At 42.3% G+C, this 288358-nt stretch overlaps 6 protein-coding genes across 15 annotated transcripts; 3 read left to right on the top strand and 3 right to left on the bottom strand.

Annotated features, from left to right (window-relative positions):
* The first annotated feature begins 40892 nt into the window (after positions 1-40892).
* On the top strand, positions 40893-84086 carry htr1d (5-hydroxytryptamine (serotonin) receptor 1D, G protein-coupled). The gene is made up of 2 exons (XM_014127976.2): positions 40893-41524; positions 81272-84086. The coding sequence occupies exon 2, from the start codon at positions 82247-82249 to the stop codon at positions 83405-83407; it is 1161 nt and encodes a 386-aa protein (XP_013983451.1). The 5' UTR covers positions 40893-41524; positions 81272-82246; the 3' UTR covers positions 83408-84086.
* Positions 84087-126857: 42771 nt separating this feature from the next.
* On the bottom strand, positions 126858-138650 carry tmem30b (transmembrane protein 30B). 2 transcript variants are annotated; one of them, XM_014127677.2, is made up of 9 exons: positions 138473-138638; positions 137671-137751; positions 130262-130454; positions 129776-129883; positions 129560-129667; positions 129378-129468; positions 129112-129249; positions 128467-128673; positions 126858-127801 (listed from the first exon to the last, which is right to left on the bottom strand). In XM_014127677.2, the coding sequence occupies exons 3-9, from the start codon at positions 130448-130450 to the stop codon at positions 127623-127625; spliced, it is 1020 nt and encodes a 339-aa protein (XP_013983152.1). In that variant the 5' UTR covers positions 130451-130454; positions 137671-137751; positions 138473-138638; the 3' UTR covers positions 126858-127622. The 2 variants fall into 2 exon arrangements, with proteins under 2 accessions (XP_013983152.1, XP_013983081.1); XM_014127606.2 differs by lacking the exon at positions 137671-137751 and having other exon boundaries at positions 138473-138650.
* A 1013-nt stretch (positions 138651-139663) lies between these two features.
* LOC106562352 (lysine-specific histone demethylase 1A) lies at positions 139664-168975 on the top strand. 5 transcript variants are annotated; one of them, XM_014127505.2, is made up of 21 exons: positions 139664-139751; positions 140606-140657; positions 141207-141506; positions 141742-141916; positions 142041-142174; positions 144907-145078; positions 149967-150073; positions 150382-150463; positions 152786-152880; positions 153892-153909; positions 154302-154444; positions 154930-155020; positions 155165-155299; positions 156992-157065; positions 158267-158378; positions 158943-159075; positions 159180-159367; positions 164024-164138; positions 166305-166432; positions 166696-166842; positions 167790-168975. In XM_014127505.2, the coding sequence occupies exons 2-21, from the start codon at positions 140613-140615 to the stop codon at positions 167973-167975; spliced, it is 2580 nt and encodes an 859-aa protein (XP_013982980.1). In that variant the 5' UTR covers positions 139664-139751; positions 140606-140612; the 3' UTR covers positions 167976-168975. The 5 variants fall into 5 exon arrangements, with proteins under 5 accessions (XP_013982980.1, XP_013982910.2, XP_013982765.2 ...); XM_014127435.2 differs by lacking the exon at positions 140606-140657 and having other exon boundaries at positions 139687-139751; positions 141745-141910; XM_014127290.2 differs by lacking the exon at positions 140606-140657 and having other exon boundaries at positions 139687-139751; positions 141745-141916.
* A 3136-nt stretch (positions 168976-172111) lies between these two features.
* On the bottom strand, positions 172112-238720 carry LOC106562166 (leucine zipper protein 1). Of its 4 annotated transcripts, none has more exons than XM_014126960.2 (5): positions 238487-238718; positions 212394-212484; positions 188746-191947; positions 182061-182341; positions 172112-177428 (listed from the first exon to the last, which is right to left on the bottom strand). In XM_014126960.2, exons 3-4 carry the CDS (start codon positions 191710-191712, stop codon positions 182102-182104), a joined length of 3207 nt encoding a protein of 1068 aa, XP_013982435.1. In that variant the 5' UTR covers positions 191713-191947; positions 212394-212484; positions 238487-238718; the 3' UTR covers positions 172112-177428; positions 182061-182101. The 4 variants fall into 4 exon arrangements, with proteins under 4 accessions (XP_013982435.1, XP_045570298.1, XP_013982359.1 ...); XM_045714342.1 differs by lacking the exon at positions 238487-238718 and adding an exon at positions 212619-213086; XM_014126884.2 differs by lacking the exon at positions 212394-212484 and having other exon boundaries at positions 238487-238720.
* Positions 238721-258256: 19536 nt separating this feature from the next.
* On the top strand, positions 258257-277120 carry LOC106562016 (platelet-activating factor receptor). Of its 2 annotated transcripts, XM_014126561.2 has the most exons (3): positions 258257-258451; positions 274314-274442; positions 275321-277120. In XM_014126561.2, the coding sequence occupies exons 2-3, from the start codon at positions 274314-274316 to the stop codon at positions 276485-276487; spliced, it is 1296 nt and encodes a 431-aa protein (XP_013982036.2). In that variant the 5' UTR covers positions 258257-258451; the 3' UTR covers positions 276488-277120. The 2 variants fall into 2 exon arrangements, with proteins under 2 accessions (XP_013982036.2, XP_045570280.1); XM_045714324.1 differs by lacking the exon at positions 274314-274442 and having other exon boundaries at positions 275321-277119.
* Positions 277121-279517: 2397 nt separating this feature from the next.
* Positions 279518-284459, bottom strand: LOC106562077 (uncharacterized). The gene is made up of 6 exons (XM_014126672.2): positions 284285-284459; positions 283663-283938; positions 282451-282747; positions 281963-282109; positions 281704-281731; positions 279518-279749 (listed from the first exon to the last, which is right to left on the bottom strand). Exons 1-6 carry the CDS (start codon positions 284325-284327, stop codon positions 279620-279622), a joined length of 921 nt encoding a protein of 306 aa, XP_013982147.1. The 5' UTR covers positions 284328-284459; the 3' UTR covers positions 279518-279619.
* Positions 284460-288358: the final 3899 nt, after the last annotated feature.

The following is a 288358-nucleotide window of genomic DNA, read 5'->3' as shown; positions in this document are numbered from 1 at the left end:
AAAAGTTATCACACAGCCATTTTCAAAGCAAGCATATATGTCACAAAAAACAAAACCAAAGCTAAATGCAGCACTAACCTTTGATGATCTTCATCAGATGACACTCCTAGGACATTATGTTATACAATACATGCATGTTTTGTTCAATCAAGTTCATATTTATATCAAAAACCAGCTTTTTACATTAGCATGTGATGTTCAGAACTAGGATACCCACCGCAAACTTCCGGTGAATTTACTTAATTACTCACGATTAATGTTCACAAAATACATAACAATTATCTTAAGCATTATAGATACAGAACTCCTTTATGCAATCGCGGTGTCAGATTTTAAAATAGCTTTTCGGCGAAAGCACATTTTTGCAATATTCTGAGTAGATAGCCCGGCCATCACGGCTAGCTAATTTGACACCCACCAAGTTTGGCCCTCACCAAACTCAGATTTACTATAAGAAAAATTGGATTACCTTTCCTGTTCTTCGTCAGAATGCACTCCCAGGACTTCTACTTCAACAACAAATTTTGTTTTGGTTCGAAATAATCCATAGTTATATCCAAATACCTCCGTTTTGTTCGTGCGTTCAGGTCAGTATTCGAAGGGTGACGCGCGAGCGCATTTCGTGACAAAAAATGTCAAAATATTCCATTACCGTACTTCGAAGCATGTCAAACGCTTTTTAAAATCAATTTTTATGCGATTTTTCTCGTAAAATAGCGATAATATTCCAACCGGGCGACGTTGTATTCATTCAAAGAGAGAAAGAAAAACATGGAGAATTCACATGAACGCGCATCTCCAGTGTCACTGTTCTCAGCCTGACCACTCACAAAATCTCCTGCTGTTTTTCGCCCAGAGACTGGAGAGACGTCATTTAACTTTCTGGCGCCTTCTGAGAGCCAATGGAAGCCTTAGAATATGTCACGTTACAGCAGAGATGCTGTATTTTCGATAGAAGGAGAACAAATTGTCAGACAGGGCACTTCCTGTATGGAATCTTCTCAGGTTTTGGCATGCCAAATGAGTTCTGATATACTCACAGACACCATTCAAACAGTTCTAGAAACTTTAGAGTGTTTTCTTTCCAAATCTACTAATTATCTGCATATTCTCGTTTCTGGGCAAGAGTAGTAACCAGTTTAAATCGGGTATGTTTTTTATCCGGCCGTGCAAATACTGCCCCCTAGCCCCAACAGGTTAAGTGTCAGCCATTGTTGCCAGAATGACGCAAATAACCACAATCTGCCACCATCTACCACAAACGGTCATGCTATTAGCTCAAAACTTTTAAAGGAAGAACCACTGTAGAGGCACCTAAAGGACTCCTCGACCATGAGAACCAAGATTCCTGATGAAACCAAGATTGAACTCTCTGGCTTGAATGCCAAGAGTCAAGTCTGGAGGAAACCTGGCACCATCCCTACGGTGAAGCATGGTGGAGGCAACATCATGCTGGAGAGGATGTTTTTCAGCGGCAGGGACTGGGAGACTAGTCTGGCTTGATTGTAAGATTAACGGAGCAAAGATGCTGCCACCATCATGCTTCAACGTAGGGATGGTGCCAGGTTTCCTCCAGATGTGATGCTTGGTATTCAGGCCCCCCCCCAAAAAATCGCTTGTTTTCATCAGACCAGAGAATCTTGTTTCTCATGGTCTGAGAGTCCTTTAATGGCTTTTTGGCTAACTCCAAGTGGGCTGTCATGTGCCTTTTACAGAGGAATGGCTTCCGTCTGGCCACTCTACCAAAAATGCCGGATTGGTGGAGTGCTGGAGAGATGGTTGTCCTTCTGGAAGGTTCTCCCATCTCCACAGAGGAACGCTGGATCTCTGTCAGAGTGACCATCGGGTTCTTGGTCCCCTCCCTCACCAAGGCCCTTTCTCCCCTGATTTCTCATTTTGGCCAGGCGGCCAGCTCTAGGAAGAGTCTTGGTGGTTCCAAACCTCTTCCATTTAAGAATGATGGAAGCCACTGTGTCCTTAGGAACCGTCAATGCTGCAGAATTTTGCCCCAGATCTTTGCCTCGAGACAATACTGTCTCGGAACTCTACGGGCAATTCCTATGACCTCGTGGCTTGTTTTCTTCTCTGACATGCACAGTCAACTGTGGGATCTTATATAGACAGGTGTGTGCCTTTCTAAATCATGTCCAATCAATTGAATTTAGCACAGGTGTACTCCAATCAAGTTGTAGAAACATCTCAAGGATGATCAATGGAAACAGGATGCACCTGAGCTCAATTTCGAGTCTCATAGCAAAGGGTCTGAATACCTATGTACATTTCCCAAAATTCCCACAAACCTGTTTTCACTTTGTCATTGAGGTATTGTGATGTCATTATGAGGTATTGTGTGTAGATTGATGAGGAAAATGTTTTATTTAATCCATTTTAGAATAATGCTGTAATGTGACAAAATGGAAGGGGTCTGAATATCTTCCCCGTCACTCACTCACTCACTCACTCACTCACTCACTCACTCACTCACTCACTCACTCACTCACTCACTCACTCACTCACTCACTCACTCACTCACTCACTCACTCAGCAACAGCAGCCTGCCTTACTGCCTGATAGTCAGCAGGTGACAGGTGATAGTGAAATGAATAGATAATACAAAAAATAGAACTACCATGGCGGCCGCGGTGCAATTAGGAAGTAACCCAAAAAAAACTACCCGCGACCAATACATTTTTACCCACAACATCGCTTTCAAAGTAGCCCAATTTGGCAGGAAAACCGACCAACATGGAAACCCCGGGTAGGCCTACTGTACTTTCATATTGGTATGAGAGGGTTAATCGTTTAGTTTTGATTGGCTAACGTTACTTAAGGAAGACATGCTGTTAGCAACTCTGTGCTTTTGTCTTGAAGCTATAATGTAACGAGTGTAGCCTACAGACGAGAAAATAAACCCTTTAATTGTCCGCACCTGCATGCTTATGAATTGTTGTATTATTCAAATGTGTAATTTGGTTTGCTTGCATTATTCAATAGAGTAATATGTTTTAGAAGAAAAGTTTATGTCATTATTGAATAGTTTGTGCTTACTGGCTGTAGTGGCTACTGTGATATTTATGGTCACTTTGAGCTGAAGACCAAGAATGTTGCGTTGCCGGCGACAATGACAGGTAAGGCAAGGAAGTAATGTGAATTGAAGAATAGAATTCTCTTTCGTCACCACGCTTCTCAGACTCTCCTTCATATTGTTGTGGTTTCAGATCTTCACTGTGTGTGAGCTAATGTTAGCTAATGCTCAATCACCTCAGCAGCTAACCTTAACCTGGCTAGCACTGTGAATCTAGCTAACTAATAACTCACTGTACAGCTTATGTGGGTGGAAGGACAACAACAAACCTTCTTTCTGTAATGTTTATTGTACACAAACAACACATACTTTTAAGGATTCACTAGCTCCAGCACAGAACAATCTGTGTTCTATGCCGGGGCCATACGTAAAGTCAACTGCCCACAAAATGACAGTTACACAGAACATGAATGTGGTACGACTGGTGATTGGCCAACACTATTGCCAATCACACCACACAGTAGGCAGGACATGAAAGGGGTATATGTGGTTTCACAACGATATCTCATTGTGGGAATAGGGCCTTTCATGGAAGGAGCAAAGGAATAGAGGAAAGAATATGTGAATAGATTTTCGCTGAAATATATAATGAGTTTGTAATGAACATTACTAAAGGATCAACTGTGGCCTCAATCAATACCATGAAATGATGTGATGTCTCAGTGTGGTAAGGGAACTTTAATATGTCCAGCATATCACATGGTTGTCATGGCGGCACCGAAAAATATTGCCCTGAGATCTTCAGATCAAACAGAGAACTGAATTGCCTTAGAAACTTCAATTTGCTTACCAATTAGTTGTTGCATACGTTGCATGGTTGTACCAATAAATTTGTCATCCTGTATACAGTGAGGGAAAAAAGTATTTGATCCCCTGCTGATTTTGTACGTTTGCCCACTGACAAAGAAATGATCAGTCTATAATTTTAATGGTAGGTTTATTTGAACAGTGAGAGACAGAATAACAACAAAAAAATCCAGAAAAACGCATGTCAAAAATCGTATAAATTGATTTGCATTTTAATGAGGGAAATAAGTATTTGACCCCCTCTCAATCAGAAAGAATTCTGGCTCCCAGGTGTCTTTTTTATACAGGTAACGAGCTGAGATTAGGAGCACACTCTTAAAGGGAGTGCTCCTAATCTCAGTTTGTTACCTGTATAAAAGACTCCTGTCCACAGAAGCAATCAATCAATCAGATTCCAAACTCTCCACCATGGCCAAGACCAAAGAGCTCTCCAAGGATTGTCCCTAAGATTTTTGACATGCGTTTTTCTGGATTTTGTTGTTGTTATTCTGTCTCTCAGTGTTCAAATAAACCTACCATTAAAATTATAGACTGATCATTTCTTTGTCAGTGGGCAAACGTACAAAATCAGCAGGGGATCAAATACTTTTTCCCCCTCACTGTATGTATACTGTATGTTCGGTCTACAGTTCCCTATCCTGGATAGAGAAAAACAATGCATTTTCTCAAGAAAATCTGCAAAACATGTGAAAATCTTTCCCAGTCTTCCCAGACAGGAGAGTAGGTTTGGCAGGTAACCACTCTCCTCCCCATCTCCTAGTCATACCCTAGTCTCCCAGGCATATCCAGGGAGACAAGTGGAGGGTGTCATGATGATTAATAGACGCTGAGGGGATAACCTTTGTACGCACAGAATTAGCAATTATGGCAGGAGCATGAGCATGTGTCTGGCTGCATCAAAGACCTGTCAGTCAGACTCACAGAGCACCGCTAGCTGCTCACACTGTGGCGATAACCTCTGTGTGTGTGTGTGTGTGAGGGTGAGGGTGAGAGAGAGAGAGGTGGAAGAAAGAGAGAGAGAGAAAAGGAGAGAGAGAGAGAGAGAGAGAGAGAGAGAGGTGGGCAAACCAGTGTGAGGGAGTGAAAAACCATAAATGGAAAATGGAGGTAGCATGACAAGAACATGTTACATAATGATGGTAGAATGGATACACTGAGCAGGCAGTGGTGTAAAGTACTTAAGTCGTTTTTTAGGGGTATCTGTACTTTACTTTAATATTTATAATTAGCCAACTTTTACTACACTTCATTCCTAAATAAAAAATGTAATTTTTACTCCATACATTTTCCCTGACACCCAAAAGTACATTTTGACAGAAAATGGTAAAATTCACACACTTATCAAGAGAACATCCCTGGTCAACCCTAAACACAGATGCTTTGTTTGTAAATTATATCTGAGTGTTGGAGTGTGTCCATGCTATCCGTCAATGAAAAAAAAACGTGCCGTCTGGTTTACTTAATATAAGGAATTTCTAATTATTTATACTTTTACTTTTGATACTTAAGTACATTTTAGCAGTTCCATTTACTTTAAATAGTTATGTACATTTAAAACCAAATACTTTTACACTTTTACTCAAGTAGTATTTACTGGGTGACTTTCACATTTACTTGAGTCATTTTCTATTAAGGTACAGTGAGGGAAAAAAGTATTTGATCCCCTGCTGATTTTGTACGTTTGCCCACTGACAAAGAAATGATTGGTCTATAATTTTAATGGTAGGTTTATTTGAACAGTGAAAGACAGATTAACAACAAAAAAATCCAGAAAATAGCATGTCAAAAATGTTATAAAATGATTTGCATTTTAATGAGGGAAATAAGTATTTGACCCCTCTGCAAAACATGACTTAGTACTTGGTGGCAAAACCCTTGTTGGCAATCACAGAGGTCAGATGTTTCTTGTAGTTGGCCACCAGGTTTGCACACATCTCAGGAGGGATTTTGTCCCACTCCTCTTTGCAGATCTTCTCCAAGTCATTAAGGTTTCGAGGCTGACGTTTGGCAACTCGAACCTTCAGCTCCCTCCACAGATTTTCTATGGGATTAAGGTCTGGAGACAGGCTAGGCCACTCCAGGACCTTAATGTGCTTCTTCTTGAGCCACTCCTTTGTTGCCTTGGCCGTGTGTTTTGGGTCATTGTCATGCTGGAATACCCATCCACAACCCATTTTCAATGCCGTGGCTGAGAGAAGGAGGTTCTTACCCAAGATTTGACGGTACATGGCCCCGTCCATCGTCCCTTTGATGCGGTGAAGTTGTCCTGTCCCCTTAGCAGAAAAACACCCCCAAAGCATAATGTTTCCACCTCCATGTTTGACGGTGGGGACGATGGTGTTCTTGGGGTCATAGGCAGCATTCCTCCTCCTCCAAACACAGCGAGTTGAGTTAATGCCAAAGAGCTCCATTTTGGTCTCATCTGACCACATCACTTTCACCCAGTTGTCCTCTGAATCATTCAGATGTTCATTGGCAAACTTCAGACGGGCATGTATATGTGCTTTCTTGAGCAGGGGGACCTTGCGGGCACTGCAGGATTTCAGTCCTTCACGGCGTAGTGTGTTACCAATTGTTTTCTTGGTGATTATGGTCCCAGCTGCCTTGAGATCATTGACAATATCCTCCCGTGTAGTTCTGGGCTGATTCCTCACCATTCTCATGATCATTGCAACTCCACGAGGTGAGATCTTGCATGGAGCCCCAAGCCGAGGGAGATTGACAGTTCTTTTGTGTTTCTTCCATTTGCGAATAATCGCACCAACTGTTGTCACCTTCTCACCAAGCTGCTTGGCGATGGTCTTGTAGCCCATTCCAACCTTGTGTAGGTCTACAATCTTGTCCCTGACATCCCTGGAGAGCTCTTTGGTCTTGGCCATGGTGGAGAGTTTGGAATCTGATTGATTGCTTCTGTGGACAGGTGTCTTTTATACAGGTAACAAACTGAGATTAGGAGCACTCCCTTTAAGAGTGTGCTCCTAATCTCAGCTCGTTACCTGTGTAAAAGACACCTGGGAGCCAGAAATCTTTCTGATTGGGAGGGGGTCAAATACTTATTTCCCTCATTAAAATGCAAATCAATTTAAACGATTTTTGACATGCGTTTTTCTGGATTTTTTGGTTGTTATTCTGTCTCTCACTGTTCAAATAAACCTACCATTAAAATTATAGACTGATAATTTCTTTGACAGTGGGCAAACGTACTTAATCAGCAGGGGATCAAATACTTTTTTCCCTCACTGTATCTACTTTTACTCATGTATGACTACTGAATACTTTTTCCACCACTGCGAGCAAGGGTGGACAGGGACCACATCTAAGGCCTGGGAATTTCAAGTGTACTGGCCCCCTGAAGGGGGGCTCAGTTCTGTCATATTTGTTAATTTCAGAAACCATTCACTCAATTGAGTCAGCATTGAGTCATATGTCAAAATACAGGCAGCATTTTCATCCAAATTCAAACCATAGAAGACTGTCCTCCCTTTCATGGTCAGCAGGCGGTTCCAGCAGTGCAAGTCAATAACCCCATCAACCCTGTAAATAATTCCATCAACCCTGTCAATAATCCCATCAACCCTGTCAATAACCCCAGCACTCAATGGCCAGGAGTATCTCTTTCTTTGTAGCAATCAACATGAGCCCCTCCAAGTGGTCTTGGGACATAGTGCTTCTTAGTCTGTTCTTTACAAACTTCAGAGTAGAGAAACTACTTTCACATGTCACTTGATAGACAGAGTGAGGAGGAATATTTAAGTGTGATACAGTTGAAGTCGGAAGTTTACATACACCTTAGCCAAATACATTTGAATTCAGTTTTTCACAATTCCTGACATTCAATCCGAGTAAAAAGTCCCTGTCTTAGGTCAGTTAGGATCACCACGTTATTTTAAGAAATGAAATGTCAGAATAATAGAGAGAATGATTTATTTCTGCTTTTATTTCTTTCATCACATTGCCAGTGGGTGAGAAGTTTACATACACTCAATTAGTATTTGGTAGCATTGCCTTTAAATTGTGTAACTTGGATCATATGTTTCGGGTAGCCTTCCACAAGCTTCCCACAATAATTTGGGTGAATTTTGGCCCATTCCTCCTGACAGAGCTGGTGTAACTGAGTCACGTTTGTAGGCCTCCTTGCTCACACGCTTTTTCAGTTCTGCCCATACATTTTCTATAGGTTTGAGGTCAGGGCTTTGTGATGGCCTCTCCAATACCTTGACTTTGTTGTCCTTAAGCCATTTTTTCACATCTTTGGAAGTATGCTTGGGGTCATTATCCATTTGGAAGACCCATTTGCGACCAAGCTTTAACTTCCTGACTGATGTCTTGAGATGTTGCTTCAATATATCCACATAATTTTCCTCCCTCATGATGCCATCTATTTTGTGAAGTGCACCAGTCCCTCCTTCAGCAAAGCACCCCCACAACATGATGCTGCTACCCCCGTGCTTCACGGTTGGGATGGTGTTCTTCGGGCTTGCAAGCCTCCCCCTTTTTCCTCCAAACATAATGATGGTCATTATGGCCAAACAGTTCTATTTTTGTTCATTCAGACCAGAGGACAGTTCTCCAAAAAGTACAATATTTGGCGTGACCCTGGACAACACCCTGTCGTTCTCCACTAACATCAAGGCGGTGACCCGATCCTGTAGGTTCATGCTCTACAACATTCGCAGAGTACGACCCTGCCTCACACAGGAAGCGGCGCAGGTCCTAATCCAGGCACTTGTCATCTCCCGTCTGGATTACTGCAACTCGCTGTTGGCTGGGTTCCCTGCCTGTGCCATTAAACCCCTACAACTCATCCAGAACGCCGCAGCCCGTCTGGTGTTCATCCTTCCCAAGTTCTCTCACGTCACCCCGCTCCTCCGCTCTCTCCACTGGCTTCCAGTTGAAGCGCGCATCCGCTACAAGACCATGGTGCTTGCCTACGGAGCCGTGAGGGGAACGGCACCTCCGTACCTTCAGGCTCTGATCAGTCCCTACACCCAAACGAGGGCAATGCGCTCATCCACCTCTGGCCTGCTGGCCCCCCTACCTCTGAGGAAGCACAGTTCCCGCTCAGCCCAGTCAAAACTGTTCGCTGCTCTGGCACCCCTATGGTGGAACAAGCTCCCTCACGACGCCAGGACAGCGGAGTCAATCACCACCTTCCGGAGACACCTGTAACCCCACCTCTTTAAGGAATACCTAGGATAGGATAAAGTAATCCTCCTATATCATAAGGTGAATGCATCAATTTGTAAGTCGCTCTGGATAAGAGCGTCTGCTAAATGACTTAAATGTACATTTGCCCCCATGTGCAGTTGCAAACCATAACCTGGCTTTTTCATGGCGGTTTTGGAGCGGTTGCTTCTTCCTTGCTGAGCAGCCTTTCAGGTTATTTCGATATAGGACTCGTTTTACTGTGGCTATAGATACTTTTGTACCTGTTTCCTCCAGCATCTTCACAAGGTCCTTTGCTGTTGTCCTGGGATTGATTTGCACTTTTCGCACCAAAGTACATTCATCTCTAGGAGACAGAACGCGTCTCCTTCCTGAGCGGTATGATGGCTGCGTGGTCCCATGGTGTTTATACTTGCGTACTATTGGTTGTACAGATGAACCAGACTCGTGGAGGTCTACAATGTTTTTTCTGAGGTCTTGGCTGATTTCTTTTGATTTTCCCATGATGTCAAGCAAAGAGGCACTGAGTTTGAAGGTAGGCCTTGAAATACATCCACAGGTACACCTCCAATTGACTCAAATTATGTCAATTAGCCTATCAGAATCTTCTAAAGCCATGACATCATTTTATGGAATTTTCCAATCTGTTTAAAGGCACAGTCAACTTAGTGTATGTAAACTTCTGACCCACTGGAATTGTAATACAGTGAATTATAAGTGAAATAATCTGTCTGTAAACAATTCTTGGAAAAATGACTTGTGTCATGCACAAAGTAGATGTCCTCACCAACTTGCCAAAACTATAGTTTTTTAACAAGAAAATGGTGGAGTGGTTGAAAAACGAGTTTTAATGACTTCAACCTAAGTGTATGTAAACTTCCAACTTCAACTGTATTTATTGTTCCATGTATGCTGCTATACCTGTCCTCCTTGACACTGTTGTACGCCACCCTGCCACAGGAACATCATCTCCGGACTGACTGATTTGGAAGCAGCCAGCCTAGGCCTACGGACCATGTATGTTATGTTGTTGCACTTGGCAGCATCTCGAAAGACCGTTGCCGTTTCCCTCTTAATTTCTCCACACCACTCTTCTTGTTTTATCCATTATGACACCACCAAGCTCCTCAGAATAGTTATTTTGAAAATGTGCAGAAGACACGGAAAACAGAACCTGTTGCTTAGGCTATTGACCAATCACGTTCTGCAAAAATGCCGGACGCGTTCAAATAAGGAGGGGGTCCCTCCTCCTCCCCCCTTACTTATTACAATATTTAATCAATCCATCCAAAAGAGCGTTTGTCCTGTGTGTGATTTACAACATGAAACGATCAGCCATTTTCCACAAAGTAAGATGAATAAATCCATGATGATGTAAGTATGCATGCTAGTATCTTTCAAAACTAATCAAAGAATCGTATATAAATATTTCAAAAACTACTCGTTACCCCTATAAGAACAGGGCTGTAGTAAAACAATGGCCAAGTTATATAAAAAATAAATAAAGAGACATAATGCTTTGCATAAAAGTTACCTTAAACCACCACCCTCCACTGGTCTGCCTGGACTTTAATCTTGGGCTGAAGATTGGGAGCTAAATTAGTCATTTTGCCTCATTCACGTGCTAGCCAGAACTAGGAAACTCTGAAATTTCCGACTTGCTAACTGGTTGAACATGACACGTGTATAACTACAATCAGTTAGAAAGTCACACATTTCCAAGTTTTCTGCTTCTGACTAGCACATGAAACCGCCATTAATGTGTTGGTAAAGGACCCGACTCACTACACTACAGCATATCTGACCTTGAAAAAAGTCAGTGTACACCAGTAATTACACAACAGCCCTTCTTATCCCTACACAGACTTTGGAGAGGAGTCACTGAGGCGAGTCACTGATAGGGTTTGATTCTCTCTGCCAGCTATCCAGACCAACAAGCCTCAATGGTGCAATCGTGGAGAGGGAGGAAGCAAGTGAGCAAAAGAAAATGAGAGAAAGAGACAGTCCGCAGATGAAACGGAGCTCTGACCTTTTTAGTGTCGCTGAGCCAGTTCACTCAAGTTGACAAACTGACAAGAGATGGACTTGTGAAAGAGACAAGTACACAAAAAATGACACCCTTAATTAAGGACTTGACTGAACGTATTCAATGGTAGGGTACACTGTATGGTACTACTAACCTACTACCTACTTAGCCTAGTCTCATAGACTAGACGTAACATAGTAAATGTAAATCTGCGACACTCAAATTAGTATGATTTGTTACGTTTGGCATGGTTACTTAAGAGAGAAGGTTACTTAAGAGATAAGTAAAAGTAGGATGGTTGGATGGGTGGGCATATGACACGAACAGCTAGCAACCTAAAAGTTGCATGTTCGATTTACACAGACAACTTTAGCATTTTAGCTAATTATTAACTCTTCAACTACTTAATACTTTTTAGCTACTTTGCAACTACTTAGCATGTTAGCTAACCCTTCCCCTAACCCTTTAACCTAACTCAATCACGTACAGTATTCGCCTTTTAAACATTGAGCCTAAGCCCTCAGTATCTTCTGCGGGGGGGGGACTTTCTATTGGACTGTCTGTCTTTAGCACGTTTATCTTCGAACTCAACTGCTTAAAACGTATATATTACAGCTGTCTACATCAGTCTAACATTGCTATTGATCTGCTGACATAGCACCCAATATGTGCCTTTTTCAAAGAAATGACTGCAATGTCTCTCCTTGAGCTAATACACAACTAACTCAGCCCATCAAGTGAGCATTATAACACTCTGATAATACTGTAAGTAATAATTTGCGGCTCCTCAATGTTAGCTTCCATTGAAATAGAAAAATGCTTGCGAACAAATCCTTTCCCTCATTATGAAGAGATGAGAATGAGAGAAATCTGACAATTCTCCTGGGAAAATAAATCATGAATTATGTATAGGCTACACATCTGGGAAAAACAGATATTTTAGAAATCTGTGTATTTTATCAAGGATCGAGCAGGAATGAATGATTCATGGGTTCACTCTCATAGTATCACCATTTAGCCACAAGCTACAGCAGTAATCCCTTTACCAGTAGAACATCCACATTTTTCAATCCATTACAAACTAAAAGAGAGAAAATACCCAACGAAAGGGTATTCTGGTCTCAACTTCTCAGCAGCAAAATGTTCATGACAAATTACAATTTTCCGGTAGCATATCTTCCTTTCCTCACAAACTTATATTTAAACTGTCTTCCCAGTCTGGTCACTTTTGTTTGCTTCCGTACGGCTTGTCTCGCCCCCTCTCCCACTCTCAAGTTTCAAGTTTTATTAGTCGTATGTACATGATACACATGGTATGCACGGTGCTGTAAAGTACTTAAGTAAAAATACTAGAAAGTACTACTTAAGTCGTTTTTTTGGGGTATCTGTACTTTACTATTTATATTTTTGACAAGTTTTACTTTTACTTCACTACATTCCTGAATACAATTATTTACTTTTTACTCCATACATTTTCCCTGACACCCAAAAGTACTCGTTACTTTTTGAATGCTTAGCAGGACAGGAAAATGGTCCAATCCACACACTTATCAAGAGAACATCCCTGGTCATCACCACTGCCTCTTATCTGGCAGACTCACTAAACACAAATGCTTCATTTGTAAATAACGTCTGAGTGTTGGGGTGTGCCCCTAGCTATCTGTAAATTAAATGAAACAAGAAAATGTTGCTGTCTGGTTTGCTTAATATAAGGAATTTTAAATGATTTATACTTTTACTTTTGATACTTAAGTATATTTTAGCAATTATATTTACTTTTGATACTTAAGTATATTTAAAACCAAATACTTTTAGACTTTAACTCAAGTAGTATTTTACTGGATGACTTTCACTTTTAATTGTGTCATTTTCCATTAAGGTAGCTTTACTTTTACTCAAGTATGACAATTAGGTACTTTCCACCACTGTGTATACATCGTCCAACGAAATGCTTACTTGCAAGTTCCTTCTTGACAATGCAACAATAATAAGAGATAATAAAGATAAGAATTAGAACATAAAGTAAATGGCTCAGTAGAATAGAGTAGACATTTTAGCATAAGTACAATACAGGAAGGCACAATTTATAGTACAATATTTACACATGTATCAGAGAAAGGGGGCATTGGGGGCAAGTGTTTACATTTTGAAATATAGGCAACAGTAAATAAGAGTATGGTAGCAGTAGCAGCAATTGTGGTGTGTGTGTGTGTGTGTGTGTGTGTGTGTGTGTGTGTGTGTGTGTGTGTGTGTGTGTGTGTGTGTGTGTGTGTGTGTGTGTGTGTGTGTGTGTGTGTGTCTGTGTTTGAGTAAGTGAATGTGTGCTAAGGTGTGGAGAATCAGAGTAGGTGGTCAGTCGAGTGCGAGTATACAGCAGTCTGATGGCTTGTAGATAGAAACAGTCTCTGAGCGTGTTGGTATCAGACCTCATGCTCCAATACCATCTGCCCTACAGTAAGGGAATGAACAGCTCGTGGCTGTGGTGTGTGGTTTCCTTGATGATGCTGCAGGACTTCCTCAGACATCGTTTCCAGTAGACGTCCTGGATGGGTGGAAATATGGCCAGAGTGATGTACTGGGCCATCTTCACCACCCGCTGGAGGGCCTTGGGGTCGTGGATGGAGCAATTCCCACACCAGGTCGTGATGCACCCGTTAGGACGCTCTCGATCATGCAGCGGTAGTATTTGGAGAGGACAAACTTCTTCAGTCGCCATAGAAAATAGAGGCGCTGTTGCTCCTTCTTGACAAGAGTGCCGGTGTTGTTGGTCCAGGTCAAGTCCTCGGTGATGTGGACGCTGAGGAACTTTAAACTTCTGACTCTCTCTACTGCAGTCCCGTTGATGTGGATCGGAGCATGTTCCTTCCTCTGCTTCCTGAAGTCAACTCCTTTGTTCTACTGACGTTGAGTAATAGGTTGTTGTCCTGGCTGACTCATCTTTGTTGGTTATCAAGCCTACAACTGTGGTGTTGTCAGCAAACTTGGTGATGGAGTTGGTGTCGTGCAAAGCCACACAGTCATGGGCGAAAAGGTAGTACAGCAGAGGGCTGAGGACACACCCCTGGGGGGCTTTTGTGTTAAGAGTCAGTGTGGAGGAGGTGTTGTTGCCAATCCTCACAGCCTGTGGTCTGTCCATCAGGAAGTCCAGGATCCAGTTGCAGAGGGTAGTGTCTAGACCCAGAGCTCTGAGCTTGCGGACGAGATTGGAGGGAACAATAGTGTTGAATGCTGAACTGTAGGCAATGGACAGCATTCTCACATAGATCTTCCTCTTGTCCAGATGTGTTAGAGCGATGTGATTAGCTCCTCTCACCATCTCCTCTCACCATCTCTAGCCTGTCACATTTACTAGCTATAATAGCCTCTGACATAATAGCCAGCCCAATGGCAGTACATTGGCCTCCTGAAACTCTGAACCGCCCAGCTTGTCCAATTACGCGTCTCCGGCTGATTTCGGTCTGAACTATATGGAGACCAGGTCCGCCAATAATTTGATAGAACCATGTGCCCACCAGTCTCATCTCTAAACTGTGTTTCACAGAATAAAACCAAAGCTTTTCCCACCCGGTATTACATTTCCTTTGATGAATGTCAATGAGAAACTTTTCCGTCGATTAAAATGCAATTCTGGACTATGGTCCGCATGGGGGTTTTACCTATTCTGGTTTGTTCCCATAATATTTTATTTCTTGTATTTGACGAATGCTGAACTGCTGTGCAAGTGAATATGAATAGATATCGCAACACTTGTGCAGGTGAAAAGCTCACAAAGGGCAGCCCTGCATGCCTAAATAAACACAGGATTTCCAACTGAGCAAATCACATATCGGTTTTGCTCTTCATTCGTCAAATGTATGCTTGAGTTTACATCAGCGTTTACATCAGACTAGAGAGAGATTCACTCAGCCATAGCAACAAGACATCACCTTTACCCTTGAGGGGATTTAAGGATAAAGGATAAACTGGGGAGCATCACAGAAACACTTCGGTATCACAATTAGGAGATAAAATCATCTAGCATTTCCTTGAAGCTAAATTGGCCGTGACAGGAGTGTGTTGTGTGTAGTCTGTAGTGTGTAGCAGGCTGGGAAGACGGCAAGGCATGGGCCTTGTGTGTTTAAAGTGGCGATGCTGCTGTGAAGTCAAGTCAGCCTGAAGCGTCCCCATTGATTTTCCCCAGTCCCCACACGCCTTCTCTCACAGCCCCGGTGTAGAGGAGCGTTATGCCCCATGACATCTGATGCTTCTCTGCGTCAGTATGTTCAGTACAGATTGCGTTCCTATGGCGGCTATTAGTAAAATCAACTGCAGAGCAATTACAACCCTCAGTGGCTTGTGGTGTAGCTTAGCTTTACACTGTTTTGTCTAATGCACTGATCCCCCCTTGTTCCTCCCGCCATCTAAGCTTATGAATTAATATTCATTTTACGAGACAGCAGGGGGAGAGAAGCCCCTTTTAATTATGCTTAAGCACGTCATTCACAGGCAGGACCTTAATTAGTGAAGTAGCAGGCTGTGGAGACGCACGTTAATTTGGGCTCACGTTAATTTGGGCAGAATTGCTGACGTCAACAGTTGTTACTGTTTCACTTTGTGGCAACTCCAGGAAATCACAACAACATACTGGCTATGTTTTTTGAAGTGCCAGCATTCTGTCTCAATAACATGAAACCTATTGGGGCCATACTTGGGAACATTAGAAAAAGGTTTTCTCCGTCTCAAAATGTGCATCAGCCAATAACAAACGTCAGTCATACACACGTGATCTAGTTGCTTTGGTTATCCGAGCATGCTGTTGGACTTCTTTTAAGGATGCTTTCTTGAAGTGTTGCATCAAGTCCAATGCCGTCAACGATTTTAATTGGCTGATACGGAATTTGAACCCAATATAATCACCGCCAGCTGTGCAGGTTAGCACAGGTCTAAGCCTGTCAGGTTATCTGATGGGAACAGCTAACACATAGCGTTTGTTCACTCACAACTATGTCAATGATTTTAATTAGCCAATGCGCATTTTGACACAGAGAAAAAACGTTAAACTTTTTCTAATGTTCACAAGTACAGCCCCGGTAGGTTCTTCCTGGTTCACTGAAGAGGGACATTTTTCAGGAGACCTGACTGTGCCTGTTATTCATACTAGATTATTTTTTTCAATTTATTCAACCAGTTATTCTCAAGGAGTTATTCTCAAATCCCTTGAGAGTAAACATAACTTCACAAGAAAACTGGCAGAAGTAAGTGAACCAAAGTTGCCCTTTTCCCCTGTAAATCAGATACAGCTGGAGGAGTTGAATCCTTAGGGAGATGATTCTGTTTGTTTCAGTCAAATAGCGATAGGGAAAAAATCACCTCGGAGCGCTCAGAATTCCCTTAGAGTGAGCAAGTTGCTTAAAAAGACCAAAGAGTTCAGAGCTTTTTGTGTGTGTGTGTGTGTGTGTGTGTGTGTGTGTGTGTGTGTGTGTGAGAGAGTGAGAGAGACAGAGAGAGAGAGAGAGAGAGAGACCTAGAGAAGAGTCCCCTAAGCAAGCTAGTCCTGGGGCTCTGTTCACAAACATAAACAGACCCCACAGAGCCTCAGGACAGGAACAGCAACTCAATTAGACCCAACCAAATCATGAAAAACCTAAAAGATATTTACTTGACACGTTGGAAAGAATTTACCAAAAGAACAGAGCAAACTGGAATGATATTTGTCCCTAAACTAAGAATACACAGCGGAAGAATACCTGACCATTGTGACTGACCCAAATGTAAGGAAATCTTTGACTATGTTCAGACTCAGTGAGCATGGCCTTGGTATTGAGAAAGGCCGCCGTAGGCAGACCTGGCTCTCAAGAGAAAACAAGCTATGTGCACACTGACCACAAAAGTAGGTGGAAAGTAAGCTGCACTTCCTAACCTCCTGCCAAATGTATGACCATATTAGAGACCCATATTTCCCTCAGATTACACAGACCCACAAAGCATTCCAAAACAAATCCAATTTTGATAAACTCCCTAATGTATGGGTGAAATAACACAGTGTGCCATCACAGCAGTACATAGTACATAGTCATAATGTGACATTTGAAATGTGTCTATTCCTTTGAAACTTTGAGTGTAATATTTACTGTTCATTTTGATAGATAATAAACAAAAGTGAAATAATCAATTTCACTTGCATTGGCAATATAAACATATGTTTCCCATGCCAATAAAGCTCTTTGAATTGAATTGAATTGAGAGAGAGAGAGACAGAGAGAGACAGAGAGAGATAATCTAACCACTTCTGGGAAAATTGGAAAACTCTAAACAAACAACAACACGAAGTTATCTATCCAAAATGATGTATGGATAAACCACTTCTCCAATCTTTTTGGCTCGATAACAAGGAACATACAGCAAAAACATATCCATGATCAAATACAAATCTTAGAATCAACTATTAAAGACTAACAGAAGACACTGGATTCTCCAATTACATTGACTGAACTACAGGACAAAATACAAACCCTCCAACACAAAAAAGACTGTATGATTGATGGTATCTGAAATTAAATTATAAAATATACAGACCACAAATTCCAATTGGCTATACAAAAAACTCTTTAACTTCATCATCAGCTCTGGCATATTCCACAATATTTGGAACCAAGGACTGATCACCCCAATCCACAAAAGTGAAGACAAATTTGACCCCAATAACTACCATGGGATATGCGTCAACAGCAACCTTGGGAAATTCCTCTGCATTATCATTAACGGCAGACTCATACATTTCCTCAGTGAAAACAATGTACTGAGCAAATGTCAAATTGGCTTTTTACCAAATTACCGTATGACAGACAACCTGCACACCCTAATTGACAAACAAACAAACAAATCAAAGGCAAAGTCTTCTCATGATTTGTTGATTTCAAAAAAGCTTTCGACTCAATTTGGCATCAGGGCCAGCTATTTAAATTGATGGAAAGTGGTATTGGGGAAAAACCTAAGACATTATAAAATCCATGTACACAAACAACAAGTATGCGGTTAAAATGGGCGAAAAACACACACATTTCTTCCACAGGGCTGGGGGGTGAGACAGGGATGCATCTTAAGCCCCACCCTCTTCAACATAAATATCAACGAATTGGTGAGGGTACTAGAAATGTCTGCAGCACCCGGCCTTACCTTACTAGTTTGCTGATGATCTGGTGCTTATGTCCCCAACCAAGGAGAGCCTACAGCAGCACCAAGATATTCTGCACAGATTCTGTCAGACCTGGGCTCTGACAGTAAATCTCAGTAAGACAAAAATAATGGTGTTCCAAAAAAGGTACAGTCGCCAGGACCACAAATGCAAATTCCATCTAGACACTGTTGCCCTAGAACACACCAAAAACGATACATACCTCTGCCGAAACATCAGCACCACAGGTAACTTCCACAAAGCTGTGAACGATTTCTGAGAGACAAGGCAAGAAGGGCCTTCTATGCCATCAAAAGGAACATAACATTCAACATACCAATTAGGATCTGGCTAAAAGTACTTGAATCAGTTTTAGAACCCATTGCCATTCATGGTTGTGAGGTCTGGGGTCCGCTCACCAACCAAGAATTCACAAAATGGGACAAACACCAAAATGTAAAACACCAAACAATGCATGTAGAGCAGAATTAGGCTGATAACCGCTAATAATTGGGGCGGCAGGTAGCCTAGTGGTTTGAGTGTTGGACCAGTAACCGAAAGGTTGTTAGATTGAATCCCCAAGCTGACAAGGTAAAAATCTGTCGTTCTGCCCCTGAACAAGGCAGTTAACCCACTGTTCCTAGGCTGTCATTGTAAATAAGAATTTGTTCTTAACTGACTTGCCTGGTTAAATAATTTTTTGTAAACATTCTTTTTAAATCAAAATCCAGAAAAGAGCCGTTAAATTCTACAACCATCTAAAAGGAAGCGATTCCCAAACCTTCCAAAACAAAGACATCACCTATAGAGAAATTAACCTGGAGAAGAGTCCCCTAAGCAAGCTGGTCCCGGGGCTCTGTTCACAAACATAAACAGACCCCACAGAGCCCCAGGACAGCAACAGAATTAGACCCAACCAAAGATAATTACCTGACACATTGGACAGAATTTACAAAAACAGAGCAAACTAGAATGCTATTTGGCCCTAAAGAGAGAGTACACAGTGGCAGAATACCTGACCACTGTGACTGACCCAAAATTAAGGAAATCTTTGACTATGTACAGACAGTGAACATAGCCTTGCCATTGAGAAAGACTGCCGAAGCCAGACCTGGCTCTCAAGAGAAGACAGGCTATGTGCACACTGCCCACAAAATAAAGTGGAAACTGAGCTGCACTTCCTAACCTCCTGCCAAATGTATGACCATATTAGAAAAACATATTTCTCTCAGATTACACAGACCCACAAAGAATTCGAAAACAAATCAAATTTTGATGAACTCCCACATCTTTTGGGTGAAATACCAGAGTGTGCAATCACAGCAGCAAGTTTTGTGACCTGTTGCCACAAGAAAAGGGCAACCAGTGAAGAACAAACACCATTGTGAATACAACCTATGTGCCACGACACCGACGGATGGTGGCGCCCCTCCTCGACCGGGCGGCGCTCGGCAGTCGTCGTCGCCGGCCTACTAGCTGCCATCGATCCTCTGTTTCACTTTCTGTTGGTTAGGTCTAGGTTAGGCACGCACCTGTTTTGGTTTAGTTATTAGTAGGGGGGTTATTTAGTCTAGCGAGGTATGTCTGTGTTTGTGCGTGATTGTTCCTTGTCAGGTTTGTGGAATCTTGAGGAACGTGTGTTTTTTTTCCCCTCTGCCTGTGGTTGTTTTGTGTTTTATCATCGCAGAGGTATTTAGGGGCTGCGTCCCTATTTTGGACGTCTAATAAGGGTTTTGGAGCGTGGTATCTGTTTGGCGCCCTGCCCTGCCGTGTTTGGACTTTCTTTGTTTTTGTGCATACGGATTAAAAGTGTGTTCAAGAATTTACTGTCTCCTGCTTGACTCTACCTCTCCTGCTTCCTTGAGCTACCCCTGACACTATGTTTGTGTTTATTTATTTTCCATTTTGTACTTGAACTATTTGCACATTATTACAATACTGTATATAGACATAATATGACATTTGAAATGTCTTTATTCTTTTGGAACTTTTGTGAGTGTAATGTTTACTGTTAATTTTGCATTGTTTATTATCTATTTTGCTTGCTTTGGCAATGTAAACATATATTTCCCATGCCAATAAATCCCTTAAATTGATATTGAAAGAGAGAGAGAGAGAAAGAAAGAGAGAGAGACAGAGAGTGAGAGAGAGAAAGACAGAGAGAGCGAGAGAAAGAGAGAGAGTGGGAGAGAGACAGAGAGAGAGAGATGTATATGTATATAGACAAATGACTTTATTTGTTTGGAACTTTTGTGAGTGTAATGTTTACTGTTCATTTTTTAAATAGTTTTTTTCACATTTGCCACCATGGCCTTTTTTGCCTTTACCTCCCTTATCTCACCTCATTTGCTCACATTGTATATAGACTTATTTTTCTACTGTATTATTGACTGTATGTTTGTTTTACTCCATGTGTAACTCTGTGTTGTTGTATGTGTCGAACTGCTTTGCTTTATCTTGGCCAGGTCGCAATTGTAAATGAGAACTTGTTCTCAACTTGCCTACCTGGTTAAATAAAGGTGAACAAAAAAAATTAAAAATAATAATAATAATATATTTTTTTTAAAACACACCATGCTCTATGTTTAAAGAGAACAGAGTGCCAGCCGTATGATTAAAATGTACCAAAGAGCTGTCAATAGACCGTAATGGAAAAATATGTCACCCAAGCAGACAAATAAACATCTTAGAAGCACAGGCTGATTTTCACATTGACGCAAATGTCCTACTGCATATTTCAGTGGAGTAGCTGAGTGACTGAAATGAGAGAGATACTGAATGTTCCAAAACGATCCTCCACTGAGTGATGCTCAAGCTGTGAAGTTAGACGAGGCAGGTGGGACGGGAACGAGAACTAAACATCCATTAACACCAACACAGCCCTCGGCCGTGATGCTCACATAATGAACAGCCGCTGACAAAGCCTCAGCTGGTGTAGCAACACGAGGAAGCAAGGCAAAGATCAAAAGGCTAATGTTCCCATGACAACATAATGCCTGTCATCAAGGAAAGGGATTATGATTTCAAATGCACAGGTGGCTAGCCCCTTGTTGTTGACTGGAGGCCATATCTTGGTTTCTGGGACTAAACCTGGCTAAGTTACACTGTCCACATAAGAATACCTGCCCAATACATTGCTTCATTCTAAGTAGTGTACTAGTGTTATGTCTTTCTGCTAGGTGCAAGGCAGTTCAAGTGTAGTGAATGCTGAGCTGAGATATAAACAAGTCCTGTCTTTACTGACTAATGAAACAAATTGGTTGATTTTTAATTCAGGATTATGTTTAACCACATCAGAGTTCCTTGGCAGAGCTTCAGATTGGCGCCAAAACAACTGACGTAAACAACTGCTGCGTTCACACGATTAACAAATCCCACACAGGTTCCCTAAAAAAATTCCCTTACATCGCTTTTCAGCGCAGGCCTAGAATACTCTGTAACTAGAACTTTAATGGGGAGACCTAAGTAGACTCCAGCAATAAAGCTTACAAAGCTAGTGTGTGAGTTTGTTTCTCGCCAGGATTTCAACTGACATCCCTCGGGTGACGTGCCAAGTTCCTCATCTCTTGCTGCAGACAATTGGCCATTATATTACTGAGGTGAGCTGATGCCATCACTTCCGTGCGTTACACAGAAAAGGTTGTGCGGAGATACTTCCCTCTGCTCTGCTGAGAGAGAGAGAGAGAGAGAGAGAGAGAGGGGGGGAGAAAGAGAGCGAGAGAGATGAGTGAGCGGACATAGTGATTCAACAGCATCAGACAGGTGTATGAAGTGGAAGCATCACCCAGGGGCAGATTCAGAGTGACAGGGAAAATCTCCCAACGGGATTAGCTAGTTCTTTTATAACTGCTGGAGAGGAAAGTGTTTTCTTGGGGGAAGCCCAACTCTCAGCAGCTCCAAACCAGGCAATGTGTGCACTAAGTCGTACGCAACAGGATTTGGTCAATTAGGCATAAAAGTGTGAGAAGATGCTGTTCGATAATCAAACACAGGCTGGGAAAAAAGCCTCCATCGATCAAAGCTAAAACCATCAATATAAGGACAGCTTCACCTGTATATCGCATGGAGCTACAAAATCCAGAAACACAGCAACCACATAAGAAATTACCCTAAGTACCGGGGGCTGGTCTAGTGGTAGTGCTGCAACCCCTGGACCACATATGCCCCTAGAGGCAACGGCTCAATCCCCCTTTCCACCACTCAATTTCACTCATATTCCTCTCTTATAACTGCCCTGCCAATAGCACAACCCCCCCCCCCTTCCCTGACAAAAAAAGAAAGGACCCTAAAACAATTAACAAAATTATGAAATGACTACAACCTTTTGCACACCTGACTAAAGCAGACTGTTGTCATTAACTGGGGTTACCATCATTGTCTGTAACAGGCTTAGACACCATTTACCAAAAGTCCCGCTACCATTGCTAATATAATGCGACATAATCACATTCAGAAAGTGCTAATCATATTTCATGCTCCCACAGACTTTAGTGGGCAGTGTCCTCAGCCTGAGAGACCTTTTCTTGCCAGAGCAGGATCAACTGAGGGTATAATCAGCAATGCTTACAGCCACAGTACGCAATTACCGTGAGCAATTACAGATGAGCCAGAAGTGGATTCCCTGAGGGGATGTGAAAGTGTGGAACAAACTAAAGGGAAATCATTCGACATTTAGCTCTTATCAAATGGTCTACCAAGGCTTTACATACGCAAACATATCACCTCGGTGACAAAGTTTGATAGATTTCTTCAGGTATTGTTAGTGCATAAGAGTGGACACTTCACACACGCTCAACCACTTATGGATGTGTGGAAGAATACCCTTCTCAGGCAAATGTGTGCAGCCATGCCAGGGACCAGGAACAGAAACATGCACATTGATGCTTCATGTATGTGACATCAGGAAGTGCTCTACTAGAATCACATCAGAGGAGGCTGGTGTGAGGAGCTCTAGGAGGACGGGCTTCTAGCCATTCCAATGAGCTCGTCCTCCTATAGTTCGTCCCACCAGCCTCCTCTGGACCACATATTGTTTCGTGACATGTTGACCTCTCACCATTACAATAACAGGGGAGGTTAGCATATTTTGGGGGAGTATGATATTTATGCCTCTGTAACTTCCTCACTCATCATTATTTACGATTCATTCAGGACTATCCGTAATCATGGTAGCATCCACATTAATGTAGAAGTGTTTAGAAACATATTCTATTCTTATTTACAATAAAAGTGACTCCAAAATGACACAATATATTATTTACCCTTCATTTCTATTGGGCACAAAACAATTTAAAACACAACCAAAACAAACAGCAAATGCATCCAACAAGTTTGTAGAGTCACAAGCTTGATGTAATCATAGTGTGCTAGGAATATGGAACCAAATACTAAACTTTTGACTACTTTAATACACATAAGTGAGTTTGCCTCAATACGTTTGGTCCCCTAAAATGGGGGGGACTATGTACAAAAAGTGCTGTAACTTCTAAACGGTTCACTCGATCTGCATGAAAATACCCTCATATTAAAGCCGACAGTCTGCACTTTAAATGAAATCAAAAGTGCTGAAGTACAGATCCAAAACAACCAAAAATCTGTCACTCACTGTCCCAATACTTTAGGAGCTCATTATCTGTTTTCACATTTATGCCTGCTTCATGTGCTTACACAGCCATCTTCATGCATCGCCATCTAGCCATGAGCCACCATCATGAATCTCACTGTATATGGCTAGTGGCTACAGTGTAGAGCCAGCTGTAGACTAAAAGTTAACATTGCAGAGACAGATTAATGATCCAATGTAAGGTGCATGTTTTACAAAAACTTTTCCTAAAAAACTTTATGGATGTGACATTGCCTGTCCCAATCACAGCCCCTATGTTGTAAAGCATTCAAATATGCCCTCGATTGGGCCTACATCAACAAAATACTTAATTGCACAGAAACAAATTGTTCATAACCCCATGTTGCTCCTCAGGGTTAGGGGAGGGACACAGTTGAACCACTATCACATTTAATTGAGACAAAAACATTTTACATTTTCATCAAGAGCTTAGTAGGGTTGTGGGAAAGTTCATTTGACTACAAATGTCTTCATTGGCTCATTAAACTCTCTGAATTCCTCTCTAATTATCCAAGTCCAAGATCTAGCAGCAGGCAGTACTTACTGTTTGTCAAAGTAATAACTTCAAACATGTTCTCACTGTCTTACTCAGTGTGAAAAGCTGTGGTAGCAAGCATCTAACATTTCTTGACTTTAAACTTATTAGCTTCCCTCCTTCTCTACAGGGCTGCCTCATTTAAATACATCACCAACAATTTTCTTTGCAAAAGCTATGTTCTATCCAGGGCCGGCGCCAGAACAAATCAGTTGGATGGTACCTTTGATTTCCATAGGCAGGAAGGTTTGTCCCGGGACCTCCTATGTGTGCACGTGAACAAGCTTGTGAGTTTCAAGTTTATCCTACCATTTCTACCGATCTGCGTGCCAGTTATTATTTTTGTGGAACAGTTTAATTTCAATAATAACGTTTTCGCTTCTCAAAATCATTGTCATGTGTCATGCTGGTATAAAGGATTTGGAGAAAGGCGCAGGAATACATAATAGGGGTTTTTAATACATCCATAACACTTAATCAAAACACTGGGATGTACCCAAATAAAATTGCAAGGATAAACCTTGTAGAACAACACGGGCCGAGACCCGTAATGCACAAAAACACGCAGCACTGAAGCTGAAACAACGCATAGGTACTCACACGACCAACGGACATGGGAACAATAACCGACAAGGACAATGGGGAACAGAGGGCACATATATAACATACTAACCCCCCCCCCCCGACGTGCTGCACTACACCGGCCTCAGGGACGACCACAGGGGCGTGGTGCGGGTCGGTCAGGGCACTGGCGGTGAAAATCCCTGGTCAGGGAAGCGTCCAGGATGTTCACCGCAGGAACCCAGCACCACTCCTCTGGGCCATACCCCTCCCAGTTGATGAGGTACTGGAGACATGCTGATGAGCTGGTCGAGTGACAGGTTGTCATCACGGCAGGTTAACTCCGGCTGTACCTCCTCCCGCAGTCCACTCGTTCCAACTCGTTCCATCCGGTGGAAGCCGCAATGGTCTGGAACTCCAGGGCGAACTCCGAGGTGGTCCTAGCTCCCTGGCGTAGTCGGAGTAGACGTTCACCGCCCTATGCCCTCCACAGGATGATCAAACATCGAGCGGAAGAGGAGGGTGAAGCGCTTGTAGGACTCAACCTCGGGCATCTCCAAAAGCGCGGCACCCCAGTCCAGAGCCCGTCTGGTCAGTGATGAGATGATGGTGGCAACCCTGTCTCTTCCGGAAAAGGCTTCGGCGTAGCGAGTAAGGTACAGGTCGCATTGTATTCCGCGGACTGGCTCCGATGGAACGGAGGTAGGTCGTGGTGTGGGAGCTGGTATCGTTGCTGGAGACTGGAGGGACTGCACATTCCACTCCAGGCGCAGGATGGTTGCCAGCTCACTGTCCATTGTGATACAGAGTCTGGAGAGACAGTCCTTGTGGTGCTGTACTGTCCCTACAATGGTCGCCAGCTCAGCCTTTCCTGCTGTCTCCATTTGTCTGGGTCAGTTATTCTGTCACGGTGGTATAAAGGATTTGGAGACAGGCGCAGGAATACATAATAGGGGTTTTTAATACACCCAAAACAAACACGTATACAAAACACTGGGATTTCAAGTTTATCCTACCATTTCTATTGATTTGCATGCCAGTTATTATTTTTGTGGAACAGTTTCATTTCAATAATAACGTTTTTGCTTCTCAAAATCATTGTCATGTGTCACGCTGGTATTAAGGATTTGGAGAAAGGCGCAGGAATACATAATAGGGGTTTTTAATCCATCCATACACAATGCACAAAAACACGCAGCACAGAATCTGAACCAACGCATAGGTACTCACACAACCAACGGACATGGAAACAATAACCGACAAGGACAACGGGGAACAGAGGGCACATATACGTATAACATACTAATCAGGGGAAATGGGAACCGGGTGTGTGTAATCAGACAAGACAGTCCGGGGCTGATGATAATGAATCCAGTTTAGTGAAGCCTAGAAGGCCGGTGACATCGACCTCCGGAACTGGTGAACAGAATGAGCAGCAGTACTGGGGGGATCCGTGACATCAAACATTAAAATAATACAAATTTGAAGTAAAATGCTAAAAATCTAAAAGTTAAAATTCAACCATGGCGAGAGCACCAGCCTATGGACACATTGATACACTGTGAACCATTGGTGGCTTCGTTGACTTGTGTGAGGTGAAGAAATAATTGACTGAGAAGCTTAGCTTATTAGTGGTGTATGTGATGAGTGAAGACAACCAGAACTCAGGCATTGCCAAATGGGCTCCTTCCTACATATGCATTCAGGATTGAGACTCACCATATCTTTTCCACACAAAACCTCCCGTTCTTCTTGATGCAACATTTTAAATTATACCCAGGACACATTATCTTCACACACTTTTAGACACTTTCACTGATTGCCACAACTCAATCTCCTAGACCTATCTCCACTCGCACTTCCCAAATTGAAGGCTTCCCAAATAGGCATAGGCCTACATACTTATGATTTGAAACAATCCACAGCTATTTCTTCAAAAGAACCTAATGATCCTCTGTGGCTGAGTCATCCTCGCAGGTGAAGTATTTTGAATGATTTTATTTAGACAGGTGTAATTATATAATTTTGTCGAAACATTACTTTACTTTAGGGCAATCGAGAATCGTAACAGTGCACTGTGCACCTGCCAACATTCCTTTCCAATCCACAAGAGGCTGAAACCAGAGATCTGTATATAATAATGAAATGCTCATGTCTCCGTCCTAACAATGGAACTCTTTGTCCCAAAGAAGGCAAGCGGAAGGCTTAGGTCTGCATATTATTCCCATAGAAACGCATTGGGCTTATTCTAGACAGATTTTGGTGAGAGTGAGCCCTCTTGCTTCGGCCTCTTCCTCTCTGCTGAAACTATTTCACTGGAGAAAGCATCTGAGCAAGCTAAACAGCGCCCCTCTGTCTAACTATATGTAGCCCATGTATTTGATGCTGTCTGGACAGAAATGCTATGACATACCATAGTCTTTTGGTCCAGAAAGCATCCGATACATGGTCAAAATATACAGAGCCCGAGGACAGCTGTTTAGCTCGCTCAGCTGCTTTAACTGAGGTTGATGTGTCTTTCTCTCGGTCAAATGAATGATCAATATTTCAATATTTTATTTGGACTTGCATGGAGGTACGGTAGGGCGGCCCCATAACGGTTCTATCTCCTGCTGTCAGCCATAACTGACCGCGTGGGGGGTTAAGGAAGTGGTCATTACTCTACATTTGAAGTAGAGAAACTCCACAGAGAAATAAATAGATTGCTTCTGTCCCCTGATGTCGTGGGCACTCAGCACCTGTATGCCCTGCCGTAACAGTCCTGTCATTGGCACTCAGAACCTGTATGCACTGCTGTAACAGTCCTGTCATTGGCACTCAGAACCTGTATGCACTGCAGTAACAGCATAGCCACCAGGAGATGTTTGGAGTTGGGGGTGCTGCATTAATAACTGCATTTGCAAAGTGGCATACAGTTGAGCAGACAAGTTTTTAGGATTTCCACACATGGGGATTTTATTGGTTGCAGGATCTGGAAAAAATGTGAGCCTTTTATAAATGGATTTCATGCAATTCTATGTAGTTTACATGATAGAAGACATTAGCAGAATATTTTTTCATAGCACACAAATGGCCAAATGCAGCAGGCTACTGTGCAACTCACTATTCAGGTTGGATGCAATTTTGGAACTTTATTTATTTTTTCTTTGGCCAATTTAAATTCCAACTGTAATGTTGTGTTTGCCTGTGATATAATGTCCTGCTCATATTTTCCCTATAAACAATGGCTTGACTTGCTTTGATATTACTCTAGTAGTGAAGAAACGTTTGTGAAGGTTTGGTGTGGCGTGGCTTTTAGCCTTTTATTCTGCAGGCCTATGATATGAAGGCAGCGTGCCCCAGCACTCCAACTGACCCCAGTTGAGAAAGAATGTTACTCCTAAAATCGAACAATATAATGCTTATTATATAATATTATAATAATAATAATAATATAATATAATGCATATTCTGATTAAAAAAAATACAAATTAGCCTCCTTCTGTACATATATCTATATAGCAGATGCAGTAGCCTATCTGACAAGAATAGCTCTCTCTCTCTCTCTCTGTCTCTCTCTCTCGCTCTGTCTGTCTCTCTCGATTCTGTCTCTCTCTCTCACTCTCTCTCTCTCTCTGTCTCGATCTCTCTCTCTCGCTAGGCTTCTCTTCCTTTATATTTATTTTGTAATATTAATATCATACAGCGGACACCTAAGGCTAAATGCCCTGATGCATTTAGTGCTCAAATCTCTGACAGCTGAACCGTGAGGTGGACAGTTATTGTACTTAGGAAAGTAAAAACCAATAAAACAATAGGCTGTAAAGTGTTACATATGCTACACATCGAAACACAAGGAATAGTGTTTTTGTAATTTGTTATAGATTGTTTTTAAGGACATGTAAATGTGGATAATTTGGCCAATATCCCTTGTTTATTGATAGTGCTGGCTGCGTGGGTGGACGTCCTAATGCAGGGTGTCAAACTCATTCCATGGAAGGCCTAGTGTCTGCAGGTTTTTCTTCTTTTCTTTCAATTAAGACCTAGATAACCAGGTGATGGGAGTTCTTAACTACATAATTAGTGACCTTAATTCATCGATCAAGTACATCGATCAAGCTTCTATTTTTAAAAAATCCACCTTTCCAGAAATAAGTCTCTCACCGTTGCCGCTTGTTATAGACCCCCCTCAGCCCCCAGCTGTGCCCTGGACACTATATATGAATTGATTGCCCCCCATCTATCTTCAGAATTCGTACTGTTAGGTCACCTAAACTGGGATATGCTTAACACCCCGGCAGTCCTACAATCTAAGCTAGATGCCCTCAATCTCACACAAATTATCAAGGAACCTACCAGGTCAACCCTAAATCCATAACCATAGCACCCTCATAGATATCTGGGGCGGCAGGTAGCCTGGTGGTTAGAGCATTAGACTAGTAACTGAAAGGTTGCAAGATCAAATCCCCGAGCTGATAAGGTAAGAATCTGTCGTGCTGCCCCTAAACAAGGCAGTTAATCCGCTGTTCCTAGGCCATCATTGTAAATGAGAATTTGTTCTTAGCTGACTTGTCTAGTTAAATAAAGGTAAAATATATATATATAATCCTGACCAACTTGCCCTCTAAATACACCTCTGCTGTCTTCAACCAGGGTCCGTGGTCAAACAACCACCCCTCATGACTGTCAAACACTCCTTTCTAACCGACCTGGCCTGGGTATCCTGGAAGGACATTGACCTCAGTAGAGGATGTCTGGTTGCTCTTTAAAAAGTGCTTTCCTCACCAACCTAAATAAGCATGCCCCATTCAAAACATTGACCAGCACAAAAACATCCTGTGGCATACTGCATTAGCATCGAATAGCCCCAGCGATATGCAACTTTTCAGGGAAGTCAGGAACCAATATACACAGTCAGTTAGGAAAGCTAAGGCTAGCTTTTTCAAACAGAAATTTTCTTCCTGTAGTACTAATTCCAAAAAGATTTGGGACACTGTAAAGTCCATGGACAGTAAGAGCACCTCCTCCCAGCTGCCCACTGCACTGAGGCTAAGAAACACTGTCACCACCGATAAATCTACGATAATCGATAATTTCAATAAGCATTTTTCTACGGATGGCCATGCTTTCCAACTGGCAACCCCTACCCCAGCCAACTACTTCTATCTGAGAAGTAGTTGGTGAACAGGCAAGGCAGTCATTTGAGAAACCAAGGCTATTGAGTCTGCCGATAAGAATGAGGTGATTGACAGAGTCGAAAGCCTTGGCCAGGTCGATGAAGACGGCTGCACAGTACTGTCTTTTATTGATGGCGGTTATGATATTGTTTAGGACCTTGAGCGTGGCTGAGGTGCACCCATGACCAGCTCGGAAACCAGATTGCATGGTGGAGAAGGTACGGTGGGATTCGAAATGGTTGGTGATCTGTTTGTTAACTTGGCTTTCGAAGACCTTAGAAAGGCAGGGTAGGATAGATATAGGTCTGTAGCAGTTTGGGTCTAGAGTGTCTCCCCCTTTGAAGAGGGGGATGACCGCGGCAGCTTTCCAATCTTTGGGAATTTCAGACGATACGAAAGAGAGGTTGAACAGGCTATTAATAGGGGTTGCAACAATTTTGACGGATAATTTTAGAAAGAGAGGGTCCAGATTGTCTAGCCCAGCTGATTTGTAGGGATCCAGATTTTGCAGCTCTTTCAGAACATCAGCTGCCTGGATTTGGGTGAAGGAAAAGTGGGGAGGGGCAAGTTTCTGCGGGGGGTGCAGAACAGTCATTAACACAATAGATAAATCTATGTACAGTGTGTGCAAATGTAGAAGAGTAGGGAGGTAAGGCAATAAATAGGCCATAGAAGTGAAATAATTACAATTTAACATTAACACTGGAGTTATAGATGTGCAGATGATTATGTGCAAGTAGAGATACTGGGGTGCGAAAGATCAAGAGGATAAATAACAATATGGGGATGAGGTAGTTGGGTGTGCTCTTTACAGATTGGCTGAGTACAGGTACAGTGATCGGTAAGCTACTCTGACAGCTGATGATTAAAGTTAGAGAGGGCGATATAAGACTCCAGCTTCAGTGATTTTTGCAATTCGTTCCAGTCATTGGCAGTAGAGAACTGGAAGGAAAGGTGGCCAAAGAAAGTGTTGGCTTTGAGGATGACCAGTAAAATATACCTGCTGGAGCGCGTGCTACGGGTGGGTGTTGCAATGGTGACCAGTGAGCTGAGATAAGGCGGGGCTTTACCTAGCAAAGACTTACAGATGACCTGGAGCCAGTGCGTTTGGTGACAAATATGTAGTGAGGGCCAGCCAACGAGAGCATACAGGTCGCAGTGGTGGGTAGTATATGGGGCTTTGGTGACAAAACGGATGGCACTGTGATAGACTACATCCAGTTTGCTGAGTAGAGTGTTGGAGGCTATTTTGTAAATGGCATCACCGAAGTCAAGGAAGTCAGTTTTACGAGGGAATGTTTGGCAGCATAAGAGAAGGAGGCTTTGTTGCGAAGTAGGAAGCTGATTCTAGATTTAATTTTGGGATGGAGATGCTTAATGTGAGTCAGGAAGGAGAGTTTACAGTCTAACCAGACACCTAGGTATTTGTAGTTGTCCACATATTCTAAGTCAGAACCGTCCAGAGTAGTGATGCTAGTCAGGCAGGCGGGTGTGGGCAAGAATCGGTTGAAGATTTATTTAGTTTTACTAGCATTTAAAAGCAGTTGGAGGCCACGGAAGGAGTGTTGTATGGCATTGAAGCTCGTTTGGGGGTTTGTTAACACAGTGTACAAAGAAGGGCCGGATGTATACAGTCTGCATAGAGGTGGATCAGAGAATCACCAGCAGCAAGAGCGACATCATTGCTATATACAGAGAAAAGAGTCGTCCCAAGATTTGAACCCTGTGGCACCCCCATAGAGACTGCCAGAGGTCCAGACAACAGGCCCTCCAATTTGACACACTGAACTCTATCTGAGAAGCAGTTGGTGAACCAGGCGAGGCAGTCATTTGAAAAACGATGTAGAAATGATGTAGATGAAGCATAGTATACTCACGGGTGATGGCCAATGCGCTCCTGCCAATATCTCAAGATAAGGTAGCCTACTTTGAAAAACAGTACTGCTCGCTCAGAATTGCTCAAAAGTTTATGATAATTTTTTGTTTTACTTCTCCAGACAGATCAGTCTTCTCTTTTCAGCAGTAGGCATTTGCTTTCCAAACTGTAGGCCTATGTTTTCTCACAATTGTATTTTTCAATTTGTGAAAGGCAAAGTGACTGCAACCAATCAAAGAAATATAATCCATAGATGGCAGTTCCCATTCAAGTCAGGACTGGCAGACATTGCTAGTGTACCCATGAGTTTAACAGTCAAAGTGGCAGTGTTAGAGGTTCCAAAATAATTATTTGCATTACAGTATATCTTTGGCCCCAATGCAAGAAGATGTTCTATATTTGGCACACATACTGCCCAAATTGCGGTCTTCGTGACTGTAAATTGTTGTGATAAAACTTAATCCACAACAGTTTTTTTTAAAAGCTATTGATCCTATGTAGATAAATTATGCTTTCTGGTGTAGTATTTTGAATTATTTCATTAATGTCTGTTTAGACAGGAGTAGGGTTGCACATTTTGGGGAATATTCAGAGGTGAAAACTTTCCGTGGGAATTAACAAGAATGTATGGGAATTAACGGGAATATGTGGGAATTAACAAAAATATATGCAAATTAATGTTAACACCATTTAAACATAGATGTTTTTTGCATTGGATATATTTACCATATCATATTGAAAGAGAAACATAAACCTTTTACCTTATCATAGGTAGACATAAATGCAAATGATAAAAACAATTTAGTTACGAATTTAACTTTAATTAAATGAGTTGAGTCTTCACATGGGATGATTTCACTGAACAACAAAAGAAAGGGATTATTAAATGATCCCTAATGATCCATCGCATCTCCCAAAAGTTTTTTCAACATCTGTAAAATGATTGAAACTAAAGCTTTGGTTGTCTTCCTCTCAGGCTTCCATGTCTTCTCCCTGGACATCCTTAATGTCCACCTCTTGAACATCAGACGCTGAGGCCTCATCTTCACTGTCACTTTCCAACCTTGTTGAGGATGGTTCGTTGTCAGGCTCAAAAAGCCTCAAATTTGCCCGGATAGCCGACAATTTTTCAACCCTTGTATTGGTCAGCTTGTTGCGTGCTTTGGTGTGTGTGTTCCCTAACAAGAACCAGTTGCGCTCTGAGGCGGCTGATGTTGGGGGGATTTGGAGGATGATGAGGCAAGAGGGGAAAGAGCCTCAGTGTCACAGGGGTCGTCGAAAGGGGACCAAGGCGCAGCGTGTAAAGTGCTCATATTTCCTTTATTTATGATAACACTTGAACAAAATAACAAAAACGACAGCCAACAGTTCCGTCAGGTGCATAGACAAAATTGGAAAATAACTACCCACAAAACCGAAAGGAAAAACAGGCTGCCTAAGTATGGCTTCCAATCAGAGACAACGAAAGACACCTGCCTCTGATTGGAAACCATACCCGGCCAAAACATAGAAAACAAAACATAGAAATAGAAATCTAGAAAAACCCCACATATAAACAGAAAACCCAAAACCACCCATAACAACGACCTGTCACGCCCAGACCACTCTGCTATGGCAAATGACCTCTTACAAGGGTCAGGACGTGACACTACCCCCCCCCAAAGGTGCAGACCCCGACTGCACCTAAACAAAAAACAACAAAAACAACCTTAAACACAAAGGGAGGGAAGGGAGGGTGACAAACGTCTATGGTGGCTCATGTGCTACACCCAGACCCTTCCTCTCCCTCCGATCCTCCAGCAACGGAGGTCGCTCCGGCTCAGGGTGTAACCCCCGTTCTGCCTGCAGATCCCTCCGCTTCTGTAACCCTGGCCTGTGGATCATTATCGGAGGAATCGGACTGTAGATCCTTCCCGGAAGCTCTGTGCTATAGACCACCGCTGGAGGATCTGGGCTGCAGGCCGCCGCTGGAGGATCTGGGCTGCAGGCCGCCGCTGGAGGATCTGGGCTGCAGGCCGCCGCTGGAGGATATGGGCTGGAGAGCGTTGCTGGACACTCCGGACTGGAGAGCATCGCTGGAAGCCCCGGACTGGGGAGCGTCGCTGGAGGCTCCGGACTGGGGAGCGTCGCAGGAGGCTCTGGACTGAGGAGCGTCGCTGGAGGCTCCGGACTGGAGAGCGTCGCTGGAGGCTCCGGACTGGAGAGCGTATCTGTAGATTCCGGACTGGGGACCTTCGCTGCAGGCTCCGTGCCATGGATCATCACTACTGGTTCCGTGCCATGGATCATCACTGGAGGCTTTGTGCCATGGATCATCCCTACAGGCTCCGGGCCATGGATCATCACTGGAGGCTTCGTGCCATGGATCATCCCTACAGGCTCCGGGCCATGGATCATCACTGGAGGCTTCGAGCCATGGATTATCACTGGAGGCTTCGGACCATTGATCATCACTGGAGGCTTCCTACGGGGAGCTGGAACCGGTCTTACTAGACTGGGGAGACGCACTGAGGACCACGTGCTCAAAGCAGGCACCGGCCGTACTGGGCTATGGAGGCGTACTGGAGGAAGAGTGCGAGGAGCAGGCACAGGACGTACTGGGCTATGGTGGCGCACTGGAGGGAGAGTGCGCAGAGCAGGCACAGGGTATACTGGGCCTTGGAGGCGCACACTGGAGGTCTGGCGCTTAGGGCTGGCACAACCCGTCCTGGCTCGATGTTGATTATAGCCCGGCAAGGGCGGAGCGCTGGTACAGGACAAACTGGGCCGTGCTGGTGACGGATTTCTTCTTCCATCTTACATTCTTACATCTGCAAGCAGTGTCTGAACATCAGACAGGATGGCATTGTCTCCCTCAATCCATGCAATGGCTACTGCTATACGTTTCAGGAGTTTCAGGCTGCTTACCACTCTCTCCCAAAATAAATCATCCAGGAGGATCCTCTTGATGGGGCTGTCCATATCGGCAGACTGTGATATGGCCATTTCTTGGAGAGATTCCAAGATGATGACAACACCACCCCAACGGGTGCTGCTGGGCAGCTTCAATGTGGTACTGTTATTCTTCTCACTTTGCTTGGTGAGGTAGATTGCTGCTATAACTTGCTGATCCGTCACATACCTAACAATTTCCTTGGCTCTCTTGTAGAGTGTATCCATTGTTTTCTGCGTCATGATGTCCTTGAGGAGCAGATTCAATGCATGAGCAGCACAGCCAATGGGTATTATGTGAGGGTAGGACTCCTCCACTTTAGACAAAGCAGCCTTCATGTTCGCAGCATTGTCTGTCACCAGTGCAAATACCTTCTGTGGTCCAAAGACATTGATGACTGCCTTCAGCTCATCTGCAATGTAGAGACTGGTGTGTCTGTTGTCTCTTGTGTCTGTGCTCTTGTAGAATACTGGTTGAGGGGTGGAGATAATGTTAATTATTCCTTGCCTACGAACATTCGATCACCCATCAGAGATGATTGCAATACAGTCTGCTTTCTCTATGATTTGCTTGACCTTCACTTGAACTCTGTTGAACTCTGCATCCAGCAAATGAGTTGATAAAGCATGTCTGGTTGGAGGGGTGTATGCTGGGCGAAGAACATTCAGAAATCTCTTCCAATACACATTGCCTGTGAGCATCACAGCATCACATTTCCGGAAAGTTTCCGACCCTTTGCAACCCTAATATAATTTAGGGGGAACATTTCTTTTTATTGCCTAATTTTGGCAAAATAATTGATATTTATCAGGGGATGCTGCAGCACCTTCAGCACCCCTACTTCAGCGCCGTCATAGGCACTCAGCACCTGTATGACGTATTCTAACAGTCATGTTATGGGCACTCAGCACCTGTATGACCTGCTCTAACAGTCATGTTATGGGCACTCAGCACCTGTATGACCTGCTCTAACAGTCATGTTATGGGCACTCAGCACCTGTATGACCTGCTCTAACAGTCATGTTATGGGCACTCAGCACCTGTATGACCTGCTCTAACAGTCATGTTATGGGCACTCAGCACCTGTATGACCTGCTCTAACAGTCATGTTATGGGCACTCAGCACCTAAATGCCCTGGTGTAGCCTAACAGTCCTGTCATGATGGAGAGACTGTGCCACTGAGGGAGAGACACCTGCATTGAGTAGAAGTTTCCTGGAATTACTTGAAGAGAATATCACTTCCTTTCAATGATACTATCGCCAGTCACAATTTCCAAACTACATATATACAGTATAAAATGTTGATTGGTCATATTATTACTCTGCTCTGTTGCAACTGTAGTCACACAGAGTGGTCCTTGGTAGTCTTAAACAAATCTACTTTGAAACAAAAGTATTCACCTCATACACATGGTTATGGGCTTAAAAAAAAGACATACCATGTCAGATATAGAGTTTTGCAAGTAAAAACAAAGTGTCTTTATTGAAGATGAAATTATGAAAAATATTAATAGCCTTCCACCCATGAGGCCAAAGAGGGACTGCAGGAAAGGGCTACGAGTCAATGTAATTTCCTTTTAATAACTAGAGTCATGAACCATATAATTTTATAGGATCTCTGGTCATGACTTGGTCCCCTACTGAGATATGAGGTACACAAAAGTATGTGAACACCCCGTCATATTAGTGGAATCAGCTATTTCAGCCACACCTGTTGCTGACAGGTGTATAAAATTGAGCACACAGCCATGCAACATCTAGGAACAACGACGGTTCAGCCGCAAAGTGGTAGGTCACACAAGCTCACAGAACGGGACCGCCGAGTGATGAATGGTGTAGAGTGTAAAAATCATCTGCCCTCTGTTGCAACACTCACTACTGAGTTCCAAACTGACTCTGGAAGCAAGGTCAACCCAAGAGCTGTTGGTTGGGAACTTCATGAAATGGGTTTCCATGGCCAAGCAGCCGCACACAACCCTAAGATTACCATGTGCAATGCCAAGCGTCGGTTGGAGTGGAGTAAAGCTCGCAGCCATTGGACTCTGGAACAGTGGAAACGCATTCTCTGGAGTGATGAATCACGCTTCACCATCTGGCAGTCCTACGGACGAATCTGGGTTTGGCGGATGCCAGGAGAATGCTACCTGCCCGAATGCATTGTGCCAACTGTAAAGTTTGGTGGAGGAGGAATAATGGTCTGGGGCTGTTTTTCATGGTTCGGGCTAGGCCCCTTAGTTCCAGTGAAGGGAAATCAACGCTACGGCATAAAATTATATTCTACATGATTCTGTGCTTCCAACTTTGTGACAACAGTTTGGGGGAGACGCTTTCCTATTTCAGCATGACAATGCCCCCGTTCACAAAGAGAGTTCCATACAGAAATGTTTTATCGAGATCAGTGTGGAAGAACGTGACTGGCCTGCACAGAGCCTTGACCTCAACCCCATCGAACACCTTTGGGATGAATTGTAACACCGACTGCGAGTCAGGTCTAATTGCCCAGTATTAGTGCCCGACCTCACTAATGCTCTTGTGGCTGAATGGAAGCAAGTCCCCGCAGCAATGTTCTAACATCTAGTGGAAAGCCTTCCCAGAAGAGTGGAGGCTGTTATAACAGCAAACGGGGGACCAACTATATATTAATGCCCATGATTTTGGAATAAGATGTTCGACGAGCAGGTGTCCATATACTTTTGATCATGTAGTGTATGACCCTTCTGTTGTGCATTGGAGTGAAAGTCGACAAAACTGCAAAGTGAAATTGTCTGCTTCGAGAGACGTCTGTGAAATCTTTTGACACTACATGACACAAACAGTGATTTATAGCTTATTAGGGTGGCGCCTTCCTTTCGCGAGTTCTCAAACAATGATCTTTAGGTCTGACAGAATAGGGCCTTCCCTCCCCTTTCAAATATTATATTCATGTGTTTTAAAATGATAACCCTTAACAGCTGATTTTAGCTGGTGGAATCTCCCCTTTTGTCACCTGCCTAAAACCTTCATGTGATTTGAATGTCTCCAATCGTTGGCATGAAGTACTAAAGGTACATTCCTTTACTGTTGCGCTTCCAAATCACAGTGGATTCTGCAGGCTCAAAGAAAAGTTACTCAAATAAACTTTTAATGCTCAAAGAAAAGTTGTGCAGTGAAAAAAAAAATATATATATATATATATACTTGGGTACTGTCTACTAGTACTACGACTCTACCTGAAAAGACTTACATTAGTATAGAAATAGAGAAAAAAAACCGTCAGGAAACCTTTTAAAAAAAAGGTGTCCATACGAAACATCAACAGTAAAAAAGGTATCCATTCAATTGACTGGTCTTTGTTTCTCAGCAGTACACAGCACGGGGGATGTCTGTACACAGGCATGCTGGTAACTGCTTTATCATTGCTGTGCAGAACACAACTGACTTCCCTGTTGGGCCGGAGGGAGGATGTGGAACTGTTTTTTATTTATTCATCTCTATTCTATTCAATGCCAGCCTACAGCTTGCAACTGTTCAACGAGTGAGAACTGCAGGCAGCCCCAAGCTGCTGTGAGACTTCCTATCCAGCTGGTTCATCTGCTGCTGTCTCTCACTCCAAGTCCTCTTTCCATTGTGCACAGAACAATTAGTGCAGAGGAAAAAATGCATGAGATTGCTCGACTCCACCTCCATTCTTCCTCCAGAAGGAACAAAACATTCATGCTCAAATAAAAATGGCCCATCGGAAGCCATTAAGTATTCACACACCACACGCACAGTTTCTAGACTCCAGTCTAAAAGATGTGTCAGGCATAATTAAGTATATAACTAGCACCTTAATTAAGATTTAGCAAATGTCATGTTGAGGACGGAAACGTTCAGCGCACTGGTTCTAGGGAGAGAGAGACACCTAGTAAAGGTCATTAGGGGAGCACAGACCATTATCATATGACGTGTGAATGAATACGTGAACAACACAGCATAGCCCATAAACACAACACAATACACAGCATGGCCCATAAACACAACACAATACACAGCATGGCCCATAAACACAACACAATACACAGCATGGCCCATAAACACAACACAATACACAGCATAGCCCATAAACACAACACAATACACAGTGACATGACAACCGCATGGCCCATAAACACAACACAATACACAGCATGGCCCATAAACACAACACAATACACAGCATGGCCCATAAACACAATACAATACACAGCATGGCCCATAAACACAACACAATACACAGCATTGCCCATAAACACAACACAATACACTGTGACATGACAACAGCATGGCCCATAAACACAACACAATACACAGCATGGCCCATAAACACAACACAATACACAGCACGTGTCACGACACCGACGGATGGTGGCGCCCCTCCTCGGCCGGGCGGAGCTCGGCGGTCGTCGTCGCCGGCCTACTAGCTGCCATCGATCCTTTTTTGTTTCACTTTCTGTTGGTTAGGTCTAGGTAGGCACGCACCTGTTTTGAGTTAGTTATTAGTAGGGGGGGTTATTTAGTTTAGCGTAGGATGTCTGTGTTTGTGCGTGATTATGTTTCTTGTCCGTTTTGTGCGCTTGAGGAACGTGTGCTGGTTTTCCTCTGCCTGTGGTTGGTCTCTTTGTGTTCACCACCGCAGAAGTATTTAAGGGCTGCGTCCCTATTTTTGGCGACCACATCTATTTTTCTGAAATAAAGAAGTGTGGTCAAGAATTCTCTGTCTCCTGCGCCTGACTCTACCTCTCCTGCTTTCTTGAGCCAGCTCGTGACAGCACGCTCTGATTTCTCCTGCCTCCTTTCTAAAGACTGGATTGTTTCCTAAAGCCAGTCTGCTATGTTCTGAGGTGTTAGTTCCTGCACGTTCTATGTCTCCCTCGGGAGTGAAGGAACTGGACTGACTGAAAGCGAGTATTAGTTCCCTCACATTCCCCGTCTCCCACGGGGAGTGAAGGAACTGGACTGACTGAAAGCGAGTATTAGTTCCCTCACATTCCCCGTCTCCCACGGGAGCGAAGGAAGTGGACTGACTGAAAGTGAGTATTAGTTCCCTAACATTCCCCGTCTCCCTCGGGAGCGAAGGAACTGGACTGACTGAAAGCGAAGACTCTCCTTTTTTTATTTCCACTTTAAACAGAATCCCAGCTTGTGGATGAGGGGTGCAAAATGATGCAATTGATCCCCCTATTAACATTTATATGACATTAAGAGGTGATTAATTAGCTTTTCATTCAGACCTCATACTGGTGCAATTAGAGATAAAGTAAAGCCGGGTGGGAAAAACACAATTTTGATCCAAGTGTTTAATGAACTACCTCGCCTCTCCTTTCTTAGAACAGATCATTTTGAAAAGGCTGTTTTAAAGCTCAACCACTTGGGCCATAAAAAGCTATATTTATAGTTGTGGTCCTGAAGTCTGCATAGAAACGGTGCTATCACAGGGCAACATCACTAACCACTGAACTGTGAACTGAGTTAGGGACCTAAGCTAGTGAGAACATTGGATGCTATGGAAGAAGCTTAGTGCAGCTCAACAAGGAATAAAACAAATTCATAATCTGAAGATGAAAGTCAACACCAACCAGAGGTGAAATATGCCCTAGTCCCTGTTTCAGGTCATCAATCATCCCTGTCAGGTTTGACAACCACATGGTTACTGTTTAGGCTGCAGTAGCCTATAATGTCAAATACTAAGTGATACAATTGAAATATTTCAAATATTTATTGGTAACATAGTGTATTATAACCATGGTAATCCAGTTTATTGACAACCTACGGAAAGACCTACCGACATCAGCATCAACATACAACAAAATATACTCATCACCAGTGGCGCAAAAGACAGCGTCACGAGTTTGTGTAGAGTTCAGGCACTCAAAAGTAGAAGTATGAACAAACCTGTGAGTGAACGCACACGCACAGAGTATGCAGAGTATGTTATGGACGCATTCAATCTTTGATGCACCATTTTCTTCAAGGCTGCATGGATACACTTTATCATGAAACTTGTTGAGGTTTTACTAATTTACCCGAGAGCAATGAATCAATCCACAGCGCATCATCCCAGCGGTTGGTAATCCCCCTTCCGAATGGGAGCGTCGACAACTCATGCTGTAGACTGTGTCATGTACTGTAGCTCTTATTGGTAAATAAACCGTAGAGAAGAGACCGGGGCTATATTTCTCAATTTCGAAAGTGTAGCTTCAGTCGGTTTGTTTGGGGACTTTTTCAAGCCGAGAAGTGTTTTTATAGGAAAGTATTCGTATACTACTTTTTCTGAGGTTTGAAGGGAAAATATATCGAAATATCTGTCAATGGGTTTCAGTTCGGAAAAGAGGATGCTTCGCTATACATGAACTACAAACATTGGGACCACTCTAAAGTCTTGTGAAACGCAGTATGGACACCTTTGGAAACACCACAACATTTAGATGCCTGCTGTTATCTTTCAGCACAACGAAATCTTTCAATTTTCGAATTGGACGTGCGTAATGGACATTTCGCGTATACCTTTGTAGGGATCTGGAGGCTAATTTGTTAGATTACCATTCACTGCTCATATGAGGGCGAAAAGATGAAGTTATCCTTGTGGCAAAATTGAAAACCATGGTAAGTAGACTATGTACAGCTGTGAATGCATTTTCCCTGTTAGGCTATATTGTGCAGCCGTGCGGTCTCCGTTGCGATTGCGCGCTGGTCATTCAAGATACACTGATTCTGAGTGCCTAAAATAAGATCTGGTCAGCTACTTGAATTTACACGATAGAGCCTTTCAAGAAGTTAAATAGGAAGCATGAATTTGCATGAAGTTGTGACAGTTGTGTAAAACAACACCAGTTAGTAGTCAGGGCTATACAGATGTATTCAATTTCTGTCTCAAAGAGCAAACAACGCAACACACGTTAAGTTAAATAGGTGCGTTCAATTCAGTCATATGGAGGTGCAGTCAATTTACCATAAAAACATCTCTCAACAAAATGTGGTTCGTGTAGGTCGGGTGGGCAAGGTGTAGCCTTTGGCACGAGAGTTTGTGGTCGGTTGCGCAGGTTGGGCGTGTGGGGGAACTTGCCCAAGGATTGTTGAATTTACCCGGCTCGCCCAAGGACGAAGTATTGTCCAAATTGGACAATTTCGTTAAATGTGTCTTGGGGAGATACAATAGCAAATCCGATAAGGTATCAGCAGAATTAGGTTTATAGGGTTAGGGGTTGGCAGGTCAACACCAATTACGGTTCACAGCCATTTCTCTACCCGCCTGCCCGTTCATTCAAGCCAGTGTTGCTCTCTTCATTCATAATTTACACCACTTCAGATCTGATCTAATGTTGGTCTGGCTGGCGTTAAGAGGTCTTTGTTCACAAACTGCTGCCATGTGCTGGGTCCATGAGCAATGTTGACTGTGACCTTCAGGGGCCAATGACCACAGTCTGTAAGGAGGGGATTGCTTTAGTGCCTTCATGTCATTAGGGGATTGATGGTGAATGGTGATTTGTTCGGACTCCATTAGTCCATTTGTTTGTACTTCATTAATGTTTCATACCAGGTCTTAGTGTAGTGGAGGAGCATTTTGTAACCGAGTTACATCACTGATGTAGAGTGCTAGTCAAGGGCAATTCCATGGTAACAGGTCAAATGTATGTCAAACAAAACCAATGATTGCAAAGTTAAACAAACCATACAACTATATGTACAGCACAATGACTACTTTTAAAATTTCCACAGAACATTTTACAGAAACACATTTACATGAAGAACAGTGCAAATGCAAAGTTTGGTAACAGAATGACATTTTGTGCTGTTCTTACCATCATTCTTTTACCAAACTTTGCATCTGCTTTGTTCTTCAAGTAAATGTGTTTTGTAAAATTTTCATTGGAAATTACTAAAAGTATTCCTTGAGCATATTGCTTGTTTAACAAGCGTATTGCTTGTTTAACTTTGCAATTATTGTTTTTTGTTTGACATACATTTTAAAGTAAAAAATCTGAGTCTCAGCATCACTCTGTTAACATGGAATTATCCCCTCAAATCATCGAGAGTGAAGAGCAGACATCCAATTACTCTCATTAAATATTTTCCAGAGAGCGTGGCATGTTCTCCCCCCCACCACCTCTCTTTCTTGTCTGGTCTTCTTTAATCTCATATATATTTCTCTCCCACACATCCTCCGTTCCATGTTCTTTGGTGACTGAAGTGTGTGAAAGCATTAATGGCATCTCAGTGCGTTCATAACTGTAATACAACTAATAATAGCAATATGCCATTTTAGCAGATGCTTTTATCCAAAGCGATTTACCATCTTGAGTTCATACCATTGGACCATTGTAATAAAATAACTAGTATAATTACCTCTTGATAGTATAGGGCAGCAGGTAGCCAAGCGGTAGGGGTGTTGGGCCAGTAACCAAAAGGTTGCTGGTTCGAATACCTGAGCCGACAAAGTGAAACAATCTGTTGATGTGTACTTGAGCAAGGCACTTAACCCTCATTTTCTCCAGGGGTGCCGTACTACTATGGCTGACCCTATAAAACAGCACATTTCACTGCACCTATCTGGTGTATGTGACAATAAATGTTTTTTTATATAGTAGTGAAATTAGGAGGCGTCTATATTGAAAGCGTTGGTTATATTTCTAATGCATGAGGGAACATCTTAGGATGAGCCCCATTCAGAACTCATTGGGAAAAGTGTAAAATATTTCTTTGATAATTAGTGTGGGAACAGAGTGTTAATGATTTAGAGGGCACATATCAGGCCAAGACGCCTGCCTCTTACTACTAACAGAACATGTGGAGAGAAATAGAGATAGTCTCCCAGATCCTCATTTGGAGTCTTGAATGAATTTAATGACAAAACCTTTAATGACAAAACCTTTCTTCCAAATTTCTCATGGCATGTTAAGGTCTGCTGGAGAGCTGTTTTCAGTGTGACAGAAAGACACTGTCCAGCTGAGATGTGCTTCCTTTCTGTTTGTAGGACAAGACAGCTGCGCCACCAGGCAGTAGCAAAGTGACATCAATTGTTTTATAGTGATATTGTCAGATTAAAGAGATATTGCATGAGATGAGAGGGATTGTGAATTTGAGGGGAGAAGAGGCAGATCATCACCCCTGCTCTCTTCCACCCATACACACATGCGCACACATGCACTTGCACACCATGCGTGTCTTCACATTGTCTCATGAGATGTGAAATGTTACGGCTCAGTAACAGCAGAAACCTTTTCACCGTGGTCTGTTACCCTGACCCGAGGCTCCTCCCTATACTGGCTGTAGAATAGATAACCCGTTTTATACAAGCACTCTGCTGTGGAGAACAAATTCACCAAATGTCATCTTGATTTTAATTCACAGTACAGGCATACATATAATAGTAGGCCTACACTTTGCATGTGAATATATGTTGAATATAATTCATATTTACTTGAGTCTGTGATGCATGGAAGAATTTCGATATGACTTGGTCAGATGCAAGACCTGGAAATAATTGCATTGGAACTAGCTGAAAGTGATGAAATGAGAAACAGATATGGAGATAAATAATACATTCATCACCCCAGAAGTGGGCCTATGTAGAATTTTTGCTTAATATACCTGACGTCAGGATAAATTAGCCAAGCTCTCTGTCTCAATACAGTGATGGTTCCCATAAAAATTCGTATGACCATCAGGCTAAAATAATAGTAATCTTTACACACACCTGAATTAAACAACCTCTGAAAATGGAGACAAAATCGATAATCCCGTTGGGTCTTAATCCAGGATTTCATTGCCATGACATTCACACAATTTCTCAGTCACGGATTTAACGCTTTCTCCCCTTCTCTCTGTTCATCTCCCTTCATCTCTTTTCTGGTTTTAGTCTCGCTTTCTCTGTTTCTATCTCTCCGTTTTCGAATCCCCTCATCCTTTTGAATCCCCTGCCATCCCTTCCAATTCTTCCTATCTCTGTATCCATATCTCTCAGTAATCTATGGATCAGGACAATTTATCAATCACAGGGGGAAATGACAAGAGAATCATAAGCAGCCATAGTTGCCATATGTTGCAGCAATTCTATAAAACCAATAGTGGTTAATGGTGACTCTAGAATGCCTGCTGTGTGTTGATAGATTCATCCATTTCTTAAAGTCACTTCCTGGGAGATAAGTGTTCATAATATGTTGACGGATAGCCAAATGTGAAAAACAGCAGGAAATGTTTTAATTTTCTACAGTTGAACATCCCATCACTTTTATGAAAACTCCTCCAACTCGTGATTTGACAATCACTGCCTGTCACTGCGGAGGCATCAGGCATCTTGCAATATTGGATAGGTCGCTAAAGGCACTCGTGAGTTCCAATAGTTTCAAAGCCATATATCGAACAAACACAAACCTACTTCAAAAGACATTCTGTGAGGCTCCCTCTGCTGCTGTCTGAACGTCTTGCGGTGACATACAAGGAAAGACTAGGTTTCAGTCTGTCTGTCTCCTGCTCTCCCAGTGTTAATATAATGTACAGTTAAATCAGTGCATGATAACCAGAGCTGGGGTGCTAAACACCCATTTATCCTGATTGTTACTGTAGTCAGATCTTATCCTGAGTGTTAGTTACTATAGTCAGATATTAGCCTGAGTGTTACTGTAGTTAGATCTTATCCTGAATGTTACTGTAGTCAGATCTAATCCTGAGTGTTAGTTACTGTAGTCAGATCTTATCCTGAGTGTTACTGTAGTCAGATCCTATCCTGAGTGTTACTGTAGTCAGATCTATTCCTGAGTGTTACTGTAGTCAGATCTATTCCTGAGTGTTACTGTAGTCAGATCTAATCCTGAGTGTTACTGTAGTCAGATCTATTCCTGAGTGTTACTGTAGTCAGATCTAATCCTGAGTGTTACTGTAGTCAGATCTATTCCTGAGTGTTACTGTAGTCAGATCTAATCCTGAGTGTTACTGTAGTCAGATCTATTCCTGAGTGTTACTGTAGTCAGATCTATTCCTGAGTGTTACTGTAGTCAGATCTAATCCTGAGTGTTACTGTAGTCAGACCTCATCCTGAGTGTTACTGTAGTCAGAGTTGACATTTTAGCCATTTAGCAGACGCTCTTATCCAGAGTGACTTACAGGAGTAATTAGGGTTAAGTGCCTTGCTCAAGGGCACGTCGACAGATGTTTCACCTAGTTGGTTCGAGGATTCTAAACCAGCTACCTTTTGGTTACTGTCCCAACGCTCTTAACCACTAGGCTACCTGCTGCCCTATTATCCTAATTGTCACTGTAGTCAGATGAATTATTGGAGCTTCCACTGTTAGAGGAGTCTGAAGAGGATAAAATATCTAAACACACTGGCAATCGTAGCCCACTCCTACTCTCACATCCTCTAGTCTACACAATGGTAAAAATAGACCTACTTCAGAGTTATAACTGATTCGATTCCAACGTCCGTGATACACTGAGACAGATTACTACACAGAATAATTTCTTATATAAAAATAACATAAATAATCACATATCATGGTGGGCTGGAGAGCCTTTCTTTTGTAGACCCAGCTGGCATAAGATGGAACACCCCATGGCCCCCTCTTCTACCTGGGGCCGTTGTGACTGAGATACAGCCCACATCAGCATACAGTTTATCGTCTCCATTCTCTATGGAAGGAACTCAGGTGGCCTAGATTTCTCTGTACTCATCCCAATTTCCCCAGGCAGTGAGCAGCATATGTACAATAGCAGGGAGAGAATGTGTTTGAATGGTCAAGTGTCAAGTTCCAAACAATAGAGTGGACTGGTTCTACTGTATGTGAATCTTTGAGGCAAGTTCTGGATAAGGACAAGGTTCTGAAGGTGTAGCAGAGGAAAGTGGTCCGAGGGATATTTACCGAGGGATGATGATAGCAATATAGTGGACATATACTAGAAAGAGACAGATAGATAGCTACAGACAGATTGACGAAGTGAAAAACTAGACAGATAGTGTCCCAGACAGACAGACAAATTGTCCTCTCATCTCTTGTGTTCCGTCTCCCCCCATATCCTCTTACGGACACAGAAGCAGAGATTATTTCCCCCAAACTCTCCGATCTGTCTGGCGGTTTGTGCCCAGAGGTTGAGATTACAGCATTGTCACTGCACCATCTGCACCTCCCACTACTGCAGTCACAATCAACACATGAAGCTTTCTCAGCCCTCCAAGTCTTCTAGCAGCACTGATGGGACAAACTTTCTGTGGTGGCTCAATAGCTGCAGCCCGGCAGTTGAATAGATAGCTCCCCCACGAAATGTCAAGAGATTAGAATGCTATGCAGGACCTATCCCGCAGAGTATAACAACAGCCTGTAATCTCCAAAGTCCTATTCTCCACCCCCCTAGTGCTCTCAACATTTCAAGACTTGCTTTATGGACCATGTTCAGGCTTTACTCTCTACCTTCAAAGTCACGTAATAGAATTTTAATAGACTTAGGAAAGTTGATCAAATCCCCAAACTCTGTATTCCCGCATTTTCTTGCAGCCCTCCCAATTATAGACCATTGATCCACAACCCCAAATTCTGAATGTTCATGTACTTGCATGATTGAAACTGTTTAGATACATGGTCAATCTTTGCTGTCTATATTCTTATCTAATATATTATTCACAGTTTCATTAGCCTATACCGCACACACACAGCTACCGGATCAATAATTCATATCTACAGGCCTCAAGTGTATGAGATATTTATTGCCCACCCATGTGTGTTGAATCAATATCTCTTCTGCCAAGTCAAACATAATGTACTGGTCTTTATTTAATAATGTTGGCGTGTAAGGGTTAAACATTCTTCTTTGTGCACAGAAGAATTCCCTGGGAACCAACACATAAAAATACAGTAGCTGTATTTTCAGAACAGGACAACCACCAATATGTCCAAAGTGAGTGAAGGGTCTATGATGTAGCAGCCTACGATAGTTCAGTGTGTTTGTCATTTTGTATATTTGTATTCCATTGTATTTAGTCAATTGTGTGCATGCAGGGCTCCCTTGTGAAAGAGACCTTGGCCTCAATGGGACTCTCTGTTAAAATAAAGGTAAAATAATCCTGCTGTTTCCATGGAGGAATGCATCAGTGTGACACAGTTGAATCGTGGTATTCCAGACCTCCTTTCCCCCTTTTTTCTGGCTAAAATCCAGAATTACTAGTGCATTTTGTTGCACATGCACCTGACCTCTGACAAGGGGGGTTAATTTCTTCCTGGTACCTCCTATTATGTGCACAGGCTTTTTTATTGTAATTTTTATAATTACATATAGAATCCCTATGAATTTAATAGGATCACTATGGGCCTAATCATATAATTTCATATAGAATCCCTATGACTTTAATAGGATCACTATGGGTCTAATCATATAATTTCATATAGAATCCCTATGACTTTAATAGGATTACTATGGGTCTAATCATATAATTACATATACAATCCCTATGACTTTAATAGGATCCCTATGGGTCTAATCATATAATTACATATAGAATCCCTATGACTTTAATAGGATCACTATGGGTCTAATCATATAATTACATATAGAATCCCTATGACTTTAATAGGATTACTATGGGTCTAATCATATAATTACATATAGAATCCCTATGACTTTAATAGGATCACTATGGGTCTAATCATATAATTACATATAGAATCCCTATGACTTTAATAGGATTACTATGGGTCTAATCATATAATTACATATAGAATCCCTATGACTTTAATAGGATCACTATGGGTCTAATAGTAAAGGTTTGTCGTTTAACTTTGAAAAGGGGAAAAGGGGTTACCTTGTCAGTTGCACAACTGAATTCTTTGAACAGAAATATGTCTCCTGCATAACCCAACCCCTCTGAATCAGAGAGCTGTGGGGGGCTGCCTTAATCTAGGTTAACTGACTTGCTTAATGTGGCATGAACACAACCAGTCATGTTTTCCTCTGACTGTCAAACAATTACTTCAACTAGCTCTCACAGTCTCACGTCAGAATTAGACATCCATGTTCCTCAAATGTCAAATTTCGAAACATCACATTTTGAAGTGCTTAATGGTTAAGTTTAGGCATTAAATCTTAATTTAAGGTTAGGCGTTAATACCGAATAGTTAAGGTAAGGGTTAAGATCTGGGATAGGCTTGAAACAAAAATCTCAAAAACAACTTTCTATTGTTGGATTCGATCTTGAAACCGAAACCAAGTTAACAGTGCTCACTGTTGCCCCTAGTGGACGATTTCAACATCAATTCCCGACATCCTCAGACATGGATGGACATTGACTTGTATAAAGGATGACCTGGCTGCATATACAGTAGGCTACCTGCTTCACATTACTCAGGGACGGCAGAAGACATGGGGTGTGGGAAAAAAATGTTTAGCCTCATTTAGATATTTTGCTGCTTATAATTTCAGATGTGTTAGTCAACACGTTATGAGGGCACAAGGCAAGACCCAGATGCAGACACGGGAGGCAGATGGTTGGAGTCTTGATATTTATTGAACAATCCAAAAGGGGTAGGCAAGAGAATGGTCGTGGACAGGCAAAAGGTCTAAACCAGTTCAGAGTCCAGGAGGTATAGAGTGGCAGGCAGGCTTGAGGTCAGGGCAGGCAGAATGGTCAGGCAGGCGGGTACGGAGTCCAGAAAACAAGCAAGGGTCAAAACCGGGAGGACTAGCAAAAGAGAATAGAAGCAGGACTACGGGAAAAACGCTGGATGACTTGAAAGGCATACATGACAAACTGGCACAGAGAGACGGGAAACACAGGGATATATACACCAGGAAAATAAGCAACACCTGGAGGGGGTGGAGACAATCACGAGACAGGTGAAAAAGATCAGGGTGCAGAACACTAAATAAAGACTTGCTCTGTCACGCTGGTATAAAGGATTTTGGAGACAGGCGCTGGAATACACAGTAGGGTTTTTTAACCTCTCTGGGCTAGGCGGGACGAATTCGTCCCACCTACGCAACAGCCAGTTGAATCCCGTGGCGCGATTTTCAAAAACCTTAGAAATGCTATTACTTCAATTTCTCAAACATATTACTATTTTACAGCATTTTAAAGACAAGACTCTTGTTAATCTAACCATACTGTCCGATTTCAAAAAGGCTTTACAACGAAAGCAAAACATTAGATTATGTCAGCAGAGTACCCAGCCAGAAATAATCAGACACCCATTTTTCAAGCCAGCATATAATGTCACAAAAACCCAGAAGACAGCTAAATGCAGCACTAACCTTTGATGATCTTCATCAGATGACACACCTAGGACATTATGTTATACAATACATGCATGTTTTGTTCAATCAAGTTCATATTTACATCAAAAACCAGCTTTTCACATTAGCATGTGACGTTCAGAACTAGCATACCCCCCGCAAACTTCCGGGGAATTTACTAACAATTTACTAAATTACTCACGATAAACGTTCACAAAAAACATAACAATTATTTTAAGAATTATAGATACAGAACTCCTTTGTGCAATCGAGGTGTCCGATTTTAAAATAGCTTTTCGGTGAAAGCACATTTTGCAATATTCTCAGTAGATAGCCCGGCATCACAGGGCTAGCTATTTAGACACCCAGCAAATGTAGCACTCACCAAAGTCAGATTTACTATGACAAAAGTTTGATTACCTTTGTTGTCTTCGTCAGAATGCACTCCCAGGACTTCTACTTCAATAACAAATGTTGGTTTGGTCCAAAATAATCCATCGTTATATCCAAATAGTGGCGTTTTGTTCGTGCGTTCCAGACACTATCCGAAATGGTAAATCAGGGTTACGAGCATGGCGCAATTCGTGACAAAAAAATTCTAAATATTCCATTACCGTACTTCGAAGCATGTCAACCGCTGTTTAAAATCAATTTTTATGCCATTTTTCTCGTAAAAAAGCGATAATATTCCGACCGGGAATCTCCGTTTAGGTAAACAGACAAAGGAAAAGAAAGCATTCGGTCGACGCGGGCACAGGCGTGAGTCTCACATTACTGTAACCAGCCACTACCCAAACGCGCTACTTTTTTTCAGCCAGAGCCTGCAAAGCCACGATTCAGCTTTTTGCCGCCTTCTGAGAGCCCATGTGAGCCGTAGGAAGTGTCACGTAACAGCAGAGATCCTTTGTAATGGATAGAGATGGTAAAGAAGGCCAAGAAATGGTCAGACAGGGTACTTCCTGTACAGAATCTTCTCAGGTTTTGACCTGCCATTTGAGTTCTGTTATACTCACAGACACCATTCAAACAGTTTTAGAAACTTTGGAGTGTTTTCTATCCAAAGCCAATAATTATATGCATATTCTAGTTACTGGGCAGGAGTAGTAACCAGATTAAATCGGGTACGTTTTTTATCCAGCCGTGTCAATACTGCCCCCTACCCCCAACAGGTTAATACACCCAAAACAAACACGTATACAAAAACACTGGGCTGTACACAAACAAAAGAGCGAGGGTAAACCTCGTTGACCGACACGGGACGATACCCGTAATACACAATATATATAGCATGCAGCATAACAGCTGCACCAACGCAAAGGTACTCACACCACCAACGGACATGGGAACAATCATCGACAGCACCATGGTGAACAAAGGGCACATATATACAAATACAATCAGTGAGAATAGGGGCCAGGTGTGTGCAATGAAAGTTCCAGAGGGGTCCGTGACATGCTCACCGGAATGATGTCATAAACCGATGAAATTATCAATGCATCATTAACAATCTAGTTGACATCGGTGAAGTTTTTACTTTAATTTCTACTTCTAACAAATTAACATTTGTGCTCTCATTTTAATGAGAGGAACACTTAATTCGGCAAGAGTTAACCTTTTACTACAGTGGGCTAAATCAGGGTCACACAGAGTGTTTCTTGGTAGTCTTAAACACATCTACTTTGAAACCACATGGTTATGGGCTTAAAAAAATAAGATACCTGTACCAATGTCAGATAAAGAGTTGAAATGTATTCAATTTTGAGTTTGCATCCCAATATTACACTTTATATACATCACAGAAGACTGAAATATAACAAAACTATTTGACATAAAAACACCAGATTTTCAGCATTTAAAAAAAAAATAATGTTTATTAATTGTGAAAAACGACACCAATCCCGTCAGCGGGACTGAGTTTGACAATAGCCAGTGAAAAATCAGAGCGCCAGATTCAAAACCACAAATCTAATCATTTCAATTTCTCAAACATAGGACTATTTTACACCATTTTATATATACACTTCTCCTGAATCGAACCACGTTGTCCGATTTCAAAAAGGCTTTACAGCGAAAGCAAAACATTAGATTATGTTAGGAGAGTACATAGACACAAATAACCACACAGCCATTTTCCTAGCAACTAGATGCATCACAAATACCCAAAACACAGCTAAATGAAGCACTAACCTTTGACGATCTTCATCAGATGACACTCCTAGGACATCGTGTTACACAATACATGCATTTTTTGTTCGATAAAGTTCATATTTATATCTAAAAACAGCATTTTACATTGGCGCGTGACGTTCAGAAAATATTTTCCCTCAAATACTGCCGGTGGATCAGCACAACAATTTACAAAAATACTCGTCATAAACGTTGATAAAATATTAAACTGCCAATCAAAGAATTATAGACGAACATCTCCTTTATGCAAACGCTTTGAAAGATTTCAAAAAAGCTTCACTAGGAAAGCACACTTTGCAATAATCTGAGTACTGCACTCAGAAAAATACACTAGGCAATCCAGATACCCGCCATTTTGGAGTCATCTAAAATCATAAATTGCATTAGAAATATTCATTTACCTTTAATGATCTTCATCAGAAGGCACTTCCAGGAATCCCAGGTCCACAATAAATGTTGTTTTGTTCGATAAACTCCATCATTTATGTTCAAATAGCTCCTTGTTGTTCATGCGTTCAGTTAGCTACTCCAAATGTAGGAAGCGCACGGAAAATGTCACGACGTAAAGTTAAAAAAAGTTCTATTTACGTTCGTTCAAACATGTCAAACGGTGTAAAGCATCAGTCTTTAGGGCCTTATAACGTGAAACTTCAGTAATATTCCAACCGGACGATTCCATTGTCTTGAAAAACGTTTTGGAACACAGCTACCTCTCACGTGAAGGCGCGCCAATGAACTGATGTCCTTCCCTGGGTCACCAACTTCCCCACCTTCTTGTTCGCTCTCTGTTCATCATAGAAGCCTCAAACAACTGTCTAAAGACTGTTGACATCTAGTGGAAGCCTTAGGAAGTGCAAAATGAATCCTTAGTCACTGTGTGTTCGATAGGCAATGACTTGAAAAGATTCCACGCATCAGATTTCCACTTCCTGGTAGAATGTTTCTCAGGTTTTTGCCTGCCATATGAGTTCTGTTATACTCACAGACATCATTTAAACAGTTTTAGAAACTTCAGAGTGTTTTCTATCGAAATCTACTAATAATATGCATATCCTAGCTTCTGAGTTTGAGTAGGAGGCAGTTTAATATGGGCACGTATTTAATCCGAAAGTGACAATACTGCCCCCTGTGTGATTGGTGGCGTAAGAGGTTGTTAACATTCCACCCATGAGGCCACTAGTCATTTGACTGCAGGATAGGGCTACTATTATAACAGGTTACATGTGAGGCCTACAGTCAGTGTCCAGACTTCAGTTACTTTTCCAACTATTAGGCTACTCCACTTTATAATAATTCCGGCATCCATATGGTGCCATTTGATAAGTGCAAAGAGACATCACATACAAAACACCAGAAAGTGTTATGAATTACATTCAGTGATTGTCATTTACTAGGCCTTCACAAGACTTGTAACCTGAATTGATGTGTACACTGCTGTCCGTGCGCGTCTCGTTTTCTGCCACTCATCTCTGCCTTGGCAAAATTTCAGTAAAGTTATCATCGAACCACACCGGATTTTGGAGCATATTCCACAATTGTTCAGTCTAATCATTCATTTTTCATGCGACTGACATGCGGTAATGATAAATAATGTAATAGCCTACAGTTTTCATGAAATCTACACTGAGTGTACAAAACATTAACTTCCCTGCACCCTAGTCAACAGCCAGTGGAATCGCGTGGCGCGAAATACAAATACCTCAAAAATGCTATAACTTCAATTTCTCAAACATATGACTATTTTACACCATTTTAAAGACAAGACTCTCGTTAATCGAACCACATTGTCCGATTTCAAAAAGGCTTTACAGCGAAAGCAAAACATTAGATTATGTCAGGAGAGTACCCTGCCAAAAATAATCACACAGCCATTTTCAAAGCAAGCATATATGTCACAAAAACCAAAACCACAGCTAAATGCAGCACTAACCTTTGATGATCTTCATCAGATGACACTCCTAGGACATTATGTTATACAATACATGCATGTTTTGTTCAATCAATTTCATATTTATTACAAAAAACAGCTTTTTACATTAGCATGTGATGTTCAGAACTAGCATACCCACCGCAAACTTCGGGTGAATTTACTAAATTACTCACGATAAACGTTCACAAAATACATAACAATTATTTTAAGAATTATAGATACAGAACTCCTTTATGCAATCGCGGTGTCAGATTTTAAAATAGCTTTTCGGCGAAAGCACATTTTGCAATATTCTGAGTACATAGCCCGGACATCACGGCTAGCTATTTTGACACCCACCAAGTTTGGGACAACCTAAACTCAGAATTACTATAAGAAAAATTGGATTACTTTTGCTGTTCTTCGTCAGAATGCACTCACAGGACTTCTACTTCAACAACAAATGCTGTTTTGGTTCCAAATAATCCATAGTTATATTCAAATAGCTCCGTTTTGTTCATGCGTTCAGGTCACTATCCGAAGGGTGACGCGCGAGCGCATTTCGTGACAAAAAAATTCAAAATATTCGATTACCGTACTTAGAAGCATGTCAAACGCTGTTTAAAATAAATTTTTATGCTATTTTTCTCGTAAAATAGCGCTAATATTCCAACCGGGCGACGTTGTATTCATTGAAAGGCTGAAAGAAAAAAATGGAGAATTCTCATGTATGCGCATCTCCAGTGTCACTGTCCCCAGGCTGACCACTCACAAATTTTCCTGCTGTTCTTCGCCCAGAGACAGCAGACACCCCATTACACTTTCTGGCGGCTTTAGAGAGCCAATGGGAGCCTTATAAAGTGTCAGGTTACAACACAGATGCTGTATTTTCGATAGAGATGCAACAGAAGGACAACAAATTGTCAGACAGGGCACTTCCTGTATGGAATCTTCTCAGGTTTTGGCCTGCCATATGAGTTCTGTTATACTCACAGACACCATTCAAACAGTTTTAGACACTTTAGAGTGTTTTCTATCCAAATCTACTAATTATATGCATATTCTAGTTTCTGGGCAGGAGTAGTAACCAGATTAAATCGAGTACGTTTTTTATCCGGCCGTGCAAATACTGCCCCCTAGCCCCAACAGGTTTTAAGGAAACCTGCTCTTTCCATGACATAGGCTGCAGTCCAAACACGTTCATTTTACCCCCTCAGCACTCACGCTAGCCACTTTCCCTCCGGGGAATCCCCATCGAAACCGAAAGCAGTTTGATTGCCATCTTAAGTGGAGGTCCAATTCACAAAAGTTGCCCCCTCGGCCCTCGTGGGGTTGATATGACCAACAATTCAATGCAACGTGTAGTCACGTGTCAAACTCCGGTAGCAGCGAAGTGTAAAAATGAATCAACATGACTGCATTTTTGACCTGTCAGACAAAATTATGACACTAGCTTGCTAAAATAAATATATACAGTACCAGTCAAAAGTTTGGACATACCTACTCACTCAAGGGTTTTTCTTAATTTTTTCTATTTTCTACATTGTAAGACATCAAAACTATGAAATAACACATATGGAATCATGTAGTAAACAAAAAAGTGTTGTTAGGGTTGAACTGGCTATTTGTATGCATAACCTTTATAATATACTGGGGAAGCTATGCTAAGTACATAAACTACGAGTAAATCAACTGTTGAAGACAAGAAGAACTACAACCGGCAACAGGAAGTGCGTCACGACGCTGGGATCAGCCTACACGCCGACGACAGGAGGAGCAAGTTTAAACCACGCTCCTCCTCCCTCGGACAGGCCAGCATTGAGCGGGAACTATCTCTGTCAGTATAAAAGAGAGAACAATAGGATGTGTCGCCCTCTTCTCTGTTTTGCCCTGCGAGGTAAAACAGCGAGACCGTATATATACGAACCACACATATACCACGCACGTGTTTGCATTAATTAAAGTACAGCTAAATCAGAAGTTACTATGTGCTGACTATTTTGTTCTGTTACCAGAAACAAACTGTCGCAATATTAACAGTGTTAAACAAATCAAAATAGATTTTAGATTCTTCAAAGTTGCCACCCTTTGCCTTGATGACAGCTTTGAACACTTATGGCATTCTCTCAACCAGCTTCACCTGGAATGCTTTTCTAACGGTCTTGAAGGAGTTCCCACACATGCTGAGCACTTGTTGGCTGCTTTTCCTTCACTCTGCGGTCCAACTCATTCCAAACCATCTCAATTGGGTTGAGGTCGGGTGATTGTGGAGACCATGTCATCTGATGCAGCACTCCATCACTCTCCTTCTTGGTTAAGTAGCCCTTTAGTAGTGGTTTCTTTGCAGCAATTCGACCATGAAAGCCTGATTCACGTAGTCTCCTCTGAACAGTTGATGTTGAGATGTGTCTGTTACTTGAACTCGGTGAAGCATTTATTTGGGTTGCAATTTCTGAGGCTGGTAACTAATGAACTTATGCTCTGCATCAAAGGTAACTCTGGGTCTTCCTTTTCTGTGGCGGTCCTCATGAGAGCCAGTTTCATCATAGCGCTTGATGGTTTTTGCGAGTGCACTTGAAGAAACGTTCAAATTCTTGACATTTTCCGTATTGACTGACCTTCATGTCTTAAAGTAATGATGGACTGTCGTTTGTCTTTGCTTATTTTAGCTGTTCTTGCCATAATATAGACTTATCTTCTGTATACCACCCCTACCTTGTCACAACACAACTGATTGGCTCAAACGCATTAAGAAGGAAAGAAATTCCACAAGTTAACTTTTAACAAGGCACACCTGTTAATTGAAATGCATTCCAGGTGACTACCTCATGAAGCTCGTTGAGAGAATGCCAAGATGCTGTCATCAAGGCAAAGGGTTGCTACTTTGAAGAATCTCAAATGTAAAATATATTTTGATGTATTTAACACTTTTTTGGTTACTACATGATTAAATATGTGTTATTTAATAGTTCTGATGTCTTCACTATTGTTCTACAATGCAGGAAATAGTAAAAAGGAAGAAAAACCCTTGAATGAGTAGGTGTGTCCAAACTTTTGACTGGTACTGTAGCGTTGGCAAATGGGAATGACGCTCAAAGTGGCTTAGTCTCATAGTGAGGAGCCTATAAATCGTAGCTAGCTTCATAAACATACTTTTGAATTCTGAAATGTAGTGGAATAAATGACCAAACTATAAAACTAGCAAGCCAGTTATGGTTAACTGTAGCTAGATGCCTGACATGAGTTCTAGCAAGCTATGTTAGCTTGCTAGGTACATTAATAGTTTTAGGTTGGTTGTTTTTAAGCTCAACGTCAAGATTTCCAACAAGGACGTTGCCTCTCAGGTCACCATTCTCCCTCACTTGGGCAAGGGACATTTAAGGTACACCTGGATGTGACAATGGAAAACACAATTCAAGGGCTGAGGGCTGTCTACTTTGCATTTGGTCTGCAGCCACAGACAAACCAGGTGAATCCAGGTGAAAGCTATCATCCCTTATTGATGTCACTTGTTAAATCCAAGAGACAGGTTAAAGAAGGATTTTTAAGCCTTGCAACAATTGAGACAATGGATTGAATCCAGAGTAAGAACCATGGTGTTTTTTCACCCCTACATCCCCTAATTAGCATGCCACGCTGTGGAGTTGACTCAGCGTACACGCCTGGCTGTCGGAGTTCATCTCACGAATGTTGTGCAATCGAACAAACATCTGCAGAGCCCAGACATGTCAGGGGGCAGGCGACTCAAATGACATCAAAGAGACACGGCAGACCCCCTCAGCACAGTTAACAAACAGCATACCTTAAGCTGTTTCTCCCCAGAATAGGCTACGTTACATGTATCGGAAGTGACAGGTAGAGAAGCAAAATGGTGTTGGAACTTCGTAATTAAGCTCCAAGGGAGAACCCCCCCCCAAAAAAAAAAACAGGATAGAATGTTAATGCAGATAGTTTGCTGCCGTCAAGTTGAAAGATGAAGACAGCATTGCTACTGCATGAGTTATGCTGTTTTGTTGATAAGCTCTTATTAGGCTCAGTCATTTTAGACATTTATATGGTGTTGTTGAGTTAGATTTGTTAAAGGTTCCCTTCAGAGGATAAGTTACGCACTATTACTCCTCTTTTATCTCTCTCTAGCTCTCTCTCTCGCTCTCATTTGGCCTGTTCGCTTATTATTATCGATGCAGATAAACATACATCTTTCTATTTTATGTGGGAATACCGTATTTTCTATGCAATAAAAGCCTTACTGTCGTAGACTATACTGTAGTAGACTATACTGTAGTAGGCTAATAACGTGGTAGGCTATACTGTAGTAGACTATACTGTAGTAGAATATACTATACTTCAGTAGACTATACTGTAATAGAATATACTATACTGTAGTATATTATACTGTATTAGGCTATACTGTAGTAGACTAAACTGTAGTAGATTATACTGTAGTAGACTATACTGTAACAGACTATACTGTAGTAGGCTGTACTGTAGTAGACTATACAATAGTGGACCATATTGCAGTAGACTATACTATACTTCAGTAGACTATACTGTAGCACAGTATACTATACTGTAGAAGGCTATACTGTAGTAGACTAAACTGTTTTAGGCTATACTGTAGCAGACTATACTGTAGTAGACTGTACTGTAGTGAATTATACTATAGTATATTATACTATAGTAGGATATACTGTAGTTGACTAAACTGTAGTAGACTAAACTCTAGTATACTGTGCTGTAGTAGATGCTACTGTAGTAGGCTATACTATAGTATACTATACTGTAGTAAACTATACTGTAGCAGACTATACTATGCTGTAGTAGACTAAACTGTAGTAGGCTATACGGTAGTCGACTATACCATACTGTAGTAGATTATGATATAGTAGACTATACTTTAGTAGGCTATACTGTAGTAGACTATACCATACTGTAGTAGATTATCCTATAGTAGAATATACTGCAGTAGTCTATACAATACTGTGGTAGATTATACTGTAGTAGGTATACTATAGTAGTCTATACTATAGTAGACTATACTGTAGTAGGCTATACTGTAGTAGACTATACTGTAGTAGGCTATACTGTAGTAGACTATACTGTAGTAGGCTATACTGTGGTAGACTATACTGTAGTAGGCTATACTGTAGTAGACTATACTTCAGTAGACTATACGGTAGTAGACCGTACTGTATTAGGCTATACTGTAGTAGGCTATACTTTAGTAGACTATACTGTAGTAGGCTATACTTTAGTAGACTATACTGTAGTAGGCTATACTGTAGTAGACTATACTTTAGTAGACTTTGCTGTAGCAGGCTATACTGCAGTAGGCTATACTGTAGTAGGCTATACTGTAGTAGACTATACTGTAGTAGACTATACTGTAGCAGGCTATACTGCAGTAGGCTATACTTTAGTAGGCTATACTGTAGTAGACTATACATTAGTAGACTATGCCGTAGTATACTATACTGTAGTAGACTTTACTGTAGTAGACTATTCTGTAGTAGGCTATACGGTAGACTAACTGGACAGTTTTATCTAAATCTCTTAATTCAAAGACTCCATCATGGACACTCTAACTGACAGTTGTGGCTGCTTTGTATGATGTATTGTTGTTTCTACCTTCATGACCTTCATGACCTGCTGTTGACTGTGCCCAATAATGTTTGTACCATGTTTTTGTGCTGCTACCATGTTGTGGTGCTACCATGCTGTGTTGTCATGTGTTGCTGCCTTGTTATGTTGTTGTCTTAGGTCTCTCTTTATGTAGTGTTGTGTCTCTCTTGCTGTTATGTGTGTTTTGTTCTATATTTAAATTGAATTTATTTTTTAAATCCCAGGCCCCCGTCCCCGCAGGATGCCTTTTGCCTTTTGGTAGGCCGTCATTTCAAATAAGAATTTGTTCTTAACTGACTTGCCTAGTTAAATAAAGGTTAAATTAAATAAAAAAAATACTGTATTAGACTATACTTCAGTAGACTATACTGTTGTAGGCTATACTGTAGTATACTCTATTGTATAAGACTACACTATACTGGAGTAGATTATGATATAGTAGCCTATACTGTAGTAGACTATATTGTAATATACTATACTGTAGTATATTATAATATAGCAGGATATACTGTACTAGACAATACTGTAGTCGGCTGTACTGTAGTAGGCTATACTGTAGTAGACTATACTGTAGTAGACTATACTGTAGTGGACTATACTATACTTCGGTAGACTATTCTGTAGTTGGCTAAAATGTAGTTGACTATACCATGCTGTAGTAGATTATACTATCGTAGTCTATAGGGTATTAGACAATAGTGTAGTAGAGTATATTATAGTAGATTGGACTGTTGTAGACTAAACTGTAGTAGACTGTAGTGTGTTCAATTACAATGTAGTAGACTAAACTGTTGTAAATTATACTGTCGTATTCTATACTGCGGTAGACTTTGTTGTAGTATACTATACAGTAGTAGACTATGCTATAATTCAGTAGACTATATTGTAGTAGAATATACTGTGGTAGAAGATACCATACTTTAGTAAATTTTCAATAGTAGGCTATACTGTGGTAAACTATACTGTCGTAGACTATACCATACTGTCGTGAATTATACTGTAGTAGACTGTACTGTAGTAGACTATACTGTAGTAGTCTATAATACAGTTGATTATACTATAGTAGACAATACTGTAGTAGACTATACTATTCTGTAGTAGATTATACTGTATTAGACTATAATGCAGTAGACTGTTTTAGACATTAGTGTAGTATACTATACCATACCGTAGTAGATTATACTGTAGACTGTACTGTAGTAGAATATAGTGTTGGAGACTTTACAGTAGTAGAATATACTATAATTCAGTAGACTGTACTGTAGCAGAATATACTATAGTAGACTGTACCATTCTGAAGTAAATTATACTATTGAAGAAATATACTCTAGTAGACATTACTGTAGTAGACTATAGTGTTTTACATTATACTGTTGTAGACTATACTGTTGTAGACTATACTGTTGTAGGCTATACTGTAGTAGACTATACTGTATTAGGTTATATTATATTTCAGTAGACTATACTGTAATAGACTATAATGTAGTAGAAGGTACTATACTGTAGTAGATTATACTATAATGGACTATACTGTAATTGACTATACTGTAGTAGAACATTCTGTGGTACAATATATAATGTAGTAGGCTATACTGTATTAGATTATACTATACAGTAGTAGACCACACTATAGTAGACTATATTGCACGAGAATATACTATAGTAGGCTATACTGTAGAAGACTATACTATGCTATAGTAGATTATACTGTAGTAGGCTATACTGTAGTAGCCTATACTAGACTATACTGTTCTGTAGTATATTATTCTTTAGTAGGCTATACTGTAGTAGACTAAACTGTAGTAGGCTATACTGTAGTAGAATATATTTTTGTAGACTATACTGTAGTAGGCTATAGTATGCTATACTGTTTTAGCCTATACTAGACTATACTATTCTGTAGTATAATAATATGTAGTAGACTATACTGTATTAGAATATACTCTAGTAGACTAAACAGCAGTAGGCTATACTGTAGTAGAATAAACTGTATTCCAATGTACTGTAGTAGGCTATTCTATAGTATATTATAGTCTAGTAGACTATACAGTAGTAGACTAAACTATAATGTATTAAATTATTGTGTGGTAAAGTATAGTGTATTAGATTATACTGTAGTAAACTATACTATACTGTAGTAGACTATACTGTAATAGGCTATACTGTAGTAGCCCTTACTGTAGTAGACTACACTATAGTAGGCTATACTGTAGAAGAATACAGTCTTAATGACTATGGTGTATTAGACTATGCTGTAGTAGACTGTACTTTAGTAGACTATAATATAGAGTATCTGTAGTTGGCTGTACTGAAGTAGGCTACAGTGAGGGGAAAAAAGTATTTGATTCCCTGCTGATTTTGTACATTTGCCCACTGACAAAGAAATGATCAGTCTATAATTTTAATGGTAGGTTTATTTGAACAGTGAGAGACAGAATAACAACAAAAAAATCCAGAAAAACGCATGTCAAAAATGTTATAAATTGATTTGCATTTTAATGAGGGAAATAAGTATTTGACCCCTCTGCAAAACATGACTTAGTACTTGGTGGCAAAACCCTTGCTGGCAATCACAGAGGTCAGATGTTTCTTGTAGTTGGCCACCAGGTTTGCACACATCTCAGGAGGGATTTTGTCCCACTCCTCTTTGCAGATCTTCTCCAAGTCATTAAGGTTTCGAGGCTGACGTTTTGCAACTCAAACCTTCAGCTCCCTCCACAGATTTTCTATGGGATTAAGGTCTGGAGACTGGCTAGGCCACTCCAGGACCTTAATGTGCTTCTTCTTGAGCCACTCCTTTGTTGCCTTGGCCGTGTGTTTTGGGTCATTGTCATGCTGGAATACCCATCCACGACCCATTTTCAATGCCCTGGCTGAGGGAAGGAGGTTCTCACCCAAGATTTGACGGTACATGGCCCCGTCCATCGTCCCTTTGATGCGGTGAAGTTGTCCTGTCCCCTAAGCAGAAAAACACCCCCAAAGCATAATTTTTCCACCTCCATGTAGTAGACTATACTGTAGTAGTCTATAATATAGTATATTATACTATTGTAGGCTATAATGTAGCAGACTGTACTGTAGTAGGCTATGCTGTAGTGTACTATGCTGTTGTAGGTTATACTGTAGTAGGCTATACTATAGTATATTATACTATTGTAAACTATAGTGTAGTAAACAATACTATAGTATAGTAGACTACAGTTTAGTAGACTATAGTGTATTAGATTATACTGTAATATACTATACTGTACTGTAGTAGACTGTACTCTAATAGACTATACTGTAGTAGCCCGTATTGTAGTAGACTATACTGTAGTAGGCTCTACTGCAGTAGACTATACTGTAGTAGGCTATACTGAATTAGAATATACTGTAGTAGGCTATACTGTAGTACTTTATTCTGGAGTAGACGGAACTCTAGTAGGCTATGCTGTGTAGACTATACTGTACTAGACTACACTGTAGTAGGCTATACTATTGTATTTTAAACTATAGTTAGCTATTCTGTAGTATACTTTACTCTTGTAGACTACGCTGTAGTATACTATACTACTCTTCAGTAGATTATACTGTAGTATGCTATACTGTAGTAGAATATACTATACTGTAGTAGATTATACTGTAGTAGGCTAAACCGTAGTAGACTATACCATATTGTAGTAGATTATATCGTAGACAATACTGTAATAGACTATACTATAGTGTAGTAGACTATACTGTCGTAGACGATATTATACTGTAGAAGACTTTGCTGTGGTAGACTATAGTGTATTAGATTATACTGTAGTAGACTACTGTAGTAACCTGTACTGTATTTGAATATACTGTATTAGACTATACTGTAGTAGACTATACTATACTTCAGTAAACTATACTGCAGTAGGCTATAATGTAGTTGACCCTTTTCTATACTGTAATAGATTATAGTCTACTATAGTATAGTGTATTAGACTATTGTGTAGTAGACTATACCATGCAATAGTATATCATACTGTTGTAGACTATAGTGTAGTATTCTATACTGTAGTAGACTGTACTGTAGTAGTATACTATGACTATACTATGATTCACTATACTATACTGTAGTTGAATATACTGTAGTAGAATATACTGCCGTGGTTAATACTGTAATATACTATAGTAGACTAAACCATATTGTCGTATATTATACTATAGTAGACAATACTGTTGTAGACTATACTATACTGTAGTAGACTATACTGTAGTAGACTATAGCATAATATAGAAGACTATACGATAGTAGACTATACTTCAGTAGACTATACTGCAGTAGGCTATACTGTAGTAGACTATACCATACTGTAATAGATAGTAGACTATAATACATAGACTATAGAGTAGTAGACTATACCATCTATAGTAGATTATACTATAGTAGACTATAGTGTATTACATTATAATGTAGCATACTTTACTGCTGCAGACTATACTGTGGTTGAATATGATGTAGTATTCATTTCTGTAGTAGACTGTACTGTAGTAGACTATACAGTAGTGGGTTATACTATAATTCAGTAGACTATACTGTAGTAGAATATATTGTAGTAGACTATACTGTAGTAGGCTGTTCTGTAGTAGACAATACTGTAGTAGACTCTACTTTACTGTAGTAGACTATACTATATTGTAGTAGACAATATGGTAGTAGACCATACTGTAGTAGACTATACTGTAGTAGACTATACTGTAGTAGACTATACTGTAGTTGACTAGTGTAGTAGAATATAGTGTATTAGATTATAATGTAGTAGACTATACTGTAGTAGACTAAACGATACTGTAGTAGATTATCTGTGGTAGGCTATACTGTAGTAGGCTATACTATAGTAGACTGTACTATACTGTAGTATATTATAATGTAATAGGCTATACTGTAGTATGCTATACTGTAGTGGACTAGAATATTGTAGGCTATATTAAATCAAATCAAAGTTTATTTGTCACATGTGCCGAATACAACAGGTGAAATGCTTACTTACAGGCTCTAACCAATAGTGCAAAAAAGGTATTAGGTGAACAGTAGGTAAGTAAAGACATTTTAACAACAGTAAAAAGACAGGAAAAAATAACCTTAGCGAGGCTATATACAGTAGCGAGGCTATAAAAGTAGCGAGGCTACATACAGACACCGGTTAGTCGGGCTGATTGAGGTAGTATGTACATGTAGATAATGTATGGTTAAAGTGACTATGCATATATGATGAACAGAGAGTAGCAGTAGCGCAAAAGAGGGGTTGGCGGGTGGTGGGTGGCGGGACACAATGCAAATTGTGACTGTTCAGGAATCTTATGGCTTGGGGGTAAAAACTGTTGAGAAGCCTTTTTGTCCTAGACTTGGCACTCTGGTACTGCTTGCCATGCGGTAGTAGAGAGAACAGTCTATGACTGGCGTGGTTGGGGTCTTTGACAATTTTTAGGGCCTTCCTCTGACACCACCTGTTGTAGAGGTCCTGGAAGGCAGGCAGCTTAGCCCCAGTGATGTGCTGGGCCGTACACACTACACTCTGTAGTGCCTTGCGGTCGGAGGCCGAGCAATTGCCGTACCAGGCAGTGACGCAATCAGTCAGGATGCTCTCGATGTTGCAGCTGTAGAACCTTTTGAGGATCTCAGGACCCATGACAAGTATTTTTAATTTCCTGAGGGGGAATAGGCTTTGTCGTGCCCTCTTCATGACTGTCTTGGTGTGTTTGGACCATTCTAGTTTGTTGGTGATGTGGACACCAAGGAACTTGAAGCTCTCAACCTGCTCCACTACAGCCCTGTCGATGAGAATGGGGACGTGCTCGGTCTTCCTTTTCCTGAAGTCCACAATCATCTCCTTAGTCTTGGTTAAGTTGAGGGATAGGTTGTTATTCTGGCACCACCCGGCCAGGTCTCTGACCTCCACCCTATAGACTGTCTCGTCATTGTCGGTGATCAGGCCTACCACTGTTGTGTCGTCTGCAAACGTAATGATGGTGTTGGAGTCATGCCTGGCCATGCAGTCATGGGTGAACAGGGAGTACAGGAGGGGACTGAGCACGCGCCCCTGGGGGGCTCCAGTGTTGAGGATCAGCGTGGCAGATGTGTTGCTACCTACCCTCACCATATTGTAGTAGAATATACTGTAGTAGACTAATCTGTCATCTACTATACTATGCTGTAATAGATTATACTGTAGGAAGCTATACTGTAGTAGACTATACTGTATTAGTCTATACTGTAGTAGACCATAATGTAGTAGACTATACTGTAATAGGCTATACTGTAGTAGACTATACTGTAGTAGAATATACTGTAGTAGGCTATTCTATTGTATTTTAAACTATAGTTAACAATACTGTAGTATACGTTACTCTTGGAGACTACACTGTAGTATACTATACTGCTCTTCAGTAGATTATACTGTAGTAGGGTATACTGTAGTAGACTATACTATACTGTAGTAGATTATACTGTAATAGGCTATACTGTAGTAGACTATACTGTAGTAGAATATACTGTAGTAGGCTATACTATAGTAGCCTATAATATACTAGACTATACTATTCTGTAGTATTTTATACTGTAGTAGGCTATACTGTAGTACTTTATTCTGTAGTAGATGGAACTGTAGTAGGCTATACTATTGTATTTTAAACTATAGTTAACAATACTGTAGTATATGTTACTCTTGGAGACTACACTGTAGTATACTATACTGCTCTTCAGTAGATTATACTGTAGTAGGGTATACTGTAGTAGACTATACTATACTGTAGTAGATTATACTGTACTAGGCTAAACCGTAGTAGACTATTCCATATTGTAGTAGATTATACTATAGTAGACAATACTGTAATAGACTATACTGTAGTAGTGTATTAGATTATACTGTAGTAGACTACTGTAGTAACCTGTACTGTATTTGAATATACTGTAGTAGACTATACTGTAGTAGACTATACTTCAGTAAACTATACTGCAGTAGGCTATAATGTAGTTGACTATACCATACTGTAATAGATTATACTATAGTAGACTATAGTGTATTAGACTATTGTGTAGTAGACTATACCATCTATAGTAGATTATACTGTAGTAGACTATAGTGTATTACATTATGTAGCATACTTTACTGTTGTGGACTATACTGTGGTTGAATATGCTGTAGTATTATTTTCTGTTGTAGACGGTACTGTAGTAGACTATACAGGAGTGGGCTATACTATAATTCAGTAGACTATACTGTAGTAGAATATATTGTAGTAGACTATACTGTAATAGGCTGCTCTTTAGTAGACTCTACTCTACTGTAGTAGACTATACTATAGTATATTATACTGTAATAAGCTATACTGTAGTATGCCCTACTGTAGTAGACTAGAATATTGTTGGCTGTATTGTAGTAGAATATACTGTAGTAGACTATACTGTAGTAGACTATACTGTGCTGTAGTAGATTGTACTGTAGTAGACTATACTGTAGTAGGCTATACTGTAGTAGAATATACTGTAGTATACTTTTCTGTAGTAGACTATACTATAGTAGATTATACTGTAGTAGGCTATACTGCAGTAGACTATACTGTTGTAGATTATACTGTTGTAGATTATACTGCAGTAGACTATACTGCAGTAGAATATACTCTAGTAGACTATACTGTAGTAGACTATTCTGTAGTAGATTATACTGTAGTAGACTATACTGTAGTAGATTATACTGTAGTAGACTATACTGCTGTAGACTATGTTGTAGTAGGCTATACTGTAGTAGAGTATACTGCAGTAGAATATACTGTAGTAGAATATACTGTAGTAGACTATTCTGCAGTGGGCTAGACTACAGTGGACTATACTGCTGTAAACAATACTGTAGACCTGACAAGACTAAAAGACGGGGCTACCATCTTTAGTTGTAACCAGTCATAGCTCAGAAGTCAGTGGTTTTATAGGTGCACTATTGTAAAGTGGTTGTTCCACTGGATATTATAAGGTGAATGCACCAATTTGTAAGTCGCTCTGGATAAGAGCGTCTGCTAAATGACTTAAATGTAAATGTAAATGTGACAGGTTTAAATCCCAGGTAGGGATTTAAGGCTTTTGTGACTTATCATGACGCTTAATAATTGTCACAAGTGTCGTTATAGTTAGTGGACCAAACTGCAGCGGGTATAGTGAACATCTTCTTTTATTGAAGGAAACCAAAACACTTACACAAAACAAACGACGAAACAGTCCCGTAAGGTGCATAGACTAAACAGGAATCAACCACCCACAAACACAAGTGAAAACAAACACACTTAAATATGGCCTCCAATCAGAGATAACAACAAACAGCTGCCTCTGATTGGAGGTCATTGACAAAACTAACATAGATATAGAAAAACTAGAAAACCACATAGAAATAGAAAACATAGAACATAAACCAAAACCCCCGAAACACACTAAACAAACACCCCCTGCCACACCCTGAACAAACTACAATAACAAACAACCCCTTTTACTGGTCAGGATGTGACAGTACCCCCCCCCAAGATGCAGACCCCGGATGCACCGAAACACAAAAAACCCCACAAAAATAACCCCAAACTAAAGGGAGGGAAGGGAGGGTGGCCACCGTCACAGACGGCTCCTGTGCTACACCCCCCCTCCCCAATCCTCCAACTACGGAGGTGGCTCAGGCTCCGGTTTTAGTCCCCATTCTAACCTGCCCACCCCCCTTGAAGGCTCATGGCTGCAGACCACTGCTGAAGGATCTGGGCTGAGGTGCGTCGCTGGAGACCTCGGGCTGAGGTGCGTCGCTGGAGAACTCGGGCTGAGGTGCGTCGCTGGAGACCTCGGGCTGAGGTGCATTGCTGGAAACCTCGGGCTGAGGTGCGTCGCTGGAGACCTCGGGCTGAGGTGCGTCGCTGGAGAACTCGGGCTGAGGTGCGTCGCTGGAGACCTCGGGCTGAGGTGCATTGCTGGAAACCTCGGGCTGAGGTGCGTCGCTGGAGACTCAGGGCTGAGGAGCGTCTGCAGGCTCCGGACTGTGGGCCATCTCTGCAGGCTCCGGACTGTGGGCCTTCTCTGCAGGTTCCGGACTCTGGACGGGGAACTGTCACCGGAAGCTCTGGACGGGGAACTGTCGCCGGAAGCTCTAGATGGTGAATTGTCGTAGGAAGCTCTGGACAGGGACTGCGCACTGAAGGTCTGATGCGTGGGCTGGCTTTGGAGGCGCCAGACTAGTGACACGCACCACAGGGCTAGTGCGAGGAGCAGGAACAGGACGTACTGGACTGGGCAGGCGCACTGAAGGCCTGATGCGTGGGGCTGGCTTTGGAGGCGCCAGACTATTTACACGCACCTCAGGGCTAGTGCGAGGAGCAGGAACAGGACGTACTGGACTGGGCAGGCGCTCTAGAGGCCTGATGCTTGGGTCTGGCTTTGGAGGTGCCAGAACAGTAACACGCACCACAGGGCTAGTGCGAGGAGCAGGAACAGGATACACTGGGTCTTGAATACGCACTGGAGGTCTGGAGCGCACAGCTTGCACAACCCGTCCTGGCTGGATTGTCACTGTAGCCCTGCACGGGCGGAGTACTGGCACAGGGCAAACTGGGCTGTTCTGAGGCATGATGGCTGCCGTGCGTAGAGCAGGCGCAGGGTAGCCTGGGTCTAGGAGACGCACTGGTGGCCAGATGGGCTGTGCCGGCGCACTTCTCCCTGGCTGGATGCCCACTCTAGCACGGCACTTGCCAGGGGCTGGTATCAACCGTACCGGACTGTGCTTGTGGATGGGCAAGACCGTGCGCACTTCCGCATAGCACGGTGCTCTCAATGCCAAACACTCCCCAATAATAAGCACAAGACGTTGGTTCAGGCCTATTGCCTGACTTACTCCAACTCCCCGTGTGCCCCCCCAAAAAATGTTTTTGGGGGGGCTGCCTCCTCACCTCCTGAAATGGAGGATATAGTGCCTCGTACCTCCATCGCTCAGCCTTTTCTGCCTCCAGCTCCTCCTTCGGGCGCCGGTACTCCCCTGCCTGCCTCCAGGGTCCCTTTCCATCCATTATTTCCTCCCATGTCCACGACTCTAAGTAGCTCTCCTGCTGCTGCTCCCTCCTCCGCTGCTTAGTCCTCTTATGGTGGGTGGTTCTGTCACAAGCGTCGTTATAGGTAGTGCACCAAACTGCAGCGGGTATAGTGAACGTCTTCTTTTATTGAAGGAAACCAAAACACTTACACAAAACAAACGACGAAACAGTCCCGTAAGGTGCATAGACTAAACAGGAATCAACCACCCACAAACACAAGTGAAAACAAACACACTTAAATATGGCCTCCAATCAGAGATAACAACAAACAGCTGACTCTGATTGGAGGTCATTGACAAAACTAACATAGACATAGAAAAACTAGAAAACCACATAGAAATAGAAAACACACTAAACAAACACCCCCTGCCACACCCTGACCAAACTACAATAACAAACAACCCCTTTTACTGGTCAGGACGTGACAATAATATCATAGTTATTTTCTCTGCAAAGCTCCTGTGAATCATGCTAATAACTTTATTCCATTATTTAAACGCCTCACAATCAAGGCAAAATGTAGGTTACCTGACTCATTGCACATCATGGCGGCAGTGAGATGATAGCTTTGTGAGTGCTAGGCTTAAGTCTGAACCAAATTAAAACCTTGTACCTTTAGACCTGAGCCCTATTCTCCACATGGAAATTCTCTGCCCTCTAAATCCTTTAAATCCCTCTCAGTCACTGTTAATATTGGTTATTGCGGTCTGTCTGGCCCCTAAAGCTCTCCGCTAAATGAATTACAGTGGAATCTCATCTCTCCAGATAAACTGTGCCCTGCCTTTGCTTCTGTTAGATGGGGCTTTATTCAGTTTGCCGGAGTAATTGAAAAGAGCAGAAAGCAACGTCCCTCCTAGATGTATCATAAGGCACTACACCACCAAGACTGTCTCTATCTCACTCTGGCACAATGGACTCTTTAGCAGTGCCGGAGTCTCCATTTTTCCTCAGCCTTGTCTCGGAGTGACTGCGCTGAGAACATATATGTCCAGCTCAATTGGTAGTAAATTGAGTTTAGACACCTTGAGAATGTATCGTATCTCTGATACAGGACATTTTGTTGTTGTGTTTTCACCCTCTGTAGAGAATCAAACTATATATATATATATATATATATATATATATATATATATATATATATATATCAATATTTGCAATATATAAAAGTATTAAGCAAATACCCTCCAAAGCAAAACATATGATATGCACAGGGGCGGAAATCGCAGGGGGGACGGGGGGGACACGACCCCCCCCCATCCTGGGAAAAATATGATTTGTCCCCCCCAATATATCACTGAAACATAACTATGTAATTTAAATTAGATTAATAATACGCAATGAAAGCAATTGTGCTGATTATAGACACTTAATAGCGCGTTTTTAAGTTTCAAAAGATTGCGACCCCCCCACCCGTTTTCCTCACAATGGTTTGATCCACTGGCAAGGTAACAGAGGGGTCGTAGCCACTGTCTGAAAGGCACTCAATGAACGTAACTGACATGAGGTTAATCCAGTCAATCGCGCACACACACTAGCTGAATATGCAGAGCTAGCGCGCAAATATGAACTATTAAGCTAGCTAGTACCTATTCCATTTATGTGGCCTCGTCAAAGATGGAATCTTTGCTATCGTCAATTTATTCCGAGATCAGCATGCAGATGATGTAAGTTAGTGCTTCAAAGTCCCTGTGATAAGGTTAGCGATAAACTGAAGTCCAAACTGAACAGAACTACACTCTCTTCTACCATTGTCTTAAATATATTTAATGGTCTCGTTGCAAAAGCTAAATTGTCGCAAGGGAACTTTTATTTATTTATTTCATTTAACCCGGGTAGCAAAGATTATAGCAAACACCACTGAAACTGAATTGGTGCTCGCTAGCTTTGCAAATTCAGCTATTGTTGGAAGCCAGCCAATATGAAACAAACTATTAAAATTACAAAAGGTTGCAGCATATGTTGTGTAAATGGTGAACTCATACCGCTGTCAACTCTTGTCATTTTAATCTGTTTCACATTTGCTAGCTACCTTTTAGATCGAAGCCCAAATAGAATGATAAAAGATAAGATGATAGAAGCCATCTCCTACTGTAAATAACCTACACACTGTGTGTGTGTGTAGCCAGCCAGCCAGGTAGAAAAATGGCAGAAAAATAAAAGACGGACATCAGAGTATTTTTCAGTACACCAAAACGCAAAGTAAGAACCCTAGTAGCCTAATATCTCAAAGACTAGTTGATAAAATGTTCATAAGAAATAAATGAAATTCTAATGGAAATGTTTCACAATGATGTCATTAGGCAGAGCAGACAACAGATGGCACACAGACAGCAGAGTTGGGGACAGATATGCAGGGACAGACTGGCAGAGACAGGGAGTCTCAGGTAAGTTTGTTGAGTCTTTGTTTGGCAACATTATGAAAGGATCTCCATTTTTTTTACTTGTAAAATAGAAACATAATTGGAAAATGCCATGGATACCCCCACTCTCAACTTAAACTGGTGACTGAACTAAGATTTGTTAAAGGCAATGGTATTGCTGTTGTGAGTAGTTGTGTAGTTTTGGGTACCGGTAGTTAGGAGTACGGCAAACACCTTATTTCTTTGGTTCCTCAATATACATTTACAATATTACAATGTAGGCTATGTGTTACAGCACTACTTTTGGTGTCCCCCTCAGGAATTGCTCTTGAGAAAATTTCATGTAATTGTCCCCCCCAAAGTTGATATCAGATTTTCGCCCCTGGATATGCATCGTTTTAATTCCCTAAAACTCTTGAGTGTCTATTTTGTCTGTGAAATGTCACATCACTTTGCATATGGGGAAAGACTCCCATAGTTCAAAGTGTAACATAGCGTTTCTTTGGAGCGTGCATTGATTTGAATCAGATCTCCATCTACACGTCCTCTCTGAAGTACAGCAGCCAGCTTCCTCCTCAGACTCATTGGCATCTCCATCTACACGTCCTCTCTGAAGTACAGCAGCCAGCTTCCTCCTCAGACTCATTGGCATCTCCATCTACACGTCCTCACTGAAGTACAGCAGCCAGCTTCCTCCTCAGACTCATTGGCATCTCCATCTACACGTCCTCTCTGAAGTACGGCAGCCAGCTTCCTCCTCAGACTCATTGGCATCTCCATGGAGATTAGCTATAGAAATTAGGCATAAATTATTAATCATTTTCTGACTTGCTAGAAACGTATGCTAAGACTATTTATTCCCACACACCTACGCTTCTGGCAAACAGCAAGAGGCAAAAGATCTCTGCAAATTAATCCAAAATGCTTGTTATTTTGTCACACTATTATAAAACCGTAATCTCCTCTAGTGGCTACTTGTCAATCACCACTATTCTGCAAATGGAGGTGATTTACTGTGTCATATCAGGATGAAACATGCACAGTTCAATTTCCCTGGGCTGTCATTTGGGACTGTGCAGGGATGTGCAACTGTGAAACGACAGGAGTAGACATACCCTAACACTCATTCAGCGCTCTAATTAAACAAACTGTCGGTGCCAAATCTCAACCACCTCGTCAGTGAAGTTCCGTTCCTTATTTTCAGCCACGTTTCAAAGCTGGTGGGGTCACAAAAATATGAAATTCTTTCTGGAAATAAACAACATGAAAAACTATAAGCTTTGACTTGTTAATCCTAGCCTGTTACATTAATTTGATATTTCAAATCCCTCGTTCTTGTGATGAATTACTTTTGTTTTGAAGCCATATTGTTTTCTTTCAAAACCCACCAAATTAGAAGTATCCATTTTGCAGCTGGGTTATTTCAGGCATATTTGTATTTGTATTTATTAAGGATCCCCATTGGCAGCAGCTACTCTTCCTGCGGTCCAGCAACATTAAGATAGTTATATACAGTTTAAAATATTACATGACATTACATTTCATAACACTTTACCCAATACATTTACTGTGTTCCCTCAGGCCACTACTCCACTCTCACATATTTACAATACAACATCTATGTGTACGTGTTTGTGTGTCTTATCATGTGTATGTGTGTCTGTGCCTGTGTGTGCCTCTTTACAGTCCATGCTGTTCCATAAGGTGTTTTTTATCTGTTTTTTAAATGCGATTCTACTGCTTGCATCAGTTACCTGATGTGGAAAAGAGTTTGATGTAGTCATGGCTCTATGTAGTACTGTGCGCCTCCAATAGTCTGTTCTTGACTTGAGGATTGTGAGGAGACATTTGGTGGCATGTTTTATGGGGTATGCATGGGTGTCTGAACTGTGTGCTAGTAGTAAAACAGACACCTCGGTGCATTCAGCATGTCAACACTTTTTACAAAAACAAGTAATGATGAAGTTTATCTCACCTCAACTTTGAGCCATGAGAGATGTACATGCATATTATTAATGTTAGCTCTCCGTGTACATTTAAGGGCCAGCCATGCTGCCCTGTTCTGAGCCAATTGTAATTTTCCGAGGTCCCTCTTTATGGCACCTGACCACAAGACTGAACAGTAGTCTAGGTGCGACAAAACTAGAGCCTGTAGGACCTGCCTTGAATGACAGTGTTGTAAAAAGGCTGAAAAAAGAGCAGCGTTTATTATGGACAGACTACTCCCCATCTTAGCTACTGCTGTATCAACATGTTTTGACCATGACCTCAACTTGCACAATTTCCACATTATTAATTACCAGATTTAATAGAGGTTTAGGGTTTAGTGAATGATTTGTCCCAAATACAATGCTTTTAGTTTTGGAAATATTTAGGACTAAGTTATTCCTTGCCACCCATTCTGAAACTAACTGCAGCTCTTTGTTAAGTGTCACAGTGATTTCATTCGCGGTAGTAGCTGACGTGTATAGTGTTGAGTCATCCGCATACATAGCCACACTGGCTTTACTCAAGGCCAGTGGCATGTCATTCCCCAGGGGCCTTGACAGCTGCCCTGGGGAATTCCTGATTCTACCTGGATTATGTTGGAGAGGCTTCCATTAAAGAACACCCTCTGTGGTCTGTTAGACAGAACACAGAGGGTGTTCTTTAACCTCTTACATCTAGACGTTCCGCTAGCGGAACACCACTCCAATATCCAATGATAGGGCGTGGCGCGAAATACAAACTCCTCGAAAATCCGAAAACTTCAATTTTTCAAACATATGACTATTTTACACCATTTTAAAGACAAGACTCTCCTTTAAATCTAACCACACTGTCCAATTTCAAAAAGGCTTTACAACGAAAGCAAAACATTACATTATGTCAGCAGAGTACCCAGCCAGAAATAATCAGACACCCATTTTTCAAGCTAGCATATAATGTCACAAGAACCAAAACCACAGCTAAATGCAGCACTAACCTTTGATGATCTTCATCAGATGACACTCCTAGGACATTATGTTATACAATACATGCATGTTTTGTTCAATCAAGTTCATATTTATATCAAAAACCAGCTTTTTACATTAGCATGTGACGTTCAGAACTAGCATTCCCACCAAACACTTCCGGTGAATTTACTAAATTACTCACGATAAACGTTCACAAAAAACATAACAATTATTTTAAGAATTATAGATACAGAACTCCTTTATGCAATCGCGGTGTCCGATTTTAAAATAGCTTTTCGGTGAAAGCACATTTTGCAATATTCTGAGTAGATAGCTCGCCATCACAGGCTAGCTAATTTGACACCCACCAAGTTTGGTACTCACCAAACTCAGATTTACTATAAGAAAAATTGGATTACCTTTGCTGTTCTTCGTTAGAATGCACTCCCAGGACACTATCCGAATGGTAACGAAGGGTGACGCGCAGACGCGTATCGTGACAAAAAATGTAAAAATATTCCATTACCGTACTTCGAAGCATGTCAAACGCTGTTTAAAATACATTTTTATGCGATTTTTCGCGTAAAATAGCGATAATATTCCGACCGGGAGTCGTTGTTTTCATTTAAAGACTGAAAAAGTAAAATGGACTCTTCACGTGCAAGCGCGCGCCCGTCTCATTGTTCTCAGATCGACCACTTACCAAATGCGCTACTGTTTTTCAGCCAGTAACTGCAGAGTCATCATTCAACGTTCTGGCGCCTTCTGAGAGCCTATGGGAGCCTTAGAAAGTGTCACGTTACAGCAGAGATCCTTTGTTTTGGATAGAGATGACAAAGAAGGCCAAGAAATGGTCAGACAGGGTACTTCCTGTACAGAATCTTCTCAGGTTTTGGCCTGCCATTTGAGTTCTGTTATACTCACAGACACCATTCAAACAGTTTTAGAAACTTTGGAGTGTTTTCTATCCAAAGCTACTAATTATATGCATATTCTAGTTTCTGGGCAGGTGTAATAACCAGATTAAATCGGGTCTGTTTTTTATCCGGCCGTGAAAATACTGCCCCCTATCCATAACAAGTTAATGGAAGCCTCTCCAACATAATCCACAATATAGCAGTGGGTGTAAAGCCATAATACATACGTTTTTCCATCAGCAGAATATGATTGATAATGTCAAAAGCCACATTGAAGTCTTTAAATCATCAATTTCTCTCAGCCAATCATCAGTCATTTGTGTAAGTGCTGTGCTTGTTGAATGTCCTCCCCTATAAGCATGCCGAAAGACTGTTGTTAATTTGTTTACAGTAAAATAGCATTGTATCTGTTAAAACACTTTTTTCCCCAAAAGTTTACTAAGGGTTGGTGACAGGCTGATTGTTTGGCGATTTGGCCAGTAAAGGGGGCTTTACTATTCTTGGGTAGCGGAATTACTTTTGCTTCCCTCCAGGCCTGAGGGCACACACTTTCTAGTGGGCTTAGATTGAAGATATGGAAAATAGGAGTGGTAATATCATCCTCTATTGTCCTCAGTAATTTTCCATCCAAGTTGTCAAATCCTGGGGGCTTGTCATTGTTGATAGACAACAATCATTTTTCCACTTCTTCCACACTCACTTTATGGAATTAATTTGATCAGTTTTACTTGGATGTGTAGTGTCAGCGTTTGTTGCTGGCATGTCATGCCTAAGTTTGCTAATCTTGCTATTAAAAAAATCATTAAAGTAATTGGCAATATCAGTGGGTTTTGTGATAAATGAGCCACCTGATTCAATGAATGATGGAGCTGAGTTAGCCTTTTTGCACCAAATTCAGTTTAAGGTGCTCCAAAGCTTTTTACTATCGTTCTTTATTTCATTTATCTTTGTTTCATAGCGTAGTTTCTTAATGTTTTTATTCTGTTTAGTCACATGATTTCTCAATATGCAGTACGTTTGCCATTGGTTATGCAGCCAGACTTATTTAACGTTCCTTTTGCCTCATCCCTCTAAACTAAACCATTTTTCAATTCCTCATCAATCCACGGGGATTTAACAGTTTTTACAGTCATTTTCTTAATGGGTGCATGCTTGTTAGTAACTGGAATAAGCAATTTCATAAATGTGCCAAGTACTGTGTCTGGTTGCTCCTCATTACCCACCACAGACCAACAAATATTCTTTACATCAACAACATCACTACAAAACTTATTTTATGACCTCACCATATTTTCAATGATCAGCATGTATAGGGTCTGACGGGTTGTGTTCACCTGAGAGACCTGGATTAAATGGTGTCATGTCATCAACCTGTCAATTCTAATCCCTCATGCTTCCTAGTGGTTCCCTCTATAGGAGCCTTTATGAGACAGGCACTTAGTGGCATGTTGCCCTGTGTAAGTGGCAGTGGCTATTTCATTTATATTAAATGTAATAATTTGAATCCCTATATTAAAATGCTCTTGAATATGCAAAACAATCTAAGGACTTGGCATATCTGATGTTAAATTGTCACATCCTGACCATAGTAAGTTGTTATTTTCTATAGTAGAGTGGTCAGGGCGTGACAGGGGGTGTGTTGGGTGGTTGTTCTATGTTTTCTATTTCTATGTTTAAGTTCTAGTTTTTCTATTTCTATGTTGGTGTTGTTTGGGTTGATCTCTAGTTGGAGGCAGCTGATCCTCGTTGCCTCTGATTAGAGATCATATTTAAGTAGGGTTTTTTCTCTTCTGGTTTTGTGGGTTATTATCTTTTGAGTAGTGTTTGTTTCTCTCTGCGTCACAATTTGTTGTTTTTGTATATTCAGTTATTTAGTGTATTGCATTACGTTTCACGAATAAATAATAATGTGGAACTACAAACACGCTGCGTTTTGGTCCGGTCCTTCAGACAGCTGTGACAGAATAACCCACCAAAAAAGGACCAAGCAGCGTGGTGGGGAGCAGCTGGAGGAATGGTCTTGGGAGGAAATTTTGGACGGGGAAGGACCCTGGAGTCAGGCTGGGGAGTATCAATGCCCAAAGGAGGAAATCGAAGCAGCAAAAAGGGAGCGACGATACTACGAGACTCTATATGCACCGAGAGACAAGGCTGAGAGGCAGCCCCAAAATAATTTTGTTGGGGGGCACACGGGAAGTTTGGCAGAGTCAGGGTGGAGACCTGAGCCAACTCCCCGTGCTTATCGTGGGGAGCGAGTGACAGGGCAAGCACCGTGTTATGCGGTGATGCACACTGTGTCGTCAGGGCGCATTCACAGGCCGGTGCGATCTGTGCCCGCGCCCTGTATTAGTCGAGCTAGGTTGAGTCAGAACGGGTTGTGCCAGCTCTACACTTGAGATCTCCAGTGCGCCTCCACGGCCCAGTATATCCTGTTCCTGCTTCCTGCACTCACCCTGAGGTGCGTGTTACTAGTCTGGCGCCACCTAGGCCAGTCCCACGCATCAGACCTCCAGTGCGCATGCCCATTCCTGAGTGTCCTGTTCCTGCTCCCCGCACTCGCTCTGAGGTGCGTGTTACCAGTCTGGCGCCACCCATGCCAGTACCACGCATCAGGATTCTGGCGACAGTTCCCCGTCCAGAGCTTCCGGCGACAGTTCCCCGTCCAGAGCTTCCGACGACAGTTCCCCGTCCAGAGCTTCCGGCGACAGTTACCAGTCCAGAGCTTCCGGAGATGTTTTTCAGTCCGGAACCTACTGAGATGTTTTTCAGTCTGGAACCTACTGAGACAGCCTACAGTTCGGAACCTACTGAGACGGCCTACAGTCCGGAAAACCTACTGAGACGGCCTACAGTCCGGAACCTACTGAGACGGCCTACAGTCCGGAACCTATTGAGAAGGATCTCAGCCCGGAACCTCCAGTGACGCTCCCTAGTACGCAGCCCGGAGTCTTCAGCGGCGGTCTGCAGCCCGGAGCCTTCAGCGGCGGTCTGCAGCCCGGAGCCTTCAGCGGCGGTCTGCAGCCCGGAGCCTTCAGCGGCGGTCTGCAGCCCGGAGCCTTCAGTGGCGGTCTGCAGCCCGGAGCCTCCAGCGGCGGCCTACAGCCCAGAACCTCTTGCAATGATCTACAGTCCGGTTCTTTTGACGACGATCCACGGTCAGGTGGTAAAGAAGCAGAGGGATCAGTGGGTGGAGTGGGGGTTACGCTCCCCGAACCCGAGCAGCCTCCATGGGGGGAGGCGCTAGATAAGAAGGTTCTGGGTACTGCATATGAGCCGCCATAGACATTAGTTGCCCACCCTACCCTCCTTTTGTGTTTTGTTGTTGCGGGTGGGTTGTTGTGTGGGGGGGTTTGTTGTTGGGGGGGGGGTTCTTGTTGTTTTTTTTAGTTTTTTAAAGTACGGTCAGAGTCCGCACCTTTGGGGGAGGTACTGTCACGTCCTGACCATAGTAAGTTGTTATTTTCTATAGTAGAGTGGTCAGGGGGTGTGTTGGGTGGTTGTTCTATGTTTTCTATTTCTATGTTTAAGTTCTAGTTTTTCTATTTCTATGTTGGTATTGTTTGGGTTGATCTCTAATTGGAGGCAGCTGATCCTCGTTGCCTCTGATTAGAGATCATTTTTAAGTAGAGGTTTTTCTCTTCTGGTTTTGTGGGTTAGTAGTGTTTGTTTCTTTCTGCGTCACAGTTTGTTGTTTTTGTATATTCAGTTATTTAGTGCATTGCATTACATTTCACGAATAAATAATAATGTGGAACTACAAACACGCTGCGTTTTGGTCCGATCCTTCAGACAGCCATGACATAAATGTCCTAATTATATCCAGATGTAAACAAATTCTATATTTTCCCCCCAGGGATTACCACAGCAGGGGGACTTTGTGTCCTGCTGAGTGCTTTCTCCTTCTGGGGTTCCCTCATTCAAAGCAAAGATTGTTGAGGGAGTGAGGAGTCTTAATAGCTTTTTTCTGTCATGTGTGGTTCCCTCAGCCAATGTCTTGCCATATAGATCCTCATTACAGAGAATAATGGATTAATCTTGTGGCTTTATGTGTGTGTCACGTCCTGGCCAGTATAAGGGTTAATTGTCATTGTAGTTTGGTCAGGACGTGGCAGAGGGTATTTGTTTTATGTGGTTGGGGGTGGTGTTTTTGTAGTAAGGGCATTTGATTTAAGTATTCCGGGGTTTTTTGGGCACTGTTTGAGATTCATGTATTCTATGTTTAGTCTAGGTAGTCTGTTTCTATGTAGAGTTAATTGGGGTGGACTTCCAATTGAAGGCAGCTGTGTGGTGTTGCCTTTGATTGGAAGTCCTATATTAGTTGGGTGTGTTTGTCTGTGTGTTTGTGGGAGATTGTTCTGTGTTTAGCCTTGTGCCTTGCCAGACTGTTTTGTTGATCGTTCGTTCTTTTGTTATTTTGGTGTTCATTTTGAATTTATTAAACGTCAAGATGAGCATACACATACCTGCTGCGTTTTGGTCTCATCACTACGACAACTGTGACAGTGTGCCAATAATTACGTTTTGCAATTGTAAGGTACTGCGGGCAGGTGTACTGAGAGTAGTCAGATATTTGCTGCTCCTCCCCCTTAATAACTTATTTTCTTATAACTGGCAGTTGTGGACTTGGCTGGCACATTACCATTACATTAGGTACGGTGCCTGTGATGCCACAGTATTGAGCAGAGCGTTCATCGTTGTGCCGTAGGCGGTATACTGCTGTATAGGTGTAGTGCGTTCCATGTATCCTATCATGTATACCATAACCTGTCCCCAGCCTGTGCCTGTAAGAGCAATCAGTGGTTCTTTTGAAACAATAATCAGAAAGGTGCTACAGGTCCATAAATTTGCAATTTATTATGATATAGGCATATACGAGATGCCCTTCACATTACAGCCCCACTCCTAAGATTGTATTATCAATCTTGCATGGATGCAATGGCTGAAAATTAGGGTATAGGGATGTAGGTGGTAGAAATATGTCTGATAGCATGAGATTGCAGCGATGTCGAGGTCACGTATTGTTAATTCTTACGTGTATCACTGCATGTAGGATACTTTACATAGGTGGGATTGTTGACGGTTTGAAATGGTGACTCGTATGTATTTCTAATGCACACAATTTCTGTCTCTCTCTTTCCATTTCTTAGGTTGTCATGCTGTAATAGAAGCCTGGAATAAGCTGTGCAGTACTATTCCCCTCTGGACCTCAAACCTGAATGCTTAACTGACCAACAAAGCTTTGACAGGAAAAAAGTTAACACACACCGGAAATCAATACAGCACATGCTGTGCTTTGTCTCACTGGGAGTCTAAAAACGCCTTGGCCTTTATCACATTGAGTTGCGAATTTCTAAGGCAGAGACAAAAACATATGGCATGAAGAAGTGATATTGACTTGTTGTCCATGACTGGACCGGTTGAAAAGGACTCCCCACCTGATGTGGATCATGTTAACATTCTAGCTCACTCTCAACATCAACACGACTGGACCGCCCAGGCTTTGACTCTGAAACCAAATTAAATAACCCCTGGTTCAGCTTTAAACTAGTACAGAGCGAGCCAACCCTGTGTATTACTATAATCTCTGAGTGTGGACTCACTGAGGGTTATTGAAGAGAATGAGACCATGAAAGCAGCAGTTGATAGGGAGTCGTGGTCTGGGGTGTTGTGCTCGGCCTGGCTGGAGTGGAGATAAGAGCTTGGGCGAGCGAGAAAGCAGAGGTTTGATGAGACCAGAGCAGAATACAAATCAGCGTCTGCCGTCCCTCCGCCGGACTTCAGCGTCAAACCAATATTAGTGTGTCTACTGAAATAATAACGCCAACAGTTGTGCATTGAAAGGTACGAGTATAACCAAAATCTCTAATATGAAACTAAATAGCAGTCATCACTTTTGAGATGATCAAAACAGAGCTAAACAAATAACCCAGTGTGTCTTCAAAACTCAAATAAGGGATAAAGGATCCATCACGTCCCATGGATACGTGTGACAACCAACAGTGACATCCATCGATGCAGCCCTCTTTACCATGCGGAGAAGACAAAGTGAAGCGTAGGCTCTGATCGATTGAGGTGATGTGGCTCATCTAGACCTGGAACAAAGGGTTACAGGGGACGGCGAGATGGATCAGGATAATAGTTCCGTTGATTCAATCTTCACCAATGCCACAGAGAGCCCTGAACATTCAGAGGCACACTGGGACGAGGCCATTCTCCTAGGCCTGCAGATCTTCCTGTCGGCCATCCTGGCCATCATCACCCTGGCCACCGTACTGTCCAACGCCTTTGTTATCGCCACCATCTTTCTGACCCGGAAGCTGCACACGCCAGCCAATTTTCTGATCGGCTCGCTGGCCGTGACAGACCTGCTGGTGTCCATCCTGGTCATGCCTATCAGCATCGTGTACACGGTGAGTAAGACCTGGTCCCTGGGGCAGATCGTCTGCGACATCTGGCTGTCATCAGACATCACCTTTTGCACCGCCTCCATCCTGCACCTGTGTGTCATCGCGCTGGACCGCTACTGGGCCATCACTGATGCCCTGGAGTACTCCAAGCGCCGGACGATGCGTCGAGCGGGCCTGATGATAGCGGTAGTGTGGGTGATCTCCATCTCTATCTCCATACCGCCGCTCTTCTGGAGGCAGGCCAAGGTCAACGAGGAAGTGATGGAGTGCCTGGTAAACACGGACCAGATCTCCTACACGCTCTACTCCACCTTTGGGGCCTTCTACGTGCCCACCGTGCTGCTGATCATCCTCTATGGCCGGATCTATGTGGCCGCCCGCTCGCGCATCTTCAAGACTCCAGTGTCGTCCGGCAAGCGTTTCACCACGGCCCATCTCATCCAGACGTCAGCCGGTTCCTCCCTCTGCTCCATCAACTCTTCCGCCTCCAACCAGGAGAGCCACCTGCAACCCGGAGGGGGAACCAGCGGAGGTGGAGGAGGAGCCAGAGGTGGGTCGCCTCTCTTCAATAGCGTGAAGGTGAAGCTGGCAGACAGCGTGCTGGAGAGGAAGCGCCTGTGTGCCGCCCGGGAGAAGAAGGCCACCAAGACGCTGGGCATCATCCTGGGAGCCTTCATCGTGTGCTGGCTGCCTTTCTTTGTGGGTACCCTGGTACTGGCCATCTGCAAAGAATGCTGGTTCCACCCAGTGCTCTTCGACGTGTTCACCTGGCTTGGCTACCTGAACTCGCTCATCAATCCCGTCATCTACACCGCCTTCAATGACGAGTTCAAACTGGCCTTCCACAAACTCATCAAGTTCAAGAGATGCTACTGAGGGAATGTGAGGCTTGAACATTCAAATTTAAATCCATAAGCTATTCTCTCGCCTTACTCAGTAAATACCGGTATGATAATGAAACACTGTACTGTTTCATTAGTTCATGTTGTAAACACACATGCTCATTGTGTTTGGTCTCTGTACATTTTTCTGTACATTGGAACTTCATTGACCGGCTTATGAGGTGCCACAGCTCTTTCAGATATTTCCTTAATACAGATGTATGTATGCATGCATTTCTAAAAGAAGAGAGAGTAAAACATATTCAGACTACAAAAGTCATCATAAATGAGGGTTTGGGTTGGGATATTACAGACCCCAAAAGAACAGACTTATCATAGATTGAGACAAATGAATGAGACTACGCAGTATGAGACTGGGATCTCCTTTGGATGGTAGACATGAGGGGATTGATCCATGGATTATAACTGAGAAGCGGATTATAAACCCCCATCGTACTGGAAAAGCCATAGCATGTTGTCACAGAAATGTCACATTACAGAGGCTCATCATCCATAACACGTCTGTGGTACAGTACAATAGAGAAATATATAAAGATGAAGTCTTACGCTCTCTATGTGAATGCGTTTGTTTCTGTGTGGAAGTGGGGTCACCTTGCTCTAGCTGTGAGGGTGTGTGCGTGTGGGGGGTTCTGTATTGTGTGTGTCAAGAACTGCAGCGCTGCTGGGTTTTTCATGCTCAACAGTTTCCTGTGTGTAACAAGAATAGTCCACCACCCAAAGGACATCCAGACAACTTGACACAACTGTGGGAAACATTGGAGTCAACATGTGCCAGCATCCCTGTGGAATGCCTTGCAGATTCCATGCCCCAACGAATTGAGGCTGTTCGGAAGGCAATAGGGTGTTCCTAATGTTTTGTACACTCAGTTTTATAAAAAAATGTATACCCTATCTTTGAGAACTAACAATATAACTAACAAAAGCGAGACAGTCACGGAGAATAAAACATTCCCAAAACCAGTCATTCAGTACACATGCCCATTGATTTAGTTATAATGTTTGAGCAGAGGAACACCGCATTTGCCATGACAAAATGCATAGAATTGAGATAAATTAGGTCCAAGATGGTCTCTCAGCTCCATGCAAAACTGTGTAGAACTCCTGGAAAATATCTTCAAAACTGCAATATTTTCTCTCAGCTCAATGGAAAAATTGCCGAAAACTGCTTTACAACTGCAAAATTGTCTCTCTCCAACTGTGGGAAGGTCAAGATTATGAAACGGTCTACAAAATCTATTAATTTTAAAATGTTGATTACTTCTACTTGCCATTATCAACTGACCTGATGATAAGACGTGACAAATTTTCTTTTGCTAAGATATGATGGGGGAGTCCCTGGGCAAGAAATGTTTTTTTTTTTTAAACCTACTCTAAGAGTCTGACTTCTCTGTGTAGGACACAGCATTTACCTTCGGATTGAACCTAAAAATGAATTATGGCCTCTTCCCTGTCAACATATTCATCTGCATGAGCTACTGTGAAGTTGTCATAATGAATAATTGATTCAACATGCAGACTGTCTAGAACACATTTGTCAAATGCCTTACTGAAGAGGATTACAAATATGACATAGGATTGTTTCCATTGAGGCTTGGTCATGTGTACAGCTACTGTTTCTGTGATGTTAAAAACATCAGTGAGGGAAAGAGTTGATCATCATTCCTCCAATTTGTCTCCTACAAAAAAAATAGGCCTAAGCTATTCAAATATTTAACTGTCTTTCCCCATAAGAGAAAATGGTACTACTAGCATAGTACATGGGGTAACTGATGACAGCTGCAGTGAAGTGACCTTTGCCAGCCTTGCCGTATCTTTCACATCTCTTCCTGACACCCTGGTTTGTGTTTATTAAGACTGAAACTTGCCATGCCCGTAAACAACTCTGTCAGAGTCATGACATGCTAAAGTGGGGTGGAAAAGGTCAGAAACAAGGTGATAAAGCAGACCGTGTCAGAAAGTTAAAATCATACTGAGAGGTGTCACATAGAGAGTGGAATTCACTCTTATTTGTCAAGTGGCAAAATGTGCGTTTAGATTGTGAGTGAGAAAGAAAACCCTAGAAGCTCAGTTGTTAGAGAATGGTGCTTGCAACACCAGGGTTGTGGGTTCAATTCCAATGGTGGACCGGTACAAAAATGTATGCATCTGCTAAATGTATGCATCTGCTAAATGACAAAAATGTAAATGTAAAACTGTGCTGCAAATGGTATGGTGACACAATATTATGTGTTTCTAACTTTGCTGTCAGAATCTCTGTGTGCTCATTTCAGGAAAGTACGTGGTGTGCAGATATGTTTTTTGGAAGCACCTTTAGATAAAGCACTTTAGCTGCTACAGCCCTGCACACGCATCAGAGCAGAGACTACTGTAGTCAGACCTAATGCACCTCCATCTATGCCTGCCATCAATTCTTCATGCTTTCCCGCCAAGTTTCTTTCCAAAAAAATGTACCTTGCTTCATGATACCAATGTGCTTCTTATATGGTTTGACCACGAGTGTCACAAGTGTCAAAAGGGGATACTCAGACCATCATGATTGACCAAGACCCAACCATGAGGAAGACTGGACCAGATGTGGGTAACCACTTACTGACAATTTATTATTGTTTATGTTGGCGAATGACACAACTGCTACATGTCTGGCTTTTTATGTTGACCTGCTATAAAAAATAAAAAAATTAAGTAAATTGATGGAATTAAACCTGCCAACAGCAAAACTACAAAGCCAATAAACCAATTGTATATTGATTAGTATAAAATAATGATTTACCAAGGTAATTCTCTGACCTTGAGAGGGTCACACTAATTGTGTTGTTCGAGTTCAGTTAGAACAGCCGCTTGATTACCTCCTTGCAGCCCAGAGCTAAATGAAGGTTGCTGCAGGATGTCAAGGTGGTTCACGTGTCTCAGAGTGAAGACAAACGAATGAAACTCAATCACAAAACCCACAGCATTATACATGCCCTGATTAGCTGTCCAGCAATTGATTTCCCCCTCCGGCAATCACAAGGGGTTCCAAACCTGTCCCAGTTAATTAAAGGGGAAATGGAAAGATAACTAAAGAAGGCCAAATAAGTTGCCACCTTCTATTCTGAAACGAGGGTGATGGTTTCGAATAGTATTAGCGCTTCTCTGACATAAAACCAAAAGCTCCCTGGGTGGAGGATGGAGGATGCCACTTCATGCCTCGTGTTAACAGACTGCGAGGTGGGAGAGGGGAAAAGCCTGACAGCCCCACAAACAAACAAAATTAGCCTCAAGAGAAAGTTTGGTCTGGACTATCTCAGCTCATATGAATAGCATTGTCTTAAAGCAACTTAAATATCCTATAAAGAAGATATCTCAAACATGCATGTCACAAATGCCATGAATGAGAGAGAAAATGAGAAAATCTGTTTCTTGTCTTTTTAACGTGAATTACTGGATATGCCATTCTTAATGTTATAGATTAATTTGAGTCTATAAATGTCAGAATAGTTTAAATGACATACATAATTCACTCTTCATGGGAAACATCATATCAACATCATAGTTCATATCATATCCATCTTTAAGGAAACTGGAGAGAGACTTATGCTAGGTGATACGTTACATACGTCACATTCCCAATGCCTTTCCATGGGTTTATCAGTAATGTGGATGATATGTCAAAGAAAATCAAAAACAAGAGTGAAGAAAAGGTTAGGGGAGCTCAAAGACACAGTGGAACTACTAGAACAGACCTGCAACAATAACTGCCTGTGTGAACAATGTTCATGAAATGTTTCAGTGGCATTCATAGCCGCGGGAAGAGGTTTGGGTGTAGAGGTGCTTTGATTTTTTTCTCTGACGGGTGGGTGGTGGGCTGAGAATTTTTTCCCCAACCTACAGATGGCTATATCGGTCAGCTAATACAAGACTAATAAAGGCCCAGTTCACTATTTTTGTTAAGAAATTTTTTTTCTCTAAAGAACAATATGTTTTTTTAATTAATATTTCATTTTTTTATGATGCTTTTTTGGGGATTCTGCAGCACCCTCAGCACCCCTACTTCACGCAGCTAGGGTGGCATTGTACCGAATGTTTCTCAATAGTTTCTCAAGAAGAAGATGGCGCTGGAGTAGATGGCTGCCGTTTTCTGGGCTCTTAACCAACCCAGCTATTTTGTTTGTTTTTTTCGCATTGTTTGAAGCTTATTTTGTACATAATGTTGCTGCAACCGTCTCTTATGACCGAAAAGAGCTTCTGGAAATCAGAACAGTGACTACTCACCTTGAATTGGACAAAGATTTTCTCTTTAATGCGTCAGACGTTAGGGATTTACTCCAGACACCCAAACAGGCCCTCATCCCAGTCATTCACAGGAGAAAGAGGTGGAAAAGATTTTGCAGAAGGAGATCGAGGTGCCTTGTGAGGATCGTAGCTGTCCACATACCACCATAGAACGATGCTGGCACTAAGAACGCGCTCAATGAGCTGTATACCGCCATAAGCAAACAGGAAAGCGCACATCCAGAGGCGGCGCTCCTAGTGTCCGAGGACTTTAATGCAGGGAAACTTAAATCCATTTTACCTCATTTCTACCAGCAGCAAGTTTAATGTCCAACCAGAAGAAAAAAAACTCTAGACCACCTTTACTCCACCTTTACAAAACTCTCCCTCGCACTCCATTTGGCAAAGTTGGCCATAATTCTATCCTCCTGATTTCTTCTTACAAGCAAAAACTAAATCAGGACGCACCAGTGACTCGGTCAATAGAAAAGTGGTCAGATGTAGCAGATGCTAAGCTACAGGACTGTTTTGCTAGAACAGATTGGAATATGTTCTGAGATTCTTCCGATGGCATTGAGGAGTACACCACATCAGTCACTGGCTTCATCAATAAGTGCATCGATGATGTTGTCTCCACAGTGACTGTACGTACAGACTAGAGGTCGACCGATTAATCGGAATGGCCGATTAATTAGGGCCGATTTCACGTTTTCATAACAATCGGAAATCAGTATTTTTAATACGCCGATTTGGCCGAATTTATGTATTTTTTATTTTAGATTTTTTTTAGACCTTTATTTAACCAGGTAGGCCAGTTGAGAACAAGTTCTCAACATTCACAAGGCCGCAGGGCCAGACGGATTACCAGGACGTGTTCTCCTAGCATGCGCTGACCAATTGGCAAGTAACTTCACTCACATCGGTAGCCATGAAATGCTTTGAAAGGCTGGTCATGGCTCACATCAACACCATTATCCCAGAAACCCTAGACCCACTCCAATTTGCATACCACTCCAACAGATCCACAGATGATGCAATCTCTATTGCAATCCACACTGCTCTTTCACACCAGGACAAAAGGAACACCTATGTGAGAATGCTATTCATTGACTACAGATCAGTGTTCAACACCATAGTGCCCTCAAAGCTCATCACTAAGCTAAGGACCTTGGGACTAAACACCTCCCTCTGCTACTGGATCCTGGACTTCCTGACGGGCCGCCCCCAGGTGGTACGGGTAGGTAACAACACATCCGCCACGCTGATCCTCAACACGGGGGCCCCATATTGGTGCGTGCTCAGTCCCCTCCTGTACTCCGTGGTCACTCATGACTGCACGGCCAGGCACGACTCCAACACCATCATTAAGTTTACCAATGACACAACAGTGGTAGGACTGATCACCAACAACGACAAGACAGCATAAAGGGAGGAGGTCAGAGACCTGGCCGTGTAGTGCCAGGACAACAACCTCTCACACAACGTGATCAAGATCATGTGATCATGTACTAGACTACAACTGCCTTAGAATGGGAGGGCAGAAAGCTCATTATCAAAACTGGCCCGGTTCTTGTGCTCAGAAATGAGTTTGGTATGAAGAGCTCATGGTTTATCACAATGGCTGTTAAACCTGTCTAAAATCCCAATTAGCAACAGTGCTTATGGGGGGCTCCGTTATCAAATTCCTCAGGCGAACACACACGTGGAGATAAGACTGTCTAATGCTCCTTGGTGTCCAAAAGGAGGTTGCAAGGGTAAGAGGAAATAAGAATTATGCAATTACTCAAAACAGAGAGCATATTACTGTCACATACAAACACACAGTTTGTTCTTTCAGTTGGAGAGTAACTTGGTCTAACCTGAGATTATTTTATTACCTTTATTTAACTAGGCAAGTCAGTTAAGAACAAATTCTTATTTACAATGACGGCCTAGGAACAGTGGGTTAAATGCCTTGTTCAGGGGCAGAACGACAGATTTTTACCTTGTTAGCTTGGGGATTCGATCCAGCAATCTAAGTTGTTGGCCCAACGCTCTAACCACTAGGCTACCTGACGTATTAGCAGTCAACAGTCAAATTAGATCGAGATACCCAAAATCCAGGTGTATTGTGTAAGACCCAAATGTCAATGAATAAGTAACGTTCAGTTTTGTTTTGTTCTTTAGATTACCTTGTTCCTTTTTCTTCTCTGTCACATCAGTGTGTATACATAGTCAAAAGGTTTTCTCATCTTGGCCAAGCTGTTACGTCCGTTTGTAGAGAAGGACCAAGGTGCAGCGTGGTAGGCGAACATTTTTCCTTTATTAAAAATGAACACCGTCAAAACAACAAAATACAAAAAACGAACGTAAGGTTCTGCAGGCTACACAGTACCTAACAAAAACAAGATCCCACAAAAACCCAGTGGGAAAAGGCTGCCTAAATATGATCCCCAATCAGAGACAACGAAAGACAGCTGCCTCTGATTGGGAACCATATCAAGCCAACATAGAATTACATAAGGTAGAATGCCCACCAAAATCACACCCTGACCTAACCAAAATGAGAAAATAACAAGGCTCTCTACGGTCAGGGTGTGACAGTAGCCCCCCAAAGGTGCGGACTCCTGGCCGCAAAACCTGACTCAATAGGGGAGGGTCCGGGTGGGCATCTAGCCTCGGTGGCGGCTCCGGTGCGGGACATAGACCCCGTTCTGCTCGCGGATCTGCCATCCTCGGTGGCGACTCCGGACCGTGGATCGTCGCCGGAAGCTCTGGACCGTGGATCGTCACTGGAGGAAACGGACCGTGGATCGTCGCCGGAGGAAACGGACCGTGGATCGTTGCCGGAGGGAGCGGACCGTAGATCGTCGCCGGAGGCTCTGAACTGCAGACCGTCTCTGGAGGCTCTGGACTGCAGACCGTCTCTGGAGGCTCTGGACTGCGGACCGTCGCTGAAGACTCTGGACTGGGGACCATCGCTGGAGGCTCCGGACTGGGACCGTCGCTGGAGGCTCCGGGCCATGGATCATCACTACAGGCTCCGGGCCATGGATCATCACTGGAAGCTTCGGCCATGGATCATCACTGGAGGCTTCGTGCCATGGATCATCACTGGAGGCTTCGTGCCATGGATCATCACTAGAGGCTTCGTATGTGGAGCCGGAACAGGTCTCACCGGACTGAGGAGACGTACTGACAGCCTGGTGCGTGGAGCTGCCACAGGCCTTACCAGGCTGGGGAGACACACTGGAGGCCTGGTACGTGGAGCCGGAACAGGTCTCACCGGATTGGGGAGATGCACTGGAAACCTGGTGTGTGGAGCAGGCACAGGATATACTGGGCCGTGGAGGCGCACTGGAGGTCTGGAGCGTAGGGCTGGCACAACCCGTCCTGGCTGGATGCTCACTTTAGCCCGGCAAGTGCGGGGCGCTGGCACAAGACGCACTGGGCTGTGAAGACGCACTGGCGACACAGTGCGTAGAACCGGCGCAGGATATCCTGGACCGAGGAGGCGTACTGGAGACCAGGAGGGCTGAGCCGGCACAATCCGTCCTGGCTGAATGCCCACTCTAGCCCGGCAAATGCAGGGCACAGGCACAGAGCGCACCGGGCTATGAATGCGCACTGGAGATACAGTGCGCATCACCGCATAACACGGTGGATGACTGGTCACACGCTCCCCACGGTAAGCACGGGGAGTTGGCTCAGGTCTAAACCCTGACTCCGCCAATCTCCCCGTGTGCCCCCCCCCCAAAAAAAGATTTTGGAGCTGCCTCTCGGGCTTCCGTCGTTGCCGTGACTCCCGATCTCATCTCTGTTCCTCCCTCGCTGCTTCCACCTGTTCCCATGGGAGGCGATTCCATCCGGCCCGGTTCTCCTCCCACGTCTAGGATCCTTTGCCGTCCATGCTGTCCTCCCATGTCCACTCCTCCTGGCCACGCTGCTTGGTCCGTTTTTGGTGGGATCTTCTGTTACGTCCGTTTGTAGAGAAGGACCAAGGTGCAGCGTGGTAGGCAAACATTTTTCCCTTATTAAAAATGAACCCCGTCAAAACAACAAAATACAAAAAAACGAACGTAAAGTTCTGCAGGCTACACAGTACCTAACAAAAACAAGATCCCACAAAAATCCAGTGGGAAAAGGCTGCCTAAATATGATCCCCAATCAGAGACAATGAAAGACAGCTGCCTCTGATTGGGAACCATATCAGGCCAACATAGAATTACATAAGGTAGAATGCCCACCCAAATCACACCCTGACCTAACCAAAATGAGAAAATAACAAGGCTCTCTACGGTCAGGGCGTGACACAAGCCATCATATATTGTGTTTGGAGCCGTGGGAAGAAGATTCCATAAAGACATTTGTTTAAAACATGTATGAGCCTAAGACACATGTACTTGTCACTGTTGGTTTGCATATTTTCTTTTAAAGTGTCAGTTTATATTTCAGTATCTATGATTTGAACGGACAAGTCAAAAGTCATAGAGTGGGTATTTTTAGCTCAGATTCACCACCTAGTCTAAGCAAAAGTACCCAAAAACATAAAACGGAATTGTAACAAAGGGACATACTTACTTCAGATAGGGTTTCTACGGCAATGGGAAGAGAATACAGGCAGACAGACAGGCACAGGCAGGCAGACAGAGATACAGACCTGTTCTCTGTTTATTTATAAAGTATCTGACCTACTGTATAATCCACATCTATAATCCAGATCTGCCCATCTGTACACAATCCCTGAAATAAAAGCCACCAGTTGTGAACAGAAAGGTCCCATAACCTCACTGTTGAATATGTGACACCGATGGTCATGGGAGATGGCCACCAACACAACGATGGTCATGGGAGATGGCCACCAAGACACCGATGGTCATGTTAGATGGCCACCAAGACACTGATGGCCATGGGAGAAGTTCAACAGAATAATTTAAATAAAAGCAGTAAACACAGAAATGCATAAAACACATCCAAAGGTGGTCAATGGTAACAGCTCATATAAATTCTTATAAAAGTCACAAAACGTTCTGAAAATGTCCTATCCTGCTCCCATTTAGTCAGTAGACAATCCCTATGATTATAGACTTACTGTATCTGCTGAGGGTCTCCCCACTCTGTAATTCATCACTCCAGAGATCACGTTTCCACTGCTCCAAAGTCCGCTGGAGGCGAGCTTTACACCACTCCAGCCGACGCTTGGCATTGTGCATGGTGATCTTAGGCTTGTGTGCCGCTGCTCAGCCATGGAAACCCATTTCATGACGCTCCCAACAAACAGAGGCAGTTTGAAACTCGGTGGTGAGGGTTGCAACTGAGGACAGACAGATGATTTTTACGCGCTACGCTTCAGCACTCGGCGATCCAGTTCTGTGAGCTTGTGTGGCCTACCACTTCGCAGCTGAGCCATTGTTGCTCCTAGACATTTCCACTTCCCAATAGTTGCACTTACAGTTGACCGGGGCAGCACAAGCAGGGTAGAAAGTGAAAGACACTGAGCTCTTCAGTAAAGCCATTCTACTGCCAATGTTTGTCTATGGAGATTGTATGGCTGTGTGCTCGATTTTTATACACCTGTCAGCAATGAATGTGGCTGAAATAACCGAATCCACTAATTTGAAGGGGTGTCCACATACTTTTGAATTGGTTTCTCTTAACGATTTCGGAACAGAAAACGCCATTTGATTCTGTCAAATGCCTTTTGTGCATCCATGACAACAATTATTGGTGTGTTATGCGAGCAATTTGAAAGAGATGAAAAAGGGACACATTGATTTCTATGCTCCCATGTGAATTTATTAGAAAACGTTTCAAGCATTTCAAAATTCACACGGGAGCATAGAATGCCGTTTGAAGAGTGCCTTTTCTCTTTTTATTGACATGTTTTATATCCAGCCCATGCTTTTCTAAGGCAATAGATGTACTTATGCAATATATTTTCTATTTAGCATTTTGAAATAGATCGTCACATTACGTCTACCATTAATTTCCCAAAGGGACATCGCCTGAAAGTCATATTTTCAGTGATGAGACATGCACCATGAATCTAAATAAAAACACACAGTAGTGTTGTCTCCTGCTTGAAACGAGCATTAGCAATATTTCTTAGATAGAGCTTCGTCCCAGCAATAGCATTGTTTTGACATGGTAGACTAAAGAACCAAGGTAGACTTTAACAATGGTTGCCCATTTGTTCTACTTTTTTGGTTGATTTGCACCCATTTTCCATGCTCACAGCCAAGCCATTATTCTTTCAAAATCATTCCCTAAAAGCACATCTTTATTCATCAGACGTTACGGAGAAAGTTTTGAGAAAGTTTTCCATCTCTCTTTCTTTTACTTTGTCATTACTATGATACAACTGACACTTACCACAGCCAAGGAAGGGCCTTATAATGAAGGAGATATGAATTATGTATAATTTCATGAAAAGAGAAAGAGGGAGAAAGAGAGAGAGAGAGAGAGACAGAGAGAGAGAAAGAGAGAGAGAAAGAGAGAAAGAGAGAGTGAGAGCACGAGAGAAAGAGAGAGGGGGATATTGAGGTGGAGGTGGAGAGATAAAGATATAAAAAATTAAATCCCCAAATCCCAAAGTCTCAACGGTCTGTGTGAGCTTTGGCAGAGTTGTCAGCATAGCAGGGTGTTCTGCCCTCATTCAGGTGAAGACCAGAACCATTCAACCTTCCGAGACACAGCCTCACAATGGTAACGTTTTAGGTGGATGTAGCATTGTGGCCTTTACAGTTCAATTAAAAAAGCAGCTGGTTTATTCCTTTGCAGCCGCACAACTGCAGTCCCCATAGCAGAGACTCTAAGCCTCTAACCTTCATAACTACCTAGCTGCTTACACAAAGACCAGAGCCAATGGCAAGGGAGTAGAGGGGAGGGATTAATGCTAAGCAACGATGAACGCTATCATAACAACTCGACAGTGACAAAGAATTCTGATCCCAGTATTGCAAATTGACCAGAGTCGAGGACATAGGACATTCCCAGTAGAAACCATGCTGTGAGGCTGTCAGGAGTGGGTGGGTGAAGCATTAACGCATCACAGCGATCTAGCATAAAAAACAGTTTGGTAGATGAATGATGCTGGCTAGTTAAGTAGCCCATTCCCACACTGTTCATGTGCATTCACTATGTACTATTGAGAGCATCTTGACTGGCTGCATCACTGCTTGGTATGGCAATAGCACCGGCTTCGATCGTATTGGCGCTACAAAGGGTGGTGCGGACAGCCCAGTACATCACTGGGGCCGAGCTCCCTGCCATCCAGGACCTATATATCAGGCGGTGTGAAAGGAAGGCCCGGAAAATCATTAAAGACTCCAACCACCTAAGCCATAGACTGTTCTCTCTGCTTCCGCACGACAAGCGGTACCGGTGCATCAAGTCTGACACCAACAGGCTCCAGAGCAACTTCTATCCTCAAGCCATAAGACTACTAAATAGCTTAGAAAATGGCTACACGGACTATCTGAGTTGACGTGTGTGTATTTTATTAATATCAGTCTCTATGCACACTCACAATGCACACCTTACTCTATGCATACCCTACACACTCACGCACACTGACACTTCAACACACACACAAACACTCACTCCATTATTTGCTCACACACACATAATATGCACATACATTTATACTGACTCCACACATATGCACACCCACTCACATACAATCATCATATACGCTGCTGCTACTCTGTTTATTATATAACTTGATGCCTAGTCACCTTAGCCCTATAGATATCTATCTCTGTCACTCCAGTATCCCTGCACATTATAATTATGGTACTAGAACAGACTCTGTATTTACTATCCTTACTTACTTTATCGTGTTCTTCTTGTTTCTTATTTTTATATCTCTTGTGTTTTTGCTCTAACTTGTTATTTTTTAGTATTACATTGTTATTGATTACTGTGTTGTTGGGTTTAGAGCTTGCAAGAAAGACATTTCACTGTACTTGTGTACGTGAAAACAATCTATCACTCAACGTACGCTTCTGATTAAATTAAGTCTAACCCACATGAAAAAATACTGTAGTATAAATAAGTGAATAAAGCATGAGGCATTAATGGCCAAATTACAGTCTAAATCATGAGGAATAAATGACAATATGATTCCCAATTCAGACAGGCACAAGGCAGTCAATCTGTCAAAATGATGGTCAACGGCTAAGTTCCATTTCACGGATGAGGGAACATGTAATTAAAGGTAATGATGTTGCAAATAATGGATTTATATGAAAAAGCATAGGCTGATCATAGGCTGGTCATAGGCTGATCATAGGCTTTATCATAGGCTAATCATAGGCTGATCATAGGCTTTATCATAGGCTGATCATAGGCTGGTCATAGGCTGATCATAGGCTTTATCATAGGCTGATCATAGGCTGATCATAGGCTTTATCATAGGCTAATCATAGGCTGATCATAGGCTTTATCATAGGCTTTATCATAAACATAGGCTGATCATAGGCTTTATCAAAGCTGCAATCATTCCCTCTTGCTGAACTTTCCCCCAAACATTTGTATTTTTCCTCTTGCCAGGCACTTTCATATCCAATCACATTTTGTCCTCACATGCTTTGTAAACAACAGGTGTGGACATAGCAGCAGGAAGTAGGGGTGCTGAGGGTGCTGTCGCACACCCTAAGAACAGTGACATTTTAAATTCAGTACCAGTCAAAAGTTTGGACACACCTACACATTCCAAGGTAATCAGTCCGCTAATGCAGGACTAGTAAAGGCCCAGTGCACTACCTCAGTGAACTATTTTTTTTTCAATGATTATATTTTGTATTAATATATACAGAATATATTAATGAAAAAAAAAAATAATAATTGACAAAAAAAAATGTGTTCACTGAAGTAGTGCACTGGGCCTTTACTATTCCTGTATTAACGGACTGATATAGCTGTCTGTAGCGCAGGCCCATAACAAAATTCCCACGCCAAACAGTTTGGGAACCACCGAGATACACAATGAGTAATGATAACTTGTCTATATACCAGGGACACCAGTAGAGAGTCAATGTGCAGTGATACAAGGTAATTGAGGTAGATATGTACATGGAACTAGGAATAAAGTGACAGAGAGTAAACAGTAACAGAAGCGTATGTGATGAGTCAAAAATATTAGTAGAAAAAGGATCAATGTAGATAGTTAAATAGTTAACCAAATAGCTACCTGGAATAACTATTTAGAAGTCCTATGGCTTGGGGGTAGAAGCTGTTCAGGGTCCTGTTGGTTCCATACTTCCTCTGACACCGCCTGGTATAGAGGTCCTGGATGGCAGGGAGGTCGGCCCCAGTGTTGTACTGGGCCGTCAGCACTACCCTCTGTAGCAGTCGGATACCAAGCAGCTGCCATACCAAGAGGTGATGCAGCCAGTCAAGATGCTTAATGGTGCAGCTGTAGAACTTTTTGCAAAATCTTTTCAGTTCTCTGAGGGGGAAGATGCATTGTTGTGCCCCCTTCACGAATGTGTTGGTGTGTCATGACAATGATAGATCCTTAGTGATGTGGACACTGAGGAACTGGATGCTCCCGACCCACTCCACTACAGCCCTGTCGATGGGGGTGTGCTCGGCCCTCCATTTCCTGTAGCCCACAATCAGCTCCTTTGTTTTGCTGATGTTGAGGGAAAGGTTGTTGTTCTGGCCAGGTCTCTGAACTCCTGCCTATAGACTGTCTCATCGTGGTTGGTGATCAGGCTTACCACCGTTGTGTCGTCGGCAGACTTAATGATGGTGTTGGAATCGTGTGCAGGCACTATGGTGTTGAACGCTGAGCGGTAGTCAATGAACAGCATTCTTACGTAGGTGTTCCTTTTGTCCAAGTAGAAAAAGTCAGTGTGGAGTGCAATAGAGATTGCGTCATCTGTGGATCTATTTGGGCCGTATGCGAATAGTAGTGGCTCCAGGGTGTCTGGGATGATGGGGTTGATGTGAGCCATGACCAGCCTTTCAAAGCATTTCATAGCTATAGCTTACCCGACGCTGCCGTTTTGTCCTGCCGACGCATAAAAGAAACAGCCAGAATATTATCCATGTCCTTGTTCAGTCAAGTTTCAGAGAAATATAGGTTATTACAGTTCTTCCGGTCCCGTTGGTGGGATAGTCTCGAACGGAGCTCGTCCAGTTTGTTCTCCAGTGATTGTACATTCGCCAATAGAACAGAGGGTAGAGGCAAATTATTTACTCGCTGCCGTAGTTTCATCAGGGTACCTGCACGTCGGCCTCTATATCAGTGTTGTCTTTCTCTTCCGAGTGTCGGAGATTAGGGCCTGGTCTGGGGTGAGCAGCATGTCCTGTGCCGCTGACTCATTGAAGTAGAAATCCTAATCCAAATTGAGGGTAGTAGTCGCGGTTCTGATGTCCAGAAGCTTTTTTTGCTCATAGGAAATGATGATGGAAACATTATGTACAAAAATAGTAAATATCCGCGCAAAAAAATACACAAAATAGCAGAATTGTTCAGGAGCCCGTAAAACATCCGCAATACATTCCAGCACCATTCTTCAAAAAAATATGCACTCTTATCCTGTAATAAAAGCTGATTTAAATTAAATGAAAAAAGAAAATCAGATAATAATTCTAAGCCATATACAACTTTCTACTGAAAATGTGTCATTCTCTTGGAAAAGATTCTACCTCGATCTGACTAATACAGCATGATCATTACACAGGTGCACCTTGTGCTGGGGACAATAAAAGGCCACTCTAAAATGTGAAGTTTTGTCACACAAGACAATCCCACAGATGACTCAAGTTTTGAGGGAGTGTGCATTTGGCATGCTGACTGCAGGAATGTCCACCAGAGCTGTTGCCAGAGAATTGAATGTTCATTTCTCTATATAAGAGAAGCTCTACAATGTAATTTTAGAGAATTTGGCATTACGTCCAACTGGCCTTAAAACCTCTTAAGGATCTGACCCTTTTTTTCAATTTTCGCTTCAAATGACACCAAATCTAACTGCCTGTGGCTCAGGGCCTGAAGCAAGGATATACATATTCGTGATACCATTTGAAAGGAAACCCTTTGAAGTGTGTGGAAATGTAGGAGAATATAACACATTAGATCTGGTAAAACATAATACAAAGAAAAAAACATATATTTTTTTGTACAATCATCTTTGAAATCCAAGAGAAAGGCCATAATGTATTATTCCAGCACAGGCACATTTTAGCCACTAGATGGCAGCAGTGTATGTGCAAAGTTTTAGACTGATCCAATGAACCATTGCATATCTGTTCAAAATGTTGTATCAAGACTGCCCAAATATGCCTAATTGGTTTATTAATACATTTTGAAGATCATAATTGTGCACTCTCCTCAAACAATAGCATGGTATTCTTTCACTGTACTAGCTCCTGTAAATTGGGCGGCAGTTAGCCTAGTGGTTAGAGTGTTGGACTAGTAACCCCGAGCTAACAAGGTAAAAATATGTCATTATTCTCCTGAGCAAGGCAGTTAACCCACTGTTCCAAGGCTGTTGTTGAAAATAAGAATTTGTTCTTAACTGACTTGCCTAGTTAAATAAAGGTTAAACATGATAATAATAATTGGACAGTGCAGTTAGATTAACTAGAATGTAAGGAAATGTTTTGTTACTTACAACCTCATGCTAATCACATTAGCCTACTTTAGCTCAGTAGTAATCAAAAAAGTGTTCAACGAATCAAAATATATTTCAGATTTTAGATTCTTCAAAGTAGCCACCCTTTGCCTTAATGACAGCATTGAACACTCATGGCATTCTCTCAACCAGCTTCACCTGGAATGCTTTTCCAACAGTCTTGAAGGAGTTCCCACATATGCTGAGCACTTGTTGGTTGCTTTTCCTTCCCTCTACGGTCCATCTCATTCCAAACCATCTCAATTGGGTTGAGGTTGCGTGATTGTGGAGGACAGGTCATCTGATGCAGCATTCCATCACTCTCCTTCTTGGTCAAATAGCCCTTACACAGGCTGGAGGTGTGTTGGGTCATTGTCCTGTTGAAAAACAAATAACACTCCCACTAAGCGCAAACCAGATGGGATGGTGTATCGCTGCAGAATGCTGTGGTAGCTTGATGTTGAACAGTTGATGTTGAGATGTTTCTGTTACTTGAACTCTGTGAAGCATTTATTTGGGCCGCAATTTCTGGTGCAGTTAACTCTAATGAACTTATCTTCTGCAGTAGAGGTAACTCTGGGGTTTCCTTTCCTGTGGCGGTCCTCATGAGAGCCAGTTTAATCGTAGCGCTTGATGGTTTTTGCTACTGCACTTGAAGAAACTTTCAAAGTTCTAGAAAGTTTCCGGATTGACTGACCTTCATGTCTTAAAGTAACTGTAGTTTCTCTTTGCTTATTTCAGCTGTTTTTGCCATAACATGGACTTGATATTTTACCAAATAGGGCTATCTTCTGTATACCACCCCTACCTTGTCACAACACAACTGATTGGCTCAAATGCATTAAGAATTAAAGAAATTCCACAATTTAACTTTTAACAAAGCACACCTGCTAATTTAAATGCATTCCAGTTGTCTATGTCATGAAGCTGGTTGAGAGAATGCCAAGAGTGTGTAATGCTTTTATCAAGGCAAAGAGTGGCTACTTAGAAGAAGCTTTGTTTAACACTTTTTTTGGTTACTACATGATTCCATATGTGTTATTTCATAGTTTTGATGTCTTCACTATTATTCTACAATGTAGAAAATAGTAAAAATAAAGAAATACCCTTAAATGAGTAGGTGTGTCCAAACGTTTGACTGGTACTGTATATATTCATAGTGTCTGCAAAGCCAAATCTGACTTTGCACAGTTGATCTTATATTGAATACGGTGCTCTTCTCTTTGAACTCCTTAGAAGTTATCTGCATTTGTTATGGGGCCAATGTTGTACAGCTCCGCATCAGCACTGCTGGAGGTATTGAGTCATACTTTGTGACTGTCTCATAATTCCATTAATTAAAGCATGGAATGTTAAAGCCGGAACAGGAAGAAAATGGATAGAATCCTAACTCACTTCCAGTTCCAGCTCACGTAGTGAAGGCATTATACAATGTCTGTGGAGAAGGGAGTTGGGTTGGGGCTACACTATGACAGAGGAGGAAGATGATGAATAGTAGAAGTAGGTTGGGGAGCAGGGACTAGATGGCCAGTGACTCTAAGCCTGCTGGGTAGATAGATTCCCACCTGCCTGAACCCATGACCCCTGACCAGTGCCAACCGAGCTACTGAATGCTTTATAACTCCAGGTGCCCTCTCTTCTGTATTAGTTAGGACGTCTCTATGGATATTTTTTCACAGATGGCTTTAAGGTTTAAACCATGTGCATGGCTTTTGCTGAGATACTGATTTTTTATTAAAATATCAAAGCGATCAATGGGATATTGGAACTCTTTCTCAACAAAACTAAACCTAAGAGAACCTAAAATGATCCATATCCCTGGGTCTAAACATCCCCCATGTTTAACCACAATTCTCTAATTCCCAGCTGTTGATGCTGAAATCAGAAGTATTTCTAATCATGGTTATAAAACCATGGGCTGGCATTAAGTGCTTAGTGGTCATTTCCATAATTGCTGTGATGCTTTAAACTAAATGTGGGACTAATTTACATAGAAAATGCAATAAAGGGTTTGGTTTACAGCACGCCTGAAAATGCCCATTAACTGGGTGTTTTTTACTCGGACAGCTATATGTCATTATATGAGTCAATATAATAAGGACAAATTACATGTGTATGGCGAGTCTAAAAAATCTGTAAAAATCAACCTCCACACTAAGAAAGTAATGACGCCGTACTATAACATGGAGGATAATGGCAGATCACTCCAATATTTATTTGCATATTTATTATGATTTTGTTGTTTTTAAGTGTTTTTGTGTATTAACATTTTTCCATCAGCTTTTAGATTTTTGATTGCTCTTTTGAATTTGTTGTAATGGGTCATCACGACAGAGATTCAAGACTGATGTTGTCTTGTTTGGCTTAGCTAGCTAGCAGCTATGGACTGTTTGAACTGTTTGGATTTGAAGGCCACAATACTGCCCACTGGGGACAGACTTCAATTCAACGTCTATTTGACATTGGTTCAACTTAATTTAATTGAAATGATGTGGAAACAACATTGATTCAACCAGTGTGTGCCCAGTGGACGGCTTCATGAGAAGCCTGAAGTAGAGGACTGCATACAGAGTTGGCTTGTTCTAGTAAAGATAGTCTTGACTGTTAATTATCTGTGGGGAGCTTTCAGCGTCTGTGACAGAAGTAGCATCCCCACAGACTTAGTGGTGAGGAGTAGCTTGATAGCTAGTTAGCTAACCATCAGGCTAAAATGACCGGAGCACTGACGTTGGGGTCAGCGGAGTGCGCTGCAGAGCCTCTGCAGACCCTGACTGCTCACTGACTCTGACCAGTTCCATTCTGCGTGACCATCCATGCCTGAAGTTCCTCCACTATCAATGCCATCGACGTAAGTCCTTGATCCATCATTCCACCTTCCATTCCCTGACTTCAATACAATGTAACCGGTTGTGTAAAGTAACTAAGTAAAAGTACTTTAAAGTACTACTTAAGTTATTTTTGGGGAGTAGCTGTACTTTACTATTTATATACAGCATATTTTTATGACAACTTACTTTTGCTCCACGACATTCCTAAAGAAAAAATGATAATCTTTACTCCCATACATTCAGTGGCTTCCCCAAATATTGACCAATAAAAAAATAGTTTCATCCGTCTCTGTGCTTTCATAATTTTCCAACAATTCACAAGTGGCTGAATCTCACCATAGAAACCATTCCCTCTGTCTCTGTATGTGTAGCCCATGTATCTGATGCTGTCTGGACCAAAAGAGTAAGACATGTTGCCGCCGTAGCATTTGATTGATAGATGCCAGCAAGCATTTGGACTCATTGAATTAAAAAAAATATATAATTAGCCAATCAGCATTGAGCTGATCTCAGCTATGTGTTGACCTGGTGTAGCAAAACGCAGCCAATGACTGGAACAAATTGCAAAAATCGCTGAAGCTGGAGACTTATATTTCCCTCACTAGCTTTAAACATCAGCTATCTGAGCAGCTTACCGATTGCTGCAGCTGTACACAGCCCATCTGTAAATAGCCCATCCAACTACCTACCTCATTCCCATATTGTTTTTATTTACTTTTCTGCTCTTTTGCACAGCAGTATTTCTACTTGCACATCATCATCTGTTCAACTATCACTCTAGTGTTAATTTTCTAAATTGTAATTACTTCGCTACTATGGCCTATTTATTGCCTTACCTCCTCACGCATTTGCACTCACTGTATATAGACTTTATTTTTTTATATTTTGTTATTGACTGTACGCTTGTTTATTCCATGTGTAACTCTGTGTTGTTGTTTGTGTCGCACTGCTTTGCTTTATCTTGGCCAGGTCGCAGTTGTAAATGAGAACTTGTTCTCTACTAGCTTACCTGGTTAAATAAAGGCGAAATAAAAAATGTAAAAAATGAATAAAAGGGTGAGTCAACATTTTTTGTTTTACTTACTTACACACACACACACACACACACACACACACACACACACACACACACACACACACACACACACACACACACACACACACACACACACACACACACACACACATACACATACACATACACATACACTCACACACACACCTAAAACACACGCAGAAATCAGTACCATGGACAGCCACATGATATTTAGCAACATTGATTGGACTAAATTGCGTTTGGTATCTTTAAGTTTGTTTTCAGTGTATTAAAGCATATATAGCCATGTTGATATGATGATGTTTAAATGTTTACGTGGAAATGGTGCTGGAATAGCTGAGGCAGTTCCCCTGTTGTCTTTGTGCTGACTTGAGGTAACTCTGGTTGTAAATCACTAGTTGTTTAGTAAACTGTCAAAAACATTAACTTGCTTAACCATGCTGCAGGTGATAGAACTGTTTGTTACATGCAATATTTGCTTTGTGGACTTTACAGGACAGATGTTGCTGTCTGGTTTTGTGATGAAACAAATGTATGTGTAGTTTAATTTATTCTGCCACTGTGTGATAGTTGTATTTTTGTTGTCACGGCCTTATTGTATGTCATGGTGGCGTATGAACGAATGGGTGATAGAGCAGACAACACAATTAGCACAACATAGGTTGGAATATGGATTTCTTTTACTCGCTTGGATTCCCCATTGATTTTACTCACGCAACACTACTGCATAAATGTTCACTGACACCCAAAAGTACTTTAAATGCTCAGACAGGACAGCAATATGGTCCAATTCACGCACCGATCAATATAACGCACTGTCATCCCTACTACCTCTGATCTGGTGGACTTAGTGTGACTGGGTCAACACAACATGACAAATGACAGCTGCACCATCCACTCCAACTCAACAGTCAGGAAGCTTGGTGTTACATTTGACCCCACTCTGTCATTAGAACCCTACATCCTGAACATCACTTAGTCAGCCTTATTCCACCTCGAAAACATCTCACGACTCACACCCTCTCACTGACCCCACTGCTAAAACCCTCATTCACACCTTTGTTTTATCACGCCTGGACTACTTCAACGGCATTCTCTATGCTACGGACTCCACGCCAAAACACTGGACAGACTTCAACATATTAAAAATTCAGCTGCAAGAGTCCTCACACACACCAGATCTTGGGACCACATCACCCCCACCCTCATCAAACTCCACTGGCTCCCAATTCAATACAGGAGCATCTTTAATCAAATGTTATTGGTCACATATACGTGTTTAGCAGATGTTATTGTGGGTGTAGTGAAATGCTTGTAAATTGCTCATGCTTACCTACAAAGCACTCAATGGACTGGCACCCACATACCTTACTGACCTCCTGCACCCCTACACTCCCACCTGTTCACTGCGCTCCTCTGACACTGGCCTCCTCACCCTCCCTCTCACCAGGCTCCACTCTATGGGAGATGGGGCTTTTAGCAGTGCAGCTCCCCAACTCTGGAACTCCCTCTCTCTCCATGTCAGAACCTCACAATCCATACAGATATTCTAGTCCACACTAAAGATACACCTCTTCACACAGGCTTACCCGGACTCTCTGTTTCTTAGCTTTTAACCTCTGTCTAGTTCACTTCCCTGGTTAGTCTGTCATCATGTTTAGTGTTCTCTATGGTTAGTCTGTCATCATGTTTAGTGTTCTCCATGGTCAGTCTGTCATCATGTTTAGTGTTCTCCATGGTCAGTCTGTCATCATGTTTAGTGTTCTCCATGGTCAGTCTGTCATCATGTTTAGTGTTCTCCATGGTCAGTCTGTCATCATGTTTAGTGTTCTCCATGGTCAGTCTGTCATCATGTTTAGTGTTCTCCATGGTCAGTCTGTCATCATGTCTAGTGTTCTCCATGGTTAGTCTGTCATCATGTTTAGTGTTCTCCATGGTCAGTCTGTCATCATGTTTAGTGTTCTCCATGGTCAGTCTGTCATGATGTTTAGTGTTCTCCATGGTCAGTCTGTCATCATGTCTAGTGTTTCCATGTCAGTCTGTCATCATGTCTAGTGTTCTCCATGGTCAGTCTGTCATCATGTTTAGTGTTCTCCATGGTCAGTCTGTCATCATGTTTAGTGTTCTCCATGGTCAGTCTGTCATCATGTTTAGTGTTCTCCATGGTCAGTCTGTCATCATGTCTAGTGTTCTCCATGGTCAGTCTGTCATCATGTCTAGTGTTCTCCATGGTCAGTCTGTCATCATGTCTAGTGTTCTCCATGGTCAGTCTGTCATCATGTCTAGTGTTCTCCATGGTCAGTCTGTCATCATGTTTAGTGTTTTTTTTATATACTTATTTAATATGAGATTGTATTACTTTTTATCCTGCTGATTTTATTGTGTATGTAAAGTGACTTTGGGTGTTGTGAAAAGCACTTAAAATAAAATATATTACTATTATTATTACTACTAAACACAAATAAAGTGTTTGTAAATTATGTCTGGTTTGATTAATATATTTAATTTGATGTATAGCATTTACTTGTACTTTTTACTTTTACTCAAGTATGACAATTTAGTACTTTTTCCACCACTGTAATTAAGTACATTTAATACTAAATACTTTGACTTTTACTCAAGTAGTATTTTACTGAGTGACTTTCACTTTTACATAAGTCATTTTCCATTAAGGTATCTTTACTTTTATTCAAGTATGACAATCTTAGCTGGCATGCCTGCTGGCAAGGTTGGTAGACTACATAAAACCAAGCAATTACTAAATGTACTGAATCTTTCAATCTTTTACCCAGATTTTTGCTGAGATGCAGAGAAGGATACTTTGTGTCTTTAAAAAAATAACCACTAGTCAGGACGATACAGACAGCTCAAGAGGTATGCTTAGATAAAAAAAATATATATAATTAAGCATAATGATTATGGCTCTGGATTGCAGAAAAAAAGCTGTTTCAGGTGTTTGAAAAATTCTAAATCCTCCAATTTACAGACAGGGGAACACTCCCCCAGCCATCCTAATGTACTTTGTGCCCCCTCAAAATTCTGGGGTGCATGACGCCCCTGCAGCAGCATGTGGTTTATATGATAGTGAAATTATGATATTCCATTAACAAATTGTAGCATGTTATTTCCTGACACTTCCTCCTGGTGTCTTCAAGTTAAGTATATTTTTTTATTTTTTTTTATTTCACCTTTATTTAATCAGGTAAGCTAGTTGAGAACAAGTTCTCATTTACAACTGCGACCTGGCCAAGATAATCCCACGTTCTGACTTGGGCAATCCTTTCGGAGCCACTGAAGACTAACCTAGCAAATTTTAAAGGCTCTATTGATCGAAACACTTTAAACATACTGTCTGTGGATGAACATTCTCCAGACATAGCGGCAACCAAGGTATGCTTATAGGTGAAGTTGGACTATCTCTGGTTCAACACACATTCAGAGCTTTTATTTATTTTATTTATCTGGTCTTTGCTTCAACTTCTCTCTCCAGCCAGCTGTACTTCCCAGATTAGGCAAAACCGCAGGTTAATGTTTTAGTCTGAAAGGTCCACACGGGTAAAGAGGAACGTGGCATGAGAGTGGGGAATAACTAAGAGTGAAAGAGAGAGAGAGAGAGAGAGAGAGAGAGAGAGAGAGAGAGAGAGAAAGACAGAATGCGAGAGAGAGAGTAGGAGAGAGAGAGAGAGAGAGCGAGAGAAAGACAGAATGCGAGAGAGAGAGTAGGAGAGAGAGAGAGAGAGAGAGAGAGAGAGAGAGAGAGAGAGAGAGAGAGGGGAAAGAAAAGAGGCTGAATGAGTATGTCAGGGAAACCGAGACAGGAGGGGAAGAGAAGAGGAGGTGTATTAGAGGGATCAGAGGACTATAGGAGCCTTGAATTCAAATGCATCCATTGGCCCTTCTCTCACAGGACTTTATCACAAATGATATGTGGCGTATCAAAGCCTCGGTGAACACTCCAAGGGAAGATTGAGGTTTTCCTCTAAAGGCCACCAGCATAATCTGCTTTTCTCATTTTTCAAAAAAAGAACATGATTATGAACAGAGGGGAGTCCTCAAACAAGCAAACTCTCTCTCTCACGCAGGCAGACATTGACATGAAACACAGTCAGAACTCCACAGATAGGAAAGAGTGGCATGGAAGTTCCACTAGGCACAGACGTCAATTCAATGTCTATTCCAAGTTGATTCCACGTCATTTCATTGAAATGGCATGGAGACATCATTGATTCAACCACTGCGTGCCAAGTGGAGTGGTAGTCTTTGAGATCTTCAAGTGGAGTGGTAGTCTTTGAGATCTTCAAGTGGAGTGGTAGTCTTTGGAGGTGTCAGTCATACCTCCTCCAGTCGATGGACTCCCTCTCATCCATCTCAAAACAGGCTTTTTTTAATCCCTCTCTTCTCTCTTTCCTCCTCTGGAAAGTTTTGTATGCATAAAAAACATGGCATGCTAGCTCCATCCTGGTGGCTCAGTGGACTAATTCCATGGAAAGAGATGCCGTGTTACAATAAAAAATACATGTGTTTGCATGATTAAGGCCTAAGGAATTCATTTCTATGTGTCTTATCTGTGCTTGGAGTTCAAAAAAGTTAACCCAAAATAAACTAGCAGTGTTATTTAAAATCCTATTGAAACATTCAGTGAAAGTTAAGGAAGTTATTCAAAAACCTCAGAATGACATAATTTCCGTTCTCAGAGCATTAATAAAACCTTCCAGGAAAACATTTAAGGAACCAGAATAAAACGTTCTCAGAGCATTAATAAAACCTTCCAGGAAAACATTTAAGGAACCAGAATAAAACGTTCTCAGAACCTCCCTGCAACCTAAAAATAGAGGTTCCCAGAAAAGGCAAAATGTTCACGTTTAAAAAACAGTCATGAAGCGTATGGCTTCGTTCTTACAACCAATATGAAACCAAAAATATTCCAAGGCTAGCTGGGCTGTCTGACTGACTAGTGGTAGTTTCATTGTGTGTGGTGAGGTCAGCTCCTCTGTGAATGTTTGTGACATGTCTACACACACGGTTCCTTACAATAACCCTCAGGGAGAAGCTGTATTATCAGCAGTGCCAAATAAGCAGAATTTCCTTAGCTGAAGACTGAAAATGGTGGCTGGTCAAATATATTATGGAAAATGTTCTAATGCTGCAGTAGCCAACCCCAAAAAGGAATGTAAGGCTCGCAAGATATATTGGGTAAAGCGAAACAGTAGCTTTAAAAAAAAAAGTCATAACCTTGTTGGATGACATAACAGGGTGCTTTGTAATACGATGTAAGATATGCATCATTCAGTGATGTAGTGGTAAAAAGAAATGGTGGGTAAATTCTGAGGTTCCATATGCTTTCAAAGCATTTTTTCCCCCCGCAAAAGGTGCGTAAACAGTGTTTAAGTGTGTTTTGACCCTCCACTGCAAAGCTGGCATGCCTGCAGCAGAGAAATTGCCATGGCCAGCACTAATATGTGAGGTGTCAGTCCCAGCACCTTGTCTACAACACATATCGCTCTGTCAATCAAACCAGATGTTGAAACAGCTTTAGGCTGGCAGTGTTGGGTAATAACGGAACTGATAAACACCAAGGATATCCACATAGCCAAACATTTATTTGATTTATTTATTTATAGGGGACAATGCACATTAATCAACATCAATATTACCATAATGCAACATCCCTGTAAAAGTGCCGGGGTTAGCCAAAAACGAATTTGCACCGGTAGTCTCAGGGCAGCTAAGGACAATTACACAGCAACAATACACATACTCACTAGAACAATACAAAATACCAATACATTACATCCAATAATATATCATTCTAACGACAACAACAACACTATCATCAACTGTCGTCTTACATATGAGAAAGCACAGATAACTCATGTGTACAGGTTTGGATAGATTTGAGCCATGTTTTCATTTCAAATGTAAAAGTACAATAATCAGTGCAGCTTCTAAAGTCCATGGTCATTGCATTCCAGTAACCTACAACTAGACGTAAGAGGCACGTTGGAGCAGAATGCCTGCATTAAACCTCTCTGAAAACATTACAATGTAACCCTGGGAAATATGTATACAAAGCAAACAATGAGATTATGGAGAGTCTGGCTAAACAATGAAAACCGGGTTGATCCAGCTAGCCCTAACAAGAAGACATGTCGTCAATAATAGAACAATAAAAGTAATGTGGTGTATAAATTTGACCGAAACGAAAGCCTTTTTTTAAAGACCTCTTCTCTCCTCCCTTTATTTCCAGTATCTATTCTGGTCCCTGATCAGCCTCAGACAGAGATCATTGAACGCCAGGGAGAGTTTTTAATAAAAACGGGAGAGGCTTGTGAGGCAGTGGCAGCTGTGTGGTGAATATTGAGTTGTCACAAAAGCGAGATGAACATACTGTTATCAGCACAATGGGAAGATGCTAGTGGAGAGTGGGACTGGGACAGGTTTTTCACCACATATAGTCTTACTAGAACTCTCAATGGCAGAACATCTGGTTGAAAGAGCATTGAGAGGCACAACACCGGAGGATTCAGTGAGGCAGCGGTACATAAGAATATCAAAGGCAAACATTTAATTTGTGTTGCTGTTCTTGTCCCTTAGTGTTCTGTATGTTTTGTGTGGACCCCGGGAAGAATAGCTGCTGCTTCTTCAACAGCTAATGGGGATCTGAATATAAATCCTAAATCATCTCATGCTTAGAGGCAGTAGTCACAATCTGCATCTCAAACAATGGCACTGAAGCACTGTTATTGTGTAGACTGAAAGAGAGACACAAAAGCAATTTCTTAAAGATGAAATGTCTTACAGAGGAAACACACCAGAACGATGGACAGCCAAGTGCAAAAGAGTGTCTATGAACAGAACATCATCTGTCATTTTCTGTTAATGTTTAGATGTTTCTACAGGTTGAGTACGTGATAATAGCCACTGCCCTCTGACACCCAGCAAGTGGTTGCTATAACCCACTGCAGCAACAGCAAACGATAGGACGGTCACCCGCTTAGCTGTTCGTCATCACAGTGCTTAAGCTTAAGAGAAGATACCTCTTCTGGTTGAGCTTAACTAATAATAAAGCCTCGGTCAATTGTTTTCCACTTTCTTTTTTGTCTTATTGAATGAAATCATGACGTTTGTTTCTTTCAGCCACAGTTCATTACCAACTTCATCAGAGAATAAAGATGTCAAATTATTGAGTTTCTCGCCAAAGATTTTTGATGAATTCCCCTTTATAAGAAAAAGACAAAATGATTGGGTTGAATGGTCCCTGAGAGAATATTACATTGAATAAAATCGACAGGGCAAGAGTAAAAGGTGAGGACGGATTTTATTGAAGGTATAGGTGCTATACATCTATTAAACATATAGGTGCTGTACATCTATTAAACATATAGGTGCTGTACATCTATTAAACATATAGGTGCTGTACATCTATTAAACATATAGGTGCAGTTCATCTATTAAACATATAGGTGCTGTTCATCTATTAAACATATAGGTGCTGTACATCTATTAAACATATAGGTGCTGTACATCTATTAAACATATAGGTGCTGTACATCTATTAAACATATAGGTGCTGTTCATCTATTAAACATATAGGTGCTGTTCATCTATTAAACATATAGGTGCTGTTCATCTATTAAACATATAGGTGCTGTTCATCTATTAAACGTATAGGTGCTGTACATCTATTAAACATATAGGTGCTGTTCATCTATTAAACGTATAGGTGCTGTTCATCTATTAAACGTATAGGTGCTGTACATCTATTAAACATATAGGTGCTGTTCATCTATTAAACATATAGGTGCTGTTCATCTATTAAACGTATAGGTGCTGTTCATCTATTAAACATATAGGTGCTGTTCATCTATTAAACATATAGGTGCTATACATCTATTAAACATATAGGTGCTGTTCATCTATTAAACATATAGGTGCTGTTCATCTATTAAACATATATGTGCTGTTCATCTATTAAACGTATAGGTGCTGTTCATCTATTAAACATATAGGTGCTGTTCATCTATTAAACATATAGGTGCTGTACATCTATTAAACATATAGGTGCTGTACATCTATTAAACATATAGGTGCTGTTCATCTATTAAACATATAGGTGCTGTTCATCTATTAAACATATAGGTGCTGTTCATCTATTAAACGTATAGGTGCTGTTCATCTATTAAACATATAGGTGCTGTTCATCTATTAAACATATAGGTGCTGTACATCTATTAAACATATAGGTGCTGTTCATCTATTAAACATATAGGTGCTGTTCATCTATTAAACGTATAGGTGCTGTTCATCTATTAAACATATAGGTGCTGTTCATCTATTAAACATATAGGTGCTATACATCTATTAAACATATAGGTGCTGTTCATCTATTAAACATATAGGTGCTGTTCATCTATTAAACATATATGTGCTGTTCATCTATTAAACGTATAGGTGCTGTTCCTCTATTAAACATATAGGTGCTGTTCATCTATTAAACATATAGGTGCTGTACATCTATTAAACATATAGGTGCTGTACATCTATTAAACATATAGGTGCTGTTCATCTATTAAACATATAGGTGCTGTTCATCTATTAAACATATAGGTGCTGTTCATCTATTAAAGGTATAGGTGCTGTACATCTATTAAACATATAGGTGCTATACATCTATTAAACATATAGGTGCTGTACATCTATTAAACATATAGGTGCTGTTCATCTATTAAACATATAGGTGCTGTACATCTATTAAACATATAGGTGCTGTTCATCTATTAAACATATAGGTGCTGTACATCTATTAAACATATAGGTGCTGTACATCTATTAAACATATAGGTGCTGTACATCTATTAAACATATAGGTGCTATACATCTATTAAACATATAGGTGCTGTACATCTATTAAACATATAGGTGCTGTTCATCAGTGGGGTCATTAGTCTCCATTTCAGAACTGAGTAGTTTCCCTAATTGGTATGGAGTGGGTTTTAAATAGCATAGCAGGCTAGAAAGATTGACCATGGATTCCCTTTACTAGACTGTGCCCCCGTCTAGTCAGTTGTCATAAACCTTCAGCGACCTCTGACATTGAAATGAACTGAGCTAAAGCACATTCATCTTTTTCAAAGATATATTTTGGGAACTTTTGAGAGTACATGAAAACCCTCCGGCCAGCTCCAACTTAAACACAGAATAAAAACACAGAGCAAATTCGACCCTTTCAAAAGATTTGCACTGAAATATACAAATATGCTCTTTCCATGACATAGGCTGAGGGTGAATGGGCAAGATTTAAGTGCCTCTGAACGGGGTATGGTAGTAGGTGCCAGGCGCATCGGTTTGTGTCAAGAACTGCACACTAAACAGTTTCCAGTGTGTATCAAGAATGGTCCACCACCCAAAGGACATCCAGCCAACTTCACACAACCGTGGAAAGCATTGGAGTCAACATGGGCCAGCATCCCTGTGGAAAATCTGTCGACACGTTGTAGAGTCCACATTGAGGCTGTTCTGAGGGAAAAGGTGTTCCTAAAGTTTGGTATACTTAGTGTATATATTATGATTTATCACAATTACAGTGCATTCGGGAAGTTTTCAGACCCCTTGAGTTTTTCTACGTTTTGTTATGTTACAGCCTTATTCTAAAATGGATTAAGTCAACATTTTCCCTCATCATTCTACACACAATGCCCCATAATGACAAAGTAAAAACAGGTTTTTATATATATTTGCAAATTTATAAAAAAAAATACAAAACAAAAAATTCAGACCCTTTACTCAGTACTTTGTTGAAGCAGCGATTACAGCCTCGAATTTTCTTGTACATGACGCTACAAGCTTGGCAACACCTGTATTTGGGGAGTTTCTCCCATTCTTCTCTGCAGATCCTCTCAAGTTCTGTATGGGTGGATGAGAACCGTCACTGCACAGCTATTTTCAGAGATGTCTTTCCAGAGATGTTCAATTGGGTTCAAGTCCGGGCTCTGGCTGGGCCACTCAAAGACATTCAGAGACTTGTCCCTAAGCCACTCTTGCATTGTCTTGGCTGTGTGCTTAGGATCATTGTACCGTTGGAAGGTGAATCTTCGCCCCAGTCTGAGGTCCTGAGCGCTCTGGAGGATCTCTCTTTACTTTGCTCCGTTCATCTTTCCCTTGATCCCGACTAGTCTCCCAGTCCCTGCTGCTGAAAAACATCCCCACAGCAGGATGCTGCCACCAACATGCTTCACTGTAGGGATGATGCCAGGTTTCCTCCAGATGTGATGCTTGGCATTCAGGCCAAATAGTTAAATATTGGTTTCATCAGGACAGAGAATGTTGTTTCTCATGGTCTGAGAGTCCTTTAGGTGCCTTTTGGAAAACTCTAAGTGGGCTGTCGTGTGCCTTTTACTGCAGAGTGACTTCCATCTGGCCACTCTACCATAAAGGCCAGATTTCTGGAATGCTGCAGAGATGGTGGTCCTTCTTGAAGGTTCTCCCATCTCCACAGAGGAACTCTGGAGCTCTGTCAGGATGACCATTGGGTTCTTGGTCACCTGCCTGACCAAGGACCTTCTCCCCCATTGCTTAGTTTGGCTGGGCGGTCAGCTCTAGGAAGTGTCTTGGTGGTTCTTCCATTTAAGAATGATGGAGGCCACTGTGTTCTTTGGGACCTTCAATGCTGCATAAATGTTTTGTTAACTTTCCCCAGATCTATGCCTCGACACAGTCCTGTCTCTGAGCTCTACAGACAATTTCTTTGACCTCGTCGCTTGGTTTTTGCTCTGACATGCACTGTCAACTGTGGGACCTTATATAGACAGGTGTGTGCCTTTCCAAATCAGGTCCAATCAATTGCATTTACCACAGGTAAATGGGCGGCAGGGTAGCCTAGTGGTTAGAGCATTGGGCTAGTAACCGAAAGGTTACAAGTTCAAATCCCTGAATTGACAGGGTACAAATCTGTCGTTCTGCCCCTGAACAAGGCAGTTAACCCACTTTTCCTAGGCCGTCATTGAAAATAAGAATTTGTTCTTAACTGACTTGCCTAGTTAAAAAAAAGGTGGACTCCAATCAAGTTGTAGAAGCATCTCAAGGATGATCAATGGAAACAAGATGCACCTGAGCTCAATTTCTCATAGCAAAGAGTCTAAATATATTTAAGGTACTTATTTGTATTTTTTTTCATTTGCAAAAAAAAAAAAATTGCTTCGTCATTATGGGATATTGTGTGAAGATCAATGAGGGGAAAATCCTATGTAATCCATTTTAGAATACGGCTGTAATGTAACAAAATGGGAAAAAGTCAAGGGGTCAGAATACTTTCTAAATGCACTGTAGGTGTTGTTATTCCATACAGTATGTATCCCGATTTATCACAATTATATGTGTTGCGATTCCATATATATTACCATTTATCACGATTCGATACTGCGATTTTATTACAATTCAATGTTCCAAACATATTGCTCACGATATGTCTGCTGCAGAGGGACAAGAGAAAGCCATAAAAAAAACACATTTTGATCAGTCATGGAAATAAAAGTGCTGAAAACATGTTGACTCACCATTTAAAAAGAAGATTGAGGTCAAGTTATAGGAGGAGAAATACAAAAGTTTTGACACAGCTACAGCCGACTAGAGCTAGCTAACGTTAACTACCTGGCAAAAAGATATATATATATATATATATATATATAGTTGTATTATTATTTAGAGCATCGATACTTAGAGTCATAGAATCTATATAATATAGTAAAAAATAATCGCGTGATTATCTGAATCGATTTTTCCCCCCATCCCTAGAAGCTACACAGTCTGATGGTTAAGAATACGCCTCCATGAGAAATACCTTTGTATCTGTATGTGTGTGTGTGTGTGTGTGTGTGTGTGTGTGTGTGTGTGTGTGTGTGTGTGTGTGTGTGTGTGTGTGTGTGTGTGTGTGTGTGTGTGTGGACATTCTCTTTACTCAGAGAAAAGTATGGATTATCGATCAACCAACAAGCATATTCCTGAATTACCCTCCTTATACCCTTCTCTCTTTTGATCAAATCAACAGTTGTCTAAACCCAGGCCATTTGTACAACATTAGCCAACGCACAAAGCGAGGTCCATACAGAAATGGTTTGTCGAGATCGTTGTGGAAGAACTTGACTGGCCTGCACAGAGCCCTGACCTCAACCCCATCAAAAACCTTTTGGATTAATTGGAATGCCGACTGCGAGCCAGGCCTAATCGCCCAAATTCAGTGCCCGACCTCACAAATGCTCTTTTGGCTGAATGGAAGCAAGTCCCCACAGCAATGTTCCAACATCTAGTTGAAAGCCTTCCCAGAAGAGTGGAGGCTGTTATAGCAGCAATGGGGGTGCCAACTCCATAGTAATGCCCATGATTTTGGAATGAGATGTTCGACGAGCAGGTGTCCACATGCGTTTGGTCATGTAGTGTATCTGTAGCTTAAACTGACACATCTTTAGAGGTGATTTTTTTACTATTGCTAATTAGGTTTCCACAGGGCGAGGACATCAACTATAGGAGGTTTTAAAGGGAAAAAGAATTGAGGGAAGTGTTGAGATTTCAAATCCAAGTACACCATGCCCTTGGTTTCTTGTCTTCTCTCTAATAGTCATCGAACTGTACTGTTAGGCTTGACCCAGTTCTGTCTGGAAGATTTATGACTTCAATAACATAAGAAATATTGTCACCTGTTGATAGTATACATACTGTAGTTGGCTAGGTTTGAAATATGTGCAATGCGTACTAGTCTCAATTAGTGAAAGCAGTTACCGCTAAATCCACCTAATAATAGCAACATATAGTCCATTGTTAGTATGACGGTATGAAAAGGTCAAATCACAGATAGTATCAACATCGCTTTTTCCAATACTTCCCATCTATTCAGTGGTTTTATAGGTCCACTAAATAGGTCACTGGTTTGTTCAATATACTCAGTCATCCAACAAAACAAAAAACCCGGTGCTGAAAGCTTAATTAAGATATTAAGATCCAGCTTTTTTTCCCCTTTTCCCAATGAAAAACGATATCCCAAGTATAAATTCAGTAAGCCAGGGGTGTTAAACATACGGCGAGCCCATTCAATCCACTTTTTTTTAAATGGGGGGGGGGACGGACAACGACGATCTTAATCGACATTGAAATGACTCAAACCAAATCTAAACTGTAAAGAAAAATTATAACGGATCTACATTTACAGTGGGGGGAAAAAGTATTTGATCCCCTGATGATTTTGTACGTTTGCCCACTGATAAAGAAAGGATCACTCTATAATTTTAATGGTAGGTTTATTTGAACAGTGAGAGACAGAATAACAACAAAAATATCCAGAAAAACGCATGTCAAAAATGTTATAAATTGATTTGCATTTTAATGAGGGAAATAAGTATTTGACCCCCTCTCAATCAGAAAGATTTCTGGCTCCCAGGTGTCTTTTATACAGGTAACGAGCTGAGATTAGGAGCACACTCTTAAAGGGAGTGCTCCTAACCGCAGCTTGATACCTGTAAAAAAGACACCTGTCCACAGAAGCAATCAATCAATCAGATTCCAAACTCTCCACCATGGCCAAACCAAAGAGCTTTCCAAGGATGTCAGGGACAAGATTGTAGACATACACAAGGCTGGAATGGGCTACAAGACCATCGCCAAGCAGCTTGGTGAGAAGGTGACAACATTTGGTGTGATTATTCGCAAATGGAAGAAACACAAAAGAACTGTCAATATCCCTCGGCCTGGGTCTCCATGCAAGATCTCACCTCGTGGGGTTGCAATGATCATGAGAACGGTGAGGAATCAGCCCAGAACTACACGGGAGGATCTTGTCAATGATCTCAAGGCAGCTGGGACCATAATCACCAAGAAAACAATTGGTAACACACTACGCCGTGAAGGACTGAAATCCTGCAGCGCCCGCAATGTCCCCCTGCTCAAGAATACATATACATGCTCATCTGAACTTTGCCAATTAACATCTGAATGATTCAGAGGACAACTGGTGAAAGTGTTGTGGTCAGATGAGACCAAAATGGAGCTCTTTGGCATCAACTCAACTCGCCGTGTTTGGAGGAGGAGGAATGCTGCCTATGACCCCAAGAACACCATCTCCACCGTCAAACATGGAGGTGGAAACATTATGCTTTGGGGGTGTTTTTCTGCTAAGGGGACAGGACAACTTCACCGCATCAAAGGGACGATGGACGGGGCCATGTACCGTCAAATCTTGGGTGAGAACATCCTTCCCTCAGCCAGGGCATTGAAAATGGGTCGTGGATGGGTATTCCAGCATGACAATGACCCAAAACACACGGCCAAGGCAACAAAGAAGTGGCTCAAGAAGAAGCACATTAAGGTCCTGGAGTGGCCTAGCCAGTCTCCAGACCTTAATCCCATATAAAATCTGTGGAGGGAGCTAAGGTTCCAGTTGCCAAACGTCAGCCTCGAAACCTTAATGACTTGGAGAAGATCTGCACAGAGGAGTGGGACAAAATCCCTCCTGAGATGTGTGCAAACCTGGTGGCCAACTACAAGAAACGTCTGACCTTTGTGATTGCCAACAGGGGTTTTGCCACCAAGTACTAAGTCATGTTTTGCAGAGGGGTCAAATAATTATTTCCCTCATTAAAATGCAAATCATTTTATAACATTTTTGACATGCGTTTTTCTGGATTTTTTTGTTGTTATTCTGTCTCTCACTGTTCAAATAAACCTACCATTAAAATTATAGACTGATCATTTCTTTGTAAGTGGGCAAATGTACAAAATCGCAGGGTATCAAATACTTTTTTCCCCAACTGTATAGTCTCTTCACTCTGTCCAGCTTGGTAACAGTCATCAAAACAAAAGCTAGACTGAGCATCAAAAATTGCTAAAACAATTGATAGAGAACAATATTTTGCTAATTTGTGCTGGCGTGGAAATAAAGGGGTGTGGGGAACGTACTTCGTGCCGCGGCGATCAAGAGTCTATTGCACTGAGCTTACTCTATTTCTCACTCTATCAAGCTCCCACCTGACAAACAACTCAGCCTCACCCCGCTTCAATCGCTTCATTCCTGAAAACACCTGGACCAACACAGCATCGCGCTCACTCTCCCTCTATTTTTCACTCTCTTTCTCTACTCTGGTTCTCTGAACAGTAAACAAGCTTTCTTCTGGGGCCCAGCTTGCCTGACAGCTCGCTACCGATAAAGCAGCTGTTGTTATGACAACTCACACCACATCAATAATACTGTGGTGTACAACAGTAGGGTTACCAGGTATTGCTGTGTGAACTTGTCCAACATCAACACGAATCATAATTAGCCCAGGAAAAAGAACATGTTGCTTGAAGAGAAGTCATGTGGGTACAGGCTACCACAAGATGAGCCAGTATTCAGGAACGTATGGTGCAAGATAGGAACTACTTTCACTCTAATAATGATGACCCTGTGTCTGTGTGGGGGTGTACGTTGGACAACTTGACATGACCAAATTTTTGCGGTGTGAGGAATACAAACTGGCCTCTGCATCATCGTCATGCTTCACCATCGATTGCTTTATTTCATTTATTTTGAAAAGATATGACATATTGCGCTCTTAGTGTGTGTGTGTGTGTTTGTGTGTGTGTGTGTGTGTGGGTGTGTGTGTGTGTGTGTCAAGCACACACACGCGCACAGTGACAGTGCAATATGTCTTACAATCAGCTGTGATAGGAGACGGCTTCTGCTCCTTTACCCTTCCCTTTCAATAACGCTGCCGTTCTGCCTTCACACGGCTGGAGAAACAGGAAATGAAGGGAGCCGTATCACAGAGTAATAACAACACCACACTGATGATGAGGCTCGGCACAACATGCAGGGGAAATGGACACACGCTGACACATAACACAATAATTCAGATAGACACGCTAGCTTCGCCCTAATGTGGGTGCTAGCAAGGTAGCAAGCAGGCTACGTAGTGCTAGGTATCAACAGCAAATCCAGTTGGGGAAGCTATAGGGAGCTTCGATAGGTCAATAGCTTCACAATATTGCTTAGTATTTGCATAAAGTTCAGCTTTCCCCAACTTTGGTGCTGCACTGTTCACGCTCCTTCGCATCACCCAACGATCCCCCCACCCACTTCACTTCCCTCCACTGAAAATGAATGGGGCTCCATTGTTTCAAATCCCCCATCGTGTTATGTGGAAATGCATCGTAAGGCTACAGCCACACTCAGGCTCATGAACACGGATGAAATCGTATATGACGAACAGTACCAGTCAAAAGTTTGACACACCTACTCATTCAAGAGTTTTTCTTTATTTTTACTATTTTTTACAATGTAGAATAATTAAATTAAATAACACATATGGAATCATGTAGTAAACAAAAAAAGTGTTAAACAAATCAAATTATATTTTATATTTGAGATTCTTCAAGGTAGCCACCGTTTGCCTTGATGCCAGTGTTGCACAGTCTTGGCATTCTCTCAACCAGCTTCATGAGGTTGTCACCTGGAATGCGTACAATAAACAGGTGTGCCTTGTTAAAAGTTAATTTGTGGAATTTCTTTCCTTCTTAATGCGTTTGAGCCAATCAGTTGTGTTGTGACAAGGTAGGATTAGTTTACAGAAGATAGCCCTATTTGGTAAAAATAGGCTATTATTATGGCAAGAACAGCTCAAATAAGCAAAGAGAAACGACAGTCCATCGTTACTTTAAGACATGAAGGTCAGTCAATACGGAACATTTCAAGAACTTGTAAGATTCTTCAAGTGCAGTCGCAAAAACCATCAAGCGATATGATGAAACTGGCTCTACTCCTCGATATTAAAAAAGACACAAGCCGCTATTAATAACAACACAAGCTTATGGAAACACCTTGCTAGACTCATTCATTGCAGCTGCAGTGCTGGTTGTAGCGTGAGTGGAAATAGGGAGAACTAGCATTTTATGGCTTGTAAAAGTGGTGAACAAAGTATTTACAGTGCTGAAAAACAACTTAAACATGAACTTACTTATAAAAACAGCAGCTCTTTGCTGTATTCATTGAGTCTCTCTCTACTGATGGTTTTAAAAGTTTTGAAATCTCACCGTATCAAATTTAAGCTCTGAATATCAGCTATACAACTTTATCAGGAGTTATCTTGAGCTTATTTTCAATGAGAATAAATTTGTTTACACAGAAGGAAATTCAGAAGTATTTTCTTTTTTGCTATGATCGGCTGACGGATACAAACTTGACACCACTGATCATGACATTTTAGCCCATGGGTTAAAACTCCTGGACAGCAGTTGTAAGTAGCCTGATTGTCCATTCCATATTGTTATTTTTAATTTGATCTGTCCTGTTTTAAGGATATGGTGTTCGTTAACATGTGAGCGCATTATTTTATTTGATTGGGCATCATTTAGGTAAGGCTATTTGATCTGAGAAATGTGCATGATGTTTAAAAAGGGTCCATCTCATTACAATGTCATACATTTTATCTCCAGCCTGTAGGCTACAGAAAAGGCCATGACCTACTCTTTCTACCATAAGCTGTATCTGGTAAATGATTTATGTTAGATTATTTTTTCACGTTGGAGTGCCGCAGCAATGTGTCTCTCCAACAGTACCCTGGAGAGGCGCGCTGGGAATGGAGAAGCTAAATATTTTGCGCCCCTGCCTTTGACAAAGTGGGCACTGTTTAGCTCAGAAAATGCCGCCCTCACTAATCTGCCACCCGAGGCGGCCGCCTAATCCTGTCTAATGGGGGGTCCGGCCCTACTTCAAGATGATGGACTTTGATTAACGCACTCAGCATGGATTTCTATTTTCTCATCTTCTCCACACTTCACCTTTTTGTCATGATCACAGTTCGCATGCAGGGTGGATAGACATGACGTGAGCACAGGTAGGCCATGTGGGATTTCAGCCATTTTTCTTTTTTTTCTCTCTCCCTCTCACCACTGGCATGTACTCATGGATACCAAGGGAAGCCAGGCTTCCCCAAAAAAATTACCAATAAAAAAAATACAATTACAGAAATGTGGTATCTTTCGTCTCTGTGTTTCATAATTTTTCCTTTTTTTGCAAGAGTTTGAATGTATCTCACCGGAGAAAGATTCCGGCGAGCAAAACAGCACCCCTCTTTCTCTGTATGTGTAGCCTATCTATCTGATGCTGTCTGGCCAAAAAGAGTACACTATTGTTGCCGCCCACAGCATTGAATGCAAGGGAAGCCAGCGAGCATTTGCACTCCCTTGATAATTTTAAAAATAAAATAATAGCCAATCAGCGTTGAGCTAAACTGAGCGAGCTCAACTGTGAATGGTCGTGGCGCACCAAAAAAAAATGTCAAGGGAAACCAGTTAGGATTTGGCTTCACACCAATCACATCACATCAAAAGCAGAACGTAATTTACAGAAAAAACTTGAATAGTTGTATCCCGTTGTGTCTTTGTCCTCTGGTGGCTAGCTAGCTAGATAAAAGTGTAATTGGCTAGTTTTTATTTAAAATACTTTGGGGGCTTCACCAGACAGATGTTGCTCTCCGGTTTTGTGATGAAACAAAGGTGTGGTTGAATTTATTCTGCCACTGTGTCTTCTTATTGTCTCAGCCTTAGGCCTATATATCAATATGGCAAGGCATAATGAACTAACAGATTATAGAACAAATAACGCAATTATCACAACACATAGGTTGTAATTTGGCTTTTTTTCCCTGGCTTGGCTTCCCCAGTGATTTTACCCACGCATCGCTACTGCCTCTTACACTGTCATGTGAGAAAGTAAAGCAAATTCTAGTTAGGTATATAATTAGCATAATCTCCTGTGGTGGAAATATGCTAATTAGCATTGAACAACATCATTTAAAGTGGTTTCCCAGATGAACAATTGAAAAGCTACTCCATGGTGTGCGTGTCACCATATCCTTCAAAGACGTTGAGTTAGGCTCCACAGGCGTACTGCCAGGCCTCTATCCCTGACTGTCTATATTCAAAACATGGCAATGCTAGGGAATTAATTGGATAGGTTACTCGAAAATCATGATTTATATTAAATATGGATATCAATCCCCCTGTTGTATCAAATCAAAGGCAACTCAACAAAATCTATGTTATAATATACGGCATTGACATGGACCAACTGCTTTTTGACAAACTACAAGAAAAGCCTAAACTACATGCAACAAACTCTGGAGATTACAGTGCAATCTATAGAATATGGAGTTGCACTGCAGTGCCTCATTTCAATGTGGGGCAGATGTTTTGTTACTCACAAATTATGCAGCCCCTGTCCACCCACACAGACAGTGTGGTGAAGAAGGCGCAACAGTGTCTCTTCAACCCCAGGAGGCTGAAGAAATTTGGCTTGGCCCGTAAGACCCTCACAAACTTTTACAGATGACCAATTGAGAGCATCCTGTAGGGCTGTATCACTGCCCGGTATGGCAACCGCACCGCCCGCCACCGCAGGGCTCTCCAGAGGGTGGTGCGTTCTACCCAACCCATCACCGGGGGTAAACTACCTGCCCTCCAGGACACCTACAGCACCCGATGTCACAGGAAGACCAAAAAGATCATCAAGGACATCAACCACCTGAGCCACGGCCTGTTCACTGCACTACCATCCAGAAGGCGAGGTCAGTACAGGTGCATCAAGCTGGGACCGAGAGACTGAAAAACAGCTTCTATCGCAAGGCCATCAGACTGTTAAATAGCCATCACTAGCCGGCTACCACCCAGTTACTCAACCCTGCACCTTAGAGGCTGCTGCCCTATATACATAGACATGGAATCACTGGTCACTTTAATAATGGAACGCTAGTCATTTTAATAATTTTTACATACTGCTGTACTCATCTCATATGTATATACTGTATTCTTTCTACTGTATTTTAGTCAATGCCACTGACATTGTTCGTCTTAATATTTATATATTTCTTAACTCCATTCTTTTACTTTAGATTTGTGTGTATTGTTGTGAATTGTTAGATATTACTGCACTGTTGGAGCTAGGAACACAAGCATTTCGCTACACCCGCAATAACATCTGCTAAAAATGTGTATGTGACCAATAAAACTTTATTTGATGTTAGAGAGAAAGGTGTGTTACACTGCCATCTATTGGACAAGTATAACAATTGCAGTCTTCAGAGCAACATTTCAGCATAGGATGTAGCGCAGCCTACGTTCAGAAATGTGTATATGGCGGAGGCACATGCAGTGTTTGCAAAATCTAAATCAAATGTATTTTTATATAGCCCTTCGTACATCAGCTGATATTCTCAAAGTGCTGTACAGAAACCCAGCCTAAAACCCCAAACAGCAAGCAAAGCATGTGAAAGAAGCACGGTGGCTAGGAAAAACTCCCTAGGAAAAACTCCCTAGAAAGGCCAAAAACCTAGGAAGAAACCTAGAGAGGAACCAGGATATGAGGGGTGGCCAGTCCTCTTCTGGCTGTGCAGGGTGGATATTATAACAGAACATAGTCAAGATGTTAAAATGTTCATAAATGACCAGCATGGTCAAATAATAATAATCATAGTAGTTGTCGAGGGTGCAACAAGCACGTCCGGTGAACTATATAGGCTATAAAATTAAATTTGATTTGATTAGATTTTGTTTGCGAGTTTAGATAAAAAAATAACGAATTGATTGATTCGCTAATGGTATCAAGAGGCAAAAGACATGTACATTGTTTTATTCCACTTTCAGAAAACCATGGTCAAAGATAGTAGAACGGGTGCTTCGATACAAGTGCTTTTCTTTAGTTTTTCTGACAGGTAGGCGGGCCTATGTATGGAGAGAATTGATTCCCTTGCCATTACTTGACTCTTTCAAAAATTCTGATTATATTTAGTATAGTCCCAGATTACGGTAGGAAAAAATATCTTAATCAACATGAACATCGATGGAACTGTAGCGCCATAATTTCGTGGGACCATTATGACGTAAATAGTTGACCTGTCCTCCAACGTGGGAGCGTCATTTCAACTCATCACAAATTTGCCAAAGTATTCATTAAATTTAAACGTAGTCATATCTCGTATGGGAACATCACGCGTATTAAATTAAAAATCACAGCGATTGGTCAAATAAAGTACTTATTTACAATTACCACCCATTATTTCTAAATGATATGTCACTATTGATTTGGAAATCAAACTGTCAAATGCTGGATAACGCAGCCAAAGTCAAACAATTTCCTGTAAACCTCAAAATCATTAGGCCTTTTTGCTGTGATTTATATAGCTTGCTTTATCTAATTTCCCATTTCATTTTTTTAATATATATATATATATATATATATATCCTTGGTTTAGAATCATATTCTATGAACCTTAAATAAAAGGTAAACAATTCTGATGGAATTTCACAATTTGTTTTATTTTTGAAAATGTTTTTAAAATGCTTATTTTACCAAATGCACTAAAACTGTCCATAAAACAGAATCAGTAGACATAAAACAGTGTCCATAAATCAGTCTCCATAAACCGGGTCTTCAGGTGTTGAGCGGTTAATCAGGTATTAGTCGGAGCGGTCAGAGAAGCCAGGGACATCTCTGTACATGTCTTCGGCCTCCTGTTTGCCATCGCCTCTGGATCTCCTCCTCCAAGTGGATCTGAGGAAACCCTCCAGGGAAACCATACGCTGCTCCATGTCATCCATCTTGAGCAGGACCTGCTCCTGCAACTCAAATCCCTGGCGCAGCTTCTGCATGTTGCCTTTGCACTGGAGGTATCCTCCTTTGCCCTGACAGAAATGTTGGCAGACATACATTCAAAAAACAAAATGTGTCCTTCAAAAAACAGTAGCATAGAAATACATAGAGAGCAGTATGATTTTAGGACTTTTCACCAACCTGTCCCAGCAGGCCTTTAAGCTATCTAAGCAACCTGTAGGCTAGTTATGTAGCTAAGTACACAGCTGTGCATATTTTCAATGAAGACCATATGTAAAACTAGGGCAGAGATTTTATTACCACCAAAAATTATGTAACTGGATTCACAAATTGACTAGGAGTAACTATTCACCAACCTGTCCAGGGCTCTTCTTCCTACTGATCCACAGGTAAATCATGGAGATGACCAGAAAGGCCATGCAGAGAGCCAGGATCATGCAGCCGACGTTGTACAGGGCCATGTCCAAGAAGGAGGTGTCATACTCCTTGCTCTCCACTACCTTTTTCAGTTCATCGGGTGTGATCTCCATCCCGACCCTTGACCAGGTTGGGTGTTTGCAGTGCTCCACGCCAATACCAACACAGACCATCTTCAGATAATGAAGTAGCTCAAAAAACAGCTTTGGGTTCTTATCTTTGGAGGCCAGAGATGTGTATCCAATCTTGTTTGAGTAACGAATGAGGACCTGAGCCAGTGCAACCTCAGAAAAGCTCAGCAGCCCCATTATTACATCATCTGTGCCGTGATTGCATCATGACAGCCAAGTGACAACTATACCAACTATGGAAATGAATCATTTGTGAAAATAGCACCCTGGTGTGCTCATCAAAACAAGTGTAACAAGCACAATGCACTTAAATAATGAATTATACAATTTTCTAATCATTCTAACCCTCTAATAGTTTTCTTAAAACAAACAGTACAGAGGTGCATCAAGACACAAGAAGGCAACAATTTGTTCAGAATTGAGTTATATTTTAGGTTCAAGAACAGAATAGGCTCCAAGTCCTGTCTCGTTGTCAGTGCTCCCGAGTGCTGGTTGTCAGCCCTCCGTGGTTCTGGTTGTCAAAGCTCCTGATTGGTTGCCCTCGTCTTCACTCTCTCCTGATGAGCAGCAACATGAGGAAGACTCCACAGCGTCACAGCGGGTTAGTTCTCGGCCCCTGTTATTTCGAGGTGCTTTCCCCCATCTCCTACGTTCCCCATCCACCACCTGAAGCTTCTTCTCCAGGGCTAGCAGCCTCACCTCCACACCCTTCAGCTGTTGGAGATGCTCTGACAGCATGGCAGATGTCTTAAGCATATCCGACTTCTGCAGGAAAAACACATTTCAGAGATTAACCCCCCCCCCCCCCCTCCTGAAATCTTTTAACCTTTTTTTTTTAACCACCATTTTGATACGTTAAATCCTTAGTGTTCCTCAATGTTTTGGGGCAGAAATGTCTGTTTACAACCAGCTTTTTTGAGACTAAACCTGGACAAGCACCAATATAGAAGAAACAGACTTCCATATCTACTATAGTGATGCTTCTCAAAAAATCTAAGATGTTGCCCTGATGTGAAAGTGGATGATAATGTTACTTACCAGTAATGTCTTGATCAGCTTCCTCTTGTATATTTTGTAAAGAATATTAAAGGCAAAAAATGGCAAGATCACCAGCAGGTACGGGAGCACAGGTTCTATTGCACTGAAAACTTGGCTAATCCCACTGGCACTGGGTCGGAAAAATGCAGCAAGTTCCTCTGGAGTTATATCTATTCCAACCGTTGCCCATGCCGGAAGGCTGGGGAAAACAGAATTTTTGGGGGGTGGGGGACTGGAAAAGGGCCATATAGAAAAGACCATCTTTACCAGATTAAACCATACACAGTGAAGCTGAGACAGGCATTAGACATGTATAATGTATCAAACTGAGCATAGAATCTTTGGCAACATTCCACTCAGAGCTGTAATTGTGACAATACCATGGAACTGTGAGAGCCTTCTTTGACAATCATTGATGATGCAACCTTAATTCCATATCAACTCAACAAAGGGATGGCAGAGAGCTATCAGTTCATTCCTCAAGTTTTACATTTATTATTTCAGAGAAAACAAATTAAAATTCACCAAGGAATTTTCTAAATTCCATTACAAGAAACATACTGCAATAAAAACATTTTTTTAAAAGAGGATGTTCAGTTATGTGCAGTATATACACAATCCTGAGATATATTCCCATTAGAAAAGGTTACAGCAAAACATTTCAGATACATAAATTCTGAAATTTTATCCAATAACGAATGGCAATACAATTCTATGGCTTACATGTCCTGTCTAAAAATAACAATCACTCCACGTTTGTAAATGATCCTCTAGTTTTCAGAAATCTATAACAAACAGTATGAACAGATTGGGCTTTTCTGACACATGATAAAAGCTGCAGTTACCAATGTGATGTAATGCAACAAAAATACGTTTTTATGAATGGCTTTTTCATCCTAACGTCTTAAACTATACAAGAAGATTCAAATGCAGCTTTTCCCAGAGTATCAAATTACATAGCTTTTAAAACTTTAAAATGTCCAACTTGACCTCACTCACCTCTTAACTAAAACCCCTTAATGAACTATGCAAAGAGCCCTCTATCAACTCTCCCAGTAAATCATAATTCTCTCAACGAGATGCAATATTGGACATACATGGCAGTATAAGTCATTTAAAGTGATTAAATGTACCCAGCTAATGACTGACCTCTAAAATGTCAGGTCAGAAACTGGACTCAAAGAACACATCCATATGACTAACCTTCCACCAACATCCGAAAATGGAGCCCGAACATTAATCATCCTCAGGGAACTTGAACTTGGCATACACAATGAGCATAACCATCGACATGACCACACACAAAGATCCAACCACCAGGTAAGCGATGCCCAGGAACTGGTTCTTGCCGCCCATCCAGGACACGTTGCTGAAGACCACCTTCTTCCTCCCATCAAAGCTCAACACGGGATAGTCTGGAGAAGAACTGTGTTAAGGTCGAACAGGACATAGAAGAGTGCCATTTGAGAGTGACCATACAAATTAGACACCGTTGGTAATATTTATAAAGAAAGATTTACTCTTTCCCTAGCATATGCTTTTTTTCCAAGGCCTAAAAACTACCACGTCATGGTATTATTGTGTGCCATTCTCCTCTGTTTGAAAATCAGAGTCCAACCCAACTGGTAAGACCAGTTGAGCTGAAATGCAGATGTAAACCATTGAGCAACAAACTGTTGTAACACGAAACACTAGCCCCATGGGAGTGAAATACAACTCACTCCGAGCAGAGTAAAAAAAAAAACATTATTGCTGTTGCTTGCATTTAGCTGGAGTAATAGCATCAACATGCAGTTTATGTTCTCATTTCCACTCACTCTCATGAATGAGTGGAAATGCCAATTGGATTAGAATTAAGTAAGCGCTTATCAATTTACAGGAGTGGTCATTGAATTACATAATATGACATTGTAATATTTGAATCATCTGTCATTCCGTATGTAATTACAGAACCGCTCAGTTCTTCTGTCTTCAGGCAAAACAAACGCTTCATAAGGACTTAAGCCTGCGCCCTTTCACACATGCCCACTTGGACTTATAGACATTTCCATAGACCTTTAGATATTGTAATGAAAGATACTGTAGGCGATTTCAAGGGAATAGTTCCCTGCAGGTAGGCCACTCGCGTAGTCACCCTCTGTGATTCGTCGATACAGCTTCCTGAAGTCTGGCAGGGCAGCCCTTCTCATCCACACCAGGAAGTCCTGGTTCACGAAGCCGTTGTTGGATGGGTCAGAGGTGTCCAGCTCATAGGCCGGCTTGGACCAAAAGGATGGCTTCACAGTACCTATGTGAGGAAAGCAAATGGAAGTCATTGTAACGTCCATCTTCTAGGTCAGTGTTGAAAAAAAATGGAGGAAGGGAAGCGTTGCTAAGGTACACAATAGTATGTTTTTGTAGACAGAAGCTGCTAAGGTACACAATAGTCGGTTTTTGGTAGACAGAAGGTGCTGAGGTACACAAGTCAGATTTTGGTAGACAGAAGGTGCTCTTTGGTAAAAGGGATAAATTGGTCATCAAAAAGAAAGGAGGACCAAGGCACTTTTCATAGAATGAATTATTAATGCCTTTATTTGTATAGCATGTTCAAAGGAAACAAAGTTTAAAAACTCCTAGGTCAGTGTGTTAAGACATGTGGATGATGTAAGATATTATTGATTAGGCATCTCAAGTTAGGATGTCACTGTATACATTAATGTCATGGTCTCTGGATTGAGCTCATTACCATTGAATGCGTTCTTTAGAGGCGTAACAGAGGGGTTCCTGTATTTGATGTTGTAGTCAGTCCACCATGCAATTCCTTTTCCATCAAAGGGAACAAGCTTCTTGGTACCGTTCACGATCTGATAGAGCTTAAAGGTGTCTTTAAAAAAAACAATGTAGAGATTTAATTACTGGACAACGTTGAACAGAACATTTACTCCAAGTGCAGCGTGGTAATAAAACAGTCTACTAGAGTTCTGAATGAATGAATGAATGATGGGCTTGTACCATTGAACATGCTGTTTGCTAATGATCCACAGGGCACAATTGGATTTTGGTTGGCATCATACTGATAGGGAGAGCATGCAGAAACAGGTGTCTGCAACAAAGAGGGGAAAACCGTTGGTGATAGGTCGTCCGTCACAACATTTGAGGCTGTTCATTGATCACACATTCACATCTCTTCCCACCTTAAAGTAGTCCAGATCCCCTGAGAGCTGGTATTCATCTTTTGAAGCCCCATATGAGCGTTGGCTCTGAAAGTAGTTGGACAGACCATAGTAGAAAAACACAGGACCCTGAAGAACATAAAGTTAGTTAGAACCAGCTCTGTACTACATGTAATGAGCAGACCTCACATTACTGTGATAACTTAAATAAGCGAAGGGGTACAAATGTCACGTTACCTCAAACAGATTGGAGAGGGAGAAATCCAGTTTGCATGTACAGTTCTTGACGCTGGGGTTGGAGCACTTGTAGCAGTCTGAGGTGGTCTCTACTCCGGTGTAATCTTTCTGCGTTAACATGAAGCATTGCATTAAATATTGATCAGCACCTATCAACATACAACCACAACTCACACCTCCATTATGTTGTGTACCAGAAACCATCACCTTCATCCTGCAAAGACCGAATGAGCTAGTAAACAAGCTTGAACAGATCGCAAGAGTAACATTCAAGTAGAAGATGCACACAAGTACCTAAAGAGTTACAGGCAATGTCTAATTTGAACTAGTAAAAATTGAGCTACTCTGATGAAGTTCATAACTAAATTGAGATCATACAACTGGCCAGTATTACATTTTATGCAAATGGACAATAAAAAGGTATCATAAATCCTGAAACTAGGAGTCACTTTTGACCAGTTATGCCCTTGTCAGTCATACGCTTACCTCCAGCACTGTGATGTTCTGTGAGGTGATGAATAGGGCAACACCTATGCCAATGAATGCCAGGCCAATGAGCACAAACCCAGGGATAACGATACCAGCCGACAGCATGGGCTGCCAAGCAGGGAGCCTCTGCTGTGTGAAGGCTGTGTTGTCTGGCCGGTTGGCTATTTCTAGCTCTTCTTTCATCATGATTCTGTTAGTAAGAAACAATAGCGAGGGACTTTATTTTTTTAATTCGGGGAGCTGTGAACCAGCAGATCAGGTCTGGGGTCAATTTGAATTGAAGGCAATAAATTCAGGAAGTGATTTAAGTGTAATATTCAAAAACGTTTGAAATAAATACTATAGCTTCTACTCCTCAGTTTATTGAGAAGTCATTGAAAATAGATGCAGTTCACATTTTGAAGTTTACTTCCTGAATTGACTGCCTTCAATTTGAATTGACCTAGCCCTGAAACATATGTAGGCCTATCAGACTTTCTCCATGCAGGAATTCCTAAGGAAAAACTAAAATAATACTATGCAGTTGCACTGACAGGATTAGGGCCCTGTGTTTTGCGCAATCATGTGACAGATTTTGAACTTTAATTAAAGCTTTTTTATCAAACTGTCCCAACACCATTATAATCCAATTAAGATAAACCTAACCTTTTGCAAAATAAGTAAAACAACTGTAAAGTTAAAAAGGTAGACTCAGCAAAATGACATTGCCAGGAGCAGCACTGCAGAGGTTGGGTACGTTTGAGTGGTAAACTTAAAAGTAGTCGACTGTAGACAGATGTCGACGAGTAAAGTCAGGGGAGGTACATATTCACCGTCAGCAAGTCGGTTAACTTCTGCCATTTCTAGGAAACGCGACTATGGCAGACATTGTAGTCACCTTTGTTATTGCCGATGAAGTGGATGCAATCGAAATTCCACTTCTCCAACACGAAGCCGAACATGATCAACATGGTCCAAGGAATGAATATTCTGATAAGGAAATTACATACCAGCCCAAGCTCTAACATTCACAAGACTTGTTTTGTATTTTTGTGATGGTCTTCTCAAAATATAACCAGTTAGTGAGTGCATAGGCTACTAGAATGAGAACATAGGTGTTTTTTCAGCATATGCGATTGTGCAACATGGAACAGATTGTGGTTAAACGGAGTCCAAAGATTCTTACTGTATGGTAATTGATTGTATGTCAGCTTCACTACAACCTTCAGTGTATTTCTTTAATTCTCAACCTTCATATTGTCAGTAAGCAGAATTTGATTCAATCACATGAAGGACAACACACTCACTGTACAGAAAAGGATTACATGCTGACGCCATCACACGCATGTTGATTTTGTCCACCCACACCAGACGCGATCAGGACACACAGATTGAAATATCAAAATGAACTCTGAACCAATTATATTAAATTTGGGGACCGGTTGAAAATCATTAAAACATTTTTGGCAATTTAGCCAGCAAGCTTGCTGTTGCTAGTTAATTTGTCCTGGGATATAAACATTGGGTTGTTATTTTACCTAAAATGCAAGTCCTTTACTCAGACAATTAAATAGACAGATAAAGGGTAAACTGAGTCCGTTTCTAGTAATCTCTCCTTCTGGCTTCTTCTTCTGTAGGTTTTATGGCGGACTAGAACCCCAAAAAAGGTGTATTGCTGCCACCAACTGGACAGGTTGAAAACCCAAAACAAGGTGAAAAGAAAATCCATGTGATCGGGAAACTAACTTAATCCACCCAAATAAGAATAGTACTTTGTCAAAAAACAAAAAACTCCCACTTCTTCCTTCTTTCAAATTTCCATCTCCCTTCTCAGACTCTAGGGCCTGACGGTGGTACGGCTTGTGACAATATTCCATGTAACTCCTCCGCTGAGAAATCTTTCAGTTCCAGGAACCGCTCCGCCGCAGCCACAATTTCTATCCTCCTGGACCCTTTCTCCACCTTGGCAGTGCCCTTTAACACCATAGCTATAAAGGCCACCTTCTTAACCTTTAAAATGCCAGGGTCCTGCTGGTGAAAGGCAACCCCTGCAGCGAAGGCCTTCAGGAGCACCATTCAAAACCAACCCTTGTAACAGCTGCTGAATATGAAATGTTCTGGACAGCCCCGACTTTGGCCACCTCATTCTCTTTTATCCTTGTCAGGCAATCGAAAGATGTAGCTTCATGGTTCCCACCACAATTGCAATACGTCACATTTTCCACACTTTTAAAACACATGATCTTTTCCACAACTTGGACATCTCGGTTTCTCCCTTCTGCAAACACTTGAAACATAACCAAATGCTTTAGAACGTTTTGCTTTACAATGATCACACTGCACTGGTCTTGGGACAAATGCTCTGACTCTGTAGTTTATATACCAACTGCACTTAAGTAGGGAGACTCCATATCAAAAAACAAAAGAACAGAGACTTCCCTTTTTCACCATACAATTCAACTGACGTGCATCAAGCACTTCAGGAATATTTTTAATCTCTTCAAAATTGACTTCCCATGAGACGCCAGATATAGCCCCCTTGAAGGGTGCCCTGTTCCAAAGACACACACTTCAAACGTATCAAAATCGTGTGAAACGCAATGCACATTCCTTCTGATCCGAAGCACAAAACAAATCTAAACAAGCAAGCCTCTTATAATCATCACAGCCTTCCCTTTACCCAGCACTCTCTGCCCCATGTTTGGATAACTCAAATGGATTCTTCAAAATTGGTACTCTGCTCAGCTACTCCTCATTAACAAACCATAATCCTACTAGATTATGTCCCATGTGGCTCAGTTGGTAGAGCATGGTGTTTGCAACGCCAGGGTTGTGGGTTCGATTCCCACGGGGGACCAGTACGGAGAAAAATTATGTATGAAATGTATACATTCACTACTGTAAGTCGCTCTGGATAAGGGCGTCTGCTAAATGACTAAAATGTAAATATGGAGGGTCACTTTCATCACTGTACAATATTTTTGCTCCGTTTTCCATTCTTTTGGACAATACTCCAATTCTACCACCATTGGATTCAGAATCCACTTCCGCCACCTTTTCAGATTTGCAATCTCCCATTGCGGCCTCCTTCAGGCTTCTTCTTCAGACTTTATGGCGGTTGACAACCAACTCTAAAAAGGTGCATTACCACTACCAACTGGACTGGAGTGTGGACCTCAGTTCATCTTTCAAATCACCCAAGTGGGTATATGCTCCTCAAAACCAATGAGAAGATTGGAGAGGCGGGACTTGGAGCGCATCAAAAATAGAACCAAGTTTTATTTTAGCGCCTGCCTACGCAGACGCTCGTTGACGCGTGCGAGCAGTGTGGGTGCAAAGATTGAATAACATGTACGTGTAAATTTATTTTTGTGACACGGGCGGTGTGGTCAGCAATTAAGGCAAGTAACTGCTGATCTGATGTTAAAAAGTTATTGTCGGTTGTAAGAAATGGAAGCGGATACATTGTGAAAATAAAGTCAAAATAAACTACAAAAGAATCACAAAAATAGTAAAGTTGGCTTGGCGCTTGCAAAACGGTGGCCTTCCACTATGGTGCCATCTCTGCTTTTTGCTTCCAAAAAACACAGAAGTTCATCTCCCACAATGCTTTGGCTACGACTTCAAGTTGCAGTTGGTGAGGAGCAACTGCAGAAAACTCTAGTCGACTGCAATCGAAAATTCATGACCTTTGATCACATGGTTGTTGAGAAGGTCATGCAGTTGCAAGTCGGACCATTTTTATACCCATAATGAAAAACAAAGGCGGTGACCAACGTTGGTTAACGTCTTGACAAAAGTGATCAGCTCGAACGCTCCCATTGAGATGAGCGAGATGCAAGACTTCGCTCTCACACAGTATCTTCGCAGGTGCACGGGTTCACTTCACGCTGGTAGCCAGGGCACCAGAACGTTGAAGAAGTTGAGCCTTGTGCTTCAACGCTGTAAAAGTTCAGCTGGCACCTAGCCAAACTCCGCTAGGCGAACCCAACGAGTGAGCTCACAAGACCTTCGCTTGAAAAACAAGAAAAAAAATTGCAATAGTAGTGTGTCCATCTTGAGATGTCGTAGCCACTTCATCAAGTCAGAATTAATCTAAGAATCACGTTTTTGCAGAGGAGATCTTAGTTGCGTAATTTTACATCTAACTAAGATGCTTGGTGCAGTATTTCTCAAGTCAAAATTTTCATGAAAACGAGTCATCCTCGTTGAATGACAAACACTTCATTGAAGCATCCCTACTGTTGACCAACAAAGGGGCGCAGACTTCAGCTACGAACTTCGGCTTGGCTCGAGAAAGTGTTGTGTGCACGAACAGCCCCCCCAAAAAACGACCAAAAACTGTTCAGAACTGTGTCGGATTGGGATCCAGCGACAGCCCCCCCCCCCCCAATTGTGATTGGTAAAAAAAAAAAATGTTAGTTACATACACAGTTGAAGTCGAAAGTTTACATACAACACAACAAGCCAAATACATTTAAACTCAGTTTCACAATTCCTGACATTTAATCCAAGTAAAAATTCCCTGTCTTAAGATCACCACTTTATTTTAAGAATGTGAAATGTCAGAATAATAGTAGAGAGAATTATTTATTTATTATTTCTTTCATCACATTCCCAGTGGGGCAGAAGTTTACATACACTCAATTAGTATCTGGTAGCATTGCCTTTAAATTGTTTAACTTGGGTCAAACACTTCGGGTAGCCTTCCACAAGCTTCCCACAATAAGTTGGGTGAATTTTGGCCCATTCCTCCTGACAGAGCTGGTGTAACTGAGTGAGGTTTGTAGGCCTTCTTGCTCGCACAGGCTTTTTCATTTCTGCCCACAAATGTTCTATAGGATTGAGGTCAGGGCTTTGTGATGGCCACTCCAATACCTTGACTTTGTTGTCCTTAAGCCATTTTGCAACAAGTTTGGAAGTATGCTTGGGGTCATTGTCCATTTGGAAGACCCATTTGAGGCCAAGCTTTAACTTCCTGAATGTCTTGATGTTGCTTCAATATATCCACATCATTTTCCTCCCTCATGGTGCCATCTATTTTGTGAAGTGCACCAGTCCCTACTGCAGCAAAGCACCCCCACAGCATGATGCTGCCACCCCATGCTTCACGGTTGGGATGGTGTTCTTCAGCTTGCAAGCCTCCCCCTTTTTCCTCCTAACATAACAATGGTCATTATGGCCAAACAGTTCTATTTTTGTTTCATCAGACCAGAGGACATTTATCCAAAAAGTACAATCTTTGTCCCCATGTGCAGTTGCAAACCGTAATCTGGCTTTTTTTATTGCAGTTTTGGAGCAGTGGCTTCTTCCTTGCTGAGCAGCCTTTCAGGTTATGTCGATATAGGACTCATTTTACTGTGGATATAGATACTTTTGTACCTGTTTCCTCCAGCATCTTCACAAGGTCCTTTGCTGATGTTCTGGGAATGATTTGCACTTTTCACACCAAAGTACGTTCCTCTCTAGGAGACAGAACCTCCTTCCTAAGTGGTTTGACGGCTGCGTGGTCCCATGGTGTTTATACTTGCGTACTATTGTTTGTACAGATGAACGTAGTACCTTCAGGCGTTTGGAAATTGCTCCCAAGGATGAACCAGTCTTGTGGAGGTCTACAATTCTTTTCTGAGGTCTTGGCTGAGTTACTTTGATTTTCCCATGATGTCAAGCAAAGAGGCACTGGTTTTGAAGGTAGGCCTTGAAATACATCCACAGGTACACCTCCAATTGACTCAAATTATGTCAATTAGCCTATCGGAAGCTTCTAAAGCCATGACATAAAAAAAAGCCAGGTGAATGTGTACATTTTCTTGTTTAAAAAAAATACGTTCAAAACAACTGTTCAGTTATCACTCTGCTCCTCAGTGACTGCCAGGCAGCGCCGCCTCAGAGGGCGCATAGGCCATGCGAACATTGCTTGGATTTCTTTGTCAGCTATGAGGGGGAACTGCACCAATGAAATCACAGAATTTCATAGCATAAATTATAACAGCACAAAGTAAAATGGACCATGCTGGGGTGCTCAAATGTTCAGTCAGAACTTCTGGGTCTGCTCTAGTCTCCTTCTCCCAATGAGTCTCTCGCACCAGACGGCTTACTTCCTCGCGTGAGACTAGATCCGCTATATCAGGTACAGATGGCGCATAAAGCAAATTGTAATGAACTTGTAAATAAATAAATCATAAGTCATGGGAGCCTGGGACCTGATAAACTGGACAACTACACCCCAAAAAGAGTCACAGGACAGAGGGATACACTACTAGTTAGAACCTTCGCGTCACAGATCTGGTGGGACAAAAAAACATGGCCATTTGTCTCGTCCCCCCATGTTTTTCATCATCAGGTTCTACTGACAGGGCGACATGTGTACACTAAAACAGCATAAAACCGGGTTTATCACAAAGTATTATCAAATTAATTAGCCAACTAAAGTCATTGAGAATCATTGAGAAATAATTTGCTCAATCTTTTGGTCAAATTAAACACTTATTTACCTTTGATAAGCAGCTAACTCGCTAGCTGGTAGCTTGCTAGCTCGTTAGGGCCCATGCCAAGTCTTTCTATAGTGAAATCAGACTAACTCTGAAATATTATGTTTTTTCAGAATGAAAGTTAACTGGCTAGTGCACCATGCTTTGTGACATTATGTTAGCTAGCTATCCCCAGCTAGATCATGCTTTGTGACATTATGTTAGCTAACTATCCCCAGTTAGATCATGCTTTGTGACATTATGTTAGCTTGCTATCCTCAGATCATGCGTTTTCACTTATTGCATCTGCATGCTGCTTGTTGCATTTTTCCTGGTGCACTTGTTCGTTTGTGAGCTGGCTGCTCATTCGAATCAGAGTTTCTAAACCCAGAGGCCGGAACATCGAGACTTCCGGGAATGCTTGCAAAACAGACCAGGGTTTGAGAAGTCAATGACAGAAGTGAACAATTCTTCCTTAGTTACATTTTCACAAATCTAAACTGGCACAACCTAGATTCAAGCCAATGTCTTAAGTAGTTGAACATGTTATGTTAACGTCGTGAAAGTGACAAACTGACTGATTTGACAGCCTGCACATGCGCAGGTTTGGCGACCGTTAGACCCATTGACAATGTTTCTGCTAATGAGTTTAGCTAACCGACGTCGCCATGACATAACCTACAAGCGTGATCTGGGATTTCTATTGGAGAAACAGTTTATGCCCATCTTCACACTATACCATCTTTGGTATAATCTAATCTGTTCAAAACAGTGGCAGCATGTGCAGCAGTTGTGATTCGGTTTTTGACTTGCAAAAGTAAAATAGGTGTATTTATACTGTTGTTTAAATACACAGATCTCTTTATACATCTTCTCAAATAAACTACAGGTAATTAGAAAAATGTGCATCATAATTCTATCATGCTGCTTTAATGACAACTCCAGCCAACCACTCACCCAGTGTATTCAGCCAATCAGTGGCCGCCACAGATGGGAAGCCTTTAGAAATTGATAGTGCTTACAAGACAACTGGGAACTCTGAAAAAAACGAGGTCAAATCATGACGTCAGTGATCTTCAAGTTGTTAAATCAGAGCTCTAGAAAGAGGCCCAAGTTCCCGATATGGAATTCCGAGTTGGATGACCATTAAAAAAATATTTTCCCCCATTTGGAGCTCTTTTTTTAATCACCCCCCCATTTCCAATTTGTCCTGAACACACTGAAGTTGGAAATTTAAGAGGTCCCATTTGTTTTGAATGTGGCATGAACCACTATGCCGTTTACTTTCTCCATTACGTCATATCGCTGAGGCTACCTTTAAATACCAGTACAGCTTCTTTGATATTGGGTTTTATATAATCCCAAGTATGATGATTTGCCTCAAACAGTTGCTAGAAATAATGAGCATTGTTATGTTTATGTCAACTGTATTTTTGTTTGACTTATAGTGTGACGAAATGGTGTATGGACAACTGAATGATTGCATTAATGAATACTATTTGTCTTTTCAAAAGGGACGATTGATGTAAAATGAGAGCATTTTTTATTTTGTTAACTGAAATACAGGTTATTATTCCGAGTGTGGTATCACATTAGTGACTAGCATTTGGCAAACAAGGCATTCTCCACTGGCAGAATGTAAGAATATTTTTTATATTTCCGCGTGCCTGTCGCCTACGTTTGTTCAAGAGACAATGAACCCCCCCATTCTTCACTCTGAGAAGTTGGAAAGTAAATAATTGCAAACTAGTTTACTTACCCGATTTAACGAAGAAGAAACTCTTTATCTTTATTTCCAGATTCGTTAGAGGGATATCCAAAATAGGCAGCGTAAAGTAAATAGACAATAAACAGGGCGCTGCCTACCAGTAACACCTTTACCTGACTGACTGTTCCTTCCCTTTTCCTTTCTCTTCCGGCCAATGGTGTTCCTCACAGTGACGTCATTTCAAATCAAATCAAATTGTATTGGTCACATACACATGGTTAGCAGATGTTAATGCGAGTGTAGCGAAATGCTTGTGTTTTTAGTTCCGACAGTGCAGTAATATCTAACAAGTAATCTAACAATTCCCCAACGGCCTAATACACACAAATCTAAAAAGGTGTGAATGAGAATATGAACATATGGATGAGCGATGGCCGAGGTGCAATAGATGGTATAAAATACAGTATATACATGTGATATGAGTAATGTAAGATATGTAAACATTATTGAAGTGTCATTATTTAAAGTGGCATTTATTAAAGTGGCCAGTGATTGGGTCTCAATGTAGGCAGCAGCCTCTCTGAGTTAGTGATTGCTGTTTAGCAGTCTGATGGCCTTGAGATAGAAGCTGTTTTTCAGTCTCTCGGTCCAAGCTTTGATGCACCTGTACTGACCTCGCCTTCTAGATGATAGCGGGGTGAACAGGCAGTGGCTCGGGTGGTTGTTGTCCTTGATGATCTTTTTGGTCTTGCTGTGACATCGGGTGCTGTAGGTGTCATGGAGGGCAGGTAGTTTACCCCCGGTGATACGTTGTGCAGACCGCACCACCCTCTGGAGAGCCTTGCGGTTGAGGGCGGTGCAGTTGCCGTACCAGGCGGTGATACAGCCCGACAGGATGCCCTCGATTACTCTAGCTTAAGAGTAACGATTTCATGGAATGCTTTTGCTTGAGCAGCATAGATCAAGTGCTACTAAAAGGGATACATTTGCTCCATTGTCTATTTTTTTGTTAGTAGCCTACCCTATGTGCACATAGTGTGGGTTTCTTTCTCTATGGAATTTACAGGGACTTCAATTAATTCATTATTTTAATTAATTCTGAAAACAAATACACTAGTAGCCTACAGAATATGCAATTAATGTTTGTTGGCAGCGTTATTGAAAAAAAATTCGCCTCTTTCTTGGTAATTGACAATGTCCAAAACCAATCATTGCGTGCACGAGCTTTTAGAGGTTCTCCTCCTTAACCAATATGATGATAGTGAGGGGCGGGTCATATTCAACGAGAGGACGAGTTGTCTTTGTGTTGACAAATTGCGAAGATCTAGAGGTAAAATTATCATATTATGCATATAACTAGTTATGTTTTACTTTTCATCTCACGGCCCAGTATTGCATGAATAGTGAAATGCGATATTATTTTATAGCGTAGCTAAGTTACTAACATGTAATTGGAGTGCAATGTTTTCACGGACACGGGTAACGTTAGCTAGTTGCTAACTAGCTCATACAGACCCAGTTCATCTGCTGAGACTCATTGTTAGCCTGCTAACGTTAGCTAACTAGTTAGTTAGCTACATACATTGATTCGTTTGTGAATCCGATGAGGGTAGTACAACATACAACACGCGGAAAATGTACCCTGTTAAGTCAGATAAGCTAGCTAGGTAGTAATAATGTCAGACTGGGTTTTATAAGATGGCTTGCTAGCTAACGTTAGCCATACAGATGGCTTGCTAGCTCGACTGACTGGCCGCTGCTGTACGTCGACATGTTTTTTTTAGTTACGAAACCATCGAAAAGGTCGATTGGTACGAACCAAGTCATGTTAGATAGCTAGCTGGCCTAATTACTAGTACCAACGGTTGTTTTTCTCTGCATGTTTAAAATACAATTACAATACCTGAAGTAGGTAGCTACCTAAAAATAGCTAGCTAGATACATGGCTAGCTAGCTAAATTGCTAACTCCTAGCTAGCTAATACAACTGGAGATCTTAACTTATTAAGGCTAAGTTAGTTCATCGTTAGTTAGAACCTTCTAACAATGAATTTAGCCTTAAGATGCTTTTGGGGAACCGAGCCCAGGACTGATTGGCTGGCTGCCTGGCTAGGTGGATTTAGCTAACTATTTCTCAGTTGCTGTTGTTCATGACCATATTTCTGATTCTGTCTTTATTTCTTAGTGTTTGAATGGATATTACCAGGTGCCCGGAGAAATGGGTAAAACAAGACAAGGTTATTGTGGCGTCCTCTTACATTTGTCATCATGCACATCTGTCAACGCATCTAGCTAGTAGTGCAGTTCTTAAGCACGCTTCAATTCCCGTGACTAGCAGGTGTATTTAAAGCCCTAACAATACAAATTATATACATGTATTTAGCTAGCTGTTATGGAGTTGTTCAGAACACTTTTCCATATTTTTAATCATGATATGGATATTATCCATGTAGAAAGTGAGAATGTGAATGCATTTAATCAGACAAAGTTATGAGACCTGGAATAAAAATGAAACATTCAGTTAGACTGGGAAATGTTAGTTGAGCTGGTAAACTACAAAATGTATCTGAACTACAAAATTATCTAATAAAAAAATTCATGATCAGCAATTCATAGTCATTTTCATTTGTGAAATGCAGAAATGTTGCTAATATGCAACTTCATAGCCGTTTATTGTTTTTGGTCACACCACAATGGATCAACGTTGTGAAAAAAATACTGAAACTGAAACTCTAGAGCACCGAATGGATTTGTCTCATGCCTATTTTTGTGGTTCCACTTTCCAGGAGAGACCTCTGTCTTCCTCCATTATGCTGTCGAGTAAGAAGTCAGATGCAGGTACCTCTTCCTCCGCATCTTCCTCCTCCTCGGCGGCAGGGGGAGCTGAAAGGGCCCCTGAAGCCCAGGCTACTGCCCAGGCAGGGGCCCCTGCTTCAGCACCAGGCCCCATGGAGATCAAGAAGAAAGAGCGGGCCTCCCCAAGCGGGGAGCCTGGGGGACCCCCGCTGCCCCACCCTCCCGGCCTCGGGGGCGTGGACCCGGACACGGCCGAGGGCCGCAGGACAAGCCGTCGCAAGCGATCAAAAGTAAAAAACCTATTACTCCTGTCCCCCCTATCTTAGAGAGAAATAGAATAAGTCACTACAAGCACGTGCCTAGACCAGGAGCACAATGAATGACTATTGAGAATATAGTGATCTTTGTATGGCCATCTAATTAGTGGTGAACAACACCAGAGGAACACAGGGAGCTTGACCTTTGACCTCATCTCAGGTGAGCCGGAACATGGTTTTAATGGAGCGTTTATTGTGCCCATTGTTGCAGGTGGAGTACCGCGAGATGGACGAAAGCCTGGCCAATCTGTCTGAGGACGAATACTACTCGGAGGAGGAGCGCAACGCCAAGGCAGAAAAAGAGAGAAAGCAGGTGATCCCACCGCCGGCGCCGCCCGTGGAGGAGGAGCCAGACAGCGAGCCTGAGGAGCCTTCTGGTGAGTGTGAGTCGGACTGTGCGAAAGTGTGTGTCTGCGAGCGTGAATGTCACATTGGGCAGCGAAAGGTGTGTGTGTATGTGTAAGGGCAGGTGGTGAGGGTGGTGCGTGTGTGTTTGTGGTTTTTCAGGCGTGGAGGGAGCTGCGTTCCAGAGCCGCCTCCCACACGACCGCATGACCTCCCAGGAGGCCGCCTGCTTCCCGGACATCATCAGCGGGCCCCAGCAGACGCAGAAGGTGTTTCTGTACATCCGCAACCGCACGGTGATAATTTTATTTATTTTTATTTTACCTTTATTTAACTAGGCAAGTCAGTTAACCTCTTACATCTAGATGTTCCGCTAGCGGAACACCTGCTCCAATATCCAATGATAGGCGTGGCGCGAATTACAAATTCCTCAAAAATACAAAAACTTCAATTTTTCAAACATATGACTATTTCACAGCATTTTAAAGACAAGACTCTCCTTTATCTAACCACACTGTCCGATTTCAAAAAGGCTTTACAGCGAAAGCAAAACATTAGATTATGTCAGCAGAGTACCCAGCCAGAAATAATCAGACACCCATTTTTCAAGCTAGCATATAATGTCACAAAAACCCAGAAGACAGCTAAATGCAGCACTAACCTTTGATGATCTTCATCAGATGACACACCTAGGACATTATGTTATACAATACATGCATGTTTTGTTCAATCAAGTTCATATTTATATCAAAAAACAGCTTTTTACATTAGCATGTGACGTTCAGAACTAGCATACCCCCCGCAAACTTCCGGGGAATTTACTAACAATTTACTAAATTACTCACGATAAACGTTCACAAAAAGCATAACAATTAGTTTAAGAATTATAGATACAGAACTCCTCTATGCACTCGATATGTCCGATTTTAAAATAGCTTTTCGGCGAAAGCACATTTTGCAATATTCTGAGTACATAGCCCAGCCATCACGGGCTAGCTATTTAGACACCCGGCAAGTTTAGCCTTCACCAAAATCAGATTTACTATAACAAAAATGTTATTACCTTTGTTGTCTTCGTCAGAATGCACTCCCAGGACTGCTACTTCAATAACAAATGTTGGTTTGGTCCCAAATAATCCATCGTTATATCCGAATAGCGGCGTTTTGTTCGTGCGTTCCAGAAACTATTCGAAATGGTAAATCAGGGTTGTGCGCATGGCGCAATTCGTGACAAAAAAATTCTAAATATTCCATTACCGTACTTCGAAGCATGTCAACCGCTGTTTAAAATCAATTTTTATGCAATTTATCTCGTAAAAAAAGCGATAATATTCCGACCGGGAATCTCCTTTTCGGCAAACAGAGGAAAAATCACAAAGACGGGGGCTGGAATGACGACGTTCAGGTTTTTCCCGGGCTCTGAGAGCCTATGGAAGACGTAGGAAGTGTCACGTTAGAGCAGAGATCCTTTGTAATAGATAAAGAAGTTCAAGAAATGGTCAGACAGGCCACTTCCTGTAAAGGAATCTCTCAGGTTTTGACCTGCCATTTGAGTTCTGTTATACTCACAGACACCATTCAAACAGTTTTAGAAACTTTGGAGTGTTTTCTATCCAAAGCCAATAATTATATGCATATTCTAGTTACTGGCCAGGAGTAGTAACCAGATTAAATCGGGTACGTTTTTTATCCAGCCGTGAAAATACTGCCCCCTAGCCATAACAGGTTAACCTCTCTGGGCCAGTGGGACGTTAGCGTCCCACTCTATTCAACAGTCAGTGGAATCGCGTGGCGTGAAATACAAATATCTCAAAAATGCTAGAACTTCAATTTCTCAAACATATGACTATTTTACACCATTTTAAAGACAAGACTCTCGTTAATCTAACCACATTGTCCGATTTCAAAAAGGCTTTACAGCTCGGCCATCACAGGCTAGCTAATTTGACACCCACCAAGTTTGGGGCAACCTAAACTCAGAATTACTATTAGAAAAATTGGATTACCTTTGCTGTTCTTCGTCAGAATGCACTCCCAGGACTTCTACTTCAACAACAAATGTTGTTTTGGTTCCAAATAATCCATAGTTATATCCAAATACCTCCGTTTTGTTCGTGCGTTCAGGTCACTATCCGAAGGGTAACGCGCGAGTGCATTTCGTGACAAAAAATGTCAAAATATTCCATTACCGTACTTAGAAGCATGTCAAACGCTGTTTAAAATCAATTTTTATGCTATTTTTCTCGTAAAATAGCGATAATATTCCACCCGGACAACGTTGTATTCATTCAAAGGCTGAAAGAAAAAAAATGTAGAAGTCTCGTGACCGCGCATCTCAGTCTCACTGTCCCCAGGCAGGCCACTAACAAACTCTGCTGCTGTACTTTGCCCAGAGACAGGAGACACGTCATTCCGCTTTCTGAACACTTTAGAGAGCCAATGGAAGCCTTAGAAAGTGTCACGTAACAGCACAGATGCTGTAATGTCGATAGAGATGCAACAGAAGGACAACAAATTGTCAGACAGGGCACTTCCTGTATGGAATCTTCTCAGGTTTTGGCCTGCCATATGAGTTCTCTTATACTCACAGACACCATTCAAACAGTTTTAGAAACGTTAGAGTGTTTTCTGTACAAATCTACTAATTATATGCATATTCTCGTTTCTGGGCAAGAGTAGTAACCAGTTTAAATCGGGTACGTTTTTTTATCCGGCCGTGAAAATACTGCCCCCTAGCCCCAACAGGTTAAGAACAAATTCTTATTTTCGACAACGGCCTAGGAACAGTGGGTTAACTGCCTTGTTCAGTGGCAGAACGACAGATTTTCACCTTGTCAGCTCAGGGATTTGATCTTGCAACCTTTTGGTTACTAGTCCAATGCACTAGGCTACCTGCTGCCCCATATGCACACGCGCACACACTTACTGCATTAACACGACTTGCTTCATTAACACGACTTGCTTCATTCTGGAGAATATTGTACATTTTGGGCTTTGGTCTGAAGTAGTGGCGAATTCTCCATTCTAGCTCCAACTTTGGCTCGATAACCCGAAAATCCAGCTGACCTTTGAAGCCACAGCACAGCAACTTGAAGCTCCATACAACAGTGATACAGTGCTGGTGCACAGGATACACAGTTACCTGGAGAGACACGGCCTCATCAACTTTGGCATCTACAAGAGAGTCAAGCCTTTACCAAGTGAGTATATTAGCGTTCCACTATCTGCGTGATACATAAACTTTATGTACAATGCCTACACTTATTTAGATGTGTGCATATTAAACACACCAGTAGTACTTATAGGTATTTAGGCATGCATATACAATGTTTTCCACAAGCACATGGAGTAGCCAGACAAAAGAGAAAGTAGCCAGTCAGGCTCCCCGGGTTAAGACATTTTTGCTGAACAAGCTTTATTTTGGTGTCCTCTGGTACATCCTAACGCTAGATTGTATTTTCAATCAGCAACTATCAAATGTTCATACTTTTACAGTGTTAGTTTCATCAGTTGTTGTACAATATGATATAAAACATGGGAAAAACTTAATTTTGACTGCACTGGGCCTTTATATAATCTTGTAAGAGTCTGCTGACTTCCACAGGCTTCACACTTCCTTTTAAAAAGGCATTTTCTCAGCTACCTGCAATACAGGGATGATTAAAGAATGAAGCAGGTGTTTAACATTGGCTTTGCTGCAGTTGATTACTCCATTGTCAGCACTTTGATTAAATCAGTAGACCCTGCATCAATATCTGAAAATACCATGTATGTATCATTAGGTTTTAAAACAATTCAATCTGTTTTCTTTTATAATATTTTGGACCAGAGTGAGGCTCTTTCTCCACTAGCCTACCTATTGTTTCTGCAGTAAGGAGGATTCACCATCTGCATCTAATGTTTTCATAATTTATCTGAAGATAATCGCCAAAAAGCCTACAGGTATGCAAATGAGGGAGCCAAATGAACATCTCTCTTACTGATTCAATTCAGTAGGCTACTGACTAGTCCCTCACTTTAACGTCACTGTCTGGCAAGTCCTGATGGACTTTATATCGAAAATACAAACAAGATCTTTAGTTGTCCCAATGCAATACCGTGGATATATAACTACGTTGTAAGATCTATGAATGGGAAGGATATATGAGATCGACTTCATTCAGTCAGTTCAAAACTTTTTTTATAAACGAGTCATGCTTGCTGTTTGTCAATCGAAGCACAGTATATAGCCTTTACGCCACCACTTCATGGCTACATATGAAACATGCCAGAGTCCAATGTTAACTGTTTTTCCTCATTGGCCTGGTCGGTCCAGTTGGCCAAAAATCTGTTGGCCCAAACAGAATTTCTACAGGCCCGGACATAGTGTAGTTCTTAAATGCATTGGAATCATGCAGGGCCTATAGGTTGGCATGCTTTCTCTCTATATTCAGCTATTAATAGGCTACATTTGGTTATTATGAAATGTATTTAAAAGCTGTGTAATAATTTAGCAACGCAAGTCATTAGTCTATTCATTAGAATAGCATTGTATTAATTACCTTGTTTTTGTTTGTGAAATGTCATTTTGAGATGAATTGAAAATAGGATGCTGCCCCTTTAAGACAGACGTTCCAAAAGAGATATTGACAGTTTTTTTTGTTTTGTTTGTTTTTTACTTCTTTTTTTGTGTATATATATATTTTTATTACAGAAAAACCAACATATGCTACGGCACAACAAATTACAGATTATACAAAGAAACACACATTGCTTGTTTTAACAGCTTTCTTATTAGAAGATTGCAGAATGGTCTTAATGTACTGCTCAAATTCCTTATAGAAAACACTAAATCGTTTTTTTGTTATTGTGAATTTACTTTTATGAATATTTTTTAACATTTTTATTTCACTTTTATTTAACAAGGTAGGCTAGTTGAGAACAAGTTCTCATTTACAGCTGCGACCTGGCCAAGATAAAGCAAAGCAGTGTGACACAGACAACAACACAGACAATTTTCCATTATTGCAATTAGATTTGAGGTAAAATTGTTTTTCTTTATCCTTATTATAGTAAAGGAAACCGAGCAGCACATTCTCCCATAACAAACAAAAGTCATCAAGAATATTAACAATTATAAAACTATGAATGTCTTTCCATAATTTTTTTTACATGTAGACAATTCCAAAATAAATGCAAAACTGTTCCTGGATGGGTAATATTATGGATCATTCTGAAAGAGGCCTCTTTGACCTTGTTAACAAGCAGGTATTTGTGTGGTAATAACCAGACTTTTTCCCAACAGATATTATTGACAAATGTATTCCAGTAAGTTGTGATGTAAGGAATGGATAAAATATGCCTTTGAAATAAGGCACGTATAGGTCTGTTGTTCTGAGGGAGCAAGGAGAAACACATTTTTCCTATTGGAGAGTCAACTGGATTAAGCGAGGGTAGGTCAAGAAGGTGAGGTCTGGCTACACCTCTAAATAACATGAGAGTTCCAGATGGAATAGCATCAGACTATGGCAAACTCTCTAGGTGTGAAAGGGATATTGTAACGAGATAAAAATTCCTCATAATTGAGTAACAGTCCTTCTGCATTAAAAAGTTGACTTACCAACAGGATATGATTATTGAACCAGTTCTTAAAAAATAAAGACTTTCTATACAAAATATCCTTATTGTTCCAAATGAAATACCTATGCGTGGAAAAATTGTTGTATATATTAACGACCAAGGTAAGAATACTTGTCTATGAAAAGCAGATAATTTTGTAGGAATCTTATCAATGTTATAGTTACAAAGTAACATAATTGAAGCCACCAAACGGGAGAAGATATGAAGAAATTCCAAATTGAAGTTGGATTTTTTTAAGGAATGTTTAGCCAAAATTTATCTTAAGTATTATTAAAAGTAGGAAAATCTAAAACATTGAGATCACCATATTCCTATGTGTTCATAACGACAGATTTCCTAATATAATATGTAAGATTTTTTCCAGATAAAGTTGAAAAGCATCTGGGTTGACCAGCTTTACCTATTCTGTTATCAAGATGTAGGGACTGGGCTGCATAAGTAAGTCTGGAGATACCTTCAGCTTTAGAAAGCAATACTCAACCTTTCAAGGATAAATCCCTCTGCGACCAATGGTTCAACCTCTTGTTGTTTTTTTTCAATAATAGGTATAAAATTGAATGAGCATCTTTTTGTTCTGCACTGCTGGCGTGTGCTGTGTGTGAAGGCATCGACTCATGTAATGCTCCCGCGTGAGCGTGGTGATGCTTGAATGAACGGCCAATCATATGCTCAAATACAAATAGCATGACATTTTACTGGTGTAGTCTTCACTTGTTTTCAATGATAGACTGCGATTGAGCAGGTAAATGTTGAACCGGAATGCAAAAATGCGCCGAACATGTAGTGGTCCTATCGGGCCAGTGACTGATGAGATCCACTGGTCCGATACATGTTTTTACGGGCCCTGACCAGCGGGACATCGTTAATGTCGGACCCTTCACGTGAAATAAATGTAATTAATGTGCCAGAAAACAATAGGCTAAGTGGATTTTTGAATAATCGTTACTACATTAAATGGGACATGCAAATTCACTCACGTTATATGGGACGTACAAATTCATGCTCTCTCCCTCCGTGTAAAGAAATTTGACTACAACCACAGAAGATGCATATCGTTCATTCTAGCGGGAGAGGGCTCGGCAGACTTTTCTGACTTGCTAATTGAAAAGTAGCCTAGTTAATTTAAGTGGAAAAGGTACCTTGCTGAAGATTAGTCTAATCGGCTGTATAGCTAACACTAGTGGAAAACACTGCATATATAGGTATTTTCCTGAAGCATACCCTCAGATATGAAATTAAGTATTTTTTTTAGCAATGTGTGTGTCAAAATAACTTTTATGTGATAGGGCTGGAAATTGACAGGGACCTAACGATACGATTTTATCACGATACATAGATGCAGATACAATATGTATTGCAATTCTCAACATTCTATATGTATTGCGATTCAGTACCGTAAATTCCGGACTATAAGCCGCAACTTTTTTCCCAGGCTTTGAACCTCGCGGCTTAAACAATATAATATATGGATTTTTCCCGCTTTCAAATTTTTTTTTCTCCAAAAAAACACATTCTGTGACGTGCTCAGTTTTTTGGCGGCATGAAGCTTTCATTAGACCAATGAAATTACCGAACGGGTTAATGTCAAACAACTTTTTTGTTTACTGTTTAGATTAAATCGAGCGCTCTCAAACTTCCCATCATTCTGATTACGGTAGTCATTTTGTCACCCTCATCATGGCAAAGACACGGAGAAATGCATATGATGCAGCTTTCAAGTTGAAGGCGATTGATCTGGCTGTTGGAAAAGGAAATAGAGCTGCTGCACGGGAGCTTGGTCTTAATGAGTCGATGATAAGACGTTGGAAACAGCAGCGTGAGGAATTGACTCGGTGCAAAAAGACAACTACCGGTAAAGCTTACTGCAAATTTTTTATTTTTTGTTACAAGCCGTGTTTCGTTAAAACCTATTTATTTTTGTTACAAGCCGTGTTTCGTTAAAGCCTGTGTAAAGTTCATTTGTTTCAATGTACCGGTAGGCACCTGCGGCTTAGAGACATGTGCGGCTTATTTATGTTCAAAATAATATAATTTTTTTAAATTCAGTGGGTGCGGCTTATATTCAGGTGCGCTTAATAGTCCGGAAATTACAGTACTCATTTTATTGCGGTTTAATTTTCAAAACGTATTGCTCACTATATATATATATGTCTGTTGCAGGGAGACAAGATGGTATGATAATGAGTTTTGATCAGTCAGGGAAATAAAAATGCTGAAAACATGTTGACTCACTATTTAAAAAGAACATGGAGAACAAGGGATGGGATGAAAAATACCAGCGTTTTGGCGCAGGTACAGACGGCTAGCGCTAGCTAACGCTACCTAGCAAAAAAAGTAATATTGATACTTGGAGCTAAAGTATCAATATAATATCGGTCAAAAATAATATTGCGATATGCAACTATCGATTTCATCCCACATCAATATGATGTGATTGTCAACTACTCTGGTTCTCCTGTGTCCCTGCAGCGAAGAAGACGGGGAAGGTAATCATCATCGGAGGGGGGGTGTCTGGGCTGGCGGCCGCACGGCAGCTGCAGAGCTTCGGCATGGACGTGACAGTACTGGAGGCCAGGGTGGGTCAACAGCACATTGCATGTCAACACGAGCACAATAAAGAGGGTCATGTTCATTGGGGCTAACCGTAGAAAAACATCATTCTTATTGGACAAGCTCAGAAAGTTTGCTTCACTCCGCCTCTGATGGATTTCTTCTGTATTGTGCTAATTGAACACGACCTACATCTACCCATTAGCTAATACACTGAACTGACCAGTAATATATTATTTTCAGCCTTGTGTCCTGTTTTGACCTGGTGTAACAGCAAATGGTTAAGGTTCCTCTTCACTATGGTAGTTGTGTAATATGGTTATTGTCTCCTCAGGACCGCGTTGGGGGGAGAGTGGCCACCTTCCGGAAGGGCAACTACGTGGCTGATCTGGGGGCCATGGTGGTGACAGGACTGGGTAAGGATTACAGTTGCAAAATTCTGCTAACTCTCCCAAAAATACCATGTTTTCCAGAAATCCATATAGGAAGATCCCCAGAATCAGTGGGGAATAAGCAGGAAATCTGGGAATCCTCCAACTGTGATTTTTAGAAAACCTGTGAAATTCTGGGAAATTTAACGGAGATTTGCAACCCTAGTAAGAATGAACCAGAGACGTGCAAACATTTATAGACACAAACAATTACATACATGTACAGGTGAGGATGTAAATGATTGAAACTCACTTTAAACAGTCATTTCCAATTCGCCTCGAATTCCTCTCACCTATTATCAAGGAACAATTTACTTTGAATTATCTATTGACTTCATGATACCTCTACTTTGAATTGGTCAGTGTTCCTGTTAGGACAGCTTCTCACCAGCAGAGGGTGGTGTTGACCATTTCAATGTCGTCTAATCAAATGTAGTCTGAATAAATAGGACTGGACAGGCAAAACAGTACTTGTTCACCACTTTTCTCCATAGTTTCTTAAAAATGACACAAAACGACTATTGAATATCAGGACGATGAGATTCCTAAGATGTGTTTTAATAGATAACAAGTTTGTTCATATTCAGCTTGTTGCGTGTTCATAATACACTGCTCAAAAAATAAAGGGAACACTTAAACAACACAATGTAACTCCAAGTCAATCACACTTCTGTGAAATCAAACTGTCCACTTAGGAAGCAACACTGATTGACAATACATTTCACATGCTGTTGTGCAAATGGAATAGACAACAGGTGGAAATTATAGGCAATTAGCAAGACACCCCCAATAAAGGAGTGGTTCTGCAGGTGGGGACCACAGACCACTTCTCAGTTCCTATGCTTCCTGGCTGATGTTTTGGTCACTTTTGAATGCTGGCGGTGCTTTCACTCTAGTGGTAGCATGAGACGGAGTCTACAACCCACACAAGTGGCTCAGGTAGTGCAACTCATCCAGGATGGCACATCAATGCGAGCTGTGGCAAGAAGGTTTGCTGTGTCTGTCAGCGTAGTGTCCAGAGCATGGAGGCGCTACGCTGACAGACCAGTACAGGCCAGTACATCAGGAGACGTGGAGGAGGCCGTAGGAGGGCAACAACCCAGCAGCAGGACTGCTACCTCCTCCTTTGTGCAAGGAGGAGCAGGAGAAGCACTGCCAGAGCCCTGCAAAATGACCTCCAGCAGGCCACAAATGTGCATGTGTCTGCTCAAACGGTCAGAAACAGACTCCATGAGGGTGGTATGAGGGCCCGACGTGCACAGGTGGGGGTTGTGCTTACAGCCCAACACCGTGCAGGACGTTTGGCATTTGCCAGAGAACACCAAGATTGGCAAATTCGCCACTGGCGCCCTGTGCTCTTCACAGATGAAAGCAGGTTCACACTGAGCACGTCACAGACATGACAGAGTTTGGAGACGCCGTGGAGAACGTTCTGCTGCCTGCAACATCCTCAAGCATGACCGGTTTGGCGGTGGGTCAGTCATGGTATGGGGTGGCATTTCTTTGGGGGGCCGCACAGCCCTCCATGTGCTCGCCAGAGGTAGCCTGACTGCCATTAGGTACCGAGATGAGATCCTCAGACCCCTTGTGAGACCATATGCTGGTGCGGTTGGCCCTGGGTTCCTCCTAATGCAAGACAATGCTAGACCTCATGTGGCTGGCGTGTATTAGCAGTTCCGGCAAGAGGAAGGCATTGATGCTATGGACTGGCCCGCCCATTCCCCAGACCTGAATCCAATTGAGCACATCTGGGACATCATGTCTCGCTCCATCCACCAACGCCACGCTGCACCACAGACTGTCCAGGAGTTGGCGGATGCTTTAGTCCAGGTCTGGGAGGAGATCCCTCAGGAGACCATCCGCCACCTCATCAGGAGCATGCCCAGGCGTTGTAGGGAGGTCATACAGGCACGTGGAGGCCACACACACTACTGAGCCTCATTTTGACTTGTTTTAAGGACATTACATCAAAGTTGGATCAGCCTGTAGTGTGGTTTTCCACTTTAATTTTGAGTGTGACTCCAAATCCAGACCTCCATGGGTTGATAAATTGGATTTCCATTGATTAGTTTTGTGTGATTTTGTTGTCAGCACATTCAACTATGTAAAGAAAAAAGTATTTAATAAGATTATTTATTTCATTCAGATCTAGGATGTGTTGTTTAAGTGTTCCCTTTATTTTTTTGAGCAGTATATGTACACAATAGTCATCATCAAGTGAACTGCCTTGTAGTTGAAATAGAGGCTATGTGATGGTTCTATGGTTGTGTAGGCCTATGTCTTGATGTTCTATCTGGTGTGTTCTAGGAGGGAATCCCATGGCAGTGGTCAGTAAGCAGGTCAACATGGAGCTGGCCAAGATTAAACAGAAGTGCCCTCTGTACGAAGCGAACGGTCAAGCTGTGAGTGCTGCATCGCTAACTATTTGGTTAACTTACTTTGCATTATGAGGTTTAGGCCACGCCCCCCATTGATGCCAATGAACTGCAGTTAAGTGGAATGCCTGTATGTTGATAGAACATTATACCAAAATGAATTGTCATATTAGGCCTACATTGCCGTGTTGGTGTCTCGTGCAAGCCTGCTCGATTTCAGCAGTTGAAATGTCTGCTTACTCCAGATGCAACTTTCTACCATTGGAACCTATTACCATTGGAACCTATTACCATTGGAACCTATTACCATTGGAACCTACTGCTATTTTATACATCACTATTTGGGTACATCACTATTTGGTTCTCGTTCCACTATGTTAACTTGCTCCATTTGTTATATACCTCTTGTGCTGAAGATGTTTAGATTTTATTCAGGACACAACTATGTGCTGTGTTAGCAGGGCCCTTCACTTTGTCTGCAGTGTGGATTCAGTTAGCCGCTTAGCAGGGTGGATTCAGTTAGTGCTTAGCCTAGCATCGCCCGATAGCTCAGCCCTCTCCAGGTTGAGACCGGACTCTCCCATTGTAATACTGTTAGACTGGAAATAAACAGCAGTCTCCTTTCTGAACTATTATTTTCTCCCTCTCTGTCACGCAGCGGTAGGATGTTTGGAGTTATTTTCAGGCCAGGGTTGTATTCATTAGGGCAAAACAATTTGCTACAGAAAATTGAAATACGCCTTTCTTATTAGACAAGTTGAGGTAGTCCCTCCCTGTTTCAGTCCATTTTCTTCTGTTTTGTACCTAATGAATATGACAAAGTTCACAGAGGTGGTAGACACGCGTAAGGTTGCTTCCCACACCACGTGCAACTGTTTTCCTTTCCTGCAGGGGACGCTAATTGTCATTTTCAAGTGTATGTAAATCTGTTCAATGTTAAATTTGTGTTTTGTTTATCTAATTTGTTATTTCTTTGACCCCTGGCCTCAATCCCTCCCTTGGTCACCTCCTGGTTCATCTCCTGGCTGACTGCTAAAGGGCGAACGATGCACAAGTGTATGTATTGTTTTGGGATTGTTTTACTACATGTAAACATTGTTCACCTATTGTTAATAATTAATGTCAAATCTGCTGTCAGTTCCCAATGAATCAACTGTGTAGTAGACCGTAATAGAACTGGGTCTGTTCTTGAGTGTGTCTATGGTTCAATTGGCTGTAGTATGTTTGTAGTCAGCTATTTTTTTCCCTTCCGATCCGATACCTTAATGGTAAACGATACTTCCTTTAGGTCAATTTCTTTTTGTAGAGAAAATAAGGATCACTTTCTAAATTGGATTGCCCTCCCTGCTGACTTCATGTTCATGATTGACATCAAATTGTTAGTATCAAATGCTGTAATCCTATGGTTGATTCTTAACATGTCATTGTATGACTGACTGCTCCCCCAGGTGCCCAAGGAGAAGGATGAGATGGTGGAGCAGGAGTTTAACCGTCTGCTGGAGGCCACCTCCTACCTCAGCCACCAGCTGGACTTCAACTTCCTTAACAACAAGCCTGTGTCTCTGGGACAGGCCCTGGAGGTGGTCATTCAGTAAGTGTTTAGCCCTTTGGCCAGGTCATCTCAGTTAACCCAGAAGTAAAATCTAGGGCAATTTGGTGAGCTGCGTGATTTAGTTCTGGGTCCATATGTGTTAGAAATTTGGAGTTCCCTTCACTAATTTCACCACTCGTGCGAAGCAGTTGAAGTTTAATCACCGCTTTCACCCAATCCTGATATACCCAAATAATCGTTGAAAACCCAAACCCTATCCTACGCATTCCATCCCGTCGCGACAGATTCTTCAGATTAGGTGCTGAATCGGTCCACCAGAGATTAACGGCTGAGCAATTTGTACAAATTCTGTGATAGTGCTTGTATTTAGTTTTTCATTAAAAAAAAATATCTCTCTTTCTCAATGGCACATTATAATCACTGATGTGTTCGTTTGTCTGGTAACGTCCAATAGGCTGAGGTGTTCGTTTGTCTGGTATCGTCCAATAGGCTGAGGTGTTCTTTTGTCTGGTATCGTCCAATAGGTTGCAGGAAAAACATGTGAAAGATGAGCAGATAGAGCACTGGAAGAAGATAGTCAAGACCCAAGAGGATCTCAAGGAGCTGTTGAACAAGGTGACCATGAGAGCCACTATCTCAGGTCAAAATAACAACGAGTAGCTTGCTTGTAGATGCCTGTAGATGTACTTTGTCCCTCCTTTTAATCTGTTTTCTCCTCTTTTGTATATCTACCTTTCTCGCTTTCCCTCATGTCCTCAGATGGTGGGTACCAAGGAGAGGGTCAAAGAGCTGCATCAGCAGCACAAGGAGGCCAGCGAGGTCAAGCCCCCCAGAGACATCACCGCTGAGTTCCTGGTCAAGAGCAAGCACCGCGACCTGACCGCACTCTGCAAGGTGAGACCACAAGTCAACCACTCACATTCTCAGTCATACCACCCTACAGTAGAGGCAGAGTAGAGGTTCAGAGGAAGGATAGATGGAGGTATGGATAAAAATAGATTAAGGGATGATTGATAATGGTGGTTTTTGAAGTGGATAGGAACAAAATGCGATTGAAATCCTCATCACCTCAATTGACTTGTTCCATACAAATGACTTCAAGCTGCAAGCAGTTAATGCCACATTACTTTCCTGTTTACTTATTTGTTTTTCCAAAACAAACTAATTCCATTCCTCTGAGGTGTGGTACTTTCTCCAGACTCACACGCCACGTGGATAAGCTATAAATCTAACAGCTGGAGTTGTTAGCAGGAGCAATCATCTATTTCTAGGCTCCAGACACAATTTGATTCAATTAAATGGGTTATCAACGTATGTGTTTTGAATCGCACCAATTTTAAGCCACTTTCATGTGATTATCAGAGTATGTTTTCTGTGGACTGGAAATCCCAATAGCAGCTTGACTAGCAGAATGGCCTGCAGCTACGGTAAAGGCCTAGTGTGTCTACCAGTCACTCTTGAATTACTTTCCATCAACTCATGAAGACTTTCCATTGTAATTTTAGTGGTTGTTATGTAGCAAGGATCTCCTCCATTCAAGTATTTTCTTCATTTGAGTAAACTAATTTGCAAGGAGAAATATAGAGACTAATGACTATAGCCTACTGCCTGTCACACTATGGCTGCGTTTACACCAGCAGCCTAATTCAGATCGTTTGCCCAATAGACCAATTAGTGGAAAAATAATCTGAGTTGGGCTGCCTGTTTAAACGCAGCCTAAGAGCTTTAACAGAAATCATGTTAACGTAACAAATGGGGAGATTGGATTTGGGCCATTAAGCCAAGGACAAAGAAGTGTACTTGATACCCAACTTTCACCTAAGTCCAATTTTCACTCAGCCTCCTATTGACATCAACACATGACTAAGTGAGAATTCGACTTAAATAGAATGTTAGGATTTGCGCCATAGAGACGAAAAAAATTCTATAAGTCGTGACAATGGCATTAGCTCTAAGCAAAACAGACAATTTCAGCAGCATGTGTTTGACTAGTCTAATGCCTTTCCTGGTGTGTGTCATTAAATGCACGAATAAAGCTTCACCTCAGACGTGTACTTTCAGGAGGCAAGTTTAAACACAGCTGCTGTCTGAACTTGTCGACTGCCTCGGTCGACTGCCTCCTGAAAAAGTCACTTCTTAGGCGTGACTCAAGCTGGTCTGTCTGGTTGGAAATGGTCCACACACACACACACACACACACACACACACACACACACACACACACACACACACCACACACACACTGAGAGCGTGTTTGATACACGTACAGGCTAGGTCATGGTCAGGGAAGCCTTGGGCAGAAGGTTGTGGGGTTTTCGTTTTAGTTGGACATATTTGTTAGGCCGTGTCAGCCGGCTGGTGGCTGCAGGGGTAAGTGGTGAAACTGGGAAATTTGGATAGGGTGAGTCAGCCCATTTAACTGACTAAGCTGCTGTACTTCCTACTTGACTTACAACCTCTAGGGGGTGTGTGCAGCACAGTACATACACCCCCCTGTTTCCCTTAATATCACTTAGCGTCCAATACACACACACACCTCTGTATGTCCCACAGTGTTTATACCTTGCTGTCCCCTGTCTCTTGTAGGAGTATGATGAGCTGGTGGAGTCGCAGGTCAAACTGGAGGAGAAGCTCCAGGAGCTAGAGGCCAACCCACCCAGGTAAACCTTTAACCCCTGAACTCCAGCCTAAAGGCCTGTTGTGGTCCTATTTCTTAACCCCTGAACTCCAGCGTATTCTTAAAACCTCTTAAGGATCGGACCCGTTTTCTATTTTTTTGGTTCCATCATTTTTGAAACGCAGAAGGCCATAATATAATATTGCAGTTTAGGCTCAATTTAGCAGTGTGTGCAAAGTTTCAGATTGATCCAGTGAAACATTGCAATACCTGACAATATTTTGTATCAAGTCTGCCCAAATGTGCCAAATTGGTCAATTGATACATTTTCAAGTACATGACTATAGAGATCATACAAAAATGATATGCTAATACAACATTTAAGTTTACACTTTCCCTGGAATGTCATACATGATGGATCATTAGCTTATACGCTAATTTTCACACATCTAGATGGCCGGGCCAGATGGGTGTGGAGCCAGAGACAGCAGGGGTTCAAACTGGAGAACCCAGTTCCTACATTTGACTATAAAAATAGATTTGATCAAACAAAACTATGCTACATTTTATCTCTGGGACCCTCAGGATGACAAATCAGAGCAAGATTACTGAATGCAAGTACATTATTTACCTTCAGAGGTGAATGTATCAAACCAGTTGCTGTGATACGTTTTTTGTTGTTATGCACTCGCCTCAAACAATAGCATGGTATTTCTTAACTGTAATAGCTACTGTAAATTGGACAGTGCAGTTAGATTAACAACAATGTAAGCTTTCTGCCCATATAAGACATGTCTATGTCCTGGAAGGTTTGCTGTTACTTACAATGTCATGCTAATCACATTAGCGCATGTTAGCTCAACCGTCCCGGTATAGGGACACCGATCCCGTAGAGGTTTAAGCGTGGGTGTGCTCTAGCCTGGCTGCCAGGCTGTTTCTGCTCTCTTGCCAGCTCTTTATGGAATTGTCATGCCAATGTTTGGCTTTACAATGACATTGGAGTAGGCTAAAGTACAGACGGGTCTGGGAGCAGGCTACAGACGGGTCTGGGAGCAGGCTACAGACGGGTCTGGGAGCAGGCTACAGTACAGACGGGTCTGGGAGCAGGCTACAGTACAGACGGATCTGGGAGCAGGCTACAGACGGGTCTGGGAGCAGGCTACAGTACAGACGGGTCTGGGAGCAAGCTAGATGTGCTCGCATCCATCCTTTCTTTTTCTAACCCTTTGATAATCTCTCCACAGTGACGTGTACCTGTCGTCCCGGGACAGACAGATCCTCGACTGGCACTTTGCCAACCTGGAGTTCGCCAACGCCACACCCCTCTCTACCCTCTCGCTCAAACACTGGGACCAGGTACACTCCCACTCATGCTTACTCATTAAAGGTTGACTTAGCGAGATGAGTTGCATGCTAAAAGTAAACACAATATTGGGTGAATTTTGGTAACAGCTAAGAGCGTTGAAGCTCGAGGCTAAACTTGTTAGCTCTTTTGCTCCAGTAGCTACCAGGTTGTAGCAGCGTGAAGCGCAGATACTGTGTGACTGTGTGAGAGCAAAGGATTGAATCACGCGCATCTCATTATCTACGGTGCTGCTCGTTGCAACGTCATCTGGCTGAGTCTACCTTTAAGATTTCTTCTTGCCCTTCCACAAAACCAATCTGTCTTATCCTGGCACTTCTCTCTCCTAGTAAGCACATCCACACTAGATCAGATGATGACGTCAGTATGCACTTACTATAAACTGCTATTAGACACCAGGTCCAGTTGAATCTAGGCCATTCAAACCACCGGACTATAGTCGCCATGAACCACACATAACTGACATTATGAGTCCGTTTCAATGTTTTGTAATCCCTGTAAACCATATATAACCCATGTATTTTTTTTTTTTTTCTCCCTCCCTCCCTCCTATCCAGGACGATGACTTTGAGTTCACAGGCAGCCACCTGACAGTGAGGAACGGCTACTCCTGTGTCCCCGTGGCTCTGGCCGAGGGCCTGGACATCAAACTGAACACTGCAGTACGACAGGTCCGATACACAGCCTCTGGTGAGTTTACAGGATGTGTGTGAGTAGCTGTCTTTGTTTGTCAATCTGTGCGTCTCTTTTTGTTTATGTGTGTTAAACTAGACTAACCATGTGAATATCTCCAGGCTGTGAGGTGATAGCAGTCAACACGCGCTCCACCACCCAGACGTTCATATACAAGTGTGACGCGGTGCTGTGCACCCTACCCCTGGGTGTCATGAAACAACAGCCCCCCGCTGTGCAGTTTGTTCCCCCCCTGCCCGAGTGGAAGACCGCAGCTATCCAGAGGATGGGCTTTGGAAACCTCAACAAGGTACAGAACACCCCCTCCAATTGGTGTTGTAACACTTTGCGTCTCTGTTATGTTTGGTGTTTGTACTGAGGTGCAAGTCCTTTGGGAGTCTTGCTGCTAAAACAAGGTACTGAAAATCCCTCACTGGGGTGCTGTGACATCTTGTGTCTCTTGTCTTGGTGTGTGTCTGTTATTTTTGGTGTTTCTACCCATCTGGACTGAGATGGATGGAAGACTCATTTTGGAGTCTTGCTGCTGTGTCCTTGAAGTAGGAACTTGACCTTCAGCTGCAGCCTGCAGCTGTAAAAATGGATGTGTGGACAAAAAAAAGCCTCTTGGCTCACTTGATACTAAACTACCAGGAAGTGAAGTAAAATTATGATAATCTCTTCCGCTGTCAAGACATATATTTCACTCATTCAATCACCCTGTCAATTTACATGAGCATCTTTATTACATTGTATCAAGCATTATTCAGCCCGGGTGTTTTTTACATACATAGTGCAGAGAACAAGGTTGTTTTTATTATTATGCCCCTGCACCACTCTCCCCTGATTGGAGGACTTGTTGAAAAATGGAAATGAAATGTATACAGTGCCTTGCATAAGTTTTCACCCCACCTTGGTGTTTTTCCCTATTTTGTTGCATTACAACCTGTAATTTAAATTGATTTTTGAGAATTTACAATTACATTGTCGTGGAAATTCTACACAGGGACACTCAAAGTCAATCTTAAATGAATCATTGTTTATTAACGGCATGCTGGAGAGGTCACAGTCAAATTTAGATGCATAAAGTACCTGTCTGAAGTGAGCTCTGCCAGGGCAGTCCCGTTGTTTTATATACTGCATACACAGACAAGTTATATTTGCATGATTTAGCTCATTCATTATTCATAATTAATTCATCATTAATGTTTGGTTCATGCACGTGACCGACAAATACCTCACAAGACTTCTTCTCTCCAAGCTGAGAACTTGAAACTGAAATATCCCTTTCATTCTCACAACAATATTCTGGGCGTATTGCCAAATTGCAGACACTGATAGTGAGGATTCCTCCACGGCACAATCAATCAGTCACTTGCAAGAACACAGTCGAATTGGTTATTAGAAAAGCACAAACATGCTCCCTCAACTTAAGACTTCTGTGTCGTTGTGTGACACAACTGGACATTTTACTGGCTGTTTATTGTCCCCAGCACAAGGTGCACCTATATAATGATCATGCTGTTTAATCAGCTTCTAAATATGCCACACCTGTCAGGTGTATGAATTATCTTGGCAAAGGAGAAATTATCACTAACAGGGATGTAAACAAATTTGCACAACATTTGAGATAAATAAGCCTTTTGTGTGTATGGAAAATCTCTGATTTTATATTTCAGCTCATTAAACATGGGACCAACACTTTACATGTTGTGTACATTTGTTTTTAGATACACTGAACAAAAATATAATCTTAACAAAATTATATTTTGACATTATGGGGTATTCAGGCTGTAACACAATAAAATGTAGAGCAAGTCAAGGGATGTGAATACTTTCTTAAGGCACTGTGTATATACAGTACCAGTCAAAGGTTTGAACACACCTACTGCAGGGTTTTTCTTTATTTTTACAATTTTCTACATTGTAGAATAATAGTGAAGACAACAAAACTATGAAATAACACATGGAATCATGTAATAACTAAAAAAGGGTTAAACAAATCAAAATATATGTTATATTTGAGATTTTTCAAAGTAGCCACCCTTTGTCTTAATAACAGCTTTGTACACTCTTGGCATTCTCTCAGTCAGCTTCACCTGGAATGCTTTTCCAACAGTCTTGAAGTAGTTCCCACATATGCTAAGCACTTGTTGGCTGCTTTTCCTTTACTCTGCGGTCCAACTCATCCCAAACCATCTTAATTGGGTTGAGGTTGGGTGATTTGTGGAGGCCAGGTCATCTGATGCAGCACTCCATCACTCACCTTCTTGGTCAAATAGCCCTTACACTAAGCGTAAACTAGATGGGATGGTGTATCGCTGCAGAATGCTGTGGTAGCCATGCTGGTTAGTGTGCCAGACAATGTCACCAGCAAAGCACCATCACACCACCACCTCCATGCTTCACGGTGGGAACCACACATGTGGAGATCATCCGTTCACCTACTCTGCGTCTCATTAAGACACGGCGGTTGGAACCAAAAATCTCACATTTGGACTCATCGTTTCTTGGCCCAAGCAAGTCTCTTCATATTATTGGTGTCATTTAGTAGTGGTTTCTTTGCAGCAATTCGACCATGAAGGCCTGATTTCACAGTCTCTTCTGAACAGTTGATGTTGAGATGTGTCTGTTACTTGAAATCTGAAGCATTTATTTGGGCTGCAATTTCTGAGGCTGGTAACTCTAATGAACTTATCGTCTGCAGCAGAGGTAACTCTGGGTCTTCCTTTCCTGTGGCGGTCCTCATGAGAGCCAGTTTCATCATAGTGCTTGATGGTTTTTGCGACTGCACATGAAGAAACTTCTAAAGTTTTAGGAATTTCCCGGATTGACTGACCTTCAGGTCTTAAAGTAATGATGGACTGTTTCTCTTTGCTTATTTAAGTTGTTCTTGTCATAATATGGACTTGGTCTTTTAGCCTTATTTGGTATCTTCTGTATACCACCCCTACCTTGTCACAACACAACTGATTGGCTGAAACGCATTAAGAAGGAAAGAAATTCCACAAATGTACTTTTAACAAGGCACACTTGATAATTGAAACTACCTCATGAAGCTGGTTGAGAGAATGCCAAGTGTGTGCAAAGGGTGGCTACTTTGAAGAATCTCAAACGTTATTTCATAGTTTAAGGTTTCATTATTATTATTCATTATTATTCTACAATGTGGAAAATAGTTTTAAAAAAATAAGAAAAACCCTGGAATGAGTAGGTGTGTCCAATCTTTTGACTGGTTGTGTGTGTATAAATATATATACCGTTTTTTTTCTTAATTGGACTGGACTCCAAGTGTATCGGCCAATCAATGAATCACTCCAGTCTTAATTCCAACCCTTAGATGTTCAGACTAACCCATCTTTCCCAGTACATTACCGTTTTACTCTGTCCTTTTGCAACACGTCCTTCTATTTTACTGATGTCTTACGGGGGTCTTGAACCTCTCTATTTGGACCATTTCTACAGAGATTGCCCTAAAAATAAACACTTTACCTAAGAGTATAATCATATTTCCCATTGATTGATTATAGCTTTCCGGATCTCCTAACAGTACTGTTTATAGGTCCTTGTGTACACAGACATTATGACTGAACAACCACTCCTTGACCTGATGCCAAAAGCAGTACCAAAAGAGATGATCTATTGATTCTGTTCCCTCATGACAGTCTGCACAGGGCTGACTGTCCAAAGCCCCATATATTAAGCATTCCTTTTGTGGCGAGAATTTTATATAATAGTTTAAATTGAAAAGAACGGCTCGATGCGTCACTTGTAAATCAGTTCATAAACCCGTTGCCATGGTATTGGGACCTTCAGACTTGTTCCCAACTGTCATGAATTTTATTCAGCATAGTTGTCAAACCTATCAACCTTAACTGAAACTCATACATTTTCTGATTTATACTAGTCATTTTAGGCTATGGATGGTTTTTCATTGGAGGCAGACAAAACCAATTCATTACTTTGAGCAATTGCCTCTTCCATTTTTGTGCCAGAGCTGCGATGAGTTGGTTATACACCTCGCCATACACCTTGAATTGCTGGTGTAACAGTTTTACAGTCCTTATTTACGATGTCGTTCATAAACATGATACCTCCCTTATACATTTGTATTAGTACATTGGATTTTAGCCATATTATTTGCTCTTTTATTTGTTCTACCTTTTCTGAAGGATGAAATTGGGATTGTAACCAACTCTTTATGGCTTCATTAAAAATGTTGAAAAAAGTACAAGGTTACCTCTCCCCAACATAGCTATTTATCCTGCTTTATAGCAATCCAGGGAGGGAGGAATGTGTGCGGGTGAGTGAGTGTTTTGGAAATCTGTTAGTAATCAGATGAGTCCTCCCCCACTCTCTCTCGTTCCTCTTTTTTTCTTCCTGAGCCCTGATGTGCATCATCTACTGCAGAGTTTCAATCTGCTAATTCGGCTGCAGCAGAAAATGCTGCATTATTATGCAATGAGACCTTTTTGTGGCACCTCGTGGCCACCAGAGGGAGCTCTGTCTCTGGATCACTTGAATGGAGCAATCTGCATCTAATGACAGTGTTTGCATATGAAAATATTATTGTGCGTGAAATGGGTCTTAAACAACCTCTTACAAATATAGAATAGGCAGTTGGAACAATAGAGATTTATATAATTCAGTTGCGTTTAATAGTGTGGGTCAGAACGATGTTGAAATGCAGTTGCTCAGACTTCACATTTGGTCCGGTTCCAGCTTTCCCTCTGGTGTCTCCTTTATAAAACAGTTCAGTTCTGATTTCTGACACTTCTGGTTTCGTTCTGATCACTAGCGTCATCAGAAAGGCCTAGAGCTCAGAATTTCCCGCAATCTGTGGCTCCCTGCCCAATTTATTGACTCATTGCTCAACTCCAAACTGTGTCTGGGAAACTGTCCTGACTAGACTGGTATCTGTGGGGTGTATTGAGGTACTCATGCTGATGTGTGTTCCTCCCGTCACCAGGTGGTGCTGTGTTTTGACCGTGTGTTCTGGGACCCCAGTGTGAACCTGTTTGGCCATGTGGGCAGTACTACAGCCAGCAGGGGAGAACTCTTCCTCTTCTGGAACCTTTACAAAGGTGAGTAGGGCTGGGTGATATGGACAAAATATCATATCATTGTCAAAAATTTAAGTTATGTTTTTAATAATAAAAGTTAACAATTTGCTGCACTCATTTGAGATAATTTCCACACTGACACGTAGTGCTGCACAATATAGGGCAAACAATCTAGGCCTTATTTTTTTACCAAATGTTGCAATTGCGATTTGTCTTGTGATTTAGAGCAAAACACTTGGGTGAACTGTTGGAATCATTGAAATTGAATTATTATTCAAAATGTAGAATATAATAGTGGACACTGAATACAGTGTTTGACTTGACAACAAATGAAAATGCCAGGGAGGAGTTATTGTGACAGGGTAGGAACTGAAGTGTTGACAAGTGTTTCCTAGCGGACTCTAATCTTTTGCTACATTGAATGTTCTCTCTTAGCAACTTTATGTAGCTAACATTCTTGCTTCACATATTCCTCGTTGATTTAGAAGATACTGTTGCACAAACCATGCACTGGTATTATCAGGCTGTATAGCTAGTTACGTTTGCTCTGACTCAGTACATTTATTAGCGGCTAACAAGGTTTAGGCCCAACTTCCTAAGAAAAGACAAACTAGCTATTTGCAGATGTAAGAAACACAAACTAATAGTGTCATTATAGAACGCTAGTGGATTTATATTAAGAAGCAAAGTGAAAACAGCATCGTTGTCATCAACATTGTTGCATGTGCTGCATTGACCATGCAGACTGAATGCATGTGTTTCGTGGTCGAGGAACATGTGCTGCATTGACCATGCAGACTGAACGCAAGTGTCTCGTGCTCAAGGAAAAACAAATGTGCTTTGAGTGTCAGGGGCGGGGCTAAATCTATGGAAAGCGGCATGGAGAGAGAGAGATGACTCCAGTAGCAAAGTAAACTATAAAAGTGGACATTATACACGGCATATCACATTTAACAAACCAAGCATTCAAATACCATTATAGAAGGTAAAGTAAAAACTGAAACCATGTAAAATACAGTATACCGCCCACCCCTAAAGGTGAGCACAGTGAACTAGTCAGTTCTCTCTGAACTGTGATGGGCCTAATTTGACTCTTTGTTTTGATATCCTTTCATCTCCTTTATTGCACTGATCTGAAAGAACTGACCAGGTGAAAGCCAGCCTGATGATAAGCTTCTTCTACCATGTGGTTTTCAATTGTTAGGTCTTCTCTCGTGGCAGATAAAGGAGAGGATAGATTTATAAGCAACTGAGTTAAGAGACGTGTTGATATTTGGATGTAGTCACACATTTTGACTTGGGACAGAATTTCCTTCTCTAAATGAACATTACATTTTCAGTGGTGGAATAATTACTCAATTGTCATCTTTACTTTTACTCAAGTATATCTTAATAGAAAATGACTCAAGTAAAAGTGAAAGTCACACATTAAAATACTACTTGAGGTAAAGTCTAAAAGTATCTGGTTTTAAATGTACTTCAGTACAGTGGTGGGAAAATTACTTAAATGTCATACTTGAGTAAAGTAAATGCCATCCATCAAATTCCTCATATTAAGCAAACCACATGGCACACTTGTCTTGCTGCTTTTTATTTACGGACAGCCAGGGGCACACGAACACTCAGACATAATTTACCAACGCAGTATTTGTGTTTAGTAAGTCTGCCATAGCGCTATATTGATAGGTTTGTGAATTGGACCATATAGCTGTCCTGCCTGAGCATTTGAAATGTAACGAGTACTTTTGGGTGTCAGGGAAAATGTATAAAGTACTGATTTTCTTTAAGAATGTAGGGGAGTAAAAGTTGTAGCAGCACGTAGCAAATTATTGTCCAAAAACAAACTTTTAAGTGGCACTGATGCAGCATTGGGTGGTTAGAGTGTTGGGCCAGTAACTGAAAGGCTGCTAGATTGAATCCCCGAGCTGACAAGGTAAAAATCTGTCGTTCTGCCCCTGAACAAGGCAGTTAACCCACTGTTCCTAGGCCGTCATTGTAAATAAGAATTTGTTCTTAACTGAATTGCCTAGTTAAATAAAATAAATAGTAAAGTAAAAATACCCCACAAAACGACTTAAGTAGCACTATAAAGAATTTTTACATAGTTAGTTTACACAACTGCATTTTCACATATGCCTTTTTGACAGTGTTACTGCGAAATTGACCCATGTGTTCCCCCCCTCCCAGCCCCCATACTGCTGGCGCTGATGGCCGGAGAGGCGGCCGGCATCATGGAGAACATCAGCGACGATGTCATTGTCGGACGCTGCCTTGCCATCCTCAAAGGTATCTTCGGAAGCAGCGCAGTACCTCAGGTATGTGTGAATTTGTACATAAAAATAGAATAACACTCAATATGGCCGCCACCGGTCCTCCCACCACGTAACGTAAACTTGAATCATAATATCCATTTCTATAGTTTGAGTCCTTTCCACCACCAGTCAAATACATAATGAAAAAATTGTTTATATGTAGTTATTCATGTTGGTTAGCGTTGGAACTGTTTAGTGTTTCCCAACCATGTTTACTGGAATCTAATATCGGCATGGAATCTGTCTTTTCTTTGTTGTCACGGCAGCCCAAGGAAACGGTGGTGACGCGTTGGCGTGCCGACCCCTGGGCGCGGGGCTCCTACTCGTACGTTGCGGCCGGTTCCTCCGGTAACGACTATGACCTCATGGCCCAGCCCATCACCCCCGGCCCCGCCATCCCCGGAGCGTCACAGGTAACACATGGGACTACTAACACATCTGACCACTAAGAAATACGATACATTACGAGACAGTTTGCCAGATACAAATTAAGCCTAGTCCTGGGTCAATAAGTACACTCAGTGGAAAATCTCCATTCAAAGTGCTTTCAAGTCCAGGAATAGGCTAATTCTGTGCAGTACTCTGCTTTGTGATTAAGGCTGTGAACACTACATATATAAATATAGCTGCAAGCAGCAATGCCGGGGTTCAGCTATGTGCCCACTGTGCCACGATCAGGAAAAATTTAACTTTGCCCTAGGACGAGTTACTTATGTAATGTTCATCCACGCTTGCCAAATATCAGAATTCAATTTGATGTATTTTTGATCATTTTCAATGAGGTTGACTACTTTAAAAGTCTTCTTATCCAGAACCACTGGACCAATCGGCACCAAATTTAGTATAACATCTATGGATGCACATCTTCAAATCTTCACATCTTTTCTCAAAATGGCGGATCTGAGAAATAAGTATAGTAATAATGAACCAGATCAAATACGATAAGGTGTCACCATCACTGCTGAACCCCTAGTGACACACTCCACTACTTAATTCAGTACTGGCATCACACTTTTGATTCGTATATAGTGAATGGAGTGGCAAAGGCCCGAACCCGACATTATTTTGCCCACATGCATGTTGTCCTTATGAATAAAGAGTGTAAAGCCCCATCTATTACATCATCAGAACCTTCACCTCGCTCTAAGCCAATGAGAACACTGGATATTAGCGCAAGTTTATATTTAAAAAACATACCCGGAACCACCAGAGCATATTTGCAAAATATCATCCTCCTTAGCCAACCCACAACTTATTGAACCAAACTGAGTCGTTCTGACATGGGAACACTCATATTTCTGTGTTGGCTGATGAGTTTGTCGTTTTGATGTTTGTCATCCCCCCCCCCCTTTGTTCGCAGCCCGTCCCACGTCTGTTCTTCGCCGGTGAGCACACGATCCGCAACTACCCAGCCACGGTGCACGGCGCTTTGCTCAGCGGCCTGCGAGAGGCGGGACGCATCGCCGACCAGTTCCTGGGCGCCATGTACACCCTCCCCCGACAAGCCACACCCACTGCCGCCCCTCAGCCCTCCCCCAGTGTCTAGAACCCTGCCCCTTATACCAGTGTTCTTCTATGTTCAAGTGATGTCGGTGACTCCCGCTAACTAAGATGTAAAAAAATGTGCCTGTAATTTTGTGTTAATGTTTAACCACCATCGATGTTACTGGACAAACAAACTGCACATTCCCAAAGGACCGAGCCAGCACCAGTCATGTCTCGGGCACATCTCTTATCCTGCATCGTTCCCCCTCCTCATAACTCGACAGTCAATGCAGTTAAGTGGAACCTCCAATGGAACTCTCAGCTGGTTTAGTGTCCCTTCCAGCGCCGCTAGTTAACCATAGTGCTGTTTGAGCAGGCTCATGCTAGGATCTGGTTGTTGAAGGTAACGAAAGCCTCTTTGGTAGGACAGATCTGGTTCCCACTTCCCAGTCTTATTCCAGTAGGAAGACACTACACTAGGTGTCATGCTAACCCAGGTCCACTTTATCGTCGCCCATCCCGGGACTTGAACCAGCGACCTTCCTGTTACTGGTCCACCTCCCTAACATTAAATGGATGGAGGGGCTGAAGAGAAGGATCAGCAGCCAATGGAATCCAGAAACACAGACAAAGCCACAAAGGACAGCCAATCATGCGCTGATCCATCCCTAGCTAGCATTAACACCTTAGCACTGTTTCACTCCCATTTTAAACCTGATGTATTTTTCTATAAAAAATATTCTAGCTGCTACGATGTTGTAGCCTACAAGTGCATTGTATTGATTGTTTTAAGGCTAATGTTAGTTGTATGCCTCCTACTGAATAGGACCTGTACCGTGTAGGGTATGATGCATAGAGGAGTAGTGGGGGAAAAAATAGCAGTTAGTATTTATCTTTTTACAATGATTTATGTTGAGAAAAAAATCCAGTTGTGAATGTTTTTGTTACTTATTGTACTTAGCAGCTTGTCTTGGTGTATTTTATTGTTGGCGTTGCATACCTTTTTGATATGTTTTCAACATTTGGGTATACAAATCTAATAAATGCATGTGTGTCCCCAATTTTATTTTGTTATTGAACAGGTTCAGATAGTACCTCCCTGTTTCACTTCTTCCATTTCATGCCTCGTGAACACAACCCAGGCAATTATGAGTGGAGGAGATGGTCAATGACTTGCTTCCTGACCAGTGTCCACACCCAGAGGGTGCTTCCCAATCATCTCTTTCACTACTTTCAAAGATGATCTATTATATTGACAAGTTGGTCGAGGTGACTGCTCTAACCATGGAAATACATGTCAATGATTGAAGGCAAGAGCAGGTGGGACCATTCTAGCCAATGAGAGGGCAGATAGTGCCTGTAGTTCACACACGTAAATTGTTTGTCTCAAAGTTGCCAGAATGCCACATGCATCCACTTATATCAAAACATTTGTAACAGCCTAAAAATGTGGAAACTTCTATTCGATCAAATAAACCTCACGTAATTTGACACTGATAGACCTCCATACAAAAAAGGGCTTATCTCAGACATATTTTGGGTGGAGTAAATCCTCTCGCTTGGCTACTTCCAACAAATCTGAAAGCATTGGTTTAGTGGAGTCATGGGCTAGTGGGAGTTTCCACTATATATCTTAGACAAGCTCTCACGTCAGAAATAGACATTCAACCGTGATTCCTACTTCCAACAATGCTCACTGTTGCCCCTTGTGGCTGGTTTCCCAGACTAGATGTAACATAGTAAACATAAATCCAGGGGGAAAAAATGTGTTTGGTATGGTTACATGATGTTAGTTTTATCCACCTAGCTAACGTTTGCCACAAATTGGAATTTAACAATTAACTTTTTGCAAATCCATAACGTTCTGAACGTACAGTTGAAGTCGGAAGTTTACATACACCTTAGCCATATACATTTAAACTCAGTTTTTCACAATTCCGGACATTTAATAAGTGCTGTAAACAATTGTTGGACAAATTACTTGTGTCATGCACAAAGTAGATGTCCTAACCGACTTGCCAAAACTATAATTTGTGGAGTGTTTGAAAAACAAGTTAATGACTCCAACCTAAGTGTATGTAAACTTCAACTGTACATCCACAAATTAATACATACCGTACAAAATGTAACATTCTAAATGGAGTGTCACGGATTTACATACAGAATAATATAAAATGCTCTGAGAGCACGTTGGGTTTCCATGTCATCTCCCAACATCCTCAGACATGGATGTTGAATCCTGATTTGTATCATGGGTGACCTGCCTGATTTTATAGCAGTCATTTCCTTTCAAATCAGTAAAGGGCAGTGAACAAGTGCACACTTTGGGAAGAAAGAGAGATAATTGGGATTTAGCCACACATCTCTGACCTGGGTGGCCTCTTTATGTAGCACTGATTCTCCCTGTCCTCTGACCCTTCTGACCATTGGCCTGCTCCCTGGAGCATGTCTGTGGTGGCTGGGCAAGGCTTTGGCAACCAACGCCATTGTGGGGGTCTGATGGACCAAGGAGAAATTGCACGGTTTGGCGGTTTGGGAACATAGTTTAGTACTAGTACCCCTATATTATTAGTGAGATTTTCCCTGGGCATGATGGCCCCTCGACCACAGTAGGGCGGTTTGACTTAACTATAGTAACTTTGGTTGGGAAATATATTGAAATAGCTCTCATCAAGGTTGGCACTGGGTTATTTCCACGTGTGGTTCACCATGGGGCCAGGGTAGAAGTTGGTGGCTAGTGGGCTTTACGTTATTATACACACACAACAGTTTCCATTGGAGTTCTCAAACACCACTTTGCTCTCCTACTGGCAGGTGTATGTCTCTCTGCTGGTCGAGGCTAGTTACACAAGGCTGAGGCCTGTCTGAACACATCTCCTCCAACAGCCTTGTGACTCACACTGCAGCCTGTACAGACGTCACAGGTGGGGTAAAAATGTGTACACACACAAAACAAAAGACCAAAAAAAGCGGATGCCAGTCACAAGATGTGACAGCAGTTCCAAGAAACAACTCGTAGACGAGGTACTCAGACCAAAGTCAGGATGACAGTAGAATTAATGAAAAATAATCTATGGGCACATAAAGTGTCAAAATGCAGGCACTAACAGGTTGCGAGTCATGTAAGCTTGTGTTCCTTATTGTTCTAGAACCACTTTGAAACATAAATCATCTGTCTGTATACAGGAAAGTACTGCACAGACATCCGCATCCTGTTTTTTTGTTTTACATTTTAGTCATTTAGCAGATGCTCTTATCCAGAGCGACTTACAGTAGTGAGTGCATACATTTTCATATTTGTTCGTAATGGTTCGCTGTGGGAATCGAACCCACAACCCTGGCGCTGCAAGTTCCATGCTCTACCAATGGAGTAAATATTCCTAGGTTTTTATATTAAAAAGTTTTGCTCTTGGAAGTTGAAACAGTTCTTTCTCACCATTACGAACTTGCATAGATTACAATTTTGCATAGAGGATGATTATTTGTATTCTTGACACACACAACATGTAGGTCACCCACTCCAGATGGGACCTGCGTACCATCCTCAGTGGTTCACAGTGAAGTCCCTATCCAGCAGACGACCTGGTGATTATGATCTGATTCAACCTCCACAGTGGTTCCCCAAACCTTTTCTGCATTGTGACCCAAACTAAAGCCATGTAGCACATTTCCAGAACTCAATTAATGGGATAATTCACACTCAGTTTGTACAACTGATGTGCCGGGTGTCTTCATAACCGCTTTAAAATCATTTTTTGACAAACTCGTAAGCAATATGCATGCTATCACAACATGCTATCAAATGCACTCAGTTGTACATCTGCTGTTACTAATCCAAGTCTCCAGAATAAGTCTATAACCCTTTACTAGACCTGCTGGCCGTAAGACTGTCAGGGAACAAGCCTAGCCTTCTCACTACCTGGTGGAGCCGTTTAACAGAGAGGTGTGTGCTGACTAGGCATTCCACAAGTTTCTCCCCTATCACCTGATGTATTTGTGCTAGTTTGCTTATCTTGCACACAGTCAAAAGCCTCTCTCTAGACAAGCCTCAATTGCCGGGGGTATAAAGCAATGGAAGTGTTGCTCTCACCCACACACACACTCTGGGGTAAGGTGCTGTCAAATTGTTAAACTAAAATGAGTGGGTGGGGTTCTCCAATTTCCCATAACAAAGTATAGTCAAGATAGACACAAAAACATGGTTACAAACAGGTAGTTTTTTTTATTTTTATTGGAATACATAATCCACTGTACAGTTGGCAGCTTGGAGAGACCTACATGCAGAACGCGGTAAGGTTAAACATGCACAAATGTATATTACCCTAGGACAGAAAAAGCATCCCGCACAGTTTGCCGTGTATCACTGACACACAGAGAGAAGCTCAGAGCAGCGACATCCACAATAACCCTTCTGATCTGATTTCATAAATGTTTCTCTTTAATACGACCATACGTTCCCTCCAGCCGCTTAAGAGTCATTTCTATCCATTTATAAACACACTGCAATATAAAATACATGATTTCCAACTTGATCGTACAGGACAAAATTCCTCTGTGTGTCTATGTGGGAGTGTGAGTAGGTGTGTGTGGAGAATATCCAGTTGTTCATGTTGGAGTGTGTGTAGGTGTGTGTGTCTCGAGGCCTGAACATCTCTTTCTTTGGCAGCACTTACATACAGCACACAAGATGAATAAACCCTGAATGCATGAGAGAGAAAACAGAGAACCTGTTAGAATGACTGATTCCTGAAGCGCTAATAACAGGACGCCACATGGAGAATGACTTTAGACCGCGTGGACGGAGCAGACACGCTCTTGATAAAACGTACATTACTCTCAAATCGACAGAGACTACAACAAATCTCTGTTGGCTTGCCATCTCATGTCATAGCTCGAGATCATGACATCTCTCACATAAAAAAAACTAAAAAAAACAGGAAGTACTCTCCAGGAGTGCATTAATGAGAAAGATGCATATCTAGCAACAACAAAATCTTACATATATTTCAATAAGGCCCACTTTACAAAATTACAAGATTTTGTTAAATAAAATCTATCCGATACAGCTTCCAAAATAAGACATCTTTTGTTGAAACAAAAAATACATGAGTTGAAAACAAAAGAAACCCTCAAATTGAATATTTCCCCTTATTTCAGCACAAATAGTTGAAGAGACAGGGTCTCCATCTTGGAAAACACTGGCGCTGTCTCAGACTGTAAACTGGAAATACTGTGGAATGATTATGGCACAATTTTAGAAGGCAGGGCCACACACAAGTGCCATGACTCAGGAAATCAATCGTAAAAAATAAAAAAAATGAAGCACTTTATAATAATCTGTACAATAAATGTGACAGTCCACAACTCCTCACATTATCAGACGAGTTGTTTCGCAATTGCTCCAAGCAACTTTTTCCAATTTGGCCGGTGCAAAAACACACATTTACACTATATATATATATATATATCTCATCTTTGATGACCATACATTCAGCGAAGAAAATAAATCAAAGAGTGGAATACAATTCTCAGGGGCAAAAGCAACTTTTGACAAAAGGGCAGCTAAAAGGGGGCTTACTTATGTAGGGTCTTAATTTAAGTGCTGGTTAAGTGCAGATTACCGTTTCTGATGTCCAAAGACACCATGAACCCTCACCTTACAAAAGAGGCCCTACAGGACCAATGGCAAGTCACTCCAAAGAGCCATTTCTGCTCTCTGGTCCCGCTCCACTAACTACATTCTACGCTACCTTGTAAGAGAGGAAAAAACAACGGCTCGTAAATAACAGATGTTTATTACACCAGAAGTTACATAATGAGGAATGTTAAGAGTTTAGTTCTCATCTCAAAAATTGGCTGAGGTTTATCCTGTCTAAACCTAGTCTCCCTCTGTCAGATTAGGCATGATCGGAGAAGGTCAATCTCCCTACAGCAATGATCGCTCTTGATTATCTGAGCAGACAGGGGTGCTGGCCTTGCATCATAGGATCAATGAAATTTGATGATAACCGACCCATGGTGATGTAGGTCTATGGGAATGACAGCCTGTGATGTTCCTGGGCTCAACTTTGACACGGACCTCTGAAATCAGCATCTCATTAAGATGGGCTGGAGTTCACTAGCTAACTGCAGACTATCAAACTGTCCCCAGTGAGTGAATCGCAACAAGAGTCTGCACAGACACTTTTATATGAGCATCACACATAAACCCTTTGGCTATGATGGACAACCAGCACGTGGATTTTGGTTTACACATCGGCGCGAGCCAGTTCTGACTGGCACTCATCAACTGCCTCCATTTCGGGTTAGTGCTGGCCGCTGCCAAATCGTTTTGCTTTCCTCACAGTATTTATAACCCCCAAAGTCCAAGGGAAAGACGCGATTAGCTCCAGCCTTGACCTTTCGGCTACCCGGGGGCTGTATATCAGTGTCTGCCGGCAAGCCTTGGCAGACTGTAAAACGGCTCTCAGAACTAGCAATACTTATCACGGTCGTTAAGAATCGTGGCATTCTTGGAGGGGGAGGAGGGGGAAGAAGAGGGGAAACTGGAACCACTGTGCAGGAAAGAAGTGATGAGGTCGGAAATACAGATTTGGAATGAGTGGCCTTCTGGCGGTTGTCATCCTGGTAACTGAGAGCTGGTCAACAACAGAAGCCTTCTGAAGTGGATAAGTCATCACGTAGCCCTTGGCACATCAGCGCCGGGCTTCTGAACAACATCAAGCGGTGTGTGTGTTTGCACTGAACACATGTTCACAGGATGGGCCAGTAGCCGTGTAAGAGGCCACATGGCAACACTAATGCTTTATGATGCCGAGCTGGAGCACTTCTGACCGGCAAATAGAAAGGTCAGAACATTTTGGGCAGCGAACATTATTTTAATGGGTCCTTTGAAGATTTTTTGAAGGGGAAAACAAAAACATTATTCAATTCAAAAGATTGGGGGTCTTTTACTCGTCTGTAGATTTTTCTTCAATTGAAACCACAATGGTCTTCAATAAAATATTCTCTACAAATGTGAAAATCTTTTCAAATGTGTAATGACTGCATTCATTATACTTGTCCACACAACCTTTAGACCAACCTTGACTGAAATACTAGGGAGTAATTCACACAGCCTAGGCTCAACAGCTTAGTAATGTGTAGCCAGCAGGAGGGGAATTGCACCTCACATTTCCACAAGGTTAGAGGAATACAACGTGGTGATTTCGGTGTTAGGGGTGATTATATTTGTATTCTTTGTGTGTAATGACTTCTTCCATTTCCCATAAACAATACACTATTAAATCTAAAGGACTGTAAATGGTAGGTCCCCATCACCAAATTGTAACATTCACAATGACAAAAATAGGTAAATGCATTTTGTGGTAAATAACAAATAAATATGAAAGCTAAACAGTGAAACGGCTGGTCGGCTGCTACTACACAGGCAAGGCTAAATGACAATGACTGACCAGTATCAAGGGGGAACTTCCTACCAGAGTTTGTAGGTCAGAGTTCAGAGTATTGCCTGTATGAGTACATCAGGCCTCACCACCTGCCAGACTGGTTGTGTTTCTATGGCAACCCAGTGATCTCCGTTTCTGGCCAGAGTGACCGAGAACCCTCCCTAATCCAACAATGAAAAGTCCAGTTTAAATATTACAACAAAATACACTTCTATAGAAACAGGGAGAAGTTGAGACGAATCGCAACGCAAACACAGTCGCATGTATCTTGACTGATTGTTCCTTGTGGTGATTGGAGAATTCCTATGTTTGATTGGCTGTTCACAGCAGCGCAGCACATTTTACTGCTAGATCCAGGGCATCAGTTACAGTTGGAGGAAAGTGCGCTGAAGCAGAGCACCATGGGAATAGTAGTCCTGTTCCAGATGACAAATGCATGTCCCCCAAGCTTAAATAAGTGCATTCCATCATTCATTGAGTGCAGACAAAGGGGGATGGACCTTCCTTCCTGCTGTGTGTCCCAATAGACAAATTCTAGAGTCCAGTTGAGTAGGGGGAAGAGACGGTGGCGAGCAACAGGGAGCGAATTACTGAGTAACCAAATGAACCACAATTTGAAGGTTGTTGATCAAAGTACTTAGCTATTATCTTCCTTATTGCATAGGGACAGATGTTGAAGAGGATATTGAGTTTGCAGCCTATAAGAAAATAAGAATGGGTCTATGACAGGGTCCTTGTCTTTGTTGTTCTTGAAGCAGACAACATGCTGGGAAACTGGAGGCACACAACTCCAAAATGCTCCTCTTATACATTATGTTGAAACATGCAAACTTCCTCAAAGCCCTACAGTCAACCTTCTTTTAGGCCCACATTATGCATTCTCTGGGACGATAGTCATGTTTGTAGGTTAAAAATAGATATAGGTGTACGATGTGCAAAATAAAACCCTGCAAAAACTGCTATGGTTGTCAGTATGAAGCAAACACATGGACAAAAGCTCACCAAATGAAGTAAAAAAAAAATATATATATATATATATATATATATACACACACACACACACATTTCCGAGATCAGAGGACCTTTAAAAAATAAAAATAAAAAGTAATTCACTCCCTGTTTTTGGTCACATCTATGTGCAGCTTGGGGGAGCTCCGCTTGGAAGTTCCAAAGTGAGGTCTTGTAACGGTCCATTCTGAAAGACAACAAATCCTTCCTTCCTGTGTCACTCCCCTCTTCTCTCGGTCCCCCCCCACACACACACACACACACACCTCCAGACCCAGTCACCCGAGTGAGCGTCTCTCCCTTGTCAAGTTGGAGCAATACATTATAATACATCAGGTAGGAGAAGAAGCGGAAGAGGGTACGTTGGCTGGTGGTGGGGTCCACTCCATCGCGACACTGTATATGGGCATATTATAATACAACTGAAGTGGTCTGTGCAGATCAATTACATATATAAACCCTGGATTGCTGACACTCTGTATAAACCACTGAGAGGCTTTGAAGCCACCGGTCGGCCATATTGGCACTCCCTAGTATGAGCAGTCCTCCATAGGAATGTATTCTAGAGTATTTAAATTCAATGTTTTAAGGTCAACATTACATGCATTTAAGTATTTTGTTGTTGTAGTGGGGAGAGTAAACATTAGTACTCTACAAAAAATACTTAAAGGAATATTTTTAACAAGTTTTTTATTTTTATGTTTAGCTCACATAATATATTTTAAAAGTATTGCCAAAGGTGTCTGTAATAGAATGTCAAAAACTTATGTAGACATTAATAAATGCATTTCCATAGCTTCCAAAATCAAGATGGCTGCGCGGTGGCTTCAATACAGCAACCAGTCAGTCATCCAGGGTTTATACATGGACGTTGTGGTGGAAGGTTTTACAGGTGGCCATCTTGTTTTTAGACTCCGAAGCATGGGTTGTTGCTGGACAGGGACTTGGCAGGAACTTGCCTGCCACTGCTGTTGCTGGGGGGGAGTGGGGGGGGGTTAGAGATGTGGGACGCAGTACATTCCTCCTTGTTGTGCAGTTTGGGGGGGGGATGGAGAGCTCTGGAAGAAAAGAGAGCACAAGTCGTACACTTAGAGGGCTGGCTGGCATCATTAGAGTAGGAGTAATTAAACTAGCGCATCCTTTGATTAAAGTAACAAGTGTAGTCAAGCAGTCCAGTGGCTCAGTCTGGAATCAGATTTTTATCCTCTGGTCAAGTTCTAAAAAGATTCCCACCATAGAAATACAGTAGTAGTCATGGTTATTACAGAGCTTCAATGAGCTGAGAAGATGACCCTTCCTGTTGTAGTAGTCATGGCTATCACAGAGCTTCAATGAGCTGAGAAGATGACCCTTCCTGTTGTAGTAGTCATGGCTATCACAGAGCTTCAATGAGCTGAGAAGATGACCCTTCCTGTTGTAGTAGTCATGGCTATCACAGAGCTTCAGTGCGATGAGAAGATGACCCTTCCTGTTGTCTCGTCAGTTGACAACACTATACAGCAATAACCACACCCACGGTTCGGTACTTATTGCGGTTTTGGGGTCGTGGGTCGGTACTTATTGCGGTTTTGGGGTCGTGGTTCGGTACTTATTGCGGTTTTGGGGTCGTGGTTCGGTACTTATTGCGGTTTTGGGGTCGTGGTTCGGTACTTATTGCGGTTTTGGGGTCGTGGTTCGGTACTTATTGCGGTTTTGGGGTCGTGGTTCGGTACTTATTGCGGTTTTGGGGTCGTGGTTCGGTACTTATTGCGGTTTTGGGGTCGTGGTTCGGTACTTATTGCGGTTTTGGGGTCGTGGTTCGGTACTTATTGTGGTTTTGGGGTCGTGGTTCGGTACTTATTGTGGTTTTGGGGTCGTGGTTCGGTACTTATTGTGGTTTTGGGGTCGTGGTTCAGTACTTATTGTGGTTTTGGGGTCGTGGTTCAGTACTTATTGTGGTTTTGGGGTCGTGGTTCGGTACTTATTGCGGTTTTGGGGTCGTGGTTCGGTACTTATTGTGGTTTTGGGGTCGTGGTTCGGTACTTATTGTGGTTTTGGGGTCATGGTTCAGTACATTGTGGTTTTGGGGTCGTGGTTCGGTACTTATTGCGGTTTTGGGGTCGTGGTTCGGTACTTATTGTGGTTTTGTGGTCGTGGTTCAGTACTTATTGCGGTTTTGGGGTCGTGGTTCGGTACTTATTGCGGTTTTGGGGTCGTGGTTCGGTACTTATTGCGGTTACAGTTCAGTTTCGGTAGAGCAGAAAAATGAAATGCCAATAGTCACTGTAGTTAATTTTTGTTTATTTAAGAAAATCCAAAGTGTTGGTATTCTTAACTCCATATATGATCATGAGTTATATAATGCCTGATGAGAGCACCAACAGGAGTACCAACACTTAGTATTATTTTTAAATGAAAAAACACGATTATTCAACACTAAAATAAAGTTCAATATGCATGTGAAATCAACATGTGAACATGGTTCAGACATTTTATAGGTCTATGCTATTATGTTTCCTTACAAAGAGAACAATATGCGCACTGACTCTCATAAAGGGGGCATCTTTAGCAAGATACATCTAATTTCCTGCTCTGGGGTAATGTGATGGGCTGTCTGTAGCCCTGGAGGTCCATCCATCTGTAGTAAGCCCTACACAGGGTGCACTGGTCAATTCACTGACAACTTCAGCTGATTTAGCTTGCTTATATATAGATCGGGTACTACCTGTTTGCTGAAATGAGTGCGAGAGGGTGAAGTTTGTAACGTGTCTCGAGCACTTCCACTAGGTGCTGAAACACCCTATTTTCAACCACCGAGAATGGGCGCATATCCACGACTATAAACATACCTACCGCTCTTGTAATTTATTTGGCCCGGTCAGAATCAGCTGTGAAGGGCTGCTTGAATGCATAGGTTGTGTTTTTTTGTTGTTGTGCGTTTACGTCGACGTAAACGTGTCAACATATTTGAGGTGTTGGCAGCTGCATAGGCTATTCTGGTTGTGCAGTGGAGACATATACTCTCTCTGTCCATCACCGTTGTAGTCTACTGGGAAGCCAAAATGTTACCAAACTGGAGACTTAAACGATGGAGAATCTCCCTGGTTTATCGACCCCACCCACTCACCATAGTACAGAACTAGTTCCCGGCTGCAAAATACTGGCCTTCTAGGCAGAGTTGCAAAGAAAAAGCCATATCTCAGACTAGCCAATAAAAATAAAAGATTAAGAGATGGGCAAAAGAACACAGACACTGGACAGAGGAACTCTGCCTAGAAGGACAGCAACCAGGAGTCGCCTCTTCACTGTTGACGTTGAGACTGGTGTTTTGTGGGTACTATTTAATGAAGCTGCCAGTTGAGGACTGGTGAGGCGTCCGTTTCTCAAACTAGACACTAATGTACTTGTCCTCTTGCTCAGTTGTGCACCGGGGCCTCCCGCTCTTTCTATTCTGGTTAGAGCCAGTTTGTGTCGTTCTGTGAAGGGAGTAGTACACAGCATTGTACGAGATCTTCAGTTTCTTGGCAATTTCTCGCATGGAATAGCATTCATTTCTCAGAACAAGAATAGACTGATGAGTTTCAGAAGAAAGTGCTTTGTTCTTGGCCATTTTGAGCCTGTAATTGAACCCACAAATGCTGATGCTCCAGATACTCAACTAGTCTAAAGGCCAGTTTTCATTTGTGCTAACAATAGCAAAAGGGTTTTCTAATGATCAATTAGCCTTTAAAATAATAAACTTGGATTAGCTAACACAACGTGCCATTGGAACACAGGGGTGATGGTTGCTGATAATGGGCCTCCGTACGCCTATGTAGATATTTAATTTAAAAAAAATCTGCCGTTTCCAGCTACAATAGTCATTATCAACCTTAACAATGTCTACACTATATTTCTGATAAATTTGATGTTATTTTAATGGACGAAAAATTAGCTTTTCTTTCAAAAACAAGGACATTTCTAAGTGACCCCAAACTTTTCAACGGTAGCGTCTGTATACATATAAAAAAGGAAAAAAGAAAAGTCCTCTCACTGTCAACTGCGTTTATTTTCAGCAAACTTAACATGTGTAAATATTTGTATAAACATGAGATTCAACAACTGAGACAAACTGAACAAGATCCGCAGACATGTGACTAACAGAAATGGAATAATGTGTCCCTGAACAAAAATCTAAAGTAACAGTCGGTATCTGGTGTGGCCACCAGCTGCATTAAGTACTGCAGTGCATCTCCTCCTCATGGACTGCACCAGATTTGCCAGTTCTTACTGTGAGATGTTACCCCACTCTTCCACCAAGGCACCTGCAAGTTCCCGGACATTTCTGGGGGGAAAGGCCCTTGCTCTCACCCTCCGATCCAACAGGTCCCAGACCTGCTCAATGGGATTGAGATCCGGGCTCCTCGCTGGCCATGGCAGAACACTGACATTCCTGTCTTGTAGGGAATCACACACAGAACGAGCAGTATGGCTGGTGGCATTGTCATGCTGGAGGGTCATGTCAGGATGAGCCTGCAGGAAGGGTACCACATGAGGGAGGAGGATGTCTTCCCTGTAACGCACAGTGTTGAGATTGCCTGCAATGACAACAAGCTCAGTCCGATGATGCTGTGACACACCGCCCCAGACCATGACGGACCCTCCACCTCCAAATCGATCCTGCTCCAGAGTACAGGCCTCGGTGTAACGCTCATTCTTTCGACAATAAACGCGAATCTGACCCTCACCCCTGCTGAGACAAAACTGCGATTTGTCACTGAAGAGCACTTTTTGCCAGTCCTGTCTGGTCCAGCGACGGTGGGTTTGTGCCCATAGGCGACGTTGTTGCCGGTGATGTCTCGTGAGGACCTGCCTTGCAACAGGCCTCCAAGCCCTCAGTCCAGCCTCTCTCAGCCTATTGCGGACAGTCTGAGCACTGATGGAGGGATTGTGCATTCCTGGTGTAACTCGGGCAGTTGTTGTTGCCATCCTGTACCTGATGTTCGGATGTATCGATCCTGTGCAGGTGTTGTTACACATGATCTGCCACTGCGAGGACGATCAGTTATCCGTCCTGTCTCCCTGTAGCGCTGTCTTAGGCATCTCACAGTACGGACATTGCAATTTATTGCCCTTGCCACATCTGCAGTCCTCATGCCTCCTTGCAGCATGCCTAAGGCACATTCACACAGATGAGCAGGGACACTGGGCATCTTTCTTTTGGTGTTTTTCAGAGTCAGTAAAAAGGCCTCTTTAGTGTCCTAAGTTTTCATAACTGTGACCTTAATTGCCTACCGTCTGTGAGCTGTTAGTGTCTTAACAACCGTTCCACAGGTGCATGTTCATTAATTGTTTATGGTTCATTCATTAGTGTTTAAACCCTTTACAATGAAGATCTGTCAAGTTAAGATCTGTCAAGTTATATATATATATATTTTAAAAAATCAGCAAAAAATGAAATATCCCTTTTTCAGGACCCTGTCTTTGAAAGATAATTTGTAAAAATCCAAATAACTTGACAGATCTTAAAAATTAAATTCTGTCAGGTTCACAGTGCAGACCGAACCGAGCTCCCCATACAGAACGGTTCGGGACAAATACGTGTATCGTTACACCCCTACTAAACTTTATCAGACAATATATATCAACCTCAGACATTAAACATACTCTTATCAATAAGCAATGCTAGGCCAGACAGCAGGTTCCTGGAACTTTGCTTTGACATATCCTACCTGGATATTATGAAGCGGAGAGACTAAGACGGTTGGCCGGTTTAGTCGTCGGTCTGACGATTGCTCCACTGTCGATTGCCGCGCCCGGTCCTTCCCTCCACCCGGCCAGCATGACCCCTATTGGACAAGAGCGCTGGTCTGGCAGCTGTGGTCCTCGTCCCTCTGCTGGACCCTACCTCTGTCCTGGAGCTCCTCTCGCTCTCCCTCTCATAGGGATCTAGGTCACCGGGCGCCGGCCTTGTCCTCCACGACCCAGGGTTGGGGTCCGTGTCGTCAGCAGCCTAGTCACAGCGAAACAGAAACAACACTTAGAGAGATTAACTTAACAGCCTGTGAGAAGGGAAATCTTGGCAAGCCGAGGCGACTGTGGATATGGCCTCTAAACATGGGGAGAAAAAACAAGATACCCCAGTGATATCATTTACATGGGCTTCGACTAGCAAATGAGCCCCCTATAAAACCTACTTGCGTACTTTCACGCAACCTCAAATGACATTGTTCTAGGAAAGTGATAGATGACAGTGCAGTTCCTAAACGTCTGAAAGCGAAGGCCTATGATTTCAGTTTAAAAAGGCTGCAGTACTGTAACTATTAACAGTTGGCTGGAATCCCATCCTTCCTGCCGCTGCAGAACGTTGCCAATTACCCTTAATGGCCGCTCTGCATTTCCCAGGGACGACGGGCAGGCAGACAGGAAGCCCGCTACAACGCAAGGGGCTGCCAAACTGGCAGGGCAGGCCAAACATGGCAACTTCCTGTTTTATCACCCCAAAGGGAGGAAATGACCAGAGTACATTCTGCATTGATTACAGCATTACCACCGAACAGTTGGGTCCCACTGTACTTCGAGTGTAATCATATGTAAAATAGGCTTCATGAACACCAAATGTATAATGGAACACCAAATGTACACCAAACCACAGCATTATTTTCTGAGCCATCTTGACATTTTCCTGTGGATGCGGATAGTTGACACGACTCCTTATTCTAACAAAAGTGAATGAAAAGGTTTGCAGTTTGGGTGGACCTACACTAAAGTCTAGTCTTCCAGTTCAGTGACCTAAATAAGCAATGTGTGCAAAAATACCAGAAGGAACATTCTCCCAAGTCTGTTCCCTCTGTGTGAGGTACTAGGGACATTACTAAATCTTAATTTCAGAAAATATTTCTGCTGGATGAATGTCACATTTTAAACGTTGTTAGGCAATTTGATCTGCCACATGAGCAGAGGAAATGTCCTAGGAACGCCAAGTGCTGAAGCCCTCACAAACCTGCTTTGTTCACGCTTCACTCAAATATCTTATGATTGGTATTTTTCGAAAGTAACAATAAAAAATTAAAAACATCAAATCCAGACCCACTTTTTGTTTTGAGATTAAGTGAAAAATGTTCTCCTTGTGCAAATCTTTGCTAATCCCGTATGTGTTACGGAAAATAGTACATTGGTTTTCTTGAGTTAAAACAGACTTGACAAAGTCTCAAATTCACTCAGTTCTCAAAACACCCCTTTAGGCAGTAGTCACTCATGACAACATGTTTGTCTTATACAGCACGGAATCAAAGGCCAACCATCACAGAAATAGTTTACCTTCGAGGACAACACAACTGGAGTGTTACATGCCTTGCAGAACAAACCATTGCTTCGACATGAAATATGTCTTGTCTTGGTTGTGTTTTAAAAGTCCATGACTTGTGTTCCCTGTTAGAAGCGAACTGTGCCAAAGCTCGGCTACAAGCAGACAATGCTCAATACACCCAAGGTAATACGTTTCACAGAAGCCTTAATTCAAGCTGCTTATTAACATGAATGTTTTCGAGTGCTTTGTCCAGGAAAGAATTTAATAGCTCTAACATACCTTGTGGAAACCATTCCTCAAAACCTTTCTTACAGGCCATTGGCATCTCCTCCGTCTGACGTTTTAACCACCTACCAGCTCTTGTCCGTGGAATCCTCCAAGTTCAACTCCAGCACAGATTGTTTTTCCAGGCTTTTAGGTTAAAGTCGGGGTCGGAAACCAACCAGAATGACCACAAGGGCCCTGCGTTTCACTTTGTTGCCACTGGGTTTGACTGACTTGCACAAAGGATGTTTTTGTATCTTGATCAGCCAGATCAACCAATGGTCCACAGCCAACCATAAGTTCACAGCCCATTCACATACCCATCTGAGGTTTAAGTTTTACAATGGGCTGAAAATACAACACTGACGTTCTGTGCTGTACCTGAAGGTAAGAATGGAGGGTTAGTGAGGCAGTGTGCAGACAGTCAACATTAAAACCACAGAGACCATTATAATTTGATGCTATACTGCTGTCATGACTGTGACATTTCAATGGATGAAGAGATGTCCCTCTAGGATGTCCCTCTACGATGAGGGGGTCAAACAAATGACAACCATATAAATTATATATGACCTTCATACTCAACTGGCGGACCACGGTCCAGATCCGGACCCAGAGCGGGATCAAAACAGGCCGCAAGTCCCAACTACCAAAATAAAAATGGTTGGGAACTCAGTCGGGCTACCACCCATGGTATCATAAACACACAAGACATGGAACATTTTGTAGATTTGGAGGAAAGGAGTGTTAAAACCCAATGCAAAATGTGTAAAATTGCAGGAAATGTGCTTTATAACAGCAAAATGTTCTGCCAACAAGAGTAATGTGAACAGGTAGGGATTTATTACTAGACTGATAAATGACAAAATCCATCCGGACCATTACCACCTAGGAAATGTGTGTGACCGTACCACCTCAAATGGTACTGGAGTACACCTGTTATATGGGATGAATAGCCAATCAACAAGCTATCTACTGATAGATAGTCACCCTAGATACCCAAGGACATCAAGTGCTGTGTCTTCTCTGAAGTGACATGATTGTGTGGGGCTAGCCTGGCTAACTTAATTTGGGTAATAACAGACAGTGGTTAAGAAGTCAAATTCAATTTCTATAATCGAAAACTGATAGGAAAATTTGGGTGCAAAAACTTTGGCTGATCAATGATGGGAGATAGAGGCTTCATGATTGACAACAGTGTATGGCAGGTTTGCCTAACACTGATTGATATGGCAAACCAGCACTTTTACTGAAACGTTGATTAAATGTGCACTGTCCCTACAAACATAAAAATAAACTCAGACTCAACCAAATAAATGAAACATCACCCGAGACAGCAGAGCTGTGTATAGACAAACAATGAGAGAGATGTGCATCAATAACCACCATGGACATCTCACTAACAGTTGACATTTGACACTGCAATCACTGTCCATGATTAATCATAACTGTAAAAGTACTACCATTTGACAATAATGTGGTATTCATGCCTCAAGCCCTTTACTAACGAATAGGAAATACACAACCGGAATAAGAGAGGACGACTGCCTTTAGTGAAGTTCACAGAGAAACATATTGGAAATAAGCTCTGTTTACTTATAATCCCATTGCCTGCAGGAGGGTGCCAAGGGCAAGCGACAATGAGTGACTGAAACACACACAGAAAGCAAAACAAATTAGGCCGTTCATCAGAAAGGTTGGGCGTCAGGATGATAAATTGAAGGTTATTTAAGCAATAAGGAACTATGAGTAACCTGGAGAAGCGGAGACTAATTGTGATATCTGAGGCTCTCTCTGCTAAGCCTTGGACTTTCTATTTTAACCTTTCTCTCTCTTTTCTGTCATTTATCACCATATGTCCTTTATTTCTTTATTTTTTATTTATCTAGGCAAGTCAGTTAAGAACAAATTCTTATTTACAATGACGGCCTACTCCGGCCAAACCAGGACGACGCTGGGCCAATTGTGCGCTGCCCTATGGGACTCCCAATCACGGTCGGTTGTGATACAGCCTGGATTCGAACCAGGGTGTCTGTAGTGATGCCTCTAGCACTGAGATGCAGTGTCTTAGACCGCTGAACCAGGGTCTGTAGTGGCACCTCTAGCACTGAGATGCAGTGCCTTAGACCGCTGAACCAGGGTCTGTAGTGGCACCTCTAGCACTGAGATGCAGTGCCTTAGACCGCTGAACCAGGGTCTGTAGTGACACCTCTAGCACTGAGATGCAGTGCCTTAGACCGCTGAACCAGGGACTGTAGTGACACCTCTAGCACTGAGATGCAGTGTCTTAGACCGCAGCGCCCCTCGGGAGCTTTCTAAAAGCAACTTACTGGTAAGTCATCTTTCAAATCCACTCTAACCCTAACTCCCCCCCGAGGATCCTAATTGCCATTATAAACTGGTTACCAACGTAATTAGAGCAGTAAAAAATTGTTTTGTCATACCCGGGGTATACTGGCTGACATACGACAGCTTTCAGCCATTCAGCATTCAGGGCTCCAACAACACGGTTTAAAATGGTTAGGAGGGGGGGAGGGGCTCTATAAGGCAGAGTGACTGTAATTATAGATCTAAGGGCCATGTTGCCGTCATGTTCTTTTTTTAATGGCTCGCTTGGCTGGAGATGAAAGGCTTGGTGGAGGGCTTGGTGCTGGAGCCCTCTGTTTGTTCTGACTGAGAGGAGCTGGGTGTGTTGCACAGTATCAAACCGAACCCCATCGACCAACCAGATAACCCAGAGTGACAATGACCCATCTGCAGATTTGTGAAAACAGGGAATCCTGAACGCCTTGACCCCTGACCAGGCAGGTCACTGTGGGTTTGTGACCCCTAATCCCCTCCTAATCAGCTGGACCTCAGAAAAGTACAGTTCAGTGGCTACGACTACAACAACAAGCATCACTGTTGTGTGATGACCCATCAGATCTACAAAATCCTGCTTATTGCTTGTATTAAATAAACAGAACTTGAGTTAGGAGTTATGAAGCAGTTACGAATGACACAAAAACAGCCCAGGAAGACCATTTCAATGACAACTTCATCAATAAGCTTGTTTTTCCCCCCTTCATAGGATATGCACCATGGAATATGAATATGAATGTGGCTGATGGATGATAGGGGTGAGGGGCATGGGGGGGTTGTGACTGGCAACATCAATCTTCATCTCTGGTTATGTCCAGTTTATCTGCAGGAAAACACTAGATTCCCATCCACTAGGCTAGTTTGTCAGTGTGACAAATTGAGATGTTATTGTAGCCAGTTCCCTCAGTTTGCTAGTGTTAGCGTAGCCACTTGACAAACAGCACACTATTGGACAAGTCATTTTACTGTGAGGCAGTTGTCATTTTTACCTCATCTATTTGATGCCCTGTATAATCTTTAACACGTCTAGAGTTGTACATCTCCCCACTGTAAGTGGCTGTGGATAAGAGTGGAATGATGAGGCCCTTTTGGCTCGAGAGTATTCAGACAGTTCTAGACATGCATTTCAACTGTGTGTGAAACTAAAAGCATGTTATTCTATGTAGTGGGGGGGGAGTGTGAAGTGTGGACAGAGCTAACCATTGATGGGTAGACTCACGTATGCATGGTACTCAGCACGGTACATTCACATTGATTCTAAAAAGTCAGCAATGCGATTAAATCTTCCACATTTCTGCATTCACATAAGAATGCATATTTTTCTTCACGTCAAATACATTCTTATCTCGCTGTCCCAGTGCATGTCAGATTGACTCACTGTCTACCATTTAGTGTGAACAAGCTCGTATCTCGTCTGTGCTTTAATAAAAGAGGTGTCAGACAGATGAATGACCAAGCGTCCCTGTCAAAACAGCTGACACAAGGCCTTCTCTCACACATAAATCGACCAGACTACAAGTCATGCTTAAAATATTAATCTGAAAATCTGACACCAGAGACTTAATTGAATTACAATGACGAAATCTTCGAAAAACAGTCGTCTGCAGTGCATTGTAGGAAATGGAGTCAAACGGAGTCGAGATACATGGAGGTGAGCCTTTGAACAATGCTAATCTTCAATTAGGTCAGGAATAGGACACCGGCTTGGCAGGGCACAGTTGGTAAGCTCAGGAACAAAAAATACAAGCAAGCTGTTTTCTTTCCCTTGAGTTTTTTCTAACCTTTTTCCTGTTGAGGTATTTTCATTTTCATCCTCCCTCTTTTGTTGTCCTACCCTTTTCTCTTTGTGCTTACTTCGGCATTAGGAATCAGGTTCAGATAACTGCTGTGCTAAGATTAAAGTTTTAGGCCTGGCGTCAGTGAAGAAAATTGCACCTGAACACTCATTCAAAGTGGACACACCAGAAAGCTACAGTTGGTGTTTTCTGGAGTATATTTCCAAAGATTAGCAATGTAAGTACACATGTATATGCTGTATTGCCATTGGCAAAGTACAAGTAAAGAGAGTACTTTTAAATGTAGGAATGCACTCGGAGCCAAGACTCAAGGCCGTTTTGGTGCCCAACATGTTCAGAGATTTAGTTACAGTAAAAACAGAGAAAACATCCCCCTCTTACTCCTTAGAAATAACAAAAAAATTACTTGTTTGAGGCTTACAAATGATCTGTCCTCATGTAAAAGTTCCAGATGTAATGTGTCAAGACCAAGCTTAGACATCCAACGTAAACCGTATGAAAATATATGTTGAGCACCACTGCAAAGACATTGTAATCATATTAATAGAGACAAATATCTCTGAACCTTGCCTAGACTCAATGACCAGATAGGCAACAGGCTCAAGAGCTATTGTAAGCAAATGGTGGAAGTATAAGAACACTAGTTTTCTTAAACAGGTTTGTAAACAGTACAGAAGTTGTCCTCACCATGGGTTGTGTCCGCCAGGGAACAAGCTTCTGAGAGCTGACAGGCTCGTGGAGGATACTCATCTGCAGACCTCCCTCTGTGGGCAACAGGGAGCTTTTGCTCCGGCACACTGGCTCTGCGACGTCCCTGGTGGTCACCACACTGTTGTTGATCCTGCGCATATACACCTCTGCTGGGGAAGGCTTGGCTGTCCGTGATGTAGCAGCCCTTGTGGCGCTTACCGTCTCCTCCGAGTCCAGGATGGTGGTGGCGCGGTAAGCCCTCCACGTGGTGGCCGACTCTGCCTCGTCCTCAGTGCCCATCCCGTACATCCTGGCCCCCCGGCCAGGCTCGTCCACGGATGCCGCCCCCCTGTTCTTCCAGGTGCTTCGCACCGTCACGTTTCTCATCTCTGGGAGGCTGTCGTCCTGGGAGGTGTGGTGGCCATGGTGTTGGCTCCTCCAGCTGGTGACGGTGGTAGTGCTGCTACTGCTGCTCTCGAAACCCGACTCTGTGTCGTTGTTGAAGTCGTAGGTGGTCTCCGGTGACCGGAGGCTGTAGTTGCTTCGGGGGAGTAGGTGTGTCTCTGCACAGGTCATCCCTAGCACCCCTGATTCGTCAGGGCCATCCATGGACAGCCAGGGTGTGATCTCTCTCTCGGGGTTGGAGATACTTCCCCTGTGCTCACTGGGGCCGATGACGATATTGCTGGTGGACGTGTGGCGTTCCTTGACTGGTGGCTCGCTGGATACACTGCTGCTGCGGCTGCTGGTCCTGGAAGAGTTGGGATCGTTGGGGTAGATAGTGATGCTACTGGTAAGGACTGGTTTCGTGGAGATTTTGGGCTTGCCATTGGAGGAGGTCAAGGGCTCTGCCCCACCTCTGGATATCATGACTTCCTTCCTATCAATTTCCACGATGGCTGGCTTGATGACTGCCTTTGACCTCAGGGCTTCCCGTGGGCTGCAGACCCTGCGGAGCTCTATACCTGATGGGGTGTGAGTGGGCTCCAGGGATTCTCCTTCTGCCACCAACAGCCTGTGCTGCTCCTCGTCAATCGAGCTCCTGGTGGAGGAGCCCTCTGACTGAGAGTCCTGTATGCGACAGTATCTGGAGCACTTGGGAGTGGTGGAGGTTCTGCTATTCAGTGCTGTCACCTCAGGCACAGGTTCTGGTTCCGAGGGCCTGGACCCAGGTGATTCAGTCTCAGAGGCCGAGGAGTGGCCCTCAGAGCCATGATCACTGACCACTGGAGACACGTGGGACTTGTAGGCAATGTACGACCCATTGGCTTTGGAGAGGTTTGACACTGGAAGAGCCTCTTGAACCTGGTCCACAGACTCCAGGTCAGACACAAATGCATCCTTTTCAAGTGGGGAGACACTGTTGCTCTTGCTTGAGCTTTCAGGCACCACATCAGAATTGTTCGACTCACTGTCACTACCGACATACAATCTAGAAAACGTATCAACTTGGCTTTTTTTGCTTTCATTCTCACTTGGTTTCTGAGATATCTTCCATGGCTTCTGGTCATTAGCTGCTGGAGGGTAGCGACTAAGAACAGAGAGCTTCTTGCGGTCACTCAAAGATGTGCCGACAGGAGTATGGGCTGCTCCTCTTGTTGTTTTCTCCTCTACCCCTCTGCCTATTTCTTTCACTCCATTGTCAGAGGAAGTTGAGGTTCCAGTCTTGGGTGTCCTCCTGCTCTTGTGTGCAGGACTGAGTGCCCTCCTGACAGACTTTGGAGAACCTTCCTCAGAGTTGCTCAGTTCTTTGCTCCTCAGCTTGGTCTCCATCTTGTGCTGCGGGGACAGCTCTCCGCTCTTGTACTTGGGGGTGGCTGACTCTGCAGCAGGCCTGTACTTGGGCTTGACCTGCCTGAACCCACCCCGGACATTGATCTCCTCATTCTCTGCCTTGCCATTCTCAAGGACCTTTGCTGAACTGCTAGGTCCTCCATTGCCGTGACTGCTGCCTCCACACAGCTGCATTCTAAGCTGCTCCACCTGATCGTTGAGTGCTCGGCTACGGGATCTCTCCTGTTGGAACCTCTCCTGCAGCTCTCCATTCTTGGACTCTGTGTTCTTAAGATCCTCCTCCACCAGCTCCAGCTGCTTCAGCCGGTTCTTCAGCCTCTCCACTTCCTGGGTGAGTTCCTTGACTTTGTTGTCTTCTTGGCCATCAAGTCTGTTCTTCTCATTCTCTGACTTGTTCCTTAGCCCAAAGTCGTCGCCCAGTTTCAGGTAGTCCAGGCTCTTCTTGCGCCCCAGCTTGCCGGTCAGGCCGGATGAGAGGTCGTCTTCAATGCGTCTGGGATCTACCGGGTCAATCCTGTTCTGACGCTCCAGCTTTTCTGTCAGTTTTAGTATAAGCTTCTCATCCTCCTTTTGCTTCTCCAGGAGTCTCTTCCTCTCACTCACAAAAGTCTGAGTGAGGCCCTTGAGCTTCTCCAGCTCCCCTGCCAGGAACAGCTCTGCCCGGTCCAGCCTTACCTCTGACGTGTCCACTTCCTTCACACGGTCCTTGAGGGCCTCCAGCTCTGAGGATAGCTTCCGGGTCAGATTCTTCTCCTCGTTGAGACTGAGGTACAGCTGGCTGCAGTCCGACTTGCTCTTGCTGAAGGCCTCTTCCAACTTCTCCAGCTCAGCCATTCTCCTCTGCAGGCACTCAATCTCAGACTTGAGGTCCTGGGTCAAGCTCTCCTCCTCCTCCAGTTTCTCCCGCACCGTACGGCAGAGGTCCTCTGCCTTGCACACCTCCTCGTCCTTGCCTTCAATCTTTAGCAGGCGCTTGCGCAGTCCCTCAACGTCGCCCAGCATGGAGGAGTTGCTGCCCTCTGCCTGGATGATCTTGTCCTGCAGATCGAGCAGCTCATCTTCTGACTTCTGGAGCTTGTTGGTGGCCTCCTCAAGCTCGTCCAGCCGTCGCCCCAGGCTCTGCAGCTTGTGCTGCAGGTGGCGACTCGTTATGTCTTTGTTTTCAGACATTGCAGAGATTATTGCTGTTGTCCTCTTGATGCAAAGGGGAAATTATTTGAACACTTTTTGGGAGGTCCACATTTGTATGGCAATCCTTCTCTGGTTAAAATGTCACAAGCTTATAATGATGGGTTGTGTCCAGTCCCTTTATCCTTTCCCCACAATGTCTTCTCCCTTTTTCCTTTGGTTGGGTCTTATTCCTTCAACTTCCCTCAGCTTGATGGTCAACATGGGTGTCGATCATCTGAGAGAGAAAAAAAGGAACAGAGTTATAACAGAATTCACCACAGTATTGAATTATTACTCACTGACCCAAATGTCATTGAGTATTAGCAAAACTGAAAGTAACTTGAGAAATAACACGTAACAAGTAATTCCCTACATTTTCTACATTCATTAGCAGGCATCACACACTAACATAATTAAGTCCAGTTTGCTGAGATGTAAAAAAGAGGCCTGAATATGGTGAAAGCGTGTAGCTCAGAGAGGGAGAAAGAGCGATAGGGAGAGAGAGAGAGAGAGAGAGAGAAACAGGGAGTGCGAGAGAGACAGTGAGAGGGCTGGTTTGCCTGTAATTGATTTCACAGTTACGCCCGATTACTGCAACACAAACCATGAGAAGAGCTGGGCCCAGACAAATACACAACATAACGCAAAGGACCAGCAGATGGGTGAGAAGAGCAGCAACATAATTCTGCACGTACACACATGCAGGTGCTCATATAGTCAAATGTACACAGTAACCTAGACTGAAGATTAACAAGATCACGACAACCAAACTGACAGACCATGGAAGTTAAAAATATGCTCCAACTGCAATTCTACGAGGATACATTTCACCTTGCCTTCTCTTAAGGACACTGGAGACTGGATGGTAGCATTCAAAAGAACACTACTCCCAACTTCTTGCATCCTGCTGCCTCCAATGTCCCAGCATTGATTTCTCACTGGCGTTTCTGCTGACAGCAACGGCCATAGGGCATTGCTACACACCACTCACGATTAGGACAACATAGATAAAAACAGTCCATATTTCACAGGCAGACCAGGAATATCAGCAGGCGTCCTTTTCTATTGGATGTTCAAACTATAAAATGGGGACATTAGTCCTCAACCTATTACCATTTACAACAGCACTGTTAATATGAAATATGAATATGAAACCTACACAAAACTACTGAACAGGCACCTGGTAACCCCCTGGTGGACTGAACAGGCACCTGGTAATGGTAACCCTCTCTGATGATGGTAATGCGGAACATTAACACAAAGAACCAGCTTGTCAGGCAGCACGTCATGTATAAATCTAATCGTTGATGCTTTCCTCCTATGCATGACTCAGGTGCTTGTCTAAAACCATATCCCCTCCCCCACTGGGAATATCGAACTAGGAGCGGACGTCATCTGCGCACACAATCACTTATCGACTCCACAGAACCCACATCCATACCTTTCCTTTGCGCCCCCTCCTCCCGATTCAATTAGCCTTTCTAAAAGCACAGCTGTTCCTAACAGTAAGGGAGCCAGAAGGAAAGTGATATGTCAAAATAAGAGGGCTGAACTTAGTAGTAGAGAAAAATGAATACTAGAGGGATTGAGTTTGTGAATCCCACAAGGTCAATGACGAAAACCCGTGAATGCCTTTTATCCAACAAACTAGTCATCACACTACAATAACCCTTAGGAGTAACACTCTTAGGCCTAACTTGAATCCTTCCATCTGTCTTTTGAATGTTGGCTTACTGTAAAACGTATTAAAAAAGGCCCATTTCAACAGAGACCAATTTTTTTTCTCATTTTGTGTAATGCTCCACAACCACTCCGCCCACATTTCATTAAATGGCTTGTTCCAACATTCCCATAGTGTAAATATGGCAATGATTATTTCATAAAACATCACATTTTAAAATCAAAGCATTTCGCTACCGAGGTTTAATTATTCTCCTCTTTCATGAGGTCTGGCGGTTTTGTAATCTTTTAGGGATTGTTGGGAGTCTATAAAATAATTTTAGCTTTCAAATTGAAAATAAGGCACAACGTATTAGCAAGGGTTCCGAGAACTGCCTGTCCTGTGCCAAAACACCTTATGAAATAAAACAAATTTACTCTCATTTAACATTACCTGTTAAGTCTGGTATTCACTGATGCCATTCCCTCTTGAGCATCTCTCATAAAGTCAAGTCTCTCGGGTCAGGACAGATGAAAGTAATCCGATCTCGGTCCAGGCCTGGTCCAAATGGCCCCAGGGGCCGGACTCCCATCTTGGCAGTCGCGCGTGCTCGCCCCCCCAATCGCGGTGCCAGGTCGGTCCCTGCCTCCTCTCTTAGACACGCATGCCAACCGTGCCAGCGAAAGACTTCAGAACCAGCAGTGCGTGCAAAGCGACTCTGACACGGCGACCTCTGCCAAGGCAATCAACATACCTACGCTCATCAGAGCCATGGCCTCATTAGCTGCATCATGCCAGTCCAATGGAGGGGCAAAGAAATGAGTCTCAGGCACAACGTGAAACCACAAGACTGCACACCCCTGGGTACCCACGAGGAACGAGAGGAGCTACACCCTTTCATATGTTGGCTTCTCTAGATGCCTGTGCCAAATGCCAAGCATTCTAAATGATTGCTCGAATGTTATCACAAAAAGTGTCTTCATTATCATGGCACAATGCCACAGGTGTGGAGTTGTTTGGGCAAGAACAGGTTTGGAAGGAGGTGGTGGTGAGACAAAGGAACACCCCATTTCATTTCCGAGAAAACTTTGCTGTGTTTGTCGATTATGAAAAACCTGGAGGGGGGCAGCGACAAATGCCAGTATTCCTGAGCACATTCCTCACAAATGTGTCTGTTCAGAACCAACCAAAGCACTGCAGCAAGAGGGATGGGCGCCTGTGAGGGACAGACAGAACGAGCATCCTTACTGTGCCGGGCATTTGATTGACAGAGTCATTTCCGGTCAATGTATCGACATTGACCGGAAATGCATTCTCACAACCCTTCTAGAAAAACATGTCCAGAACTTGCTTCTCTACTGTACTCTGCACCGTGAACAACAGAGGAAAAAGGAAAAAAGTTGAAAATAGGTCACCTGTACTCAGCTCCCGCTTAGGCTCCCTCCATTTCCTAAAATCTGGAGGGGAAGTGCATAACTTATCATCTCACCTCCTTTTTAACTCTAATTACTGTCATTGAGATGAATAAGGTCACGGCATGGGAGCTATGGGGAAGGGGGCACCGAGCAACTGCCAAAAAGCCCTTCAGCGGGTGGTGAAGATGGCCCAGTACATCACTAGGGCAATTTTCTAACCAATACAAGACCGTCTCAGCATCATCAAGGAACCTACACAACCCAGCCACAAGCATTTTGCTACATACGCAATAACATCTGCTAAATACGTGTGACCAAATGCTTTATTTTATTTGTTCACTCCCTTACCGTCGGGCAGATGGTATCGGAGCATGAGGTCTGATAGAAACTGTCTCCGAGCCTGTTGGTATCTACAAGACTGCTGAACACTTGAACTGGACTGACCATCTGCACTGACTCTCCACTACAAGCTCTCACAGTCTCAGATCAAAATTAGATGTTCATCCATGTTTCTCAAAACGTTAAATTTATTCCAAATTTCAAAGTGTTTAAGTTCAGACATTAACTCTGAATGTTTAAGGTTATGTTTGGGCATTAATGCCTAACCTTAAAAATTTGGAGTTAACTCCAAAATGGTTAACTTTCTATATGCTGGATTTGAACATGCTACCTTTGGAATCAGAGGCGGCTGCTTACACCCAAAAGTGAAAACAAGCCAGTGAGTACAAGAGTGAGGGAACAGGACAGAGAGATTATAAAAGATAGAATTGGGGAGTAGAAAACACACAAGAAACCGAAACTGGAGGAGCAAGAGAGCGTCATCAAGACCAGGAAAGGGACAGAGAAAAAAAGTGAGAGGAGTAGTGAGAGACGAGTGAGAGAGAGGGGCCAGATCGGGTACTGCCGCCAATGACGCCAAAGCGTTTTGGAAGAGAAAGCACTCCCAGCCACCGGTGAACTAAAGTGGGCCGCTGTGCTGTACCAAGGTTACAATCATGCACCATATCATTAGGGCCTTAGCTACTCTTCCTGCCTGCAGCTCCCAGTACATTCTGTTCCCTCCATGAAAGAGGGAAGAATAGAAAGAGAAAAAAAGGACAACTTTCTCCTGCACTTGAAGTAGGGTTGCAGAATTCCGGGAACTTTCAATAAATTCTTTGGTTTTCTAGAAATCCTGGTTGGAGGATCCAGATTCCCTGGTTATTCCCTCCTGATTCCGGGATCCTCCAACCAGGATTTTGGGCAAACCAGGGAATTTATTGAAAGTTTCTTGAATAGTGCAACCTTATTTGGAAGTCTAGACTCGGGTTCTTATTCCTCGTAAACATTTGTTAATAACCGTCGGCTCGGTGCCCCTTGCCAATGACAATGGCTTCAACCTCATCTTTAGATGGTCTGTCTGTCTCTGTGTCTGTAATATTAGCTTAGACACTGAGGACTCAAACTGTGGGCCTCTTGGCTGTCCTCAGTTGTGCTTCTGGATACTGGCAGGCCAGCGGAAGCCACAAGATGGCGGCAACCTGATGCCTGTGCTGCATTTTTTTTGTTTTTCCAAGAAAGAAAACCATCCTATAATGTTCGGTTCTGTCGTTTCCTGTCATGTCACTTTTCCTTGCTTTCTTTTTTTGTGGCAAAAAAATGTTAAATAAATGAAAGGAAGTTTGACGTTTCAATAGAGCCACAACTCAAACTGAAAGCCTGTAGTAGCAGTTCATAAAAGGGAACTGAAATTGGACAACAAAAACTAAATACATGTTCTTTGCTTTCCTTCTTGAGAAATGGGAGAAATGACTGCTTAGTATGAGTAAAGAAATGTGGTGTAATACTGTGTAAACAAAATGTCGCTCAAGAATGTTGATACTTAAGTAAATTTAGTCTGACCACATAGCAACATGGCGACAAAGCAGATGCCCCTTTCTGGGTTGACATCAATACCAACTCAGGTGTTTAATTGCAAGCTTTCTGTCAAGTCTTTGTGGCTTTCTCATACCCTACTGGAAATCCAAGATGTTTCTGTGAATGAGCCAAATACTTAACTATGTTTTTCTGTCCCTGGTTATATGCCAGGTTAACTAAAGGATGGACCAACAGACAGAATAAAACAAACTTGATGGACCTGAAAATCAATGACAAATCAACCATGTTTACTTCTTTCCTTCCTGGTAAAATCAAGACTTGATAACAGCCTGTAGGTGGGACAAGAGTGGACACGTCCCTTAACGATATTGATTGCGCAATGTCAGCAATTGTTACAACTGCAATGTTGCAGTTAGGGCTGTAATGATTATGGAATTTTAGGTAATGATTAATTGTCATGCAAATAGCCACGGTTATTAATTGTAAAAACATGTTTTGAGCTATGACATACCTAATGAATCCAACAACTTTAGTGACACACCAGTCTCAGAAATGAATGGTTTTAAGCTTCTCCTCCTGACCATGCACGTTCTGCCCATAAAAGGATCAAATTTACCCACTTCATATAGAAGTGAAAAACTGCCAATGGGTAAACTATATCTACTTGAATATAAAGTTCAATCCCTCTTCTATTAAAACAAATGCATTAAGAGGATTGTTTTAAGTTCCCGGTTATAGTCCATAATTATTGTTTACGCGGTTACACAATAATTGTGCCAGCCTTAGTTACAGTATTCGCTTTGCCTTTTCAGAGGAAAAAAAAAGTACAAAATAAGTTCTCCTTTCACATCGTCACAGGTCCGTCCGTGCTACAGACCAATGCAGAATCAAAGAAATAAAAAGACACAAAAACAGCCTGGTGAAGTCCTTACATGGTTATAATGATCAGGGATGAAATGTATTTGCCCCAGGCTCATCACTCCCCTCCAAAACCTCCCCAGCAAAACAGAGCCTTTTCTGGGTCCCACAAATCTGGGTATGCAGCCTCCCTGCTGTGTTCCATGTCTATGGCCAAGGCCCAGGCACAGATACACCCAGGCCCTGCCTCCATCTGCCAGCAGCATATCACTCACAGAGACAGACATTGAGTAAAAGCAGGAGAGTGAGCGACAGAGGCGGGTAAGAAATGGAGCAAAAGAGAAAGCAAAAGAGAGATGAAAACAGAGTGTATGTACAGGGGAGCTTTGGAGAGGGGGTTTACGGGGGATTTATAACAAGAGCCACGTCAGCTTTCATGCCAGAGATTATTCTGTCCCTCCAAAATGTACGACCTGATTAAGGTCATGACTTTAAACAGCACCAATATAACTCAGAGTCCCTAGCAGCACGGCTGGCAACTGAACAGAAACAATATTAGCCATCAAAAGACAGAACCAAAACATTATCCTGTTGCTAGCTAGCCCTCTGGCAGTAGAAGACCATCGAGGAAGAAAGTGTTGTTTTCTCTAACCTGTTGGGGCTAGGGGGCAGTATTTGCACGCCCGGATAAAAAAAACGTACCCGATTTAATCTGGTTACTACTCCTGCCCAGTAACTAGAATATGCATATAATTAGTAGATTTGGATAGAAAACACTAAAGTTTCTAAAACTGTTTGAATGGTGTCTGAGTATAACAGAACTCATATGGCAGGCCAAAACCTGAGAAGATTCCATGCAGGAAGTGGAAATCTGATTTGTGGAATCACCTTCAACACTTTGCCTATGTAACACACTGTGAGTTAGGATTCATTTAGCACTTCCTAAGGCTTCCACTAGATGTCAACAGTCTTTACAAAGTGGTTTGAGCCTTCTATGGTAGAAACTGACCGAAAGATAGGCTTGGAAAGTTGGTCATAGAGGGAGGGCCATTACTACTATGACGCGGGCGCCCATGGGAACCCTTTTGTTCTGAAACGTTTAGTAACACAATGCAATCGTCCGCCTTGAATATTATTGAAGCTCTGATTGAAAAAGGCACTAAAGATTTATGTTATACAACGTTTGACATGTTTGAACGAATGTAAATATATATTTTTTTGCACATTCGTGACGACAAGTCCGGTGCGCCTCGTACATTATGAGTAGCCTTCGGAACGCGCTAACAAGGAGCTATTGGGACATAAATGATTAACTTTTTCAAACAAAACTACATTTGTTGTGGACCTGGGATTCCTGGAAGTGCCTTCTGATAAAGAATCAAAGGTAAGGGAATATTTACAATAGTATATTTGATTTTAGATGGTTCCAAGATGGCGCTAACCTGTATCGCCTAGCCTATTTTTCTGAGCATAGCATCTTGTTTATTGCATAGTGTGATTTCCCAGTAAAGTTATTTTTAAATCTGGCAATGCGGTTGCATTCACGAGATGTTAATCTATAATTCTTTGAATGACAATATTACATTTTAAAAATGTTTTCGAATAGTAATTTTGTAAATTGTAGCGCTGATTCACCGGAAGCATTTGAGGGAAAATATTTTCTGAACGTCACGCGCCGATGTAAATTGCTGTTTTTATATATATGAACTTTATCGAACCAAAAAATGCATGTATTGTGTAACATGATGTCCTAGGAGTGTCATCTGATGAAGATTGTCAAAAGGTTAGTGCTGCATTTAGCTGTGTTTTGGGCATTTGTGATGCATGCTAGTTGCTTTGAAAATGGCAGTGTGATTATTTTTGGCTGGGTACTCTCCTAACATAATCTAATGTTTTGTTTTTGCTGTAAAGCCTTTTTGAAAATCGGACAACGTGGTTCGATTCAGGAGAGGTGTATCTATAAAATGGTGTAAAATAGTCATATGTTTGAGAAATTGAAGTTATAGCATTTATGAGGTATTTGTATTTCACGCGACGCGATTCCACTGGCTGTTGACTAGGTGGGACGCAAGCGTCCCACTGGCCCAGAGAGGCTAAGCGCCTTTTCCTAGGCTTGTTTTCATTTCAAAGTGTCAATCCGCTAGTGAGAAGTCTATAGCTTTCTCCCGCTAAGATATGCATCTTCTCGTGATAGGAAAGGCACCTGTCAGTCTAAAAACAAGCAATGACAAGGAAACTGCTGGTTTGTCAGTCGACACTCTGTCCCGCCTCCCGGTACCTATGTTATTTGTGTGCGCTGTGGTTGGCTGCAGTCAAATTTATTTTCACGGCGGAGAGAGCATGATAATTCTTTGTCATATCCTGTAATGTAAGTGGTAACGATGAGTTGAAATCCATATAATTTTTGTTTTGTGGCACATTCATTTATTTTCATTCACGTGTTTCATATAGCCAGCCAAGGAGTTGGGGCGCAGTCAAAGCACAGTAAATAGCCTGACGACCGAACAGCAAGTGTTGACAAGTTCATAAAAAGGTGTCGAGATGACGGAATAAAGTCAATCTCCTATCCCTTTGTCATTCATAAATCTTACGACGTAGTTATATATCCATGGTATCGCGTCGGGACAACCAAAGATCTCGTTTGTATTTTCCTAAGCTCCTGTCACGACTTGCCAGTGACCGCTAAAGTGACTCGTCATGGGTTGAACGGATCTTTGAGGTCAATGTCGGCAACCGCATCGGTGAGAGAGCAGTTCATGTGGCTCCCTAATTTGCATACTGGTAGGCTACTGCTGCTTTTTGTCTGCTGATCAATAGGTAGTGGAGCGCCTCATTCCGCTCCAATATGATAAAATAAAAACAGATTGAAGCTGCAATTCTATATATAGTGTCTCATCAGGGAATCAATGTTTACTTGACAGAACAAACTTTTTTCTTAGGTTTTTGCCAGAATAAACTAAAATTGAAAGAGTACACTAGATTTTTTTTACTTAATTTATTGTGGCAAAAACAGAGTAGACTATTTGGCTGGCTACTCCATGTCCTTAGGGAAAACACTGGGAAGAGATATGGAGATCTCATCTTGATCAAAAGGGGAGGGGGAGGATATGAATACCACTGACACGACCACCACTCCTCCTCATGTTCGCACGCCAGTCACAGCCGCTTGTGAGCGTCTGCAGGCGACTGCGGTCCGTACGAGCCGTCATGGCTGTAGTCTCTAATGGGATGTGTTCACAGCTACCTCCAGCGACAACATTGGCCACCGTTTCCCAGGGCCTCGCAGCTGCAATTCAAAATATTTGTTCCCCCATACTTTAACCATGTCTGAAATGACAGCCAAGGCGCTCGAAAAACTTAAACTGTCAGATGGAATTGGACTGAAAAACTAACAGCAACTGGAGTGAGTGACCTGAGCGTCGGCCCTTTAGTGTAATATTAACAAAGTAAACACTTAGTTAGTACGTGGGATAGGACAAACTGTACGTACCAGCACACTTTGTCTGGGGTGCAGTAAGGGTCCGTGCTTAAATCTGAATAAATCCTAGACTTATTCACAGTGCTGCAGGGTGACATGGCGTTAGTGTCTCTTGAGATATTGACCGACTCTACAACTCTGACACCGTCTGGGGCTGAAGGGCCAGTGAAAGACAATTTAAAAACCACACAATTACTAGGCCCTTGTCCTCAGGTTGGAGTCATGGACAGACACATTGACCACGTTTACACGTGCACAGTATTCTGGATAGTAGCTCATATCGCACTTAAGGTCTTATTTCGATATCCCGCTCACGAGTTTCCCTGTATCCATGAAAACATAACATTCGTCATTTAAGTTCATATAAAATATGGACACTGACTGTAGGCCTATAACCTCTCACCTTGTAGCATTATGTAATATGAACTCCTGCAGAATGATGTATTTCTTGCAGTAGAATTATACAAATGTTCATTTTGTCTTGGGAACAGGAGTGGAAAAATATGATTTCTTTGTTTCAGCATCTCTTGAAAAAATACAAATGAGTGTGTAATGTAGTTGTGAGTTCTAGACTGTACACCGTGGTATTTGGAAATAGCCAAGGGATGGTTTTTCAAAAACGTCAATAAGGTTGAAACAATTATTATTATTTTTAAGTTTTTCAATATATTTTTATATTTGTATCTACTTTAAGTTTATACCTACAGTTAACTTGTGCAATACGTTAGGAGACAAAGCAGATCGTGTTCTTCATTTCACCAGTCACATTTTACATTATGAAGCTTACTGTAGTTCGCTGAGCCAGTCTGTTTGTTTATAAATGGCGCAACGTGCGAAAGCGGGAGCAGGTGAGTCCAGTTGTGTATTGACTCCGGTTACATTTTTTTGATGGCAAGTATTTTATTCAATAGAGTGATCAGGGATGTGCAAATATAGTTTTCCTACACAGAAAATACATTAGTGAAGCACATTCAGCTGAAAATAGAAGTGCAACGCTCTTTGGCTAGCAGCCACACAAGTAAATTAAATTGCAATTTAACTTGCTAGTCATCTAAGGAAATGGCTGAATTAATAAGGTGACGGGGCATTATGTTAACTTTCTGCCATGTTTGAGAAGTCAAAGTTCTTTGGATGAGTTATATGTAGGCTACAGCTTCCCCGAGCAGAGCAGGCAGGCTTGTTGCCCTATAGAGTCTTCAGACTCCAAACAGGCACAGCGTGTACACGTGCTGCTCCAGAGTCAGTACTATTCCTCCTTAAGAGACGCATGCGTCAAAATGTTGTTCATTTGTACAATGTCTCATTTACATTTTGCTTGTAAATGTCAAAACTCACCAAAAATAACATTAAGCTCCTACCTACTGTACAGTGCATTCGGAAAGTATTGAGACCCCCTCCCACACACTTTGTTACATTACAGCCTTATTCTAAAATGAATTAAACTACTTTTATTTTCACATGATACCCCATTAAACAGAAATACCTTATTCACGTAAGTATTCAGACCCTTTGCTATGAGACTTGAAATTTAGTTCAGGTGCATCCTGTTTCCATTGATCATCCTTTTGATGTTTCTATAACTTGGGAGTCCACGTGTCGAGGCACAGATCTAGGGAAGGGTACCAACAATTTCTGCAGCATTGAAGGTCCAAGGACACAGTGGCTTCCATTCTTAAATGGAAGACCACCAAGAATCTTCCTAGAGCTGGCCGCCTGGCCAAACTGAGCAATCGGGGGAGAAGGGCCTTGGTCAGGGAGGTGACCAAGAACCCGATGGTTACTCTGCCAGAGCTCCAGAGTTCCTCTGTGGAGATGAGAGAACCTTCCAGAAAGAAAACCATCTCTGAAGCACTCCACCAATCAGGCCTTTATGGTAGAGGGGTCAGACGGAAGCCATTACTCAGTAAAAAAGACAAGATAGCCTGCTTGGAGATGGTCAAAAAGGCACCTAAAGGACTCTGACCATGAGAAACAAGATTCTCTGGTCTGATGAAACCAAGATTGAACTCGGGCCTGAATGCCAAGCGTCACATCTGGAGGAAACCTGGCACCGCTCATCACTTGGTAAATACCATCCCAATGGTGAAGCATGGTGATGGCAGCATCACATTTTTCAGTGGCAGGAACTGGGAGACTAGTCAGGAGAGGGAAAGAGCAAAGTACAGAAATATCCTTTATGAAAACCTGCTCCAGAGAGCTCAGGACCTCAGACTGAGGTGAAGGTTCACCTTCCAACAGGACAACGACCCTAAGCACACAGCCAAGACAAAGCAGGAGTGGCTTCGGAATTTAATGTCCTTGAGTGGCCCAGTCAGAGCCCGGACTTGAACATCTCTGGAGAGACCTGAAAATAGCTGTGCAGCGACGCTCCCCATCCAACCTGACATAGCTTGAGAGGAGATGCAGAGATGAATGGGAGAAACTCCCCAATTACAGGTGTGCCAAACTTGTAACGTCATTCCCAAGAAGACTCTAGGCTGTAATCACAGCCTCAGGTGCTTCAACAAAGTACTGAGTAAAAAGTCTGAACGCTTATGTAAATGTCATAAGTTTGTTTAAAAACATTTGCAAAAATGTCTAAAAACTTGTTTTTGCTTTGTCATTATGGGGTATTGGGTGTCGATTGAGAATAAAAAAAAAAGTAAATCCATTTTAGAATAAGGCTGTAATGTAACAAAATGAAGAAAAAGTGAAGGTGTCTGAATACTTTCTGAATGCACTCTATATACAGTACCAGTTAAAGGTTTGGGCACACCTATTCATTCAATGGTTTTTCTTTATTTTTACTATTTTCTACATTGTTATTCTACAATGAAGACATCAATCAACACATATGGAATCATGTAGTAACGAAAGTGTTAAATCAAAATACATTTTAAATGTGAGATTCTTCAAAGTAGCCACCATTTATCTTGATGACAGCTTTGCACATTTGACATTTTCTCAACCAGCTTCATGAGGTAGTCACCTGGAATGCATTTCAATTAACAGGTGTGCCTTGTTGAAAGTTTATTTGTGGAATTTCCTTCTTAATGCGTTTAAGCCAAATCAGTTGTGTTGAGACAAGGTACGGGTGGTATAGAGAAGATAGCCCTATTTGGTAAAAGACCAAGTCCATATTATGACAAGAACAACTTAAATAAGCAAAGAGAAACAGTCCATCATTACTTTAAGACCTGAAGGTCAGTCAATCCGGGAAATTCCTAAAACTTTAGAAGTTTCTTCATGTGCAGTCGCAAAAACCATCAAGCACTATGATGATATTGGCTCTCATGAGGACAGCCACAGGAAAGGAAGACCCAAAGCTACCTCTGCTGCAGATAACTTCATTAGAGATTGGAGCCCAAATAAATGCTTCACAGAGTAACAGACACATCAACATAAACTGTTCAGAGGAGACGGCATGAATTAGGCCTTTGTGGTCAAATTGCTGCAAAGAAACCACAACTAAAAGGACACCAATAAGAAGAAGAGACTTGCTTGGGCCAAGAAACAGGAGCAATGGACATTAGACCGGTGGAAATCTGTCCTTTGGTCTGATGAGTCCAACTGAGATTTTTGGTTCCAATCGCCATGTCTTTGTGAGACGCAGAGTAGGTGAACGGATTATCTCCGCATGTGTGGTTCCCACCGTGAAGCAGGGAGGTGGTGGTGTGATGGTGCTTTGCTGGTGACACTGTCGGTGATTTATTTCTAATTCAAGGCACACTTAACCAGTATGGCTACCACAGCATTCTGCAGCGATTTGTCATCCCATTTGATTTGCGCTTGGTGGGACTACCATTAGTTTTTCAACAGGACAATGACCCAAAACACACCTCCAGGCTGTGTAAGGGCTATTTGACCAAGAAGAGTGATGGAGTGCTGCATCACCCGACCTCAATGGTTTGGGATGAGTTGGACTGCAGAGTGAAGGAAAAGCAGCCAACAAGTGCTCAGCATATGTGGGAACTGCATCAAGACTGTTGGAAAAGCATTCCAGGTGAAGCTGGTTGAGAGAATGCCAAGAGTGTGCAAAGCTATCATCAAGGCAAAAGGGTGGCTACTTTGAATAATCTAAAATATAAATTATATTTTGATTTGTTTAACACTTTTTTGGTTACTACATGATTCCATATGTGCCATTTCATAGTTTGATGGTCTTCACTATTATTCTGCAATGTAGAAAATAGTAAAAATAAAGAAAACCCTTGAATGGGTAGGTGTATCCAAACGTTTGACTGGTACTGTATATGTATAACTTCATGAGCTGGAATGCCTGTCTTTGCAATTTGTTTATTTTCGTTTGTGCGTTTTAGCATATTTAGCTAGCTGTTTCCATAAAAATGTGCTATTACTTGTGCTAATTTTGTTAGCATTCTGGTAAATCGGCACACAAGGGGCTTTTTTCTGTTTTTTTCACGCCGCTTGTGTACTAAACCGGTAATACCGTAAATCCCAAGATGAGAGAAAAACGGTATGATATGAAACTCTGAATAGCACCCAACCCTAGTGCAATGTGTTATCTTTGACACTGATGCAAGCAGATGCTGAGCAGACAGTATTTCAACCACATAAAATATGCACCCAAGACCAAGTCGTCTTATCAGAAACGTTTCATAATTCTCAGCTTTTCATTTCATTTCCTAATAGTTAAACTACATTGCTAATTCATTCTATCAATGTAAGACATTATTCTGGTGGGCACTACTTTATTTAGTCTTCTGGGACAACAAGTTATGACAGAAGAGAAGCTGCATGTATATAACTATAGTTGACAAACAAATAGCCTACCAAAATGTCGGAAATTATAAGCAGAAAGTTTACAGGTGAAAATAGCCTGCATGTGTTCCAGTATGAAGTATCAAGAAAATAAATTATGGAACTATGGTGGATGGAACTGCGCACATAGCCTACTTTTTACAATTATTTATTTGACAATCAGATGAACACGTCACACAACACCCATGATATGCGAAACTGAGCCTGAGCAGACCGTGAAAAACAACAATAAACGGGATAGGATGTTTACCTGCCACAGTATCCTGTCTAAGATCAGCATATCCCAGGCATCTTATCCGGATTTCTCATAACCGGGATAAAAGCTTTTTCAGGTTATTGTAAACAGGACATGATGTTCACGCCTTAACTCAAACACAGAACAGTTGAGTATCCTGAATAATAATGGAAAGTGTGTGTGCACATAAACGTGGTCATCGATTACGAGAAGGAAGAAGTGTGTTGACCATTCATATTATAGCTGATGATTCGTTAGAGGAGGGCTCCATTGTGTGTGTTGCCTTTATTACTCAGATCATCCTCATTTGTTACAAAGATATACCTTTTATTACTCGCCCATAGGGCGGCGCACAATTGGCCCAGCGTCGTCCGGGTTTGGCCGGGGTAGGCCGTCTTTGTATATAAGAATTTGTTCTTAACTTACTTGCCTAGTTAAATAAAAAGTTTAATAAAAATAAATGGAAGTGTTGGGAATGTAGGTGCGTGTGTGTGTTGATCAGAGGGAAGTCCTGTTGTGAAAACAGTATTTAGAGGACATGGGCCAGCCATTGTGAGTCCCGCCCCTCCCCTTCACTAAGTAATGATGTCATCAGAAACAGGCAGCCTTGGGCAGATAAAAGGAAAGAGAAGAGCTTAGGCAACAGGCAGGTTCACTGAGTGGGAACAGATGGGCAGAGGGAGGGAGACAGAGCATGTTCCTGTCCTGCATCACTTACATTTGGCTACTTGTCTGAGCACATTGTACAGATGCTTGGAACAGACTGTATATAATGTACAATCTAATACACTCACATGATCGTTCGTGAACAAACACACAGAGAGACACTGTGTCCCACTCCAACTGGCAACCTACTGTTTACTTTGGTCAGCAGCAAGCAATCGGGAGCACTTCCCCACTCGCTCTCTCTCTCCCCCTTCTCTAGAACTACTGTATAACTCAGTCTCTAGAGTCTGTGAGGGGTAGAACAGACTCTCTAGAACTATGACTCCGTCTCTACCCCCACACAGACTCTACAACTATGACTCCGTCTCTACCCCCACACAGACTGCCCGACAACCATTAACACACATACATGAACATGCCAAGCTCCAAGCTACAGCATGCACTCAAACTCATCCATACCATTAGTATCTAGTCTGATTCTATGAGACCTAATGGTTTAGAGCTGTGTGTTAGTATTTAGTCTGATTCTATGAGACCTAATGGTTTAGAGCTGTGTGTTAGTATCTAGTCTGATTCTATGAGACCCAACACACAGCTCCATACCATTAGTATCTAGTCTGATTCTATGAGACCTAACACACAGCTCCATACCATTAGTATCTAGTCTGATTCTATGAGACCTAACACACAGCTCCAAACCATTAGGTCTCATAGAATCAGACTAGATACTAACACACAGCTCCATACCATTAGGTCTCATAGAATCAGACAAGACACTAAAACACACAGCTCCAAAATTACACGTCTCTTACAAGATGGAACATAAATCCACTATAATGAAATACACAAGCATTTTCAAATAAAACATTAACTCCAAACCAATTGTAAAAAGAAGAAGAAAAAAAACTTAAGTGGGCTATAACAATACTAACTGGTACTTAGTATCCTGGACTTAATGCGAAGACTGAAATGCTGTTGATGAATGTCCACTGTCCCTGTCAAATAAATACATTCCTTAAACTGAGACGTTCCATTGGTTTTCTATATCCAAGAATTATCTCTGCTCTCTCCTCTATTGACTTCCATCCACTTTCAAGGTCAGAAAAAACAGGTAGGGTATGCACACTGGCACCAATGCCCAAAAGCACTCCACCAGTTTAAGGTTACAGCACAATACATGAGTCAGGGACAATACAATAGGACAGTGAGAGGACCCTCTAAACAGGGGTGGGAAACTCCAGTCCTCAGGGGCCTGATTGGGGGCACACTTTCTCCATACCTAGCAAAACACGGCTGATTAATCAAATTTCATTCTAAACTGAAGATCATGATTAGATGATTATTGGAGTCAGGTGTGTTAGCTGGGGCAAAACTGTGACACCAATCAGACCCCCGGGGACTTGAATTTCCCACCCCTGCTAGTAAGAGCCCAGTGAGATGGCTATTGGGACCAAGGCCCAGATTGAATTCTGATGGAACATTTGTGGGGCATGTCATATGAGTGTAGTACAGTGCACAACTGGTGAGACGGTGTGTGTGTGTGTCTCTCAAGTAGATGGTAAGTATGCATGTCTGTGAGTGTGTGTGTTCTCGTGTGTCAGCAACTGCCAGAACAGATGCCCTCGGGCACTAGTCAAAGATACTTCAAAGATTGATTAACATATCCTCTCTCCCTCCCTCCCATCAGTCCGTCTGGATGCCAGCCCTCTCCCGTGGGCACAGCCTGGCAGCGAGTGTTGGCATTAGATACCCACAGCGGCTGCAAGACGGCACTGTGGGAGCTTCAGAATCACTGCATCTCTTGTGTGAGAGGCTGACAGAGGGATGAGTAACTAAGTAGGAGAGACAGGGTATGAGAAAGACAGGGTATGAGAAAGACAGGGTATGAGAAAGACAGGGTATGAGAAAGACAGAAAGAGCTACAAAGCGATGGGGAGTGAGCCCACAGAATGCTGAGCAGGGCTTTGCCAGACCGGAACAATGCAGCACATATCATCATCATCATCATCACAGGCTAGAGAGAGAGGGGGAAGGAGAGAAATAAAGAGAAATGGAGAAAGTGAGGCAGAGGAGAAAAAAGAGGCAGTAGAAGTGATAAGAGAGAAACAGAGCGGGAGTAATGTGATGTTGTTTAGAATAAACAGAAGAGGTTGGGTGGTAGATGGAGGTGCATCCAGCCTGCAGTCAGGGGAATAGACATCACACCGGCCAGCGTAGCTCTGTCACAGAGCAGAGACTGGTGCCTCATTCCCCCTCCCCTTTCGCTTACCTTATAATGCAGCGGTATTTAAAAAGACACAAAGGAATAAACCCATGGAGATAAACGGAGGACAGGGGTGGAACTATACAGAGAGTGAGGTGGTGGAGAATTCATCTTACAGTGCATGTGCCTGCTACTTGAGTCTACAGAGACAGAAAGACCGATAATACGTCTGGGTTGTTGATTGACTCATTACTGTCAGTGACAGTAGCTGTATGTTTGGAATGGATACAGTAGTTCTAGCCACTACCACTGGGAGATATGATACAGCATATCATATTCATACAGTCTCTTCTCAAACTTCTGTATATGCAGTATTTACAACAATACGCAGTCGACGTCCTTTACCATGACAACGACCCACATTGACCATGTTCTAATTTACATTAGAAGAAAGAATACAACCGAATGGGAAGACCAATTAGTCAAGCCTCTATGGGATTAAACAGTCTCCTTTGGATACTTGATTTTATAAACCAGGTGGGTCGAGCCGTGAATGCCGATTGGCTGACAGCAGTGTTATATCAGACAGTACATCACAGGTATTTTTATCAGTCCTAATCCGTGCTATATTGGCCATATACCACACCCCTTCTTGCTAAATTGCTTAAATGTACCAATCTCCATAGATAAGTGTTCATAGATACTATCCAAAGTTATTAGCATGCTAAAGCAGACGGTGCCCGCAGCCCGAGTAGACTTGACTTGGACAGTCAGTGACACATTTTCTGTGGCTTTTCCCAGTGCTGAGTAAGTTTTACGGAGAGAGCACATTACTGGGAGGGTGTTATTGAGGGCATCCGTGTGAGCTGGCGCTCCGTGTGTGAGCTTCTGTGTCTGTGTGCCACTGCACCAGGGTTGCCATTTTCTACATTGTAGAATAACAGTGAAGACATAAAAACCATGAAATAATGAAATCATGTAGTAACCAATAAAAAAAAGTAAAAATCAAAATACATTTCATATGGGAGATTCTTCAAAGTAGCCACCCTTTGCCTTGACAGCTTTGCAAACGCTTGGCATTCTCTCAACCAGCTTCACCTGGAATGCTTTTCCAACAGTCTTGGAGTTCCCACATATGCTGAGCACCTGTTGGCTGCTTTTCCTTCACTGTGCGGCCCAACTCATCCCAAACCATCTCAATTGGGTTGAGGTTGGGTGATTGTGGAGGCCAGGTCATCTGATGCAGCAATCCATCACTCTCCTTCTTGGTCAAATTTCCCTTACACAGCCCGGAGGTGTGTTGGGTCATTGTCCTGTTGAAAAACAAATGACACTCCCACTAAGCACAAACCAGATGGGATGGAGTATCGCTGCAGAATGCTGTGGTAGCCATGCTGGTTAAGTGTGCATTGAATACTAAATGAGTCACAGACAGCAAAGCACCCCCACACCATCACACCTCCTCCATGCTTTACGGTGGGAACCACACATGCAGAGATCATCTGTTCACCTACTCTGCTTCTCACAAAGACACGGCGGTTGGAACCAAACATCTCAAATTTGGACTCCGACCAAAAGGACAGATTTCCACCGGTCTAATTTTCATTGCTCGTGTTTCTTGGCCCAAGCCAGTCTCCTCTTCTTATTGGTGTCCTTTAGTAGTGGTTTCTTTGCAGCAATTCGACCATGAAGGCCTGATTCACACAGTCTCATCTGAACAGTTGATGTGTCTGTTACTCTGTGAAACATTTATTTGTGCTGCAATCTGAGGTGCAGTTAACTCTAATGAACTTATCCTCTACAGCAGAGGTAACTCTGGGTCTTCCTTTCCTGTGGCGGTCCTCATGAGAGCCAGTTTCATCATAGCCCTTGATGGTTTTTGCAACTGCCCGTAAAGAAACTTACAAAGTTCTTGAAATTTTCCAGATTGACTTACCTTCCTGTCTTAAAGTAATGGACTGTCATTCCTCTTTGCTTATTTGAGCTGTTCTTGCCATAATATGGACTTGGTCTTTTACCAAATAGGGCTATCTTCTGTGTACCACCCCTACCTTGTCACAACTGATTTGTTCAAAAGCATTAAAGAGGAAAGAAATTCCACAAATCAACTTTTAACAACGAACACTTGTTAATTGAAATGCATTCCAGGTGACTACCTCATGAATCTGGTTGAGAGAATGCCAAGAGTGTGAAAAGCTGTCATCAAGGCAAATGGTGGCTATTTTGAAGAATCTCACATTTAAAATATATTTTGATCTGTTTAACACTTTTTTCGTTACTACATGAGTCCATGTGTTATTTCATAGCTTTGACGTCGTCACTATTATTCTAAAATGTAGAAAACAGTAAAACAAATTAAGAAAAAGCCTTGAAAAATGGTACTGTACATATTAATATATAATTCAGTGACTGAAATTACATCCCAATCCTCAGTAGCCTATTCCAGCAGGCTATTGGGAAACACAAGCACTTCTTACCTCGAAATCGCCTCGCTTAATCATGTGAAATAAATTTGTCTACCAATTTGAACTAAGCAAACTGCCTAGTCATTCATCTTACCTAGACTAAGCTATCTGAAATTAGATATAGGCCACTTTTTTTCAGAAAAAACATACATGGCATAACATTAACAGTTGTATTTTTTAAATAAATAAACAAATAAAACATACATAGGCTACCTGCATCTAGCTAAGTAAACCATGGCAACGTTTAATTACAATCATAAACCCAGATTTAGTAGCCTATTAAAAGTCAATCTCGCAAATAGGCCATTTATAACAGTTTGTACTTTGTAGTCTTAGTAACATCTGACACATAACGGCAAAATTGCCACAAAACCTCCTAACATTCGTTTTTTTAAGTTCGTCCAAGTGTTTCTTGCACAGAGATTGAGATCCTCTGTCCAACTTTCATCACAAACCCTCCTGTCAGATTTATCTAGAGTTATGTACAAGGGCAAAAGCGATTTATTTATTATAGCTCGCAATAATTATTAATTTTGATGGAAAACCAAATTTTGCTTCTTAATTAGCTCGATAACGTTATGAGAAAAGGATTGGATAAATGTTGCAACAGTTTTCAGGCCTTGTGGGTTTTGGGCTATGCGCTTTTGACCTGGAAACCCTGCACTGCGTGTGTATGTGTGCCACTCCTCGCTGACCTAAGGGTATAGGGAAGGAAGCACAACGCTGGCTTTAGTGCAACACTGCCCAGGCCCGCCAGGAAACAGGCTTACAAAGGGTTCAGAGGTAAGAACCGGCCTTGGAATCCGGAACCTTCCTACCAAATTCACACTGCGTTTCCTATTCCAACTGACCAGCTGGATAAAAAAACAAATTGCCGCACACATATGGGCACAGGAGTGCCAATACACAAACATTTGGCTACAGTGCGCGCGCGCGCACACAAAAATACAATCTCTACAGATGTAGATCCGGTAAGGGTATGAAAGACAGTCTTGACAAACACACACACACTGAACAAATACAGGAACTAGGATGTAGATACTGTAATCTTAAGTGTACACAGTCTTGACACAGACAATTTACCTGCTGCTTATTTGGGTGCTAAGAAGCTGGTAAACAAGGCCTCTGTCTCCAGGTGGTTTCACCATGGAGCTCTATCCACAAGCCCTATAACCTGAGGGGACACACAGGGCAAACCAACATATGAGTTAGTAATGATTCATAGCATCCTTTCACCATTGTTGCGCTTGGTAGTCAACTGACAATGGGATCAGTGTAAAAAGAACCGTTCATACGAAGGCATCTTACCTGTGTTTACACAGGTAGCCCCATTGATCTGGACAAATGATCAGCATTGTGCTGCCTGGGTAAATGCAGCCATTGACTTGAGGTGGTCTGAGAACTGAGAAGTCAGTCAGATATGTGCCACATTTCGTTGCTCAGCAATTGTCTCATGCATGACCAGACAATCGTTTTTGGCTGGCCTGGCCCAACAACAGTGCTCCATTCATTCCATTCTGGCCCGACGTCGAGCACTACTTCTCCTCTCAAACATGGGTTGCCACAGAAGACCAGGAGATTTTCTTTTCTTTCTTCTGACACATGAACCGGTTTTGTGCAGTAGCATTCCATATGTTTCATTAAGCACAAAGAATCCACCGTTAAGACTATATGTCTGGTATGGATTTTCAAGTGGGGAAGAGGAGGGGGAAACATCCCTTTAGTGACGTAGAAAAGGAAAATATGTTATAGAGAAGAGAGGAAAGATTGAAGGAACACAAGTTCTCACAGACAGACAAAAGAGAGACTGAAATAACAGGAGGACCCCCCCCCCCCCCCCGCTACACTGGTAACTGCAGACATACGTATTTAATGTATACCCCCACTGTGCCTGCAGTAGGACTATTCCAGTACACCCTTCGCTACAAGGATGTTGCTAATTCAAGGATAAACCCTTAGTATTGGGCAGCTCATGGTACATTCATGAGCTCTCACACAGTAGTCATTGAATAAACAAACAGATCTGCTGAATAATGGCACGCATAGTGGACATTCTGTTTAACTGTAAGGTGATGCATCAGGTCAGTTTGTCACAAGGAGCCCAGCAAACACACAAATGACCACACAGCGTTGTCTCAACGTTGACTCCAAGTTGTGGGGCTCAACAGGCCTTGCTACCTTTACACTCAGACATGGATCCTCCCTCTACATCAGTTGAATAGAAGGGAGTATTATCATGCTGTTTACATTTAAACTACGACCACTAGCGGAAAGACAGCTTCAGAAAGTACACCACATTTCTTAAAAAATGTTCCCTTTCTATGATTACGCAAGGGGGCAAAGTACGGCATGAAGTACAGAGCTAGAACCACCCCATTTTGGGACCTTTAATAAACAACATTGAGCCGCCTTGAAGAACTTATCAACATTTGGCCTCTGACTCAAGTCAAATCCAGGCTGATAAAGCGATCTACCGGTGTGTATATTTCTAAGCACCTTTTCTTTCCCACACACACACACACACTTCCCCGTGCACATCAAACCAGCCAGACCCTCTGACCCACCTGGCATGAGTCCTTTGGGGAGAGATTTGACCCAAATATTGTCATGGCTGGTACCAATAACTACCAAATGTGCAAACCCTGCTACCCCTACCTCCCTCAGAGCAAGCTGGTTTCTAATCTCGTCGTACTGTGTTCCGAGTACAAAGCAGCAAATCACAAAGAATTTACACGTAACAACGAATACATCTTCTCATGTAGTTTGTGGGTGGCCATTATAAAATGACCTCTCCTAGTTCATTGGTCATCTGACACTGTACAGTTTTAGCTTAAACCAGGAGACATATTTGTTGATATCATGTGATCAAATCTTTCTGGATCAGTACCCTCTTTTTCTTACTGGTAAAGGGCAGATCTCTGGAGTCCAAAGTAAATCAGCCCATGACAGATGTAACAGAAGTTGCGTTCTACATGCCAGTCGGGGTATGTTATGGAGGGCCTCCAGTATGGAGTGATGGTAACAGTGATAGGATATCAGAAAGGCAGAGGATTGAACCTGTGAAGCAGAGGTTTGAGCTACAATTATAACACTGACATGGGCACTTGATCCGTAATTGCGTCGCGGAGTATGCGAACTATTCTTTCAGGTTGCACAAATGACTGAAACAGCTAAGTACCAAAGCACTCATTTCATTAAGAGACAAGAAATAGATGGAGAAAAAGGCTTGATCAGTCAAAACAATATGGTTGAAAAAAATGTATATAAAGAAAGGGTTGAAAGCCAGACAGCTATGTAACGACACAGAGAGCAAGGGAGAAAGAAAGTGAGCGGGGGGAGAGCTCATGTTCAATTTCCTTACCGCAACATTTCAGGGCATTAAAATACACGCAGGGTTCTTTCTGCGCTGGAGCTAGTTTGCATGGGAGCCCATTTCCTGTGAGTGATTAGCAGGGAAGTGGATAAGGAGGGGGCTGTGGTTCGCTCTGAGAGTTCTTGGATTGTTTTGTCTGCGAGCAAAGGAAAGGAATGCCCAAATTAAACATGCTGAACAGGATGCCCAGAGGGGGGCGAAGGGAGGGAAGGGTGTAAGGGGGATGGGGGGGCGAAAGGAGGGAAGGGGGGCAAAGGGAGGGAAGGGGGGGCAAAGGGAGAGAAGCGAAGGGAGGAAAGGGTGGGGCGAAGGGTGGAAGGGGGCGAAGAGAGGGAAGGGTGGAAGGGGGGTGGAAGGGGGAGGGGGGCGAAGGGAGGGAAGCGGAAAACAACAAAGAAAAGAATAGAACACCAAATAGATTTTTCAATTTCAGGCAACTAACAAACCGCAAGTGCAATGCCACCCACTCATACTCACATTCCATCAGATAGGGATGGTGCACAGGAATGTTGTATAGTGTTGATAGAGCAGTCATATGCCCCACCAGAAGGAGGCCGCGAGATCCTTTATTTCACTCAAAACCTGAACAACTTGTAGGGACTGTAGACGGAATACAAAGGGAAAGCCAGCCACTTCGTGTAAATTGACGCCTCACTTCCAGACAGACAATCTAAACCCCTTCTGGCTGCCAGGCCAGAGAGTGTCAAGCAGTGTCCTCAGAGCATGCGCAGACCAGCTGGCTGGTGTGTTTGCGAACATATTAAAATCTTTCACTATCCCAGTCGGTTGTCCCCACTTGCGTCAAGGTGTCTACCATCGTTCCTTTATCCAAGAACGCGAAGGTTACTGAACTAAATGACTATCGCCCCATAGCATTCACTTTTGTAATCATGAAGTGCTTTGAGAGGCTAATTAAGGACCAAATCACCACCTTACCCGACACCCTAGACCCACTACAATTTGCATACATCCCCAACAGATCCACGGATGACGCAATCTCCATTGCACAATCCCACCTGGACAAGAGGAATACCTATGAAAGAATGCTGTTCATTAACCTGTTATGGCTAGGGGGCAGTATTTTCACAGCCGGATAAAAAACGTACCCGATTTAATTTGATTATTACTCCTGCCCAGAAACTAGAATATGCATATCATTATTAGCTTTGGATAGAAAACACTCCAAAGTTTCTAAAACTGTTTGAATGGTGTCTGTGAGTATAACAGAACTAATTTGGCAGGCCAAAACCTGAGAAGATTCCATGCAGGAAGTGCCCTGTCTGACAATTTCTTGCCCTTCTTGATTATCTCTATCCATTACAGAGGATCTCTGCTGTTACGTGACACTTCCTACGGCTCCCATGGGCTCTCAGAAGGCGGCAAAAAGCTGAATCGTGGCTTTGCAGGCTCTGGTTGAAAAAAAGTAGCGCGTTTGGATAGTGGCTGGGTACAGTACTGTGAGACTCAGGCGCGTGCCCGCGTCGACCCCATGCTTTGTTTCTTTCGTCTGTTTACCTAAACGCAGATTCCCGGTCGGAATATTATCGCTTTTTTTATGACAAAAATGGCATAAAAATTGATTTTAAACAGCGGTTGACATGCTTCGAAGTACGGTAATGGAATATTTAGAAATCTTTTGTCACGAATTGCGCCATGCTCGTGACCCTTATTTACACGTCGGATAGTGTCTTGAACGCACTAACAAAATGCCGCTGTTTGGATATAACTATGGATTATTTTGAACCAAACCAACATTTGTTATTGAAGTAGCAGTCCTGGGAGTGCATTCTGACTAAGAACACCAAAAGTAATCAAACATTTCTAATAGTAAATCTGACTTTGGTCAGGGCTAAACTTGGTGGGTGTCTAAATAGCTAGCCGTGATGGCTGGGCTATCTACTCAGAATATTGCAAAATGTGCTTTCACCGAAAAGCTATTTTAAAATCGGACACCTCAATTGCACAAAGGAGTTCTGTATCTATAATTCTTAAAATAATTATGTTTTTTGTGAACGTTTATCGTGAGTAATTTAGTAAATTCACCGGAGGTTTGCGGGGGGTATGCTAGTTCTGAACGTCACATGCTAATGTAAAAAGCTGGTTTTTGATATAAATATGAACTTGATTGAACAAAACATGCATGTATTGTATAACATAATGTCCTAGGTGTGTCATCTGATGAAGATCAAAGGTTAGTGCTGCATTTAGCTGTGGTTTTGTTTTTTGTGACATTATATGCTAGCTTGAAAAATGGGTGTCTGATCATTTCTGGCTGGGTACTCTGCTGACATAATCTAATGTTTTGCTTTCGCTGTAAAGCCTTTTTGAAATTGCACAGTGTGGTTAGATAAAGGAGAGTCTTGTCTTTAAAATGCTGTGAAATAGTCATATGTTTAAAAAATGGAAGTTTTTGCATTTGAGGAATTTGTAATTCGTGCCACGCCCATCATTGGATATTGGAACAGGTGTTCCGCTAGCGGAACGTCTAGATGTAAGAGGTTAACTACAGCTCAGCCTTCAACACCATAGTGCCTTCCAAGCTCATCACTAAGCTCAGGGCCTGAACATCTTGCTGTGCAACTGAGTCCTGGACTTCTTGATGGGACAACTCCAAGAGGAAGGTAAGAAACACCTCCCCAACGCTGATCTCAACATGGGGGCCCCACAAGGGTGGGTGCTCAGTCCCCTCCTATACTTCCTGTTCACCCATGACTGTGGTGCCACGCACGTCTCCAACTTAAATCATCAAGTTCGCTGACAACAACAGTGGTAGGCCTAATTACCAACAACGAAGACAGTCTACAGGAAAGTGGTGAGTGCCTTGGCGGAGTGGTCCCAAGAAAATAACCTCTCACTCAACGTCAACAAAATGAAAGAGCTGATTGTGGACTACAGGAGACAGCATGCCCACATCCACATCGATGGGGCCCCAGTGGAGAGGGTGAAAAGTTTCTCAGTGTGCAAATCACAGATGACTGAAATGGTCCCTTTACACAGTGTGGTGAAGGGAGCATCTTCGGAACCTACTTTGTTCAACTGTTGAATTTAGGGCCATGTCTTTTGCTTGCAACGTGATATGGCACCTGTTATTTCATTCCGTCGGTGAGTGTGTTGCATAGGGAGTTGTGTGCGCAAACGATTCCGTAATGGATTGTTGCCTGGGCTTTGCTCGTGATGACGCTTGTTGGCCTAGACCTAATTTTTCTTCGCCATGCATTCGTCATGCTGTATTTACATCCCTGTGTTTCAAATAGTAGAATAAGTTGCTTGTGTTACTACAAGTGGTTGTTATAGTTTTGCAACAATTCAAGCACACCGCCTCACTCTGCTCGATATTACTAGGTTTAAAACAAACATAAGCCAAAACAACAGACACAGCATCTTTCATTGGCAGTAACTGTTCTTGCATTTCCTTCATCTCAGTTCATATCCCCCAGCTAATGAACTAAGCTACTCGCAACATCACTTGGGAGAACCGCCAACAACAGGTGTGGGAAGCATGGGATAGAACAAGGCTCTGATTGGCTGCTGTAGTCTTGGTTGACTGAAACGGAATAGATGAAACCCTTAAAAAAATGTATTTGTTGCGGCAAACCAGCCAGAGCCGGGACTTGAACCCGATTGAACATCTCTGGAGAGACCTGAAAATAGCTGTGCAGAGACGCTCCCCATCCAACCTGACAGAGCTTGAGAGGACCTGCAGAGAAGAATGGGAGAAACTCCCCAAATACAGCTGTGCCAAGCTTGTAGCATCATACCCAAGACAACTCGAGGCTGTAATCACAGCCAAAAGGTGCTTCAACAAAGTACTGAGTCTTGTAAATGTGATTTCATAAATAGGGACATTATCGAACAAAACGAACATTTGTGTAACATGGAGTGCTGGGAGTGCCACCAGATGAAGATCAAAGGTTAGTGATTCATTTAAAAATCGCTATTTCTGACATTTGTGAGTCCTCTCCTTGGCTGGAAAATGTCTTTATGGTTACTTGTGGCTAGGCGCGTCCTAACATAATCGCATGGTGTGCTTTCGCTGTAAAGCCTTTTTGATTAACAAGAAGTTTCTTTAAAATGGTGTACAATACTTGTATGTTTGAGGAATTTTAATTATGGGATATCTGAATTTGGCGCCCTGCAATTTCACTGGCTGTTGTCACTGGCTCTGATACCAGAGAGGTTAATACATTTTATTATACGGCTTTAAATGTAACAAAATGTGGAAAAAATGTAAGTGGTCTGAAACCTTTCCGAATACCCTGTATGCTACATGGCTCATTCTAATATTTCTACTACTGTACATTGCATTTTAGTTACACTGTTAATACACATAGCATATTTATACACTGGATTTAACATAGCTCACTAATATATCTACTGCTGTACATATCATTCCAAGTATATCTTGTGTAAATTCATCAGGTGTAGATACGTATATATTGCATTTGGAGTACTGTTACAGTGGGTTGTTAATTGGATTTGTTGCGACATTTCTTAACTTCTTTATTTGGGGATTTTGTATGTATTGCTAGGTGTTACTGCACTGCTATAGCTAGAAAAACAAGCATTTCGCTGCAGCCGCGATAACATCTGCAAATGTATATGCGACCAATAAACTGATTTGATGTATTATAATATTTTATCCCAAGATGAAAAGCAACCTTAACGTGGCACTCCAGTCTCCTTTTCACCTCATTTAACACCCGCTTTACTTTTTTTAAGTCAGTCATGACAAAGCACAAGTGGGGAGGCTTTCCTCTTTTGTTCTCCATTGTTCCTCTATTCTTCTTGAAGCAAGGGGAGAGGCCGGTGACATCACGGATTCCCATTAGACCCACTCCTTGAAGTTTGCAGTACCTGAAAACATATGCTTTTTACCCTTTAGTGTGTGTACTTTATTGTATTTTTTATTTTTGTACTGTATTTATACTTGGGATATTGCTTTTCAAAAGTAAAAGCTCAAAAATAGCAGGAGGACATCTTTAAGGCATACTTCAGGATTTTATCTACTTCCCCAGAGTCAGATGAACTCGTGGATAGCATTTTCTATATCTGTGTCCAGTATGGATCTCATTGCCAAAATCCTGAAGTATACCTATAAGTCTTTTATTCCTCTTTTTCAAAAAGCTTTTGTTCTGCACTGTACACCCCATAATGGAAGGAAGGGAGTAAAAGCAGCAAAACGATGTACAGTTACTTGACAATTGTCATCGTTATCCCAAAAAGCAGTAGTATTAGCCTCCTGCTATTGCTGCTCCTCTTCATTTTAAAATAGTTACAGAACATTCTCCAGGCCAACCCACACAATAAGGTGACTCACTTGGGTAAAAAAGGTATTTCTTGGACTTGAATTGATTCGTATTGCTTCCTTATAAGGTCTGCTGCCCATTCAGGGCTTTTGTGTTTGGCATGTCGGAGGGGCCAGATGCTTCTTAGACCTCCAGCTCGGAGGGAGAGCATATAAAACAGGACTTTAACTGCATTCTTCATGGCCGACGCTGGGGCCCACCTATCCACACCCATCCTCAGACCAGCATGAGGGAAGGAGAAAGGGAAATGAAGGGAGATTGTGAAAAAGGGAGAATTACAATGAGTTGGTCGGTCCAAGTGGGTGGGCAAAGGATTTTCTTGGCCCTTGGCACCACCACAGTCACTGTTGTGCCCTTGTTTGACCAGGGAGGGGAATACTCACATCTGGCACTTAGAGGCATGTTTATCAAAGTTATCAAGAGCACCAACACAGTAAAATAGCTGACTTCTGTCAGTGGGGAGGGAAGGACCGAGGATGCTGAGTGAAGCTGAATGCCAGTCAGAAAATGAGAAACAGCAAACTGTGGCTCAATCAAGTAACTGAACACAACGTGTAGAACCATGACAGGGCATTGTTCAGTTCACAGCAAAGGGGAGGAGGGCCAGCTTAGCTTGACAAATACATCCAGACACACAAGAAGAAAAAAATAAAAAGGCCAGAATGTTGGATCCTAAAAGAAAAAGCAGCGTATTCCAGAACACAAATGAGCTAGTCAGGTCTAGGAGTGTTAAGGATTCCTGTGGAGCGAGCTGCCGCGGTAGCCAGGTCTTCCTGTAGCATTATTACTCAGGACAAAGGAAGGCCCATGTCACCGAGGCAGGCAGGGAGGGAGGGAGAGGCAGGAACACCAGACAAGGAAGTGCCTTACTTATCCTATTATGGCTGTATGCAGGTCCAATAAAGGTTCCAAGTTTTATTAGTCGTACGGGACATGCATGATATACATTAACGAAATGCTTACATAACGAGAGTAAATCACCTTGTGACAGGTTGAAAGTTGCCTACTGTACAGGGAAAACAGTGATTGGTAAGCATGTCAAACCTACTAGCAAGACGACTGAAGAAAACACACAATCGCTCTCGCAACTCGATGGGATTCTCCAGTTAAATGTTCTTTTTAGTCCAGGTTAAATGCTTAATCTGTATCCGGGCAACCAGCCCTATAAACAGAGATTTCATACTTAACTCTGGGTTAAGTAGGACATTGGAAGCTTTACATGGAACCTAAAACAGCATATGTGCTGTGATGAGTGACCAACCGATGGGCATGGAAAAATAAGGGAAGGAAGGACGGGTATAAATGAGGCTGCATGAGGGCCTTCCAGATGGCAGGACGATGATGCCTCGCACATGGGCAGTGTGTGTGTGTGTGTGTGTGTGTGTGTGTGTGTCTCCGCAGCAGACTCCTTCGCTAGACCAGGCCAAAGACAACACGGCACTCCAACCAGAGAGGTTAGAGAGAACGGATCAAACCGTGATGACGGCCCTATTTCTGTCCCCCCAACGCCTGGATACAGCAGTCAGACGGGACCTAGCGACTTGAAACGAGGCTTCGAAATTCTTCATTAAAATTCTTCAAACATTTCTATTTTTACAGCTATTTTGCGTCACGAGACTGCTAGCATATGGAGTTCCAAAAGCAACCGGCTGGCTGGGGGGGGAAGGGGGGAGCGCAAGAGAGACACCCAACCCACTCGTTACGCACTGGCCCTTTTCAAAGAGCTGATGGAGTTTGCGATGGATCGGGCAGAAAAATAACACTGACGAAAGCTTCCATCCAGACATGTTAGCAGATATGATTATGGAAAGTAAAATAGTAAAGAAGCCACTTTTTTTGGTAGCATCAGAAGAAAATTGAGTAGACTCAGAGGGGGGTAGAAGGGGGAGGAAGGGGAAGCCTAGCGTTTAAACATTCGTCACCCTGAGAACATGTATATTTTCTGATCAAAAGAAAAATAATCCACAGAAGGAATTTTGTTTTGGAAGCCGCCTGTTAGATCCTAGGTTTAGGACACAGGAGAGAGAGACAGCAGAGGGGAGCAGTGATTCCACATGTATGCTCTACAGTACAGTGCAGAAGGGAGATTGACAGAAATACAGGCCCAAAGCAATTATCCACATAGAATTACAGAAGCACGGCCAAAGTCAACAGTAAACATAACGGACACAATCACTCAAAGCTAGTTTTAGACCATTCACATCCAGACTAGAATAAAAATGTGTGGTTTTGGAGTGGGAGTATTACGAATGACAGGGGAAGAAAGAGGGAAGGCCCTATTCAATCTTTGAAGGTGCTGCGGGCGACTCCATGGTCACGGAGTGATGCTGAGACTGATTTTTCCACTTTAAAAATATACAGTAACAGTCAAAAGCTTGGACACACCTACTCATTCAAGGGTTTTTCTTTATTTTTTACCATGTTCTACATTGTAGAATAATAGTGAAGACATCAAAACAATGAAATAACACTTATGGAATCATGTTAAACATCAAACTAAATGTAATATTTGATATTCTTCAAAGTAGCCTACTTTGCCTTGATGACAGCTTTGCACAGTTGTTATCCAGCTTCACCTGGAATGCTTTTCCAACAGTTTAACACCTTTTTGGTTACTACATGATTCCATATGTGTTATTTCATAGTGTTGATGTCTTCACTATAATTTTACAATGTATAAAATAGTAAAAATAAAGAAAAATCCTTGAATGAGTAGGTGTGTCCAAACTTTTGACTGGTACTGTATATGTCAAACAAAAACCGATGATTGCAAAGGAACACTTCCACCCAAAATTTTACAAAAACACATCTACTTGAAAAACAGTGCAGATGCAAAGTTTGGTGCTGTTGGTGCCGTCATTCTGTTACCAAGCTTTGCATATGCTCTGTTCAAGTAAATGTGTTTTTGTAATTTTTTTTTAACCATAAACGCAATTGTTTAAAATCTGGATCTTTTTATTTATTTATGAGCATGTCTTACCGTGTTCCGACCATAGGATTGTTAAAGGGATTGTTTTATAAACACTTCCTTTTTCAGTGGAAATTGTTAAAAGTAGTCCTTGTGCATAAAGTTGTATGCTTTGTTTAACTTAGCAATCATTGTGCTTTCTCAGTGTTTTGTTACTTACTGCCCCACACACTTCCAGGCAACCAGCACACAGACCACAGTACCTGCCTGCAGGGCCATAACTACACATGAGAACACCAAGGTCCGGACCTCATTTTTTTTAATTTGAATGGATTTTTAGCAACTCAGTCAGGGACTCAACTTACAGTGGAGTTAGAATAGCAGAATACAGAAGGTGACATTTCAAAACTTCGTTGTGAATCAGCAGAGATGTGGATACAGGTGTCCGTCATCCCTCTCTTTCTCACCCTCGTCCTCGTTCCCCTTCTCCCTCCATTTCCTCTTGTTCTCTCCCTCTATCTGCGGGGGCAGACCAGAGAGGAGGCGATCTGTCTGTCATTCAGAAAGGCTAAGCAGACATCCAGGAGCGCTCCCTCTCTTTCACACGCATGCGTTATAGTCGACCGTCAGACACCGAGAGAGGGGGCCAGAGAGGGATGTGTAAAACATGACGGGTGGTTGCCACAGCAAATGTGAGCCAACGGGTCATAAAACTCCCCCGCCCACACTCATGGATACCAAGGCTAGACAGAGGGCACGACTGTTATCTCAGGGTCCGAGCGACATCACTCAGTGAGGACTCATTCACATGTAGTCCAGCTCTCTCCCTCACCCTCTCCTTTCGGGCTGATAACAGAGTCCAGCAGGTCTCTCCCTCCCCCTTCGCGCTGATAACAGAGAGAGAGTGGCTGTAAGATAGGCATGTGAAAAATGGATTTATTTTCGTGCTGTTTAAAAACCTTTAAAAAAAAATCTGTTTTCTGTTAAAAATCTGAAAATTCCATGTGAATTCACAATGCAGAGTATGGTCCTACTGCGTATGACCACTAAGGGGGGAATTAAGTTCTAACTATCGCAGTCATAGGCTGAATCTCATTACTGAACACCTGGCCCATAAAGTCCTTTATCGAGTGGCCACTTGCTGTTGTGTTTGATAGTGATCACACTAGTTTGCAAGTGTTTTGGCTAAAATTTGCATTGAGACAATGCGCACTTGACATCAACTGCAGTTTATCAATATTCCAAAATTCTAAATCTATTCGACAGCATGGTCTCCTGCGCCCGTCTTGTACATGACTCGCTCTATGAAACATGGTCTCCCGCGCCCCGTCTTGTACATGACTCGCTCTACGAAACATGGTCTCCTGCGCCCCGTCTTGTACATGACTCGCTCTATGAAACATGGTCTCCTGCGCCCCGTCTTGTACATGACTCGCTCTATGAAACATGGTCTCCTGCGCCCCGTCTTGTACATGACTCGCTCTATGAAACATGGTCTCCTGCGCCCCGTCTTGTACATGACTCGCTCTATGAAACATGGTCTCCCGCGCCCGTCTTGTACATGACTCGCTCTATGAAACATGGTCTCCCGCGCCCCGTCTTGTACATGACTCGCTCTATGAAACACAGTCTCCCGCGCCCCTGTCTTGTACAGTGAGGGAAAAAAGTATTTGATCCCCTGCTGATTTTGTACGTTTGCCCACTGACAAAGAAATGATCAGTCTATAATTTTAATGGTAGGTTTATTTGAACAGTGACAGACAGAATAACAACCAAAAAAATCCAGAAAAACCCATGTCAAAAATGTTATAAAATGATTTGCATTTTAAATGAGGGAAATAAGTATTTGACCCCTCTGCAAAACATGACTTAGTACTTGGTGGCAAAACCCTTGCTGGCAATCACAGAGGTCAGACGTTTCTTGTAGTTGGTCACCAGGTTTGCACACATCTCAGGAGGGATTTTGTCCCACTCCTCTTTGCATATCTTCTCCAAGTCATTAAGGTTTTGAGGCTGACGTTTGGCAACTCAAACCTTCAGCTCCCTCCACAGATTTTCTATGGGATTAAGGTCTGGAGACTGGCTAGGCCACGCCAGGACCTTAATGTGCTTCTTCTTGAGCCACTCCTTTGTTGCCTTGGCCGTGTGTTTTGGGTCATTGTCATGCTGGAATACCCATTCACGACCCATTTTCAATGCCCTGGCTGAGGGAAGGAGGTTCTCACTCAAGATTTGACAGTACATGACCCCGTCCATCGTCCCTTTGATGCGGTGAAGTTGTCCTGTCCCCTTAGCAGAAAAACACCCCCAAAGCATAATGTTTCCACCTCCATGTTTGACGGTGGGGGATGTGGTTCTTGGGGTTATAGGCAGCATTCCTCCTCCTCCAAACACGGCGAGTTGAGTTGATGCCAAAGAGCTCCATTTTGGTCTCATCTGACCACAACACTTTCACCAGTTGTCCTCTGAATCATTCAGATGTTCACTGGCAAACTTCAGACGGGCATGTATATGTGCTTTCTTGAGCAGGGGGACCTTGCGGGTGCTACAGGATTTCAGTCCTTCACAGCGTAGTGTGTTACCAATTGTTTTCTTGGTGACTATGGTCCCAGCTGCCTTGAGATCATTGACAAGATCCTCCCGTGTAGTTCTGGGCTGATTCCTCACCGTTCTCATGATCATTGCAACTCCACGAGGTGAGATCTTGCATGGAGCCCCAGGCCGAGGGAGATTGACAGTTCTTTTGCGTTTCTTCCATTTGCGAATAATCGCATCAACTGTTGTCACCTTCTCACCAAGCTGCTTGGCGATGGTCTTGTAGCCCATTCCAGCCTTGTGTAGGTCTACAATCTTGTCTCTGACATCCTTGGAGAGCTCTTTGGTCGTGGCCATGGTGGAGAGTTTGGAATCTGATTGATTGATTGCTTCTGTGGACAGGTGTTTTTTACACAGGTAACAAACTGAGATTAGGAGCACTCCCTTTAAGAGTGCGCTCCTAATCTCAGCTCGTTATCTGTATAAAAGACACCTGGGAGCCAGAAATCTTTCTGATTGAGAGGGGGTCAAATACTTATTTCTCCTCATTAAAAATGCAAATCAATTTATAAGATTTTTGACATGCTTTTTCTGAAATTTTTTGTTGTCATTCTGTCACTCACTGTTCAAATAAACCTACCATTAAAATTTCGTTGTCAGTGGGCAAACGTACAAAATCAGCAGGGGATCAAATACTTTTTTCCCCTCACTGTACATGACTCGCTCTATGAAACACCGTCTTCCGCGCCCCGTCTTGTACACGACTCGCTCTATGAAACACGGTCTCCCGCGCCCCGTCTTGTACATGACTCGCTCTATGAAACACGGTCTCTCGCGCCCCGTCTTGTACACGACTCGCTCTATGAAACACGGTCTCCCGCGGCCCGTCTTGTACACGACTCACTCTATGAAACACAGTCTCCCGCGCCCCGTCTTGTACACGACTCGCTCTATGAAACACGGTCTCCCGCGCCCCGTCTTGTACACGACTCGCTCTATGAAACACGGTCTCCCGCGCCCCGTCTTGTACATGACTCGCTCTATGAAACACGGTCTTGTACAGGACTCGCTCTATGAAACACGGTCTCCCGCGCCCCGTCTTGTACAGGACTCGCTCTATGAAACACGGTCTCCCGCGCCCCGTCTTGTACAGGACTCGCTCTATGAAACACGGTCTCCCACGCCCCGTCTTGTACACGACTCGCTCTATGAAACACGGTCTTGTACAGGACTCGCTCTATGAAACACGGTCTCCCGCGCCCCGTCTTGTACACGACTCGCTCTATGAAACACGGTCTCCCGCACCCCGTCTTGTACATGACTCGCTCTATGAAACATGGTCTGCCGCGCCCCTGACTTGACTCGCTCTATGAAACACGGGCACTGGGGCAGAAATAAAACAGACAGTGAGAAATCTGTAAAAACCCCCAAAAAATATTTCTACTTCTGCCAGGCCTCGAATTGCCATGGCCGTCGATGCCCCCTAGTGTGGACGTAATGCCCACAACAACAAAAATCCATGCCTGAACATAATAATTATAATTCCCTACTCCCGGCTGCCAAATCGCCCTGCTCCAAAGCACCCCTCACTCACATGGCTCTCTCAGATATCGCAATTCTTATTAGCCAATGACCGTCACGTGATCGTGCCCTTTTCACAGGAATCGCAACTTCGAAGTAGGCAACTAGTGAAGAAGACAACAGTGCACGTTGAATTCCAAGGTGCATATTGGAGATGGTAGATGAACTGTCCACATTTACTTTGTCAGCCAACAAGATGAGTAACGAACAACAAAAGCACTAGCCTATGTCAATCTACTTTCCTCCATATTACAAAAGTTTACCTATTCTATTGGTCAGCTTGTCGTTCTGTGCCAGAAATAAATCTTCCAAAAACAGACTCTGGGACAGTTGTGGGGCGATGGATCCCAAATTAATACAACCACAGTAACTCAAAACACCTTTTAAAAGCAATGAGGCTGATGCAACAGATCAGAAAGTTTAGCTTATAATGATGATAAACTATTAGGCTATTTCTTCACATTATGAGCACAGCAATGTGCACCGGCATTAAGGCTATAAGCAGGAATGTTCCAAAATGCAATTAGCGGGCAAACACCGTTCTCCAAAGCACACCGCATGGGTTGTTAATATGACTAGGATGGTGTCTTTGGCTGCTGTAAAACAAAATAAAGTTAAGAACACGAGAGAAATACTGGTTTCAATGGCATATGAGGAAGTGTTAAAATAATCCCCTCAACAATCCTATGGTCAGAACATCGTAAGACATGCCTCATAAATAAATAAAAACATCCAGATTTTAAACAATTGCGTTTATGGTTAAATAGTTTCAAAATGTTGACCGCCTCCGCTTAGATTGCAAGGTGGGTGATGTTGTGGTGCGGTTTGGCTACATTTTCTGGCGCCTCCCTCCTGTCAGCATCGGTGTGGACATGACCGACTGTAGCCAATTCACACAGGCTATCACCTACACTGAAGTCAAATCAAGCTTTATTTATACAGAACATTTCAGACATGGATTGCAGCGCAATGTGCGTCACAGGAAAAAAAAAAAAAACGGGTTTTATTTTCAAACATTTACTACACAAAACATAAGAGGATAAAACAAAAAACAATAAAAACTAAAAAGTAGGCTAATTATTTATGTACATTTACATACACATGTTTTTCTTAACAGAATAGCTAGTGTTTTTTTGCAATTGGCTATTTTGGTTAATGGCCTTGGCGCGCTGGCAGATTGGGCACCTCACCAGATTGGGACCAAATGTCCTTGCCCCCAATATCATGAAATTCCAGGCATGACTCCTGCACAAATTATGTGCAAGTATATTGGTCGCTAGAGATTTAAATCAGCTGATTTAGCTTGTTGTAGCCTGCCTGCTGCTAGCCTGCGATACTGATAAACACAAGGATGGAATTTTAGCTAGCTAGTTAAGGATGTTGGGCATGGCACTGATAAACAGCGTGTCACTTGTCACTTATTAACGGTAGTTTGACAACTTGCCTTTCTCTGCCATTTTTCAAACTACGATGAGGTGGAGTGCTTTACATCTGTGGCAAATCATTTGAAAGATCCATATCTCCTAACGTTACAGCATTGTTGCGTTAGGTATTTGTTAAATTTACATTTTTCCCTTTATGATGATCAGGCCCTTTTAGTGGTAGTTTTGTGATAACTGCACTGTGATAAAAAAATAAAAAAACATGTAAGGATTTTTTTTTTAATTCAGTTAGGGATTTTTTCTTAAGCTTAACGTCCCAATTTCATTAAAATATTTTACCGTTTAAATGTTCACACTCCTAGTGTAAGATCAGGGCCTGTATTCACAAACAGTCTCAGAGTAGGAGTGCTGATCTAGGATCAGTTTAACCTATTAGATTAATAAGATTATATGGACAGATCCTAGATAAGCACTCCTACTGAGATGCTTTGTGGATACTGGCCCAGGACAGTTAGGTTACAGTAGTCTTATGCCTGGTGCTTATGTTGGCTTACCTCAGAAATAAAATGACTAGATTATATTTCTTATGGCATAATTGGCTACAGCAGGCAGGGCTGTCACTCTCTGAACAAATGAGGTGGGTTTGGTTGCTAGGTGCTCCAGGTTGTTGCCTAGATGCCCTCTCACTGACACCAAATACACTAATCACAGCTCCCGATCCTTCTAGAGGTCATGTTTAACAAGCAGCCTGCGGTTCCTCCCCCATACCCTCTCTTTCGCACTCCAACACTCCCTCTTTCTCTCTGGTTAAGACTAGAATCCAGCTGCCTGAGAAGTAAAACACAAAACATAGCAGCAAGGCTAGTTACGAGTTAAGAAGAAACTGCCAAGAATAGAAAATTACACATTTTACCCATGTCTCTCCCTATTCATCATCATCCATCCTCCCCTCACACACTTTGAAGTGTGAGTACGAGAGACACCTCTGGCAAAGTCTGTCAACCACACATTTGCTGTCAACGTCTTCTCATCTCAGAGTTCCTAGAACAGCAGCAAGCTAGCGCTGTGAGAGACCAAACGTCAACAAGAGCCCTTGGGATGAACTCCTGTAGCTTGTGGTATGCTGGCGCGGCCAGGCTGGACCAACCGGCCATCTGCCAACCACAGGCCTAGAGAACTAAAAACAGAGGACCGTCTCGACCGAAAAAGCAACAGAAAATAAGAGGTTTATCTTAAATCCTGAGAGTGAAGAAAAAGATGCTTAGGAAAATGTGTCTAGCTCAACTACCATGGTACAGGAGTTGAAAGAACCATTACAATACTCAACGTACTACAACGGTCCGAGTATAAAACGGCTGTAAAATACACAGCTGGGTTGGAGTCAACTCCATTTCAATTCAGGAAGTACAATGAAATTCCAACTCCAATTCTCTTCCAATGCTTTTCAATGAGGAAAATGTGGAATTGGGTTTACTTTTCTGAATTGACTGGAATTGAAATACTCAGGGGTAAATGTTAAAGGATTTTGAGATACTTTTGACTTCAGAGATAGGCCTACTGTGTAAAGTACCAGTGAGTGTGTTACATGAAGTCATCTGAGACGATCATTCAAAAACAGGTTGTGTAATGTAGACAGGTACAGTCCTGTAATAAGAATTTGCTGTGGATAGATGAGATATCCTGCGAATTAGAGTCCGATGTTCACCTTCCTCACTAGTCATTTTCCCCACATGAAGAATGCACCTTGAACCAAACTGGAATGAAAAACGCCAAATATTTCTCCCTTTTCCAAACGTGTGTCCACCCCACTCCCACTCTTTCCAGCCCACTAACCCACGGCATTCCAGTGTTCTCAATACTGGTACAACACACACAATGTTACACACAACACAACTTTCCACCCTGACCCAGACATCCCTAAGCACTTCAGATCCCTCTTCCCATTAACTTCCAAAAATACCCCTGGAACTGGGCTGAAGAGGACCCTATGAACCCCTGGAACTAGGCCGGAGAGGAGGGAGGACTCATGTGAGAACAGCGGGCCGGAGAGGAGGGAGGACTCATGTGAGAACAGCGGGCCGGAGAGGAGGGAGGACTCATGTGAGAACAGCGGGCCGGAGAGGAGGGAGGACTCAGTGTGAGAACAGCCGAGGGACTCGTCGAGAAGCCGTAGATAAGAATCATTGGGAGCCAACGCTGAGAAATACTGGCCTGTCCAGAAGATTCAAGGGACACACAAAAGAACTGTGGCCGAGGAATGTAAAAAAGCTAAGGTTTAAAAAAAGCTAACGTTTAAGGTCCTTGCTCAGAACATGAGAACATATGAAAGCTGGTGGTTCCTTTTAAGATGAGTCTTCAATATTCCCCGGTAAGAAGTTTTAGGTTGTAGTTATTATAGGAATATTTCTCTCTATACCATTTGTATTTCATATACCTTTGACTATTGAATGTTCTTATAGGCACTATAGTATTGCCAGCCTAATCTCGGGAGTTGATAGGCTTGAAGTCATAAACAGCGCAATGCTTGGAGTACAGCGAAGAGCTGCTAGCAAATGCAGGAAAGTGCTGTTTGAATGAATGCTTACGAGCATGCTGCTGCCTACCACCGCACAGTCAGACCGCTCTATCAAATCATAGACTTATTATTATTATTATTATTATTATTATTAACACAGGAATACGAGGCGTTGGTCATTAATATGGTCAAATCCGGAAACTATCATTTCGAAAACAAAACATTTATTCTTTCAGTGAAATACAGAACCGTTCCGTATTTTATCGAACAGGCGGCAACCCTAAGTCTAAATATTGCTGTTACATTGCACAACCTTCAATGTTATGTCATAATTATGTAAAATTCTGGCAAATTAGTTCGCAACAAGCCAGGCGGCCCAAACTGTTGCATATACCCTGACAGCGTGCAATGAACGCAAGAGAAGTGACAATTTCCCTAGTTAATATTGCCTGCTAACATTAATTTCTTTTAACTACTTCTGTGTATTGATTTTAAGGAATGCATTAATGTTTATGGTTAGGTACATTTGTTCAACAACTGCTTTTTTTGCGAATGCGCTTTTGTTAAATCAACTGTTTGGCGAAGTTGAAGTAGGCTGTGAGTCGATGATAAATTAACAGGCACCGCATTGATTATATGCAACGCAGGACAAGCTAGTTAACCTAGTAATATCATCAACCATGTGTAGTTAACTAGTGATTACGTGATTATTGATTGTTTTTTATAAGATAAGTTTAATGCTAGCTAGCAACTTACTTTGGCTCCTTGCTGCACTCACGTAACAAGTGGTCAGCCTGCCACAGTTTCCTCGTGGAATGCAATGTAATCGGCGTCCAAAAACGCCGATTACCGACTGTTATGAAAACTTGAAATCGGCCCTGCCGATAAATCGGTCGACCTCTAATCTGAAGCAATGTGTTTTAATCACCTCTGTAGCCTACTTGTGCTGCCCAAAATGGAGGACTTAACTTCTTTGGGATAGGGGGCAGTATTTTCACGGCCGGATAAAAAAAAAACGTACCCGATTTAATCTGGTTACTACTCCTGCCCAGAAACTAGAATATGCATTTAATTAGTAGATTTGGATAGAAAACACTCTAAAGTTTCTAAAACTGTTTGAATGGTGTCTGTGAGTATAACAGAACTCATATGGCAGGCAAAAACCTGAGAAGATTCCATACAGGAAGTGCCCTGTCTGACAATTTGTTGTCATTCTGTTGCATCTCTATCGAAAATACAGCATTGTGCTGTAACGTGACATTTTCTAAGGCTTCCATTGGCTCTCTAAAGCCGCCAGAAAGTGGAATGGGGTGTCTGCTGTCTCTGGGCAAAGAACAGCAGCAGAATTTGTAGGTGGTCAGCCTGGGGACAGTGACACTGGAGATGCGCAGTCACGAGACTACTCCATTTTTTCTTTCAGCCTTTGAATACAACGTTGCCCGGTTGGAATATTATTGCTATTTTACGAGAAAAATAGCATAAAAATTGATTTTAAACAGCGTTTGACATGCTTCGAAGTACGGTAATGGAATATTTTGACATTTGTCACGAGATGCGCAACACACCCTTCGGATAGTGACCTGAACGCACGAACAAAACAGAGCTATTTGAATATAACTATGGATTATTTGGAACCAAAACAACATTTGTTGTTGAAGTAGAAGTCCTGGGAGTGCATTCTGACGAAGGACAGCAAAGGTAATCCAATTTTTCTAGTAGTAATTCTGAGTTTAGGTTGTCCCAAACTTGGTGGGTGTCAAAATAGCTAGCCGTGATGGCCGAGCTATGTACTCAGAATATTGCAAAATGTGCTTTCGCCGAAAAGCTATTTTAAAATCTGACACCGCGATTGCATAAAGGAGTTCTGTATCTATAATTCTTAAAATAATTGTTATGTATTTTGTGAACGTTTATCATGAGTAATTTAGTAAATTCACCGGAAGTTTTCGGTGGGTATGCTAGTTCTGAACATCATATGCTAATGTAAAAGGCTGGTTTTTGATTTAAATATGAACTTGATTGAACAAAACATGCATGTATTGTATAACAATGTCCTAGGAGTGTCATCTGATGAAGATCATCAAAGGTTAGTGCTGCATTTAGCTGTGGTTTTGGTTTATGTGACATATATGCTTGCTTGGAAAATGGCTGTGTGATTATTTGTGTTTATGTACTCCCCTAACATAATCTAATGTTTTACTTTCGCTGTAAAGCCTTTTTGGAAATCGGACAATGTGGTTACATCAAGGAGAAGTGTATCTTTAAAAAGGTTTATGTTTGAGAAAGTTGAATTATGACATTGTTGTTGTTTTTGAATTTGCCGCCCTGATATTTCACTGGCTGTGTCCCGCAGGTGGGACGCTAGCGCCCCACCTAGCCCATAGAAGTTAATGAGTGAGTGAACAGCATGAACAGTGTGAACTGTGAACGCTTTACTGATATCAGATCAGTGGTGCTGCAAGAAAAGTACAGACAGCGCACAATTGGTTTGAACTCCAGCTGAAATCACAGAGACAAGACCGTCACCCACCCACTACTGATAAAAGCGCGGCTGGGGTAAAAGGGTTGAGGACCACTAACACTTTGCAGGGTCTTAAACAAAGGCAGCATTGGGAAAAAACACCAATAAACACACCTCAAAAAGGCAAAGCTAGTGTTAGCAAACTCCATAGAAGCATTTAGAACTCTCCTATAGTACATACCCTTTGCCGGAGCTCAGGCAGCAGTGTCCATCTGGCCTGCGTAGCATCAACACGAGTCACTGTCCCGGACACTCAGGCCATTATTTAATTATCACAATAAATGTGTGCTGTGTGCCTCACTAAACGCAATAGGACTCATCTGCACTATTTCAACGAGGTCCTTATTAAAGAAACCTGGAACATCATTCTCTACATCGTTGACGTCACTATCCCGGAAGAGTGAAAGTATTTTCACTAAAATACCATTTTTAGACATAAAATCTAGGGCTATAGGCCATTACAGTTCTATGAAATACACCAACACCTCAACACTTGACCTGCCCGATGGTTTTTAAACTAATATTTTCCATTTAATCTGCAGACTAGTCATTTAGCCACTCTGTAATCCTCAGGTCCACATAGTAACTCTGATTTTACACTTATTGGACACCCATAATGATTACGCTTTGGTTTCAGCCAAAGGCAGCAGATGCCATTTCATTGCATGCTTCCTTCGAGTGGAAAATTAATCATGTGTAAACTCAGGTCGTAAAACAAGAGGGAGGTGGTGGGAATTATTACTTTGGTGACTGAACAAACTCTGCGCCTTTGCTTGCTTTCACTCTTGATCATAAAAAGTCCATTTGGAATGGCTAAGTTCACAGGCACCCTACATTGTCTACACGATTCCAATTACAGGTCTTCACAGATCCACCTGTACCCAGATACCTGAGATCCGATTCGGGACCGAGCGGGTCGGATCTCATATGATTGTCACGGGTATGTGTAATTTTAACTGACTTGTCTGGAAGGACCTATATACTGTAGATCCAAACATGACTGCTGCGGGGGAGAGCGATAGAGAGACATTTTTACGAGAGGGGCACATGTAGCTTGTTGTTGGCCAATCATAAGTCATCAAAGCGGCAATAGGCTACAGTAAAAGAGTCTCCGTGTGGGGCAAAAGTTAGGAGATATCTAATCAATGGAAGACAGAATTAAAAGTTAAACGAGAAAGATAGGGTACAACAACCAAGAGCCAACAAGTAGACTGTTACATTATATTCTGAACGGAGTTGTTTCTAACTGTGTAAGACCAGAAAGAGCATGCAACCTCAGCCTAGCTAGCTAGCTTCTCCCGGTTTGATGCAGTCAAGACGGGTACTAGTAATCATATTGAATGATAAATAACCTAGCTATGGCAGATATTAGTCTGCTATAGCACGAGTCGGCTTGGTTGATTGCGGTCTCTTCCTCCCTGCTTTCTGTTCTCATGTCACTCGCTCACAGTAGCCTACACACAAAGCACGGCCCATGCTAGAGCGTCACCTTTACCTCCTCTCCCTGGCACTTTTTCAGCTCCGGTTAACCTCTATGGGCTAGGTGGTGCACTCCATCAACAGCAGGTGCATTTCAAGAGCGGCAAATTTGAATCCAAATAAATGTCAAAATTCAAATTTTTCAAACATACAACTATTTTACACCCTTTGAAAGATAAACATCTCCTTAATCTAACCACGTTTTACGATTTCAAAAAGGTTTTACGGCGAAAGCATAAATTTAGAGTATGTTAGGACAGTACATTTACAAGAGTTGTGTGTAATGTTTTGTCAATTCAAAGACAGGGTCACCAAAACCATAAAACCAGCTAAAATGATGCACTAACCTTTTACAATCTCCATCAGATGACACTCCTAGGACATTATGTTAGACAATGCATGCATTTTTAGTTCTATCAAGTTCATATTTATATCCAAAAACAGCGTTTTACTATGGCATTGATGTTGAGGAAATCGTTTCCCTCCAATAACCGGCAGTCAAGTCAGCACCACAAATTAATAACGCATCTTTAAAATGGTGCTTTTCTACTGTTTCCCCACACTCGGATCGGGTCTGGATCTGACCAGGTCTATAAGGAACGGGGCAAGTTGTCAGGTCCGTTCGGAACGGGTCTCCATATAATAAAAAAAAATGTTGACCCGTGAAGGCTTCCAATTCTCTGAAAATAGTCTTCAGACAACATAATGTATACTATCAAGCAGTAAAGTGAAAGTGTGACATAACCCCAAAGGAAAAACACCAGAGACCTACCAAGTGACCAGCCAAAGTTGAAAGTAAAGTTTGCTACAGAAGCCTGGCATGAAGTACCCGTCCACATGGCCAACCCGTCCACATGGCCAACACTTCCACATGGCCAACACTTCCACATGGCCAACACTTCCACATGGCCAACACGTCCACACAGACAGGATATGAAGGGATTGCAATCCAAGTGTGAAGCTTGCTTTGTTTGGCATTGTAACCTCTCAATGGTTTGGCACAAAGGCGTAAAATGGCCTTTTCCTTGGCTGGAAGCAGCTTCTATCGACAATATTAATGACCATGTACTTCTGAATCCTACTAAGGCAGAAATGGATAGGTTATTCCCCTGTATGCACAAATAGTGAGTCTCCAATGTATGTAGCTGTGCCTATCTCGCAGTCCAACTAGCTTGTACTTGTGTTTCCACCATCAGAAGGGGTGGAAGCAGTAGCAGAGTTAGTAGCTGGCTCTGGGACTTACTGGAAAGCCAGCAGTGATTTGCCTTCATGTCTGAAACAGGTCCCCTCTATCTTTCTCCCTAGCTCCATTTATATCCCACGGGCCCAACCTGCCAGATTACTACTCCACACTGCTGCTGCTACTACTACTACTGCTCCTGTTCACCCACACACACATCAACACAGTCATGAAGAAGGCACGACAATGCCTCTTCAGGAGGCTGAAAAGATTTGGCATGGGCCCTCAGACCCCCCCCAAAAGTTCTACAGCTGCACCATTGAGAGCATCTTGACTGGCTGGATCACCGCTTGGTATCGCAACTGCTTGGCATCCGACAGCAAGGCGCTACAGAAGGTAGTGCCTTTGGCCCAGTATGTCACTGGGGACGAGCTACCTGCCATCCAGGACCTCTATACCAGGCGGTTATTATCTTTCTATTTCTCTCTCTGGATTGTCGGGAAGGGCCCGTAAGTAAGCATTTCCCTGTTAGTCTACACCTGTTGTTTACCAAGCATGTGACCAATAAAATGTGATGTTCAGACTCAGCTCAGCATTTCATTGCTTTGACACTGGGCTATGTACACATACAGAACAAACCTTCACAGGTACTGAGTCAAACACCCCTGCCATTACACACACACACCTTATAGCCGAGATCCTTTTAATGTGTGAATTCGGATAGCCACACTTGTGTTGCTATCATGTTGGTGCTAGCAAGCATGTTAGGTAGTGCTAGGTATCAATAGCCAATCCAGTATGGGTTGAAAACTACAGTGAGCTCCGATTGGTCAATAGCAAAGCAAAGTCAGAGTATTTGCATAAAGTTCAGCTTTCCCCAGTTTTGGTCCCTCCCTGTTCACTTCTCTCGCCCATGCTCACGCCCAATGGTTGTTTCGTCACCCCCAACATGATTTGTGGATCTCAGCTGTTTCACCGGAAATCCACCTAGAACGTTGGGGCAATGAAACAACGGAGCCAACAACTGAAGCAAAGTGGGCGGGAGACCATTGGGCGACGGAATGTGAAAAGAGTGGGACCAAAATTGGGGAAAGCTGGACTTTATGCAAATACTCTGCGACATCATGTTGCTATTGACCAAACAAAGCTCACTGTAATTTCCAGCCCCTACTGGCTTGGCTGTAGATACCTAGCACTACCTGACCTGCTTCCACGCACCAACATGAGGCAACAGGAGGGCAAATCAAGCTTGACTATCCAAATGTACTGTGTTAAAAGGATTCTCAGCCATTAGGTGTTCACTTTGATGAGACCTGCAGATTTCTGTAACACTGCCCAATTTCCATATTGGTGCAGTGAAATTAAAACTAGCTATCTTTGGGGAAACTCCCTTCCCATGTCAAGTGGATCTTTGCCTTGATTGTTGGCATTATTTTTGCAATCTCCAATTGTATCAGGCTGTTCATTCCCTGCTGTATTCACAATTTCAGCATTGACCTAAATGCATTTGATGATTTATCCATAGAGATCAAGTTGAAGGACCTTACCCATGGCTGTGTCAACACAGACTACCTGGGAGCCAGCTAAAAGATTATCTGTCAAGTATCAATATAGAAAGGGTTTTTACTGCCATCTTGCAATCGTTATTTACCTTGACAGTTGACCTGTAAAAAAAGCGGCCTACTTTAGGCTACTAAATATTTAAGGTGACAGTGGACTGTGTAGTTGACTAAGAAAAAAAGTGGACTTTTTCGATTTGTGTTAAGGTGGGTGGTTAATAGTGTTGCGAATTCATTTCAAGAAATCGTTCTATCGGGATACATTGTTCTCGAGGAAAACATAAAATGTCCAGTTCAGAAACCCCCAACATACCGTCCAGATAGCGGTAACGTTACGTCGCCACTGAACGCAAAAGTAGCCTAGCTATTCGTAATATTTTGAAACGGTCAACTAGCTAGCTACGAACGAGGAAAAATTCAAACTGTTACACAATTTAGCCACCTGGCCGCTCAGCAGGACACAACGTTGTAGAAAGTTCAGACAGTAATATGCAAATACCTGGCTATGGAAATATGTACCACTGGACAAACATGTTTGACTTGATGAATATGGAATCACGTCAGTTCTATTCGTCGTTATATTTTATTTCTGCAACATTCCACCCCGTTTTCCTACTGAACGTGGCCCAGGTTTTTAACCGCAGTCTGGTGTTTCGTGGAGGCTTCCTTTTGGCTGCGCCAGCAGAAGAGCAGGGGGAGGAGGGGTCAAAACTTGCCGCAGTTCGGAGTCTTCCCGTGTCGAACTCAGGAAGTTACAGCATCCTAGCACAGTTAAATGTTTCCATATAGTAATATGTGTAGTTTTACATTGATCAAAACAATAGCTAGTTCACCTACCTTGCGATGAGAGAATCTGCGATAGTCCCCAAATTCATTCGGTTAGTGCCGATAAGATGACTAGGTTTGAACCAAAGACACAAGTTATTTCTGGTACACCAGCGGGAGAAAGCTTTTTTTCCTACTTAACTGCGTTCGTTGTTTCTTCCCTCTATTCCCCGCCTGAGCTGTAGGATCAAACCAACACATTCCACCTTGTCCCTAACAATGAAAAAGGTGGGTTTTCCTTTGCGCCGGATGACCCACCCCTTGTGTGACGAGTCTGGGTCTGACCGCAGCAAGAACGCCCTACCCTGCTGTAGAGTCCCGCCTCTCATGGACGTAGAACGAAACATGTCGAATTCAGAGAGAAAATGACATGAGCCTCGGAATATTAGAGCGTAGGTTTCCGCACATTGCAATGACCTAAAAAAAGAATGTCAGAGCAGTAAAGAGAATGTAACCTAAGGAAGTCAGCCGTTTCAGAAAACTTTGCAGAAAAAACTTGACTGAATTTGGCCTGTCAATGGACAATATGGTATATCATATAATAAAACAATTTATTTTATGAAAGGATACAAATATTTGTATCTGGTTTTTGGGAAGAGGATTAGGCTGTTTCCATAAATAGGGTCCCTTAGGTCCCTATGTAATAACTCCCCCTGTACTGGCTAATATCTCACAGCAAGTTGTTGCAGTACAGGGCAGCATGTAGCCTAGCGGTTAGTCTGTCAGGCCAGTAACCGGAAGGTCACTGGTTTGAATACCTGTCGATGTGCCCTTGAGCAAGGCACTTACTCCTAATTTGCTCCAGGGGCACCGTAATAATATGGCTGACCCTGTAAAACAACACATTTCACTGCACATATTTGGTATATGTGACAATAAAACACACACACATATATATATATATATATATATATATATATATATATATACAGTACCAGTCAAAAGTTTGGACACACCTACTCATTTAAGGATTTTCTTTATTTTTACTATTTTCTACATTGTAGAATAATAGTGAAGACACAACTATGAAATAACACATATGGAATCATGTAGTACCCAAAAAAGTGTTAAACAAATCTATCTTCAAAATAGCCACCTTTTGCTTTGATGACAGCTTTGCACAAGCTTGGCATTCTCTCAACCAGCTTCATGAGGTAGTCACCTGGAATGCATTTCAATTAACAGGTGTGCCTTGTTAAAGTTAATTTGTGGAATTTCTTTCCTTTTTAATGTGTTTGACCCAATCAGTTGTGTTGTGACAAGGTAGGGGTGGTACACAGAAGATAGCCCTATTTGGTAAAAGACCAAGTCCATATTATGGCAAGAACAGCTCAAATAAGCAAAGAGAAACGACAGTCCATCATTACTTTAAGACATGAAGGTCAGTTAATGCAGAGAATTTCAATAACTTTTTGCAGTTGCAAAAACCATCAAGCGCTATGATGAAACTGGCTCTCATGAGGACCGCCACAAGAAAGAAAGACCCAGAGTTACCTCTGCTGCAGAGGATAAGTTCATGGTCTTCATGGTCGAATTGCTGTAAAGAAACCACTACTAAAGGACATCAATAATAAGAAGAGACTTGCTTGGGCCAAGAAACACAAGCAATGGACATTAGACCGATGGAAATCTGTCCTTTGGTCTGATGAGTCCAACTTTGAGATTTTCCAACCGTCGTGTCTTTGTGAGATGTAGAATAGGTGAACGGATGATCTCCGCATGTGTGGTTCCCACCATGAAGCATGGAGGAGGAGGTGTGATGGTTTGGGGGTGTTTTGCCTGTGACACTGTCTGTGATATATTTAGAATTCAAGGCACACTTAACCAGCATGGCTACCACAGCACTCTGCAGCGATACGCCATCCCATCTAGTTTGCGCTTAGTGGGACTATAATTTGTTTTTCAACAGGACAATGACCCAAAACACACCTCCAGGCTGTGTAAGGGCTATTTGACCAAGAAGGAGTGTGATGGTGCTGCATCAGATGACCTGGCCTCCACAATCACCCGGCCTTAACCCAAATGAGATGGTTTGGGATGAGTTGGACTGCAGAGTGAAGGAAAAGCAGCCAACAGGTGCACAGCATATGTGGGAACTCCTTCAAACTGTTGGAAAAGCATTCCAGGTGAAGCTGGTTGAGAGAATGCCAAGAGTGTGCAAATTTGTCATCAAGGCAAAGGATGGCTACTTTGAAGAATCTAAAATATATTTTGATTTCTTTAACACTTTTTTTGGTTACTACATGATTCCATATGTGTTATTTCATAGTTTTGATGTATTCACTCTTATTTTACAATGTAGAAAATAGTAAAAATAAAGAAAAACCCTTGAATGAGTAGGTATGTTCAAACGTTTGACTGGTACTGTATCTATATATTTATTTACAGTGCTAAGCAATCTGGACCCAAAAGAGGACCATGGAGAGTATGGAACTACATGTAGTTCAACTAGTAATTTAACTACATTTTGCAGTAGCTTGGTGGTAGCTGAACTAAATGTTTATCTTTGTAGTGTTTTCAGTAGTTTATTACTTTTTAGCCATGTAGCTGTGTAGCTAACTACACACTACTTTTTTAGCGAAAAGAAAAGAACGGGGTTCACAGGGTGACAGATAAGTTAGCACTCCCTTCCTCTATGTGCAGTCATGAGTCTAAATACAAGATTTGGAGTGAATCTGACGTATGGTTCATGAGGAGAAGATGATTTTCAGCATTAGCGTTACACATGCAAAGAATGCATATAGTTTCCTTTTTTTTATGAGATTGCAATACCACATTCAGTGTGGTTTATCTTCGGGAAGTCCATGAAAGCGATCACAAGTTTCAAGTTGATAGGCCACTGTTGAGTGGATTTACAGAGGTTTAAAAGAACATATAAAATCAGATTTTCTGATTTGTCAATAACTCTGCCATCTTTTGACCAATCCCAAACTAATCTAAGACATGTACCATGGGCCTACATTCCAAAGTTGGTGTCATTTGCGCCTATGGTTCATGAGAAGAAGATTGTTCAAGTATTTTTAGCATATTAGCGTATGTGCTAATAAACATCTACTGGTATAGTGTGGCCATTTTTGAATGCATCAACATTATTTTTTTAAACTCTTAAGGGACTATTTTGATGAGTCCAAAGACCACATTTTGGGGGGAATCTTAATTTTAGTCCATGAGAAGAAGATTTAAAAAAGTTTTGTAGCACCATTTCTCAATGCCAGAAACGTATATAATAGTAACTTAGAGCACCACAAGAAAACATTCCCAAATTACAAACATTATGATGTTGTTGTAAAAGTTGGGTTTGAGGTTTTCTTCAAATCAGCTCTAACTTCAGAAACAATCCCACAACGCCCCTCGGTCAGCATCACACAATAAAATGTAAAAAAAAAAAAAGAAAGTGGGATACATTTGTGTGAATGAGGCGGGCAAATGGGGTATCTACTCATCAATCTGCAGGGCACATTTCATGCTTGAGAACTTCAACATTAATTAACAATGGAAGGAGGGCTTCAGCAAGAAGTTGCTTCTCAAAGTGGATGCTGTCATATTATAAATAGTGCAAGCCTATGGGAAAGAGTAGTTTTGGTCATATATATATACATATATATATATATACATATATACATATATACATATATATACATATATATGTATATATATGTATATATATATGTATATATATATATGTATATATATATATATATGTATGTATGTATATATATGTATGTATATATATATATATATATATATATGTATGTATGTATGTATGTATGTATGTATGTATGTATGTATGTGTGTGTGTATGTGTGTGTGTATGTATGTATGTATGTATATATATATATATATATATATATATATATATATGTTCTTGTTGCAATACCACATTCAATATATATATATATATATATATATATATATATATATATATATATATATATATATATATAATATGTATATATAAAAGAAAGCTCAAGAAATATATCTTATTTTTTTGACATATTTAGTCACAAAACCACCTCCAGACCTTCATTCTATTTTTAAAACCGTTATTGGTTACCTTCAGAGGAGGGCGTAACACTTGTGGGGGTTGTAGAGCAAAAACATAGAATACCATTGTGGGGCGGTGGTTAGAGTGTTGGGCCAGTAACCGAAAGGTTGCTAGATTGAATCCCCGAGCTGACTAGGTAAAAATCTGTCGTTCTGCTCCTGAACAAGGCAGTTAACCCAATGTTCCTAGGCCGTCATTGTAAATAAGAATTTGTTCTTAACTGACTTGCCTAGTTAAAACCTGTTTAGGATAGGGGGCAGTATTTTCACGGCCGGATAAAAAACTTACCCGATTTAAACTGGTTACTAACCTTGCCCAGAAACGAGAATATGCATATTATCAGTAGATTTGGATAGAAAACACTCTGAAGTTTCTAAAACTGTTTGAATGGTGTCTGTGAGTATAACAGAACTCATATGGCAGGCAAAAACCTGAGAAAATTCCAAGCAGGAAGTGGCCTGTCTGAGAATTTGTAGTTCTTCTTTTGATTCTCTATCGAAACTACAGTATCTGTGGGGTTACGTAGCACTTTCTAAGGCTTCCATTGGCAGTCTAAAGCCTTCAGAAAGCGGATTGAGCCGTCTCCTGTCTCTGGGCAGAGTATAGTAGCTGAGTTTCTCAGTGGTCTGCCTGGGGACAAAGAGATTGGATATGCGTGTTCCCGCGTGCACGCTGTTTTTTCTTTTCCTCTTTGAATGAATACACTATTGTCCGGTTGGAATAATATTGCTATTTTACGAGAAAAATACCATAAAAATTGATTTTAAACAGCGTTTGACATGCTTCTAAGTACGGTAATGGAACATTTTGACTTTTTTGTCTCAAAATGCGCTCGCTCATTACCCTTTGGATAGTGACCTGAACGCACGAACAAAACGGAGGTATTTGGACATAACTATGGATTATTTGGAACAAAAACAACATTTCTTGTGGAAGTAGCAGTCCTGGGAGTGCATTCTGACGAAGATCAGCAAAGATAATACAATATTTCTCATACTAATTCTGAGTTTAGTTTGCCCCGAACTTGGCGGGTGTCAAAATAGCTAGCCGTGATGGCTGAGCTATGTACTCAGAATATCGAAAAATGTGCTTTCGCCGAAAAGCTATTTTAAAATCTGACATAGCGATTGCATAAAGGAGTTCTGTATCTATAATTCTTAAAATAATTGTTATGTATTTTGTCAACATTTATGATGAGTAATTTTGTAAATTCACCGAAAGTTTTTGGTGGGAATACACGTTCTGAACATCACACGCCAATGTAAAAAGCTGTTTTTGGATATAAATATGAACTTGATTGAACAAAACATACATGTATTGTATAACATAATGTCCTAGGTGTGTCATCTGATGAAGATCATCAAAGGTTAGTGCTTCATTTAGCTGTGTTTTGGGTTTTTGTGACATATATGCTTGCTTGGAAAATGGCTGTGTGATTATTTTGGTCTATGTACTCTCCTAACATAATCTAATGTTTTGCTTTCGCTGTAAAGCCTTTTTGAAATCGGACAATGTGGTTAGATTAACGAGAGTCTTATCTTTAAAATGGTGTAAAATAGTCGTATGTTTGAAAAATTGAAATTATTGCATTTTTGAGGTTTTTGTATTTCGTGTGTCACGTCCTGACCAGTAGAGGGTGTAGTTGGGTCAGGACGTGGCAGAAGGGAGTGTGTGTTTGTTATTGTTTCATTGATTTTGGCCGTGTGACTTCCAATCAGGCACAGCTGTAGAGAGTTGTGGTTGATTGGGAGTCACACATAAGTTGCCTACGTTTTCTTTGTGTTTCGTGGGTAATTGTTCTTGTCATTGTGGTTGCACCTGACAGGACTGTGTTGGCTGTCAGTTTTGTTGTTTTGTAAATTGTATAGTGTTTGTTGAATTAAATATGACGAACCCTAACTCCGCCGCATTTTGGTCCACTTCTTCCTCAGACAGCCGTTACAGAATTACCCACCAAACCAGGACCAAGCGGCGGAAGAGGAAGGAGCAGCAGGAGTACAGCGTGATGGACCAATGGACTTGGGAACAGATCCTGGACGGAGAGGGACCATGGACTCAGGCTGGGGATTATCGCCTCCCGCAGTGGGAGATTGAAGCGGCGAGAGCGGAGAGGCGCTATTACGAGGAGAGAGAGCGCAACGAGCGCGAGAGGCAGCCCCAATAATTTTTTTGGGGGGGGCACACGGGACAGTCGGTGGAGCTGAGGTCGGAACCAGAGCCAGTAGGGATGACATTGGAGGTGAGCGAGGGATATGAGGCAGAGACTGTGACGGGGTTAATGGGGAAATTAGGAGAGAGAGAGATGAGAGAGCTGCTAGTGTGGTGCATAAAGTACGGCATCCTGTGCCTACGCCCAGAACCAGGCCTCCTGCATGTCTTCCCATCCTGGTCAAGCCCGTGCCTCCTCCACGGACCAGTCCTCCAGTGGGTCTCCCTATCCTGGTCAAGCCCGTGTCTCCTCCACGGACCACTCCTCCAATGGGTCTCCCTATCCTGGTCAAGCCCGTGTCTCCTCCACGGACCAGTCCTCGAGTGGGTCTCCCTATCCTGGTCAAGCCCATGCCTCCTCCACGGACCAGTCCTCCAGTGGGTCTCCCTATCCTGGTCAAGCCCGTGTCTCCTCCACGGACCAGTCCTCCAGTGGGTCTCTCCACCCTGGTCCCTCCTGTGCCACCTCAAACCAGGCCTCCAGCGGGTCTTCCCAGACTGGTCAGTCCAGGGCCTGCGCCCAGAGCCAGGCCTCCGTTATGTCTCCCCAGCCTGGTGAATCCTGAGCCGGAGCTGCCAGAGTGGCCAGACTGCCCGGAACTGCCAGAGTGGCCAGACTGCCCGAAGCTGCCAGAGTGGCCAGACTGCCCAGAGCTGCCAGAGTGGCCAGACTGCCCGGAGCTGCCAGAGTGGCCAGACTGCCCGGAGCTGCCAGAGTGGCCAGACTGCCCGGAGCTGCCAGAGTGGCCAGACTGCCCGGAGCTGCCAGAGTGGCCAGACTGCCCGGAGCTGCCAGAGTGGCCAGACTGCCCGGAGCTGCCAGAGTGGCCAGACTGCCCCTCCTGTCCTCCGGCCCAGCCCGACTGCCCCTCCTGTCCTCCGGCCCAGCCCGAGGGGCCCTCCTGTCCTCCAGCCCAGCCAGAGGGACCCTCCTGTCCTCCGGCCCAGCCCGAGGGGCCCTCCTGTCCTCCGGCCCAGCCCGAGGGGCCCTCCAGTCCTCTGGCCCAGCCCGAGTGGTCTGTCTGCCAGGGTCAGCCCGAGTGGCCCGTCTGCCCGGCGCAGCTATCGGCGCCACCAAAGTGGGCGACGCCGAAGGTGGAGCGAGGTCCACGTCCTGCACCTGAGCCACCTCCAGGATAGGTGGGTTGGGGAGGGAGGGTGTAGCACAGTGCCGTCGGTGACGGCAGCCACCCTCCCTTCCCTCCCTTCCCTCCCTTATTGTTTAGGGGTTATTTTTTGTTGGGGTAATGGGGATTTTCTTGTGTGTTCTTTTTTTAGGTGCATCCCGGGATCTGCACCTTGAGGGGGGGGTACTGTCACGTCCTGACCAGTAGAGGGTGTAGTTGGGTCAGGACGTGGCAGAAGGGAGTGTGTGTTTTTTATTGTTTCATTGATTTTGGCCGTGTGACTTCCAATCAGGCATAGCTGTAGAGGGTTGTGGTTGATTGGGAGTCACACATAAGTTGCCTACGTTTCCTTTGTGTTTCGTGGGTAATTGTTCTTGTCATTGTGGTTGCACCTGACAGGACTGTGTTGGCTGTCAGTTTTGTTGTTTTGTAAATTGCATAGTGTTCGTTTAATTAAATATGACGAACCCTAACTCCGCCGCATTTTGGTCCACTTCTTCCTCAGACAGCCGTTACATCGTGCCACGCTGTTCCACTGGCTGTTGAATAGAGTGGGACGGTCACGTCCCACCTAGCCCAGAGAAGTTAAATAAAGGTAGAAATAAATAAAAATTGTGTTTGTGAGAATCTCCCCTTTCCATAGAGTGGACGATACAGATGTTTTCATGAGAAGACCGATTTTCGGGATGTCTCATGGTCTCACAAACAATGCTGTAGTTCGGCCACCTCCGACCACAGATGCAGAAAGGCCACCATAGGTGGATTGAGACGCAGACCATGCAAAGAAAAAAAAAGATAACTTTAGCTTAAACTGACAGGTTTTGGTGGGATTTTTAAAACTGTTAGTTAGATTGACGCACATTATGTTAACATATGACACCAGAGGGATCTGTTCTTGCAATTTGTAGTCTATGACATTTCATATGTAGATATGATCATTTATCACACAGTAGCTTGGATGTAGTGAACTACTTTTTCAAAGTAACTTTAGTTAAGTAAACTATACGCTTCTTAATGGTAGCTTCAGTGTAATTCTTTTTTTTTTATCTTATGTTTTGTGTAGTAAATATTTTTTTTATTTTTTTTCTTCCTGTAAAGCACATTGCGTTGCATTCCATGTCTGAAATTTGATGTATAAATAAAGCTTGATTTAACTTGATTTGTGTAGCTTAACTTCTCCCAGTGTGAGGTAGTTGGTAGCTTGGTAAACTATATTTTCAGAGTAACTTCCCCAACACTGTCATCTCCATTAGACTTATATAAACAACTGTCATCACACAGCAGAGGCCAAAGTACATCTGTGTCTCACTGTAATCATGTGACAATAGGGCCAATCACAATGTACCTGACCACAAAGTGTTATTTGACTCCTCCCGCTGCCCATAGTCTTGGCTCAAGTATTGACCACCACAAGCATTTGATTGGGTATTTATTAACCAAAAGCACCAGATGGCTACACCTTGTTCTAATTAAGGTCCAGTTGTTGTGACTGTAACTTAACCAGGAAATAAAGTAGATAAAGTATTTTATCTGTGGAATGCATTTAATATTGACTTATTTCAGCAGTACATCCTACTTTTCAGCCAACAGGAATTATCAGTTGGATATGTAGACTAGACATGATGTATATCAAAAATTGTGTATCAGGAGTTTTTATTTCTTGAGTCATTTTCATGTAAGGGCTTCAAACATGGGTTTCAAACAGGGCTTCAAACAGAGGTCAAAGCAGAGTAGGGAAGAGCACTATTTATTTTCTCCTTCAAATCGTTGTTCACCTGAACAGGAAAAAAACGAAGTCTTTCATTCTAGCTTAGTGTAATTAAAAACCAGTGGTTTGACATCATTATGATCTGTGAAACAGAGTGGGTGGAAAAAAATGTCATATCCACAGTCCCCACGTATCCATGATCTTGTACGAGGCTGCGGTGACTATACTATTGTGTAATTAACATCTTGATAGAATCTCAGAGAATCCAAGCTGCATTCAACCCCGTATAAATGAGATGCTCTCGGTAGATTGTATAAATTGCTGCGAGTGATCATATTGTTTAACACAAGGGGAGGTGAATGCAATATTCATACTTTAGCTGACTAGCTGTGTATGCTGAAGACACCAAATAGGTTTAAAGGCCTTGAATGAAAAATTATCAAAGAGAAATTAAATCCCATTTTAAGTCTTATAAACTGTTGGATGAGAAACACCAGGCATACCCAGACACCCATTGCAGGAAAGAATCCTCATACATTTTTTTGTGTGTGTGTGTGTGTATGCTCGCTCATGAGTGTGTGTCTATGGTATATGAGTATAAGACTGTGTGTGTGCATATGTGTGTTTATGTGCATGTGAGTGTAGAGGGAAAGAGGATGCACTTAGAAAATCATCAGATAGGGCATATATCCATCAAAATCCGTAGGGACTGGTGTCCTCCACAGTCAGAGAGGGCTAAAGGAGGGAGGACGACAGCCCAGTAGAAACGAGAGAAGAGGTGGAGAGAAAGAAAAGCAGAACAGTAATAGAGAGAAAGAAAATTACTGAGAAAAAAGAGAGAGAGAGAGGGAGACTGAGGGGGAGTGAAAGTAAGACTGGAGAGAGGTAGAAGACAAAAAAACCTTGGTAACAATACTGAAAGTCTGCCGGTATAATGCTTTATAACTTGTTATAAGCCTGAATTAGCCTTTATAATGTCTTAAAATGAGGCTGTAAAATGTGATATATCTCTATGTATCAAAAAGTCAACTGATAAAAAATTACGTTAAGTTATACAGTGCATTCGGAAAGTATTCAGACCCCTTGACATTTTCCACATTTTGTTACTTTACAGCCTTATTCTAAAATGGATTTAAACTCTACACACAATACAACATAATGACAGAGAAAAAATAGCTTTTAATACACTTGTGCAAATGTATAAAAAAAAAAGAAATATCACATTTGCATGAGTACTCAGACCCTTTACTCAGTACTTTGTTGAAGCACCTTTGGCAGCGATTACAGCCTCAAGTCTTCTTGGGTATGACGCTACAAGCTTGGCACACCTGTATTTAGGGAGTTTCTCCCATTCTTCTCTGCAGATCCTCTCAAGCTCTGTCAGGTTGGATGGGGAGCTTCGCTGCACAGCTATTTTCAGGTCTCTCCAGAGATGTTCGATCTGGTTCAAGTCCAGGCTCTGGCTGGGCCGCTCAAGGACATTCAGAGACTTGTCCTGAAGTCACTCCTGCGTTGTCTTGGCTGTGTGCTTAGGGTCGTTGTCCTGTTGGAAGGTGAACCTTTGCGTCAGTCTGAGGTCCTGAGCGCTCTGGAACAGGTTTTCATCAAGGATCTCTCTGTACTTTGTTCCATTCATCTTTCCCTGCTGAAAAACATCCCCACAGCATGATGCTGCCACCCCCATGCATCACCGTAGGGATGGTGCCAGGTTTCTTCCAGACGTGACACTTGGTATTCAGGCCAAAGAGTTCAATCTTGGTTTCATCAGACCAGAACATTCATCAGGCCAGAGAATGTTCCTCATGGTCTGAGTCCTTTAGGTGCCTTTTGGCAAACCATATAATGAGGAGTGGCTTCCATTTGGTCACTCTACCATAAAGGCCTGATTGGTGGAGAGGTTCAGAGATGGTTGTCCTTCTGGAAGTTTCTCCCATCTCCACAGAGTAACTCTGGAGCTCTGTCAGAGTGACGATCGGGTTCTTGGTCACCTCCCTGACCAAGGCCGTACTCCCCCAATTGCTCAGTTTGGTCAGGCGGCCAGCTCTAGGAAGAGTCTTGGTGGTTCCAAACTTCTTCCATTTAAGAATGATGGAGGCCACTTTGTTCTTGGGGTCCTTCAACGTTGCAGACATTTTTTGGTACACTTCCCCAGATCTGTGCCTCGACACAATCCTGCCTCGGAGCTCTACGGACAATTCCTTCGACCTCATGGCTTGATTTTTGCTCTGACATGCACTGTCAACTGTGTGTGGGACCTTATATAGATAGACAGGTGTGTGCCTTTCCAAATCATGTCCAATCAAATGAATTAACTCCAATCAAGTTATAGAAACTTTAAGGATGATCAACGGAAACAAGTTGCACCTGATCTCAATTTCGAGACCCATAGCATAGGGTCTGAATACTTATTTAAATAAGGTATTTCTGTTTTTTATTTATAATATTTTGGAGGAAAAAAAATGTGTGTAGATTCATGAGGAAAAAATGTAATTGAATACCTTTTAGAATAAGGCTGTAATGTAACACAATGTGGAAAAAGGGAAGGGGTCTGAATACTTTCCCGAATTCACTGTATATACAGTACCATTGTCACGTTCTGACCAGTAAAGGGGTTATTTGTTATTGTAGTTTGGTCAGGACGTGGCAGGGGGGTGTTTGTTTTATGTGGTTCGGGGTTTGTTGGGTTATGTAATTATGTAAGAGGGGTGTTTGTTTAGAGTGTTCCAGGGTTTTTGGGCTATGGTCTTGTTAGTTTATTTCTATGTTAGTTCTAGTTGTTCTATGTCTATGTTTAGTTAATGGGTTTGACCTTCAATTGGAAGCAGCTGCTCCTCGTTGCTTCTAATTGAAGGTCTTATTTAAGAGGGGTGTTTGTTCTATGGTATTTGTGGGTAGTTGTCGCCTTGTTTAGTGTCTGAGCACCTGACAGGACTGTTAGTGGCGTTTGTTGTGTTTGTATATGTTTTGTTTGTTTTTCCTTCTTTTAACCAATTAAAGAAGATGAGTATACACGTTCCCGCTGCACCTTGGTCCAATCATTCAAAAGTTTGGACACCTACTCATTCAAGGGTTTTTGTTTATTTTTACTATTTTCTACAATGTAGAATAATAGTGAAGACATCAAAACTATGAAATAGCACAAATGGAATCACGTAGTAAACAAAAAAGTGTTAATGTCATGGTTGTCGTATGAATGAGCGGACCAAAGTGCAGCGTGTGTGTCGTTCCACATTTTATTTATACTGTGAAACTATGCAATACATAAATAAACTTCAATGACAAAAAAACAACAAACCGTGATGCAGAGGTGAAACAGACACTACTCAAAACGAATATCCCACAAACCCAGGTGGAAAAAAACCCAACTTAAGTATGATCTCCAATTAGACAATGAGGACCAGCTGCCTCTAATTGGAGATAATCCCAAACAAACCCAACATAGGAATACAAAACTAGAACCTGAACATAGAAATACAAAACATAGAAAAACACCCCCTGTCACACCCTGACCTACTCTACCATAGAAAATAACATCTTACTATGGTCAGGACGTGACAGTTAAACAAATCACAATATATTTCATATTTGAGATTCTTCAAAATAGCAACCCTTTGCCTTGATGACAGCTTTGCACACTCTTGGCATTCTCTCAACCAGCTTCATTAGGAATGTTTTTCAACAGTCTTGAAGGAGTTCCCACATATGCTGAGCACTTGTTGGCTGCTTTTCCTTCACTCTGCGGTCCAACTCATCCAAAACCATTTCAATTGGGTTGAGCACGGGTGATTGTGGAGGCCAGGTCATCTGATGCAGCACCATCACACTCCTTTTTGGTCAAATAGCCCTTACACAGCCTGGAGGTGTGTTTTGGGTCATTGTCCTGTTGAAAAACAAATTACAGTCCTGCTAAGCGCAAACCAGATGGGATGGCATATCGCTGCAGAATGCTGTGGTAGCCATGCTGGTTAAGTGTGCTAAGAATTCTAAATATATCACAGACAGTGTCACAGGCAAAGCAACCCTACACCATCACACCTCCTCCTCCATGCTTCATGGTGGGAACCACACATGCGGAGATCATCCATTTACCTACTCTGTGTCTCACAAAGACAGACAGATTTCCACCGGTCTAATGTCCATTGCTTGTTTTTCTTGGCCCAAGCAAGTATCTTCTTATTATTGGTGTTTTGTTTAGTAGTGGTTTCTTTGCAGCAATTTCGACCATGAAGGCCTATTTCATGCAGTCTCCTGTTAACAGTTGATTTTGAGATGTGCCTGTTACTTGAACTCTGTGAAGCATTTATTTGGGCTGCAATCTTATGCTGGTAACTCTTATGAATTTATCCTCTGCAGCAGAGGTAACTCTGGGTCTTCCTTTCTTGTGGCGTTCCCAATGAGAGCCAGTTTCATCATAGCGCTTGATGGTTTTGTGACTGCACTTGAAGAAACTTTCAAAGTTCTTGAAGTGTTCCGGATTGACTGACCTTCGTGTCTTGAAATAATGATCGACTGTCATTTCTCTTTGCTTATTTGAGCTGTTCTTGCCGTAATGTAAACTTCGTCTTTTACCAAATCTTCTGTATATCACCCCTACCTTGTCACAACACAACTGATTGGCTCAAACGCATTAAGAAGGAAAGAAATTCCACAAATTAACTTTAACAAGGCACACCTATTAAATGAAATGCATTCCATCTGACTACCTCATGAAGCTGGTTGAGAGAATGCCAAGAGTGTGCAAAGCTATCATTAAGGCAAAAGGTGGCTATTTGAAGAATTTCTTTAACACTTTTTTGGTTACTACATGATTCCATATGTATTATTTCATAGTTTTGATGTCTTCACTATTATTCTAAAATGTAGAAAACAGTAAAAATAAAGAAAAACCCTTGAATGAGTAGGTGTGCAAACTTTTGACTGGTACTGTAAGTGGGTTGCACAAGTCTTACCATGTAATATACTATAACTGCATGATGATGCGTTATTCCTGCAGGCTAGGTTAAGCGATATCGTAGAAAGAGGACATGATTCTGTTACTCTGCTCTCTGTATGCCTGTCATCATAGAGGATTAAAAGGATTAAAATGTACTTTGCAGTCAAACACTGTTAAATATTCAGGATTTAAATGCGCTCATGTATTTACATTACATAGGCAAAACATGCATTTGTGTTAGGAAATCTCAACATATTTCCAACAGGCACTGTAATACAGCAATGGAGTAAAATCATATCCTTACTTTAAAGCTTTGATAATTTCACATAGGCCACGAGTTGAATTGGATGTTGAAGGCACGTTGATTTATCTTATTTAGTTTAAAGGAGATTGTAATTCTGCTCTCCTTCTCGTATTTGGATGCTTTATGAACGCAAAGGTGGAGATAAGCAATTGGGAGTAACCATAGAAATTGAATGAATAGAATGGGCTTGGAAACTCTAACCCTGGCAATTTGACTGATAAACTCATGGGTACACTCGCAATGGCTGCCTGGTAATGTAATGCAATAATTCCCATGGTAATGTAGAATGTTCATTCAAATTATGTTAATTAACCTCTCTAGGGTAGGGGGCAGTATTTTCACGTCTGGATGAAAAGCGTGCCCAAAGTAAACTGCCTGTTACTCAGGCCCAGAAGCTAGGATATGCATATATTTGTAGATTTGGATAGAAAACACTCTAAAGTTTCTAAAACTGTTAAAATGATGTCTGTGAGTATAACAGAACTGATATGGCAGGCAAAACCCCAGAGACAAACCATCCCAAAAAAAAGAAAAATTCAGCCTACCACTGTTTTCAATGGCTGTCACTTTTATTACAAGTCGAAATCCTCCCAGATTGCAGTTCCTAGGGCTTCCACTAGATGTCAACAGTCTTTAGAAAGAGTTTCATGCTGGTTTTTGGAAAAATGAGCCAGAAATTGTAGTTTTTCTAGGTGGCTCCCATTTTGGCTGTAGTGTTTCCAAGCGTGTGGAAGAGAGCGTGTTCTTTGGTATTTTTCTCCGGTAAAGACAATAACGATTCTCTGTCTTAAATTGTATCATTTATTTACGTATTAGGTTACCTAAGGTTTGATTATAAACGTTGTTTGACTTGTTTGGAAAAGTTTATTAGTAACGTTTGGGATTCATTTTGTATGCATTTTGATGGAGGGAAACTGGGTGGATTATTGACTGAAGCGCGCCAGCTAAACTGAGTTTTTATGGATATAAAGAAGGACATTATCAAACAAAAGGACCATTTGTGATGTGTCTGGGACCTTTTGGAGTGCCAACAGAAGAAGATCATCGAAGGTAAGGCATTTATTATATCGCTATTTCTGACTTTCGTGGCGCACCTGCATGGTTGAAATATGTTTTTCATGCTTTTGTACGTGGGGAGCTGTCCTCAGATAATCGCATGGTGTGCTTTCGCCGTAAAGCCTTTTTGAAATCTGACACAGCGGCTGGTTTAACAAGAAGTTAAGCTTTATTTTGATCTATTACACTTGTGATTTTATGAAAGTTAAACATTTATAATTCTGTAGTTAGAATTTCGCGCTCTGCAATTTCACCGGATGATGGCCATAAGAAGTTAACTGTGTGGCTCATGCAATGGAATGTATTGTAGGTCATGTCAGTTGAGTTTAATTATCCAATCACAGCACACACTGATGTGTACACACTTCCTGCTTTGCTCCTACGGGTACATTCGCAATGGCTGCCAGTCCACCCATTATGCCATCATTGACTTGAATGTGGACGCCCGTTCTATTCATTCTATTTCTACGGGAGAAACAGTGGGAAGGTTGGAAGGCGGGGATTGAACTCTGACTCCGGGGTTGTACATATGTAGATATGTAGCCTGGCTACTCTTGAGGTATGTACAGTAAACCTCAGTGTCAGCTCCTATCTGGAGATGAAGGCACATCAGTCTTTAACAGTTTGCCCTCGCATGCCCTATCACTATTGAAGCACATTCCATTGTGGTAAATCTGTCTTGGCAACTACAGTATATAGCCTGCCAAAAACATTTCATCCCAGGCCCAGCAGTGCTACTGCCAGGCAAAGCAAAGTACTATCCATTTATCTTATTTTTTTTCTTCCTTCGTTTCAAGTGGGCCAGCGCTTATGTCGAGGGCCGTGGAGATAAAATGTATTGCTAGACATTCATGTCTTTCAGTAAGGAAAGGCTGTGGATGAAACGGCAGCGACCGTAAAAGGTGTTCACCAGGTGCCTCCAATAGCCTCCCTCTGGAATGCAACCCCAAACGTCTCCCGACCGTCTCCACACTAGCCCATATAACCTCTGGGCTCCTGCCAACATTCTCCCGGTGCGCTGCACACCTGGGCCCAGTTGGGGCGCCCTCAACTTGTCCAAAGGGTTTGGGAGGTTGGGAGATTATGGTGAATTCCATAGGTTGACCTATGTAACAATGCATACCATCATCAGACAGAGCTGACCTCAAAGCATTAGTGTTGGTAGATAATTATATTCCCACCTAACCACCAAAAACATTAAGCCCTCCAAGCCCCATCTTAACTCCCTTCAAAAATGTTGCTCCACACCCAATGTTCACTCTCAAGACGTAGTAAGCACAGCACTTTCACTTGTATACAGTCTAGCTTCTGAGCATGTCTGCCTGGATAACCACAAAGTCTCTTTATCGTGTTCTCTGCAAACCTTAATAACAGCAATATGGTTAGAGCCAATCGTTAAAGGCCCAGTGCAGTCAAAACAAAAAAAAACGGTGTTTTATATATATTTCCACAATATGAGGTTGAATAATACTGTGAAATTGTTAAAACTGATGATAATTCCCTTTTAGTGTAAAAGTTCTTTGAAAAGACCACCTGAAATGTCTGCCTGTTTAGGTGGGATGGATTGTTGGCCTGCCTGGTAACATCACCTGACAGTATAAATTAAGCCAATAACAGATAGTTGTCTGCTTACATATCCCTCCCATTAGGCTCATCCAATTATGCCCCTCACTCAGACCACTCCCAGACTGTCCTAGCTAAATTATTGCTTGAGAAACTGCTCTTTGCTAAGAAGCTATTTTGGACCATTTTAATTGAAAACAGTCACAGTAAGGTTCTTAATTGTTACCCATAAATGATATTGAGATAAAAATGGCTGCATTGCACCTTTAACCTTAATTCAGGAATGATGTTGTTGGCAGTTGGGCACCGCGATGTTGGGCATATTGGTACATATGGTGCCTGTGTGGACCCATGTAGTTAAACCTAGACTTTGATATGAAACCAGGGGAAAGCAGTGCAAAGAGACTGACATTAACCACAGAGAGAAATCCAGGCAGTTTTCAGGGTCATAAAACAGGACTTCACACAGCGGGACACACAGCATTTCATCATTTCTGTTGTGACTCGGCACTACATTGTATGCAGCAGCAGGCACCAGGGAAGGCAATAAGTGTAAATGGCTACCACTTAGTCTTAGGTTATCTGGCCTGCTTTTATTGTGATCTGGATGGGGAAACAATAACCCCAGTCATAAGCCTGATTCAGACTTTAGGGCCAAACAAGCCATTCAAAGCAGAGCTGTACTGGGCTGGCCTGGTTAAGCATACATCATAGTTGCTGGAACCATGCTAAAAGAGGTCAAGGTGAAAAGACAGTATCTGAGCCAGCACAGTAGAGTTCAGGTTGGTTCTACAGTGCCAATCAGGCAATAGTGTAGCAGGAGAAAGTTAGAGCTGTAATGGGGACTCGAACCTAACTCCTATAACGCAGAGCCAAGCATCATACGGACTACACCACAAAAGCCCAAGCCTCTGGGTAGAAGTAGTGTAATGCTCACACACACTGGTTACATTAGTACTCACAAACTCACTCTACCATACGCTCACTCAAATATAGTTAATTTGAGGAGAGAAAGTAAAAAAAAGATGAAGTCACAGAACTTGTATTGAAATCTTTTGAGCCACCCTGTGGTTATAATGTGGAATGGCAGCCATTACCACAATGGACTAATTCATTAAAACGTGTGTTCAGAGAAAGGCAGCTGCAAAGTGCATCTGTAGAGCCCTGAGGGACTCTTGGAATGTTAGTAATATTACTAAGGTCATAAACAAATATTAAAAGGGCAATCTGCTGAGAAGACAGTTGAACTAAGCTCATTATGCATTTCTAAGTTATGTTCTCTAAGAATCCATGGCTAATTATCATCAATTTAAAAGTAAAAAAATGTATGTACCTATCCTGGATTACTTAATGTACCTGATGCTGCATTCATAACCAAGTGGGAAGATGGTAATTACCAGTTGTGAAGTTGTAAATACCAGTTGGATGCATTCAATCTAAAAGTACAGCCATCATGCTTGTAAACAAATTATAGCGTTTAAAAAACATATGAATAGATTTATTTGTAGAAATGTTTTGTTGTTGCATTTAACTGATGAGTTTGTTTTGTTGTCCGCGCTACAGACTGCTATATCAGTCCGGTAATACAGGATTAGTAAAGGCCCAGTGCACTACTTTTCTGGTCATTTTTTACATTCTGATTTTTCAGGTGGTGCAGCAGCACCCTATCAGAACCCAAATGCACACTTGTTTTCTATATGCCATGGACTGTTAGTCCTTGTATCTAGAGCTCTGTATATGAATTTGAGAGGGGTTACTTTTACCTAGCCCCATTATTCAGTTCAGCTGTTTACCAAAAGAAGTAGAGGGGCTTCCATTTTGTTGTTTTTCAAATCACAGACTGTAGCTTTAAGCCATTGATATTTCACTGAATTATTCCCCAGAGAAGCAGAAGAGTAATAGCCATTAATGACCAGTGAAACAAGTAAGCTATTTGTTCTGAAATGTGGCTTAGGGATAGGACTACACCACTCTAGTGTAGGACTGCAGGGGTTCAGTGTCATAGGAGCGCAGTGAACAGGTGGGAGTGCAGGAGGTCAGTAAGGTATGTGGGCGCCACTCCATTGATTGCTTTGTAGGTGAGCATGAGCTATTTGAATATGATCCTGTATTGAACTGGGATCCAGTGGAGTTTGATGAGGGTGGGGGTGATGTGGTCCCAAGGTCTGGTGTGTGTGAGGACTTGTACAGCAGAATATTTAATATGTTGTCCAGTCTGTCCAGTGTTTAGGCAGGGAGTCCATAGAGAAGGCCGTTGAAGTAGTCCAGGTGTGATGAAACCAAGACGTGAATGAAGGTTTCAGCAGTGGGGTCAGTGAGAGAGGGTGTTGGTTTCAAATGACAGAGTGGGGTCAAATGTAACACTGAGGTTCCTGACTGTTGAGTTGGATGGGATGGTGCAGCTGTCAACTGTCACGTTGAGTTGACCCAGTCACACTAAGTCCACCAGATCAGAGGCATTAGGGATGAAACACGTTTTATTAAGAGGTGCGTAAATTGGACCATATTTCTGTCCAATCTGAGCATTGAAAATAATGTGTACTTTTGGGTGTCAGAGAAAATGTATTGGAAGTAAAAAGTGAATACAGTACTTTCTTTAGGAATGTAGTGAAGTAAAAGTTGTCAAAAATATAAATAGTAAAGTACAGATACCCCAAAAACTATGTAAGTACTGCTTCAAATATTTATACTTTGTTACTTTACTTCACTGACAGTAGGTCTATGCTCATGGGCTTCCCAAGTACCACCAGTGGTGCAAAAGTTGACACAAGCTCACACCTCTTTAAATGGGTAGGGCAGATATCCTGTACGTCATTGCGTCTGTCTAGTACACACAGCCGGAGTTGTCAGACGCGCGCCTCCGTTCTTCATTGTGGATTACATAGTATGTACATTTGCGCACATGTATTAGGCTAAAGAGATGTTTACGATGTAGCCTAACATATGCTGGTTTCAAGGTAACCTAATAGCGTTAATCTCTAGAACACACACACAGAAATACAGAACGCATCGAGGAAGGAGCCAGGCGCTCAGGTAAGAGCACATTTCTTGCTGTTTTCTTAGAAAATGTATGTATTAACTTTTTAGAGGAAAAGTAGCTAAATAGAGTATATGCTTTACACAGACTAGGATTCGCGTTAACATTCTGATTGAGATTTCAAATATATTTAGCTTTTCTTTATTAGCCTACCTGTGAACATTTCCGTTATTTTACAAGTATTTCGTGTTTAAAAATGTTAAACAAATGTACACGTCTAACGTCTTTAACTGCACTAATAATGAGTCTCTACTAGAGCCAGAGTTGACGCCAAGAAACCTAAATGATATCATACATTATTAGAAAACATTGAACAAGCCGTTCTTAAAAGGGAAATCTTGGATTGGTATGGACTTTTACATGAATTACATTCATTCTTGAAGAATTTATAAATAACTCATGAGCTTAGTTCAACTTTCCTACCCCATCAGAACCCAAAATATTGCCTAAACATGTTTTATTCCGTTGTTTGTATACAATGGAATAAAACACTACTGTATTTCTAACATTTTACAAATGGTTAAAATATCATTTTGATCTCATGGATGGTAAGTCCTTGCATCCATAGCTCCGTTAATGAATTTGAGAGTGGTTTCATTTTTACAGCAACATCCCTCAGCTGTTTACCAAAATAAGTGGTGGGGTAACCTCTTTGTTGCTAATAATAATAATTAAGAACAAATTCTTATTTACAATGATGGCCTACCCGGGAACAGTGGGTTGACTGCCTTATTCAGGGGCAGAACAACACGTTTTTCTTGTAAGCTCAGGGATTCAATCCAGAAATCTTTCTGTTACTGGCCCAACGCCTTAACTACTAGGTTACCTGCCACCCCAGATAGGCATAATTGGCAGAATCTTCCATACACCTCAAACAAATGATTAGTGAAGGTGCTGGATGCAAAATGCTAAACTGGAAAAACAGGAACATATTGTTTTACTTTTCCTATTGAAAAACGAGATTCCAAGTATAACTACAGTAAAGTACACACACTGAAGGGTAAAAAATATGTTTTGAGGAAAATAGTGTCTTTTAGACACAATCGTGAAATGCAAGTGTTTGCCAATTCAAGCAGTTGGTCTGATGGTGCACTCTGACGTAATTGGCCCTCCGCATTCCTTGTGGGAACAATAGAGGACCAATTCAGGACAAAAGCGCGGAAAGGCCCCCACCCCACTTGTGCTATGTCAGAGGAAATCAGGTGATAAAAGAGGTTCTTTGGAAGCTGGAGTGGGTCTTTAATGAAGGTAATCTGACCGAAAGCTTAGCTTCTATTAAAGTACATTTGCATCTGACTGGAAGTGTGCAGATAGTTTGAATGAGTCAGCTAAGTATCCAGGACGAGAGAGTTGAGCATAGTTCCGTGTTTACGCGTTGCGCTCTTTCACCAAGTTGTAAAATGAACAGAAACTGGCTACTCTTTAGTTGACTAATGTACAGTGGCAAGAAAAAGTATGTGAACCCTTTGGAATTACCTGGATTTCTGCATAAATTTGACATAAAATTTGATCTTATCTTCATCTAAGTCACAACAATAGACAAACACAGTGTGCTTACAATAATTTGTGTGTTATTAGTTAATCTTTCTTGTCTATATTGAATACATAATTTAAACATTCACAGTGTAGGTTGGAAAAAGTATGTGGACCCCTAGGCTAATGACTTCCCCAAAAGCTAATTGGAGTCAGGAGTCATCTAACCTGGAGTCGAATCAATGAGACGAGATTGGAGATTTTGGTTAGAGCTGCCATGCCCCATAAAAAAACACTCACAAAATTTGAGTTTGCTATTTACAAGAAGCATTGCCTGATGTGAACCATGCCTCGAACTAAATAGATGTCAGAAGACCTAAGGTTAAGAATTGTTGCCTTGCATAAAGCTGGAAAGGGTTACAAAAGTATCTCTAAAAGTCAGTCCAAGATAACACAAATTGTCTATAAATTGAGAAATTTCAGCATTGTTGATACTCTCCCTAGGAGTGGCTATCCTGCAAAGATGACTGCAAGAGCACAGCGCAGAATGCTCAATGAGGTTTAGAAGAATCATAGAGTGTCAGCTAAAGACTTACAGAAATCTCTGGAAGATGCTAAAATCTCTGTTGATGAATCTACAATACGTAAAACACTCAACAAGAATGGTGTTCATGAGAAGACATCTTGGAAGAAGCCACTGCTGTCCGAAAACATATTGCTGCACGTCTGAAGTTCGCAAAAGAGCTCCTGGATGTTCTACAGCGCTACCGACAAAATATTATGTGGACAGATTCAACTAAAGAAAAAAAGGCACAGTACACCAACATCAAAACCTCCCAACTGTAAATTATGGTGTAGGGAGCATCATGGTTTGGGGCTGCTTTGCTGCCTCAAGTCCTGGACAGCTTGCTATCGTCCACAGAAACATTTATTCTTAAGTTTATCAAGACATTTTGCTGGAGAATATAAGGCTATATGTCCGCCAATTGAAGCTCAACAGAAGTTAGGTGATGCAAAAGGACAACCATCCAAAAGACAGAAGTACAGTGGCTTGCGAAAGTATTCACCCCCTTTGGCATTTTTCCTATTTTGTTGCCTTACAACCTGGAATTAAAATTGTTTTTTGGGGGGGTTTGTATCATTTGATTTACACAACATGCCTACCACTTTGAAAATGCAAAATATGTTTCATTGTGAAACAAACAAGAAATAACATAAAAAAAAAACAGAAAACTTGAGCGAGCATAACTATTCACCCCTCCCAAGGTCAATACTTTGTAGAGCCACCTTTTGCAGCAACTACAGCTGCAAGTCTCCTGGGGTATGTCTTTATAAGCTTGGCATGTCTAGCTACTGGGATTTTTGCCCATTCTTCAAGGCAAAACTGCCCCAGCTCCTTCAAGTTGGATAGGTTCCACTGGTGTACAGCAATATTTAAGTCATACCACAGATTCTCAATTGGATTGAGGTCTGGGCTTTGACTAGGCCATTCCAAGACATTTAAATGTTTGCCCTTAAACCACTCGAGTGTTGCTTTAGCAGTATGCATAGGGCCTTTGTCCTGTTGGAAGGTGAACCTCCGTCCCAGTCTCAAATCTCTGGAACACTGAAACAAGTTTCCCTCAAGAATTTCCCTGTATTCAGCGCCATCCATCATTCCTTCAATTCTGACCAGTTTCCCAGTCCCTGCCAATGAAAACATATGCTGCCACCACCATGCTTCACTGTGGGGATGGTGTTCTCGGGGTGATGAGAGGTGTTGGGTTTGCACCAGACATAGCGTTTTCCTTGATGGCCAAAAAGCTATGTTTTTGTCTGATCTGACCAGAGTACCTTCTTCCATATGTTTGGGGAGTCTCCCACATGCCTTTTGGCGAACACCAAACGTGTTTGCTTGTTCTTTTCTTTAACCTGTTAGGGCTAGGGGGCAGCATTGACACGGCTGGATAAAAAACATACCCGATTTAATCTGGTTACCACTCCTACTCAGTAACTAGAATATGCATATACTTATTACATATGGATAGAAAACACCCTAAATTTTCTAAAACTGTTTGAATGGTGTCTGTGAGTATAACAGAACTCAAATGGCAGGTCAAAACCTGAGAGATTCCTTTACAGGAAGTGGCCTGTCTGACCATTTGTTGAACTTCTTTTCCATCTCTATCATTTACTAAGGATCTCTGCTCTAACGTGACACTTCCCACGTCGTCCATAGGCGCTCAGAGCCCGGGAAAAAACAGAATGTCGTCATTCCAGCCCCAGGCTGAAACACATTATCGCCTTTCTCAAGTGGCCGATCAAGAGACACTAGCTTATGCGCGTGACCCCGACCGCCCCCGCCTTTGGGATTTTTTCCTCTGTTTGCCGAAAAGGAGATTCCCTGTCGGAATATTATCGCTTTTCACGAGAAAAATGTCGTAAAAATTGATTTTAAACAGCGGTTGACATGCTTGAAGTACGGTAATGGAATACTTAGAATTTTATTGTCACGAATTGCGCCAAGCGCGTGACACTTCTTTACTATTTCGGATAGTGTCTGAACGCAACGAACAAAACGCCGCTATTCGGATATAACGATGGATTATTTTGGACCAAACCAACATTTGTTATTGAAGTAGCTGTCCTGGGTGTGTATTCTGACGAAGACAACAAAAGGTAATGACATTTTTATAATAGTAAATATGATTATGGTGAGTGCTAAACTTGCCGGGTGTCTAAATAGCGAGCCCGTGATGCCTGGGCTATGTACTTAGAATATTGCAAAATGTGCTTTCACCAAAAAGCTATTTTAAAATCGGACATATCGAGTGCATAGAGGAGGTCTGTATCTATAATTCTTAAAATAATTGTTATGCTTTTTGTGAACGTTTATCGTGAGTAATTTAGTAAAATGTTAGCGAATTCCCCGGAAGTATGCTAGTTCTGAACGTCACATGCTAATGTAAAAAGCTGGTTTTTGATATAAATATGAACTTGATTGAACAAAACATGCATGTATTGTATAACATAATGTCCTAGGGTTGTCATCTGATGAAGATCATCAAAGGTGAGTGCTGCATTTAGCTGTCTTCTGGGTTTTGGTGACATTATATGCTGGCTTGAAAAATGGGTGTCTGATTATTTCTGGCTTGGTACTCTGCTGACATAATCTAATGTTTTGCTTTCGTTGTAAAGCCTTTTTGAAATCGGACAGTGTGGTTAGATTAACGAGAGTCTTATCTTTAAATGGCTGTAAAATAGTCATATGTTTGAGAAATTGAAGTAATAGGATTTTTAAGGTTTTGAAAATCGCGCCACAGGATAGCCGTGGCTGTTACGTAGGTGAGAGGTTAGCCTAGCCTAGAGAGGTTAACCTCTTACATCTAGACGTTCCGCTAGCGGAACACCGCTCCAATATCCAATGATTGGGCGTGGCGCGAAATACAAACTCCTCGAAAATCCGAAAACTTCCATTTTTCAAACATATGACTATTTTACAGCATTTTAAAGACAAGACTCTCCTTTATCTAACCACACTGTCTGATTTCAAAAAGGCTTTACAACGAAAGCAAAACATTAGATTATGTCAGGAGAGTACCCAGCCTGAAATAATCAGACACCCATTTTTCAAGCTAGCATAAAATGTCACAAAAAACAAAACCACAGCTAAATGCAGCACTAACCTTTGATGATCTTCATCAGATGACACTCCTAGGACATTATGTTATACAATACATGCATGTTTTGTTCAATCAAGTTCATATTTATATCAAAAACCAGCTTTTTACATTAGCATGTGACGTTCAGAACTAGCATTCCCACCGAACACTTCCGGTGAATTTACTAAATTACTCACGATAAACGTTCACAAAAAACATAACAATTATTTGAAGAATTATAGATACAGAACTCCTTTATGCAATCGCGGTGTCCGATTTTAAAATAGCTTTTCGGTGAAAGCACATTTTGCAATATTCTGAGTAGATAGCTCTCCATCACAGGCTAGCTATTTTGACACCCACCAAGTTTCGTACTCACCAAACTCAGATTTACTATAAGAAAAATTGGATTACCTTTGCTGTTCTTCGTCAGAATGCACTCCCAGGACTTCTACTTCAATAACAAATGTTGGTTTGGTTCCAAATAATCCATAGTTATATCCAAATAGCGGCGTTTTGTTCATGCGTTCAAGACACTATCCGAAGGGTAACGAAGGGTGACGCGCGGACGCGTATCGTGACAAAACATTTCAAAATATTCCATTACCGTACTTCGAAGCATGTCAAACGCTGTTTAAAATAAATTTTTATGCGATTTTTCTCGTAAAAAAGCGATAGTATTCCGACCGGGAGACGTCCTTTCCGTTCAAAGACTCAAAATCTAAAATGGACTCTTCACGTGCATGCGCACACCCGTCTCATTGTTCTCAGATCGACCACTTACCAAATGCGCTACTGTTTTTCAGCCATGGGCTGCAAAGTCATCATTCAACGTTCTGGCGCCTTCTGAGAGCCTATGGGAGCCTTAGAAAATGTCATGTTACAGCAGAGATGCTTTGTTTTGGATAGAGATGACAAAGAAGGCCAAGAAATGGTCAGACAGGGTACTTCCTGTACAGAATCTTCTCAGGTTTTGGCCTGCCATTTGAGTTCTGTTATACTCACAGACACCATTCAAACAGTTTTAGAAACTTTGGAGTGTTTTCTATCCAAAGCTACTAATTATATGCATATTCTAGTTTCTGGGCAGGAGTAATAACCAGATTAAATTGGGTACGTTTTTTATCCGGCCGTGAAAATACTGCCCCCTATCCATAACAAGTTAAGCAAAGGCTTTTTTCTGGCCACTCTTCCGTAAAGCCCAGCTCTGTGGAGTGTACGGCTTAAAGTGGTCCTATGGACAGATACTCCAATGTCTGCTGTGGAGCTTTGCAGCTCGTTCAGGGTTATCTTTGGTCTCTTTGTTGCCTCTCTGATTAATGCTCTCCTTGCCTGGTCCATGAGTTTTGGTAGGTGGCCCTCTCTTGGCAGGTTTGTTGTGGTGCCATATTCTTTCCATTTTTTAATAACGGATTTAATGGTGCTCCGTGGGATGTTCAAAGTTTCAGATATATTTTTTTAACCCAACCCTGATCTGTACTTCTCCACAACGTTGTCCCTGACCTGTTTGGAGAGCTCCTTGGTCTTCATATTTCCGTTTGCTTGGTGGTGCCCCTTGCTTAGTGGTGTTGCAGACTCTGGGGCCTTTCAGAACAGGTGTATATATACTGAGATCATGTAACACTTAGATTGCACACAGGTAGAATTTATTTAACGAATTGTGTGACTTCTCAAGGTAATTGGTTGCACCAGATCTTATTTAGGGGCTTCATAGCAAAGGGGGTGAATACATATGCATGCGCCACCTTTCCGTTTTTTTATTTTTTTTTTACTTTTTTGAATAAAGTTATTTTTTTCATTTCACTTCACCAATTTGGACTATTTTGTGTATGTCCATTACATGAAATCCCCCCCCCCAAAATCAAATTAAATTACAGATTGTAATGCAATAAAATAGGAAAAACGCCAAGGGGGATGAATACTTTTACAAGGCACTGTAAATCAACAACAGAATGGCTTGAACTGAAGAAAACACGCCTTCTGGAGTGGCCCTGTCAGTTCTGACCTCAACCCGATTGAGATGCTATGGCATGACCTCAAGAGAGCGGTTCACACCAGACATCCCAAGAATATTGTGGAACTGAAACAGTTTTGTATAGAGGAATGGTCCAACATGCCTCCTGACCGTTGTGCAGGTCTGATCCGCAACTACGGAAAACATTTCGTTGAGGTTATTGCTGCAAAAGGAGGGTCAATCTGTTATTAATTCCAAGGGTTTGCATACTTTTTCCAAACTGCACTGTGAATGCTTACACAGTGTGTTCAATAAACACATGAACAATTATAATTGTTTGTGTGTTATTAGTTTAAGCAGACTGTGTTTGTCTATTGTTGTGACTTAGATGAAGATCAGATACAATTTATGCAGAAATCCAGGTAATTGTAAAGGGTTCACATACTTTTTCTTCCCACTGTAGCTGGCAAGGTAACTGCTGTTTAACTTAACAGGAAAAAAATCTAGTGTTTATTCTCAGTGCTGAGCTAGTATTGCAACAGACATGTAACGTTAGGTAATGTTTTATCCCCTCTCAACTGAGGTGAAGGAATAAGCTATGCTAGTGATTAGGTACCACAGCCAGGTCAGCTCTAGCAATCTGTCAGATAGCGATATGAGGTTGCTATTATTACTATCTAACAGCAGTTGCTTGTATGGAAATGTGCTGTAGACTTTGTTTTGTCCTGTTTCAGAAGTAAAGGCAAGCTTTTGCCAGTTGACGTACCGTTAGAGAGAGAGCTTGCCGAAAGTTGGCTTACATTATCTATTATTTTTGCCTCAATCAAACTAGACCTGAATTAAACGATGAAACCATCAGCCAAATGATTGAAGATTGATATTCTGATGTTTTTTCAGTGCAATGTGAGTTGTATTAGTCAGTATGTCAATGTAACGTTATTGATCTGTCAGTTTCTGTAGCTAGCTATCTACTTTTCACACTGACACAGTAATAAACAGCTCTACTGTTCCTCGGCTTCACTGTCACGGTGCATATTAGAAGTCCTGTCTGGGACGATTTCTTCATCCCGCTTAGGGCTGTTGAGGTGACCATATTACCGTCACACCAGCAGTCACGAGTCATGAAGGCAGCCAAATTCCATGTGACCCTTTAGTCACAGTAATTAGGCTTCTCCAAGCTCTGATGCTGCTGATGGTCATGAGTAGCATACCAAACTTGCTAACTGCCTGCTACTCAGCACTCTATTGTCCCTCTAATCACTCTGACATCAATGCAAATGCAATCGAAAATCTAATCAAACACTTCATGAGAGCCCAAGAGCTCATGTTGCGCAACATTTCTATAGGCTATGTAATTGGACAAGAAAACAGAGTGAAGGCCTCTTCAAACAAGAGGATCCCATCAGCTTTCTATAGGCTAGGCCTATGTAACGTTGTACGCTGATAGTCGGGAAGCAAGTTCAGGGAGTGAATACATTTAAGAAACACGAACAGCGCACCAACATGACAGAGAAACAGAAACAATGACGTCTGGGGAAGAAACCAAAGGGAGTGACATTTAAAGGGCAGGTAATCAAGGAGGTGATGGAGTCCAGGTGAGTGTCATTATGCGCAAATGCACGTTACAATGGTGACCTGTGTGCGCCATAACGAGCAGCCTGGTGACCTAGAGGCCGGAGAGGGAGCACACGTGACCGCCTACTATATTTATTTCTCAACTTTACTAATATTAAGCACATTGTTTATCTTTACAACAGGAGTATAGCCTACCTGGCTGGCATGAAAATGAACCACGGGAAAAGGGTCCTCCATTCACTATTTAAGTGCATATATGACATGTGTTTTTACCTGTTGGCCCTGTTTTGAGATAGGTGCATGATAATGGTCCATTCTAAATCAAAACAAATGTCACACATATATTATTTAGTATATGTAAAGACAAGATTAAATCAAAAATAGTCTGATGGGTGACAAGATTAGCTAATTATATGTTATCACTTGTGAATGATGCTCAGCTTAAGAAACAATGCCTTTTTTTTGTGACTTTTTCAAATCATAGTCGCACACCTCATGTAACCTAGCCCATAGGCCTATATGTTTTGATAAGGTTTGTATCACAACTAAAGTGGCCAAATAACTTCTTAAAATTAAGCACATTAATCTGCTTTACACGGCGTGTAGAGCCTAACTGGCATACTTAAGCAGTGCATGAGTTTCAAGTTTGGGGAAGATCATTTTCACCATAAAAATGCACCTTTATAATTAAAGCATTACATCCATAATCGCATTTGCGGCCACTTTTGAAAATAGTGTTTTCCCGCTAATGGAACATTCATGCTTCTATCCTACTGTAGTGTGCGCATTGCTGCGCTTATAATGTGAAGAAATAGCCAAATAGTTGATCAACATTTTAAGCTAAACTATTTTGTCAGCCACATTGCATAAAACAGTTTATGTTGTTAGTGTATTAATTTGAGATATATCGCATCCCACAACTGTCCTGGACTATGTTTGGAATATTTATTTCTCGCACAGAATAGGTCAACTTTTGTAATATGGGGCATAGTAGAATGACATAGGCTAGTGCTTTTGCTGTTTGTTAGGCCTACTCATCTTGTTGGCTGACGAAAAGTAAATGTAGACAGTTTTTCCAATATCTTCAATATGCACCTCGGAATTGGATAAGGACGCGAGCAGTTGCGTCCCCGTGTCTGTCTTCACTTGTAGACTGTCTTCTTCATGTGAGTGAGAGGTGCTTTGGAGTGCGCAGCACTCAGGGAGAAAGCCCAACGCAAAACACTCCTGGCCAAGGGCACAACGGCCACTGGTCGCAAAAGTAATGGATTTTTTTAGGGTGCATTACGGCCACACAAAGGGGATGCCACCGGGAAATTCGAGGCATTATCAAGTGCTTGTCAAATTGTGATTGAGAGACTGATGAAGTGCGTACAGCCTGCGCGAAAAACAAAGTGGAGCCCTTTCAAGCAACTTTTTTCAAATCATCATTAGAGTCGCATCATGCAGCCTCACGTTAAAAATCAAAACATATAGCCCAACGTTTGTAGATCAACCAAAGTGACATTATTAACTCTAAATTAAGCATATAGGAGTACCTATTTCTTTGTTAACTGTTTAACACAGAATAGCCGCATGTGCTCACTCCCTCAAATCTTTTGGAGAACATATATATTTAATTCAGCTTTGTTCTATTGTATTCTTCAAACTGTAAAAGAATATAAAATAATGCCACGGAATTCTAAGCAAATCTTGTCTGCTTAATGAACTAGTGTAGCCCACAGCCAATTGGCATAGCCAAATCAGGACGTATCATAAGGACAACTTAAGAGTATGTTATTCTGTTCTCCTGAAATAGACTACATTTTCTTCATATCATGTTTCTTTAGAGCTGTCTAAAAAAAATAATGGATTTATTGTAAAGGTGTAGGATATATTACATGGATTTATTATACTTTTTTAAATATAATGTTCCAAAGGTCTGCATCAGTGGCGTGTAGGCTGTGTGCAAGCCAGGAGATGCTAAATGTGTTTATGTTAATTAAGGTCAATTACCGCGAGACCGACAGTTATTTGCTTGACAATCACCGGCTGATGAAACTTCATGCCCCTGCTGGCTTTCTTTGAGTTCCACCCGCCACTGCAAGAACTGGTCCCAAACCCAACCGCAGTCCCGCAATGTTATTTTAGGTGTATGTGGCGCAGCTCATTTGCCAGCCATGGTCCCAGCAATTTTGCGCTCTATAGGCAATATCAAATGTGCAAAAATAACATGAAATAGGTTAAATTACCAGAGATTCTCACATGTCCCTTATATTCTATTACTGGACTATACCAGCCAATATTCTAGATGTAGTTTGAAGAGAGCAGAGTTGAAGAGACGTGCACTTTCTATAAGCTATTTTTATAGCCTACCTTTTAGGAGTGGGAAGATTTTCAGACAGAGAAATATGATTGATCAATATTTAGGCCTATTTCTAGGCAATGTAGTAAACTATAGCCTAATCATAGGCCTATTTGGGAAGTACATTTCCTTGGAAAGATAACTGTCCCATGCTTCTCCGCCCATGCTTAGGTTATAGCTTACTCTATTTAATTGAGACCACACTGACACTTGATCGCGCAGGTATGGCTACCGAACTGACTGGCTACTGAACTAACATATGTGTTCACCATTGTAACCTAACCTTTGTGGTCACCATAGTAACCTAACCTATGTGGACACCATAGTAACCTAACCTATGTGGTCACCATAGAAGCCTAACGTATGTGGTCACCATAGAAGCCTAACGTATGTGGTCACCATAGAAGCCTAACGTATGTGGTCACCATAGAAGCCTAACGTATGTGGTCACCATAGAAGCCTAACGTATGTGCACGTTGTGCATTTTCCTTTTCAATCATGATTACATGTTCTGATTGCACTTCGACTCACGTTAGTTGAGCGCCCTCCACTTCTTTTCATTATCAATATTTATTTACAGACACTGTAGTAAACTACAGTGTAAACATATTCAAGTTAACTGCCACGTGATTCTCTACCCATGTATTTCATTGAGACCACGCATACTAGGCACACATGAAATCTCTCTCCCATCTAGGAGAGGTAGGCTATTGAAGTTGAAGCAGTGAATTCTGACTGTGTGAATAATGCGAGAAATATGTGCTTTTAATACAATAGGTAGGCTAACAGCATACAAATCAGAAAGAGGACCGTTCCTAAATAATTGGTCTGTCTGACTGCCCGCTCCGCCTGCACCACAGTGGAGTCAGTACACAACACTATGATCATCATGTCTTAGCAGGATCAGATGGTGACAGGGGTCCTAGAAGGGTCAGACAGCCAGGAAAGACCAGTCTATGGAGCTCAGGTGAATTTTGTAGTATATTCAGTGAATGACACAAAGTTCCATCTTGAATTGATGGGTAGACCTACAGTAGCTACAATAGAGCGGTTTAAGCTTAAAGCTACAGTCTGGGATCTGGGAATAATCGTCATTTCAATTATTGAACCATTGATTCTATTCTTGGATAATATAATGCATTAATGAGTTCTCTATAAAACCTTTCTAGCCTAATTTGTTGTTGATATATTGGCACTCCTTTTGTTGTTATCTGCTATACTGATGACAGAGCAGGAAGAGATTAGTCTAGGTGTGACCAGCAATCATCAACCTGCAATCATCAAATCAAATCAAGCTTTATTTATACATTTCAGACATGGAATGCAACGTAATGTACTTCACAGGAAAAAAACTAATATAAAACAATGAAAATAAAAACTGAAATATTTACTACATAACAAACAGAGGATAAAAAACATAAGAATAACAATAAAAAAAACTGAATGACTAAAAAGCACCCCAAGGAAGATCAAAGCTAAAAAGGTGTTTTAAGATCTCTTTTAAAAATGTCCGTAGTTTTGGCCCCCCTCAGGTTCTCTGGTAGGCTATTCCAGAGGCTGGGGGCATAATAACTAAAGGCCGCCTCTCCATGCATCTTGGTCATATGCCTTGAGATAGTTAAAAGGCCACTGCCAGAGGACCTGAGGGACCTACTGGGTACATAACTTAAAAGAATGTCTGATATGTATTGGGGTGCACAATTGTGTATTGATTTAAAAACCAACAGAAGAATCTTAAAATGAATTCTAAAACTCACTGGCAGTCAGTGCAGAGACCTTAAAACCGGTGTAATGTGTGCTCTCCATCTGGTCTTGCTCAGTGCCTGTGCTGCAGCATTCTGTATGTTTTGCAGTTGACCAATGGCTTTCTTGGGTAGACCAGACAAGAGAGTATTACAGTAGTCAAGCATGCTTGTCTCTGTATCAGCCTGAGAGAGAAACGGCCACACCCTTGCAATGTTCCTCAGGTGGTAAAAAGTTATTTTGGCTATTGATTAACCATAACCCAACAATAAGTACCTCGGACAGCGCAAACTGTCTCTAACCAGAATAGAAAGAGGAGTGGGAGGCCCCGGTGCACAACTGAGCAAGAGGACAAGTACATTAGAGTGTCTAGTTTGAGAAACAGACGCCTCAAGTCCTCAAAAGGCAGCTTCATTAAATAATACCCGCAAAACACCAGTCTCAACGTGAAGAGGCAACTCCAGGATACTGACCTGCTAGGCAGAGTTGCAAAGAAAAAGCCATATCTCAGACTGGCCAATAAAAATTAAAGATTAAGATGAGCAAAAGAACACAGACACTGGACAGAGGAATTCTGCCTAGAAGGCCAGCACCCCAGAATCGCCGCTTCACTGTTGACGTTGAGACTGGTGTTTTTTAAGGAAGCTGCCAGTTGAGGACTTGTGAGGCATCTCTTTCTCAAACTTGACATTCTAATGTACTTGTCCTCTTGCACAGTTGTCCACCGGCGCCTCCCACTCCTCTTTCTATTCTGGTTAGAGACAGTTTGCGCTATTCTGTGAAGGGAGTAGTACACAGCGTTGTACGAGATCTTCAGTTTCTTGGCATGGAATAGCCTTCTTTTCTCAGAACAAGAATAGACTGACGAGTTTCAGAAGAAAGTTATTTGTTTCTGGACATTTTGAGCCTGTAATCGAACCCACAAATGCTGATGCTCCAGATACTCAACTTGTCTAAAGAAGGCCAGTTTTAATGAGCACAACAGTTTTCAACTGTGCTAACATAATTCCAAAAGGGTTTTCTAATGATCAATCAGCCTTTTAAAATGATCAACTTGGATTAGTTATCACAATGTGCCATTGGAACACAGGAGTGATGGCTGCTGATAATGGGCCTCTGTACGCCTATGTAGATATTCCATAAAAAAACAGCCATTTCCAGCTACAATAGTCATTTACAACATTAACAATGTCTACACGGTATTTCTGATCAAATTTATGTTATTTTAATGGACAAAAAATGAGCTTTTCTTTCAAAAACAAGGACATTTCTAAGTGACCCCAAACCTTTGAACGGTTGTGTATATACTGTATTCTATTATACTGTATTTAGTCAATGCCACTCCGACATTGCTTGTCCTAATGTTTATATTTCTAATTCCGTTCTTTTACTTTTAGATTTGAGTATTGTTGTGAATTGTTTGATACTACTGCCCTGTTGGAGCTAAGAACACGAGCATTCCGCTACACAAATCAAATCAAATTTATTTATATAGCCCTTCGTACATCAGCTGATATCTCAAAGTGCTGTACAGAAACCCAGCCTAAAACCCCAAACAGCAAGCAATACATGTGAAAGAAGCACGGTGGCTAGGAAAAACTCCCTGGGAAAAACTCCCTAGAAAGGCCAAAAACCTAGGAAGAAACCTAGAGAGGAACCAGGCTATGAGGGGTGGCCAGTCCTCTTCTGGCTGTGCCGGGTGGATATTATAACAGAACATGGTCAAGATGTTAAAATGTTCATAAATGACCAGCATGGTCAAATAATAATAATCATAGTAGTTGTCGAGGGTGCAACAAGCACGTCCGGTGAACAGGTCAGGGTTCCATAGCCGCAGGCAGAACAGTTGAAACTGGAGCAGCAGCACGGCCAGGTGGACTGGGGACAGCAAGGAGTCATCATGGCAGGTAGTCCTGAGGCATGGTCCTAGGGCTCAGGTCCTCCGAGAGAGAGAAAGAAAGAAAGAGAGAATGAGAGAGAGCATATTTAAATTCACCCAGGACACCGGATAAGACAAGAGAAATACTCCAGATGTAACAGACTGACCCTAGCCCCCCAACACATAAACTACTGCAGCATAAATACTGGAGGCTGAGACAGGAGGGGTCGGGAGATACTGTGGCCCCATCCGATGATACCCCCGGACAGGGCCAAACAGGCAGGATATAACCCCACCCACTTTGCCAAAGCACAGCCCCCACACCACTAGAGGGATATCTTCAACCACCAACTTACCATCGTGAGACAAGGCCGAGTATAGCCCACAAAGATCTCCGCCACGGCACAACCCAAGGGGGGGCGCCAACCCAGACAGGAAGACCACGTCAGTGACTCAAGTGACGCACCCCTCCTAGGGACGGCATGGAAGAACACCAGTAAGTCAGTGACTCAGCCCCTGTAATTGGGTTAGAGGCAGAGAATCCCAGTGGAAAGAGGGGAACCGGCCAGGCAGAGACAGCAAGGGCGGTTCGTTGCTCCAGAGCCTTTCCGTTCACCTTCACACTGCTGGGCCAGACTATACTTAATCATAGGACCTACTGAAGAGATAAGTCTTCAGTAAAGACTTAAAGGTTGAGACCGAGTCTGCGTCTCTCACATGGGTAGGCAGACCATTCCATAAAAATGGAGCTCTATAGGAGAAAGCCCTGCCTCCAGCTGTTTGCTTAGAAATTCTAGGGACAATTAGGAGGCCTGCGTCTTGTGACCGTAGCGTACGTGTAGGTATGGACGGCAGGACAAAATCGGAAAGATAGGTAGGAGCAAGCCCATGTAATGCTTTGTAGGTTAGCCCTTGCCTTAACAGGAAGCCAGTGTAGGGAGGCTAGTACTGGAGTAATATGATCAAATTTTTGGGTTCTAGTCAGGATTCTAGCAGCCGTATTTAGCACTAACTGAAGTTTATTTAGTGCTTTATCCGGGTAGCTGGAAAGTAGAGCATTGCAGTAGTCCAACCTAGAAGTAACAAAAGAATGGATACATTTTTCTGCATCATTTGTGGACAGAAAGCTTCTGATTTTTGCAATGTTACGTAGATGGAAAAAAGCTGTCCTTGAAACAGTCTTGATATGTTCTTCAAGACGGCTGCGTGGTCCCATGGTGTTTATAATTGCGTACTATTGTTTGTACAGATGAACGTGGTACCTTCAGGCATTTGGAAATTGCTCCCAAGGATGAACCAGACTTGTGGAGGTGTGAGGTCTTGGCTGATTTCTTTTGATTTTCCCATGATGTCAAGCAAAGAGGCACTGAGTTTGAAGGTAGGCCTTGAAATACATCCACAGGTACACCTACAATTGACTCAAATTATGTCAATTAGCCTATTAGAAGCTTCTAAAACCATGACATAATTTTCTGGAATTTTCCAAGCTGTTTAAAGGCACAGTCAACTTCATGTATGTAAACTTCTGACCCACTGGAATATTGATGCATTGAGTTATAAGTGAAATAATCTGTCTGTAAACAATTGTTGGAAAAATTACTTGTGTCATGCACAAAGTAGATGTCCTAACCGACTTGCCAAAACTATAGTTTGATAACAAGAAATTTGTGGAGTGGTTGAAAACTAGTTTTAATGACTCCAACCTAAGTGTATGTAAACTTCTGACTTCAAATGTATGTCATAGCTGACTGTTTTTGATTTACAGTATTTTGTGAAACTCTCAAATATGCTGGTGTGTGATGCACTTCCTGTGATATCAGAAAGTGATTCAGTGAATCACAACTGCACAGACTAGATAGGCCTATAGCTATTCTGGGTGGCAGGTAGCCTAGCGGTTAGAGAGGCAACGGGAAGTGAGCAGGAAACTACATGGTTGCTTGTATAAAATCTTAGATACCATTACCTGCCATTGTGCCCTTGAGCAAGGAACTTAACACCCCACAACAACAGCTCCTCGGCGCCCAGTGTGGCACCTCTCTTAAAACCTGTATATGTATGTTTGTCTTTAAAAGCGGAAGCAAAACTTTGGTTGGACCTTGTATGCAATTGACCAATAAAGTGATTTTACTAGACATGTTCAAAGCCCTCCTGACTGCAGTAAGAGAAGTACTGAAGTGAATATTAGTGAGTCTTGAAATATGAGTCATTTATATAGTATTAGAAAACACGGTATGAGTCTAAATCTTTTTCTCACAGACGGAGTTGCTTGCTTTAGCAGAACCAACAGTGGAGTCGACCATGGGGATGCAAGAGGACTTAGCAGTGACCAGGACAGTGAACTTATCGACAGTCGTCAACAGAACCTTCCTGGACTCGGACTTCCGCTACACCCTCTTCCCAGTGTTTTACGGTGTTTTGTTCGTCCTTGGTCTGATAGCCAACAGTTACGTGCTGTTCGTGCTGCAGCGCCTGCGCAACGCCAAGGCCATGAGCGAGATCCGCATCTACATGACCAACCTGACTGTGGCCGACCTCCTCTTCGTGTGCGCCCTCCCCTTCTGGATTGGCTACTACCACCACCGCGGTGACTGGCTCTACGGCGACTTCCTGTGCCGCATCACCGGTGTGTTCTTCTTCATCAACACCTACTGCTCCATCCTCTTCCTCGCCGCCATCAGCGTCAACCGTTACTGGGCCATCACGCGCCCGCTGGCTGCCGCCTCGTCCGACTGTTGGCGCCGCGGGGTGGCCATCACGGCGGTCATCTGGGTGCTCACTCTGTCAATGTCCGTGCCGTACCTCTTGGAGACGGGCATCCAGGTGGACGAGGGCAACGTGTCGCGCTGCTTTGAGGGCTACCACGACAAGACTGACGACGAGAAGCGGAGCGTGGCCACCACCCACCTCATCATCGTGGGGTGCTTTGTCTTGGTCTTCTTCCTCGTAGTAGTCTGTAACCTGCTCATTGCCCATGCCCTGCTTGCCCAGTCCCCTACCCAGACTCGGGGCTCCAGTTCTTCCCAGCCCCGGGGGGTGAAGGGCCAGGCCCTGCAGATGCTGTGTGCCGTGGTGGGGGTGTTCGTGGTGTGCTTCCTCCCCCACCACGTGGTCCAGGGCCCCTGGACTCTGGCTGTACTGGAGATCAAGGAGGGCTGGGGCAGAATGGACTGGGGCCAGCGGACCAGGCAGAGGCTTAACGACACCCACCAGGTCACCTTGATGCTGATGGGGCTCAACTGCCTCCTGGACCCTGTGGTGTACTGCTTCGCCACCAGGAAATTCCGCCTATACATCAAGGACCATCTGAAACAGGTGGGGAGGGGCAAAAGATGCTCGGAAACAGCCATCACACACATTTCTATGGTGGAGGGCAAGAATGTGAGCCAGCGGCTCCATAGCAAACAGCAGCAGTTGAAGGTTTAAATCTCTAGATGACATTGGTATTGTAGATATTGTGGCTAATGCTAATACTGACTGTTGTTAGTAACCACATCCTCAGGATGCTTCATTCCATCACACCCACACCTAACAATGCACACATAGTGCAGAACATGCACTCTGCTATGTAGCCTCATGTGATTTCAGACACATTCACATGAACAGATGCACCACCACACAGCCCCACCCAGAGTATGGTTCCCTCTAGATCTCTTCCCTGTAGGGATTTCTCCTGGCCACTGCCAGCTATAATCAGTGCTTTAAAGAATCTTTGGACCATTGATTCTTTGTTTTCACATTTCACTTGTACTGTACATTTTATCTCACAACGTATCTTACACTTTGTTATTGTGACAGACTTGCGACTTCAATTTCATCACGTCTGTTTCTTCATGTTTTTCTAGTGTAATCAGAGGAGAAAATCAGATGTTTTATTGGGAACTGGAGCTTCTATTGTCACGTCCTTACCAGTATAAGGGGTTATTGGTTATTGTAGTTTGGTCAGGACGTGGCAGGGGGTGTTTGTTTTATGTGGTTCGGGGTTTAATGGGATATGTATTTATGTAAGAGGGGTGTTTGATTTATGTGTTCTGGGGTTTTTGGGTAATGTTCTTGTTTTGTATTTCTATGGTTTTCTATGTTGTGTATTTCTTTGTGTTGGCCTGGTATGGCTCTCAATCAGGAACAGCTGTACATCGTTGTTGCTGATTGAGAGTCATACTTAGGTAGCCCTGTTTCACCTGTCCCTTTGTGGGAAGTTGTGTGTGTGTGTGTGTGTGTGTGTGTGTGTGTGTGTGTGTGTGTGTGTGTGTGTGTGTGTGTGTGTGTGTGTGTGTGTGTGTGTGTGTGTGTGTGTGTGTGTGTGTGTGTGTGTGTGTGTGTGTGTGTGTGTGTGTGTGTGTGTGTGTGTGTGTGTGTGGCCTGCAATCCTGTTCGTTCGATCGTTTTGTTGTTTGTTTTTTTCAATAAAAGTAACTATGAGCACTCAACCCGCTGCGCCTTGGTCCACTACGTACGACGACCGTGACATCTATAAAGGATTGCACAATAGCTCTATAAACTCAGTCCCAAGCCACTAGACTAGATCCTTAGATCAAATAGATATCAACTTACATTTTAAATATCACATGCGCCGAATACAACAGGTGTAGACCTTACAGTGAATTGCTTACTTACAAGCCCTTAACCAACAATTGTCCTTTCACTGTTGGAGCCTTCTAAATTGGGTGCTGAACAATAGCTCTATAAACTCAGTCTCAAGCCACTAGACTAGATGGTTAGATAAAATAGATATGGTGCATATAGTCAGATAGTCCTATCACTGTTGGATCCTTCTAAATTGGGTGCTGAACAATAGCTGGTTGTGAGCAAGGAATAAAAAAATCCTTGGTCTTGAGCACCTAATATGGACACATATTAATATTAGTTAGCTTTTCAGGATGCTGGCTTGCCGTCAAGTTCATGCATGTTGTGATAAACTAACCTTTTGTAATGAACTGAAACTGTAATTGTGAAACTAAGAATTGCATTGATTTTAGCCTACAGGGTCTTCACCACTTATGGAATTGCAAAACTTTTCATGTGTGGTGAGATGTGAAACTGTATTTGTTTTGCAATTTAATTTTGTAACATAGCAAAACAAATCCTGGGAGCATTTTTAAATATGTGAAGCATCGCTATCCCACTGGGCACAGACGGCAGTTCAACGTCTAGTTTTGATTAACATTTGGTTGAGTTGTCAACTAACGTGAATTCAATGTGAAATCAACAAATGCAAAAAAAAAAAAAAAAAAAAAAGTTTTGTTGAAACAACGTTGATTCAACCAGTTTTTGCCCAGTGGGTTATTGTTATAGCTATTGTTATAGTAAAGAATGAGGGAATAATACGCTTCACGGTCCTTGTATGAGGCTGGTAACCATGTGATGAACTTGACTTCTCAACTGCCAGCTACTGAAGTATTAACAGAGACGTGTGGGTTATGAAGTTAATTTGACCTCTGGTATAAATGTTGCAGTAACTGTATCTCTATGTATGTGATGCATTTAAAACATATTGTTTAATACGCTGTGCTGCACTCTCAATGTAAATATGAACTAACAGATATATTGTTATTGAAATGACTGTTTTTTTGTTTCACAAAAACATTTTTATTCAAAGCTTCCATTAAAAGATTCTGACAAATATCACTATGAATGCAGACAAATAAGAAAAATACTTTTCAAACCTCTACTTTTTAGAAATCAAGTCTAGCTTCTCTTCAAATATTAAACAAACTCTAACTCTCTTAAGGACAGTTTCTCTGACACAGATTAAACATAGTCCTGGATGAAAAAGCATGGTCAATAGAGTATCTCTTGAAATAGTTTTTAAGTCCAGGACTATGTTTAATCTGTGTCTGGGAAACTGCCCCACAGTGTTTTAGAATGAGCAATGGATGATTTAACTCTTCTGTTATCTACAGTATGTGATTTATCAAGCAGATTATTTTAGTGTTACATTCATGTCACATATGCATATGTTGTTCCTGTCCTTGGGTAAGTCCCATTACCCTCTCTCATGACAAAATATAGGAATCATCCCAAGGTGGCGTAGGTATCAGCACCATCGAGAGCATCCTGACTGGTTGCATCACTGCCTGGTATGGCAACTGCTCGGCCTCCGACCACAAGGCACTACAAGGCAGTGTCAGAGGAAGGCCCTAAAAATTGTCAAAGACTCCAGCCACTCTAGTCATAGACTGTTCTCTCTGCTACCACACGGCAAGTGGTAACGGAGCGCCAAGTCTAGGTCCAAGATGCTTCTAAACAGCTTCTACCCCCAAGCCATAAGACTCCTGAACATCTAATCAAATGGCTACCTAGACTATTTGCATTGCCCCCCCCCCCCCTTTACACCTCTGTTATCTTCTATGCATAGTCACTTTAATAACTCTAAGTACATTGACTCTGTATAGATATATAGTCTCGCTATTGTTATTTTACTGCTGCTCTTTAATTACTTGTTACTTTTATCTCTTATTGTTATCCGTATTTGTTTTAAACTGCATTGTTGGTTAGGGGCTCGTAAGGAAGCATGTGACTAATACAATTTTATGTGATTTGAAGGTGGCGTAGGAATCATCCCAAGGTGGCATAGGTATCATCCCCTGTCATGTAGGCGGGGGACAGGTCGCTGTAGGCTTGGTTGGTTTCACCACAGTTCATGTAGACTTCTCCCTCATCCCCAGCCTGGGCCTGACTCCTCCCCCTAGTGGTGACAGCAGACACATGATCAGCATAGTGATCAGCATAGTGACCAGCATAGTGATCAGCATAGTGACCAGCATAGTGACCAGCATAGTGATCAGCATAGTGACCAGCATAGTGATCAGCATAGTGATCAACATAGTGATCAGCATAGTGATCAACATAGTGACCAGCATAGTGATCAGCATAGTGACCAGCATAGTGATCAGCATAGTGACCAGCATAGTGACCAGCATAGTGATCAGCATAGTGACCAGCATAGTGACCAGCATAGTGATCAGCATAGTGACCAGCATAGTGACCAGCATAGTGATCAACATAGTGATCAGCATAGTGACCAGCATAGTTATCAGCATAGTGACCAGCATAGTGATCAGCATAGTGATCAACATAGTGATCAGCATAGTGATCAGCATAGTGATCAGCATAGTGATCAACATAGTGACCAGCATAGTGATCAGCATAGTGACCAGCATAGTGATCAGCATAGTGACCAGCATAGTGATCAGCATAGTGACCAGCATAGTGACCAGCATAGTGACCAGCATAGTGATCAACATAGTGATCAGCATAGTGATCAACATAGTGATCAGCATAGTGACCAGCATAGTGACCAGCATAGTGACCAGCATAGTGATCAACATAGTGATCAACATAGTGATCAGCATAGTGACCAGCATAGTGACCAGCATAGTGACCAGCATAGTGATCAACATAGTGATCAGCATAGTGACCAGCATAGTGATCAGCATAGTGATCAGCATAGTGACCAGCATAGTGACCAGCATAGTGATCAGCATAGTGACCAGCATAGTGACCAGCATAGTGACCAGCATAGTGATCAGCATAGTGACCAGCATAGTGATCAACATAGTGATCAGCATAGTGATCAGCATAGTGATCAGCATAGTGACCAGCATAGTGACCAGCATAGTGACCAGCATAGTGATCAGCATAGTGACCAGCATAGTGACCAGCATAGTGACCAGCATAGTGATCAGCATAGTGATCAACATAGTGACCAGCATAGTGATCAGCATAGTGACCAGCATAGTGACCAGCATAGTGACCAGCATAGTTATCAGCATAGTGACCAGCATAGTGATCAGCATAGTGACCAGCATAGTGATCAGCATAGTGACCAGCATAGTGACCAGCATAGTGATCAGCATAGTGATCAACATAGTGACCAGCATAGTGATCAGCATAGTGACCAGCATAGTGATCAGCATAGTGACCAGCATAGTGACCAGCATAGTGATCAGCATTGTGACCAGCATAGTGACCAGCATAGTGACCAGCATAGTGACCAGCATAGTGATCAGCATAGTAACCAGCATAGTGACCAGCATAGTGACCAGCATAGTGATCAGCATAGTGACCAGCATAGTGACCAGCATAGTGACCAGCATAGTGATCAGCATAGTGACCAGCATAGTGATCAGCATAGTGACCAGCATAGTGATCAGCATAGTGACCAGCATAGTGATCAGCATAGTGACCAGCATAGTGATCAGCATAGTGATCAACATAGTGACCAGCATAGTGACCAGCATAGTGACCAGCATAGTGACCAGCATAGTGACCAGCATAGTGACCAGCATAGTGACCAGCATAGTGACCAGCATAGTGACCAGCATAGTGATCAACATAGTGACCAGCATAGTGACCAGCATAGTGACCAGCATAGTGACCAGCATAGTGACCAGCATAGTGACCAGCATAGTGATCAACATAGTGATCAACATAGTGACCAGCATAGTGACCAGCATAGTGACCAGCATAGTGATCAACATAGTGATCAACATAGTGACCAGCATAGTGACCAGCATAGTGACCAGCATAGTGATCAACATAGTGATCAACATAGTGACCAGCATAATGCTAATTATAATCTCATACACAGGCAGACAAATGTAAAACATACAAATATGATTTGTTCATCATGCTCTTACTTTGGTGCTTTTGCAGGTCCAGTAAATCCTGGAAGTACATGGAAAATACATCACAGTAAATCAAACCAACACTTACAATGTCTGAATGAACATTGTAGGCTTTTCAGAAACCTACTATAGTCCTATATTTTGATAATTTACAACAACACATTACTTCCTGTAACTACAGTAGCCTACATGTTATAATAATAACTGCAGTATAGCTGAAGACTTGGCAGAACTGTTGATACAGTGCAGTATACTTGACAGTGTCACTCACCTTTGGCCGGTGCACTATTGGTGGCCAAGGTCTCTTGACCGGCCCTCTCTTTGGCCCGCTGCCTCCAGAGCCACAGCAGCAACAAGGTCAGTAAGACCCCGGCAAGGAGAACCAGCACCAACCCTGCCACTCCTGCATACACACTGCCTAAGGGGAGAGGAGGAACAGTCAATTGAACTGTATTGACATTGATGTGCCACAGGCTTACACTAAAATCTTAAACTTTACAAACCTATGCTATAAAGTACTACTGTGCATCAAATATTGATACATACATTGAACAGCAGGGTTTGACAACATAAAACTATTGATAAATGCAATCCAAAGTTATAAAAACAGAATAATGACATGGTAATGTGAGAGGCACCATCCCAGTACATTATCTTTTCTTTTGGTACATTGTCACTATCACACTACCATTACCACACATTATCGTCATCAGCTCAGTTTTCTACTAATGTGGATGTTATGATTGATGAGTAGATTACCAGTCATGGGGAAGTAGACGATATAGACTGTGTGGGAGGGGCTTTGTTGCTGCTGCGTCAGGACCAAGATCTTGCTGTAAGCCTGGCAAATGTACTGCCCACTCTCCTTTGCCATGCTCAGGGTCAGCTCTCGCCCGATGCCCACATCCTGCCACCCACCCTGCTCGTCCAACCTGCTCCAGCTCCAGATGACAGAGGGGGGGTGGGAGGTGGCCTGACAGTACAGGGTGACACTCTGCCCCTCCATGGTGACCAAGTCCTTGGGTGTGGATGACACCCACACATTGGAGAGTCTCTCTAGAGAGAGGAGGGGACATGATAAACTACTTTGTTGTACTCAAATAAACACAGATTACAGATCCAGACTAAATTCTTTGAAAAATGTTTCGAAAGGGTTCTTTGCCTGTCCCCATAGGAGAACCCATTTTGGTTCCAGGTAGAACCCTTTTTGATTCCAGGTAGGATTGTAGAAGGATAGAAGAGGGTGGGAGAGGGGGGTGCAGATTGTAGAAGGATAGAATAGAGTGGGAGAGGGGGGTGTAGATTGTAGAAGGATAGAAGAGGGTGGGAGAGGGGGGTGCAGATTGTAGAAGGATAGAATAGAGTGGGAGAGGGGGGTGTAGATTGTAGAAGGATAGAAGAGAGTGGGAGAGGGGGGTGCAGATAGAATAGAGTGGGAGAGAGGGGGTGCAGATTGTAGAAGGATGGAATAAAGTGGAAGAGGGGGGTGTAGATTGTTGAAGTATGGAATAGAGGGAGGGGGGTGTTGAAGGGTGGAAGCTGGGTCATTATCCTAGCCAGGGGCGGGGCTGTTACTATAAACACTGACATAACTGTGCTGGGTTCTGCTCCGGTGAAAAACAAGTCAAAATAATTCAGCCTGGCTGAACTACTCAACTCTCCCTGCCTGCTATGCTTCTGTCGTCTTAGTGGTTTTCCAACAGGAAGCTTTAACTGCAGTCCCTGCCATCCCTTTGTGTCTCTAAATGAGTAGGGTTTTCTCGCATAAGTCCAGGAAGCTATTTGGCGTTGCCTTGGTGTTGGCTGTGTATGTTCCCCTGGGACGGGAAAGTAATTAGTTGGTGAAAAAAGTCGAAAAACACAATCCCCTATTCTAGCATCCACAAACATGCCATGAGAATTAACCATTTGTTTTGTGATAACTATGAAGTTAACGAGACTTTTGATTTAAAATAACTTCCAGTCACGTACCTACCACAGTCAGGTTTACTACATTACTGTAGTACACTGTTCCATTGTAATAACCTGAACACGCGTATTGTCCAGAGTCCTCAATGGTGACAAGTAGAGTCAGAAAGTTGCTGTTAATGTTCATAGCTGTGTATGCGGTCAGGTTCAGACGGTACCAGGTGTATTTGTTCACAACAAATGATCCCATACAATACATTTGGACGGTCTGACCAGCAGGCATGACCGGTGCTCCAATCTGGAAGATCAAGTTGGCCCTTTGGCTCTCCAGGAGAAAAGCTGTCAAAAGAGACAATGGTTAGAGAAGGCAACTAAAAAGCCCTGCTTGTAAATGTAACACTTACTATACGAAATGGACACTTTTAGCCTTAACTACACTGGTGACACAATGTATATTTTAATGGGTAGTGTTGGCAGATTCATTTGTTGTGATGATTGTAATCATTAAAGGCACAAATCCTAATTTGAAATCCATGCACTTCGACTTCTGCGTAAATTATATAAATGGTTGGTAAATGCAAAAAACATTGAGTTGTGGGTGCAGATCTCCAGTTAGGATTCAGCCCTAATACAGTACATACGTAATATTAACCAATATACAGTAGACCATAATGAGAGGTCTTACCTGGTTTAACAAACAAACAGAGCAGAAGAAAAACAAGTTGCATGTTTAGTAGCTGTAGTTTTTTGCTATATCAGATATACGTTGACCCCTGGTACGATGACACTCTGGACCTGTATGTTTGTGTTGTTCTTTACTTGGTCTTAAAATCCTGATGGGGGAAGTTTAAAATGAGAAACGAAAGGGACAGGAACTTTGAGTTTCCCCCTGACTGTTAATCTGTAAACAGATTTTCATCCTCAGGTTGAACTGGAACAATATTATTGCATGTCTATGGTTTAGATAACCTTTCTGTTTATATCTGTCCAAACAGCTTTGTTTCTCCACATCTCTACTATCTGTTCTCAATTATTTAGTAATAACTCACTCCAACTCACTCTAATCTCTTGAGGCCTCTGTGAGTCGCCATTTCATTCACCTCACAAAATAGTTTGTCCAACTTCAATCTCATTCTGAACTTTATTAGCTAGGTTCCATGTTCTCTACTGTGACAACAGAAATACTGAGCACTAATGACAGGCTCCCCTTCAGAAAGAGTATACTCTATCTTGGGCTGGGGTAGAGGTTACATATAGGCTCCATCCAAAATTGCACCCAATTCCCTATAGAAATGATTCATAGCCCTTAACTTATTCCACATTTTGTTGTGTTACAGCCTGAATTCAAAATTGATGAAATATGTTTTTCCTCACCCATTTACACACAACACCCCATAATGACAAAGTGAAAACACGTTTTCATCTATTTTGCACATTTATTGAAAATGTAATACAGAAATATCTAATTTACATAAGTATTCACACCATTGGGGTAATACTTTGTAGAATAACCTTTGGCAGCGATTACAGCTGTGAGTCTTTTTGGGTAAGTCTCTAAGAGCTTTCCAAACGTTGATTGTGCAACATTTGTCCATTATTATTTTCAACATTCTTCAAGCTCTGTCAAATTGTCACGACTTCCGCCGAAGTCGGTCCCTCTCCTTGTTTGGGCGGCATTCGGTGGTCGACGTCACCGCCCTTCTAGCCATCGCCGATCCACTTTTAATTTTCCATTTGTTTTGTCTCTGTCTTACATACCTGATTTCAATCCCCCAATTACCTGTTCATTATTTAACCCTTTGTTCCCCCATGTTTGTTTGTGAGTGATTGTTTCTATGTAGGTAGGTCCGTTATTGTGGGCTCTGTTTTTGTATTGGATTTATTATATGTTGAGTAAAATACGTTTATTTACTCTTATCTGCTGTCCTGCACCTGACTCCTATACACCAGCTACACATAGACCTCTTGACAGAATCACTCACCCGAAAGAATGGAATCAGCTGGAGCAGACGCCCTCCCTTCAGAGATAGAGGAGCGCGTCCAGCAGCATGCGACCATATTGCAACATCTGGGCACCGCCATGGATCGTGTGCTGCAGAAGATGGATCATTGGGAGAGAGGATTAGGTCGTCCAGCGCCTCCAACAGCCCCACTACAGCAGGTCCCACTGTCCACCCCTCCTTCACCCGGTTCCAGCGGGATCCGGCTCGCACTCCCGAGGGAGTATGATGGGACGGCTGTCGAATGCCAGGGGTTCCTACTTCAGATTGAGCTCTACCTGGCGACCGTCCACCCGGCTCCTTCGGGTCGTGTGAGCGTGTCTGCCCTCGTCTCCTGCCTCTCAGGCAAAGCACTGGAGTGGGGCCAATGACGTATGGAGTGAGGGAGACGCGGCGTTGGACCATTACGCAGAGTTCGACTGTTCCACCTAAGGCAGGGGACGAGGAGTGCACAGGATTTTGCATTGGACTTCTGGACCCTGGTTGCCAGCGGGGATGGAACGACAGGGCCCTGATCGATCACTACCGGTGCAGTCTACGCAAGGACGTCCGTCGGGAGTTGACCTGCCGAGACACCACCCTCACATTGGACCAGCTGGTGGACATGTCCATCCGGCTGGACAACCTGCTGACTGCCCGCGGACGTCCGGATCGGGGCCTGTCAGTTCCATCCCCCAGCACCTCCACTCCGACGCCCATGGAGCTGGGAGGTGCTGCACTTAGGGCGACCGGAGGAGGGGCCATTCCCTGCACCATCTGTGGCCGCAGGGCACACTGCTGATCGGTGCTGGGGGGGTTCCTCAGGGAGTCGAGGCAGCAGGCAGGGCACTATCATGTCACCCCAGGTGAGTTGGCACCAGGCTCACCCACAGCCACCTGTTGCTCACATGTATGTGTTTATTTCATTTCCTTAGTATTCCCCGCATTCCCAGAATAAGGCCCTCGTAGATTCAGGAGCAGCTGGGAATTTTATTGACCGTTCATTTGCCCTTAGTTTAGGGATCCCCCTTGTTCCTGTGGATATACCCTTCCCTGTGCACGCCCTAGATAGTCGACCATTAGTGTCAGGGCTGACTAGGGAGGCCACCACTCCACTAGACATGGTTACGCAGGAGGGTCATAAGGAGAGAATCAGTCTCTTCCTTATTGATTCTCCTGCGTTTCCCGTGGTGCTGGGCCTACCCTGGTTGGCTTGTCACAACCCCACTTTTTCGTGGCAACAGAGGGCTCTCAAGGGGTGGTCACGCGAGTGCTCAGGGAGGTGTGTCTGGGTTTCCATCGGTGCGACTACAGTGGAAAGTCCAGACCAGGTCTCCACCGTGCGCATACCCTCCGAATATGCCGATTTGGCTCTCGCCTTCTGTAAGAAGAGGGCGACTAAATTACCACATCGACGGGGGGATTGTGCGATAAATCTCCTGGTAGACGCAGCACTTCCCAGGAGTCACGTGTATCCTCTGTCACAGGAGGAGATGGTGGCTATGGAAACATATGTCTCCGAAACCCTGGGGCAGGGATACATTCGGCCCTCCACTTCACCTGCCTCCTCAAGTTTATTTTTTGTGAAGAAGGAGGATGGGGGTCTGCGCCCGTATATTGACTATTGAGATATCAATCAGATCACTGTGAGGTACAGCTACCCGCTGCCTCTCATCGCCAGTGTGATCGAGTCAATGCACGCTTCTTCACAAAATTGGATCTCAGGAGCGCTTACAACCTGATGCGTATCCGAGAGGGGGACGAGTGGAAGACGGCATTTAGTACCACCTCAGGGCACTATGAGTACCTCGTCATGCCGTACGGGTTGATGAATGCTCCATCAGTCTTCCAGGCCTTTGTTGACGAGAATTTCCAGGACCTGCACGGGCAGAGTGTAGTGGTGTATATCGACGACATTCAGATATACTCCGCTACATGCGCCGAGCATGTGTCCCTGTTGTGCAGGGTGCTTGGTCGACTGTTGGAGCATGACCTGTACGTCAAGGCTGAGAAATGTGTGTTCATCCAACAGTCCATCTCCTTCCTAGGGTACCGCATTTCCATATCAGGGGTGGAGATGGAGAATGACCACATTTCAGCCGTGCGTAATTGGCCGACTCCCACCATGGTAAAGGAAGTGCAGCGGTTTCTAGGGTTTGCCAATTACTACCGGAGGTTTATCCGAGGTTTTGGGCAGGTAGCAGCTCCCATTACTTCACTGCTGAAGGGGGGGACCGGTGCGGCTGCAGTGGTCGGCTGAGGCGGACAGGGCTTTTGGTCACCTGAAGGCTCTGTTGACCTCGGCTCCCGTGCTGGCTCATCCGGATCCCTCTTTGGCGTTCATAGTGAAGGTGGACGCGTCCGAGGCTGGGATAGGAGCCGTGCTCTCTCAGCGCTCGGGCACGCCACCAAAGCTCCGCCCCTGTGCTTTCTTTTTGAAGAAGCTCAGCCCGGCAGAGCGAAACTATGATGTGGGGGACCGGGAGCTGTTGGCTGTTGTCAAGGCTCTGAAGGCATGGAGACATTGGCTTGAGGGGGCTAAATACCCTTTTCTCATCTGGACTGACCACCGCAATCTGGAGTACATCCGGGTGGCGAGGACACTGAACCCTCGCCAGGCAAGGTGGGCCATGTTCTTTACCCGTTTTGTTTTCACTCTGTCCTACAGACCAGGTTCCCAGAACGCTAAGGCAGACACACTGTCCCGGATGTATGACACAGAGGAGCGGTCCATGGATCACACTCCCATACTTCCGGCCTCTTGCCTGGTGGCACCGGTG

Source organism: Salmo salar, chromosome ssa01, assembly GCF_905237065.1.
Source record: "Salmo salar chromosome ssa01, Ssal_v3.1, whole genome shotgun sequence".
NCBI lineage: Eukaryota > Metazoa > Chordata > Actinopteri > Salmoniformes > Salmonidae > Salmo > Salmo salar.
The sequence above is the reverse complement of the archived record's forward strand: the minus strand, read 5'-3'. Positions and strand labels throughout refer to the sequence as shown.

What these genes read in the sequence shown, in the direction of transcription:
- htr1d (XM_014127976.2), top strand. Translation starts at nt 82,247, where the DNA reads ATGGATCAGGATAATAGTTCCGTTGATTCAATCTTCACCAATGCCACA.
- tmem30b (XM_014127606.2), bottom strand. Translation starts at nt 130,450, where the DNA reads ATGATGAAAGAAGAGCTAGAAATAGCCAACCGGCCAGACAACACAGCC. An exon ending in AGAACATCACAGTGCTGGAG is followed by an intron (nt 129,884 to 130,261) that starts GTAAGCGTATGA and finishes ATGTTAACGCAG; the next exon opens with AAAGATTACACCGGAGTAGA. An exon ending in AGCAAACAGCATGTTCAATG is followed by an intron (nt 129,250 to 129,377) that starts GTACAAGCCCAT and finishes TTTTTTTTAAAG; the next exon opens with ACACCTTTAAGCTCTATCAG.
- LOC106562352 (XM_014127505.2), top strand. Translation starts at nt 140,613, where the DNA reads ATGGATATTACCAGGTGCCCGGAGAAATGGGTAAAACAAGACAAG. An exon ending in GAGAGTCAAGCCTTTACCAA is followed by an intron (nt 145,079 to 149,966) that starts GTGAGTATATTA and finishes GTGTCCCTGCAG; the next exon opens with CGAAGAAGACGGGGAAGGTA. An exon ending in GAAGCAGCGCAGTACCTCAG is followed by an intron (nt 166,433 to 166,695) that starts GTATGTGTGAAT and finishes TTGTCACGGCAG; the next exon opens with CCCAAGGAAACGGTGGTGAC.
- LOC106562166 (XM_014126884.2), bottom strand. Translation starts at nt 191,712, where the DNA reads ATGTCTGAAAACAAAGACATAACGAGTCGCCACCTGCAGCACAAGCTG. An exon ending in CCTGGCGGACACAACCCATG is followed by an intron (nt 182,342 to 188,745) that starts GTGAGGACAACT and finishes CGCTGTGACTAG; the next exon opens with GCTGCTGACGACACGGACCC.
- LOC106562016 (XM_014126561.2), top strand. Translation starts at nt 274,314, where the DNA reads ATGAACGTGGTACCTTCAGGCATTTGGAAATTGCTCCCAAGGATGAAC. An exon ending in AAGAGGCACTGAGTTTGAAG is followed by an intron (nt 274,443 to 275,320) that starts GTAGGCCTTGAA and finishes TTTTTCTCACAG; the next exon opens with ACGGAGTTGCTTGCTTTAGC.
- LOC106562077 (XM_014126672.2), bottom strand. Translation starts at nt 284,327, where the DNA reads ATGCAACTTGTTTTTCTTCTGCTCTGTTTGTTTGTTAAACCAG. An exon ending in CTGTTTGTTTGTTAAACCAG is followed by an intron (nt 283,939 to 284,284) that starts GTAAGACCTCTC and finishes CTCTTTTGACAG; the next exon opens with CTTTTCTCCTGGAGAGCCAA. An exon ending in CGTCTACTTCCCCATGACTG is followed by an intron (nt 282,110 to 282,450) that starts GTAATCTACTCA and finishes CTCTCCCCTTAG; the next exon opens with GCAGTGTGTATGCAGGAGTG.